The sequence below is a fragment of the Podarcis pityusensis genome, assembly GCF_964106645.2.
Source record: "Podarcis pityusensis genome assembly, chromosome: 15".
In the NCBI taxonomy this organism is placed as follows: Eukaryota; Metazoa; Chordata; class Lepidosauria; order Squamata; family Lacertidae; genus Podarcis; species Podarcis pityusensis.
This window is the reverse complement of record NC_138040.1, coordinates 11697308-11941973: the sequence shown is the minus strand read 5'-3', so window position 1 is coordinate 11941973 and position 244666 is coordinate 11697308. Positions and strand designations below refer to the sequence as shown.

General features: G+C 46.7%; 5 protein-coding genes and 1 long non-coding RNA gene across 11 annotated transcripts; 3 read left to right on the top strand and 3 right to left on the bottom strand.

Annotated features, from left to right (window-relative positions):
• Window positions 1-4147: 4147 nt before the first annotated feature.
• Window positions 4148-103211, top strand: SPNS2 (SPNS lysolipid transporter 2, sphingosine-1-phosphate; the record flags this gene model as incomplete). 2 transcript variants are annotated; one of them, XM_080983037.1, is made up of 14 exons in its annotated part: window positions 4148-4481; window positions 47898-47963; window positions 62654-62790; window positions 72459-72610; window positions 74640-74706; window positions 76457-76599; window positions 77881-78033; window positions 79725-79914; window positions 80961-81026; window positions 82445-82543; window positions 83948-84111; window positions 87843-87918; window positions 99356-99402; window positions 103045-103211. In XM_080983037.1, 12 exons carry the CDS (start codon window positions 4148-4150, stop codon window positions 87901-87903), a joined length of 1632 nt encoding a protein of 543 aa, XP_080839163.1. In that variant the 3' UTR covers window positions 87904-87918; window positions 99356-99402; window positions 103045-103211. The 2 variants fall into 2 exon arrangements, with proteins under 2 accessions (XP_080839163.1, XP_080839164.1); XM_080983038.1 differs by lacking the exon at window positions 87843-87918.
• Window positions 91722-97576, bottom strand: LOC308464200. The gene is made up of 2 exons (XR_013979945.1): window positions 95691-97576; window positions 91722-95654 (listed from the first exon to the last, which is right to left on the bottom strand). It is a non-coding gene; the product is annotated as an uncharacterized lncRNA (long non-coding RNA).
• Window positions 103212-112865: 9654 nt separating the features above from the next.
• Window positions 112866-178386, bottom strand: MYBBP1A (MYB binding protein 1a). The gene is made up of 27 exons (XM_080982804.1): window positions 178141-178386; window positions 176623-176721; window positions 176245-176328; window positions 174749-174823; window positions 174000-174107; window positions 172780-172970; window positions 171872-172039; window positions 171212-171329; window positions 170629-170918; window positions 168676-168792; window positions 167078-167203; window positions 159070-159276; window positions 158714-158822; window positions 155094-155190; window positions 153773-153927; window positions 152306-152395; window positions 151824-152000; window positions 150906-151070; window positions 147100-147257; window positions 145459-145593; window positions 142231-142351; window positions 141414-141545; window positions 140884-140952; window positions 133741-133854; window positions 120599-120700; window positions 115902-116026; window positions 112866-114035 (listed from the first exon to the last, which is right to left on the bottom strand). The coding sequence occupies exons 1-27, from the start codon at window positions 178333-178335 to the stop codon at window positions 113639-113641; spliced, it is 3924 nt and encodes a 1307-aa protein (XP_080838930.1). The 5' UTR covers window positions 178336-178386; the 3' UTR covers window positions 112866-113638.
• A 3694-nt stretch (window positions 178387-182080) lies between these two features.
• EIF4H (eukaryotic translation initiation factor 4H) lies at window positions 182081-202599 on the top strand. The gene is made up of 7 exons (XM_080983888.1): window positions 182081-182240; window positions 193968-194152; window positions 194746-194810; window positions 194914-195013; window positions 197571-197639; window positions 199843-200001; window positions 200713-202599. The coding sequence occupies exons 1-7, from the start codon at window positions 182182-182184 to the stop codon at window positions 200850-200852; spliced, it is 777 nt and encodes a 258-aa protein (XP_080840014.1). The 5' UTR covers window positions 182081-182181; the 3' UTR covers window positions 200853-202599.
• Window positions 202600-204018: 1419 nt separating this feature from the next.
• Window positions 204019-225621, top strand: LAT2 (linker for activation of T cells family member 2). 5 transcript variants are annotated; one of them, XM_080983884.1, is made up of 13 exons: window positions 204019-205258; window positions 210463-210575; window positions 211043-211085; window positions 212846-212889; window positions 214359-214407; window positions 215259-215296; window positions 217627-217665; window positions 218330-218360; window positions 220120-220178; window positions 220386-220442; window positions 221616-221684; window positions 222702-222753; window positions 223826-225621. In XM_080983884.1, exons 2-13 carry the CDS (start codon window positions 210488-210490, stop codon window positions 223836-223838), a joined length of 582 nt encoding a protein of 193 aa, XP_080840010.1. In that variant the 5' UTR covers window positions 204019-205258; window positions 210463-210487; the 3' UTR covers window positions 223839-225621. The 5 variants fall into 5 exon arrangements, with proteins under 5 accessions (XP_080840010.1, XP_080840012.1, XP_080840011.1 ...); XM_080983886.1 differs by lacking the exon at window positions 204019-205258 and adding an exon at window positions 207555-207691 and having other exon boundaries at window positions 217630-217665; XM_080983885.1 differs by lacking the exon at window positions 204019-205258 and adding an exon at window positions 207555-207691 and having other exon boundaries at window positions 222705-222753.
• Window positions 225622-225705: 84 nt separating this feature from the next.
• RFC2 (replication factor C subunit 2) lies at window positions 225706-235917 on the bottom strand. The gene is made up of 11 exons (XM_080983881.1): window positions 235759-235917; window positions 234619-234688; window positions 234271-234312; window positions 232790-232896; window positions 232145-232246; window positions 230652-230752; window positions 229677-229834; window positions 228513-228578; window positions 228180-228260; window positions 227570-227683; window positions 225706-226015 (listed from the first exon to the last, which is right to left on the bottom strand). The coding sequence occupies exons 1-11, from the start codon at window positions 235872-235874 to the stop codon at window positions 225905-225907; spliced, it is 1068 nt and encodes a 355-aa protein (XP_080840007.1). The 5' UTR covers window positions 235875-235917; the 3' UTR covers window positions 225706-225904.
• Window positions 235918-244666: the final 8749 nt, after the last annotated feature.

The window sequence follows — 244666 nt, the reverse complement described above, 5'->3', positions numbered from 1 at the left end:
TTATTTGTTTTGCTGGTGGGGTGGCATTTTTTTTTCAGGTGGCAATTTAGATCCAGTAAGGAGAGGGGCTGGCTTGAGAGTATCAGTGTGGAAATGGTTAGTAAAGGTAAAGAGACCCCTGACCATTAGGTCCAGTTGTGGCCGACTCTGGGGTTGCGGCGCTCATCTCGCTTTATTGGCCGAGGGAGCCGGCGTACAGCTTCCGGGTCATGTGGCCTGCATGACTGAGCCGCTTCTGGTGAACCAAAGCAGCGCACAGAAACACCGTTTATCTTCCCGCTGGAGCAGGACCTATTTATCTACTTGCACTTTGACGTGCTTTTGAACTGCTAGGTTGGCAGGAGCAGGGACTGAGCAACGGGAGCTCACCCCGTCGCGGGGATTTGAACCGCAGACCTTCTGATCGGCAAGTCCTAGGCTCTGTGGTTTAACCCACAGCGCCACCCGCATCCCTTTGGAAATGGTTAGTACTCGGCCACAATTCCCTGATCTGTGAAATGGGTACAATGATGAGAATGCTGTGCATGGACACACAACTCCAGGGAAGGAGATTCTGGACCACAAGCGGTTCAAGCGGTTTTGCCTTTGCCATACCACCTTTCCCTGGGAAACCTGCTTGTTAGTGCTAAATTGGAACAAACAGCAATCTGCAGAAAACCCGATGGCTATTTGTCTAAACCACAGGTTTTCCCTGAGGAAAGTAGTGGGGCAAACAGAAGTGAAGTTGAGCCCTAAGTGCCAGTCTTCAGAGCAGCCTCCCCCAACCTGGCGCCCTGAATTTGAACTATAACTCCCACCAGCCCCAGCTAGCAATGAATGTATCTGTTTTAGTTTCTCTCGGTACCTTGTTTTTCCCATTTTAAGTACAGTTTGCCTTTATTTTCTCATCAGTTTTTTTTTTAAGTCCTTGGTTAATTTCATCCACATTGTAGTGTGCATTTTTAATATGCAATTTTGTCAAATATGGAAATGTGTTTTGTTTAATTCCAGTGAATGCTGAGTACACAGCTTTTTAACCTTGCTTTTTACACCTGCGACGTGTGTTTTCAGGACCCACCCTACTCTGGTGACAGAGATCTGCTTTAACTGTTCTTCATACTGAATTATAAATAGCTGGTGAATAAATATAATAATATAAATATTATTCTTGATAATTAATATTAATGTTTGCAAGCAACCTCCCCTAATATACTAAATTTTTTTGGTATGCTATTTTCACTAATATATGCATTTTTGGCACACCTCCCCCAAAATATGTATTTTCGTACATTGCATTGCAAGTGGAAATTGTGAAGGATAACTGCGTTTCAGGGCACATCTTGCTTTGGGAATTAGATAGGTTTGTATTAAAATGAGAACCGGACTGAATTTCATCCCTATTCCTAGCCCTTAGCCACAATGACTATGCTGACTAGGGCTGATGGGAGCCTGAGGATGCTTTAGGGTGGCAGAGAAGCTTCTGTTGCTTTTTTGCTGCGACAAACTAAGTAAGACAGCAAGCCCTCTGAGGTTGTAAATTAGATAATGGGGATGCTACACAGGCTACGCTCTGCTCCTTTGATCTCAGTTTCTATTTTAACACTCGCCTTGCAGTTACCTCACTTATTGTGTTTTTTTTGTGCCCGTTCTCTTGGCTAAAACAAATAAAACTGAAGCGGACCTCAAAATAATAAATCACTATCAACATCACCATCACTTATGTCCCCACTGTGGAAGGACGTGTGGATCTAGAATTGGCCTCCACAGGCACTTACGGACTCACTGTTAAGATCATGTTCATGGAAGACAATCTTACTCGGCTACGAGTGATTGCCAAAGAAGAAGAAGACATGTTAGAAAGGCCAAAAATCTACAAAATGAAGCATAAGAAGCTGGGTGGTGAAGTGTTTAGAAAGTGGGGAGGGTAAGGATAACTTCAGCTCTCGATTACAGAAATCTGATAATCCCTGGTCATTGGACAATTAGCCAAACTGGCAGAGGCTGATGGGAGTTGGAATCCAACAGCATCTGAAGGGTCACAGGTTCCCCATCCCAGGTATAGACAATACAGTGGTACCTCGAGTTACAGACGCTTCAGGTTACAGACTCCCCAAACCCAGAAATAGTACCTCGGGTTAAGAACTTTGCTTCAGGATGAGAACAGAAATCGTGTGGTGGCAGCACAGCAGCAGCGGGAGGCCCCATTAGCTAAAGTGGTGCTTCAGGTTAAGAACAGTTTCAGGTTAAGAACAGACCTCCAGAACGAATTAAGTTCTTAACCCGAGGTACCACTGTATATACCTGCCAATGGGGTTTATGGGGTGTAGGGGAGGGGTAGTAATTCTGGTGGGGGATACATGGTGCTCCCTCTGGGGTAGTTTGTCCATCTTTGGTCCCCACCGAATACTCAACTCTTACCTGCATCTCCTGGCAGGTGGTAGTGTGTGACAGCGGCTACACTCTGAAAAACAGCTTCAACTCGCGGCTGAACCAGTTGAGGGTAGCCAATGGGTCTCAAACCCTCAGTGAGTTAGGGGCTTCCCCTACATGCAAAGACAGCCTTCTATGCATTGAGCAGAGGAGACCAATGGTCAAGAAGGTGGTTTCTGCACATGTCTTAGAGGAAAAGTGGGGCAGATGGGGCTTGTCAACCTGTGAAGGTAGCCCATCTAGGAGAAGGCAAACTCTGATCCTAAACCTCCTCTGCCTTGTGGGATATCTTTGGGGGAAGGAAAGGCTGAAGAATAAACCCTATACAAATCTGGAGTGTAGTCCCTAGAACAACTGGATGGCATGTTGTACGCCTCCTTCCAGCAACTCCTGCAGCCAAGCTGGTGCCAAATCTGCTTTCCTTTGGACCACAGCAGCGAGGCCAAGAGGACCTCCAGACACACTGCTCAGACTTGTGCTCTGGGGAGGTCAGTTCAGTGCTGCAAAAACAGTGGCTTGACTTCACCTCCCAAGGCACTCTCTGTTGTCTCTCGAGACAGGCATGGATGCCAACAACGTGTCAATCATCAGATGGCCACGGATTATAGGAGTTCTATCACAGGCGGGCTCCTGTGTTCCTTGAGACCGTGTGGGGCTCTAAAGGGGGAAGTGCTTGAAATAAACAAACACTAGCGGTGTAGTGACATATTTGCCCCATTGCACATGCCTTTAGTCATGCTATTTGTGATGTGGGAAAACATGATTAAGATTGTGTGTGGATATTATATATAAATATAGATAGATAGTTTTTGTGTGTGTGTATAATTGGTTTTACGAAATATGCGATAAATCATTGTTGAAAACGCGAAAGTACAAAAGCATACATTTATTTATATTTTTTTAAGATGCCACAGGGCGGAGTGATTCAGATCCAAACCACAGTGCTGGGGAAGGTTTTTAACCCCGACCCCGGGTCTTTTCTGCTTATGTACAGAAAACATTTCCAGCTTGTGTTCCTCCAGGGCAAGCAGTGGGGGAATGAATAGCCAAAGTGGCTCTGAGGGCTATAATCCATAGCCAATGTCGGACTTTTCGGGGGAGCCAACCCCATGGAACCAACTGACGTTTACTTCTAAGTAAACACGAAATAGTTATTGGGGGCCAGCGCCCCTATCCTGCTCAACTTTCTTCAGAAGCAAGTTCCCCTCTCGAATGCTAGGTTGAGTCCCTTCATCAGCCTCTCCAGGTAACCCTGTGGCCACATCCCCTACCTGAAACCCCCGAAGAGCCGCTGCCATATTGCCCCGACGGACCCAAGGCCTGACTCTGCATAAGGCAGCTTCAGCTTAGCGTGCCTGAAGAAGCTCAGAGGCTAAAATCCGCCCATGCCATGGCAGATTTCTAACTGGGTGGAAGCCCGTCGAGGAACGTAGCTTGGGTGCGCGTCTCCTCGGGAGTAAGTCCCCCCGACTTGAGGAAGGGACAAGTCAGAGGTGGCCCCGCCGACGGCAGAGCGCGAGGGACAGAGCGCGCCCGCGCCCGCGCATCTGCGATCCTCCGCCCGGCTCCCCTTTGCGCGCCGTCGGGCAGGGGCGGAGGATCGGTGGGCGGAGCCGAGGCTGCGCAGCCAATCCTGGCGGCCGGGCGGGGCCGGTGGAAGATGCGGCGCTGCTGGGGCTGAGAGGCGGCCGGCCGGGCGGCAGGTGCGCGTCCAGTGGCAGCGCGGCCGCGGCGGCTCATGATGTGCCTGGAGAGCGACGGCTCGTCGAGCGGCGGCCCGCCGGGCTGCAGCGGGCGCCTCCGGGTCTCGGCCGCGGCCGGCGCGGGCGACGACGACGAGGAGGACGACGGAGGAGGAGGAGGAAGCAGCGGCGACCGCGGCTGCTGCGGGCGGAGCGGCGAGGTGCAGACCCTGTCGGGCGCCGTCCACGCGCCCCAGGGCGGCGCCGACAAGGCAGCGGCGGCGGCCGCGGGCGCCGCGCCTCCCAGCCTGGGCAGAGCGCGCGTGGCGGCCGCCGCCATCCTCAGCGTGGGGAACGTCCTCAACTACCTGGACAGGTACACCGTGGCAGGTGAGGCGGCGCTTCGGGAGATCCCTGGCAGGCGGGCCGAGAAGGGGCTCTCTGCCCCCGAGGGGGGAAAACCCACGCGCGCTCCCCCTTCTCTCCCTTCTCCCTTCATTCATTCATTCATTCATTCTCTCTCTCCATCTGATCTTTTCCTTCGGTCGCTTTCTCTCTCTTTTGACTCCCTCCTCTTCTCCCCTGTTCTCATTTCTTCTTTTCCCATTTATTCGCCTTCTTTCCTTCCCTGTTTCTCCATCCTGCGCTTCCCTCCCCCCACGCCCTCTTTCTTATTTCCCTCCTCGTCTAAATTTTTCTCCTTCCCTTTTTCTTCCGTTTATATCCTTTTCTTCCTCCTGTTCCCCCCATTCATTCGCTTCCTCTTCCCTCTCTCTCTTTTCCCCCTTCCTCCCCATCTCCAGCCTTTCTCTTCTTCCTCTGTTCTTCTCCCTTTCCTCTTTCCTATTCCCTTCCTCTCCCCGTCTCTCTTTTCCCCATCCTCTTCCCCATCCGTCCCCAGCGATCTGCTCGCCCTCCTTCCATCTGCGCCTCTCTCTCTCTCTCTCTCTGCCGCATGCTGTTTAGCTGTCCTATTGGAATAAAAGCAGCTCTCTGGTTTGCCATGGGGATGTGCATACAAAAGGCTGAGCAGAGCTGCGGGGCGGGCGGTGAGGGGCGCCCACCGCTAGGCACCTTGGAAAAGCAGGGGTCCTCTCCTGGATTTGGGTATGCTGGAGGTGGCCGGTGCCATTAGCATGGATGGATGGATAGATGGATGGATGTTTTGGTCCGCATCTCTCCGCTGCAAACATGCTTCGCATACCCAGAAGGAATCCATTGTGGTGGTTTGACAGCCTTCGCTGTTTTTGCTGGCTTGGTGTGAGAATTTGAAGCCTTTCTCTTAATTCCAGGCAGGTCAGCTGGAGGTGGTTTCAGAGCTAGGCTTATCTCTCTGTGTGTCATTTAAAAATGATAAAGAATTTAAAACTACTCAGGTCAATAGATGCCCACGCTAGACGACCCACTCTCTCTCCCCACACCCATGTTTACGATGGCTGAATTGCAGCGCTTTGGGTTTTAAGAAATAAATAAATCGGGGCCCGTGCAACGTAATTAACTAAACACTCCTTGTGTGGAGGCTTGCGGCATTGTCTTCCGCTCTGTCTTTTAATTGTGCTCCCCAGTAAACGAAGGAAGGTTCTGTTGTCCCTTCCCCTGTTGAATTTTGCGATAAAATAAGTCGTTTGGGGTCCCAGCTCAGAGATGTTTGCTTCCCAGCCCTGATTGGGGTCCCGAAAGTAACTCCTCTGTGTTTGCACATCCCAGATCCCTGACACTGTGTGTGTGTGTGTGTGTGTGTGTGTGTGTGATAGAGGGGGGGGGCTGTGAGGGAAATATGGGATGCCTCTCTGCATTCTGCATGGATGACAGGTACAGCTGTTAGACCTGAGATAAGATGTACTTTGAAAATGAATTGGGTCAGAAGGATGGGTATTTTCCAGTTAGTTTGGAAATATTGTGGTGTGTGTGTGTACTGCCCAAGCAAGTCATTGTGCGTGCTTGTGTGTGTATAATATATCCTGGATTTTCTGGAGCACAAGAAGAGGGCAATCTTGGCTTCTGTTTCAACACTGCTCTTTGCAGCAGCACATGGAGAGATTTGTAGGAGAGCTTTTTTCTTCTGGGCGAGAAAATGGGCTATGATCCCCCCCCCTTTTTTTTTGCCTGGAGGGGAAAACATGCTGGAAGGGGAACTGGCAGCCAGCAAGAATGAGCTGCTGTGTGTTTTCCCTTGAAATGCTGAATGCTTTTAAAATGCTGCATTTCCAACAGACACAAGTACTGTCCTCAGCTGTGCAAGGTGCCATGGCTCAGAATTCAACGCCTCTTTCTTGGAACCAGTTCAGTAGGCAGAACTGATGGTCCTCAGTCTTGTTCCATTTTGTAGGATATTTTCCTACCTTGCAGGTCTGTTGTGACTGGGGTGAAACGGGACAAGGGAAGCTTGAGTTTCCCCCCATGTATGTAAACAATGGTTGTCTGCCTTTGAATTCTGCCTTTTTTCCAGGGAGCTGGAAAACATATTTAATCAACACAACAACCCTCTGAGGTAGCTTAAACTAAGATGTAGGACTAGCTGTAGGACATTCATGGTTGAGCAGAGGGATATGAATCTGTGTTTCCCATATCCAAAGCCAGTGCTGGCTACTATGCTATATTGCCTCTGTAATCATGTTTAGATAGTGCTTATATAAGGCCACAGAGTGTCTTCTGATTGGGAAAGAGAATATGGGGAGGCAGTTTATAATTCCTGCTGGGAACTGCTACACACTCAAACAGGGATGGAAGGACCTGACACTGTCATTGTTCTCAGTTTCTTATTTCTTTCCTGGTCTTAAATTCAATCCTCCACATTTCTGCAGCAATTAATGCTTAAAAAAAGAACATTCATGAACATTCTTCAGCAGTTTGATTCCCCCCCCTAATAAGCACATATTTGTATGTAGATATTGTTGGACTACAATTCCCATCATCCCTGAGCACTGGTCCTGGTAGCTACTGATGATGGGAGTTGTAGTCCAACAACATCTAGGGGCCCAAGTTTGTTTGTTTTTAAAAAAAATAATATTTATTACTTTTCCGACAATTTCAACACTACAAAAAAAAATAAACAATACAATACAATACAAAAACAGTACATAACACTAACACATTAAACTAACAAAACAAAACAAAAACAGTTTAAAACACATCAAACAGTTTCAATATCTTATCTTTCATTCACTTATTTCAACGACCTCCTCACACCTCCCTTTTTGTATTCCACTTCTGTTAATTGTTTCAGCAATTCCTTTCCATCTTCCTCTGCTTTCTATCCTTTAATTATCTTAACACATTCTAACCTTATTTTTCCCTTTAATACTCTATTAATCTATTTATACTTAATTCCTTATAACATTTATACTAAAGCCATATAACTGCATTCCAACATTTTTCTAACGTTCATTAATTTTACAGTATTTCTGTAAATAGTCTTTAAACTTTTTCCAGTCTTCTTCCACTGGCTCTTCTCCCTGGTCTCGGATTCTGCCAGTCATTTAGGGGCCCAAGTTTGAGAAAGGCTGGACCTAGGACCTGGAAGACCAGGGTTCAAATGCCTACTCAGCCATGAAGCCCACAGGGAGAGCCGCTTTATACTAGGTTGGACTGTTTGTCCCTACAGCCTAGTGCTGTTGGCTCCGACTGGCAGCAGCTCCCCAAAGTCTCTGCTAGACTTTCCCTTCACTTCCTGCACAATCCTCCTTAACTGGAGATGTCAGGTATTGAACCTGCAAAGCACGCACTCTGCTACTGAGCCACGTTCTCTCCATTCTTTATGTGGGCAGGTTCAGAAAGCTCCTTACTGTGTTTGAAATTGGACCCATTTTCTCTACAGAGCTAGCAAGGGGTTCAGATTAGCCACTGCAGTGTGTGGTGGGGGCTGCTGGCTACAGGCAAACTCTCCTGACACAAGTGGTGCTTCCACGGAGTATACACAACAGGGCGAGGCTTTTTTAAAATGTATTTTATTTGCCAGTTTCCCAGAAGCACTTTTCCAGCCACGGGGAGAAATGAGAGGCGGTGTTTTGGAGACAGTGGGGGCTTTCGTTTGCCATATTTTTTGGGGGGGGGGACAAAGCTGTTGAGGGTTGGTTTTTAAAAAAAATGAAATTCACCAAAATCTACACTTCCGACATGGGCTGCCATTCATTTTCCCGGACATGTCAGCTGCAAAAGAGGGCCAAATACCGTCTGTGTCCAGGAAATTCCAGATGTATAGCAACCCTAGTTATGCTGAGAAGGAAGCAGCAGGGCTCTGTGTTTGAGCAATGTATGCAGAAATTCCCAGGTTCAATCCCCAACAACTCCAGGTAGGTTTAGGAAAGTGGATCCTGGAAATCCACTGCCTGTCAGTCTTGAGGCCGTACTGATGTCCCAGTGGCATGGCTCTGTATAGCTTCCTATGTCCCTGTGACCACCTCAAGGGTGTATGACAAGACAAAGAGAAGCCTGACTGCTGGATCATTGGACCAATTTCTAGGCCAATTTCTAGGCCCATCTAGGCCCACCTCTCCAAGCAACCATGGCTTCCCCCAAGGAATTCTGGGAGTTGTGGTTTCTTAAGGAAGCTGAGCGTAGTTTTCTCTCCCATGTAGCTGCAATTCCCAGAGCGGTTTAACAAGAATCCCTCTCAGTGCCCATAACAAACCATAGCTCCCTCGATTCTTTGGGGGAAAGCCACAGTTTTCCAAAGTGGTATCGTAATGCTCAAAACGTATGGTGCGAACATGCTCACAGTCTAGCATCTTTTCCTCACAATGACCCACACTGTGGGAAGCCTGCAAGTCATATAGACCTGACTTTTGGGTGGCTATGGGGAAGGCTCCTAATTTTTTGACGGTTGTCTATTTTCCTTAATCATTCCCGGGCTAAGGCCTTTTCGAGCTGGCTTACGTAAACAGCTGTAAAATGCAATATGACATTTCAGTGAAAACCAAACTGCGGAAAAACAGCTCGCAGGCCGGCAGTGACACGCTATTATTGTGAGAAATGGTGTCAGGGACAGCCGGAGTTGTTGGGGATGGGGAGGGGAAGAAGAGGGAGGGAACTTCCTCCTGGGCTGGATGGGAAACCAAGCACATTTTGTATTCCTAGTGTTTGGTCAAATCTGCTTACGCCGCAGAAAACCACCGCTGTTCACTCTGGGAGAACACAAACGAGATCCTTCTTTGCAACCCCACCCTGGTCGCTCACATCCATTTTGTCAGGGAAGAGACCCCAGGACGAGGCGGTGGCGAGAGACCTTCTTGATAGGGTGCGGAGTGACGGCAGGCCACCATTTTTCAGGAAATCCAGGAAACGCCTGTGTAAACAAAAGCCTGGGCAAATGTCAGCTGGCCTTGTGGAATGGGTGGCTTCCTCAGCCCTAACACATTCCTTCGTTTGGTCCTTTTTTCTGTTTGGCTTCTGGTTCTGAGGATGGCTATAAAGCTGGGGAAGTCCCAAGCCCTCCTTAATGGGCCAAAAAGCTGGCCAGGACATCAGATGCGGGTTGCGGGTGGCATTACTCATAGTGGCACATTCTGGGTATAGAGAGGCAGGAACTAACTAAGAGGAAAAGTGATAAGGGCGATGGTTTCACACTCCCCACCAAGCTGTGCTCCAAACTGAGAAACTGCATCAGATGAGGAACCATTGAAAGTGTTTGTGTGTGATTTGGAGAAGGGAACGATTAAGGGGAGGAATGGAAGCTGTTTACAAATCTATGAAGAAAGGACAAATGGAAGATGGACTAGATGAGCCACCGGCCTGATCCAACAAGGCACTCCTTGTGTGCTCTGTTGCTCCAGAGATCAGGATTAGAAATTGCAGGGTGGGCAGATTTTTGGGAACCTAGGTAGCTGCTTCATAGGGACATAGGTAGACCATTGCTCTATCAAGAACAGTATTGTCTACACTGACTGGAAGCAGCTATGCAAGAGAGTTCAGGCAGGGACAGTCCCAGTCCTACCTGGATCTGCCAGGGATTGGACCTAAAACCTTCTGCTTCCAAAACAGATGCTCTGCCACTGAGATGCGGCTCCCAAATTTCTTAATTAATGGTCTGTTTGACTGTGGAACATACTGCACTGGGAGGTGGTGGGGTCTCCATCGCTGGAGATATTTAAGCAGAAACTAGGTGGACATCTCTCAGGGATGCTGGCAGATACAGAATTCCTTCACTGAGCCTTGGGTTGGGCTAGGTGACATTCAAGGATTCTTGCAACTCTAAATTTCTATTACTACTACTACTACTGCTATTGTTACTATTATTCCAAAGTTTATTGGGGTTCCTCAGTAACACCAGTAATTGTGGATAAGATTGTGGATACTCCTGTACAGTGGTACCTCTGGATGCGAATGGGATCCTTTCCGGAGCCCCGTTCGCATCCTGAAGCGAAAGCAACCCGCATCTGCATGTGTGCGGGTTGCGATTCGCCACTTCTGTGCATGCGCGTGACGTCATTTTGAGTGTCTACGCATGCGCGAGCGGCGAAACCCGGAAGTAACACACTCCGTTACTTCCGGGTCGCCGCGGCGCGCAACCCGAAAACGCTCAACCTGAAGCATAGTCAACCCGAGGTATGACTGTAGTGGTTAGAGTGTTGACCTCGGGCCTGGGAGACCAGGGTTCAAATCCCCACTAGATCATGAAGCCCATTGGGTGACCTTAGGCCGGTCGTGAACTCTCAACCTAAGCTACCTCACAGGGCTGTTGTGAGCATAAAACAGAGAGAGGGAGAGCCATGTACCCCACCTTGACCTCCCTGGAGAAAAATATGCGATATAAAGGGGATAAATGAAGCTGACATGTGCCTTGCTTGCCACTTCTGCTTCCCCTCTCTAATGTGCAGCTACCTTAGTATTCAAGGTATGTTCTCATTGGGACAGATGTGCCCAGAACTCTGTGTGACTTGAGTGGGTGCCTTAAAAATAATAATCCACAGGTCACTGAAATGTGCAGGATTTTTCATTGTGGACGTGCTTCTCAAAAGTCATGTGGCGTGGCTGAGATGGCATGTAAAAAATGAGGACTGGAGCCTTGAAGCTAGTGCGGCAGAGCACCAGTGTAATTGAAATGTAGCTTGCGTACGAATTCTGGGTTGCTAACTCTGCAAATGGAAAGGCAGCAGCCCAAGGTAATGAAAAGATTAGCTGAGGTTAATTACTCTGCCTGTGCTATATTTGTGCAAATGTGTTTCCCGCCCCCTCCCCCCCCCCGTCCGGCTCTAATTTGGAATCGGTGATTCAGCAATCTGGGTGCACATCCAGCCCCAGACAGGTGCCAGCAATGTATGTGTGTGTTTGTGTGCGAATCAGGTCATCAGGTGAAAAATCCGGTTTGTGTCTCAGGGCAGGTGGCAATTAGCACTACCTGCTCTTTAATGCAGCCAAAGCATGGTGTGCTCATTAAAGAACGCAGCAGCTTTGGAAATTTGGCCCCGGCCCAGTTGCAAGGGAGGAGCTGGACCCAGAGGGATATCCGCAAGGTGACAGATTTCGATGTGTGTGTGTGTGTCAGAGGATAAGGTGCAGTTTCTGCCTTGGTCACATCCTTATGCTTGGCTGCTAAGTCATAAGCCAAACCTTACGTGCTCATTTCCTGATACCTGGTTAGCAATATGTGGCTTCTCTGTTGACTTCCGGCTCTGCAGTGAGTAAGCTGTTAAGCTCTTGGTTGGTTTTCTTTGAAAAAACAAACAAAACAAAACTCTTCTGAAGGGGTAGGCAAATAATTGCATAAATATTTGTGGTCATCTCCACCTTCGAGTATAGCTTGCAAGTTTTTTGTTTAGAATCTCAGGAATTCATTCTTAGATCCAGCACGGTCCAGCGGTTAAGGTGTTTCACTAGGCCTAGGGAGACCCGGGTTCAAATGCTCACTCGGTGGAGGAATGTGGGACCGCCATGTTCTCAGTCCAGCCTGCCTCACAGGGTTGTTGTGGGGGTATAGTGTATGCTGTAGGTTGTGGTGCAGAGAACAATCTATAAAAATAAAAAAATAATGAGTTTTGTTGCCTGGCATTTTGTCGTCACTGACTCATTCACTTGCTGATGGGAAAAATCAGCTGTAAGACTTCCCCAACAGACGGCTGAAATTTGGCGTGTGTGTGCATTTGCTCAAGAGACTAGCTTACCCAGGTGACTCCCATTGTCTCTGGCCATGTTGGCTTAATGTCTAATGAAGCAGCCCCACGTTCATAGAATCACAGAACTGCAGAGTTTTAAGGGACCCTGCGGATCATCTGATCCAACCCCCTGCAGTTGCAGGAATATGCAGCTGTCCTATACGGGGATCGAACCTGCAACCTTGGTATTATAAGCACCACACTCTAACCGCAGCTAAGTTATACAGTAGTGATTCGCTGCTTTGCAAATTGGCACTCTGTGACCCTCCAGAGTTTATGATGGCAGGCTTTCAAAGTGTCTGAGAGGGTCCAGAACAGACTGTCCGTTGGCCAGGCTGGGTTGTCAACTGACCGGGATGAAACCTGCACAGCCGGCTCCTCTGCTTTTAAGCAGCAAGTTCAACTTGCAGACAGCCACAACAGAAGTTTCTGCAGCCTTCATCTGCCCCCAAAGGCTTATTGTGGAAGGAGTTAGCTACCCTCCGTCTGCCTGGAGTTAGGAGTTGGCTTTCTTTTTTTTGCCTGCACACGTGGCTTTTCCTGGAGAAGAAGAAAATTGTGTGCCTCTTGTCACTAAGGAAGGGAAGTGGTTGAGGATATGAGAGCGAGCTCTGTCATCGGAGGCAATTGCAGCGCCACGGTGAGAATTGTCGGAGCGGCATTCCAGAGACACCTGTTGGCACGGTGTCCGCCCCTCCTTCAAGATGACGTTTCCGCAAAAGTCACGTGGATTCTAGATTCGGAGGCTTTGGAATGTTGTTTTGCCTTTGCCTCTGACTCATCCTTCGCATCTCCTTTTAGTAACTCTTTGCATTCTTTCTGATCTTCGCTTCCTCTTTCCTGATCTCTCCTTATGGTTTCTGTAACCACAGGAGAGTTTCCTTCCAATATCTTGCAAAGGGGGCTCCTGATCTCAACACACCTCCATGCTTGGAGGAAGGGTCACAGCCCAAATAAAGCAATTCTGTAAAGGCAGGGCTGTAGCTCAATTGCCGTGCATCTTCCTTTGGATGCAAAAATCCCCAGATTCAATCCTTTGCATCTCCAGGTAGGGCTGGGAGTGGAATTCTGGACAGCTGCTGCCAGTTGGTGTAGACACTACTGAGCTAGATGGACCCACCGGTCTGGCTTGGTTAAGGTAACTTTGTGTGTTCTACTGTGTGCCTGATGTATTGGCTCACAAGGGTGCCAACTTGAATAAAATATGGGGTGTGTGTGTCAGGTGAGCTCTGCCCTGCATAATAGATCACATGCACACCATCTGAATGGCAATGCCCATCAACTTTGTGTTGGCCTACCCCCCTTAAATATTTTATTTAGGGGGTTGAAGGGACCTCGGCCCCTAGAAGTTAGCTCCTATCGTTCACGCCAGTGTTGGGAACTCAGACATATAAACTAGGTGCCAAAAAGCGTCGCCAACCTGGTGCCTAGGAACCTACACGCAGTCGCAATGGGACCCGGACCAGAAGCAAAACATGCCTGGGGAGTTCCTGACACTAGTTCACACAATCCCCACTGGATCAGACTTAAGGCTCATTTAGTCTCATACAGGCCAGACAGAAGCCTATGAAAGCCTGAATGTGGGCTGTGAGCTCAGTTACCCCTCTGCCACTCAGAGGCAGATTTAGGAGAGCACAACCAGTTCACCCACACTGGGTGCTACTGGGGGTGCCACAACAATGATGATCAGTGGAAGGTGCTGAAAGTTGGCGCTGCAATTTGAAAGCCCAAAGTCCACCACTGTTCCCACTCATTCCCCTCATGTCCTGCCTCTGAGGCTGCAGTTGATATAGCAATCCTGATTAGCGGCCACTGATATCTTCCTCCAATTTGTCTTAATTCCCTTTTCAGGCCGTTAGTGGCCGTCTCACTGGCGACTTCAAATCCCCCAAGTTAACTATGAGCTGTTGCGTAAAGAAGTTTGTTGTTTTGTCTGCGATGTATCTCCAGCTATGGAGGCTTCATGGAATGAACCCATTGAGTTCTAAGCTTATGAGAAAGCAGATAAGCCTCTTGCAGTTAAGGGCAAAGAGTCAACTGTGTTTTACCCTAAGTAGACCCATTGAAATGAACGGACCTCACTCAGTCATTAATCAGAATCTGTAGAATTTAGTGGGATACTACCCAGAGTCTTTATTCTGCCTTCTAAAGACAAACTTGTCACTTGCAAGGCAAGAGGATCTATTTTTAGGCAGAATGCTTTCCCTTCCTCTCTTTAGAGTCTGGTTTACCACTGCAAAATTTGCTTCCATGTGGCTTTTTTTTATTATTATTTTATCCATGCTTCCTAAATGAGGTCAAGAGAAGCTGCACCAGAACTGAGGTTGCAGCACAGGACATTGCAAGACCTCAGCTGCCTCCATGAGTCGGGGTCAGTCAGATACATATCGCTGAACCTGAGATGTACACACTCAACACCCCTCTGTTGTCAGGCCTTTTCTCCCTCTGTAACTTCGCTTCCAGAGGCTTCCTTGCAAAGCCAGCCTGTTAGAGCAAAGATGATCTGTATGCAAGGCTTAAGCTGTCCTGTGGTTGAGATGATCCTCAGAGGAGATATCTCAGAGTATCTGTGTAACTTTTTCCTCTGGCTCCAGAGTTTGACGAGGTGAAGCATGCAAATATGTTTTGCTCTTGACATTCTTTTTTTTTAAAATGCGATCCCAACGGATGCAGATTTTTAAAAAAATAATTAGCCTGCTTTTCCAGTCTACATCCTTCAAGCTATGATGGCAAAGTCGGCGTGTGTGTTTGTGTGTGAACCGGGGACTTGGAAGCCTAAATTGTGAATACGGTTGAAAGAGTAGACATTGATTCATGTCTTGGGGCTGTATTAGGTACAGCATGGGAGATTTACTTCAAGTTTCCCCCTGTTGCTGGGTTGTTTTAATCATTTCTTTCATTTGAGTGGGTGTCTGTGTGCTTGTGAAGGGGAGGGTTCAGATTTGATTAAAGCAACAACACAGAGAAGGGGGTGTCTTAATGCATCCCCCAGAGGTCATCCTTCTGATCAAAATCACCATTTTTCTCAGCTGCAGGAGGGAATATGCTACATCTGTGAATCTTTATACTGAAAGAAAAGCCACAGTGAAAGGGGGCAGTGGTGGATATTACTGGCCAGTAGAGAAAGGGTTAAGGGATGCGGGTGGCACTGTGGGTTAAACCACAGAGCCTAGGACTTGCCGATCAGAAGGTCGGAGGTTTGAATCCCTGCGACAGGGTGAGCTCCCATTGCTCGGTCCCTGCTCCTGCCAACCTAGCAGTTCGAAAGCATGTCAAAGTGCAAGTAGATAAACAGGTACCGCTCCGTCGGGAAGGTAAACGGCGTTTCCCTGCGCTGCTCTGGTTCGCCAGAAGCAGCTTAGTCATGCTGGCCACATGACCCGGAAGCTGTACGCCGGATCCCTCGGCCAATAAAGCGAGATGAGCACCACAACCCCAGAGTCGGCCACGACTGGACCTAATGGTCAGGGGTCCCTTTACCTTTACCTAGAGAAAGGGTTAAGTGCACACATGCAAACAGAGGCAGGGCCAGCCTAATGTACCATACAGGGCTGGCATATGCAATCCATTTATATGAAAAACCCCTTTAAATCCCATGCTTAAAGCACCCCTTCTGCAAGAATCCTGGGAACTATAGTTTACCCCTCACAAAGCTACGATTCTCGCAAATTGCAGTTTCTAGGATTCTTTTGGCGAGGAGCATAGGAGCAGAAGTCTGTGCTTTAAATGTATGGCATGTGCACAGCCTTATTCTCTTGAGCTTTTGGTGCATAATAACATGATCTTTTAATCATTTCCCCCCCTGGCTATTTTTCTGCCGGTGGTTCTGCGGCCGTCTGTGTGCTTAGTTTTAATTTATTGTGGATTTCATTTGACTTTAAAACAAGAAAGGAATTGTAAGTCACCTTGGAAAGGCAGAGTGTAAGAGTTTTAAATGAGTGCAATATGGCTGGGATTAGAGATTTGCATGAATTTGAACTGCACATAATTTATTTCGCTGCAGCTGCTCAGGATTCCTGCTCCGTCTCTGTCTCTACCTCCAGTAGGCTGGCATTATTGTGTGACCAGTGAGTAAACACAGTCCTCACTGGGCTGTTTTGGAGTTGCCGCCTCCTGGCCAGGGTTTTAAAAAAACATTTTTGGGGGTACGACTCCAAACTCTATGGTTCCCCCGAGCCTGCTGTTGTGAAGATAGCCTTGGCTTTTATTTGTCTACAAAATGATTGGCACTCGCACGCTGTACTTTGGAAATGGAAGGAACGTTGCCAAAGAGAATACAATTTGTGCTTGGGGACTACTTGTTCAAACACTCTTTCAAAATCCCACTTAGTTGATGCTATTGTTGCTGTGTTGGGTTATGCAGAGATGGATGGCGCTGAGAATACAGACTTCCTTGGAAGGCTGTAGAATTTCCTTCCTGCCTTTTGAGTTTCTGGGATGCTTCGGAAATGGGAAATCTTGCTGCTTCTGGACAGGAGATTGGAGCGAACTTACTGGAGGTGAGGATAGAGAAGAAATTCAACTCAATGCGCATTTAAAGGCAAACCTACCTGAATCACACTTTCTGATGCAAGATGGGAACTGAAACACAACCATCCTCTAAAATGTGCCCTCATCTTAATCTTGTAGTGCCAGGTAACATGCATAAAAATTACAGATATTAGTGAAAATAACATCGACATGCATTATTTTGGAGGAAATTGCTTTGTGGGAGGGGACTAGCGCCCTTGACAAACTACAGTTCGTAGGATTCTTTGGTGGGGGAACCATGATGGTTCATAGCAATATCGTATAGGGTTGCCATATTTCAAAAAGTAAAAACCAGGGCACCCCCAAAATAATTCCCCAAACGCCAAAAGTACTTTTTTCCCGACTGACTTGCCTAAGATCCAGGACTAAGTGCCGCCTTTTGGAAATTCCCCATGGCCATTAAATCTGCTTTTTTATATATTTTTTTTAAAGTTATTTTTAATGCAGGTACTGCAGATGACAAGTTGGAGTCTGCCACTTTTAATATTAGAAAAAGGAGAATGTTTGTTTCTTCAGACAGAGTTGGACAGGCATGTGCACAGAGAAAGAGAGAGAGAGAGAGAAATGTTTCCTGTAAGATGGCTTCTATGGAGACATATGGATGCATCTTTTGAAGCAGGAACGCCTCTGCACATCCCACGCAGGAACTGTTGCTTTTAAGTTGCATCCAGTTTAACTGCTTCATCCTTGGAGAAAAATAAATACAATAAAGATATAAATACCGTAAGATGTTTTCTCAGAAATAAGTAAGGTACCCCTGCCCGTACGGGCCAGTCTTGACAGACTCTAGGGTTGTGCGCCCATCTCACTTAAGAGGCTGGGGGCCAGTGCTGTCCGGAGACACTTCCGGGTCACATGGCCAGCGTGACTAAGCGGCATCTGGCGAGCCAGCACCAGCGCAGCACACGGAAACGTCGTTTACCTTCCCGCTATAAAGCGGTACCTATTTATCTACTTGCACTTAGGGGTGCTTTCGAACTGCTAGGTGGGCAGGAGCTGGGACCGAAAGACGGGAGCTCACCCCGCCGCGGGGATTCGAACCGCCGACCATGCGATCGGCAAGCCCTAGGCACTGAGGTTTTACCCACAGCGCCACCCGCGTCCCTTCAGAAATAAGTAGGGATGGACAAATTAGAATTGGTCCGATCTGGACATTTGCAAAATTCCTCCTCTGTCCCTAAAAAAAAAAAGTCTCAATCAAACAGAGTTAGTTCTGGGTTGGTCTTAATTTTAAGGGGGGAAATCCAAAATCCATATTCGGATACTCCCTTTTATTAGGGCAACTAAAACATCACAAAATAGTGTGCAAGCATTCACGTTCTCGAGAACACTTCACGGGGAAGCTGAGACCTGGGGGCCAAATGTATCCCTTAAAGCAGGCATGGCCAAACTTGGCCCTCCAGCTGTTTTGGGACTATAACTCCCATCATCCCTAGCTAACAGGACCAGTGGTCAGGGATGATGGGAACTGTAGTCCTAAAACAGCTGGAGGGTGAAGTTTGGCCATGCCTGCGTTAAACCATCTCTATGTGGCCCTCTGAACTCTCCACAGGCCACGCCCCCTTTCCTCAGGCCACACCCCCTCACCAGCAGTGCCTCTTGCCTGGCTGAAATGTGTCCCTCAACTCCGATAATGCATTTTGCCTAAAGGGGTGGAGGACGGCGAGGAGTGTGCAAGCGTCTGTAGAAACTATTCTGTTGTACAGAGGTGAAATTTGAAGTGACAATTCCCCTCACAGAGCTACAATATCCAGAGTGGTTTAGCAAGCAGTCCATCTTCCCAGAGAGCTCTGGGAACTGTAGCATTGTGAGGGGAATGGGGTGGTGGTGGTCTCCTTACACTCCCAGCATCCTTAACAAACTACAATTCCCAGGATGCTTTGGGGCGGGGAGCCATTACTGTTTAAAGTAGTCTGATCCTGTAGTTGGGGCCTCAGACCCTGTGGTGGTTTTGCCACAGAGCGTCTGCTACTTTTGCCAAATCGTGCATTGGTTTGCTGGATCGTCCGGCTTCCTTTCGGTGACAAAGTCCTGTTCACTTATGCGGATCTTAGTATGTAATGTATTACTATTAAACGTCCTGAAATTCTACCTCGGTGTGCCTGTTTTGTTACTTCACACGCCCCAGAGGCTTGGGGTCAGGCATGCACACCGTAGCCTTCCAGCTATGCGCAGAGGTTACCTGAGGGTAAGAGCAGAGTGGGAAGTGAAAGGCTCCTGCAATCTGGGCCTCAGTGAACGAGTTTGCAAAAGAAGGTATTTTGCAGACGATTGGGTCCTCTTATGTGACTGTTTTTAAACTTGATGTCAGCCATGGAGTCTCCAGTTTTAGGATAATAATAATAATAATAATAATAATAATAATTTATATCCCGCCCTCCCCAGCCGAAGCTGGGCTCAGAGCGGCTAAAAGCAATAAAAGTAACACAGCATTCTAAAATCAGTATTCTAAAATCAACTCAAAATCAAATGGCAACCACTGGGCCAGAGTTCTACGAGGATCGTCAAAGGAGGGGGTAATAATAATAATAATAATATAATAAGAGTCCTGCCAGATCAGCTTGGTGGCATACCTAGTACAGCATCCCGTTCTCACAGTAGCCAGCCAGATACCTCTTCTAGAAAGCCTGCAAGCATGTGCAGAGTGCAACAACACCCTCTCGCCTCATGTGGTTTCCAGAAGCTGACATTCAGAAGCATTACTGCCTGTGACCGTGGAGGCAGAGCATAGCCATCATGGAGCCTTCTCCTCTGTGAATTTGCCCAGCTCTCTTTTAATAAAGCCATCCGAGGTGGAGGCCGTTGATGCCTCTTGTGGCAGTGAGTTCCAGAGTTCAGCTCTTCTGCACTGCATGAAGAAGCGCTTTATTTATTTTTCTGCCCAGAATCTTCCAACATCCTCCTTCATTGGGTGTACCTGAGTTCCAGTATTACGAGAGAGGGAGGGAAAGCATTTCTCTGCCCACTTTTATCCACACCACATGGAATGGAGTCTCGTTTTGATTGGCGCATCTGGTTAGTGGGGTGTAGTGGTTAGAGCAGGGGTGTGAGGACTCTCGGGCTGCATGTCTCCCTCCAGGCCTCTCTCCCCGGCCTGTGACACTCTCCCCAAACTTTGTCTCCCCTGTTCCCTTTTTCAAGGACGCATGCTGGGTGGGTGCACTTGAATTTTGATAATCCCGCTTGCTTACCTGGATGAAGAGATATCATGGGAGGGGGGGCATTGGGGGGCATAGCTGGAATAGAGCCACATCCATTGCACTGCCAGCCGCTGGCTTTCTCCTAGGGTGTCGCAGCCCCCAGGCTGAATAAAATGTTGCCACCTCCACACCATGCATTGAAAGCACATCTAATGTTAAATGGGGGAGCCTGCGAGCCTCTGCAGTGACATGAATTTTCATGCACTTTCCCAAGACTCAAGCCCTCATTCTTCTCTGCAGCTGAAATGGCTGGCTGACTTTCCCGGATAATCTTTCCCATAAGCATCTGCTGACGTTTACACCCTGCAGATGTAACGTTCATATTATTATTATTATTATTATTATTATTATTATTATGTTTATTATTATTTTCTCTTCCACCAAAGGCTGAACAAGCAGGTTTGCAGCCTTTGGAAGCTCTGGTTCTCACTGCAATGGAGTGGTAGACAAGTAATTTATATATATAAAGCCTCAAGAGATTAGCTTTCTTTTCATGTCCAAATGTGATGCGGCGGGGTCATCGTTCACCTGGTTGCCCCATCCACATATAAAACACGGGAGGATGAATTCCTTTATTGTTTACCCATGGCTCTTGCAACAGATTCTTGCAGTGTGAAGTTGTCCTGTACAGTGTGCCTGCTAGCCATGCTATCTCCATTCAATCTCCCATCCCCCTGGCTTTCTTTATTAAAATACATATTTATTTTATCGATTTTTAACAGCTGAACAATCAACAAGAGAGCATGGGCGGAACAATATATTTCTGTAGGGCTTCCCATTTCCTCCCCAAAGTAAACAATCCTTCCCGCTGAGCATGCTCAGCCTTCAGTGGGCTGTTTCAGCGGGAGGATATGCTTGTGTCCAATCCCAGATACATCAAAATATTGGATTTCTCAATTGATTTCTCTTGGCCCCTTCTTTCAGCCTGTGAGGTAGTCTTGGCCTGCCGTGGTATCCAACTTGGCTCATGGGACCATGCCCCCCCAACCCCCACTCCTACCAACCCATCAGCTGGCATCACTGGGCAGGAGGACAGGGTTTAATCCTGCATTGACTACACTGCCTTGTTCCTGCCTCCTGCCCGCTTGAAGGAGAAGCACAGGTGATTTGAGGGACATTCAGGTGTGTCTGACAGAAGCACAGAAGACTTCCTTGAAGTGCTTGGCTGCAAAGCACCATATGAAACTGCCCCCCACCCAAGTTAAAGGAGGGGGTTAGGTTGCTTCAAAGCGTAGTTGCAGAGCTGTCAAAGGCATTTTGACAAGTGGGTGGACCTACCCATCAGTCGCATTTGGTCTGTGATGTGGATTGTGATAGAACTTTGACCTGTGGAGCCAAAACATTTCCCTGCCCCTGCCATATAATATTTTGGGAGTCCAGTCCATGTTTTAATGCCTTCCAGTTCATTGGGGCAGATCTAGTCCAAGTTTTAAAGGCAGGAGCTAAAGGTACTAGACCCTAAGACTGTTGCAGATTATAGGGAGGGGGGCGGCTTTTCTGTTGCTTAATGGATGTTATAGTTTGTTCTTGAATAATGTACCATCCTTAAGCTCTGTTTAACTCGCTTGGACTTCTTTTGAGGTAGACGTGTATCAGAGTGACCAGTAAATGTGGTCTCAGCGGAACATTTCTATGTTTATTGGAACACTTGTAAATATTTTGAGACATGTCATTTGGGTCGCATGTGCTTTGCTAAGAAATAGTTTAGATTCTAAGAGAGAACGGAGGCGTCGAAGTCTGTTGGCATATTAATTTAAGCAGACCCAAGCGTTATCAATTCAACACACACACTTTCCTTTCCCTGACACTAGGTTATTAGGAGGATAAAACGCGTGTGTAGGGAAGAACCATATATTTGGGGGGAAGATCTAAATACAATGAAAAATATTATGATATTTATGTAATATGACTTTTAGCAGAACGGTTGCGTGGATGCAGCCATTGCCGATGGGTACAGGAGGGTTGAGTTGCACGCCCTCTTACTCCCTTGTAGTAAAGGTACCCCTGCCCGTACGGGCCAGTCGTGTCCGACTCTAGGGTTGCGCGCTCATCTCGCTCAAGAGGCCGGGAGCCAGCGCTGTCCGGAGACACTTCCGGGTCACGTGGCCAGCGTGACTAAGCGGCATCTGGCGAGCCAGCACCAGCGCCGCACACGGAAACGCCGTTTACCTTCCCGCTATAAAGCGGTACCTATTTATCTACTTGCACTTAGGGGTGCTTTCAAACTGCTAGGTGGGCAGGAGCTGGGACCGAACGACGGGAGATCACCCCACCGCGGGGATTCGAACCGCCGACGTTGCGATCAGCAAGTCCTAGGCACTGAGGTTTTACCCACAGCGCCACCCACGTCCCTCACCTGTAGTATGGGCCCTTAATTAACTACACTCTTACCTCTGGGGTCAGCGTTATGTTGGTTAGACAGAGTAAAAAACTGTAACCTAAAGCTTTTAAGATGGAGTCTCGCTCTTCAGGATTTTGATTTTGACATAGTTCATATAAAAAGGATGTGCTAACAAAGTTGCTGGCTGTTTATCTAGAATCTATGTGGATTATGAGGATTAAAATCAATTTTTAATAGTGTATTTTAGTCTTGCAGTACGCATTATGGATATTTTTTCATGTATATTTCCTGTTTTTAATTTATTTGCTTGGTTATTTTTGGTTGTAGAATGGTTATACTAAATATATACAAACTTGGAAGTCAAACGCCTTGCAAGTTGAACATTTTGGCTCCCGAACGCCGCAAAGCTTCCTGCAGCCAATCGGAAGCTGCGCCTTGGTTTCTGAACGTTTTGGAAGTCGAACAGACTTCCGGAATGGATTCTGCTTGACTTCTGAGGTACGGCTGTCCATTGTATGTATGTGGTCCAGGTCTACTTGAAGATTAAGCGTCAGTCTGAACTACGAAAGGCTTCTTTGGGTCAGGTGCCAATAACAATTGAAACTGCAGTAAAGCTTTTTTTAAGGCATTCAAAGCATTTTGACAGATATCATTCCATGCGCTCAGGTGTAAAGGCTTGCCATGGTTTGAGAGCCCTGGTTTCGTGAGAGAAGACAGGACAGTGCTGTTAGTTCACTGTTCTGACGTCAGTAAAGTCATCCTCACCCCTCAGAATAGCCCCAGCCATCTCATTAGAAAGCGGCTTCTGATTACACCGGCGCAGCTGAAATCCTGGAAATAGAATCTGTTTGCCTCGTGGCTCCCTCATGTTAGCTGTCAAAAGAGGCGGGAGCAGGCCTGTGTGACTTTTGCCTTTGGCTCATGCCAAAAAACCCGCTTCTATTTTTGAAAAAGGACCAGAGGGGTAAAGGAGGGGGAGGGTAACAGCTCAGAAAGAATGCTTTTTTTATTTTAGGCTGGTTTTTTTCCTCTCTCAAAGGGAGTCATGGTAGGTTATAAGAGTATGCTGTAATTACACCCATTCTTTACGATGACATCCGCGGCGTATTAATGTATATAATTTAGAAGATATAATTTAGATTCTACTGCAGTGTTGTAACAGTTTTAACGGGAGGATGCAGGGCAGGACATGCTGTGACTAAGCAATGGTCTTGCTTTTCGAAGCTGGCTCCAGGGTGTTGTGATTTTTTTGAGGGGGGGGACACATGCAAAGCAGCCCTGATGAATCCCCTCTCAATGTGGAAGATCTGGGACTTGCAAAAAGAGAGTTCTCCAAAGCTGCATCCGAACATCTTGGTTTCTCTGTGTAAAGGGGAAATGGCAGCGCTGTTAGGCCCCTCTGCTGGTGGGGGCAAATGCCCCCCTCTGGAAAACACCCTATTGCCTTTTGAAAAAAAGTGATGCTCCAGAGATGGGAAAGAGGGGCAGTTGTCAGATGCTCCCCACACAATGCCTTGACACTGAGCATTACACACAAACAACTGGGCTTTTTTCCTACTGTGTTCTACCTCTTAAACACATTTCCCCCCCCTCCTGTGTAGTGTAGAGTCTGCACTGTGAATAGAGAAGTTGCTTGTAGGAATCTTCCCTCTCCCAAAGAGCAGCCTGTTGGTCTCACGGGAGGCGTTCCTCCTTCGCCTTGACTCTCCTGCCTCTTACCCTCCAACCTACCGCAGAGGAAAACGGTATGAGAGTGTTTTGGGACTGCACTGTTGCAGGAGCCAAAAGGGGGCATCCTGGGATCACAGAAGATGGCTTCTGTCGTTCCGGTATGTCCCACTTAAAGCAGGAAGGCTGAGTGGTATGCTATCTGCAGAAAGGACACAGTAATACTGGCCTGCCTTACGAGTGGTCATAAAGATCACAGCGGAAATATGCAAGAGGGATAAGCAATCTGGATCCAGCAGGTAGACATGTCCCCTCAGAGATTTTGCCTGGGGCCCACAGTCTCCCACCTCCTCAAATTAGACCTGAGACTAGGGCCTCATCCTCACATTTGAGGCAGTATCATATCACTGTAAACATTCATGGCTTCCGGCAAAGAATCCTGGGAGCTGTGGCTTGTTAATGACGCTGAGAGTTATTGGGGAGACCCTTATTTCCCTCACAAAGCTGCAGTTCCCAGAAAAAGGGATCAAACATTAAACCACTCTGAAAATTGTAGCTCTGTGGGGGTAATAAAGGTCTCCTCACAACCTTCAGCACCCTTAACAAACCACAGCTCCCAGGATTCTTTGCCGGAAGCCATCATGGTTTAAAGTGGTATGATGCTGCTTTAAATTTATAGTGCAGACAAAGTCTAGCGTTCTGTTGTAGACATAGTTTGTTCTTGGTTACACAATCGGGGTATGGTTCCCACAGGAGTTTTCTCACTTGCAGATGCATACCCTCCAACACCTTGAAGCCAAAATCTGGGATGCCGTCTTCCTGGACGCCGTGATCTCGCGTGATTTCTCACTGTAATTCCCCCCAAAGTGATTTTTTTTCCAGGCATGGCACCCAAAAACATGAGTTCATGGCCCGTTTTTTTCAAGGGAAACTTTTGTGAGATCACAGCAACCCAAATGGCCGCTGATCTCTCGCAGTAAAAAATGGGATGGACACCTCTGACATTCACAAAGCACTTTTGAACATTGACCTAATTTGTTACGGGTTGGAGTGGGGCTTTCCAAACTGGCAGACTTCCCTGCTTGCTTTTTTTTTTTTTTTTTTTTTGGAAAGCTTCCCTAGATAAGAATTCTGACAGACTGACTGCCATTGTTTGAGACAAACCTACATTGAACTAGGCTAGCCTTCCTTCATCTGATTCCATGGGGCTGTAGCTCACCTGTGACCAATGAGCTTGCTGGCTGGGGCTGGTGGTGTTGTGGTGCTAAACACATGGGGAAATTTTAACACCCCAGTCCAAAGGACATGGAACCCAGTGGAACTGTGTGGACATTTCCTTTTAAGATGATGTGTAGCTTAGCAACTGTGCAGTCCAGCGCGCAGGGAAGGTTTTAGCGAGAAATTTCAGAGAAGTAACTTTTTAAACCAATGAAATCTTGTTGCTCTCAAGCTGAAAAAAAACTACAGAAAATTATTCAGCTTCCCCTTCCCACCCCCACCCCCGCCACCCTCCCTCTCTGGTGTGTCATGGGATCTCCTTTTAAGAAGTGAGGCTAGCATCTTGCAAATGGGTGCGCGGAACAGCCCTCTGTTTTTGTACTGCAAATTACCGAATCCAATTGCCAAGCTGCTGTTTGCCCGGTGCCCCCTGTAATTTAGCTGTGGCTCTGTTGCTCGAAGTTTTCGGCCTGTTGACAATTAAGTGGATGAGCTCGCCACAAGATTATGACTTGGGCTTGCCTCTCGCTGGTGGTGTGTGTTTTTGTAAGATAGTAGCTCTCAAGTTGCTCTGACTTAAATAGCCTTCAGGCCCCGACGAGGATGCCTGTTGCATAAATGCACCTTCCCACGCAGGAAGTTGTGCTCTGAAATCCTTGAAAGCGTTGCTTTTAGGGGGAAAGAGCTCCTCCTAAAATCTAGAGAGGTCCAGGGGATGGTATAAGCTCTGTGGAGACTAGGCACGGTGCTCTTTCTTGCCATTCTGCACGGTGCTTCACAAAATACTTGGTGCTCATATGCATAACTTAGCATTGTAAATTCCTTTTTTTCTTTCCTTAAACTTTATTATTCATGTAAAAATTTACAAATGCATTCAGAAGAAAAACTCCCTTTTTTAAAAAAAAAAATACAACTTTAATTTAAAAAACCCTATATTTAAGCAAGCTTCTGCTCCTGAATGCCAGGAAGACTTCCTATCAGGATGAGGGAATATGGAAAGCTGCTTTATATCGACTCAGATCATGTGGCCCAATTTAATATTGTTTACAGTGAACTGGCTGGCAGCAACTCTCCAGAGTTTTGAAGGACTTTCTCAGCCCTACCTGAAGCTGCAGGAATTGGACCTGAGACCTTCTGAACACACATGTTCTACTGCCAGAGGTGGGGATCCTTTGGCCCTCTGTATGTTGCTAGACTATAACGTCCATCATTCTCCACTATTGGCCACAGGTTCCCCATCCTGACTCTACCATCATGGGAACAAATTCCACGATGTATTTAAAACATACACTTTTCTGCGGTCTACCCTGACTCTTCTGCACATCAGTTTCATACCTGCCAACTGTCCTGCTTTCAGCAGGATATCCTTGATTTACAAAAGCCACCCTGGCTTCTGTTAGAAATCCCAGGTGTCTCGCTTCCTCTGCTGCCGCTGCAGTGAGGCCAAGACCTCCAGCGCCACGGTGAAGGCTCTTGCTCTGCGAGGCCTCTGCCGAAGCCACTGACATACTTCAGGAAGCTGGTGCCGGCTTCTGGAAGTCCGTCTGCAGCCATGGCAGGCCTCAGAGGAAGCCTTGCAGTGGACAAGGCTTTGCCTCAGCGGCGGAGGCTTCAACCTCACAGCAGCCTTGGTCTTGCGGCAGCAGAGATCAGACGTGGCGTGGCCGAAAGAGCACAGAGACAGGCAGGCGGTGGCCGAAAGAGTTTGGAGATCGCATGGGTGGGGAGGAGAAAGAGATCAGAGATCAGGTGGGCTGGATGGCAGGATGTGTGTAGGTCCCGCTTTGCTCTCCTGAAATGTTGGATGGTGTGCAGTTTGACGTATGGATGACTCTAGGGCCTAGTATTACAGAAAAGGTCAAAAAGCATCTGTACATTTTCTCCGCACAATGCATAATTTTATAAACCTCTGTCACCGGTGTGAGGAATCTTTGGCCCTTCAGATGTTGCTGAACCACAACTCCCATTGGCCATGCCTACTGGGGCTGGTGGGAGCTGCAGTTCAGCAATATCTAGAAGGCCAAAGATTCCCCATACCTGCTCTTATCTTATCCCCTCTTGGTCTCCCACCATAATGTGTGCCATGTCAACAGCAACTAGGCCTCAGCAGGCCTGGCCATTTCCCATAACCCTTTGCAGGGTGCAAGACTTCTGCGACACACAGGAGTCCTGCAACAGACAAGGTCTTTTTTGGGGGTGGTGGGAATTCCCCAAAGCAAGGAGACTTTTCGACACCGTTGATCTTTCTGCCTGGCAGACACGAGGAGGACTCTAGCTGCTTGGAGAGAAGCCTCTCTCTCCTCTCTCCCACGAGCACGTTGGGCTAATTTTGTGCTGCCCAAGAAGTGAAAGCTAATTACGGGGAAGGGTGGTTGCTATCCACCCCAATTTCATGGAAACTTGAACAACTCATCAACAAACAAAACTCTCTCCCTTTTCCCGGCTTCATCTCCATTCCCGACCTCAGAAAGAATGATGCTTAAATAGAGCCCTGTCTAATTCTCTCTCTGTGTGTTTCCCCCCCTTTCTTCATTGTGGCCTTAATTTGTTTTCTCCCTGGTAGTTCGAATTCTTTGCAGATTACAGGTTTGCCTGTGGAACGGCAGTTCCCGCAACGCTGTAATTTGGCCCTCGTTCCGACCGGCGGCCGTCTCTGGCGCCTCGCTTGCTTCCAACCAGCTCCAGAGCGTGTGCTTTGATGAATGCCAAAACGGAGGGTCAAGAAATTGAGGTGTGTTCATTCCTGGGGGGGTGGGGAGAGGCTTGACACGTGCAACAGCAACAATATCCTTCCTTAGCATGCCCTCTTCCGAAATTTTTGGCTGTAAACAAACCTCCTGGGGCAGAGGCTCATCCTTCCTTGCCTATATTGCAGGCCACTAATGTGCATTGACAGTGCTACATAAATAATAATTTGCACTGTTGTATCATTCCTGCTAACAGTCAGCTCGGGTGGTGAGCGGTGGACAAGGCTGGAGCCAAAATAGGCACTCGGAAGCAAAATGGGTGGTTGTTGCTGTGTTCAAATTGAAGTACAACACATTACAGACTCCCAAGGGCTTCATCAGCTCTGTATGCTTAAAACTGTAGCAAACCACTTTAAACAGGCATGGCTTTCCCCCCAAAATTGTGGGAGCTGTAGTTTGTTAAGGGTGCTGTTAGGAAACCAGTATTCTCTTGCAGAGCTTCAATTCCCAGACCCAATATTCCCCTCAGAGAGGGAATTGATTCTTAAACTGTTCTCAGAACTGTAGCTGGGGAACAGGGGCTCTCCTAACAACTTTCAGCAGCACCTTTAACAAACTACGTTTCCCAGTATACACACACACACATACACACACACACACACATATATATTGGGGGGGAGGTGCAGATAGGGCCTAGCATCTCCAGTCTTCAGTGCCCAGAAAATGGGGCAGTTCTGCTCTTGAAGCTAAGCAGGTCTGCTGGTGGCCCAGTTACCCCTTGAGAATCGCAAGCCAGCTGATTTTTGAGTGTATGTGAGAGAGAAGTGAAAGTTGCCTGTAAGTAAATGGGTTGCAGGGCAGTTGTTTCCTGTGGGGACTTCCTCACTACAGGACTTTGACCCCCCCCCCAACTCAGATCTTCCTGGTCCACATGCATCTTCCCCTCCTTACACACACCGGCCACATCCGCACCTGACATTTAAAGCAGTATCATACCACTTTGAACGGCCAAGTGTTCTGTGGGATGTGTTGCTAGCGTGTGAAAACAGTCGAGATATGGGGATCCCCAGGCATGCACCTCCAGATGGTGGAGGCGTCAGGTGCCATCCTGGCACCTTGGGCCTCTTCCCTTGGTTGCAAGTGGCCGACCGCCAGGTGCAAAATGCGCCTGGCAAATTTTGAATGCTGGTTCTCACAGTGGCCAACCACAAGCCTGTGAGAAACCCACAAGCAGGACCTGAGTGCAATAGGACTCGTGGCCATTGGCGAGAGTAGCTGCTGGATCTAACCCTAGCATTCACCTCTTCGGAAAGACACCTACGCTGGTGTTTTAGCAACGTGCACATTTATTTATTGGTTAGAGTACGATTAAATTCAATTAACGATGAAATTAAAATTCTGTTTGAGTTCTTAATTAAATTAGTCAACCAATTTAAACCACCAGCCCTCCAGCAGATTAACATTTTAAATGAGTATGCATAGGGCAGAAACTTCAGAAAGAGTAAACCTCAAGTGGGTGTTCACCTCTGAGAATGATCTCCTTGGCCTCCAGTCTTCCATATCCACAAGCTCAGTTTCAGATCCTTGGCTGGTTTGGGTTCCAAGTCGCAGCTTCCAGCATACTGCCAATCCCGGCCATCTGTTTGGTCCTTTCTGCAACAGGAAATGTCAACAGCCCATATGAATCAGGCCAATGGCCCATCTAGTCCAGCATCCTGTTCTCACAGTGGCCAATCAGATGCCCGTGGGAAGCCTGTAAGGAGGACCTGAGTGCAACATCACTCTCCTCATTCGTGATTCAGAAGCATATTGACAGTGGAGCTACCATTGATAGTCTGCTTCGTGAATTTAATCAATCCTTTTTTAAGGCCATCCAAGTTGGTGGCCATTACTGCCTCTTGTGGGAATGAGTTCCATCTTTTAACCATGTGCCGTGTGAAGAAATTCTTGCTTCCCGAACCTTCCAGCATTCAGATCCAATGGATGTCCACAAGTTGTATGTTGCCAGAGAACTGGTTTTGTAACCACTGGGAGAAATTAGGGCTGCAATTGAATGCACACTTAGCTTGGAGTAGGTAAATTAGGTAAAGGACCCATGGACGGTTAAGTCCAATCAAAGGCAACTATGGGGTTGTGGCACTCATCTCACTTCCAGGCCATGGGAGCTGGCGTTTGTCCACAGACAGTTTTCAGGGTCATGTGGCCAGCATAACGAAACCACTTCTGGCACAACAGAACACTGTGACAGAAACCAGAATGCATGGAAATGCCGTTTACCTTCCTGCCGCAGTGGTACCTATTTATTTACTTGCACTGGCATGCTTTTGAACTGCTAGGTTGGCAGGAGCTGGGACAGAACAACGGGAGCTCACCCTGTTGCCGGGATTCGAACTGCTGACCTTCTGATCGGCAAGCCCAAGATGCTCAGTGGTTTAGTGCCACCTGCATCCCTTAGCTTGGAGTAAGGAATTGGTTCACTTTAATGTGAACCTGCCTAATTAGCGTTTCCCAAATAAATATGCAAATGGAAAATACAGCCAGCCTTTAAAAATCACATTCCTCTGAATTTTGCAATCCATCCAAAAAAAAAAAAAGTTACAAAAAATTCGCACCTTGAGGCACAAAAATTCTCAAGCGTTCCGACAACAGAGGAAAAGCTGGGAAATAGTTCTAAAGCTTTGATGAAAGCAGAGGAGGGAGAACACTGGAAAACAATCAAAGTAAAAGCAAAAGGAATGTTGAATGAAGTACCCAGCGGAGAAGTAATTAAAGACAAAAGAAGGAGGAATTCACTACTGGCGGTAAGAATGATAAAGGAGTAAAGCGAAAAGCTGGCAGACGTGAATGAAAGAGCAAGAAAGTAACCGCTAGCGAGGGGAAGGAATATCCTCGGTAATAAAGTACATTTTACAAAGTACAAAGTACAAAGAGTTGGAAGCAAGGTAATACTGAGTTTTCTTTTTTTCTGATTGAGAGACTCTTTACCGGGTTTGAGAGGAGGAAAGGAGGTTTCTGGGGCATTTGGTTGATGCTTTAACTGACAGGTTTTTTGAGGACGTTATTGTTAACATCAACTTTTTTGTTTGAAGTGGGTGGAAGAAAGCCTGGGTCTTCCCCAGACCTTAATGCTGGTGTTATGTTAGTGACTTCCCTATGGGTATAAAAAAGGGAGGAGGAAGCCATTTCGAGACTTAACTTGGCTTTGTTACCCGCCATTTCATCTTGCCCTTGATCTACTACGCCTCTGCATGTATCTGAGATTTAAAGGGACATGCGCCAAAAGCCAAATAGGAGAAGTTAAACCAGCATAAAGAACACTTCCTGAAGAACCTCCAAGTCTCCAGTAAAGGAAAATTTTTGGTGACGCCAGACCTCTATAATACCACCCTCTAAGAGGACAAAGACTGTAAAAGGTAAAGATTGTAAAACTTTGTGTATAGCCTGATGTGTGATGACTAATATCTGCTATTATACCCCAACGCCAGACCCGGTAACCTATTAACCCATCAGAGACTATCGGTGATCCTGTGCCTCATCCCTTTTTGAATAACATTAGTGTGGTGGACCCCAAGACCTTTCAAACCTACAAAATGACAAACGGTGCAAAAAAAGGCGTGGCAACACCAGCGGAAAGGAGGTCGTCGAGGCAAGAGGATGCTAAGGAAAGTAAAGAAATTAAAGACTATAGCAGTCTGATGGCCGAAATAAGGAAAGAGTTCAAAAATAATGAACAATATATTGAGAGAAAATTACTTGAGGTACAGGACACTTTGGATAAGAAATTGGAGGGAGTGGTGGGGGAATTGACAGGAAAGGTTAAAGATTTATCAGTAAAAACTAAGGTTTTGGAAGATTCAATGAAAAAGGTGCAAAAAGATACGAAAATTAGTAAGAAGGAGGTGGATAGAATTAGAGTAGAAGTTAAAGAGATAGAAAGAGTGCAGGAAGAGTTGTTGGACAATATGGCTATGACGCAAATGAGGCAAAATCAAACCAACCTAAAACTGAGGGGTGTACCAGAGACCCCAAATGAGAATATTAGATCTAAAATGATAAAAGAGCTGGCAACTTGGTTAAATAAGAGCGAGGAGGAGATAAACTGTCATTTAGTAAATATTTTTCGAATAAGACCAAAATTAGACAGAGCCAGAAAGAAAAAGCTGCCAGGTGATGTAATTGTCATGTTCAACACTTTGGAAATAAGAAATGAAATACTGCAACAGAACCACATAAAAAGGTTATATATTGGAGGAAGCCCAATTATTATCTTTAGAGAAATTCCTTCGAGATTTCTTCGAAGGAGAGAGCCATACAAAAAATTAACAAACCAATTGAAGAAGAATGGGATATTGTATAGATGGGAGTTTCCCGAAGGCGTTTCATTCTACTTTAAGGAAAAAAGGTTTAAATTAAGCACCAGTATTGAACTCCAAAAATTTGCGAGGAGATACGAGAAGGACCTGGGAAAAGTTGAAGGGGAGGTGGAAAGGGAGGAACGACAGAGAGACGAGGAGGGTGAAGGGAGTGAAGAAGAAGAAAAAGAGGAGAGCTTAACAGGAGAAGGAGAAGAACAAGAGGAGGAAAGCAAGGAACAGTAGTCTCTATTTAATCTAGTTAAATTAGCTAGAATAGTTTAATAGATGGCTTTAAAAACAATAAGCTGGAATGTGAACGGTTTGAATAATAAAAATAAGAGGAATCAGATTGCACATGTATTGTTGAAAAAGAATTGGGATTTAATTTGTCTTCAAGAAACGCATGTTATAGGAAAACACAAGAGAGTATTAAGTAATAAGAGATTGGGATTGGACTTTGAGACCTCCGACAAGGTTAAGAAAAGAGGGGTAGTAATTTATATAAAGGAAAAATATGACCCGCAATTACTGTACAAAGATGAACATGGGAGAATAGTGGTGGTACAGATGGTGTTTCATGGAGAAAAAATAGTTGTGGTTGGAATATACGCCCCGAATGAGAAAAAATCAGCTTTCTTTTTGGAATTAGATAATATACTAATGGAATGGATGGACCAGAAAATGATATTGATGGGAGATTTTAATGGGGTGGTGACGCCGAATATGGATAGATTAACAAAAAGACAAGATGGGAAAGAAGGTAAACTACCACGATCTTTCTTCGACATGGTAAATAATTTGGGATTGACGGATGTCTGGAGGTTTAAAAACCCTACTGCAAAACAATTCACTTTTTTTTCAAATCCGAATCAGAGCGGGGGGAGGATAGACAGTATTTGGGTCTCGAGGGAATTGGTACAGAATTTAATTAAGTCTGAAATTTGGCCCCGAACTTTATCTGATCATAGTGCGGTTTCCATGGAGTTAAAAGGTAGAGAGGTTAAAACAGCCAGATGGAGAATGAATGAATATTTATTTAATGATCAAAGGATAGTAAATAAGGCTATAGAAACAATTGAAGAATACTTTAGGTGGAATTTAAATGGAGAAACTTCCATAGAGATGGTGTGGGACGCAGGAAAAGCGGTCATGAGGGGTTTTTTGATTCAGAAAAATACCCAATTAAGAAAAGAAAAAGAAAAAAAGAAAGAGCAGATTTTAACACAGATTATGGAAAATGAAAGAAAATTAACTGTTAACCCTAGTGAAGAAAGTTTAAAACAGAACTTAAAAATACTACAAGCTAAATTTGCTACAATAATTAACCAAGAGATAGAGTGGAAAATTAAGAGGATGAATCAAAAGAACTTTGAGTCCGCAAATAAGATAGGGAAATATCTAGCGTGGCAGTTGAGAGAAAGGAAGAAGTTGAGTACGATCAGTAAAATAAAAGAAGGAGATATGATTATGGAAGAACCAAAAGAAATAAAAAGAATATTCCAAAGATATTATAAGGATTTGTACAAAAGAGGAGAGGAAACAGAACAAGAAATAGATCAATTTCTGCAAAAACACCATCTGGAACAAATTGTAGAAGATGAAAGAGCAGCACTAGAGGAGAAAATAACACAGGAAGAGATAAAAAAGGCTATTAAAAAGATGAAAGCTGAGAAGGCGCCGGGACCGGACGGCCTTCCGGCCAAATATTATAAAATATTAATTAACCAAATATCACCAGTGCTGGGAGAGGTTATGAACAATATATTGAGAGAAGGAAAGATACCTAATACCTGGAAGGAAGCCTATGTTACATTGATCCCTAAAAAAGAGGTGGACACTATGGAAGTAAAGAACTATAGGCCAATCTCATTATTAAATAATGATTATAAGCTATTTGCAGACATAATGGCGGAAAGATTAAAGAAGGTCTTGATTAATAAAATTCATGGTGATCAAACAGGATTTCTCCCAGGGAGACAATTACGGGATAATGTAAGGAATTTGATTGACATTATTGAATACCTGGACATGAAAATAGACAGAAAAGCCGCACTGGTTTTCATAGACGCCGAAAAGGCATTTGACAATGTTTCCTGGAACTTCCTAAAGAAGGTTTTGGAAAGGATGGGAATTGGCGAAAAATTTAGAAGAGGCATAGAAGCAATATACAAAGAACAGAAAGCAAAGCTGGTGATAAATAATAATACAACAGAATATTTTAACATTTATAAAGGGACCAGACAAGGTTGCCCCCTGTCCCCCTTATTATTTATTGTAATTTTGGAAGTACTTAATAAGAGACTGAGGGAGGCAACAGAAGTGAAAGGAATTAGAGTAGGAAAGAAGGAATTCAAAATTAAAGCCTTTGCCGACGATATTGTTCTGACTTTGGAAGATCCACAAGATAGTGTAAAAGAAGCATTACAAAAAATTGAGGAATTTGGAGAGGTGGCAGGTTTTAAGGTAAACAAGAATAAAACTAAAATGCTGGTTAAAAATCTAACTAAGGAAGAAACGAAAGATCTAGAACAAAAAGTGGAAATCAAGGTGGTGAAAAAAGTGAAATATTTGGGAGTGTGGATCACGGCAAAAAACATAAACCTATATAAAGATAATTATGAAGTTACATGGAAAAAAATAAAGAAAGATCTGGAAATATGGGGGAGGATGAAATTTTCCTTTTTAGGGAAGATAGCAGTGGTTAAAATGAACGTTTTGCCGAGGATGTTGTTTTTATTTCAAACTCTTCCAGTTATTAAAGGTTTAAAACAATGTAAAGAATGGCAGAGAACCCTGATGAAATTCATCTGGCAGGGGAAAAGACCAAGGATTAAACTGAAAATACTAACTGATAAAAAGGAAAGAGGAGGTTTTGCTCTCCCAGATCTGAGCCTATATTATGAAGCAGCGTGCCTACTTTGGCTAAAAGATTGGATAAAATTGGAGAACAGAGACCTACTGGATTTAGAAGGTTTCAATAATCGGTATGGGTGGCACGCATATCTCTGGTACGAGAAGGTGAAAGTCCACAGGGCTTTCTTAAACCACATTTTCAGGGGACCAATATATCAGGTCTGGGAAAGAAATAAGAACCTTCTCGAAAGAAAAACACCATGGTGGATTTCACCAGTAGAGGTCTTAACAATAAAAAAAAACAACATGGAAGGGAAGACAGCCACCTACGAAGATTTGGTAAGAAAATCAGAACAAGGGCTTAAACTTAAACCGTATGAGGAAATAAAGGATCAATTCACCGGTTGGCTACAATATCATCAGGTGAATGATATGTTAAAACAAGATAAAAGAAAAATGGGCTTTGAGGACAAGAAATCAAAATTTAATATAGAAATAATAGAAGGTAAAAACAAAATATTGTCTAAATTATATGACATATTACTGGAATGGCATACAAAAGACGAGGAAGTCAAAGAGGCAATGATTAAATGGGCAATTGACTTCGGTTATAACATCGAGTTTGAAAAGTGGTTGAAATTGTGGAATAGAGATATTAAATTTACGGCCTGTACGAGTTTGAGAGAAAATGTCTGGAAAATGCTCTATAGATGGTATCTTACGCCGGCAAAATTGGCTAAAATCTATAGATCAGAAAATAAGACATGCTGGAAATGTGGTGAAATGGAGGGAGACCTCTACCATATGTGGTGGCAATGCAACAAGGTGAAGGTTTTTTGGGAAGCAATTTATAATGAACTTAAAAAAGTTTTTAAATATACTTTTCCCAAGAGACCTGAGGCCTTTTTGCTGGGAATAATGGGTAAGGAAATAAAAAATGAAGATAAAAAAATATTTCTCTATGCCACCACAGCCGCAAGAATTATGCTGGCACAAAACTGGAAAATAGAAACTATTCCTAACATAAGTGACTGGCAGGTCAAAATGATCAACTATGCCGAGCTAGATAGATTAACAGGCAGAATACGAGACCAAGACGACCAGAAATTTCAAAAAAATTGGAGTAAATTTTGGAAATATATTGGAACGGATATATAGGAGGAACTGGCGGTATTAGAAAAACTTTATCAGCTAATAACTATAAACTTTAATAAACTAACTACGCAATCCGAGATTTATTTGATACTTACCAAAAGGGTGAAGGGAAGTCAAAGGCTAAGGAGAGCCTAATGGTTATATTATTATTTTTTGTATGATTGTATGTTTTCTTTTTGTATAGTATGAAAATAGGATGAATAATTTATGTTAAAATGTTTATTTTTGTATCTGTTAGTTCTTTTTTTTTTTTTTTTTTGTACAAATTCTGAATAAAAATTTACTTGCGAAAAAAAAAAAAAAAATTCTCAAGCGTTCAGACTTTCCCCTTTTAAGCCTTCAGGAAGGACATCAATTTCCACATAATATTCTCCCCAAACACCCTGCTCCTTGCTTTGTTTCCTGTGAGTAAGGATGGATCTGCCAGTTTTGTTTTTCCTCTTCTCTCATTTTTCCAATTTTAAATTTAGGTCTCCACATTTCTGCAGCAATTTGCAGTTCATTGTTTTGGATTATTATAATTTTTAAGTGTCATGAAAATTCACCAGCATTTTAGTGCAAATTTCTCCCAGTGAACACATTTTTGCCTAATGTACTGGGTTGGTTTTTTTGCAAGCGGTTTCCCCTCATATAGAGGTGGCTTTGTATGCTATTTTCAGTAACATCTTTGCTTTCATGCAGAGTTTCCCTTAATATTTGCAAACGTTGTTTGGCTGGCAGGTGGTATTGCAGAGTTCAGATAAATGCAAATTCCCATGGGTTGCTGTGTTTCAGTTTGCAGGTTGTTTCAGTAGGCCGGCCTTTAAAAAGGGAAACTGAATTGAATTTCTCTGCCATCCCTTGCCTGTGCGGTTTCTTGCCCTCCTTTCGACCCGTCAGGAACTTCTGCTTCCCAGGCAATCCACCGATGAGAACAGGGTTGGCTTTGTGTGGTTTCTTTTAATTAGCAAGATCAAAGGCTTGATTAGGGTGTAGCTTCGCTGCCAGATGTTTGCGCGATCCAGGTTAGCATTCCACACTCTTGTGGGCGAGATGTCTCTAGATAGAGCCACACACGTTTCCCCGTCTGCAATGGGATCATTCCATAAGGGTTGACGCAAACCCAATATTGTGTCAGGCTTCCTGGGGGAAAGTTTCGATCGGAATTCATCTCTAGCTCCTTGTGAAGTTGTTCGCACATTGCGCTCAACACCGGGACAAGCCAGCTCTACACGCGCACTTGTGTTGGTGTGAAAGAGGGCACGCTTGTTCACTTGTACAACCCAGTTGTCGTACCTACCGGTGCGCAGATCACGTGTGGGTTGAACGGTACGTGTGAGCTGCTGAATGGTTGTGCGGCTCCATGATTTGTGAATACTGGTGTACAGCTCGTGCGCTCGCTGAATTATGTACCGTGTGAACATCCCTTGAATGGTGGTGCAGTAGGACGCTCAGACCCCTCCCATGTTTTAAAAGGATATGTGAGGGGTCCTAAGGTCATTCTAGCCAGCCCAACCCCTCACCATCCACGTACTCAGGGTCCCGATCCCCCCTTCACGCCTTTGAAACAGTACATATGTTAGAGTATGGACCAAAAATTAGCAAAAGAATGGGATTGTGTTAAAGAATATATGAAAAAAGTATATTGGTATGTAATGAATGAAGCTTTGCAGGGTTAAAGAAATTGAAAAATGGTGCAAAAGGTATAAAGATAGAGATAATGTAGATTAGACACAATAATTCAGAAAGATTAAAAATTTTGAGGTCTCAAAACAGAGGAAGGAAGTCAATATGTGTATATGTACCTAAAGATGGGTTAACCTACTGAGCCTAGGACTTGCCGATCAGAAGGTTGGCAGTTCGAATCCCCGCGACGGGGTGAGCTCCCATTGCTCGGTCCCTGCTCCTGCCCACCTTGCAGTTCGAAAGCACGTCAAAGTGCAAGTAGATAAATAGGTACCGCTCCGGCGGGAAGGTAAACAGTGTTTCCGTGTGCTGCTGTGTTTCGCCAGAAGCGGCTTAGTCATGCTGGCCACATGACCCGGAAGCTGTACACCGGCTGCCTTGGCCAGTAAAGCGAGATGAGCGCCGCAACCCCAGAGTCGGCCATGACTGGACCTAATAGATTATTATGATGGCATGGTTTTCTTTGTAGGTGTGTTTCTTTTTTCGGTTTCTGTTTGTTTTGCTTTGTTTTTGTTTGTTTGTTTGGGATTTTATGTTTGTAATTTTTGTTGTAATTTTGCATTGAAAACAACAAATTTAATATTTTTTTTTTAAAAAAGAATTAGCATGGTTCAGAGAAACTACAAAAAAAAAAGTGGTATAGCAATGCTTTAAAGATATGGTGCAAATGGGGCCTTAGCGATAGGGAAGAGGATCCAAAGACTATTGATCTCCTTGGCAGGCTGTCCCCGAAATCCAATGCTGGCATAGCTCCATTGCATAAAAGACGACTGCAGCTGATTGTTGTGTACCTGACAGCATGCGAAAGGACCACAGTTCGATCCTTCAGATTTCCAGATACAGTGGTACCTCAGGTTACATACGCTTCAGGTTACAGACACTTCAGGTTACAGACTCTGCTAACCCAGAAATAGTACCTCAGGTTAAGAACTTTGCTTCAGGATGAGAACAGAAATCGTGCGGCGGCAGCAGGAGGCCCCATTAGCTAAAGTGGTATCTCAGGTTAAGAACAGTTTCAGGTTAAGAACGGACCTCCAGAGCGAATTAAGTACTTAACCTGAGGTAGCACTGTAGCTCTAGGAGAGACTGCTCTGTCTGAAACCCTGGAGAATCTCTGCCAATATTGATCTGGATGACCCAATGGTCTGAACTTGGTATAAAGCCTCTTCCGACAATCTTCCACTTCTGGAATTGTTTCCAGAAGTTCTCCTATAGTGAAAGTATTATTTGAGATGAGTGAACCCATATTACAATAAGGAGGCAGAGTGAGCTGATCCCTTTTTTTTTGCCCTGCACATTGTGTTACCGGGAAGTATATCATTTATTCAAGGCATTTACATACCACTTACTCACTCACATTTCTCAGCGGTGACACTTGCAACAGCAAGACACTGTATTACACACCTTCACCCTTGGGGCGTTTTCCCCAAGTAGAAAAATGTTTTGCTTGGAGAACTCTAAAAATAGGAGACCCCACGCCCCTCTTGCCACAAACCCACAGGAGAAGCCAGACCTCGAGGGAATGTGAAGTAAATGCATTTGTGGCACACAAAAAATGGATTGCATTAAAAGGCTCTTTGGGTTTGCCGTGCAGGACACTTGCGCTATCCTGTCATCGGTTCCTGAGAAATCTTGGTTCAGCCACCTCCACGGCGAAAGGAATTTTAAACTTTATTTTCCGGAGCTGTTTTCTCCTCTATCTCTCTTCCCCTGAGCTAATTGCATGGCCTTCTCCCCCTCTGATGTTTATAATTACCTGTTGCGTGTTCTGGAGGTGAGCCAGAACCCCTTGAGGGAGGAAGGAATAGTGCAGAGATTCTTCTTCCCACAGGGATGATAACAAAGGGAAGGAGAAGCTGATTGGGCGAAAAGGGATAGTTTTGGGAAGGGCGGCCAACATGGCGCCCGGCGAAACTCTTGGTCTCCTTCTGAGACTGGGAAGGTTTCCAGAAGAGGTATCCCTTGCAAAGCATCTGAGAGTTCGGATGTGTAGCTAACTCTGCTGAACGATCCTGGGAGCGGGTGGTGTTTTCTGGGAGTCACTGGGGCACGGCAGATCAGGGTGCTGGGGTTGTATGTTGGAGAGGCGGGTTCAAATCAAGATTGTATTCTCCTGCTCTGGAGAGGAGGACCCAAACCCAATGGCTTCAATCTCTTTTTTTAATATACATTTTAATTAATTTTTTAGCATATCAGTTCCAACATTCATACAACATAACTTCTCATCTTATACAATGTTTTAGACTTCCGTCAACACCTCTGATAATTTTCCGTTTTTATCACTTATTCTGCATTTCTTAGTTTCTATATTGCATTTAATTGTCCTTAACTAATAATTCTTTCCATAGTCTTTCTTGTAATATTTCAGATAATCCACTTTACAAAACTTCTTGCAGTCCTACTAGCGTAATCTGTTCATCACAATTACTTTTCAAATAGTTCATATATTTACTCCAGTCCTCTAAGAATCTCTGATCCCGCAGGTTTCGAATCCTTCCTGTTAATTTTTCTAGTTCTCCAATGGCTTCAATCTCAGATTCCTGCGTTGCAGGGGTTGGACTGGATGACCCCTGGGGTCCCTTCCAAATCTACAATTTTATGATTCTAAGTCTTTTCTTTTCCCTGAGCCTGCTACTAACTAGTGGCTATGATCTCCCTCCACTGTCAAGGCAGTATGCTTCTTCACATTGCTGGAAACAGCAGGAGGGGAGAGTGCTGGTCATCTGGTTGATCATTGTTAGAACAGTACGCTGGACTAGATGGTGTGATCAGGGAGGCTCTTCATGTTGTTCTGATGATCTCTCCTCCTTTTTGAGTGGATGGCATTGTCTTGGTTATGTAGCCAGTGGGCGCTCAGTCCTGAACTGCAGAACTAAAATACTGAGTCTGGAGATGGAAGTTCCCTTTCACCATCTCAGCTGATGGCTATACAGAAACCCCATCCCTATCAATGAATTCTAGGTTTACCTTGAAAGTGAACATAAGTCGTGGCCGTTGCTGTCTATGGTGACTCTGGATTCCAGTAATTTGACCTATTCTCAGAAGAACCGTATAAACTGTTAGTTATGTCTTGTGCTTGGCTGCTTTTGAACGATAAGGAATGTTGCCCTAACTTCTTAAAAACAGAGAGCTTGCTTTCTGCTAATCAGCAGCCTTCCAGGTTGTGCCACTCGGGGGCTGGGTTGGGCAGATTTGCCTGCTTCTGATACGTGTCACTGTTAATTATCTCACAAACGCCATGATGTTTGTATTAACATCATCACGGCTTTGTTAATTGGCCGCTGTGAGGGCTTTGCATCTAGCCTGTCTTTTATGAAATTGTCACAGTCTGTAATTCCCGCATCTTATACTCCTCTTAACCTCACACCTCCCCATTTCTTACCATATAATAAAACTGTAAGGCTGTCATCATGCTGCATGGCCAACAGGTGGCCGTGCCAACTCCAGTGGGGTGACAGACCAGCGGGCAGGCAGGCAGGTGAGCAAGTAAGGAGCATTTGGGAGGTGCAGTTGGCTCAGGCGAGCAGTTTAATGGCAGGGAGAGGACGCTTCAGAGGGCAGTTTGCCAAACTGCGCTCTGAAGTGCCTCCCACTGGAGGAGGGGCTTGCAGTGAGTTGTGAGGGGAAGAGGGACCTGTGGTGGGGAGGTTAAGTTTGGGCAACCTGTGAGGGGGTAGGCGAGAGGGTGGGTGAGGTGGAAAGGGAGGAGGGAAAGCGGAATGGCAAAGCAGTAGGTGGAGCTGGCGAATGGAATGAGCAGGAGCAGCAGTCCCTAGTTCATATAAACATAGGTCCCAGGATGATCTGACAGCACCATAGGACCACTCCCTTGCTGATGCTCAGCCGGCCTGATCCTGGTCAATGCCTGAAGGGGAGACTTGCATTAGAATCCAGGAAAGAAGCAAAGTGGGATATAAATACAGTGGTACCTCAGGTTACATACGCTTCAGGTTACATACGCTTCAGGTTATAGACTCTGCTAACCCAGAAATAGTACTTCAGGTTAAGAACTTAGCTTCAGGATGAAAACAGAAACCGTGCTCCGTCGGCGCGGCGGCAGCAGGAGGCCCCATTAGCTAAAGTGGTGCTTCAGGTTAAGAACAGTTTCAGGTTAAGAACGGTCCTCTGGAACGAATTAAGTACTTAACCTGAGGTACCACTGTAGCAATAAAAGAACAAATAGATTATTTGTGCCAGCTTAAATAGACTGGCATTAAAAAAGAAAAACTCCTGCCAACCTCCCCTAAATCAGTGCTGGACCACAAACTTCCATCAGCCCCAGGCAACTGGCTTCTGCCATGATACATAAATGTGTTACTCTTTAAGGGATTCCTTTTATTGCATCTTGTTGCAACGGAAAAGCACGGCCCTCACCCATCACTTAGTCCCATCTCCGCATTTGTCTCTGAACCTGAGAAACATTTGGAGGCGTGAGAAACCCAGTAGAGAGGTCCTAGGTTCCGATTGAATAATAATAATAGCAATAGTTTTATTATTTGTACCCAGTCCATCTGGCTGGGTTGCCACGGCCACTTTGAGCGGCTTCAGACAGATGTAAAAACCTAATAAAACAGCAAACGTTAAAAGTTCCTAATACAGGGCTGCCTTCATGTGTCTTCTAAAAGTTGTGCAGTTATATATCTCCTTGACATCTGGTGGGAGGGCGTTCCACGGGGCGGGCGCCGCTACTGAGAAGGCCCTCTGCCCGGTTCCCTGTAACTGTGCATTAGTCCGATAAGTGCTAATCGGCTTGTTTTGTCTGGGGCGGGACCTGCTACTATCACCTTCTGACAGCATCTCTGTCTGTGGGTAATTGCATCTCTCCTAAGCCTTTTTGCAGAGGGGACTTCAAGGCTTCTGTTGGGCACTGGTGAACCTGGTGCATGCAGCCTGCAGCCACAGCCGTCGCTAAATGGAAACCAGCTAATTATACACGAAGCATTATGTCCCCATCATCGTTTTTCTGTATTATGGGTTCTCTCTGGCTCCGTCTCTCTCGGTCAAGGCTCTTGGTACATTGGCTGGCTGCATCTTCCTTTTGTCTCGTTCGGCATTGTTCAATGCTGCCGCGGCTTAAATCACCCAGGTGCAATGCTGATGGCTCAGGTGGGTGGCTTGCTTAATGCAGAGCCGGAGCCACAGATCCTGGGAGGTGTTATTTTGCAGCAAGCACTAGAGGTGTGCATAATGATATAGGCCCACGAAGGTGGTGATTAGTCAGCTTGAGCGTGTCGTAAGTTTCTCTCTCTCCTGCGTGGCAATTGCCAAATCTCCGCCATTTCTCATGGAAGGGTGTTGGCTGCTCACTCGCTGTCACTCTGCCGCTTCTCCGGAGACACGTTGATGAATGTTCTGATTAGCACAAACTTTTGTCTGCCACTGGCGACTACTTCGCTTATCCTCGGCTGCATCAGGTGCTCCTTCTTTCTTTCGCTCCAGCAAGGAGACACGGGATGCTCCATTTCCAGCTGCTTAAAAGCACCTTCCAACCCTTTCGCTGCTAGTCTTGGTGACTCTGCTCTCAGGGCCACAGCCCATCCTCTGGTGCTGCCGTGGTAAAAAATTGCCCGAGTAAAATAGTTGGGTTGTATGCAACTTAGTCCTACTCAGAGCACACCTGCCGAAATGAATGCCCTCTTTAATTTCAGCGGGCCTGCTCTGAATAGGCATAGCTGTCAACTTACAGATTTGAAAATAAGGGACCAGCAGCCAAAATAAGGGATTTTAGTCAACCAGTTAAAAGGGACCAGATAATTTTGGAGAGCAGCGCCGGTTTTTAGCCCTTCGTTTCCAGAGGTTGCTGCTCAAGACACCAGCCGATGAAACACTGCAATTAAATAACTACAAGCAGCAACCACTTTTCTCGCAAAACAAAGTCCAAGCTACAACGATGCTGTTGCAGTTCTGTATCTTTTCTCTCGTGCTTCATCTGCAGCTCTCAATTCCATCAGGCGGGGCGGGAGGAAGGGGGGGGAGATAGCGCCCGAAGTAAACCCGCAGATCAGACCATCTATGCTAGTCTACCACTACAGATCTATGGGAGAAGCGCTTGCGGTCCTTCCCTTGTAGCCCTTGGAACACCTGCCCGCGTCTCCGCCTCCTCCTCTCTCGGAACTGCTTTCTCTGTGGTTGCTCTCTCTCTCCTCTCAAGGCTCCTCATCAATTCATCGACCGTGCCAGGCTGTCCATCTCATTCGGGTCCTTTGGCGGCATAGCGCAGTACAGCCTAGCGGGAGCGGCGGTGATGGACAGAGGGGAGGCCCCAGGCAGAGATGCTCAGTTTGGCGGCCGCGAGGACTATGGTGGCGGAAGGGCCCGAGGCTCCCACCAGTCCCAGCGGGGAGGGGTTCCCGGGGGCCGAGGCTGGTGAGAGGAGGCCGGAGGGGGGCGGGCCGGGCAGCCAAGCAACACAGTTGGAGCCTCCCTCCTCCCTGGCCAGCAACGAGGGAGGGAGAGGAGCTGCTTCCTTTGAAACCCAGGAAATTTAAGGAACATCATCAATAAGGGACAGCAGCGGGACATGGCGCTGGGATAAGGGACTATCCCTCCAAATAAGGGACGCTTGACAGCTATGTGAATAGGATACAGCCCATGGAGTTGGAGGGACCTCAGAGGTCTTCTAGTCTCACTCCTGTGCAATGCAGGATGCAACCACAGCATCCTTAACAGATGTCAATCCAGCCTCTGTTAAATGTCTCCAGTGAAAGAGAGCCCACTGTAAAGCTGCTCTCACTGTTGAGAAGTGTCTCTTAATGCTTAGCCAGAATTGATTTCTCTCTCATTTCCAATCACTGATTACAGTCCTCTGGTACGATGGAGAACGAGTCTCTTCATCTCCCTCACGGCAGCCCTTCAGATATTTAAAGGCTGCTAGCATGCCTTTCCTTAACCTGTCGTTCTCCAGAATCACCTGGCAGGAGCGGGTGTCAGGAAAGGGTCAGCAATAATCAAGTTAACTCCTTAGTAGAAGAAATTAGGGCTGCTGAGTAGTGCCAGGCCTAATGAGTACAGCAACTCTTCCCAATAGATCTTGTCCCTATGAAACAGTTGTGGGGACTGAAGGTCCCCATCTTCCCACAGCTGCCTAAACCTCCTCTTCTACCGGTTCCTTCCTAAGCAATCTGAGACTGCTGGCATGCCTGTCTCTGCGCCTCCCTCTTCATACCTCTTCTGGTTCTGGGAGACCAGCAGGGAGGGGAGCTTGTCGTAGCAGGAGGGGGAGATACTCTGGCTTTTTCACCAGCCTGATTCCTCTCTGCCTCTTGGTCTCCCTCCTCTCCTGCTTCCACTTCTGCTTCTGAACTGCTCTCTGCCACAGACTCTCCCCACTCACTAAACCCTGTTGCCTCTTCATCTTCCAGCACTTCTTCCTAGTCTTCTCCCTCTCATTGCCGCCCCACCACCAATCCCGGGGCTCCGGGCCTTCTTCCCTTGGGGGTTCCCCGGCTGGTTCCTCCCACCAATTCTCTACGTCCAGCCAGTCCATGACAGCAGCCCTTCAGATATTTGAAGACTGCTACCATGTCTCTCCGTAACCTGTCCTTAACCCCAAGGCCCAGCACACTGTTCCCAGGCTAGAGCTGCTTCTCTGAGGCGTCCATAGACCCTAGTGGAGCAGCTGCTTGGGATACAGAAGGCCGCTGGTTCAATGCCCAGTGATCTCTCACTGGGCCAGTGTGGTGTAGTGGTTAAGAGCGGTAGTCTCATAACCTGGTGAACCGGGTTCGAGTCTCCACTCCTCCACATGCAGCTGCTGGGTGACCTTGGGCTAGTCACACTTTTCTGAAGTCTCTCAGCCCCACTCACCTCACAGAGTGTTTGTTGTGGGGGAGGAAGGGAAAGGAGAATGTTAGCCACTTTGAGATTCCTTAGGGTAGTGATAAAGCGGGATATCAAATCCAAACTAATACTCTTCTTCTTCTTCTTCTTCTCCTCCTCCTCCTCCTCCCCTCCAGGCAGGGCTGGGAGAGAGACATCTGCCTGAAACCCCACAGAGTCTCTGCCTGTCAGTGTTGACAATATTGAACTAGATGGGACCAAAGGCCAGATGTGGGATAAAGCAGTTTTCTAAGTACCTAATTGTTCCTTGTGGGGACTCGGTTTACAGACCCCTCACCACCCTGGGATATGTGGCAGTTTGTCAGTGCACCTCCTTGAAAAAAGGACTTGCGGGCATTTAAGGGGCGAGAGAGAGTTTGGAGAAGACGAAGGGAGAAAAGGGTCTGTTGAAATGCAGTCGAGGAAACCTGGCAATTGCAGCAACTCCCCCCAAAGGAGGTCTCAGGGCAGAAAGTCATGCATGGAAGTAAGGAGGCTCTCCTTCCCTCGGGTGCCCCTTGCATCATCAATGTGGTCTCCCCGGCTGCCTCTCCAATTTAATTCTTCCGAAACTGTAGAAAAACACTCTCAGGGCCCAGTGGACGTCCCACATGGGCTTGTGTGTGAAATAGGAAATTGGCTCCAATTAGCACAGCAGATCTTGGCTGACCCGGGAGATTACTTTCCCGAGTATTCATGCTGGAATTGGGACAATGTGGTGCGGATCCCTCCTGTGGTAGCAAAGGCTGATTTAAGCATTGCATGGAGGAGTAAGGTTTTTCTTCTTCTTCTTCTTTCTCTTCTTTATTTTAAAAAAAGCATGCCTAAAGCCAGACTTTGCCAACCTGGTGCTCTCCAGATGTTTGGGGCTACAACTCCCGTCAACAGCAATAAAGAATCAGCATAATATCCTGCTCTCCTGCTAAAAGTTTGCAGAGCGGCATAGCCAACGGCACAACGATAAAACCATTTAATAGTAAAAGTGCAACTAAAGCTCGTTTTCTAAAAGCAGTAGCAAAGGACATTTTTTTTGGGGGGGGGGAACGACCCGAAATCTGAGAGCACTAAGAATAAAAAAGATGTTGAAGCTGGCAGCTAAGCCTAGGTGTTAGTAGGTACTTCTGATAAAAGAGCCTTGGATTTCTTGTGAAATAAGTTCCTCCTTTTTGCCCTTTCGGAACTTGTCAATCAACTTTGTTGGGCCCCGACCGATTAATCAACTGACACTTATGTTGGTTAATCTGATTAATGTAATTGAAAATGTGCTGCGGGAAAGCTAGACCTTGTATACTTTGTGGCCGTTTGTCCTTTGGTAGGTGTCTTGCCTCTTCGCTAGGCTGGAAATGGTTTACATTCCCTCCCATTTTATCCACACAACAACCCTTTGAGGTAGGTTAGTCTGAGAGGCAGTGACTGGTCCAAGACCACCCAGTGAGCTTCATGGCCAAGTGGGGGGATTTGAACCCTGGTCTCCCAGGTCCTAGTCTGACACTCTAACCATTACACCACACTGTCTCTCCTACTAACTAGCTGGAATGGAAATACTGTATTTTCTGGCATATAAGACTACTTTTTAACCCAGGAAAATCTTCTCAAAAGTCGGAGGTCGTCTCCCCACCAAAGGATAAAACGACAGCAAATTGAATCAGAGGACACCAAGCTCTCTAGATGAAGCAGAAATATGCTTGAAAATTGGCTCCAGAAGCCCCCAGCCACTGGGAAGTGGAGCGGATTTCTGAGCCGGACTGGAGACTGGTTTTTTAAATTTTTATTTGGTGTGCATTGGAAGAGGGGTAGTCGTATACGGCGAGTATATCCCAAACTCTATATTTTAACTGGAAAAGTTGGGGGGGTCGTCTTATATGCCCAGTTGTCTTATACGCCGTAAAATACAGTATTTATTCCTGATCTTCCAGCAAAGTGAATGAAGAGGTCCTGCAGTCCCATCTCCCTCCCTCCTTCCCTTATCTAGTCTGAGGAAATGACTGCTTAGCTGCAGCTTACTGTGTTGATTTATAATTTTACTTTTCAAAAACCACAGTGCTAACATTTGGATTTGGGAAGCTGATATTTGATGATGCCACCTCCTTCCAAAAAAATAATAACCAGGCCTGTCTTTAGTAAATGGGGACAGCAGGTTTTCTTGAACATGCCTTGAGGATTGCTGCTTTTCACAGGTATTCAGAATCCAACTTAATTCATCCGATGTTATTCTCTGCCCTGCAGGTGTTTTGCTAGACATTCAGCAACATTTCGGAGTCAAGGACAGCGGAGCCGGCTTGCTGCAGACAGGTAAGAGAACTGTTGAGCGTGTTTTCCCTCCTCTTCTGTGTGGCTTCTTAATCCAAGGTCACAGTGCCCTTGCGAGTGAGCGCTGGCTTGGTTTTAAATCGCAGCTGGCTGGCAAACGCCTGTTTTTACATCCTTGTGCCCTGCTTTGACTCAGCTCAGCTGCAGCTTGGCCTTCAGCGTCCAAGCAAAGCAGAGCAAAGCAGGTGATGGGTGTGAGGAATGACATAGATGCTTGTAGCATCTTTTTTTTCCCCATTGGCAAAGAGCATCTCAGTATCCCAGGTAAAGCAGACAACGTCTCCTGTTTTGTGTAGCTTTGGGGAACTGAACTGAGCCTAAGGCAATGCTGAGCCTTAGGAAACAGATGACGGTCATAATAATCGCCATCACTTTACAGTGGTACCTCGGGTTACATACGCTTCAGGTTACATACACTTCAGGTTACAGACTCCGCTAACCCAGAAATAGTACCTCGGGTTAAGAACTTTGCTTCAGGATGAGAACAGAAATCGTGCTCTGGCGGCGCGGCGGCAGCGGGAGGCCCCATTAGCTAAAGTGGTGCTTTAGGTTAAGAACAATTTCAGGTTAAGAACGGACCTCCAGAACGAATTAAGTATTTAACCCGAGGTACCACTGTATTACCATAAGCAGATCATCCTGATGGCTTTTCACTGGTGGTTTCCCGTTGGTGGGAATCCTCTCCCCAGGGAGAGCACCATCATTACATATCTTCAGGTGCCAGGCAAGAACATTCCTTTTTTAACCAGGTCTTTGACTTTTAACTATCTGTGGCGTATTAGAATGGGTGGGATGCTTTAAGGCATTTCCCCCCTAGTTTTAATGTATGTGGGTGTTGTGGTTTTTTTTTGTAAGCCGCTTTGAGTTGCCACAGAAAAAAGAGTGGCTAATAAATTTAATAAATGAATGATTCAATCTTGGGTTCTCCAACACTGTAGGACTGCAACCCCAATAATCCCCAACCAGATTATAAAATTAGGGGTGGATGCTTTGAGAGGGTTTCGGAATATTTAGCCCATCACAGGAAGGTTCTAAGAGGGGTCACAAAACAAGACAGTTTTGATGCTGTACATCAAACGGTTCCAGCATTTGGGAATTTTGAATTTAGAGAAAAGGCAACAGATGACACAGTAGAAGCTTACAAAATTATGCATGACGTGAAGAAAGTAGACTGAAAAACCTTCTTCTCTCTGTCTCCTAACACCAGAACTTGTAGACTTCAAATGAAGCTGAATGTTAAAGGTTCAGGAGAGATAAAAGAAAGCCCTTCTTCACACAGTGCCTAGTTAAACTATGGAACTCAAGTCCACATGAGGCAGTGATAGCCAGCAACTTGGAGGGCTTCAAAAGAGGGTTGGGCCAATTCATGGATAAGCCTGTCAATGGCTACTAGCCATGATTGCTATTCTCTGCTTCCAATGTTAGAAGCAGGAATGCTTCTGAATACCAGCTGCTGGAAACTGCAGGAGGGTACAGTATATCCTGTTTGGAGGCTTTCTGCAGGCATATGATTGGTCTCTATGATAACAGGGTCCTGCCTGGAAGGGCTATTGGCTTGATCCAGCAAGCTCTGCTTATGTTCTTAACGTTTGGTATAGCCAGGGATTATGGGAGTCATCGTCCAGCAACAACTGGAGATCCAAGATGGAAGAACACTGCTCTACAGTGTTAAATAGAGGACAAAACAAAACAAAAGTAATGTAGTAGCAGCAGTTCCAAGCTGCACTGTGTTGGGAGCCAGTCTGAGCTGAGCTGAGAGTTACTGCATGGAGGGAGAGAAGGAGAAGGAGTTCAGAATGCCAAGGCCAAGCCCTGAGATTGTAGATCAGCCATTGCCAACTACATGCCCTCCAGATGTTCCCCACTGGATGGAGCTGGTGGGAGTTGTAGTCCAACATCTGGAGGGGTGCTGGCTGCTCTAGCTCAGGTAGAATCTCTGTGCCATTTTGTTTTTTCTTCTGGGGCTTAGAGAGTTCAGTTCCAGTTGAGTGGTAAGCCTGTCCTCCCCTAAACACTTGCAAAACGCAGGCCTCTTTCTCTCCTGCTTCCTAGCTTCGGGGAGAAGAGAAAGTAGCCTCATTGGCGGCCCTATTCTCTTGCGTCCCTGAGTCCCACCTGCCAATCACGGCACATTGTGATGGCGCCACGTGATCGACTGGTCTGTTGTCCCGCCCACCTTCCAAAGTAGATCTGGAGCCAAATGGGTTTCCCACCCTGGCTGCAAAGCTCTCTGAATCTTCTGCCAGCCAATCCTGGCTCGCAAAACACGTGGCCAGATGGTGCTCTTTTGTAAAGGCAGCGTTTGGTGAAGCTGCTGCACGCGGCACATATTGCAGACAGACGGCCTTGGCTTTTTCCAAGCCCGACTAGAAAGAAGCCGCATCTCTTGGTTGCATCCAGCGCAGCGAAGGCGTGTGTGCATCAGGGACCTTATTAACTAATTCCGTTCCTTGTTGCACGGTGGATATTATTCATATAAAACCTAGAACCTGACTGTATCTCTGTCCTCCCTCTGCTCTCCCACCCCAGAGTACCAAAATTAGTAGTTTGTTCCTGTAGAGCAAGGAAGATGGTGTTTGCAGTTGGTTCAGGTTTCGCACCAAACCATGGTTTTCACTAAATGAGTCTGGTTCCCAAACCACAATGTGGTAAAAATGTGCACGTGAATCATCGATTTGTGCATCCTCATCCCATATCCTGAGTATCCTCAGCAGGTTGTCCCCAAACCAGAGCTTCTTGGTTTGGATGTAACACTAAACCTTGGTTTGCACCAATTTGTGGCTTTTGGTATATTTTGCTGTCTGAGCAAAAGCAACCATTAGACTTAACACACTATGGCATAAACTTGGATAGGCTAAAGTTGGCCACTGTGGGAACAGGATGCTAGACTACATGAGCCATTGGCTTCATCCAGCAGCCTCATCTTATGTTCATATGTTGTTGGTGGTGACCCTGAAGAGAGAGGTTTGCATAAAGCCCAAGAGCCCAGATGGGGCCGAATGCAGAAACACAAGGCCCAGCGATGAGCAAGGACTGTAAACCAAGGCTGGTTATTTTAGCATTCCTTGAGCAACTTCCCTCTGCAAGTGCACTCCCCCCCCCTTCTTGAATTCCAATATAATTTGACAAATGTCTCTCTGACTCTTAAAGAATGAGGATCGGCAGAGGCTACTGCCAGCCTCACTTTGCTGTGCGTCTTCAGATGTTTTCAGGGATGTTTGAATTAACCTTGGCACAGGAAAGAAGTAAAAGGCAGGAATGGTTTTCAGCTCTGCGCCTGCATTTTAACCGATACTCACGCATTCCCTGCGTGGAGCGGAGAATGGTGACATTTCAGCTCTCTCCTGCTTTGCTCTGCCGGTGCATGTTCAAATGTGCATTTTGGGGGGAAAGGTCTGGATTTTTACACGAGAGCAACATCAAAGCAACAATGCTTTCCCAAGCCACTGGTGTGGTTTTTTGATCTGGTTTTAGGAAGCTGGTGGTGTGACTTGGTTCCCCTTTCCATTGGAATAACCCATGGTTCAATTTCTCTGGGTTGCCTGGAAGCCACAGGGCAGACGGGATACCATTTTACCTCTGTGCTGAGAAACCACAGCCCATCTGCCCTGCCTTTTCGGGGTTAGGGAGCACCGCTGCCCAACCAGGTTGACTGTTGGCACCTTTCTTTGTCAGCAGCGCCGGCTCTACTATTAGGCAGAGTAAGGCACTTGCCTCGGGCGGCAGATGCAAAGAGTGGTGGCAGTACTGGATCTACATTTGGGGGCGGGGCTGAAGCTTGAACTGTTATGGGGGCCCCTTCACAAACAACAATGAGGTCTGGGTAACCACTGTTATCATCTTCAGTGGGGTTGCTCCACAACAGATGGCTGCATTTTTTTAACGACTGCATTTCAGATTTTGATTAAAATTGCTGTCCTGCATTACCACACATGCCAAAGTCAATAAAGTGAGCGAAAATTCCCTATGCCTTATAGTTTTCGAGCTCCTGCCAACCTAGCAGTTCGAAAGCACGTCAAAGTGCAAGTAGATAAATAGGGACCGCTCCGGCGGGAAGGTAAACGGCGTTTCCGTGCGCTGCTCTGGTTCGCCAGAAGAGGCTTAGTCATGCTGGCCACATGACCCGGAAGCTGTACGCCGGCTCCCTCGGCCAATAAAGCGAGATGAGCGCCGCAACCCCAGAGTCAGCCACAACTGGACCTAATGGTCAGGGGTCCCTTTACCTTTACCTATAGTTTTGGAGTTATGCAGGGGGATGGAAATTAGGGAAATGTTCTATACAAGCATGATGTGCCACAGAATGATGAAATCGGGTCTACTAGACCCATTTTTTCTAAAGCAGTGTGGACTAAAGTTGCTTCTGGGGGCCCTGAAGCTTAAGCTTCATGAGTTTCATAGTTGATCCACCCTTGGGGGGTGGCCCTGGGGGAGAGATCTGTGTGCTGCCCGTGGTGGCCGGGGCTTATTGCGACTGATAAGTCAGAAGGCAGGGAGGCCAACTGGGGGTGAAGCCAGAGGCAAACAATAGGCAGGGGCAGCTAGGCCTGGTTTTGTCCTCATCCTTCTCCATGTGGGCAACACTAAGGCTGGAGAGGAGGAGAAAGAGGGTGTCAACAGTCAATGCCCCCCCCCCTGCTGTGCTTGTTAAGCAAGGAGGCAGGCAGGTGAGGACTAGCGAAGGATTAGGCTGAGCTTGGTGCTTCAGTTTTCCTAATGGACTGGCACCCACTTGGCCTTCTCTGTGGCCCCATCAGCAGTGCTGAACTAAAATTTAATTGTCAGTTGCCTTCAAGTGTGCGTGTGGGGGGGTGTCAGTTTATTCTTTGCCTCAGACCAGTGTCTCAGGCTGTTCCTGATTGTGATGCCCTATTAAAGGCAGAATAGTTCTCAGCAAGGCACCCCATGGCTGGAGCAAATGGAAAGGGATTGGTTGCTCTCCGTGGGTTAGTGGACTCCAGTTCCCATCATCCCTGACCCTTGGCCATACCGGCCGGAGCTGACGAGAGCTGGAGCCCCAGAACGGCTAGAAGGCGACAAATTTCTCTGCCCCGTAGATTTCTAAATATGCGCTACTAGGGGTTGACTGAATCCTCTCTATAAAAGGATAGAAAGGAGCAAATCAAACATAGCATAAACAAGACAAAACCTAAAAACAAAACCAAGTGAGGGAAAGAATGGTGTATAAACAGTTCAAGGTAATTGCTCGCCTCCTCTGCAAATTTGTCTTCATTCTCCATTTCCATCTATAGTTCTGTTTTCAGCTGCGGTCAAGGCTGGGGCTTAGAAATGTGAGCATGATTATGGCTTCTAAAAATTTGAAGTTGAAGGTTTGGGGCCTTTGAATAGCTATTCCTGTGGAGTTTTGCAACGAAGGAAGAGGTGTGTTGGGATGGGAGAAGCTCAAACTAGGGGCAAAGGCGACAGGGACCCCAGGGGCCAAATGTGTGACATCATTTGATGGTTTCCTGCCCCTGCACTATTTTGCTACTACAGTGCCACCTCTCCGTGTGGCCAGAAAAGGCACTGCAGCTTTCAGGCCCAGCAGCTCAGGTGACCTGAGGAGCCAATAAGATCCCTCCTGGCCCTATATAACTGCAGCCTCTAGCCTAGTTCTGCAGTTCAAGCTGATGGCTTCAGGCTTCCGGGACCCGCTCAACTGCCTCCTTGCCAGAAGCGTCATCTTCACAAGTTGTTTGAGGGGGCCCAATGCTACAGCCTGACGTCACACATGCGACATCACAAGGAGCCAGGGGGTGGAGCCAAATGCCCTCTGAATATTGAGGGGGTACAACCCCCTCAAAAAAAAACATTGGGGTCCCCAAAATTGCCTCGGCCCCAGAAGTTGGCGTGTATGCTCCTTGCCATGAGTGAGAGACATGGAAGCCCATATTACTGTTAAATGGGGGAGGGGGAGATCTTAACATTGGGGGGGGGGGTGTGCAAGCCCTTCACATGTGATTCTCAAGTACTCAAATTTTTCAGCTGCCTTATCTGTCCTGTACAGGCCGGTGTTTCTGGCTAAAGATATTAATTTGCATGCTTCTTTCTTGTTCCTTAAAGGTAATTAGTGGACTTCGTTCTTCTTTAATTTTTTTTAAGACCTTGGGAACCCCGGGGTTGCTGAATGCAGGAATTTTTGTTGTTGCCGCATGAACTTTCATGGGGGGGAATAGAAGAATCAGCAAACAGCATAATCTCATGTGTGGCACAACACAACCTAAACGCTGCGGCATGCAGCCTATTCTCCCTGCTTAACTTGACTGGAAAACTGGGGCATCTCTCCTTCTGATGCCAGACTTGGGTGGTGAGGGCCAGTCAAAATGGAGCCAAATGGAAACTGCTGAGAAATAAAAGAGGGGGGCATTGGCATGGTCTGAGTAACCCAGGGCAGTGAGAATTAGACAAATTAATGGAGGATAGTGACTACCAGATGTTTTTGGACTACAAAACCCATCGTCCCCAGCTAGCAGGACCAGTGATCAGGGATGATGGGACCTGTAGTCCAAAAACAGCTGGAGACCCAAGTTTGGGAAACCGTGCCCCAAGCAGAGAGTCTCTTCCCAGGCTAGCTAACGTTGATCCCTTTTAAACTGGAAGTACTTGGGGTGGAAGTGTAGCATGATGTACCAGGGTAGCATGATGGTTAGAGTGTTGGGCCAGGACCTGGGAGACAAAGGTTCAAATCCCGGCTCAGCCATGAAGCTCCCTTGGTAGCCTGTGTACACACAACATTTTGTTCTAGAATCAGTGGAGACCGAGTACTTGTTTTTTCTACGGACACCGCGCACAACCTAGATCAGTTGCATATCTTCTGACCCCGAAAAGCTCTTCTTGAGAAACTGGTTTCATTCTGAAAACAAAAGTTTATTGTAGATCAATTTTTGCATTACCCTGCCCTGCAAGCAGGACCTGGGCATAAGGCCTCTCCCCTCCTGAGTTTTCCAGCAACTGATATTCAGAAACATTGCTGCCTCTGATAGGGAATGCAAATTTTGCCCGATTTCCACATTTTTGCAAGCACTCTCCCCTAGCACAATGCATTTCACAAGTTATTTCTACAAAAACATCCATTTTCATTTGGCTAGGGAACTGCAGCCCTAACCTCTGAGAAACGCACACTTCGAACGATGGTTGTGTCTCGTTATTTTTCCAGGAAGTGTGAATTTTAAGCAAGTAAATCCAAACTGAACCAAATTTCTCCCGCGTCTCTGGTTGTGAGGAGGATATCTTGAAATCCAAAGCCCATTTGAGGGCTTTCGGTTTCCCTCAGTTAATCTCCTTATTCTGACATTGCGGAAGAACTTTCAAAATACCACAGCACGTTTAATGATATTAATCTCCTACAACACCCAGGTTTTGTATTTGAAAATAAATCAAATTTGTGCGTCCTGCTTATCCCCTGTGTTGGTTTTATTTTATTTTATTTCTTCAAATCAAGAAAATCAGCAGCACCTCACATTTCCTGTCAGAGAGCCAAGTTGTCGGTTGAATGGCTTCTCCCGAGTCGGAATAACTGAGCAGGACACTCATGGGTAGCAGTGCGTGAAGGAAGCTATGGAGCCCAGAGAGGATGAACTGCTTTTTCCCTCTTCACTTAATTGAGAGAGAGAGAGAGAGAGCGCGAAGAATCCAACCACATACCAAAAAAGAACTGGGACATATTTGAGAGAAACAACGGCCCACCTGTATCAGGGTGGGTCAGCTAACTGAAGGCAGAAATAGATACTGAACTGCCCATCCTGTCTAGTTAATTCAGCCTTTCCTCTGATTTTTTTTTTTTAAGCACAATTATAGCGAAACAAATGCATTTTTTCCAGTGTGTGTGTTGTAGTTCCAAAATATCACCCCAAATCCGCCTCCCTTAGGAAGGAACTTAAATGGAAAGGGCGTATGTTCTGTTTCTTTTTTCGCCTCTTGTTTCCCCCACTCCCACCGAAAGCAACATTTTAATGAAATTATAGATCCACAGAATGCAAGGTAGAATGAAACATGGGATGCGAAGCAGAAGCGCTCGATCTGCCATAAATGCTCAGCAACCATGTCATGCAGAAATTGACATTAGTTTTCGTTCAGCGGCATTACGGAAAGCTAATTTCTGTTCTTTCGCTGAAAAAGCATGTTTATCTCCTTTTTTTAAAAAAATATCTTTTCTTTTTTTAAATATATTTTTAATTTTATTAGTTTTCAAAGAAACGGGATAGAAGCTCGTATGCTCTGTTTCTTCGTGTTTACTTTCCCCTTTCAGCCGGCAGTTTTGCATTTGCCAGAACGCCCTCAGCGGTGTCTGCGGACTGGGACTTGGTAGCTTCACCGGTGCCATTTTAAACGGCTTTGGTGTGACTCGCCTCTGAAAGCGGTCCTTTTCTGCTCCTCCTTCCTAGTCTACAAAATGGCCGCCCAAACCAAGACTACCCTTCACGCCATGCATTTAAAGTGCTGTGGTGCTGCTTTGAACAGTCAAGGCTTCCCCCACCCCCCAACACACAATCCTGCGAATTGTAGTTTGTTTAAGTTGCTGAGATTTGTCAGGAGAGCTCTTTTCCCCTCCCAGAGCTTAGAAGTCTCAAAGTTCCCCATGAAGAGGGATTGATTGTTGAACCATTCTGGAAACTGTAGCTCCCTTTGTGGGCTGGAGGTTCCCCATAGGCTCGTGGTGTATCCTCCGTAAGCAGCTATGTCTTCCCAGTTAGCAACTTCAATGGAGGCAGGACTCTGGGGGCTGCTGGGGGGGGCTGTACCCTGGCAGGATCCCCCTCTGCTGCCTCCCCCAAGCATCCTTTAAGATCAGACACCAAACCCCCCACTCCATCAGGCTCCAGGTGGCCAACATCTTGGTTTTCCATGACACCATGGAAGATGGTTCAACTTCTAGGGCAGTGTTTCTCAACCTGTGGGTCCCCAGATGTTGTTGGACTACAACTCCCATCATTCCTGGCCAGCATGACCAGAGGTCAGGGATGATGGGAGTTGTAATCCAACAACATCTGGGGACCCACAGATTGAGAACCACTGTTCTTGGGCATTGTGGAAATGGCCACTGTCTGGAGCTGCCGGTGCCATCGTTGAAAGACCTCCAGAAACCACATGGGGTTCCACCAGATCCCACTTTGCTGAGGTCCCTTTCAACCCAGCCTTGTGGGAGCGCCAGGTCCAAGGCCTGCCCACCCCTTCAGATGGGCTTTCTTTCCAACTTCTGTCCCCTGCATCCTGCATCTATTCCTTCCCCTACATCAGAGGGTTCCTTAGATGTTGTCGGGCAGGCCTGCAACCCCAGCATCCCCTGAACCAACATGGCCAACGGCCAGGAGTTGTCCTTCAACCACACCTGCGTGGCCACAGGTTCCCCATCCCTGGGTTTTGGCCCTGTGTCTGCCTGTTGACTAGCCTTGGTATGCGCTCACCTGCATTCAGTGGTGCTGGAGGTTAAGCTAGGTGGACAAAGACCTGTCGCCGGAGCTCGGAAGCCCCATCCATCACATGCAAACGCGTCGCAGGAATTGATTTGTGCCTAACAAGACTTGCTGGCAAGCAATCTGTCTGATAGGCTAAGAGTCGTTTTCTGAATTTGTTTACAAGTCAATCAGTGTTTGGATGTCTCACGTAATTCGAGGCTCCTGTAAATGTATAGCTGTGACAGGCTTGGCCTTGTTATTGTGCCATCTGGGCTCTGTCATCTCTTTGTTCTTGGCAATGAATTTATTCCTTTGTCCGCCTCTATGCATCTCTTCCCCTCTCCGGTCATGTTGCACATCAGCATCAGTCTTCTAATTGTTGGCTTTTAAATGTAACTTGCTAATACAAGGAGGGAAAATGGAAAATATTAGCAAGGCACATTGCACAACGCAGGGTGACATCTGCTTTTAGCCAACAAATTATTTGTAATGGGAGAAAATGTATGCAGATCTGTATGCTGCTCAGATCTCACATTTCCTGATGGGTTGCTGTTTCCTGATGAGCAAGTTAGTTTGCTGTTCATTTTTATTCGAATTATTAACAGCTTCTCCAACATCTTAGAGTAATAATTAAGTGTGTGCATGGAAGATTGTGTCCTGTCGTGAGTTTAATAACACTCCCAACTTCCATCGCAAAAAAATCCAAGACAGTGATTTTGTAAGGCTGTGACACTAATGGTTGCAATCCTGCACTCACTTACTTTGGGAGTATGTCAAAGTCTCTGCAGATCAGTGAGACTTATTTCTTAGTGCGCATCTATAGGATTCCACTATAGGTTTACCAGTTCATCTCATTTATTATCAGCACAGTCCTATGCTTACTTGGAAGTCATTTTCACGGTGTTTGATAGGACTGTAAGCATGCTTGAGATTTCATTACACAATTTTTAAAAATTATTTTTCCAAATTATTACAAATCAAACCAAATTTAATTTAATACCATTTCTTAAAATCAGCTTTCCTGTTCCAAATATGACCACCACTATTTTCTCTCATAGTCTCATCATTTCTTATTTAGAGTCCAGCTGACATCCTTCACTTGCTGTTTAACCACTCTTCTAGCTGGCCGCTTATTCCACCTTACAAGCAGCCACCTCTGTTACATCTTATAAATAAATAATCCGTTTCACGTGTGTAATCCTTCATATACATTGTTGTTCCAGACCGGGTGTGCTGGAGCATTGTTCAGTTCTTTGCAGTGTTTATCTGGATGGTACAAGGTCACATTCCGTTCCTTCCACTGTTTACAGACGAGCAGAGGAGCTGCAGCCATAACTAACTCACAGAATGCATATCCAAACTCCGCCATTAAAATTCCACTCTGGAGTTCTTCCTCAGCACACAGTTAAAAGCAATATCTTTCCCTCAAATTCAGCCTCTTTACCACATCTGTTCAGCAGCAGTTCATTCTCTCCCCCCCCCCCCACTGCATTTCTCCAACAGCAGTCCAGGAATAATTTTAAATAAAGTCCATTCATCCTCGGTCGAGGGGGGAGGGCATATAGTAAAACCTTGTTAAATTCCTTGTTGAGCTTACTTCGAAAAGGGGGGGGGGCTTTTGATGTAACAAACAGAGTAACATACAGTGGTACTTCGGGTTACATACGCTTCAGGTTACAGATTCCGCTAACCCAGAGATAGTGCTTCAGGTTAAGAACTTTGCTTCAGGATGAGAACAGAAATCGTGCTCCGGTGGCGCGGCAGCAGCGGGAGGCCCCATTAGCTAAAGTGGTGCTTCAGGTTAAGAACAGACCTCCAGAATGAATTAAGTACTTAACCCGAGGTAGCACTGTAGCAGCGGCTACACGACTCTTTCATTATGCAGGGAGGACAATGAAAAAAAGAGACCATTTGGAAACCACAAGAAGCACAAAACACCTTGTTCTCCTCCATCCTTTCCTGGCTATTGTCAGGATTCTTAAGCTTCAAAGAAAACATTCAAACACCTTCAAAGAGTCAAGCCCAGTCCTTTCGGCAGCTGACTGATTGCAGTCCATTAGCATATGTAGGTCCAGGAGTGCCTCTTGATTAATGCCAATTGTCCAAATTATGGAGGAACCAGCCATAAATCATGCCGGAGGCAGAGGCTCTTCCATGGCAGGGATACACTCCCAGGTCGCACCCGCTCTGCCTTTCATTTCAACTTGGCAGACACAGGCTTGAGCAGCACATCAGGATGCAGTGAGCTCCCCAGACCCCACTGGGGAGCGTTGCCAGGATTTGTGCCTCATAAATCCTGGCTTTCCTCTGCCTGGACCTCCTCGCAGCCCATGGAGGGGCTACAGGGAGCGACCGCCATTGACTCGTGACATGACCGGAAACCCGTGTTTGAGATTTCAATCTAGTTCACATTCTGATGGACTAAAGAACTGCTGGTAAATTGTGGAGCACATCGAACTTACTTTTAACACAAGTATGTGTAACAAATTGCAAATATCAACTAGGGATCGGGGAGGAATTTAATTCGGTTTGCATTTTAAAATGAGTCGTGTCAAGTTTGCACTTTATGAAACAGCATGAGAAGCAAAACACAGCTGTCCTTTGACATTCATGCATATCCGGATTTTGCATGTGGTTCTCCAACCAGCGCTTATAAAAATGCACGCATTAGGTAAAAGTGTGCCTAAAACTGAATAAATCAATTAAAAAGTATACAAAGATGTATGCTATTTGGAGAAGTAGCTGGCAAGAAAATGTCTGCATTAATTAAAACTGCATAGAAAAATGTGTCTATTGGGAGAAATTGGCCATAAAATGTGGAATAATTTTCGTGAGGATTTTTCAAGAGAAGTTGTTGGTGGGTTGTTGTTTTTTTTACAAATTGCTGCAGGAATGTGGGGAATTGGGGAAACATGAAAATGGCAGGTCTTTCCATAATAATAATAATAATAATTTTTATTTATATCCCGCCCTCCCCAGCCGAAGCCGGGCTCAGGGCGGCTAACAACAATAAAACAGTACAAAAGTACAGCATAAACAACACTCTAAAATCATTCATTATAAAATTAATTGTTCCAAAGTTGCCATCTCTAGTGGCAACTTAGCAATGCCTATATAGCACAGCCTAGTGGTTAGAGCATCGTCTTTGCAAGCAGAAGGTCCCAGTTCCAGCCTCTGATGTCTCTAGATAGGGCTCGAAATGCCTGTTGCCTGAAACTCTGGAGACCTGTGGTCTGACTTTGTAGGAGGCAGCTTCCTATATCCCATGGGAACAGGTTTTCTAATATAATTGAGGCTGCTCTGCATAAGTGAACAAAATGGGCTCCTCCTTCCTTTGCAGGCGGTTGGATTTTCTCATATGCAAGGTAATGCAGATTTAATCAGGGCCATGAAATTAATTGGCTAAGATGTCTTTAATTGGGTGACGACTCCTATTAATTTGGTTGCAAGCTTATGTCGGTTATCTGGGATAGCCACTCTCCCTTCCTGCAGTTTCCAGAGACTGGTATTCAGAAGTATATTGCCTCTGAAAGTGGAGGCAGAACATCGCCACCAGGGTTAGCAGCCTAACTCAGGGTTAGCAGCAGACTTGAGGTTTGTAGATATACCCCACCCCCCAAAAAACCAGTACAGCAGCTATACAAGCAACACTGACTGGGGTGGAGTGGGGGAGCCGGTGGGGGGAGGGAACGGAATGGAGCACTGTGTAGCTGGGCACTGCTGACTGGCTGGCTGAAACCCTGAGCAGGAACACTCCATACTGCAACACTCAGCTTAAGTAACTTGCACTTTTGGATACCCTTTGGAGGAGGGGTTGGACAGCAAGGGAAATCTGTTCTCATTCAGTACCAGTGGGGTAACTGGAAGCATGTAGTTGGGCATTTTGGGGAACAGACTGCTGGGCTAGAGGGAACCTTGATCTGAACCAGTCCAGCTTCCATTATGTATTTATGGAGTTGGCTAAAGAAGAAAAGCCCAAGCACAGGATTCTATGCTGTTGGTTACTAGATCTTGCAGGGAATTTTCCAGTGTGTGCTAGCAGGAGATACTTAACTCTGAAAAACGTATCTCAGGTAGGGATGTAGTATACTTCTGATGAGAACAGAATCAGGGATGGGGATTTGCGGGTGCTCACCTATGCTTTTCATGTCTGCAACAGAGATCAATCTAGCAAATACAATTGGTATTTCCTGTTATTGCTTTCAGTTTGCAAATGGCCTGGATAGCTCAGTCGGTTAGAGGATGGTGCTGATGATGCGAAGGTTGCAAGTTTGATCCACATATGGGACATCTGTATATTCCTGCATTGCAGGGCCTTGGGGTAGATGATCCTCAGGGTCCTTCCAGCTCTACGATTCTGTGATACACGATTCTGTTTCCCCTCCCTCATTTGCATTGTGTTTCCTTTGCATTGAAAGGAATGGAGTGGGATAATGTCCAAACAACGTAACATGTGTAACCCATTACGCAACTTGCATAATTGACATTGAGACTAATCATGTGGTTGTTGTTTTTTATTTCAAAAACAAAAAAATTACAAACATCAAATTCAAAATCCATATTCATTTTCGAACATAAGCCTATTACATGGATTACCTAAATTAAAATATAACTAATTGCTCTAGGCTTCCCTTTGCTATATGTAAATACAACGCAATTAACAAATTATATTATAAATGATATTATAGATTCTCATATACCCCCTCACTCCCCTTCACCCATGTGTGATCTCAATATTTTACTTCTTCCATCTTGTTGTGTTATTATAATTTAATAATTATTCAATTGATTCTATTATTTAATCATGTGGTTTTTGACAGAAGAAGAACTGCAGCAGAACAGAAACAAAGCTACAACATGCAATGAATATAGGCTAGGTCAGGAAGCGATGTCTTCTGACACCCCTTGTCATTGAGCAAATTATCTCACCCCTATATCTAAATAAAGCAGATCTTTTGGCAACTGTTGGTCTGTCATAGTTTTATTCACTTTATGCAAATCCTCCATTGCAAAAAGCTTTCTGGAATTGCTTTTTAAGCTCTCAGGCCAGTCATTGGTCTACACCTCCTGCCTGCTCTAATGAGAGTTTGGTCCCCAAAATAGGGATGGCATCAGGTTGGCAGAGGATGCTGTAGGTGAGGAATTGCATGCCAGGCAATTCACCCAGGAGTAGGAGAGATGACTGGTGCTTGGTTTGGGGGCAGCATAAGTTAGCACCTGCTCAAGTCTGGGAAATGCTTCTTCTTCAACCCATCTCTTTGCTTCTCTCTCCTCCTACAGTTTTCATCTGCAGCTTCATGGTAGCAGCCCCAATATTCGGCTACCTGGGTGACCGTTTCAACAGGAAAATTATTCTCAGCTGCGGCATTTTCTTCTGGTCGGCCATCACCTTTTCCAGCTCCTTCATCACTGAGCAGGTAAGATCATGTGCAGAGGAAGCAGTGGGTGCTCTGGGCTGTGTTGATCAACTAAGTATCGCAGCTTTGCTTCTAAGCTTCCATGTGGAAGTTTTGCTAGCTTAAAAAGAGAGAGACAAAAGTCTATTTATTAATCGTATGCAGTGACATAGACAAATACCAGCAGAAACTTTTGTCAGCTGAATTGGACAGACCTTCTCCTCGCTAGCGTGTGACAAAAACCCACCGCACAGGGAAGATTTGCCCTGAAGCAACCTCGCTGCGGCCCTTTTGTCGCCTCTGTTTTGCCCTTTGAGCTCCAAGCTCGTCAGATGCAATTTGGGGTTTGGCGTGCCGGGCGCTGCTCTTGCCTAATTTTGGGAGGCTAAATATAGCATCCTCCAGCAACCTCCAAGTCACACACCTGTTTCTGGACCCAGGAGTGGGAAGGGGTTGTTTGTGCCGAAGACATTGCAGCTTTCCGTTGCCAGCGCTGTGACGCCACAGTCCTCCGCAGCTGGGAACAGAAATGCTCCTGTTTTGCAACCTGCTGTTGAAGAGGGCTAATTAATGTATTCCTGGCGAGATCAATCAAAGTCGTGCCGGGCCATTTCCCTCCAGAAGGAGGGAGCCAGCCAACCATCCCACACTCCTCTCGTCTTCTTGGTCCATCTGCATTCCTGGGATCACCCTCATCCTGTCACACCCAGATGGTGAGCAGCCACCCACGTGATCCCACGGGGTGTGCCGTTTCTAATAATTGAATGCTGGTTGTCACCTCGCAGGGAGGGGGTAGATGTTGCAGGCCGGCCGGCCGCGCAGGTCCATTTCCCAGGACTGTTCACTGTTTACATCTCCAAAAGGGATTCCTGCCTCTGCCACGGGCTTTGCCTTGTGACCTCATTCCCCTTCCTCCTCTCGCCCTCTCAGTTTTCCTTTCAGTAAAATGGGTCAGGTATCTGCTTCGACAAGGCTTGTTTGGTTGCTAGCACCCGGTGTAAAGTGTTGTAAACAAAATCTGCCCTTTTCCCTTATGGGGTATCCAAGAGCCCAAAAAGAGTCCTTACGTAGGTTCCCTATTGGTAGGAGAAAATAACAGAGGCCAACCAGAGAATATTGAGAAGCAAAGCAGCTAGTAAGCCTGATCTTTATTGATCTGTTGCAACAGGGTCCTCACTCACCACATGCAGGAGGGAGGAGGAACCCAGAACAATGGCGTGCAAGGCCTTATATAGACATTTTAAATTCCCTGCCCTGGAGCTCTAAGACCACCCCCCAGATACATCATACTACATCACAGAAAAGGCGGTCTACAGCAGAAATCTGAGTGACTTGTTTATCTCATCTGACAGGTTACCTGTTTAATGGTCACTTGATTGGATTGCCTGGGGAGCCTAACCAGTCTTCTGTAATGATAAATACTTAGTTCCTGAGCCAAGTCACAGGCTCACACCCTATTCATATCTTAAATGTGCCCTTAAGACAGGATTTGTGAAGGAAAAAGACAATGGGAAGGTTTCCCACTTTGACCTTGCAGAAAAATAATTGAGGTCAATTTGTTCAAGCCTTTTTTCTGTGGGGTTTTCAGACATGTGGTTTATATATTTATGTATGTGTTTGCTTGGTACATTTATGAACATTTATTACATATCTAAGACCTTAAAATTCTTATCACAAAAGGGCAACCTTCCTCTCAGTTTGCTGGCCAGGCAGTTCATTTTGAGCTTGTCCACTTCACTTATGACAGTCCCCAGCCTTGTGGCCGGCAGGGCCTTACGGCCGCGGTCACTTCCAGGGGTGGCTGGGTGTGCCTCGGAGACAAAGGACCCCACCTTTCCCCTCACACTTTCCACTTGGTGGTTGGCCATCATGCGGTAACTTCTCCTTTCCTCCTTTTTTTCCTTTTCGAACCTCACGTCAGGAAGTGGTGTTTTGCCACATGTTGTAGGTTACCGCAAGCGTGCTATCTTGAGGTGAAACGTGTCTGTGCCTGCCTCAACAACAAAACAAAACAAAACCCCACCCCCAAAACCCTTCATTTCAAGTTTAGATACCTTGGGGATAAAAATACACATTTAATTATGTCAGTGGGTGCATGTCTGGGCTCCTCAGCTGCCGACTGCGGTGTGACAAAAAGGCGAGTATTTCTAAAAGCCTTTGGAGCCGCCATCATACTTTGCTTGGCTAGTCACCTCAGAGTCACAAGGAGTGGGGTTTTTTTAATTTTTTAATGGGAAGCCAAATGGAATATCAACCCTGCAGGGTGTGTTTACACTAGAGTTTTAAACTGGTTTAGGATGCACAAGTGGGATCTGCAACAAAATGTTGCAGTGTGGCCTGGGGTGTGTGTGGCCTAGAGGAGTCCCACGGGCCAAATTGAGAGGACTTGGAAGGCTGCATGCGAGGCTCCCCATTGCTGTTCTAGCAGGTGTCCTATCATACAGAAATAGCCTGATAGAATCCTAGAGTTGGAAGAGACCCCAAGGGTCATCTAGTCCAACCCCTTGCAAAGTAGGAATCTGGTGGAAAGAATATAGAAACATAAGGTTTATTAGTCCTGGCAAACAAGGCTCTTCTGAGTGCCAGCTCACATGCGGCTGTCATGGAGCCACAATAAGAAGGTCTAACACTCATTGGAGAAGCAGCAGGAAGGAAGTAAAGCCTGAGAGAGAAAACCAACTTGCAGGTAGTTAAGAAGGAATCAGCAAGGGAAGAAAAGGTTGCCTTTCTGCCTGCTGGTTCAGGTAGCTTATTGCAGGCCTTGTCGCTTTATTTCCAACATATCAGGGAGAGCTTGTTACCAGTTCTGTCATGATCGAATGGTAAAGCTCTCCATTTCCTGCACAGTTGAAGAGTGGGGCCTGCTTTTTGGTGTTCCAAAATACCGTTGTCCAAACAAATTCCCCCCTCCAGTTACCAGCTGCTACATGTTGCTTAACTTTAGCAGCCAAAGGCTCTCCTTCTCTGCCAGCTCTAGACATTGTCCATTTCTCCTGCCTTCCACCAATTTCCAAAAGGCAAGAGGACATTTCATTCCTCAACCATAGCTGTCAACCTTCCCTTTTTTTTGCGGGAAATTCCCTTATTCCAGCGCCGTTTCCCGCCGCTATCCCGGATTGTTAGATATCCTGTAGACTGTCCCCGGGACAGATGAGGCTGCTGATCCCTTATTTTCAAATCTGAAAGTTGACAGCTATGCCCTCAACGTGTTTCCTTTTGTACCTTTTAACTGACCTAATGGCGCTCCTACAATCGACACCTCAATACATAGCTGGGAAAGCCCAGTATGTAAACTCTGGCTGCTGGGAGTTGGTCAGTGCCTCAAAGCTGCCCACTTTCTCATTGTCTCCCTTCTCTGTTGCCCCGAATAACGAAGGCTGGTCCATTAGGGAGAATGGGGCACTGCCCCACCAGCCACAGCCAGCCACTCCCTTCCTGCCGCCTTCCTTACAACCAATTCAGGGGCTGGTTCTGCCCATCAGCTTCCTCTTCATCAAGGCTGCCCTTGGAGAACTCATCAGGGAAGAATCCTGGGAATTAGTTTGTCAAGGGTGCTAAGAGCTGCTAGGAGACCCCTGTTCCTCTCACAGAGCTACAGTTTCCTCCAGAAACTGCTTTAACAACAATCAATCACTCTTCCCAAGGAACTCCATGGAATTGTCCGATTCTCTTGTTTTGCAGCCATCGGTGCACGCAACTGCGTTTATTATTTTATTTCTATTATTCTGTGTTTTTCTCCTCTGCCACGGCAACGGTCATCGGGAAGCATTGAATCCATTAATGGGAACGCAATTAACAGGATATCTGACAGGGTCAGTTTGCAGCATCCTGTTCCTGTGTTGGCATGTTAAAATACAGACTTTGTTCTCCATCTCTCTCTCTCTCTCCCTTTTATAACTTTGGCAGCTAGCAAAAGGCTTACCGTATTTGGGAGGTGAGGTGCAGTGTGAGAATGGATAGCCGGCTTGGAAATTCCCGGAATAAGCTTAGTTATCGTGCCCTTTGGTGTCTCTTCACTGCCATTTCATTCTCACAATGTGGATGGCCCAAGTGGTACCTGCAACAAATTGTTGCAGAGTGAAGGACTCTTGTTGAGGATGACAGCCGACCACCAAGCTGCAGAAGTACTTGTGCCAGGAAGAAAAATAACATTGACCAGAGTGGCTGGGGCTACCCAGTCAGATGGGTGGGGTACAAACAACAACTACTACTACTACTACTGTGATTTTGGGCCTCCCGCATCCCCCAAACCCAAAGGGTACAACTGTCACTCCTTTTGTCCCATGAAACCAGGTGTTCCTTTTTATTTTTAACTTGCGTTATTTTTATCCCACCGCTCCTACTTTCAAGGCAAGTTGCAAATCAATACAAGGGGAGTTTAGCATTCCGATTTGAAGGTGAAACCGGTGAACTATTATGCAGAGGGAGCAATAAAAAGCACAGCTAATTATACGGCAGGAACACATGCAGCCCGAAAGGGAAACCCATAATCACCTGGCGCTTCGTCCAGGACACCTGCCAAGATAAGGTGGGCCTGCACACCATCCTGGAAGTTAATTTGGAAGGAAGGCAGCCACCCAATTCAAAGAAATATTCAGCGATTAATCATGCAAAGTCCATTTAAACCTGCATCTTTAAAAATTGTGGGGGAGGTAGGAAGAAAAATGCTGCAATAAAGCAGGACTGGGGAGCCTGTGGGGGGAAAGCTAGAGGTATATAAAATTATGCACATGGTAGAGGAAGGTTTTATCTCCCTTCCCCACAACACTACAACTCAGGGATGTGCAGTGAAGATTTAGGACAGAGTACTTACTCAGGGACGTTGGTGGCGCTGTGGGTTAAAACACAGAGCCTAGGACTTACCGATCAGAAGGTCGGCAGTTCAAATCCCCGCAAGGGGGTGAGCTCCCGTTGCTCGGTCCCTGCTCCTGCCAACCTAGCAGTTCGAAAGCACGTCAAAGTGCAACTAGATAAATAGGTACCGCTCTGGCAGGAAGGTAAATGGCGTTTCCGTGCGCTGCTCTGGTTCGCCAGAAGCAGTTTAGTCATGCTGGCCACATGACCCGGAAGCTGTACGCCGGCTCCCTCGGCCAATAAAGCAAGATGAGCACCACAACCCCAGAGTCGACCGTTATTGGACCTAATGGTCAGGGGTCCCTTTACCTTTACCTTTACTTACTCAGGCAACACAAACTATGGAACTGGCTCCCGCAGGAGGCAGTGATGACCACCGGTTTGGATGTCTGTGAAAAAGGATGAAACAAATTTATGATGGAGAGGGCTATCGATGGCTACTGGGCATGGTGTGTTGCCTTCTCTGTCAGAGGCATCAATGCTTCTGAATATCAGTTGCTGGAAAACTCAGGAGGGGAGAGGCCTCTCATGCTCAAGAACTGCTTGCAGGTGGAGAAACGAAGCATGAATCTGCAAAGTTTTGTTTTCAGAATGAAACCAGTTTCCTAAAAAAAAAAAACCAACACTTTTCTGGGTCAGAAGATATATGCAACAGATCTGGATTGTGCATGGAGGACGTAGAAAAAGACAACTCCGTCTCCACTGATTCTAGAATAAAATGTTATGTGTACACAGCCTTTGAATGGACCAACACAACAAGTAAGCTTCACGACTGAGCAGGGATTTGAACCCTTGTCTCCCGGGTCCTAGTCCTGCACCACAGTGGCTCGGCTGCAGTGCTGCAAACACCACTGCTTCAAGTGCCACCTTTTGACTCTGGTGTCCTGTCCCCACCACCACCAGATGTCCACCATCAATAGCGGGCCCCGATCGACTTTCCAGGACGAATGCTTCCCTGCCCCTTGCTTTAATGTAATACAAAAATTCAGAGATTGGACCTGCAACTTTCCCCCCCTCCTTTATGGCAATGACATGTTCTGTGTGCTGAGCTACGGGCTTCTCCTGTACAAGGCCTTAGGCTATTTTGTTCCCAGATATGTGTCTAAAAAGACAACAACACACCACAAGAATTTCAGTTCCACGTAAACGTTTCTCAGGATCTGGATGTGTGGAAGCCTAGCCCAGAGGCCTCGCAACTCTCTCTGGGATTTCTCGCAGCCTCCGATCGCATCACATGCGTTTTCTAATGCTTTCTGACCCCGGGATTTAAGGATCATGTGCTTTTTGAGATGGCGAGGCAGTTTGCCCCTGGGCTTTAGACATACTTCAGCAGATTATCGCTTTATCACTGGCTGCGGAGCTCTTGGAGAACAGTAGCGTAATTCTCCTTTTCTTAAGCAATTTAGGAGGAGAGCAAGAGGAGCAGGGACACATTTAGGCTTATTAAAGTATGGATTACTTGCATGGCTGGCCGTGCACGGATGCAGGAATGGGGTGTTGGTGAGGAATGCTAGCGTGGGGAGGGGGATTCTCGAACCTTTGGGGAAAAAATACTATTTCGATTTTAATGCATTTAAAGAGATTGCAGAAGAATACCGGGGAGGAGTACATTGCCGGGCTGAGCCAAATTTTGACGGGCAAAGAGTTTAGGTGTGCTGGGGGTGTTTCCTGCAAACTCCTCGAAGCTGCTGTCTTTTTCTTCACAGCTTGTTCACAGTTTTCCTCTTTTAGTACAGTGTTTTAAAGACAGTTTTTTTCCTTTTGCTGGCTTGTAATGAAGCCAATCAGGGTTTATATTATTAGTATTAGTAGTACTGGTAGTGGTAATAGCAACAATAATTTAACCACTTTCCAAAAATGTGTCTTGGAGTGATATACATAATGCAATGAAAACAGCCTAAAGCAGTTAAAAGGAAAATGGAAAATAACAGCAGCTTAGTTTATTATTATTATTATTATTATTATTATTCATAGCCAAGAGGGGATTCGAACCCTGGTCTCCTTGGTCCTAGTCCAACACTCTAACCACTAGGCCACACTGGCTCCCTACAGCAGCTTAGTTTAGAAGCAATACAAGGTCGACACCTATGGCAGAGACTTGGTCATCCAACTGGGAAAGGGGGTCACAATAAAAATATAAATCGCCTTTGGAAAGTTCAGATACTGTTGTATCTCGGCAGCTGCACAGAACTGGGGCATCTGCACTAAAATCCCTGCTCTGAGTTACTCCAACTATGTAGCTGACATCATAGCATCGCTGCGCCAACCAGATTTCAGGATGTGATGTCATCGCAAAGCTTCGACATGTGAATTGTACTTCCTGCCCTCACTCTGAATGGGTGGGTGTTTTTTGTGCCCCTTTTCCAGCCCCCTCCCTGTTATTTCATGGAATGGAGTGGGGTATTTCACAATGGGGACGGCATTGTTTCATGAAATTCTTGCACACACCCATTGCACCACAGCCCTGGTTTAAAATACTGTTGCAGACTTTAAAAAGATCAAAAGTTGTCTTGTTTATTTGTCCTGTCTCGAATTATTCCCAAAAAACACACGAAAGGAATGCCAGGCAGTCGCCATGTCATTATCATACAGCGAGTAAGGCTAATGACTCAGCAGCCATTTGACATTTCTTTTGTATGGGTGTAATATATCTGTTTACTCAAAAGGACAATGTCCCAGACTTTAACCATCCATTCTGAGTTGGCTGGCAGTATATATATATATATATATATATATATATATATATATATATTTCTGTCCTCCATTTTCCTGTAGTTGTTATTCTGCTGGCTCCCAAAGGAAGGCCATTCCCTCTACGTCCGACATTTAGACAGCAAGTGCCGATTGTTATCATCCTCACGCAAAAGAGGGAGGTTTTGGAAGGTTTGAGGGAGTGTCCCAGTTTGCAGAAGCGCACACACACACAAAAATTAGAGGGCAGAAACTCTCAGAGTGAGGGAAACCCTGGAAACAGGCCGATGAGGACTGGGCATCCTTGAAGTCTCTGTGTCTACATGCCAAGCTGGTTGTGAAGGCTGGTCTGCACCTCAGCTCTCCATGGCTTTGTCCACTCAAGGCTAGGGAAGTGGGAGAAAGTCAGTTCTGCTTGTGTTTAAATTCGTGCTTTCCGGAACGCTGCGTGGACCTCGATGCAGCCACCTTTCGAAATTAGCATTTCTCCGAATTTTGCAGTCCAGTTCTCTAGCTATGAATTTGCACAAAGGGGGGGGGGGGTGTTCAACGCCTCCCTTCCCTGCTCGTTTCTAAATCTAAATAGTCCTTCAAAGGTGTTTCTAATCCCACAGAAAAAGTTACAAGAAAGGAGGTTTTGATTTAATATCAGGAACAACTTTCTGACAGTAAGAGATGTTTGACAGTGGGGAGGTTGTGGACTCTCCTTCCTTGGAGATTTTAAAGCAGAGGTTGGAGGGCCATCTGTCATGGATGCGTTAGCTGAGATTCCTGCATTGCAGGGGGTTGGACCAGGTGACCCTCATGGTCCCTTCCAATTCTACAATTCTGTGATTCTTCTCCTCCTCAAGTAAAAATCCTCAAATATATATGTGTGTGTGTGTGTGTGTGTGTGTGTGCGCGCACGCTTGTGCATTTGCGTTAGCTGAAACACCCCTTGTCTGTTCCCACTGCAAATGTTTTGCCGGCTAATTTGTTCAGCGTGTGCTCTGTGAGAATGGCCGCTTCCTTGAAAGGCCGCTTGGCTCCCCTCTTGACTGGGCATCAGCAGATTCCCCACGGTATTCCGGAGCGGTTTAGTTTTGGGCGATGGACACTCATTAAATGGCCCTGAGTCATGTGCCTGCCCTTTAGGGCTCAGCCCACACACATCTGTCTCTGATATGACAAGGGCAGCAGGAAACATTTAATTGGACCTGTAATTATAGGGCACGCGGCAGCATAACAGTTCCCAAAAAAGGGTACCAAGGTGGAGCTGCCAAGCGCACAAAAGGCAAATAGAGGTTGGCTGGTTTGCAGCGCGGTGCAGAGCCAATGTGCCGGGACAGCAGATTTCCACCTGCTTTTAGACCGGGTTGCAGGACGGGCAAGGCATTTGCACAGAGGAACGTAGGAACTTAGCACCTTCTGCATGCAAAACCACTGAGCTACTGCCCTTCCCTTAGAGGCAGAGTAAGATGCTAGCCCTCATGGTTCAAATTAAAGAAGTGATTCAAACAGGGAACTGCCTCTTTATACCAAATCAGACCACTGGTGCATCTAACTCAGTATTGTCTACACTGACTGGCAGCAGCGGATTAAATGTTATGTGCAGAGCAGGCCAGAGGGAACCGAGGGAGGCTGAGGCTTGGGGGTGTTCCATTTATCTATTATATTCCAGCCCCAGCTTTACTCCAGAGAGAGCATAGGTGCTTCCCTCTCTGCCATGCTGTTTTCAGAACCACCCTGTGAGGTAGGTTAGACTGAGAGACAGTAGCCGGCCCAAGGGCACCCAGCAAGCTTCATGGCCGAGTGGGGGATTCGAACCCTGGTCTCCCAGGTGCTACTCCTAGTCCAACACTCTAAACCAGGATTTCCCAAACTTGGGTCTCTCTCCAGCTGTTTTTGGACTACTGTACAATTCCCCTCATCCCTGACCACTAGCTAGGGATGATGAGAGTTGTAGTCCAAAAGCAACTGGTGACCCATGTTTGGGAAACCCTGCTTTAACTGCTACACCACACTATTCCACAGTAGAGTTTGAACTGGAGAGGGAGTTCCTTCTGATCTGTGGCTCAGTCATTTTGGGGGAGTTTGGGACTGCTGCGTGAATGGTAATGACAACAGACTGACTCCTTCTCCCCTTTTCCTTCTCTCACCCTCAGTATTTCTGGCTGTTTGTCCTCTCGCGGGGTTTGGTCGGCATCGGCGAAGCCAGCTACTCCACCATTGCGCCCACCATCATCGGAGACCTCTTCACCAAAAACACCCGGACCCTCATGCTCTCTGTTTTCTACTTCGCAATCCCTTTGGGCAGGTATGGAACTCCACAGACCCCTTGACTCCTTGTTTCTACACGCATCGTGTTTCGTTTCTTTGCTTTCTTACTCTGAACACAGAAAACACCTTGAGCCCTGGGCCATGTCTGCACCTTACATTTGAAGCACTAACAACCTTCAGTGTCCTTAACAAACTAGAGTTCCCAGAAAATTCTTGGGCTTTAAATGGATGGTGTGGAAGCGGCCTTTTGTTTTTTCGCTCTGGCCCGGCCCACTGTTACCTTCAGCTCCACCCACCACTCGTCCAGGTCCCATCCACCGGGGGCATGTAGCCCCTGACAGAGTGCCCCTGAGGTACAGAATAACTGAGGTCCCAGTTTGGAAACCTCGGCTACGGTGCCAAGCTTGGGGCTAATGGCTTCCTTCCCTGCTTCGAGCCGCCCTTATCAGCCTGGTGCATTCTGGGGATTCCTCTCTCCTCACAATGCCTCCTTGCCCCAGCTTGGCATGGTGACAGACGGGTTGGCTGCTCCGCATTCCAGCTGGCAGGGCCGTTTCCTGCGGGGAATCTCAGCGCCGCATGTTTACTTCCATCGGCGCGGGGGAAACCTTTCCCGTAATCAGTCGGGTGACAAAACATCTGTGGCGGGCTGGCGAACAAGCTATCCTGAACTCGCCGTTTGCAGGCCAGCCTGGAGACAAAGGGTTGAAAGCATTCCTTTTAGCTCTTCAGGAAAAAATGCGTCCCCAGGCCCGCCTGAGAACGCTGGGGGCAGCTTTTTCCTGAACAACAGCAGGAAGCGAGGCTGTGAGTTTGGCCCGTGACGCTGGCTTTAAAATAGCAAGCTCGATATTGTTTGGGTGGTGTAGTGAGGAGGGTCAGATCAAATGGGGTCCCTGGGCCATTTATCTGAGAGGGGTCAGCAAGATTCTTCCTGGAACTCCCAAAGCTACTCGTAAAGGCAACAGCCAGCCCCAGTTGTTTGCTCCTCAGCAGCTGGTACTTAGAGATGGTCAGGATCTGTCTGTGAACCAAACCAAACTGCTCTAGATTCTCTTAAAGGATCCTGGGAGTTTCATTTTGGTGAGGGGCGTTTCAGTAGGCCTCCTCTCAGCAGTATGGATTTCCAAAGGTCCCTATGGAAGAGGTAGCAGCTGTTAAACTAGACTAGACGCCTTGAGGACTTTGTGACCTTAACGGCTAAAGACCTGGAGAGCTCTCCAATGCTGATCCTACTCAGAGTGGACCTACTGAAAACAACGGAAATGACTAATTTGGGTCAGATTATTTCAGTGTGTCTAGTCTGAGTAAAGCTCAATTGCATCACACTTTTTCAAATGAGATGGCCAGGATGCTGAATTCCGCACGCTTATACCAGTAGTCCCTTGAGGGACATCTTTGGGAGAAGAAAAGACTAAGGAGTAAACCCTACACAAATCCAAAGTGGAGTCCCTAAAACGGTTGGATGGCGCCTGGTATACCTTCTTCCGGCAACTTTGGCCAAGCTGGTGCCAAACGTATTGCTCTGCTTTCCTTTGGACCACATCAGCGAGGCCAAGAGGGAACCCTGTCATTGGGCAGCCCAGGACCTTCATACACAGTGCCTGGGATTTCGCCCTGGGGGTGTTACTTTGGTGCTGAAAATGCAGCAGTTGACTTCAACCTCAGAGGCACACTCCGTTGTCTCTCTAGAAAGACAGATGCTGACAAAAAATACCAGTAGCTTTGTTTGTGTAGTTCCTGAGACTGGTTGCAGGATGCACAAACAGCACTAGATGTTCTCCTGGACTGTGGGACTCCCTTCCCCTGGAAATTCACAAGTGCCTTTCAGCCATGATCTAGTGAAGCTTTCTTTAAAAGAAGCTTTGGCCGGCCACAGTGCAGCTGTTGGATTGGTACAGGTGAAGTTTTAAAGTACCATATTTTCAATCCGTTTGGTTAGCCGTTCTACGCATGTTGGATTCTGCACTTCAGGTGCCGCTGGGAGATCAAGTGGGCTAGGAACTTGAACAAACAAATGAACTAATTCCCCTATTTTTCCTCTTGTCTTTTGCTTTGTTCCCCAGCGGTTTAGGGTACATCACTGGATCAAGCGTCAAGCAAGTAGCTGGTGACTGGCACTGGGCCCTTCGGGTGAGCAAGCAGCCTGTTTTTTGGTGTTTGTTTCAAGGATCTGCTCCACTCTGCCCCTAAGTGAGGTGCCGTTTACAGATCACGTTGCCCACACATTGAAAAGAATGCATGTGGGACTTCTATGGGCGAGTCATGCTTACCCCCAGTGACCACACCATTGGCGTGCTGGAAGAAGATCTGCACCGTGTCTAGCCAGCTTGGTTCTCTCCAGATGTTATTGGATTACAATTCCCATCAGCCCCAGGGATGATGGGAGTTGTAGTCCACAGCATCTGGGGGGTACTGCACTGGCTGTCCCTGCACACTGGCTATCACATAGAGCTATGTGACGGAGAGCATAGAGAAGCTCTACCTGCAGACATTGGTGCACGCGTAGAGCCTCTTCTGTTGTGGTTTCAGCAGGTTACAAGGCACTTTTACTATGAAGACCCTCGTGACAGGGCAAGCTGGGCATCCCATCAGTCAGGGGCACTGCAGCAGCTGGTTTCCTGCATCACGAGTGGGGGACAGGATGACCATCAAGGCCCCTTCCAACACTTGCCCAAGATAATAATAATAAAAAAGAGTCAGGCACCCTTTCGGTTGGCTAAATATTAGAATGCTCCCCTCATGTCAGTGTCATGGGAAACATTACAGGCTAAATAGCTTCCTGGACCACTGTTTTGCTAGAAGTGGAGGAAAAATCTGCGGAAGAATTTAGGATGCTTCTGGCTTGAGGTAGATTATGGTCAGGACAGGAAAACGAAAGGTCGCGGCAGCATTCCGTTCCCTTTGCTGCTCTTTAGTCAAAGTGTCCCTTGGCTGCCATGAAACTCAGCCAGGGATGTTTTCTTGTTTTGCGGGAGGGATAATTGTTTCCCTTTTGCATTCATTTTCCTGCATGAAGGTTTCTCCATTTCCTTCTATACACTTTGGGGGACCTTGAGAAATGTGCGGGGAACACTTTAAGCGTGCAGTGGACGCAGCAGACACAAAGAGCGCTTGACCAGAAAAAAAGAAAAGAAATAGCCAACAGGAAACAGGGCAGCAAAACTGTTTCCTAACCTTTGACCCCGCTTGGCTCCTTGCCAGTGGAGGAGCGACTTTTCCCGTGGATGGAATTTTAGGAAGGTGAAAACTATGGGATGGGAGGTGTGGCTTTTGTAGATAATGCTAAAATCAGGTCTCCTGGCCTGTTGATGGGGCCAGGCTATCGCCAGCGCATTACTCAGGTGCTCAAAGCTCTATATCAGTTGCCTATATTGCTACCTGGTATGGTTCAAGGCTTTTGTTCTAGCTTACAAGGCCCTGAACGACTTTGATCCAGAATACCCCAAGAAACCACCTAATCTTTTATATCCCTGCCTAATCGCTGAACGCTTTGGGGGGCCCCTCTTAGTGGTCCCCAGTGGCTCAAACACACAGCTCATACTAAGGGACTTGCGCTTTTACTATTGCGCACCCAATTTTATGCAGCTCCCTTCCTGTCGAGGTCAGAGATTCTCCCATCCCTCCCTGTGAACATCCAGTGTCCGCTGAATCTTTTATTCCAGCAAGCGTATTAAACTGAATTGCAATTGTATCATTTTTAACTGATCTTTTTTTAACATTTCCATTGTATTGAGTTTCTCGTGCACCGCTTAGAGAAGATTGCAGTTAATCTGGGTGTTCATTTTGCCCCAGTCATCCGCCCTTTTAAAAAAACCAGGCCGTGTGCTCTAGATGTTTCTGATTCCTGGTTCCTCACACCGCACACCTCTTTCTCCTCCAGGTCTCCCCACTTTTAGGTATGATCACCGGCACACTCATCTTAATATTTGTTCCAGCTGCTAAGAGAGGCAACGCCGAGCAGCTGGGGGCGCAGCTGAAGGCTCGGACCTCGTGGCTGAGGGATATGAAGGCCTTGATAAGGAAGTAAGAGAACTATGCAGCCTGTTTCCATCCTGTGTCAGTTCTGCACCCCCTAATTCAAAGTTTCTTTGCTGATTTTTTGCTGACGTAAGAGAGGGCTATTGATGGCTACTAGTCATGGCTACTAGTCATGGACACGGGTGGCACTGTGGTCTAAACCACTGAGCCTCTTGGGCTGCCAATCAGAAGGTCAGCAGTTCTAATCCCCGCAACAGGGTGAGCGCCCATTTCTCTGTCCCAGCTCCTGCCAACCTAGCAGTTCGAAGGCACACCAGTGCAAGTAGATAAATAGGTACCACTGTAGCGGGAAGGTAAACGGCGTTTCTGTGTGCTCTGACTTCCATCACGGTGTCCTGTTGCTCCAGAAGCGGTTTAGTCATGCTGGCCACATGACCCAGAAAGCTGTCTGTGGACCAACGCCAGCTCCCTCGGCCTGAAAGCGAGATGAGCGCCGCAACCCCATAGTCGCCTTTGACTGGATTTAACCGTCCAGGGGTCCTTTACCTTTTTTTAGCTTATTAGCCACGATGGCTAGTAGCAATGCTTCTGAATGCTAAGTGCTGGAAGCCACAGGAGCAGGAAAGATCTCTTGTGTGTGAAACCTGTTTGCTGGTTTCCCACAGTGGCATCCGTTTGGCCACTGTGAGGACCGGATGCTGGACTCAATGGGCCATTGGCCTGATCCGGCAGGCTCTTCTAATGTTCTTATGTCAATATGTCATTCATATATTTATATATAGGAGCAAATTTTCATTTGAATCGCACTCATTGTATACACATTTACAGTGTATACACATTGTATACAGTGGTACCTTGGGTTACATACTCTTCAGGTTACATACGCTTCAGGTTACAGACTCTGCTAACCCAGAAATAGTACCTCGGGTTGAGAACTTTGCTTCAGGATAAGAACAGAAATCGTGCTCCAGCGGTGCAGCAGCAGCAGGAGGCCCCATTAGCTAAAGTGGTGCTTCAGGTTAAGAACAGTTTCAGGTTAAGAAAGGACCTCTGGAACGAATTAAGTACTTAACCCGAGGTACCACTGTATTCTTCTCAAAGAGTGTAATGAAGATGCACAGTGCATTTCTTTCCCCTGTCATGCTCTTTGGAATGGCTTTATCGTCTTATATTGGTTTGTCCGTTCTGATGTTCTGTCCATGCTATTACAAAATTAAAACCAAAACCTTCCAGGCTCGTTTATGGGGAAGCAGCAAGAACTTCCTCTTCATGGGATATGAAGCCTCCCCTTCTTGGCTCACCCCCAAAACCCCTTTATCCCTTCAGCCGCAGCTACGTCTTTTCCTCTCTGGCTACCTCGGCCGTCTCCTTCGCCACAGGGGCCCTGGGCATGTGGATCCCCCTCTACCTCCACCGGGCGCAAGTGGTCCAGAAAACCGCAGAGACCTGCACATCTCAGCCCTGTGGGACCAAGGACAGGTGAGCTCCTGCTTTGCTTTTACGTCTAGTGGGGATGCTGCAGGGGGCAGCTTGCGCTGTCAGTCTTGCATTTGGCGTGGGGTGGGGCTAGATGCCCACCCCCAATGTCCCAGCTCTAAGATTCTCTTAAGTGCCAGCGATAGCACCCTTCTTGGACATAAGGCATTTCTGGGGAGTCAGTTCATGAATTCTTTTTTAAATTCTTTTTTAAATTTTAAATTTTAATTTTATTAAAATAATTCAACATTAATACATACATATTACGAATTTACAGACAAACATACATTTCATACGATCCTTAAAAATATTCATACATACCCACACTCAATCCCATGCATATTTCCTTTTCCCACCACCATCCCTCACCCCACCCTGTGCTTGACTTCCAATCTACCCAACTGCAATTTCTTTCCACTTCTATTACTTTCTTTCACACACTTTTAAACCAACTTTCTACTTCTTTTTTTCTGTTACACGTTGTTATCCATCTTATTTAGTATTTCAGTATTTACAACGGAACTTGTTTATTCTAATAGGAGTTCTGATTTTTCAATATGATTTCATATTCATACTCCAATCCTGCATTCAGCTGCAGGTTTGGTGCGACCAATATAGTGGCCCGTATACCGAAGGTGCCATACATGGCTCTCCCCCTCCCCAGGTCGTCCCCACAACAATCCTGTGAGGTAGGTTAGGCTGAGAGGCAGTGACTGGCCCCCAAGGTCACCCAGTGAGCTTCGTGCCCAAGTGGGGGGATTCGAACCCTGGTCTCCCAGGTTTGACACTTTAAATGCTGGACCACACTGGCTCTTCACTAACAGCTCATCACTTTGTATAAAAGTCCTTTTCAGTTTTTCAGAGCCCTTTTACTGGCTTTGGACAGGTTTGTTGTTATGCCAACCCACTGAGAGAGGGGGGTTCCTGTTTAATGTTGGAGGAACTCAAACTTGAAGGATCAGGGATTCATCCAAGGTTAGGCAATGAGTGGAAAGTAGAGAAAATTTATAATTTTCTTAAAGACCATTGTAAACAGTTAAAATCGCTAGTAAGATTGGAATATCACTTGTAGTTTAATATTGAATTTTGGACGCAATGGAGAGGTAAAAGATTTGGATTATCATAAAAGATGCAGGAGGAAATGATTAACAATAGGACCCACAACGGGGAGGAGGGAAGTTAAAGAGATTTCTTGGAATCTTGTTTTTTACGTTTCCTATGTGACTGTAAAATTATAATTCGAAAAACCAAATAAATAATTTTTATAAAAGGATTTCCTGGACCTGACATACTGTACGTGTCTTGCCCCACTGCACCACCAAAAAGAAAGAAAAGAAAACAGTAGAGATAGACTCCTCTGAGAGACAGAGTACATAAGTGAACCAGGTTAATTTTAAAATGCAGTTACAGATTGCTGCCCTTCAGAAAAAGGTGCTCCCCCCCCCCGAGGTTCAGTCACCTGAGAACCTCAGATTCCCATGGAAAAGATTCCAGACTGTCCTCAGAGCCAGCGTCTTAATTTTATGAATTCCCTGCTTTGGGTTTTCGCCCATAAATGTCCGTTTAGCACATCTTACTCATGCCTTTTGCTTTGCTAATCCCGGCCTCCACCTGCCTCTCACCTTCCTGTGTATAAAAATATGCCCGTATCAGTGAGAGAGGCCTCTATTTTTGGAATTCTTCCTTGCCCTTAGCTTGATCTTCGGAGCTATCACCTGCTTCACCGGATTTCTGGGCGTGATCACCGGGGCCGGCGCAACCAAGTGGTGCCGTTTGAAGACGCAGCGAGCGGATCCCCTTGTCTGCGCCGTCGGGATGTTGGGTTCAGCCATCTTCACTTGCCTGATCTTCGTTGCGGCAAAGAGCAGCATTGTGGGAGCCTACGTATGTATGAAGCAGCTTGGGGTAGCGTCCGGGGGGGGGGGGGAGGGACTGACTTTCCTGATTGCAGCTACACACAGGTCACAGATTCATAGAATCGTAGAGTTGGAAGGGACCCCCAAAGGTCATCTAGTCCAACCCCCTGCAATGCAGGAATCTCAGCTAGAGCATCCATGACAGATGGCCATCCAACCTCTGCTTAGAAGCCTCCAAGGATGGAAAGTCCACAAGTTCCCAAGGTCCCGCTACCCAAACACTCTTTATACGAGAATTCACTTATCCAAGCACGAGGAATTAGTACCCAAACCTTGCTATGCACACCAGAGCATAGCTGCCAACGTTTCCCTTTTTTAAAGGGAAATTCCCTTATTCTGAATAGGATTCCTCACAAGAAAAGGGAAAAGTTGACAGCTATGCACCAGAGATTCACATATCCAAACATCTGGACCCGCATGTGGTATTGTAAACAAGTAAACAGCCTTAAAGAAGCCTTCCTTTTTTGTGTTTTGCTGGTCCATGGCATCCATTTTGCAAAAAAAAATAAAAAAATGGTGGGGAGGGAGTGGGGAGAGATCAGACAAATAAGAGAGCATTTTCCCCCTTCAAGGGTTTTCCTGGGTTTTTCCTGTCATTTGGGGATCAAAATTCTGTGGTCAGGAACACATTAGAAATGTTCCCATAGAGATTAATGGAAATTGTTGACTCACTATGCAAACACTCGCAGTGAATACATAAATACTATCAATAAAATAAATATTCTCTGTCTACTGTTTAGCTCCCTTTATCTCTCTCATTGCAATATACAGATTCTCCCTCCTCCAGCTAACTCCGCCCACAACCATAATTAATGAGAATTTGTCTAGGATCTGTCTAAGAACATTTCCAATCTCCCTCCAAAACAAAAGGAAACAAGCAGACCAATTTCACAGTGCAATAAAGTAAATTGCTGTGCATTTGGTTGCGGTGGGAGTGAGTACAACCATTTTGCGAAATCTGCTTAAAACGTGGTAAAAACTAAACAATTGGTGCTGTCTGTGTTTCATCAATAGGTCTGCATTTTTATCGGTGAGACACTCTTGTTTTCAAACTGGGCCATCACTGCTGACATACTCATGGTAAGCTGGCATGGGGAGTGCTCTTAACTGTGTTGGTGAAGGCCACACACAGTCCATAATGTTGCAATTGCACTGGTGCAGAGTTCAGCATCCTGTTGCCATTATGGGGGAATCTTAAGAAGGATGGGGTGAGGAGCCTTGGGCTGGGCGCCCAATGTGGCCCTCCAGGCCTCTCTGCCTGGCCCTCAGAGCCAGCTTAGTGGTGCTCCATGTGATGCCCCGAATAGCTCTGCTCGTTTTTTTGTGGTGCGAAGAGGACATTGGTGCCAACACCAGCCCTTTCCCCAGGCCTCTATTTTAGGAAGCGAGGCCTTGCCAGGGCAACCCTTGTGGTCTTTCCTCCGGCTTCCTGAGCTGTGTGTGCCACTCAGCTCGGAGCAACTGGGGCGATCCCACGCTCTGCTTCCTGGCTTAGCCAACCTGCCGCCATCTTAGGCAGGGATATCCGAGCCAGCTCCTGTGGTGCTCTTTTGGTTCACTCAGGCCTGTAATTGACTTATTTTCCAAACGTGGGCAGGAACTAATGTTTGGCTGGGTTTTTTTTCTTTTCTAAGTGCTCTTTAAAAGGGCACCCACCAACCTTTGCTACAAGTATGGGGAAACTCTGGCCCTCCAGATGGGTATTATGGATTGATAACTTCCAGAGGGCCCCACAGATTTCCCCAGTGGCTACAGAGCAGGGATGTGGCACCTCTGGCCCTTCAGATGTTGTTAGACACTAACTTTAGTAAGTCAATACTGAGGGAGGGCCAATATCCCAGTCAGTCAATACTGAGGGAGGGCCAATACCCCAGGCAGTCAATACTCTGGGAGAGCCTTAGGTGTTCACAATACTGAGGGACCCAATGTCCCACCACCAATCCCTTGGGAATTCCCCAGCTGGTTCCTCCCACCATTCCTTCTCCATCCAGCCAGTCCATGGCAAGTACTGTATAGGTTTGTCACACAACTGTGGGGTTCTCTCTCCTGCAGTCAGGGGGAAGCCATGGTTGTTTTGATACATCTTTAAATGTATAGGCCTCTAATTGCAATAGGTCTACTCTTAGATTGGTACAAGTACAACCAAGATCAGGCCAGCTCTGCTGCCATTTTCTTTTCTATACCTTTGCTGCCATTTTCTTTTCTGTAATCGCATGGTCCCCAAATGCATGCTTGTGCTAAATGGCATATCCCAGTGTGGGCTGTTCATTTGACTGACTGGTTGTTGAAATGCTTTACCCATAGAGTGTTGGACAAGGATCAAGGAGATCAGGGTTCAAATCCCCACTTGACCATGAAGCTTACTAGGTCACCCTGAGCCAGTCAGTGGTGAGGGATAATACACAGAGTGGGAGGTCCATAAATGCCACGTTGAGCTAGTTGGAGGAAAGAAGGGATATAAATGCAATGATAATAAATAATATATTTCTCCCTGCCAGTACGTGGTTATTCCTACACGCCGGGCAACTGCAGTAGCTTTGCAAAGCTTCACCTCACACCTTCTGGGAGACGCTGGGAGCCCTTACCTTATTGGATTTGTAAGTGCATTTTTGGGGTGTCTGGGTCAGGGATGTGTTGAGAGGCTTGGCTCTCATTTGCAAGGCAATCATGTCTCCCCACCACAGGAAGGAAAGTGCATACCCTTCAGCATTTCTCTGATGAAAATAGGGATGTCCTAGCTAGCCCTGGTGATCATCTAATGTTTATTGGATGGATTTTCCCCCTAAATCGATTTTTGAATTCTGAATTTACTGTTATTCACATTTTATACTGTATTTTATGCTGTTTTTTGTTGCATCAATTAAGTGTTTTAAATTTGTTGTTAGCCGCCTTGAGCCCGGTTTTCTGAACCGGGAAGGGCAGGGTATAAATAAAAAATTATTATTATTATTATTATTATTATTATTACTACTATTATTATTATTATTATTATCATTAATTTATTTATACCTCACCCATCTGACTGGATTGGCCCAGCCACTCTGGGCGGCTTCCAACTTACATAAAAACATAATAAAACATTAAACTTCTTTTTTTTTAAAAGGCCCTATACAGGGCTGCCTTCAGCTGTCTTCTAAAGGTTGTATAGTTACTTATCTCCTTGGCTCGGGGGTGACATAACTCCATACCCTCCAATATTTCCCCGATGAAAATAGGGATGTCCTAAGGCAAAGTGGGACATTCCAGGATAAAATAAGAATACCAGAATGGCTTCTGTAAATCTGTGACTGTCCCTGGAAAATCGGGGCGCTTGGAGGGTCTGAAAGTACCAAGGACTGGAGTGGGAGAAGAGGAGGCAAAATCATTTCTCTGGTCTTCTTCTTCACTGGGGAAACCAGGGGTTGCACCTGGGACCCTCTTCAATCACTCATGTGCCCTACCACCAATCTGTGGGTGATAAGTTGTGGGTGAACATATCAGACGACACAGCGATTCTTCAAACAGCTCTTGTTTATTCACAGGCCAGGACAGAACTGAACTGAAGGGTTCAGTCAGCCTGCTTATATAGAGCTCCAGTACAGTGTAACTGTAACAACTTTCTAAAGCTATCCAATCACTGAACGTCACTTTCGATCCCTTATTTGCATAACTATCTACAGTATCCCCCTGCTGGCCCAGGGTGAGAACTTCAGTACATAACAGTGGGTGACACTCCCTGCTCCACGACTAATCTAGCCTGGCTATTCCTGCCCTCCATGCAGGGGTTTTTGCAGACCAGCAGGAGGGAAGCATAACAGTTGGAAACCCTGACTGACAATGAGGAAAGGAGCCGGTTTATCGTAGCAACCATCATATTTCTTTCCCTCTTGACATCTCTTGAGAGTCCCACACATCTTTGCAAGCGAGCGATCACTGTCATACTGAATAAACTGCACCCGGAAAGATGCTAACTTCTCTCCCCCTCTCCCCTCTCCCCGACCCCAATTCTGCTTCCTCTCCAGATCTCTGACCTGATTCGCCAGAGCACAAAGGAATCGCCGCTCTGGGAATTCCTCAGCTTAGGCTACGCACTTATGCTCTGCCCTTTCGTCGTCGTCCTGGGGGGGATGTTTTTCCTAGCCACGGCCCTCTTCTTCCTGAGCGATCGAGCCAAAGCAGAGCAACAGTGAGTACCCGCCATTTGCACATGATATTGTATATGCCAGCTTTGGGTTGGTGCCCCCTACAGCCAGTGAAAAAAAAGCATGTCTGCACTACGCAGTCAAATGAGATTCAGAGCCATTTGACCGTCGCCGTTCCTGATCAAGGAACCCAGTTACCGTATTTTTTGCTCTATAAGACTCACTTTTTCCCTCCTAAAAAGTAAGGGGAAATGTGTGTGCATCTTATGGAGCGAATGCAGGCTGCGCAGCTATCCCAGAAGCCAGAACAGCAAGAGGGATTGCTGCTTTCACTGTGTAGCGATCCCTCTTGCTGTTCTGGCTTCTGAGATTCAGAATATTTTTTTTCTTGTTTTCCTCCTCCAAAAATTAGGTGCGTCTTGTGGTCTGGTGTGTCTTATAGAGCGAAAAATACAGTACATGAAAAGGGAGAGTAATCTCTAACAAAGTAAGATCGGTGCCTTCACGAAACTATATTTCCCAGGGCTGTTTGGGGGGGGCAAGCTGGTGCCAGTTCCCAGGTTTTGGGGGGCACCTGGGTGTGTTGACCTCCTCAGGCTCTCTCCCTCTGTGAGTGAGCTCCTTTCCATAGGAACATAATTTACTAAGACCTGAACAACTCGGGTGCAAGGTACCTCAGGGAACTGCCTGAACTCTCATATCCCGGGCTGAATATCTGCAGGAACACCGTGGGTCATGGCGAGGCCCATTTGATGGCATCAAGAAACGCAGCCATTCGTGTCACTGGCTCAGTATTGTCAACAGAGATTCAGCCGGCCCCTTCTGCCCCAGAACTTTTCTCTTCCATCAGGCTGCCTTATGCAGGCAATTAAGAATAGTGCATGTTTCCATAATAGTTAGCAGGTTTCAGATTTGTATATGGTTTTTTATTGTGTGGTTCTGTGCATGGTTGTTGTAAGCCGCTTTGTTGTTATTTTAATCACTAGCGGTATATGAATTTTGCTTATATATATAAATAAGAAGTTGTCTTAGACCAAGTCAGACCACTGGTCCATCCAACTCAGTGTTGCCTGCTCTGACTGGTAGCAGCTCTCTCGGGTGTGTCTCTCTCCCAGCCCTCCCTGAAGATGCTGGGGGGGTCTTTTTCATGCAAAGTATTTGCTCCATCACTGAGCTACAGCCCATCCCCTGGCCCAAGGGACTCTGGAGTTTGGCAGTGGGTCAGTTCCTTGGCCTTGTGCTGCCTGCCTCTGATGGAGCAAGTCCTGGTAGCCAAATAGACTTCTGACTAGTTTATATTCGTAGCATAAGCATGGCCCAGTTTATTGGCGCTCTGCCTGGAAGATCCCCATCCTGGCACTTGTCAAACTGGCACGAGCTCCTTTCCCTTGGAATGACTTTCCAGCTTCCTGGGCCCGAGACTTTTCCGCAAAGCTCTAAATCACCATCTCGAAAAAGCAGCTTTGACGAACTGCACAAGAAGCTCTTCGCTGTAAAGACGCCCCATTATTCTTAGACCGGGAAATCTGATTTGAAGAGGGGAATGCTGGAACTCCCAGCTCTTCTGGCAGACCACAGCATCTCGGTCATATTTTATACCTGACGACTGCAAGAGAGCATAATGAGGCAGCAACTGGGGTCATAATTGAAGGGAAGGGAAAGAAGGCCTATGGGCAGTCCTTGACTGATTTAGCAATCATCATAATGTTAAATAAGGAGAGGGGAGAGAGAAGAGCGAAGCAGAACTGAATATTATCTGGAAGCTGCACCCCTTTGCTGTGGAATCCCTGCCCCCTAATACGACACTTTAAAGACTGGGCTGGGGTTATTCATTTTCAACTCTGGACGTGCTCAGAAGCTTGGCTCAAGTTAAACCTTCAGGCCATGTGCGATCTACAGTGGCCCCGATCCAGCAAGTGTTACAACCTTCCAGAATATCAGAAGCTGCTCTCAATATAGGATAGGAGAGTTGCTGTATCTCCCGCTGCCACCTTTTAATTTTAATTAAGTTAAAAGCTCATGTAGTGTGTCGGGGGGCAGGGGGGGGGGGAATGTTGTCACAGCCAGAAACTGGGTTGGAGGCAGTTTAATTAATTTAAAAGGGTCTGCCTGAACGGACATGTATGTTTGACTGTTCTGTGGGGTAGGCAGGTCAATGCAAGAGAGCCTCAGCCATGTTTGCCTCTGTAAGGAGGAGGGCAGGTTCTCTGTGAGATAGCGTGACAGAACACGAATGGAGAGACCCTGATTCAAATCTCACCCACCCACTTTGCCATAAAGCTCACTGGGTGACCTTGGACCTGTCACTTACACACCAGCCTGGCCTACCTCACAGGGTTGTTGTGAAGTTGAAGTGGGACGGGGGAGAACCTCGTGCGCCACCCTGAGCTGCACAGAGGAAAGGCAGTATATAAACTAGGGGTGCCATTTAGACCCAGAAAACAGCAGGCTAGAGTCTTTGCCGAGGAGTATGGGAAATGTTCAAAAGGATCATACCAGCCATTTTACCTCGGCTCTAATATACAGGAACGCGGGTGGCGCTGGGGGTTAAACCACAGAGCCTAGGACTTGCCGATCAGAAGGTTGGCGGTTCAAATCCCCGCAACGGGGTGAGCTCCCATTGCTCGGTCCCTGCTCCAGCCAACCTAGCAGTTCAAAAGCATGTCAAAGTGCAAGTAGATAAATAAGTACCGCTCCAGCGGGAAGGTAAACGGCGTTTCCGTGAGCTACTCTGGTTCGCCAGAAGCAACTTAGTCATGCTGGCCACATGACCCGGAAGCTGTACGCCGGCTCCCTCAGCCAATAAAGCGAGATGAGCGCCGCAACCCCAGAGTCGGTCACGACTGGACCTAATGGTCAGGGGTCCCTTTACCTTTACCTAATATACAGTAAGCCGACAACTTACGTGCAGAACAACTTATGTTCTGGGGATCACGCTTCGTGCCAAAATCATAATCAAAACACATTGGGTGCAATGGCAGGTGGGATAGCCAAAGTCATTTTTCTTCTTCTTTTAATTATCCCCCACCCCCCGGCCATACCTATAAGGCTGAATGTGCAAGCTGCAGGTTTACTGTATGAAATATAAGCCATCACAGTGTAGCAGTTAGAGAATTGGACTTGGAAGCCGGGAGACCAAGGCTCAAATCCTTGCTGAGCTGTGAAACTCAGTGGGCGACCTTGGGCCAGTCACAGTCTCTCAGCCTAACTTACCTCACAGGGTTGTTGCTGTTGTGGGGATAAGGTGGGGAAGAAAAGATGCAGGAACTGTGCCACCTTGAGCTTGGAGGAAAGGTGGGATAGAGAGGCAATTAAAAACAACAACACCAAGTACTGTGTGTGTGTGTGTGTGTGTGTGAGAGAGAGAGAGAGAGAGAGTCTGACTAGATATTGTTTACAATATGAAATAATACTTGAGTACCCTGTCACTCCTCTCCTCAAAAGATAATTATCTCTGCTGAGCCTTTGGGGAGGGGGCTTGTTAAAAGTGAAACCCAACCAAGAGCCAGTGTGGTGTAGTGGTTAAGAGCGGTAGTCTCGTAATCTGGTGAACCGGGTTCGCGTCTCCGCTCCTCCACATGCAGCTGCTGGGTGACCTTGGGCGAGTCACACTTCTCTGAAGTCTCTCAGCCCCACTCACCTCACAGAGTGTTTGTTGTGGGGAGGAAGGGAAAGGAGAATGTTAGCCGCTTTGAGACTCCTTAAAGGGAGTGAAAGGCGGGATATCAAATCCAAACGCTTCTTCTTCTTCAACCTGGGGCTGCGTGTTTTTCAGCACGGATTCGGACCGCCTCGCCACGGGCACTTCCAGTAACTCGGAAGACACAGCCACATGACCGCTACAACTTGGGGTTAGTTGGTGTGTGTTTTTGTCTTCTTTCTTTAAAGGAAAAAGAAAAAAGAAAGCTTCTACTCACTGGCCAGGAGATGGAAAGGGGAGGAAAACCCACCATATATGTAAATATTTTCAGCGCCAAAAGAAAACACACAGAAATCTGAACTTCTTTTCTGCTGGGAAATTTGTTTTTTATTTTTTGGACCAGGCTGCTTCTTGCGGGCGGCTGTTTCCAAAACATGTGGTTCCGTAGGCATGTTTGTGGATCTGCTCTTACGTTATGTGATACGTTTTTGGGCAGATTTCGATAGCCGTGTATTTATTTTTAATGCATTATGAATCTAGACCTATAATCCACCCCAATCCTTTTGTGGCTCGGGGTGGCTGGCACAGCATCCGTTCTCATCATGTGGCCTCTTCCTTCGTCCAGAGCTGACATTAAAACTTTACATTAAGGTGATTTTAAATAAATAAATACATTAACATTTACGGAATCCTCTGCTTGGGGAGGAGGCTCGGTTCTGTGAGCTATGCAATACGTTCAACTTGAGCAAATTTGCATTATTTATTCCAGTTTTGCTAATGTGGGGTCCTGAAGCACCCCCCCACCCCACTGAAAACCTTAGTCACCCCACTCCTCAGCTTTCTAAAAATTTCAGCAGGCATTACATGCCTGCTGGAAAACCATGAGGACTATCAGCTTTGCCAACTGTTTTTGAGAGGGAATCTGAGGTTCTTAGGAAGCTGCATTCTCAATTCAAAAGCACATTCAATGTTTTTTGAGGCATCCTACCACGCTTGGTGGGATATCTGTCCACTTTTCCTTGGAAACCTTCGTAGCAGATTATTCCACAGGCTTCCCAGGGTTGCTGTCCCCCTCCCCCAACCCACCCCGGTTTTCTTTCCCTTTTGGGGAGATTTCTCAAATATCTACATATATGATGGGTTTCCTCTTTGCCAGCAGAACTGCAGATCAGCCTTTACCTTAGCTGCTTGCTCGGAAGGAATGCAGCATTGCCAACCTCCTGCGATTTGAAACAATAAACAAAAACAGCATGGAGCAAACGATAGCGCGAACCTGGCTATGAAACCATGACATTAAGTCAATTACGGAGCACAGGGAGAGCTGGCAAAGCTGCTACACTGCGGAAGAGGAAGGAGGCGAGAACCTTCTGAAAGCATGTGCTTTGTCGTCTATTAGACCTGTGATAGGAAACCTGTGGTTCTCGAGACATTGATGGACTACAGCTCCCATCATCCCTGGCTATTGGGTATGCTGGCTGGGGCTGATGGGTGTCGGAGTCCATCACTGTCATGCGGGCCCCTGTTTCCCCTTCTCTGCTTGAGATCAAACGCTCTGGAAGGCTTTGCAATAGCACTGCATGAATTTCTGTGTCACGACACCCGTGCACTCCCTGCAGCTGAGCACTATTGCATTTAGGATCCCGACTCTTTTAATTCTAACGAGCCTGTTTTTTTCCTACAACGCAACCTTATTTTGACGGAATTAGATGATGCTCAACCTGCATAGATTTGTGCCTGAGAAAGCCGAAAGTTATGAAGGAAGAAAGCTTGCTAGCTTTTGTTTGTGGGCGACACGTGCACCTGTTGCACAATCTTGGAAGAGACATTTCCTCCCTGTGGGGCGGGAAAGGAGGAATACCTCTTTTGTGGTTGGGGTCAGGGATAGGGGCGGCCAGATCTGTGTGTCTCCAGTCCGCTGCAGATTCACAGGTGTTGAATCATGACTCTGCTTCATCCTGTTTTGCATTGCTCTATAAAAGCTTCAAGAAAGTCCACACGTTTATGGTAGGCGTTTTACCCTCAGCAATGACGACGACAATAAATATGCTACAGGGTCTTCTGGTTAGAGAGTGAGCTTTCTATAGAAGCAACATTTCCACAAGTCCTCTTCCCTAGATACATTTTCTGAGTGGGGGTTGTTGGACGATGCTAGAGGTCTGCAGGGATTTGAGTATTGCACAAGATTACTAATCAACCTAATAACAACAATAATTAATAATAAAAATTTTAGATGCACAGCACACTAAGGTTCCAGGGTTTCAGGGATGCAATCTGAGATGTCAAGTAGCTTTGGTCACCTTGCGTGGATTATGGAGCCCATCATCTCAAGCGCGAAAGACCAGGGCAAAGAGGTGTATCTTCAGCATAAAATGAAAGCTGTATAGTGAAGATGTCTTTTTGTATGCAATTTGCATACTTGGGGGACTTTACCCTAAAATACGCATTTTGGTATATGTTCTGGGATCTCTTGCCTGAGAGCAGGGCTGTTGTTGGTGGGTGGCCCAGGGGTCACAATCCCAGCGTCTTTTACTGGAGGTCCCCAATCTTCTACCCTTCCCAACCCACTTTTAATACCATAAGAAAAGCCTGAAAGATCAGGCCAAAGGCCCATCTTGTCCATCATTCTGTTCTCACAGTGGCCAACTAGATGTATGTGGGAAACTGGCAAGCAGGAGCACAAGAGCAGTCCTCTCCCCTCCTGTGGTTTCCAGTAGAGGCAGAACATAGCGATCATGGCTACTAGCCATTGACAGGCTGATCCTCCATGAATTGGCCCAACCCTCTTTTGAAGCCCTCCAAGTTGGTGGCTATCACTGCCTCATGTGGACGTGAGTTCCATAGTTTAACTAGGCACTGTGTGAAGAAGGACTTTCTTTTATCTCTCCTGAACCTTCCAACATTTAGCTTGATTGGAGGTCTACGAGTTCTGGTGTTAGGAGAGAGGGAGAATAAGGTTTTTCAGTCTGCTTTCTTCACATCATGCATAATTTTGTAAGTTTCTACTGTGTCATCTCTTGCCTTTTTGCTAAACTCAAAATTCCCAACTGCTGCAACCTTTCTTTGTAAGGGAATCACTCCATCTCCTTGATCTTTCCGGTTGCCCTTTTCAGAACCTTCTCCAGCTTTACAATACCTCTTTTGAACTGCTTTTAAGCTTCCAAAGAAAAACCTTTTGCTTATAAGGCAGCTGCAAAAATTGCAGTGCTGGTGGGTCCTCAGCCCAGCCTGGCCTTGTTAATTTCCCAGAGTCATCAAGACATGCCGATAAGAATATGCACATTTTAATGCAGGTATTTGTCATCAGACTGCGCTGTGAGTCCTTTAGCAATGTCTCTCCTGGAAGGAGCGATATGATAATCTCCTTATGAGATTTAAGGAACACAGCATGTGTAAGTAAGTTGTGTGGAGAGACTTGTGGCCAGCTTCCAATGGTTCCTTGAAGAGTCATTTTTTGCGGGTGCCTGAATCAGAGAACTGTAACCCTAAAATGTAACTCACAGATGTCACTGCCAAATGCCTTTCTGGCTGCCTCTGCAGGCAGGAATTGGCGTTTGCCAAAGATTTCTTGATGTCACTTCTGGTTACAGGGTCCAGAAAGGGGGTGTTTTGTGTTTACCACTTCGCCTTGAAGGAGCTCAAATATCAAACTGAAATTATGCAAGCAGATAAAATCTCTGGCATTCCTCCTTTGCCTGACCAGTCTGCATGCTTGATTCTGAACTCAGAAGTTTTGATTCCCCCCCACAACCTAAGAACCTCCTTTTTGCCTCTGGTTTGCCTCTGTGAAAACAAGATGTTGGGTTAGATGGGCTCATCCAGCAGGATCTTCTTATGTCCCTGTGATCACATTCTCCAGCCCCTTCCTGGCAACGGGCAGATTAATGATTTTGTGGTAGATTCGGTCCTTGATCTCAGCCAGGTAGATCCTCGGTGCTATCTAGTCCAAGCTGGGTCTTCTGAGGAGTGTTCCAGCTGATTTTGTTTCTGAAAACCAGAGGCATCCAAATTCTGCCCTCTGTGAGTTCTCTCTAGAGAGATGCTCTGGTACCAACCTGTCTATTTTTATTTTCTGTCTCCCTTCTGACATCCTTCCTCTTTCCATTCTGACTGGCCTAGGAGGTATTATTCAGCAGGCATTAGGGGTGGAAGGATCCGTCCATTTTGCTTCTCTCCGTTTTTCATTTTTCCAATAATTAGTTCAGTCCACCACATTTCTGCAGCAATTTGTGATACTTAAAAAAAAAATTCTCATAAAAATTCGTAGCATTTTAGTGTGAATTTCTCCTAATAAGCACATTTTTGTGTGTAGTTTGGACTAATGTACTGTACATATTTTTGCAAGTGCAAAATAGCATTTTTGCAAGTCATTTTTCTATATTGTTTTCACCAATACTTTCATTTTTATGCACACTTTCCGCTAATACGTGCATTTTTTAAACATTGCCTGGTTGGAGAACTGCATCATCAAAAAGATGCTGACGCAAATTCCTCTTGTTACCAGTATTTGCTATAATTATTTTGACTTACATGCTTCTTTCCAGTCTCTCTCTTTCTCAGAACAATGGTCAGGTCCTTCTTTGCACCGTTTGATTGACTTACAAACTGGGACTCTGGCCTCCCAGCCAGTCACAGAGAAGGTGCTGGAGGGGCTGCAATTTTTCTGTTTACAAAGAACCTCCTTTTATGCTTGCCGTTGTCGATTTGAGCTCTCATATAAGATGCATCTCCTTCACATATCTATAAGCAGATATTTTACTTCACCCGTAAATCTGATAAGAATTGTCTCCAGGTACCGTTCTTTTTTGTGTATAAGACAAGGTTTTTTCCTGTTAAAATAATGTTTAAAAATTGGGGTCGTCTTATACATGGGCAGTTCAGAGTGGGGACAGGTGATTGGTTGCTGCCACGAGTGGGAGGTTGTTTGCGGCGATTGTTCTGGTGATTGGTGGCTGCGGCGAGGGCTGCTGTCGATTGGCTGTTGTTGCGTCAATTGGGCGGGTGATTGGCGGCTGCTGGTGGCGAGGGGGCTGACTATTGTTGGCTTCTGCAACGTGTGCTACTGGCAGCATTGGCCAGGCAATTCCCCCCCCCAAAAAAAGCTCAATAACTCAGGGCAATCCCCCCCAATTTTCTTAATTTTGAGTCCCGCAAAATAGGGGCATCTTATACATGGGGGCTTGTTATACACGGAAAAGTACGGTAAGCAAAAAAGAGAGAGAAGTGTAGCCAGTCGCAGCGGATACCTTCCAGAAAGCCCCCTCTGTGTCTAAAATCCTACCTGGAAATCAGAATCATTTGTCGATATGTGTATTCCCCAATTGGATTCAGAGCAAGACCCTGATTTATCCCACCAATGGCAAGCCTGGAGAAAGGCTGCACATAAGTGGTTTGCGGACCTATTCGTTGATCATAGGTTCCAGCACATAAGCTTTAGATTAAACCCATTTATCATAAGCAAGGCCGGGACACAAGGGGTCGAAGGTCGCAGGCTTCGCTAACGAATTAATCTGGGTGTCGCGTTCTGAGCGCATGCTGGCCTGCACAGGTTGGGGCTTGAAAGACTGCTTGTTTCAAAATCCTAGGGTTAAGATGGAGTGTCCCTTAAGACCTCTTGACTGCCCTATAATCACAGTTATAAGAAGAGTGCTTGACAAGTGGATGAAAAGATAGATGCTCTCCCTGTCTTTCTCTTTCTCTCTCTCACACACTTCCAATTATAGAGAGGTTAAGGTGTTACTTGCATTTGCCTGCCCCTTCATAATGTAAGTTCCCTAAACATTATACGGCTGCTGCTGCTGCTGCCGCTGCTTTGGCAATCACTCGTAGCCGAGTAAGATTGTCTTCCATAAAACATGGTTTTAACAATGAGTCTGTAAGTGACTGTGGAGGCCAATTCTGGATCCACACGTCCTTCCACAATAGGGACATTGGTTTCCAGGCGGGAGTTGATCACAGTGTGGATTTGCCAAGCATGCCTTCCTCTGAAGGCAGCCCTGTTTAGGGAAGCTTTTAATGTTTGATGCATTACAGTATTTTAATATTTTGTTGGATGCCGCCCAGAGTGGCTGGGGAAGCCCGGCCAGATGGGCGGGGTAAAAATAATAAATATTATTATTATTATTTATTATTATTCAAAGCCCATGATACCTTTGGTAAAGGCTGTTCTCCAATTGGAGCGCTCACAAGCGTTTCCCAATTGTCAGTGTTTATACTACATTTTTTTTAGATTTGCCTTGAGACAGTCTTTAAACCTCTTTTGTTGACAACCAGCATTACGCTTTCCATTTTTAAGTTCGGAATAGAGTAGTTGCTTTGGAAGACGATAATCAGGCATCCGTACAACATGACCAGTCCAACGAAGTTGATGTTGAAGAATCATTGCTTCAGCACTGATGATCTTTGCTTCTTCCAGTACACTGGTATTAGTTCACTGGTATTAGTTGTTATACAGCAATTAGGTTTAAAACAGAAATAAAAGTGTAACACAGAATAATGTAGACAAATTCAGTGTAAAAATCACACATAAAGCAGAAAGTTTGAAATCTTTGTTAAGCAGCCTAATCAACTAAAAATCTTCCAGCTGCCATTAAAACAAAGACAAGTGGTATTGAAACAGTCTTTTAAGTTTCGAAGTGGTATTTGAAAAGTCCTGAAGTGTTGTGGTTTTTTAAGTATTGATGTATGTAAATGAAGCATAGAGCTGGCTTGTAGCTCTGTGGAACATACCTGGGGCAAATGCTTAAAATGTCCAGCTATGATCAGAGCTGTCTAAAGTTGCCTTGAGATGTTCTATGCCAGCGGCCCCCAACCTTTTGTGGGTTATGTACTGTATGCAACACTCGTTTTCACAGATATCAGGAGACGAGGGTCCATTTCAAGCTCAGACAACAGGCTGATTTGCCCCAGTTCCCGAGTTCTTCGCATTTAATCTGGTGTCACCCAGGAAAGTAAACTGCCGAATATTTGCGATGTACCAAAATGTGACACAACAGCTTCAAAAGCAGTTGCAAACATGTGCACACACAGTTTTGACATTTCCCCCCTCTCAGTGTGTTTGTGAATATTCCTGTGTGACAGAAATATTGGCAGGCTTTTAGCAGCTTTTACAAGTGTGGAGGAGCGATGATGAGTGCATCCTTTAAGAATGATTAGGGCAGATGATTTGGAGGCGGCAGATCTTTGTTTTGCAACCAATTAGGCTGTGCAAGATGAGAAGGGCTTATCACAGTACTGGGGTAGCCATTGATGGTTTCGGACTCCAGGGGCTAGTTCTCTTTGAGGTGTGCCTCGCATTGTACCACTACAGGTCAGAAGGGGTTCATGGTATGGACTGCTCCTCCGTGCAAAATGGCAACTCTCTGCTTGTTGAAAACTATTATGCAGGAATTTCTTCACCCAACATGGGGCTTGAACCCACAGCCCTGAGATTAAGAGTCTCAATCTCTACCGACTGAGCTATCTAGCCTCGGACTATGACTCCCATCAGCCCTGACTTTAGCCCTGCTGGCTTAGGCTGATGGGAGTTGGAGTAGAACAACTTTCTTGCAGGCACCTGGTATATAGGTTGTCCGTATGCAAATTTGCCGTTATAAGGAGGAGAATGGCAAGCTTTCAGCTTCAGTCCTAATTGCTGAAAGTGTAGGGCAGCATTGTCTTTTGGAGTTTTATCTCTGTCTCGACACTTGGTTGCTTAATGAAGAGCCCTTGATGCTTTGCTGCCTGGGGAAGAGAGAAGGGAACGCTACTGATTTTGTTCTCTTTTTTAATGCTGGCTTTTATCCTCCCGAGTTTTCCTCCAGAAGGAAAAGGAGCTAGACGACAGGCCTGAATCCCTCTCCCCTTCAAATTGTTGAAGCAAAACAGGCCGGGAAGGTAAAAACCTTGAGAGAAGCATTGGAGATAGCAGTGGCAGAAAGAGACAAATCAGGGCTGAGTAGCTGGCCACATCTGGATGATGTGATGAACTGTTGTTTAGTGTAGCACTCAAACACAACCAGTTATTTAGAATGAGCCAAAGCAAGTCTTGGATTCATGTGCTCCCCTTGACTCCTCCAGCATGGCCATGAGTCGGGAAGCTCTCACTTCCGTTTTTGATTGACTGCAGTTTAGTGTTGCATCTGAATGCTAAACTGTGGTTAATCTTAACTGTGCACAAGCCAATTTAATAACCCATGCTTTGTAAGTTGGAAATAAAGGACTCCTTCAAATAAAACTCCATAAAGTCGAGGGGGCGGCCACACCATTCTGTCTATCCCTTCGTAACAAATGACTACTGGTAAGGCCCTCTTATCCTCCATTAATATGTCCAATCCCCTGGCTGGCCTTCAACGCATGAGTCTCCCAGATCTGTTCAGGAACAGCATCCTCTCTCATTCTTTCACTAACGTTTTCAAGTGGCCTAATCGGTTGTGACTTTTCCTTTGAGCAAACCGGCCTTTGGTTCCTAAAGCACAGCCAGCTCCCTTAAAGGCTTGGAGTCACTGTCATTGCTTATCAAGCAATATGTAACTAGATGGAATATTTTTAGCTCAATCAACTCAGGCCTTTCCTCCTTTCCGCTTTTCTTGGGCTGTAACATTTAGCAGATTCATTGGGGAGATCAGGGGTAGCCTTCCAGTGATGCTAGACTCCAAAGCCCATCATCCCTGACCATTTGCCTTGCTGCTGCGGCTGATGGGAATTGGAGTCCAAAAACTTGTGGTGTGCCACAGATCCCCCCCACCCCTAAATTAATCCTGTTTTTAAAAAAACAAGAACGCATTTAAAAAAAGGCATGCACATAAGTGTGCATTTTAAAATGCATATATGAGTGGAGGTAATGCACAAAATGCATTATGTTGCAGGAAAATGCATTGCAAAAATTCATATATTTGGCAGAACTGAGTACTAAAATGTGCATGGGAGAAATTTGCACTAAAATGCTGGTGAATTTTCCTGAGAACTTTTAAAAATGGCAAAGAGGTGTGGAAACGTGGAGAAGCAAAACTGCAGTTGACAGGTTTACGCATCCCATCCCTGGGCCCAGGGCTCACCTGAAGTTCCTACAATGAACGTGATGCTGCTTTTGGCTTTCTTCCCAGTGCCGTAGAAAGTAAGACAACGCCAGGAGGTGACACGTGGAAGGGTCAAAATGCAGGCTGGTGACATATGGGGAAATTGCAGCATACCGCTGAAACCAGCGGTTTACCAGTAGAAGGGGCACAGAAGCGCAAAGACGCCCTGAGGGTTCTCCAGGAAAGCTTTCAGGGCATCAAATTAGATCCCTTTTTCACATACCTTTAGAAATAATTGAATGACTCATTTTGGAGCAGGTAGGCGGGAATAAAATAGCAGCTGCTGCAAATCCTCCTTAATTGTAGAAGTTCGCAAAGGTTGTGGAATGAGTTTTAGTCCGTCCTGGATTAAACACTACAGATTCCTGCAAGCAGCAAGCTATATTATAGTGAGTGAGAAGGTGGAACAGACAACAGGACAGGGGTGTTTTCCAAAAGCAAAACAAAACAAAACAAAAAAAACCTGCAGAAGGCTACAGCAGACAAAGAGCTTTTCTGAATTCCAAGATCTCATTTTTCTCTACTTTTCTGCTACTTTTTTTTTATTTTTAAAAGAAAACAATGGCAGCTTATTTCCTTTCAGAAAATAGCAGAAAAGGATGTCGCTGCCTCCCCCTCTTTAAGGAACAAAAAGATTTGCAATCTCAAGAAAAATAGTTTTGTTTGGGAGGGCTGCTTATAAAGGAGATCTGTCCCCAGTAGGTTGGAGTAGGTTTGTTTTTAGTTATTTACTGCACTTATTTGTCGCTTTTTAAATTAAACTCAAAGCGACTTAAATAAGACATCCCACGTGGAGCTATAGTAGGGCTCTCAGGTAACCGGTCCAAGCTGCTTTCAATGACAAGAGGGTGGTGACAAGAGCAGTATTTCCAAGCTTGGGAATATGATTATAATTATTATTATTTGGAGCGTGTTCATCAGGTTTACCTCAAGTACAAGGCAGGCCTTATGGCCCTCAAATTGTTCCTTTACAGTCAGGCAGGGGAATCTGTGACCCTCCAGATATTCGTGGGCTTTCAACTCCTGTTGTCCCAAGTCAGCCTGGCTTATGGTCAAGGAGGATGGGAGTCGCGGGCTAGCAGCACCTAGTGGGCCACAGGCTCCCCAGCCCTTCTCATGATGGATGCAGCGACTGCAGTCTGTGCTGCAGAGGGTGTCCTGGGGAAGCATCCATGGGGGCCTCACAGCTCACAACGCCCCCTCTCCAAGCACTGCTGCTTTCCGCCCTTAGAACACCTGTCAGGGAACTGCCATCAGCTCAGAGGCGAGAGGTGGAAGGGCAGTTGTGTTATAGGGAACCTCCGAAGATCTTGCGAAGCAGTTCCTCCTCTGGCGAGGAGGAAAGCCCCGCCTCCAGTGGGGAGGAGGTGCAGGGGCCAGGAGATGCTAGGGAGAGCCTCAACATCAACCCTGAGCAAGCTGGAGAGGAGGGAAGCACCCCTTTGCCAGCGCCCACTCTGCGCAGTAGGTTTCGGCACAGAGAAGGGAGAAGGATGGGGGGGTCACACAGCTGTTATGCTGGTGGAGGTACATGGACCGCCCACTCCCAGATTCTGCTAGCGACTGAGCCAGACATGAACTTGCGACGCTCTTTACTGTAATTATTTTGGACTAATAGTAAAGCTGGAAAAGACAGGTCGGAGTCTTGCCTGTTTGCTCTCGAGCAACCAGACCAACACCTGACAGCACCCAAGCCCTTGAGGGGCAATGCCAGCAGGAATTGTGCTTTGTGTGCCCAGGTTCAAGCAGCCCAGGCAAAGGAGGCCAGCATTGCTTTAGACCTGGCGCCAAATGTGTGGTGGTCTTCTTTTTAAAAAATTGAAGTTTGGGGTGGTTGTTGTTTTAGCTTTTTCTAACTTTAATACTAAGCTGTCTTGTTTTTTTCACTTTATTGAGCGGCTGGTTTGGTTTTCTGTTTTCTGTTCCTGTGTGCTGGCCTGTCGTCTGATTTTTCTCTTCTGTTCTCTCTTTAGAAAAGTGTTATAGCCATTTTATTAAACACACACACACACACACACACACACACACACACACACAACCCTGCCTCTAATATCTTGTGCCAGTAATCCGAGACCCCTGCTTGGCACGCTGTGCTTGTTATCCTTTCTCACAAATAGATAATGGGGAGTGAGGAAAGGACAGGAAATAGGCAGATGTTGTTGTATTGCCAGAGGGGATGGATGGATGACAGGCAGGGAGTCGTCCAAAGATGGCTTGTCAACATGCACTGTACAAAAACAACCATCTCCCCCAGCTAAAGAAGGGGTGACATCGCTTGCAGAAACCTTTGGGGAGTTTATGCTGCTGGGTCTTTGACTGTTCCCAGTGTGGGAGCAGCGCGACTCTTGTATGGCCATCGTGGGAGGGATGCCCAGTGCGATGCCGTTTCTGCTTGCCTGTTTTCTTTTTCTCTTCCACAAATGGCTCGCCTGTCCAAAAATGACAAGTGAGCCAGCAGGATGGGCTTCAGTATTCTCTGGTTGAGCACCCAGTGACGGCTGCTCTCGATGTCAGGGTCTATGTCTGTAAAGTTTCTGTGGTTTTTTTAATTTTTGGAACATGCTGATACCTTTCCTTCCCCCTCTTGCTTTGCAGAGTAAATCAACTCATGATGCCTCCAGCCTCTGTGAAAGTCTAAGGCGGTGAGTAAACCAAAAGAGATGTGTGGGTCTTCTGTGTGTGTGTGCAGGTTGGAAGGTGGTTGCCGGGCCTTTGGGGTGATGTGTTGAAGGGGAGCTAAATGTGTTGAAGGGGAGCATCTTCAAATACCTGAAGGGCTGCCACATGGAAGAGACAGCAAGCTTGCTTTCCGCTGCTCCAGAGGGTAGGAACTGAGCCAATGGATCCAAAATGCAAGGGAGGAGATTCTGACAAAACCTTAGGAGTGTGCTGGCTGTTTGCCTTAATAAACATTGATTGATGGACAAAACCTTAGAAACAAGAACTTTCATATCTATATTTATAAAAATGGTAAAGGACCCTTGACAGTTAAGTCCAGTCATGAATGACTCTGGGATTGCGGCGCTCATCTCGCTTTACTGGCCAAGGGAGCCGACGTTTGTCTGCAGACAGTTTTTCCGGGTCATGTGGCCAGCATAACTGAGCCGCTTCTGGCGAACCAGAGCAGCGCACGTAAACACCGTTTACCTTCCCGCCGGAGCAGTACCTATTTATCTCCTTGCACTTTGAGGTGCTTTCAAACTGCTAGGTTGGCAGGAGCAGGGACCGAGCAACGGGAGCTCACCCTGTCGCAGGGATTTGAACCGCCGACCTTCCAATCGGCAGGCCCTAGGCTTTGTGGTTTAACCCACAGCGCCACCCACATCCCCATTTATATCTATATTTTCATTTTTTTCTGATAACAATTTTCATATGCTTACATATCAAATCCAAATTTGCATTGACTCCCCCCCACCGATTTCCATTCCCCCCTTTATTTCCCATGCATCTAATTATATTTCCACTTAATTTCAAATTATTTTTCACATCATAATTCCACCCTCAGTTCATAAATGCTACAACAATCCTGCTTATGCTTCCACATTTTTACTGTGCTCTTTAAAATAATCTATAAAAAAAATCCCCATTCATTATTACATTTTTTCTCCATCTTGGTGCCTGATCTTACCCAGAAAGTTTTGCCATTTCAGCATAGTCTATCATCTTAGTCCTCCATTCTTCTTTCGTTGGTACGTTCTCTTCTTTCCACTTCTGGGCAGAAAGAAGAACTTTCTGACAGTAAGAACTGTTTGACAGTGGAACACACAACCTTCAAAGGCCTTCACTGGAGGTTTTTAAACAGACGTTGGATGGCCATCTTGATTCTCTAGCTGTGATTCCTGCATTACGGGGGGTTGGACTAGATGACCCTTGGGGTCCCTTCCAGCCCTACAGTTCTATGATTCTGTGATTGTCTTCACAGAGAGCCCTATGCCCACAGCCTGGATAGACATCTCCATTTACTCTGCAGCCAGTGCACTCCTGCTCCTGGTTTGTGAAGCCATGTGCGCATGAAATTAGCCACAGTCCAGCTGTCTTGTAGGGTTTTTTTTTGGGGGGGGGAGAAATGTTGCATTTGGGGGCATTTACCCTAAAAACAGCTTCGATCTGATTTGAAAACATAAGCCATATATGAAGATGCATCTCAGCTGACTGAAGGCAGCTCAGAAACACATCCGACTGTAGCAATGTGTACAATGACATGCAAACGTGATTTGAAGGGTAATTAGGGATGTGTGTGTGTGTGTGTGTGTATATCTTGCAGTGTTTTAAGCCATTAATGAGCATATCGCCTAAGGCAGCCTTTCTCAACCTGTGGGGTCTCCAGATGTTGTTGGACTACAACTCCCATCACCCCTAGCTAGCAAGGCCAGAGCTCAGGGATGATGGGAGCTGTAGTCCAACAACATCTGGGGACCCACAGGTTGAGAACCTCTGGCCTAAGGCTTCCTTGCGGCCAGGAAGCCTGTGAAACCACAAGGCGGAAACGTTTGTGTCCGTAAAGCTTTATAGGGCATTGAAAAATTCGGATGAGTGCGAATTTTGAAGGCTTGGCTCCTTTGATTCGTGCATATTCCTTTCAGGACGACAAAATGGGAAATGTTTGGCTTTAAAGGTATGCTGAATTGAGTTGCTTCTCTATCCATGCATTGGAAATGCAGTGGGTTTGAGTAGGCGGACTTCAAGGCTCCCCTCAGTGACTCTTAAATTGAACAGATCATTCCTAGAAGGAAGCAGCGAAAGGCTGCGCAGGGCATCTACTGGAGTCATAAAAGGAATCCGGCCATCCCAGTAGGAGCCTTTGCACAATCCTATTAAGTAGCTCTTACAGTTGCGATTAAATTTAATCGTATGAACACCAAGGGATTCATTTGACAGTCCTTTTAGTCTTTTTTAATCACTTTAGGTACATTATTAGGCAAACAGGCTTTTCAAGTGTATTAGTAGCTCAGCAGCCCTTCCATTTTTAATACAGAAAATGCCACTTCAGAGGGAGCAGTTAGCCTCTAGAAGTGGAAGCCATTTTCCTGCTCCAAATCCCCACCTCCAAGTCCACAATGGCTTTTCCCACTCTGGGGGTTCAAAACTGGGTGAGCCTCTTGCTTCCTTTAGCTGATCCCAGTTTCAAAATGTGGCTTAAATATTGTATTGCTTAAATAATAGTTTCATTGCATATATTTGCATGTAACAAACCATTGCATATGTTTGCATGTAAAAAGCCTCTGGGGAAAAAACTTGTCTGGTCTTATAGCACATAAGTGGGAGCACCACATGAGCTGTAGCTGAGGGGAGATGTAGGCCCTTCACTGAAGCTAAGCTGATCTGGGACTAGTCAGTTCCTGGATGGAAGGCCACCTGGGAATGCCAGTGTTTACCAGCTTGAGCTCTCTCACTGCACAGACAGGATGTGACTGTTGTAAAATAAATTGAGAGAGTCACAATTTAATTACAGGTTGTCACTCATTGCTAGAGGAGAATGCCATGTTCACTCTTTAATTTTGCAAGAACAGACTAGATCAGCAGAACTTAATACTTTGGCATAGTGGTGTATTTAATAAGGGCCTGATCGGAACAGATCCATGTCCTAAAAAATTGCTTTGTATCTGAAGCAGCTATAAAGGAAAATTAAGCCTAAGACTTATCACCGCTTACAGCCGTGTGCCGTCATGAGGAACAGGAGAATAAAACCCTGTTTAGGTAACTTCTAAGTCTTGGGCTATCTGAGTTGATAAAATTGCCCAAGCATGGAATTTTAAAATCCTACATTGAAACCAGGAATGAAGTCAGGCCCTTACCATCCTCCTGTATTTCCATCTTTACAAATACAGTCATACCTCATGTTACATTTGCTTCAGGTTGTGCGTTTTCAGGTTGTGTCCCGCGGCGACCTGGAAGTACCGGAAAGGGTTACTTCCGGGTTTTGCCGCATGCACAGACGCGCAAAATGCCGTCACATGCATGCGCAGAAGCAGTGAATCGCGACCCGCGCGTGCGCAGACGTGGGTTGCGTTCTTTTCAGGTTGTGAACAGGCCTCCAGAACGGATCCCATTTGCAACCAGAGGTACCACTGTAAGCAAATTGCCTGATGCAGCAGACTTCCATAGAAAACAACTGAACCTGTCTTCCCTCCCTTACTTCTGGCCCAGTTCTGCAGCCCGTTGGATTATGGCCACACATATTCCCGTTAGTGGTCCGAGCTAATACACATCCAACTGTCTCCCTTGCTCCCTGTGTGTCTCCTTTCTTCCACGCTAACAACTTGCCTTTGTTCCCTTCTGCACAGCTGACGTCCCGGATGATGAAGGAAAGCTTTTGTGAGCTCCGGCGGCCGCCGAACCCCAAAACGAGCACCTGCAGGAGACACCCTGCCCCCTCCGATCCACCCTTCCCGGAACATGGAGCCGTGAGAAATTCATCCCGGGGAACCGATTACGCAGCAACATGGTGTTACTTCAGACGTGGAGTCCTGTGCTTTTGCGGTCTTGCCTAAAGAAGATCTCCCATCTCCCCTGCTCCAGAGGGAAGGGACCTTCCTGGCTGGCATCTTTCCCAAAAAGAAGTCACTTGGAGGACCGGTGTACAGCTTTGCTTTCAACTCCATGAAGATGCTCCCTTGGGTCAATGGCAAAGACTCCCTGCCCCATTGAACACACTGCTGCTCTTGCCATCCATCTTTTGTCTCCATCCAGAGGCGTCATCCTAGTTGGAGAAGCAGAGCCTCGGCTTTGGGTTGTGAAAGCCAAGATCCATTTTGTATTATTGAATCATGGCATAGGACACTTTCTGCAGGAAGTCAAAAAGATTGGGCCGGCTGGGCATATTCACATACATACATATATATATATTATTTAAAGGTGTTCTTTGCACTAGCAGGAAGCTGCTGGAGCTACCTCAAGGCCACTGCAGGGTTTGGTCTTGGCCAGGAATTTGGTGTTTTAACTTTCTACTGGGGAATCCAAGCGTAATTTCAAGCCCTTTGAGGGGTGGGGAGAAGCAACAGGGAAAGCGGCGGCGTGGGCAGCTTTAGCCGAGAACGTTACCTACCTACTGATGGTCCTCCGGGTCAGAAATGAAGCTGCCCAGAGTGTCCGTTTCTTTAAATGCAAGTGAATGTGAGATAGTTGCTGCTTTTGAGTCAAGGTCAGGTCGGAGAAGAACCGCTGTTTCCTGCTGGAGTCAAATGCTATGGGAGTAGGTTGATGTTGGGGAACGCTTTGAGTAGGGCAGGCTGTGGTGGAGCCACAGTGATCCCACCCAGATCCCAAAATCTCCAGCCTCTGCTGTTCCAAGAAATTTGTGTTTTCAGAAAGATCCTGATTGGCTCCCGGTAGCGCCTGTCAACTCACTCAGAGAAGCAGAAAGAACGTGAGGGTTAGCAGCAGGGGCGATTTCTGGTGTGTTGGATTTAACATCAGCCATCTCTTGTCAGTGAACATGCACATATAGTCAGGAATATTGCCTCCCACCTCTTGCAAGGGCCAGGAGGGTAGTGACTCCTGTGGGGGTTCAAGGCTCTGCTGAAAGGTTGTAGTACCTTGGAAGACGAAGGGCCTGCCAAGTTGCATGGTAAAAAGGGTAAAGGGACCCCTGACCATTAGGTCCAGTCGCAGACGACTCTGGGGTTGCGGCGCTCATCTCGCTTTATTGGCCGAGGGAGCTGGCGTTTGTCCGCAGACAGCTTCCAGGTCATGTGGCCAGCAAGACTAAGCTGCTTCTGGCGAACCAGAGCAGTGCACGTTAACTCCGTTTACCTTCCCACTGGAGTGGTACCTATTTATCTACTTGCACTTCGTGCTTTCGAACTGCTAGGTGGGCAGGAGCTGGGACCGAGCAACGGGAGCTCACCCTGTCACGGGGATTCGAACCGCCGACCTTCTGATCGGCAAGTCCTAGGCTCTGTGGTTTAACCCACAGCGCCACCCACGACCCTAAGTTGCATGGTACACGGTGCCACTTCTCCACGACAGATCCCTGATAGAGGTGTCAGCCCCTTCAACTTCCTGTTGTTGGTGCTACAAGCTTTCTGCAGCCGAGTGGGGTGGTGCAGACAAGCAAGCTAGCTTCACACACACATAGACACCGCAAGTCAGGTGTGTCGGAGGGCAAACTTCTGAAGCAGGGAGCCTCTTCTGTGCATGAACCCCCGAGGATGAGGACTCCAAAATGTGCAGGGAGCTCAACAGGAATAGCAGCAGGGGGTGGGTTTGTGTAGGACATTTGTTCCCCCTTCACCTGTTTACTTGACTTGGATGTAGAAAGCCTGGAGCAGGCTACAGGCACATAGGAAACTAAAAAATACAAAGCAAAGAGACAGTGGAACTAGGTTTACTGTTTATTATACGCACCCACTTTTGCATTGGAAAGCTATGAGCCAGCTCTGGGATTAGGCTGAATTTATTTGCCAGAGAGAATGGTGCTGTGGCAGGGAGAGCATAGCTATCAGGGCCTGGAGGGGAAGATATTACCATGGTCTGAATTTCAGCCACAGAAGAACATTAAGAAAAAGGTGCGCTCTCAGAGCATAAATCAGGTCAAAGCATCACCACGCAAGATGGGAAAGTAATCTTGACCTCCACCCTCATCATCTCCCCCCATCTCCTCAAATGTTCCACCTTTCACTCTGCCTCTCACAGCCGGGCTTTTGTCATTTGCTCCGTCCTCCCCCCCGTCTTTCTTTCCTTGTAAAGAGACACTTAAAAACAATCGCTTTGGCAAATGGTGAAAGGGATGGAAATGTGACGTACGTTTTCTTGTTATACAAGGCAGGACTCGAACCAGTTTTCTGATTTTCTTTCAGAAGCAAAACAAAAACAAATAAGACGAAAAATGGCTATTTTATATTTTAAAGAGCAATGAAGTTGATTATGGATCTCAGAGTATAAGAAGAAGAATTAAATATAAATATATGCATTATGTAAATTAAGAAATAAAGCTATTTAAACACTTCGTGCCAGCTTTCATCTCCCGCTCGGCTGCCTGTCGGGAGACGTGGGTTCCAGGTGAGACAGCGGCTTTGAGGGAAACCGCAGGTGTTTCTCCTCCAACAGCGCTTACAGCCATGCCTGTGCAGAGATCTGAAGAGACTTGCTGCAAACAAGTAGGGCCGGCCCACACAGGAGGCAAAGCGGGGCAACTGCCTCGGGTGGCGGGATTCACAGGGGCAGCAGATCCGGCCTCTAAGTAACGTGTCTCATGCTGCCGCGATGGCAGCAACACCTGTGATGTGCTCCTTGGAAGCTGGGTCTGCCTCCTCCTTGGCAGCACCCCCCCCCATGCCACCTCTACAGCAGCGTCTTGGCAAATAGGAGGCACTGCTGGTCTCTCACCACTAGGAAGGAAATGGGGGAGGGCTGCCATCTGGGTTCTCCTGGGCTCTGCTGGTGTGATTCAGGGTGGGCCCCTTACTCCTACTGCAATGGCCCTTAATTCTCAGTAATGATGGCACCGGGCAACCCTCCCGGGGCAGAGCGTTCTGTAAGTGGGGAGCCACCGCAGAAAAAGCCAGTTCTCATGTTGCCACTGTCCGGACCGCTCGTGGAGGCGGCACCTGGATAAGGGCCTCAGATGATGACCGCAGGGTCTGGGATAATAATAATAAATTTTTATTTATATCCCACCCTTCCCAGTTCAGAAAACTGGGCTCAGGGCAGCTAACAACAAATTTAAAACACTTAATTGATGCAACAAAAAACAGCATAAAATACAGTATAAAACGTGAATAACAATAAATTCAGAATTCAAAAATCAGTTTAGGGGGAAATCAATATAGAGATGGGGCTGTTTATATAATCCAGTACAACTCTTGTTGAGATTTGTGTTGCCATAGCTGGGCTCAGATCATCGGTCTCTAGACCACTTAGCGTTGTCAACCTGACTGTTTTTGTCAGCTACAGAGAGATTAGCCTTAGGGCTAAATGACTTGTTACAGTGCGGATGGTTCTACTTGCGTTCAGGCAGATTCAAGTAGAAGCCGCCTGCAAACGGGGGAAGTCAGTGACTGACTCATGTGGGGGGGGGCGTGTACATGTGTTTATCAGCGCAAAGATGTTAGGAGGGTGAACCTTGCACGCACACTCCTCCCCCCCCCAGCCCCCCATTCAAGCAATGCATCTTCAGACAAATGCACATGTGCCCAGGCATGGCAGAATTCCCTGAAGCTTCCAGGCATGGACGATTCATCCTCTCCAATCAATTCGGCTGCCTGACACACAGTCTCTGCAGGAACAACCCCCATACCGACTGCCAGTTGCAAGAGCCTGCGACCACCCCCTTCCATTTGCAGAACCAATTTGCAGAATTTATAACAAGGCACAGCTCAGAGGCGAGCTTCGGGGGAGGGGGTGAGCCAGGTCACATCCGAGGGCTTTTAATGGGGGCACAGCCTTTTAATAATGCGCTTAAGCTGGCTTTTGACATCTCTCGTGAACGACAGGGAACGCCCACTGCAGGAACCTTGACAGCGGTTTCCACAACCGCCCACCCCACAACCAACCGCCCACCCCATCTCAGAAATGGTGCTGAACAGGACTGCGAAGAGAGCAAATGAAAAAAGGCATTCTGTGGTGCATTTCCCCTTGTAGCCTTATGAGGCTTTGCCCTCGGGTAGAAAAAAAAATTGCGCCTGGGAAAGGGAAGTGGGAGTCAACAGACACTCAAGGAATAGTTTCGGAGAAAAGGCTTTTATTTCTACCATTCATGAACTGGTAGAAGGAGCAAGTGTGATAGTTCACAAAAAGCATGCACGAAGTTCACAGTCATGTGCACAAGCATATATACCCCTTTCCAGTTCCCTCCTCCTTTCTCCTCCTTCCAGAGTCCTGCCCCATGAGTTCCTCTGAGCATGAACAGAAAGCTGTCTTGGGACTATTGGACTCTTGGCGCCCTTCCCAGGAAAGGGGTTTCAGAGTGTTCAGATATGTTTCAATCTCTTGTTCTGGCGTGGTTCCCGGACAGAAAGTAAGTTGCAATGTGGTTCTTTAGCAAGGCCAGAAGGCCTGAGAAACAATGGACTGTTCTCTACCTTTGTTACAGCAGAGCAGAATGTTTCTGATGCTTAGCTGCTGAGAAAATGATTTTGAAAAGCTTTGAGAAGCTTTGAGCCTGCTTTGGTGGGGGGTGACTTCGGGCCTAGGTGAGGTCACCTGTCCTCACCTTCCTTCACCCTCACATAATCAACACATTCCTCTAGGGGCGATCTGTTGAGGACCACATAGCATCATAAGGGTTTGACGGGACCCTGCGGGTCATCTAGTCCAACCCCCTGAAATGCAGGAATATGTTTGCCCAACATGGGGTTCGAACCCACAACCTTGAATTTAAGAGGCTCACGCTCTACTGACTGAGCTGTGTGTTGGATTATCTGAAGTACATTGCTAGCAAAGCCTCAATCTAACTCAACAGGCCCAGGTTGGTTCCCCATCCCTCCAACTTTAGGATACATTTTGCTACCACCCCAACTCCCGACCTGCCTGGCAGCGACTGGAAGCAATGTGGAGGCATGTCGGCTTGCTGGACAGCAAAGCCCAGGCCTTCAGCATCTCCAATAACCTCCTCTGCCTCTGGCCAGATACACGCCATTCATTTAAAGCACAGCGAAATCACTTTGGACTGCCATGGATTTCCCCAAAGAATTCTGGAAGCCGCATGTCGCTAAGGGTGCTCCAATTTCCCGAGCTGTTTATCAACCTGTCCATCCCTCTTTACAGGGATGCCTGGGATTGTATCTGTGAGGGGAATGGGCAGTGCTGTTTTGATTAAAGAAGCAAGGTGCCACTCCTCATGGAGGGCAGCATCAGCACAAAATGGCTGCCGTGGGCAGTTGTCATAATCTCGTCACTGAGCGACAAGGTGCAAACCAGCCAACCAGAAGCGTCTCTGAGGTGGACTTCGGTCAGCATCCGAGGTCAGGTCCAGTCCTAGGGTCGGGCGAACAGCAATCCATGTGGTCAGACGGTCCAGGAATCCAATGATCATGGGGTCACGGGTCAAGACGAAGAAGAAGCCAGGAACTGCAAATGTCGTTTCCAGCATTTGATGGCTGCTGGAAGCTCAGCTTAAGAAGGCTGAAGCCAGCTGCTTTTTACCAACACCTTCCATTGAGTCCTTGAAGGCTGATCAGCTGCAGGTGGAGTCACTTCATCTTCTCCCCCCTCCAGGCTGCTGTTCAACAGGTGAAGCCGACTCCTGGCCCATTACAGCAGCAGAAATAAAACAAGGTGCCAGTACTCCGTACCAGGGAGAATTCAAAAATAAAAATAAAAATCTAGGAATCGGGATGCCTAAAATCAATCAGCACCTTTAACACAGCTCCCAGGGGTGTTTGCGGATGGCCGCAACAAAGTGGTGTCACTTTAATTTTAAAGGTAAAGGTAAAGGTACCCCTGCCCGTATGGGCCAGTCGTGACCGACTCTGGGGTTGCGTGCTCATCTCGCTTAAGAGGCCGGGAGCCAGCGCTGTCCGAAGACACTTCCGGGTCACGTGGCCAGCGTGACGAAGCTGCTCTGGCAAGCCAGCACCAGCGCAGCGCACGGAATGCCGTTTACCTTCCCGTTATAAAGCGGTCCCTATTTATCTACTTGCACTTAGGGGTGCTTTCGAACTGCTAGGTGGGCAGGAGCTGGGACCGAACAACGGGAGCTCACCCCGCCACGGGGATTCGAACCGCCAACCATACGATCGGCAAGTCCTAGGCACTGAGGTTTTACCCACAGCGCCACCCGCGTCCCTTCACTTTAATTTTAGTAAGTATTAAATTTGTATTACTTTGGCAACAATTGGTTAAAGATTATGGAAAACCAATAAAAAATAATTGGCAAAAAAAAAGAGTGGCTTTAAGTGTGTGGTGTGAATGTAGCCACAGAATGCTAGCTGGCAGCTGAAGGAGCAGCGAATAGAAACTGTATGGGGGAGCGTGCAATGGAGTATCCTGAAAAAGAGCGTGGCTGGCTGCTGCAACCCTGGATGAGAGCTCCTCACCGCAACATTGTGGGGCACAGATTACTACAGAAATCTCTCACACCCATCTGTTAGTACTGCTTCTCCTCAGACAGCAAAAAGCAGGTGGTTTAAGTCCCCATTTTCAAAGTACCCAGAACTCCGTAGGATGGAAACCTCCCTGAAGGAACTAGTGAAGGAGGCTGTTGCCCGTGGCACCAGCCATTTTCATCCACCCATTTCCCCTCAGATGCCTAATCCTCTTCATATGTCAAAAGGCCTCTTCCCAGGCCACGAGGGAGATGCAGATGGGAGCGTTGCCATGGTACCCTCGTCCTCAAGGGGTCTGGAACCTCGAATCGCCCGGCTGGTTGGCGAGATGGTCCTTTTCACACCACACAGAGATCCGCTTCTCCTCAGCGGAAAACTTTTTAGCGACTCTTATGAATGTTCTCCAACGGGACGTGCCGCCTCTTCTCCTCAGGCACAAAAGATGAGCAGCTGTTTCCTTCAAGACAGACGCGGAGGGTGGGCTGCTGTAGCTGCATCATTAAAGAATAATTAAAACAGCGAGACTGAACGGAGGGACGTGGGGGACGCACATGGCCCTGATGTCTTCCTACGCTCCTCTCCACATCCAATCCTATTCTACGGCACCCGCAGAGAAGCAAGACGTGACAGGCCGAAGGATGAGCAGATCCGAGGAGGAATATCAAGCTTTATGAGTTATAAAAACACTGGGGAGTTGTGCTCGTGTCTTCTGCCTACTCCGTTTCTGTGCAAATTACCAACACGCACTGCAGACAGAAATCTAGCATATAAATGAGGCGTGTCCCTAGGAACCCTCTTCCCGACTAGTTTTCTACATGCAGGGGCTTGAGTTTTCATACAGAGAAGTCCATCACTGAACTGCCTTAAAGTGGGGTGGACCAGGCACTGGTTCGCCTCGTCGTCTGCTCTTTTAAGAAAACCGGACCAATGTACTGACCCAAGCAAAATTAGACTTTAAAGGTAAAGGTAAAGGGACCCCTGACCATTAGGTCCAGTTGTGGCCGACTCTGGGGTTGCGGCGCTCATCTCGCTTTATTGGCCGAGGGAGCCGGTGTACAGCTTCTGGGTCATGTGGCCAGCATGACTAAGCCGCTTCTGGCGAACCAGAGCAGCACAACGCTGTTTACCTTCCCGCTGGAGCGGTACCTATTTATCTACTTGCACTTTGACGTCCTTTTGAACTGCTAGGTTTAGTAGCCCCCAAATTGTATTGACGGACCCCATTCAAGATTACCATTTAGGTCCAATTAAGATGTATGATTTAGGCTGCAAACCAAGAGTAAGTCAGCAAGCCCTGCCAAACTCTTGAGCAGAGATCTCTAGTGCTGCAGGTAGGCATGTGTCAATATACTTGGCATCCCGTTGAGGCAGAAATTCACCAGCAGGACAGAACACAAGAAGCAGATTTGGCATCTGGCTGGCTAACAGCCTGACATATTTAAGAATTCATGAACTGTGGAAATATAAACAGGGGAGACAGTGGATCATTTGCAGGCTGGTACAGCCTTGTGAGGATTAACAAACGGTGGTGTGGTACAGCTTAGAAAATTGTCCTTGGACGCTGTGCTTGACGACATGCCGCTTTTTGTATGATTACATTTTTTTGAAGGGCTTTTTAGGTTTAGCACAAGAGGAAGTGCAAAGATGATGGAAGTCATAGAACCACAGAATCGTGGAGTTGGAAGGGAGCCTCAGGGTCATCTGGTCCAACCCCCGGCAATGCAGGAATTCTCAGCTCCTGATTTGCCCCCGTCTTCTCCAAAACAAAGGAAACTGTGCTCAACCCGGCAAAAACAGATCAAGTGATAAAAGGAAGGACTAGCAACTCTCCCTTTCTATGGAGGCGCAGATTACAGCTATAACAAAGGCGGCATTTTTTCATCTCCGCCAAGCTAAGCAGTTGGCCCCTTATCTCTCTCGCCCTGACCTAGCCACTGTGATCCATGCGACGGTCACCTCCAGACTGGATTATTGTAACTCGCTCTACGTGGGGCTGCCCTTGAGACTAACCCAGAAACTCCAGCGGGTGCAGAATGCCGCGGCGAGACTCCTTATGGGGTCTTCGCTGCGAGATCACATTCATCCGGTACTATACCAGCTGCACTGGCTCCCGGTGGAGTACAGGATCAGGTTTAAGGTGCTGGTTTTAACCTTTAAAGCCCTATACGGCCTAGGACCCTCGTACCTACGGGACCGCCTCTCCTGGTATGCCCCACAGAGGAACCTACGGTCTGCAAATAATAACATCCTCAAGGTCCCAGGCCTCAGAGAGGTTAGGCTGGCCTCAACTAGAGCCAGGGCCTTCTCGGCTGCGGCTCCAATCTGGTGGAATGCTCTGTCACAAGAGACTAGGGCCCTGCGGGACTTGACATCTTTCCGCAGGGCCTGCAAGACAGAGTTGTTCCGCCAGGCCTTTGATCAGGGCGCAGCCTGACTCCCTCCTCTGGCAACCTGCACAGAACTTTGCTTAATTGGTTGCCATCAATTTGATTTAATTAATTTTTATAATGAAATATTTTTAGATTGTGTGATTATTTGATTTTTTGATTTTTTGATTGTTGTTAGCCGCCCTGAGCCCGGCTTCGGCTGGGGAGGGCGGGATATAAATAAAATTTATTATTATTATTATTATTATTAGAGTATGAAGTTATAAAGTATAAGCATACTTCTAGCATTGGTAGAACATGAGATATGAAACAGAAAATACAGGCACTATTTTTCTCAATTTTTTTCTATGAGAAACTATTACTTTCATTGTTTTATTCCCCACCACCGAATAAACTTCAGCAACATCATTTTCTGTTGTCCCAGAAGGCATAAGCCACACCAGAGGCTTCAAATTACGAGAGGAAGGTCTTCTGATTGTCCAGAAGTCCAAAGGAGCATCTCAGAAGGTGCTGAAGAAGAGGTTGGACCTCTGAAAACAGATTTCCTGCACTGGCAGAGGGCTGGACTGGAAGACACTGGACCTCTCTTCCAGATCTAGGACAATCCTTTATTATATTGACCGTTAATCTTTTGCAAAGGGGGGCATCGATTCCCCCCACCCGTCTCTATCAAATAAGGACATGCAGAGAAAAACCTGTTCCAGCTCTAACAGAGACTTCACCACTGCTAACTCTTTTAAAACATATAATTTTTATGAAGGATTACACATCCAACAGCGGAGTAACTTCCAGCCTTCTGTTATTAAAAAGGTCAGGACAGGGGACTGGAGAGGATCATAAATCTGAATGTTCCAAGGAGTTCAGACAGCACCGTCTAAAAGAGGCTGCTTCCATTTAAACCCAAAATGTGTTATATTATCTGTGATCTGGCTTCCTTTGGGCTTTCCAAGCACGTTAACCAAGGGACCCCAAACCTTTTATTTATTTGTTTCAAAGCTAGTAACTCTGGAGCAGAGTACTGGACTTCCAATCAGTAGTAATATACTACCAGTAACAGTCTACTATAGTAATATTATAGTAGTATAGTTAAAACTCTGCAAGCTGATTTTTTTATATACATAAAAGGGATGCTTATCACACATTTGCATTCAGTGGATTATTTAACCAGGGTTTCCCAAACTTGAGTCTCTGGCTGTTTTTTGGGACTACAATTCCCATTATCTATGACCACTGGTCCTGCTAACCTAGGGATGATGGGAGTTGTAGTCCAACCACAGCAGAGGACCCAAGTCTGGGAAACCCTGGTTTAAACCAAACTAAAGGTGCAAAAGGCTTTTTTTCCCAGCCTTGGCCAACCTGGTGCCCTCCAGGCATTTTGGACTACAACATGCTGGCTGGGGCTGATGGGAGTTGTAGTCCCAAAAATCTGGAGGCGCCACGTTGGTGAAGGCTCCTCCGAGCATTTATAAAACCAGCACTTTCCCCCTTCCAGTTCCCTTCCCAAATCAGTCCTCTGCCATCTTCCCTTTCTTTCCCTTCTTCTTCTTCTTCTTCTTCAAACTGCCCTGCTGCGCATCAACCTTTTTGCCATGCCCTTGCGGTTGCGCCGGCTTTTTGGCTGGAGGACCCTCCAGGGACACTTGGCTCTGGCCGCTGCCTCCCCCTTGGTTCTTCCTCTTCCTTTTCCTCTTCTTCCCCACAGGGCTGGCGTTGTCTGCAACAGTCATGGCCGCCTCTTTGACGCCGTTCTCAGCACCGTTCTCCTGGGACTGGCTTGGCGGCACCTTCTTGCGGTTCTTGCGTATCTTGGTGGCAGGGAGGAAGCCCTTTTTCTTCCGCTTTGGCGCCTCGGCTGCGGTCGGGTTCTTTGGCTGGGCCGGGGCTTTCTCCTTGACCGGTCGCCTGGAAATCAAGAGAAGATGGTCCAAGTTGCTTTGAAACAAGCGGGCTGGATAAATCGCAGGACAGCAAAAGGGGTGGTGTGTATATCTATGATGCGGCTTTATGGCGGGTTAAGAGCAGTGGCTCCCCCCAGCCCTGTTATTATGATATTTATACAGGGTGAGTTCTTTAAAAGAGGCACCGTGGATATAGAGTACAGTGGTACCTCTAGTTAAGAACTTAATTCATTCTGGAGGTCCGTTCTTAACCCGAAACTGTTCTTAACCTGAGGTACCACTTTAGCTAATGGAGCCTCCCACTGCTGCCGCAACGCCGTCATGCAATTTCTGTTCTCATCCTGAAGCAAAGTTCTTAACCTGAAGTACTATTTCTGGGCTAGCGGTGTCTGTAATCTGAAGCGTATGTAACCCGAGGTACCACTGTACAGTGGTGCCTCGCAAGACGAAATTAATCCGTTCCGCGAGTGTCTTCGTCTAGCGGTTTTTTCGTCTTGCGAAGCAACCCTATTAGCGGCTTAACGGATTAGCGCTATTAGCGGTTTAGCGGCTATTAAAGGCTTAAAGGCTTAGCGGATTAGCTGCTAAAAGGCTATTAAAGGCTTAGCAGCTTAGATAAAGGGGGGGGGGAGTGAAAAAAAAATCTCAAGACTCGCAAGACATTTTCGTCTTGCGAAGCAAGCCCATAGGGGAATTCGTCCTGCGAAGCAACTCCAAAATGGAAAACCCTTTCGTCTAGCGGTTTTTCCGTCTTGCGAGGCATTCCTCTTGCGGGGCACCACTGTACACATGTTCCACAGGGCCTCTTTTAAAAGAATCACCCTGCATAAATAAGAAAACCGCATCTATTCCAGGCTTCCCAAACCTGGGTCCCCTCTGAATGTTTCATTTATTTATTTATACATTGCTTGATTGTAAAATAAAAATAAAATTAACCAAGCAATAAAATTATCACTAAGAAAAATCACCAACAATACAGCAAAATGGCATTTCAAAACGTTAAAATAACAATAGACTAAAAGCAAATTAAAACTCGCATCAACTTTCTGAAGACCTGGATAGGGCCAGGGGGGTGGCGTGGAGCCAGGGCACATTTGGGGGGGGGGCTGACAGGGTGCATGGATGCCCTGCTGCATCCTACTCACATTGCCCCCTGCGCCCCCGGCCCCCCTCCCGTGCACCAGTGCACCAGGCATCCTATTTAGCAGGCCAAAGATTCTGAAGCTGTCTTAATGCAGAGAGCCGAACAAAACCTGAGCGGCCCTCAGATGCATCTTCTTCATTTATGGAACTGCAACTGCAGGCGAGTAGGGGGGAAAGTTGGGAGTACGGCAAGGGGAAAGGAGTTGAAGACATCCCTGCACTGTTCCAACCCAGGTTGCTATTGTTAGGAGCCTAGGCAGCTGCCTCAGACAGAATCAGACCACTAGTCCATCTAGCTTAGTGCTGTCTACACTGACTGGCAGCAGCTCTCCAGGGTTTCATGGAGGGGTCCTTCCCAGCCCCACCTGGAGATGCCAAGGATGGAACCTGGGACCTTCTGCATGCAGAGCAATGTTCTACCTGCAAGCCACATTTCAGTGGCATTATATTTATACCCCACTTTTCCTCCGAGAAGCTCAAGCAGGCAGACATGGTCTTCCCTCTACTCATTTCATCCTTCCAACCACCCTGCGAGGGAGGTTGTTCCTGGCCGAGTGAGGATTTGAACCCGGGTCTCCCATGCCCGTAGTCTGTCCTCTACACCACAGAGGCTCTTCTGCTGGGGACCTCTCATGAGCTTTCATTTTAATGCAAGTAATAAATAAACGCAAGGGCCAGCAATGCAATTCACATCCGGCCAGGTTTTGCCCCAAAACAAAGCACCTACGTGACGCCCAGGAGCTTCATGACGTTCCAGTAGATATTGTCGAGTCGTGTGGACCTCCCGAAGCCTTCGTGCTGACTCAGGGCCTGCAGCACATGGCGCAGCCCTGCCAGATCCACGTTCAGCTTCTGAAGGGGAAAGACCACAAAGCCAGATTGGTTGGTGCCCACAAAACACTGCACCTCAAATAGGTCACGCCAACTGCAAATCGGTATCTTTACACGCTCACAAATTGGCAAGATGCGCTCCCGACCCCGCAACAGAGCACTTGGGTCTCCCTTAATTTCAATTTCAGATACGTATCTCAAAGCATTTTAATATAAGCATATAAAAACAGTTTCATATACGTACAGTGGAACCTCTACTTATGGACGTAATCAGTTCCAGAGGTCCGTCCATAAGCTGATCCGGGTCACTGGCGCATTTGGCAGCAGTGCGCTTCTGCGCGTGTGCAGACGGCAACAGCCGCTTCTGCGCGTGCACAAACGGCAGAAGTCACTTCTGAACATGCACGAATCACAGCAAACCTGGTATTTACTTCCGGGTTTGCTGCGATCACAAGTTGGATCGGGCCCAAGTAGAGGTGGTCGTAAGTAGAGGTTCTACTGTATTTGCTTTTTTTCTTTTTTCTTTAAGTCAGATTCAAAGCAGACAAACCAGGATGGAAATCTCCACTTGAGTGTCTTCTTGAAAAAAGAATTTTAATGGATGCGCAAAAGACAACAGAGGCAGCGGCTGTTATGGAATGAGAGACAGGAGTTCCAGTCCAACGAAAGAATGGCAGACAAAGAATGGCAGAATTAGATAAAATGACAGGAAGGATTCAAAACCTGTGGGACCAGAGATTCACAGAAGATTTGAAGAAATATACGAATTATTTGAAGAGCAACTGTAATCAACAAATCACACTAGTAGGATTACAAGAAGTTTTGTAAGTAAAATATATGAAACACTGCAAAGTATAGAAAGAATAGAGATATTAGTTATGAGATTTAAATGTAATAGTGGAAGTAAGAAATGTATATTAAGTGAATAGATTGAAAAATTTTCAGATGTGATTGATGGAAGTAAAAATGGTATAAGATGTGAAAGTATGTTTAATTACTGTTGAAAATGATATGTTGAAAATTAATTTTAAAAAATTATATTAAAAGAAAAAGAGAGAGAGAGAGAGACAGGAGTTCCAGATAAAAGGTCTGTTGACAGAAGGCTGGTTGAAGCTCACTTTCGGACACCAGTCAACAGAAGTTGGCGGATATTTGTGGACTTGAAGCCAGGGCATGAATGGGAATGAATGGAGAGCGAATGACGAAGAAACATCCCTGCTGGTGTTCTTCATGGATGTTGGCTGCAGCATGTTTGTGTATGTGAGAATAGGAGGCTTCAAATGCGGTCAAGGCAAGTGGTGCTCAACTCAATATGCAAAAAAGGAAACTGGCAGATATTTGTGAACAGGTGAAAGCTGTGGAAACTGGCAGGCTGACGTTAGTAGATGAAGCTGCTGGGCAGGTGCCAGTGGAGGTGCTCTGGGTGATGCTGCTAAATTCCAGCCATCCCACTCACTGCCCTTTTTTTCCCTTCCAGGGATGTCTGAAGCCGGGCCAAATTTTCTCAAGACCACCCACAAAAGCAGCGAAGAGAACTACAGTGCTCAAGGCTAGCCAGCTTATATTGATAAATAAAATTCTTTCTAAACACATCTACCTGTAGAGTCTGGTCTTTTTCTTCCAAAAATAGATAAAACGGGATATCTTATACTTGAGTTTTATGGTGCGTTCCTGCCCTTCACCCCACACCCACCCGCTTGGGATCATTACACACGAAGGATGTGCTGAGAAATGGATAATATGTGAGCAAATCGCTGCTGAGGTTCTCCCGTCATTGTCAGGGCTGGGAAAGCTGTGCTGATGATTCCCTGGCTGCTGCCACTGGCTACAGATTGCCGGTGATTTCACAGAAAGACATGGTGTCTAAGGTGGGTGAGAAGGATGCTATCATTGGGAGGGAGGAGGGAAGCGACCCGGGAGAAGGAAGCTCAGGGGAAGCTGGAGACCCAGAAGGGAAACCTGGGTTGGCTCCTTCCTGTCTGCTTGAGCTGTCAACCTCTCTCTCCCACAAGGGTCCTGTCCTTGTCTCACCAACACAGCTGTCGAAAAAGCCACAAATGATTTTTTTCCACTGACAATCTAGCTCCCCCCAAAACAAACTTCTAAGGATCCCTAAGGTCTTACAAGCGCTTTTAGTTACGGTTCCTGCATTGCAGGAGGTTGAACTAGATGACCCTTGGGGCATAGCTCTCAACTTACAGATTTGAAAATAAGGGACCAGCAGCCTCAAAAATAAGGGATCAGCAGCCAAAATAAGGGATTTTAGTCAACCAGCTGAAACACGAAGTTAAAAGGGACCAGATAATTTGGGAGAGCAGCGCGGGTTTTTAGCCCTTCATTTCCAGAGGTTGCTGCTCAAGACACCAGCTGATGAAACCACTTTTCACGCAAAATGAAGTCCAAGCTACGAAGATGCTGTTGCAGTTCTGTATCTTTTCTCTCGTGCTCCATCTGCAGCTCTCAGTTCCATCAGGCGGGGTGGGAGGAAGGGGGGGGGGGAGATAGTGCCCGAAGTAAACACGCAGATCAGACCATCTATGCTAGTCTACCACTACAAATCTATTGGAGAAGCGCTTGAGGTCCTTCCTCCGCTTTCCCCCTCTACGGTTAGCCCTTGGAACACCTGCCCGCGCCTCCGCCTCCTCTCTCTGAACTGCTTTCTCTATGGTTGCCCTCGCTCTCCTCTCAAGGCTCCTAAGCAATTCATAGGCCATGCCAGGCTGCTCATCTTATCCGGGTCCTTCGGCGGCGCAGCCGCAGTACGGCCTAGCAGGAGCGGCGGCGCTGGGCAGAGGGGAGGCCTCAGACAGAGAAGCTCAGTTTGGCGGCTGCAAGGAGGATGGCAGAAGGGCCCGAGACTCCCGCCAGTCCCGGCGGGGAGGGGCTCCCGGGGGCCGAGGCTGGTGAGAGGAGGCCGGAGGGGGGCAGGCCGGGCAGCCAAGCAACCCAGTTGGAGCCTCCCTCCTCCCTGGCCGGCAGGGAGGGAGGGAGAGGAGCTGCTTCCTTTGAAACCCGGGAAATTTAAGGGACATCATCAATAAGGGACAGCAGTGGGACACGGCGCAGGGATAAGGGAGTTTCCCGCCAAATAAGGGACGGTTGACAGCTATGCTTTGGGGTCCCTTCCAAGCCTACAATTCTAAACAATCCACCAATAAATAAATATGCCCAAAAGAAGGAGAAGGATCGCCTTGCATAATAACAGTTAAAGAAGAAGGGGGTGGGGAGGAATCAACATATGAACTGGGGCTGGCATGAAGTTGCTCTTGCTCTCCTGCAAGGCCAGAATAATGTTTGGCATATGCAGAATGCATCATTGTTCTCCTTCATGCCACTGCTTCCTTCCCCATCATGTTCGCTGCAAGGGGGATAAAATACGAATGATTCATTCATTGCTTGATTTCATTCATTCACCCATCCGCTGAATCAGTGGCTCAGCAACAACTCATTCACTCTCTACTGGGGACCATCCAGGGACAGGCAGCTAAGCAGTCAAGATTTGCAGGGTCCAAAGGGGGGGGGGTATGAGAGCCCGGCACCAAGAGTGAGGTACACATGTGGATGGGGGCTGGGTTTCAGAAGCAGCCATCAGAGGGAACACAGACAGGTAAACATAGCCCCCAGCACAGGCCACGTCCAGGGCAGTATGCGGGATGAGAGAAGGTAGCAAGATCTTCTCTGATGGGCTAAGATGCTCCTCAGGGAGGAGGAAGTTCGGAACCTGGGATAGGGTGGAATAGGGATTGGCCCTGGGATCTGCTGACTGAATCAGGAGGCAGAGCTGATGCCATTCCCAGGTGGAGGCCTTGAAGCTCAGACCTGAGTCCGCTTGGTTTGTGGTTGATACAAAGCGCTGGTGGTCCAGGAGATAAAGACACAGGACAAGGAACCAGGAGTCAAGGTTGGCAGAACATGGAGCAGCCGCCAGGACCATATACCACCAGTCCTAAAGGATCCACGTTGGCTCCCAGTACGTTTCCGAGCACAACTCAAAGTGTTGGTGCTGACCTTTAAAGCCCTAAACGGCTTCGGCCCAGTATACCTGAAGGAGTGTCTCCACCCCCATTGTTCAGCCCAGACACTGATGTTCTCCTCCGAAGGTCTTCTGCTGGTTCCCTTACTGCGAGAAGTGAGGTTACAGGGAACCAGGGAGAGGGCCTTCTCAGTAGTGTCACCCGCCCTGTGGAACACCCTCCCATCAGATGTCAACAACTACACAAGATGAACAACTGCACAACTTTCCAAAGACATCTGAAAACAGCCCTGTATTGGAAAAAAAATTAATGTCAAGTGTTTCATTGTGTTCTGTTATATTCTGGAAGCTGCCCAGAGTGGCTAGGGCAACCCAGTCAGATGGGTGGTGTATAAAGAATAAAATTATTACTATTATTATTATTATCCCCAATGTACAGTAAGGCTTAATTTCCATCCAGCCTTATCTCACACCAAGAAACACCTATTCTCAACTATAAAGACCTAGTGGAACAGCAATTTTAATCCAAAGAGGAAAGGTCCATATGATCAATTTATGTGAGCTAAGAGACTCAGTGTCCCAGATAAAAGATAAAACCAGGCTGGAAAAGCAAAATCTACCTGCTGAGTCACAGTTTTTATGAGGTAGTTCAGTAGCTCCAGACATTTGATGATCTTCTCCTGGTCCACCTTGACCTTGATTTCACTCACTGTCTTTAAAGTCTGAGAAAAAAGGAAGGAAGAAAATGAAATCAATTACCATGAAAATCATATCCACGAAGAGGGACCTCAAGACCTTTATGTTATTTGTTGCGGTTTCCTCAGCACTGCCACAAAAAGAGAAAATAAGGCATAGGATCAGAAAACTATCACTCCAGAACATTAAAAATCTATCGTTAGAATCATGGTGTAAGAAAGTATGTAAAGTTACATGGGCAGAAAAACTAGTGAACTTCGGGAACAAAAGCAACTGAAGGAAATGAATTATGTTTTGTTAAACTTGGTCTGCTGTTTTTGGTTTTATTAATAGAATGAGAGAGAAATAAACCAGCCCCCCCAACTATAACTCCCATCGTGCCTGACCACTGGTCACGCCTGCTAGGTCTGATGGGAGCTGCAGTTCAGCAACATCTGGCAGGCCAAAGGTACCCCACTCTTGGCCTGGGGATTGTCTCCGGTGCTAGTCCTCTTCAGAGAAAACCCATTGGAAATAATGAGCCTGACCAGCTTGGGTCCCATTCATTTCAATGGGCCTATTCCTTAGGCGCCTCAGCTTCTCGTGAGAGTATCAACTCCGCAAAATCATCAGGGTCCCATAGGTCTCCACATACATTTGGGTTTTTGCTGTGTGAACTTGGGGTCAGGGACAGTGGTGCAGCCCCATAAATGTGGGAATCGGGGACTGACAAGTGCCGAACTTCACAGAGGCTCAATGTATGTGACACGCGACAGAGAACTTTGAAGTTCCACAGCAGCGGGTCACAAGTTCTCTTCCTGTTCCCCTCCTCCCAGAATGCCTTGCTCTAAGGAATATCCCAGCTTCACCTCCTCAGAATGAGACAGAGCAGGGAGAGGAGTAGAGCCATTAATTTGATTTTGAATTGATTTTAGAATGCTGTGTTACTTTTATTGTTGTTAGCCGCTCTGAGCCCGGCTTTGGCTGGGGAGGGCGGGATATTAATAAAATTATTATTATTATTATTATTATTATTATTATTATTATTATTATTATTGGCTGCAGAGGCATTCATTGCCCCCTGGTGTGTTGTGGGTGGGCTGGTCTTGTATTGGCCTGATCTAGCCTAGTCCTGTCCACTCTGCCGGACAGTAAAGGTAAAGGGGACCCCTGACCATTAGGTCCAGTCGTGGCCGACTCTGGGGTTGCGGCGCTCATCTCGCTTTACTGGCCGAGGGAGCCGGCGTACAGCTTTGGGGTCATGTGACCAGCATGACTAAACCGCTTCTGGCAAACCAGAGCAGCGCACGGAAACGCCGTTTACCTTCCCGCTGGAGCGGTACCTATTTATCTACTTGCACTTTGAGGTGCTTTCGAACTGCTAGGTTGGCAGGAGCAGGGACCGAGCAACCGGAGCTCACCCCGTCGTGGGGATTTGAACCGCCGACCTTCTGATCAGCAAGTCCTAGGCTCTGTGGTTTAACCCACAGAGCCACCCGTGTCCCTCTGCTGGACAGTGGCTCCCTGCAATCTTTCCCATCAACTGTTCCCCAATTCATTCGGCTAGAGATGTCTGTGCAAAAGCAGGTGCTCCACCAACCGAATTATCGTCTGTTCCTTTCGCAGGAGTTTTTAAGCAGAGGTTGGATGACCACCTGTCAGGGATCCTTTAGCTGTGATTCTTGCCTTGCAGGGGTTTGACCCGTGGGGGTCCCTTCCAATGCTACCATTCTAGGACTCGATGATTCTAGTAAAGAATGTTGCTAAGTTTCGACATTCTGGCGAGCAATGCAGATAAGCTGTTTCCCAGAGAAGGAGGGGAAAGAGCCAGAAACAAAGATGAGGATTATTGCTATTCTTTTATTTAAGAAAGCTATGCCGCCGCAACTCCCGGGCTCCTCCCTGAGCCAAGGATCCAACCCGTATCATCTCCGGCTGGTCTGACACGCAGTTTAAATAGCAGGATTGTTCTTGAGTTCGGCAAGTGAGGCTCCCTTTGTCTCCAGGTCCTGCTGCCTACAGACAGAGCAGGCCTCAATATGCACAGCACTGATCTTCAGTCTGCTCTGTGAGGAGCCACCAACAAATCAGGGCAAGATCTATGCCAGAATTTACTCTGGTGCAGAGATTCCATGGGGTCACAGGGTTTGGGGATTTCCCTGCCCAGCTACGCCTCTACCTAGTTATTTATTTAACTTATTTGTTGCATTTATATCCTGCCCTTTTCTCCGAGGAGCTCCAGGTGGTTAATAATAATAATAATAATAATAATAATAATAATAATAATAATTTTTATTTATACCCCGCCCTCCCCAGCCAAGGCCGAGCTCAGGGCAGCTAACAACCAATAATAAAAACTAGTTGAATGAATAAAACTTAAAAACAAGATTAAAATACAACATTAAAACATTAAAATGCAGCCTCATCACAGGAAGAGAAAGGAAAAAAGAAAGAGGGGATCAAATTGACTCCAAGCCAAAGGCCAGGCGGAACAACTCTGTCCACGTATGTGGTTCTCCCCCTCCTCATTCAATCCCTACAACAACCTGGCCTAGAACCTCTTGGCACGCCCTTGCGTTGCCATGGTAACGCCTTCCATCCTCTCGCCATGCAAGGCCGGGTGCCCAGGACCATCCTTAGCAAACAGCTTACGGGATTCGTTCCATCTGCTGGAATGCAGAGGTGTATCTACGAGTCCAGCAGGCTAACTCATCAGCTGAGTGATATACAGTGGTACCTTGGTTTAAGAACAGCTTAGTTTATGAACAACTTGGATTAAGAACGCTGCAAACACAGAAGTAGGTGTTTTGGTTTGTGAGCCATGCCTTGGAAGCAGAACATGTTTCGCTTCCTGTTGAGTGTGTTCCATTTGTAAATTGAATTCACCGCTGCTATGGGAAAGCACGCCTTGGCTTAAGAACACTTTGGTTTAAGAATGGACTTCCGGAACGGATTAAGTTCGTAAACCGAGGTACCACTATATTTCTAAGGTACAGGACCCCCACCCTCCACCTCTGTTTGCTGCCTTTGTGCCAAAAGAAAACCTTGCCACAAACATCAACATTAAAATAAATATTTCCACTATGAGGATCCTAGACTCAGGTTGGCAAAAACCAGGGTTGATGCAAAGGGTTGATGGAGGAGCTCCTCCTTTTGTGTACACATGAAGTGTATTTTTTATATTATCCAAGCTTAACTGATGCTGCTGCTGCGCGCTCTCTCTCTCTCTCTCTCTCTCTCTCAACACACACACACACACACACACATATCTGTTTTTGTCACCAGGTTCAGCCACCCCAAGCCATCAAAAATATGTCACTCATTATTGGCTTTTGTTTTTAATAACAGTGATGGATTGAAACAGACAGGCCCCCGAAGCGATCCTGCGGATTTAAGCAAGGACAAAGCACCACGAACAAATCAGAACCTGAGCTCCGCGTATATTGAATAGCCAGCATTTGAGACGAGAACATGGGTTAGCTCATGTATCATCTTTCCGGAGCAAACTGTGCCCAAAGCAGTTCACAACAGAACATACACTTATTATCAAAACACAATATCTGATTTGCGGGGTAGAAGGAAAAGCTCTCCAGTTGCCTACAAGACGTATTGTGGTGTTGTACCTGATGCCTGCCAAAACAATTTTTTTTACAAAACACAACTCAAGCATTCAAAACCGGAAGGGGCAAGTGCTGGGCTTTGTTTTTAACCAGTTCTTCATATTTGCTGTTTCATATTTGTGGGGGGGCTGCACACATGGCAGGGGAGGACGGGGAAAGTTCCAGTGTGGAAACGTACATCCTTGCACCAATGGGACATGTTAGCTAGACAGCAGAAGTAGACCAAAATAATTTAACCCCTCTGGGCCTATTTTAAAAAGTTCCTCCTTACCAACCAGAGTGCACCACTGAAATTAATGGACCGAACCCACCATGCCCATGAATTTCAATGGGTCTACTCTGACAGGGATGAAGCCTTAGGGTGCTAAGATCTTCTGATGAGCACCTTCTCTCGATTCCATCAACATCAGGGGTGCAATTGGTGGTGACAAGAGACCGAGCCTTTTCTGTGGCAGCCCCCATATTGTGAGATTCCCTCCCAAGAGAGCCTAGACTGGCTCCCTCCTTGTTCTCCTTCCTCCAGAAGGCTAAGACCTTCTGGAAGGCCAATGGAAACTCAGGTGCAGGCGATGCTGATCACTGGGCTGCCGTCAGGGCAAACTGTACTTTAATGGCTGGTCCTATATGTGTTTCACTGTTTTCAAACTATTGCTTTTAAATAGTTTTGTTTTTACGACTTTGTGTTTTTAACGTTTTAAAAAACGTTGCGAGCCACCTTGAATCCCAACTTGGGAGAACGGCAGGATACAAATAGCTTTAAAATAATAATAATTGTCAGAGTTGCTTCCAGATCCTAGCTCACAGAGGATCACGCCAGCCAGCGATCATTAAATAAAAGTCTTTATTGAGTTACAGTTTCCATTCTCAAGCTGCTGCGTGCAACCCTACGTCTAATGGTTAGATCGGCGAAGCTCCGTCTGAGTCTCCGCCCCTTGTACACCAACTTAATATCCTAGCCCTGCTCCACCTTTTCCGCCTGACTGTTCTTCTCTGCCCCCCGGGGTCTCTTCCTTCCGGGATTCCTCTGACGCTGACCCCCCTGACTCTTCTCCCTCCTTTCGGCGGGCTTTAGGACCTGGCTCCCTTTCCGGGCTGCCTACTGCGCCACCTTCCTGTGCATTTGAACTTGGCGCGCGCGCCCAACCTTCCACCTTCCGTCTGACCGTTTCTTCGCTCCCCGATGGAGGTGTGGCCACTCCTGACTCGTGCCCTCCCCCCTGTTGTGAGCTGCCAGCGCTTGATCCCTGGCGCCCTTCCTCTTCCCTGCTCTCTGGCGGTGACGCTGGTCCCGATTTCCAACTGCTCCCCTCTGAGTCCCCTCTGGCTCTATCTTCCTGGGGTGTCCCCCTAGGCTCCCCCCTTGCCCTGGCCACTGGTGCTCCTTTCTGTGAATCTTCTGATTCACTGGAAAGACTCGGAGATCTCGGGTCGTCGTCATCACTCATCTTTTCTTCTGCCTCCTCCCCCTCGCTCTCTGTTTCCTCCCTTGCCCTTGCCTCTGCTCCTGAACCCCTGACATCCATCCCCCCCTCGAAGCCCCCTCTTCCCCCCTCCCCTCCTTCCGGTGCGGGATCTGGGTGCTGCCGTGTCAGGGGGACGAATGTCGGATACAGTTCGCTTCCCGTGGCGGGCCGCCATCTGAAGTCTTCCGGTTCTTCCTCCCTGCTCTCGTTGACGATGGTCACCTCCGCTTCCATCTCTGTGCCGCCGTGCTCGAAACCCGGGTCGTCCCCGAAAACGTCCATGTCCGTCTCTCCCTCGTTGCCTTCTGGAGACGTTGCTCGTCCTGGACCCTCCAGCCACCTTCTGCGGAACTGCTCCTCTGGTCGATCATCCCACCAATACGAGGGTTCTGAAGCAGATCCCGAGGGTGACCCCTCCGGGGAACGGGCGTCTCGTGCCGGTTCCTCGTCCGAGTCGAACCCCCGGAACGTGCTGGCTGAAAGCGTGGGCGTGAAAAGCCAGTCGTCGAAAAAGTCTGCTGGCATTGGCCTATGTGGGAAGAGGGCATGAAACTCTTCTTTGAGCAGAGGTTCGTCTAAAGCGTAGCCCGGCACCCAGCTGTTGGCACTGGCCGGGGTGCCCTCCTTGGCGAGAAGGTATTCTACCCCCTCTTCCCCCCATCTGGAGTCCAAAATCTCCGTGACTTCGTTGATGCGCTCCTCCCGTGCCACTCCCCCCTGCCCGGTTCTCTCTCGGAGCGGACCCGGTGCCGTTCCTGGTTCCTGAAACCTGTGAGGTGCCTTGTAGGGAGTGAGCACCGATCTGTGGAACACCGGATGCATTCTGGAACCCTACGGAAGAGCCAGCCTGAAAGCCACCGGGTTGACCTGTTCTTCGACTTGGTAGGGCCCCAGTTGTTTATGCCCTAGTTTCTTCTTCGCCAACGACCTGGCCGGCACTGCGTGGGCTGCTAACCAGACCCAGTCTCCCACATGGATCTCTTCGCCAACCCTTCTGTGTTTGTCCGCTTGTACCTTGTATGCGTGTTTAGCCAGCTCCAGGTGCCGCCGCAGCTGCTCGTGGACCTCCTGCAACTCCGACGCGAATGCATCTGCTGTCTGCGGCTCCCCCTCCCCCATTCTTTCCAGTCCCGGGAAGGTTCTGGGGTGCCTCCCGTTGTTGGCGAAGAACGGCGTGACCCCCGTGGACACGTGCTTCGTGTTGTTGTAGGCGAACTCGGCGAGAGGCAGGTAATCCACCCACGTCGCAGGCTGTTGATTCGCATAACATCTCAGGTACTGCTGCATGATGGCATTGACCCGCTCCGCTTGCCCGTTGGTCTGCGGGTGTCTAGCCGACGCCAGGTTGATCTTGACGTTCAGGAAGCCCATCAGCCTCTGCCAGAAGTTCGAGATGAACTGTCGCCCTCGGTCGGACAGAATAGACCGCGGCAGACCGTGAACCTTGAACACGTGGTCTATGAACAGTTTGGCGGTTTGTTCCGCCGTGGCCACCTTCGCACACGGAATGAAATGTGCCATCTTGGAGAACAAGTCCACCACCACCAGCACAGCCGTCTTGCCCCTCGAGCTGGGCAGATCCGTGACAAAGTCCAGGGCCACTCTCTCCCATGGTTCGAACGGAGTTTGCAGCGGTTCCAGCAGTCCGGCCGGCAGTCTGTGCACTGGTTTGGCCCTCTGGCAGGTGTCACACCTCGCCACGTAGTCCGTGACTTCCCCTCTCATTCCGGGCCACCAGAAGTCTCTGGCTACTAATTCCACCGTCTTCTCCTTGCCAAAGTGCCCGGCAGTGGGCGCGTCGTGCAGCTGCTGCAGTACCTTGGCGCGAAGTTCGTCTCCCGGCACGTAGATGGCCCCTTTACGGATGAGCAAACCATCTCGCAGCTGGAACTCGTTGGTCGCTGCCGTGCCCCTGTGCACCTCTGCCATCTTTGCTTGCGCGAAGGAGTCATCCTGCAACGCTCGTCGCACCGCATCCAGGTCAACTGTTGCCGCCGCGCACGCCCACACTGTCGGTGCGAAGATGTGCATGGCGGCCGCTGGCGTTGCCTCCTCCAGATACTGTGGCTTACGGGAGAGAGCATCCGCCATGATGTTGGTGTCCCCCGGGACATACTCTATTCGGAAGTCGAAATTCGCAAAGAACTCAGCCCAACGTATCTGCCTCTGGTTCAGGAACTGTGCCGTGCGCCAGTGCTCTAGATTCTTGTGGTCCGTGCAGACCTGCACCGTGTGCTTGGCGCCGATCAGGAAGTGCCTCCACGCTTTGAACGCTGCATGAATGGCCAGCAACTCCCTGTCCCAGATGGTGTAGTTCTGTTCGGACTTGCTGAGCTTCCTTGAGTAAAACGCTCCCGGCCTCCAAACCCCCTGCGGGTCTTTCTGCAGCAGGACTGCTCCCACGGCTCTGTCCGAAGCGTCTGTCTCCACCCTCATCGGCCTGCTGGGGTTGACATGAAGCAGCTGCTCTTCTGACGCGAAGAGACGCTTGAGTGCCTGAAAGGACTGCTCCGCCTGCTCTGTCCAGATGAACTTCTTTTTCTTGGAGCTGAGCGTGTCCGTGATGGCCGCTGTCTGCATCGCAAAGCCTTTGATAAACTTGCGATAGAAGTTCGCGAAGCCGACAAACCGTTGGACCTCCTTCCGGTTGCGTGGGCTTTTCCAATCCAACACTGCTCGGACCTTGGCGCTGTCCATGGCGAGCCCTTTATCAGACAACTTGTAGCCCAGGAAATCCACCTCCGTCACGTCGAATTGGCACTTCTCCAGCTTGGCGTAAAGCCTATGTTGCTGTAGCCTGCTCAGCACTTCCTTGACGTGTCTGTCATGCTCCTGCTGCGATTCCGAAAAGATCAGGATGTCATCCAAGAAACAGACGCACGTCTTGTAGAGGAGCCCCGCCAACACGTGATGCATGAAAGCTTGAAAAACGTGGGAGCCATTTTGCAATCCAAAAGGCATAACTCTATATTCGTAGGTGCCCAGGGGCGTGAACATGGCTGTCTTCCACTCATCTCCTTCCCGCATGCGAATGAGGTTGTATGCCCCTCGCAGGTCCAACTTGGTGAACACTCTGCCCTTCCGTACCTTTGCGAGGAGGTCGTCGATTCGGGGCATGGGGAAGTCCGATGGCTTGGTCACACTGTTCAAGATGCGATAGTCCACTACAAGTCTTTTTTGGGGCGTGTCCCGCTTCTTAACAAAGAATACCGGACTGCCCCCCGCTGCCTTGGACTCTCGGATGAAACCGCGCTCCAAATTATGATCTATGAACTCTTTGAGTTCCTGCAGTTCGTCCTCAGACATGGAATACAGCTTCCCTTTGGGCAGCGCCGCCCCCGGCAGCAGGTCAATTTTGCAGTCATATGGTCTGTGGGGGGGTAGCCTGTCTGCCTCCTTCTCGCAGAAAACCTCCAAAAATTCTGCGTACTTGTGGGGAACCGCTTGCAGCGTGCCTAGCTGCAGCTGTGACTCCTCTTCCTCTCCTTCCTGCCGGGGCACGATGCAGTGTTCAGCGCAAAAGGAAGAGCCGAAGGTCAGCTGCCTCTGGTACCAAGCCAGCGTCGGGCTGTGCTTGTCCAGCCAACTCATGCCCAATACAATGGGCGTGTCCGATAGTTGAGTGACATTGAAGCTGATGATTTCCCTGTGATTCCCAAGTCGCATCACCATTGGTGGCGTCTGCTTCACCACTTGCCCCCCTAGCAGCTCCCTGCCATCCACCGTGACAACCTGCAGGGGCAGCGTGGCAGGCAGCAACTGCATAGCGTGCCGGTCGACAAAGTCCTGCCCTATAAAGTCCGCATTGCTTCCTGAGTCAATGGTGATTGGCACGTCCATGGTGATTCCATTGGGCAGCTGGAGAGATGCGGTGAGCCTTACTACTGGTTTGGGCGGGAGGGGGTCCATGGGCTGTAAAATCTCTGGGGACTGCTTCACTGAGACGTCTGGCTGGCCCCCAGTGCCTCTTCCTCCAGCCAGACTCCGTCGTTTCCCTGCTGTGGTTCTCCTTGCTGCGTTGCTGCAGTTACCATTGCTGAGGCTGCAGTGTGCTTGTGGAGCCTCCGGGGACACTCTTTCGCCATATGCTGTGGATCATCGCAGATGTAACATTTCCTGTTCCCTCTAGGAGGCTTCGCTTTCACTGTTGCCGGTGCTAGGGCTCTGGCTGCTGACTGAGCCCTTGCACCTCCAACCTCCATAGGTTCCGCCCCTCCTCCTGGCGGAGGCGTGGATTGCGCACGCGCTGCTTCTCTGGGAAGGAAGGAGGAGCCCCTGGCTGGTTCGCGCCCTCCGCGCCCTTCGTCCCTGCTCCACGGACGTTCTTCCAGCCTCACCCCCACCGCCAACGCCCTCTGAACGATCTCCTGCGTGGTCCGGGGTCTCTCCCCCCTCGCAATTTCATCTTTAACCGAGCCGTGCAATCCCTCCCAAAACAGGTCTCTTACAGGAGCCGAATCTCTGTCCCATTCCAGGGCACTGACCAAAGCGAAAAAGCGGGCATGGTACTGCCTTACGCTGGCCCTCCCTTGCTTCAGTCCATGTATCTGCTGCCGAGCAAGATCCACGTCAATGCTTGATAAAAAGCACCCATCCATCGCTTTAATAAAGGCATCCGCATTTTGGAGCGCCGGATCCTTATCTCTCCACAAATTGCGCAGCCATGCTTTAGCATCTCCATGCAAATGGGACATGATGAATCCCACCTTCTCTTGCTCATCTCTAAAGTCATTGTTCAGCAGTTGCAGTGCACACATTACATCTGCTCTAAAGTTGGGGTACTGTTGCAAATTCCCATCGAAGTGAGAGACCAGACCGCCTGTTCGTCTCCCCAACCCAATCCCCTCCGGTTTGGGTGTCAGTTGCCCATGCTTCGTAAGCACTTCCAACCTGACCTGGAGATCCCTGTAGGCGGCAGCTGCGTCCTCCTCTCTCTTCCTGGATGCAAGAGCCTCGGCATTCAGTCGTGACACTGCTTCTCTGAGTTCCGCTATCTGCTGTTCGGTCGTCATTTTGTCTGCCGTTCGTGAGCTCGCTAGTAGGCACCCGCTTTCTCTCCTCTCCGCGAGGCTGTAGATGCCCACAATTTAAGAGACGGAGCTTACTGTCAGAGTTGCTTCCAGATCCTAGCTCACAGAGGATCACGCCAGCCAGCGATCATTAAATAAAAGTCTTTATTGAGTTACAGTTTCCATTCTCAAGCTGCTGCGTGCAACCCTACGTCTAATGGTTAGATCGGCGAAGCTCCGTCTGAGTCTCCGCCCCTTGTACACCAACTTAATATCCTAGCCCTGCTCCACCTTTTCCGCCTGACTGTTCTTCTCTGGGTCCCTCTGCCCCCCGGGGTCTCTTCCTTCCGGGATTCCTCTGACGCTGACCCTGACCCCCCTGACTCTTCTCCCTCCTTTCGGCGGGCTTTAGGACCTGGCTCCCTTTCTGGGCTGCCTACTGCGCCACCTTCCTGTGCATTTGAACTTGGCGCGCGCGCCCAACCTTCCACCTTCCGTCTGACCGTTTCTTCGCTCCCCGATGGAGGTGTGGCCACTCCTGACTCGTGCCCTCCCCCCTGTTGTGAGCTGCCAGCGCTTGATCCCTGGCGCCCTTCCTCTTCCCTGCTCTCTGGCGGTGACGCTGGTCCCGATTTCCAACTGCTCCCCTCTGAGTCCCCTCTGGCTCTATCTTCCTGGGGTGTCCCCCTAGGCTCCCCCCTTGCCCTGGCCACTGGTGCTCCTTTCTGTGAATCTTCTGATTCACTGGAAAGACTCGGAGATCTCGGGTCGTCGTCATCACTCATCTTTTCTTCTGCCTCCTCCCCCTCGCTCTCTGTTTCCTCCCTTGCCCTTGCCTCTGCTCCTGAACCCCTGACAATAATAAACCCATATTAAAGCTGGGGAGCTGATGGTTTTTATGATTATTTTATCATCATGTTTTTTTTTCTATCGATGCGCCATAAAATGTGTTCTTAACGCTGTACATCTCTCTGAAATCTTTTGATGAAGGGCTGTATATAAATTGAATGAATGAATGAATGAATAAATAAACATATATATTTTCTGGAATCAATTTTGGAGCGAAGGCACAGAAGACAAGTTGCCTGCGATTGCTCAGGCATAGCGGAGAACCTGAAGCACGGCTGACCCCGCAAATGGCATCCCAACCCGAATGAATACAAATAAGGTCAGGAAGTTCTTATTATGTAAGTGAACACAGAGATCCAGAGCCCTGCAGCTAGTTAGGATGCTATTTTAGGCGACTGTCACATATTCCCCCCTAATAGCCTCTTTCTCCTCCCCGGACTCCCTTTCCTTCGGCTTCCTGTTACACAACACGCTGAAAAGGGACGGCTCCCCAACCCGTTAACTCCTGCAATCATCTGTCTTGCGTCACCTGCAGCAGGTGGACTAGACACCGTGCGGCCCTATTAAATTACAAGCCGGGGTGAAAAGGAGGGCACAGCGGGAAGCAAAAGGCTGCAGCAAACTGGGCCCCAGCGAACGATTTAGCAGAAGCACCTGTCAAAGGGAAAAAACGGCTCCAGGTGTCTGTTTCCTGAGATTTATATATGAGAAATGCAGGTAGCAGTGTTGGGTCCATTGCACAGAAAGAGAGAGAAAGAGAGAATATCTAGGAATAGCAGTGAGGTAATATCTGTGTTACAGCTAGTTGAAATGTCACATTTGAGTTTTCCACAACGCTTCTTCAGACGAGATGAAAAGGGAAGAGGAGGAGGGGTGGGCAAAAAGGGCAAGGAAATGTCTCTCTTTACCTCGTAAGAAGGAGTGGGTGTTAAGTAAGCCCAATTCTCTCTTTTCAAAATAAATGTTATTGAGGCTGACAGAGAAAAATACAAAACTTGATATATTTTCCCATTTTTTAACCAAACCAAGACTTTTTATATAGATAAAGAAGGGGAGGAATAATAGAGAAGGGGGGGAGAAATAAAAAAGAATAGAAAATAGGTTAAAAGAGAAAGATAGAAACGTAAAATTCTGAAAGTAAAGAACTTCCGATTCTTCATCTGTCTACTATATAAAAACAGTATTATAGTCCAATTTACTATAACACCCCACAAAGCAACTTTCTATAAACAAACATCATCTTCAATCCTCAAATCCAGATATCATTATTTCTTTCTGACGCAAAAAGTCTGTGAGTGGTTTCCAATCTTTAGCAAATGTTAACAATGACTTTTCTCTGGTTAAACATGTCCATTTTGCCATCTTAGCGAGCAAGCCTAATTCTATCTGACTGACTGTGCTGGGTTGCAAACGGATTTAAATACTGTAGCGGAAGAAAGTAACAGTCCTTCTCCCTTTGAAAGTATCATATACATTCACCTCCAGATGTTTCTGTCAAAAACTCCCATCAGCCCTTGCCAGCATGACCTGCTAAATATCTAAAGGAATAGTTTGGATAAGGACTTTGGCCATGTTCTCTAATGTTCCTTTCACAGTTTGCATTATGGAACTGTGGCCTTTTTCACGGATACACTGCTACGTTGTGCTAAATTTCATTCACGCCAATAGGAGTGGGTACAACAGCAAACATTATTGGACAACACTGCTACTCCCCCCCTCCACTTCCCGCACATGTGTGCCTCTGTTCCCAAATTCCCCCATGGCAAAAGCAGGAAAGACCCGTATGCCGGTATACCACCCCAAATTTTGTCACTTTACTCCTGCAATTTTCTGTGTTAATGGGTTTTTTTCTGAAGGCAATTGATACGGAAATGGGTGCTAAAACTTCCACTATGGTTCCAGAAGTGGCGTTTACATCACGAGGATGCTCAAATAAAATGTGCAAATTAACAGTTAGGGAAACGTAAGGGAAATGGAATAAGCTGCTACATGAACACAGCCCATTCCTATTCCTCAGCAGCATATGAGTGCAGTTCTCCTGTCTACAGACCTGATCATACTCTCAAGACAGCAGTAGAGTAGAGGTATGAGATTTATCTGGGGGGGAACCAAACACTGGTTTTAATATCAGGCTGGAACATCTCACCTCTTTTATCTGATTGGTGCTCTCCCTGATCAGCTCCTCCCACTCATTTTCGGACAGCGAGAGCTTGAAATCCCGGGTCTGCAGAGCTTTCTGAAGAAGCATGCATGCCTGGGCCTGAAAAAGAAAGGGGTGGAAAAGCAGGTGAACTAATGGAAACTGGTACAATATAGGAAGCGATCTCCCCAACCCACCCTTAAGCCTGTGTCTAATACAGTGGGTACCTCGGGTTACATACGCTTCAGGTTACATACGATTCAGGTTACAGACTCCGCTAACCCAGAAATAGTGCTTCAGGTTAAGAACTTTGCTTCAGAATAAGAACAGAAATTGGGCTCTGGCGGCGCGGCAGCACCAGGAGGCCCCATTAGCTAAAGTGGTGCTTCAGCTTAAGAACAGTTTCAGGTTAAGAACACACCTCCAGAACGAATTAAGTACTTAACCCGAGGTACCACTGTACAGTGGTACCTTGGCTTATGAACTTAATCCGTTCTAGAAGTCCGTTCTTAAACCAAAGCTTTCTTAAACCAAGGCGTGCTTTCCCATAGCAGTGAGGGACTCAATTTACAAATGGGACACACTCAACAGGAAGCAGAACATGTTCTTGTTCCAAGGCAAAGTTCACAAACCAAAACACCTACAGTACTTCTGTGTTTGCAGCATTTTTAATCCAAGTTGTTCATAAACTAAGCTGTTCTTAAACCAAGGTACCACTGTAGTAGTTTTGCGGCGCAAGGAGATGATACAAGGGAGGAGGAGACCTACTCATCCTCCCAGAGGAAGACACATGATCAAAATCCCATTTTGCAGCTACTTTTAAGACTTCAGGGGATTCCACCTCCCACCCCACCACAACACACCCCAAGTCTTTGCTGTTCAGGCTCATCCCCTGACACCTTACCCCCCTGAGGGCACAGTGCCCTTCTAAATGCACACTTGGAAGCCAACAGGCTTGTTGCTGCGCAGTGTGTAAAAACAGCTGGAAACTCCCAGGCAAAAGAAACCTCAAACCCCGTGGATGTTTGCACAAGTGCTGATTGTCTCTGGGCCCTGATCCTTGCACACACAGATAACCTAGCCTTTAACGACCTGCATCTCGGAAGCACATCAGACACGGAAAGGTTGGTTCGTTCGGTTGGGTTCCTAAAGGCCACAAACAGAGCCATTCAACACAGAGACACTTAAAGGTCTTTTGCATCTTCCTATCTTTGAACCATTGAGGAAATTAAGCCAGCAGGAGAAAGAAGATTAGGAAGAATTGGGAAGCGCTTCCAATTTTATTTCATCAGCTAGTGGCAAAAACTCCATCACCTTCCAGATAATAAAGCCCAGCTCTGCAAACTTTGTGCCCTCCAGATTAAATATATATATATTGTTACAATCCCCATCAGCTCCAGCTATGGTCAATGGGTGATGGGAGCTTCAACTCAAAGCCACCTGGAGGGCACCAGGTTGATGAACGCTGTGATATACCAGTTTGTGCCAGGACCAGACCCTGTCTCTGTGCAACTTCCGGGCAGGAGCTGTGGCTTTATTTTGAATCGTATATCGGTGGCCAAGACAGAAGCCAGTTACAGGATGTGCAACCTGCTGACCTAAGGGAACACAGCCAGATTCTGAGATGGGCCAAAAATAAAGAGGGGGAAGTTGGCCAACCCTTATGCCCCAAAGAGCTCCTGAGTTTGGAACTGGGGGGAGGGGGGGGAGTTGCTCCCAGAGTGGGGCAGAGCTGATGCCTACTGTCATGGATTTGCTGGCTGCAGAGAAGTGGTGAGAGCCCAGGGATTGGTTGTGGGATGATGATGAAAGGTCAGAATGAGAAGGAGAAGACTGGGAGAATTGTTGAGTTGAAATGGACCCCAAGGGTCATCTAGTCCAGGGATGTCCAACAGGTCAATCGCGATCTACTGGTTGATCACAAGATCCCGCCCCCCCAAGCTCAAAAAAGCTCAACACTGCCAGTCTTTTTATAGTGGGAGAAGATGGCAGTCTCTTGAAAGTTGAACATGCCTGATCTAGTCCAACCCCCTGCAATGCAGGAATCTCAGCTAAAGCATCCACAACAGATGACCCTCCAATCTCTGCTTAAAAACCTGCAAGGAAGGAGAGTCCACCACCTCCAGAGGGAGCCTGTTCCACGTCAAACAGCTCTTACTATCAGAAAGTTTTTCCTGATGTTTAGTCAAAATACTTCTTATAACTTGAAGCCACTGGTTCGAGTCCTACCCTCCAGAGCAGGAGAAAAATTGTACGGTGCTTTCTCTAAAAGGAAATTGCCCCAAACAATATTGGGAACTGTAGTTTAGGGGTGCTGAGAACTGTAGCGCTGGGAGCGGTCCCCTAACAACTCTCAGCACCCTCAGTTCCCAAGATTCTTGGGTGCGGGGGGGGGGGGGATCCATGACTGCTAAAGTGGCGCAAAAGTGCTTAAATTGTATGGTGTTCCGAAGCTTTATCTTGCACCTGATAATGTCAACAGTCTTAAGAAATGTGTTAGTCCTTGAAATGCCACCTATTTGTTCTTTTAAGCTGCAAAACGCTTTTGGGTATTGCTGGATTCCAGTTACTAATAACGGGTGTTTGACCAACGATTGCAGTGAATATTTACAATTTTGAAAAACTACCTAGTAAACGGGACGCGGGTGGCGCTGTGGGTTAAACCACAGAGCCTAGGACTTGCTGATCAGAAGGTCGGTGGTTCAAATCCCCGCAACGGGGTGAGCTCCCGTTGCTGGGTCCCTGCTCCTGCCAACCTAGCAGTTCAAAAGTATGTCAAAGTGCAAGTAGATAAATAGGTACCGCTCTGGTGGGAAGGTAAACGGCGTTTCCGTGCGCTGCTCTGGTTTGCCAGAAGCGGCTTAGTCATGCTGGCCACATGACCCAGAAGCTGTACGCCGGCTCCCTTGGCCAATAAAGCAAGATGAGCGCCGCAACCCCAGAGTCGGTCACAACTGGACCTAATGGTCAGGGGTCCCTTTACCTAGTAAACATTTGACACCAGAATTTGCTAAAGTGGGATTCCGAGGAGATGAAATGTCAAGATGCGACAGAAGTTCCCGCTCCACCTGCTAGTCACACGCTTTGGTGAAAGGAGAGATGTCTTAGCAAAGTCCTTCACTGGCACCTCCAAGTTGCAGCCTACCTGTGACCTTGCAACCGAGGCAATAGACTCCCCTCAGGCTACGCTTGGTGGACTTTGCAAAAAAAGAAGAAGGGGAAAAGGCTGGTGTGGATTCTTGTCAGTCTCCTATCTTTTTTTTTTTTTAAGCCTCTGCTCTCTACGCATCAAACGGCAAATATAATTCGAGCGCATTAGGGAAATTACTCAACCCTACAAGTCCTTGCGGACTGCCCCAGTACGTTTCCACGGAGAGAGTCGGCTGTTGAGAGACAGGTTAGCTACGCTCCGGTGAGCAATTCATCTGCTTTGCTCCAGGCGGGGAGCTCTCATTATCCCTTCCAACCTGTGGCAATGAAGATAAGGAGGCCAAAGCAGACCTTAGAAGGGCATCGCCTGAACAACCTAAGAAGGTGCAAGCTGGGCTTAAATAATTCTGCTGCAACAGACCTTAATCTGCTCAGCATCCTCCCCCCCCCTTCTGCCCCACAGTAGCCAATCAGGTGCCCCCAGGAAGTCTGCAAGCAGCAGCAGCAGCCTTTCCCATCGATGCTCCTCTGGGTATCAGGAGACAAGCTGTCACTGACTTGTGGCGCAGGACAGCCTTATCCTCCCTGAATTGGTTTGATTCCCTTCTAAAGCAGCTCAAGTTGGTAGCCATCAAGTTAACTATGAAATAACACTACTAGAACTTGCACACATCAGTAAAATAAGACCTGTACTAACATCTGGGGAAGAGACTGACAACAACTGCCCTCCCGGACAACTGTGTTTTGCTTCTGCTAGCCTCCTCTGGAGTAAGGTTATGAGAGCCAGCTGCGTGCCATCTGGATTGGTGAGAGAATTCCTCCCCTCTGAACTGTACTGAAGCCAGACTTAATTTGTTTGTGTGCTATGCAAAGATCGCAATGTGAACTTGGGCCCAGAGTACCTTAGGGACTCTGTCTGACTCCGAACGCTCCTAAATGGCCTGAGCTCATTATATGTGAAGCAACGTCTATACCTCTCCATCATTCAGTCCGGACACTGAGGTCCACCTCCGAGGGTCTTCTGGCGGTTCTCTCACTGAGAGAAGTAAAGTGACAGGGAACCAGGCAGAGGGCCTTCTCGGTGGTGGCACCCTCCCTGTGGAACACCCTCCCATCAGATGTCAGGAAGATAAAGAATTACACAACTTCTAGCAGACATCTGAAGGCAACCCTGTTCAGAGAAGTTTTTAACGTCTGACATTTTATTATTTTTTATATTTTGCTGGAAATCCCAGCCAGATGGGTGGGGCAGAAAGAATAAATCATCATCATCATCACCATGTCAATCACAGCCAAATGCTTCCTGGACTCTACCTAGTCCACAAAACCTTATGTATCTGTTTGGTTTTCAGAGTGCCACAAAGGCTCTTGTTTCTGAATAAAAGAACTGAAATCAGGAGAGACGGAGACAAACGTGATGTCTGAGGAAGGGGGGGGGGGCGATGCAACAGCTTTGGCCCCTGGGAGGTGCGTGATAATACAGGCAGAATTAAGATCGATTGGCTGGCCTAAAATTAAAACCACTTAAGTGCTTGCCTGGCCTGGGGCCAGGGTCCTCTCCATTTTGAAGGCCTGAAGCTTTTTCCTCTTTGCCCATCTCGTCTAAAAAGGGCCACTTCCTTAAAAACAGAGAGAGAGAAGATTCTCCTATGCAAAGGAGGAAAATGCCAAACTAGGAATCGCTGACTAGATGGAGGACAGGTAATGTCACACTTTAGGTTTCAGGTTTAATACAAGCTCTATTTAAAGGGATGTGAGGGAGGGGGGAGGACCTCATGGACCAGGGTGAAGATGAGGAACTCGTTCTCTGCCAAGGGCCACATTCCTTCTGGCGTGATCTGCTGGAGGCCACATGCTGGCAGTGGGCTAAGCCACAAGCGGTAAGAGTGCCCCCTTTCCTCTCTTCTTTCTGACACCCCCATCTCTCCCCACCCCGTCACCTAGGGGGCTGCCAAAGTGAACTGACCACTTCTAGCACTCGCTCTCTGCCAAAACCTCCTCGCAAGGTTGTTGTGACCATTAACAGGGAGGGGCAAGACAGCGCACACACTGGCTTGAGCTCTCTGGCCGAAAGAGTGGGATAAAAGGCCAATCGACAAAATAAGCTCTAATCGTCGCTGAAAGCGCTAATTGCAGTTCAGAAAGACAGAGTAGGCAACACTAACCAGAGCAGGATTATTACTTTTTTTCTTTGAAAAGAAAAACCACTTTATTGCCTCTCATTCTTTATGCAAAATGTTCCTTGATTAATTCTCCCTTTACCACCTGCTGAAAAACATCTATGTTGAAGGCATTCAACTTCAAATGCTTTCGTGCAACTGAGTCATCGCTTCACTGCCGGTGTGGGCAGAAGTGAGCACTCACGCGAGGTGTCTTTCCCCCCTCTTTTAATGCCATGCTGTACGTTAGTCATAAGACGCCATGTGCTGGAGTGTAGCTTTTAGTTGCTGGGGGATTTTTTTTTTTTTATTCCTTTTTTTATCCTGGTAAATCGAGGAGTCTCAAGGCTGCAGAAGCAGCCTAGAACATAAATCGCCTCTTTAAAAAATAATCAGACAGACTCTGCTCCATCTTATTTGTTTTATTTTAATTTATTACGTTCACATTAGGGCTGGGCTACATCTAGTTTTCAACATTGTGGTATGTCACCAGCTAAACATCGTGATATACCAATACATCACAATGTCTGAAATAAGGATGGAGCTATGTAGAGACTTTGGCTGAGTTTAAAGCCATTATCTTGCTTTAAACTCAGGGGATTCTCATAGGTAGCTAAGTCATACAGAGATAAATTAAATTTCATCCAGGAGAAAAAGGAAATAAATGAGGGAGTTCTCTCTCTTTCCTTCTCACACACACACAATCAGAAATTCCCCTCATTCAGGGATAAACAACTTGAGGAAGCCATTTTGAAGGTCAACTTCCCTGAGGGGGGAAATTGTCACAGCAATAAGATCAGAACCGCATTAGAGTGTGTGCGCTTGTGTGTGCGAGACGAGGGAAATTCAGCCTCATTTCTGTGCATGTTTCAGTCTGGAATTTGGGAGGTAAGAGTTCGATGCTTATGAACAATGTCAGGAAGCTCAATGACCCACAGGAAAAAACAGAAAAGGGAAGAAAACCGAGAGGGAAACACCAAGGCAATTTCCTTGCACCACTTCATATTCTGGACACATTTCTGCCTCACAAGTAATTATAACTATTGGAATGGGCAAAAGCTCCCTCTGTGAGAGCCAGACGTCTGAGGCAAACCATTAGTAGTCCCATCAAGGCTTGCTTTCCCACCTAGTATGTATTCAAAGCTATTTATTACAAATCGCAGCATCGGCCATTTTACAAGGTAAGCCAAATCCTGACACTGCCAACAGGAAAGGAAGAAATATGTCAGGGTCAGGAGTAAATGTACCACACACCCCTATTTCTTGCTTAAAACTCGGGGACCTTGATGAGCATTAATTGCAATTAGCATAGCTGTAAGATGTTAACACTAGGAAGGAGAGGGAGAATTCGTGGAAAGAGGGAGCTGTGATTGGTTTTAAAAATCTCTTAAACGTGCATAAGAAGTCATTGGCATCGCATCATTTGCACTGATATAAAGGTAAAGGTAAAGGGACCCTTGACCATTAGGTCCAGTCATGGCCGACTCTGGGGTTGCGGTGCTCATCTCGCTTTATTGGCCGAGGGAGCCGGTATACAGCTTCCGGGTCATGTGGCAGAGCATGCGCACGGAAATGCCGTTTACCTTCCCGCTGGAGCGGTACCTATTTATCTACTTGCACTTTGACATGCTTTTGAACTGCTAGGTTGGCAGGAGCAGGGACCGAGCAATAGGAGCTCACCCCGTCGCAGGGATTCGAACCGCCAATCTTCTGATCAGCAAGCCCTAGGCTCTGTGGTTTAACCCACAGTGCCACCTGTGTCCCTTTGCACTGATATACACAAACACAAAAGGTAAATTCCACCCCAGACCCCGCTCAGTTTGGCTGCCTTTGCACTTACCTGCTGGTGCTGTCGAGCGCCTTCTGTGATCGACTTGACAATGGTGTCAACCAGTTGTTTGCACATGATCTCCAAGGGAAAAAGAAGAGACCTGGGTGTTAGTGGAGCCTCACATCACCAGGATCGCAAGTGATGTTTTAGGACAAGCGAGGGGAGGGATTTCCAGCCCACAGGCCTAATCAGGCCTGCCAGGTCTCCAAATCTGGCCGGCAAAGGGAAATCAAGCTCCCCTAACAACCTTCAGAACCCTTAAACTACGGTTCCCAGAATTCTTTGGGGGAGGGCAGTAGCCATGACAGTTGAAAGTGGTGATTTGAATTCATGGTGTGAATGTGGCCCTGGTCGGAGAGTTGTGTCGTAAATTCTGAGGTACAGAAGACTAACTACCCTGTGAAGGCTTTGACAACAGAACACCCCTTCCGTTCCTGGGATGTCACTTGGATCCCAGGAAACCGATCGACAACCAATGTGCATTTTGCATGCCCACGTGGTGTGGAAAGGATGCGAGACCGGGCTCTTCCGCTACTTACCGGGTGGCGTTCAAAGAGGTCGAGAAACATGGGCCCTGTCAGCGGGCTCTTGCGCTTTGTCAAAAACAGGTTCAACGCTTCCTTGTACACAGCGGACACTCGGTCGAGGTCCAGGCTGCCGACAGCAAGGGACTAGGAGAAGAAGGCATAAAAGGAGTAAGTGTTTGGTACCTCATGTTACAGACAGGATCTGTTCCAGAGGCCCGTCCGTAACGTGAAAAGCCCGTAACTTGAAGCGCCATGTCTGTGCAGGCACATGGCACAGTTTGGTACTTCTGTGCATGCGCGAGCGGCGAAACCCAGAAGTAACCCATTTCGGTACTTCTGGGTTGCCGCGGGATGCAAGACAAAAACATGCAACCTGAAGCGGACGTAACATTAGGTACAACTGTACAAGAACGGGGCCTTTTCTGAAGTAGCTCCCAGTTTGTGGAATGCTCTCAGGGGGTGTTACTGGGTTGTTTTTGTTTTATGCATTTTGTGTTTTTATACTGTGATTTTATCTTGTGAACCATCCTGAGACCTGTGGGTATAGGACAGTATACTACTACTACTATTACTATTACTACTACTACTACTAATAATAATAATAACAATGTATGGGTGCCACCTTTCTGGTGATACAATGATCAGAGAACAAATCTGCCACTGCTATATATGAGGGTAAGTTTTTCAGGAAGAGTCCTTCGCCAGCCTCTGATTGGAGGAGGCTAAGGCAGGGGGTGGGATTTGCTGCGGCAGCCAGGACTGCCCCCATGCTAGCAGAATGCAGGCTGCAGTTTACTGACACAGATGCAGAAATGCAGGACCTCCTCACCTGAGCGGTCGGAGCACCGCTTCCTTCACTGCTCTTCAGCTTCTTTTTTGGCTGAGCGACCTGCGGAGCAGCTTCAGCAGCCGTGTTCCCCTTCAATACCCGGAAGAGGTACAGGGACCCACTAAAAGCAGAGCGATACGCAAGAGAAGGGTCAGGGAGAACCGTATGTATCATGCCATGCTGCACCAGCTCAGAAATATCTTTTAGGTTCAGAACCTCCGTGAACCTCAGCTTTCCATTTTCAAAAGCAAGTTTCTAGACGTTATTACGGCTGCGAGGATAGGGTGAGAAATGCCAGGCAGGGGGTAGGGATAGGTTTCTAGTGGCAAGGAGTTGGGGTTTCAGCACCCTGTATAATACACACGTCTTCCTTTCTCTTAGGGCTAAGGGCACACAGTTAGAAAAGGACTACAGTGGTACCCCGCAAGACGAATGCCTCGCAAGACGGAAAACCCGCAAGACGAAAGGGTTTTCTGTTTTGGAGGCGCTTCGCAAGACGAATTTCCCTATGGGCTTGCTTCGCAAGACGAAAGCCCATAGGGAAATCTCCGGGGACCTCTTTTAAATGCTGTGGTGGGGAGCAAAGCCTTTCCCCCCCTCCGGCCTTCAGAAGAGGTCCAGGAAGGCCGGCGGGGGCCGAAAGGCTTTGCTTCCCACCGCCAGCATTTTAAAAGCAGTCCGGCATAGCAGGGAAGAGCTTCCCGCTATCGCGGACGGCTTTTGAAGGCAGGCGGGGGGAGCAAAGACTTTCGCCCCCCGCCGGCCTTCAGAAGAGGTCCTGGACCTCTTCTGAAGGCCGGCGGGGGGCGAAAGTCTTTCCCCCCCCCCCTGCCTGCCTTCCCGGGAGAGCGGAGAAAGGCAGCGCCTTTCTCCGCTGTTCCCGACGGCTTTTGAAGGCAGGCGGGGGGGGGGAAAGACTTTCGCCCCCCGCCGGCCTTCAGAAGAGGTCCAGGACCTCTTCTGAAGGCCGGCGGGGGGCGAATGTCTTTCCCCCCCCCGCCTGCCTTCCCGGGAGAGCGGAGAAAGGCAGCGCCTTTCTCCGCTGTTCCCGACGGCTTTTGAAGGCAGGCGGGGGGGGGGAAAGACTTTCGCCCCCCGCCGGCCTTCAGAAGAGGTCCAGGACCTCTTCTGAAGGCCGGCGGGGGGCAAATGTCTCCCCCCCCCGCCTGCCTTCCCGGGAGAGCGGAGAAAGGCAGCGCCTTTCTCCGCTGTTCCCGACGGCTTTTGAAGGCAGGCGGGGGGGGAAGACTTTCGCCCCCCGCCCGCCTTCAGAAGAGGTCCTGGACCTCTTCTGAAGGCCGGCGGGGGGCAAAAGTCTTTGCTCCCCCCGCCTGCCTTCCCGGGGCAGCGGAGACTTCTCTGCTGTCCCGGGCGATCTTAAAATGCTGGCGGGCGGCAGCGAAGCTTTCGCTGCCACCCACCAGCATTTTAAAATCGCCCCGGGACAGCGGGGGCTTTTAAAATGCTGGCGGTCGGCAGCAAAGCCCTCCTGTCCCCGGAGCTTGCGGGGCAGGAGGTGGGGAGAAGGGCTTTTCTTCCCACCCCCAGCCTTCAGAACAGCCTTCTGAAGGCTGGGGGTGGGAAGAAAAGCCCTTCTCCCCCCCCCCCAGCCTTCAGAAGAGGTCGGGGGACAGACTGTCCCCGGACCTGGTCTGAAGGCGGTTTCCCTAGGAACGCATTAATTGATTTTCAATGCATTCCTATGGGAAACCGTGCATTGCAAGACGAAAAACTCGCAAGAAGAAAAAACTTGCGGAACGAATTAATTTTGTCTTGCGAGGCACCACTGTACAGAAGATTACTCCGATATACGACTACAGCGGTGAGACTGCACAAAGATGGAAAGATGGAAAGCCCTGCCCACTATAGATGAATGACTGGTAAAATTATTGGATCTGGCTGAGATGGCAAAGTTAACATGTTTAATTAAGAGAAAAATCGTTACTGACATCTGTTAAGGATTGGAAACTTACCCCCCCCCCACGTTAAATGCTTTATTGGTTTTTAAAACTATGTAACGTAAGTAATCAAAGAAAAATATAAACAAACATTCATTCCAACATTGGTGCTTGTTGTATGTAACAATTTGTAGACTGGAAACTTCTTATCAGCTTTTTGAGTGAAAATGAACTGGCAATATCGGGATTTGAGGATTGGAATAATACTGGTTTATAGAAGACCGAATGGTTGGATTTGTAAGAAATGAATATATGTCGCTGCAGAAGAGAGCTGGAAGTCCTTTCACTCCTTTCAATTTTTCTTTAGTTTTTTCCTTTATTTTATTTCTCTCTCCCCCTCCCCCGCTTCCCTTTTCTAGCCTTTTCTTCTTTCTGACTCTGTTCTTTTTTAGACTAAGTACCTAACAGGCGTCTCCACACATACACGTGTTCAAGTAGCGCATGACCGCGTATACGCACGGCACCAGGAAATAAATGGAACAAATCAATTTAAACTGCAATAAGGGCACTGATGGTCTGAAAAGAGCAGGAAAATGGTATGGAAGGAGCCAAGCACTTTGAGGTACCGGTCTACCTCTGAATCACAGCCAGGAACTTTGGGGTACCAGTCTACCCCCCTACCTTGCCATCATTTTCAAACGGCCCTCCAGTGGTGAGGAACACTGAGAGCCACCACTGCCACCATTCATGCCAGTTTGGTAAGTGCTGCTGGTTTTTAAAAGGGTTTCCAGAGGCTTAGAGGGCGTTTGCAGGCTTTTTAGATGGTGTTCCCCGCTATTAAACAATTACACTATACGTAACCCCCGCATAAGTGGGGAGATGCCTGTACTGGACTACTGGTGTAGCAGAATAAATTATGCAAAACAAAACACATTTACTTTGCATAGTTTATACACCCGCCAGGTCTATATGGGAGAAGACATTCTCTTAGAGCCTTTTTAACGTTTAATGTTTTAATATGTTGCTGTATATGTTGGAAACCACCCAGAGTGGCTGGGGTAACCCAGTCAGATGAACAGGGTACAAATCAATAATTATAATAATAATAAATGAAGAAGAAGAAGATACCTCTGCAGATTTCCTCCAAAACCGTGAGAACTAGGAACCTGCTTTAAGTCTTTTAAACTTAGAAAAACGGGTTTTGCTTTTCATTGAAAATCTCAGGGTTCCAGACCCCTTTCAACTGCAGTGTTAAATGAGAAGATAAAGAGTGTGTGTGTGCGCGTGCATGTGTGTGTCTTAAACCCACACACCGGTCCAAACGACCCACCTGAAGCAGTAAAGGGCAACAGAGGAGTCGCTCTGCTTGCAAGCTCTTTTCACCAGACTCTCCAGCTGGGCATGCAGTTCCTCCCGGATGGGGGCCACGTTTTTGCAGTACTGCTTGGATCTGCATAGGTGGTTCCTGAAAACCAAGGGAACACAACACAGTCAGTAAACCAAAGAAACCCTACCGGTATGATACCGTTCTTGTTTTATTCATAATCTGTATACTCCACTTTCCCCCCACACCTAAAGTGTTCGAGTAGCGCAGCTACCTAAAAACATTCAAAATGCTGACTTGAGAGCACGGCTGGACAATTTTGTACCACTGATAGGAACACACTATAGACCTGCAGGCTCTCTCTTTGCAGCAGATCCTGGTATAGAGTCACATCCATCTACATTTTACTCAGGGTTGACCCATCGAAATTAATGGACTCAAGTTAGTTTCAATGGGTCTACTCTGAGTAGGACTGGCATTGGATACACGTTTCACATCCAGGGGTCTGCCTGAAAAAGAAAATCTTCCTCCCATGCCACGTGGACTGAATCCACATCAAGATGCAGACAGGCAAACACGAGGTCTGCAACTCCCAGTTCGTTTTGCACCTCTGGATAAAAATGTAGCAAAGGTACTTGAAATAAACTCCAGCACGGCAAAGAAAGACTGGTCGATCACGGTCTGCCAGTAGAAAAACTGAGCAAGACATCTTCCATTTCAACACCTGGTGAAAACCTTTCTATTCCATCTCGTTGATGTCTGTTTTTGTGTCTGTGTGGTGTTGTTGTTTTAATTTTTATTTTATTTTGACAAAGTAATAATCATAAATAAATAAGAATAAAAATGTGCCCCCCCCGACACTGTTCCATTGTAACTATCCAACCTCCCAAAATTTCACCTCTTGCAATGGTTTGACCCTTTTCAGTTTGTACAAATTCTACAAACACCCACCATATTTCCTCAAAATCATTTCTCCTGCATATTCACCTTTTTACCTTAACGGCACATGTTAATTTATCATTAATAGCTATATCCCACACCTCTTTATACCATTCTTCCATTTTATATTCTGCTTGCCCCTTCCACTTCCTAGCTATAATAATGTGATGTCTGTTTTTAACTTCTTATGTGGTTTTTACTGTACGTATTAAGTTCTTGTAAACTGCTTTGGGGTTTGTCAGCACAGTGGTACCTCAGGTTACATACGCTTCAGGTTACATTCGCTTCAGGTTACATACACTTCAGGTTACAGACTCCGCTAACCCAGAAATAGTGCTTCAGGTTAAGAACTTTGCTTCAGGATGAGAACAGAAATCGTGCTCCGGCGGCGCAGCGGCAGCAGGAGGCCCCATTAGCTAAAGTGGTTCTTCAGATTAAGAACAGTTTCAGGTTAAGTACGGACCTCTGGAACGAATTAAGTACTTAACCCGAGGTACCACTGTAGTGGTATATATATATAGAATCACAGAAACCTAGACTTGGAAGAGACCCCGGGGGGGGGGTCAACTAGTCAAACCCCCTACAATGCAGGAACCTCTTGCCCAATGTGGGGCTCAAACCCACAACCCCGAGATTAAGAGTCTTCTGTTCTACCGCCTGAGCTATCTAAATTGAAATAGCAAATAAGAAACCTCGCCACAAACTCACGTGAAGATATCGGCCGTCTTCCGGAGGTAGTCTTGCTCCTGCTTGTCGGACTCGCTGCTCATGCTCTGCTCAATCACGGAAAGGAGCGGGTCGATGATGGTGAACACGAGGGGGTTCTCCGCTTGCTTCGACAGGAACACCTCGACCAGATCCAGAACCTGGAAATGTGAGGGACAGAAGGGAGATGTGTCGGACTCAGGCCAACACAAGCTTTCCAGAGACAGAGAACAATAATAATAAAATTTTATTTATATCCCGCTGTGGCGTTTGCCTCCTAGGATGGGTCATAAGGAAAGGGTTAAAATAGGTGTGATGTGATTGGCCAGTGAGAATGCAAGGGGGGAATAAAAGATAGAGTGGGAGGTTTTGAAAGTTAGTTGAGGTTTGGGTGTTGAGAGTTGAGTTGGTTGAGGCTGAGAGCTGAGGCTTGGGAGTTGAAGAAGGAAGAGGGAGGTTTAGGTGTGGGTTGGTAGAGTTGTATTGTGAGAGAGTGAGAGGAATTGTTAGGTGGAGTCAGATAGATAGTTGGGAATAATCAGTTTGGAGTTGTTAGGAACTAAGAATAAGAAACTGACAAGAGAAAAATTAACTCAAACCATAAGCTTGTTCCTGCATTTAAAAATAAACTTGATTATTTGTTTATGTCAACAACTGACTGGACTCCATGTGTCCCCGTGAGATACGGGGTGGTGGCAGCGGAAAAAGCAATCGCAGTGGCGGCAGAGGGTCAATAGACCGTCAAACATCCGGGGGCCCTGTGTGTGATCGCCACACCCGCCCTCTCCAGCTGAAGCCGGGCTCAGAGCGGCTAACAACAGTAAAATAGTACATCATTCTAAAATCAGTTCATTCTAAAATCAGTTCAAATCAGATTAATGGCAACCATTGGGCTTGAGTTCTGTGAGGATTGCCAAAGGAGGGGGTCAGGCTGTGCCTTGGCCAAAGGCCTGGTGGAACAGCTCTGTCTTGCAGGCCCTGTGGAAAGATGTCAAGTCCCGCAGGGCCCTAGTCTCTTGTGACAGAGCGTTCCACCAGATCGGAGCCACAGCCGAAAAAGCCCTGGCTCTGGTTGAGGCCAGCCTAACCTCCCTGTGGCCCGGGACCTCCAAGATGTTTTTGTTGGAAGACCGTAAGGTCCTCCGTGGGACATACCAGGAGAGGCGGTCCCGTAGGTACGAGGGTCCTAGGCCGTATAGGGCTTTAAAGATTAAAACCAGCACCTTAAACCTGATCCTGTACTCCACCGGGAGCCAGTGCAGCTGGTATAGCACCGGGTGAATGTGATCTCGCAGCGAGGACCCCGTAAGGAGTCTCACCACGGCATTCTGCACCCGCTGGAGTTTCTGGGTCAGTCTCAAGGGCAGCCCCACGTAGAGCGAGTTACAAAAATCCAGTCTGGAGGTGACCGTTGTGTGGATCACAGTGGCTAGGTCAGGGCGAGAGAGGTAAGGAGCCAACTGCTTAGCTTGGCGGAGATGAAACAAGGAAGGGGTGCACATGCAAGAAGTCTAGGGCTGGGCCAACAGGAATGACTACAGTATATGGGGACAGGACAGCCTATCTGTCCACCTGGACCAGCACTGCTTGCTCTGACCGGCAGCTCTCCAGGGTCTCGAGGAAGGGCATTCCTATAACCCGCTACTGTGGTTAGAGCAGGGGCTGGGAAACGTGGTCATCCAGAGGGCCACACTCTATTCTGAGAAACCTTCCAAGGGCCACATACCACTTGGTGGGCGGAGCCAGAAGCAAAAGTGGGTGGGGCAATGCAAATAAGATGTTGCCTTTTGCAGAGCAAGCTGGTTTCTGCAAACACACGCACAACTGTCAAGAGTTATCAGAGTTGAAGGACACAATTGAGCCATGGGAAAAAACCACCCTGAGCGTAGCCTGGTGAGTTTCCTGAGAGCCACATCTGGTCCCCAGTCCTGGGGCGCCCCACCCAATTTAACCGCATAGATGTGGCCGCATGACGGATCCTTTGTTCTCCCAACTCCTCCTAAGCTTTAGTGCAACTCACATTGCAAATTGCGCAAAGTGACTTATGCTCAGAAGGAAGCCCAGTTGTTTTTAATGGGCCTCACTCCCAGGCAAGTGAGTATTAGATCACAGCCTAAAATAGTCTGCAAAAGGGTTCCTCCACTTCCATCTGTCAAGGCCTGTCATGTTGGTAAAGAACAAGACCTTCCCTCTTCTCCCTCCCTGATCCACTTATTTTTTTCAAGGAACATTAGTGAAGAGACCTGTGTAACTCTGAAGCTAGCTCAGTATTTGGCTCTACTGCTCCGCTTTGGATTATTGCCACCAAACAGTATTTCACATGCTGAAAACTGTTTCCCAAGCTTATCCTGACCCCTGGAGGCCACAATTAAAACAATCCCAAACCCAACTGCATCCTCTCATCTTCAGATCCAGCCACAGAGGGATGGACAGCAGTTCTAAATTAAAAACGGTATGTGCCGTAAGTTGTACATCAAAACAAAAATAGATACTGTCCCTTTCCAAAAGCATAAAGGTCTGCAAATCTCCTGTGGTTTTACTGCTCAGCTGCTGTTATATCTATGTACTGTTTTACGGTAGTGCTATTTTAATGTTTTGCTGTTTCTTACGTGTCTCCAAGAGAATATTGCGCCTTGAAAGGTGGGGTGAAAATGTTTAAATCAATGGCTTTCAACCAGTGTGCCATGACACCCTGGGGTGCCTTGAATGGTGGTCAGGGGTGCCGTGGGCGACACTGGTCTCTATCTCTCTTTTCTTTCCCCCCTCCTCTGGTGCCCTCTTGCATCTCTGCCTCCCAAAGGCTTGTGCAGCTGTTTGTTGCAGTAGCCCTGCCTACAAGCCCCCCAGGCAAATGGTGCCCCTGGGGCTGGCCAGGGGGTGCTGCTTGCCAGATGCTGAGGTGGCCTCAGAGAAAGAAAAAAAATAGGTGAGGAAGCCCAGCCAGGCAGTCCACCAGCCCTTGCTGTTGGGAATGGACAGATAAGTGGGAGACCGGGCAGGCAGGCAGGCAGGCGGGTGCTGTGCTGGCCTTTCTTGTGCTTGCCGTGTGCAGGTCCTGCCTGGAAGCGGAGTGCCCAGTGCTGAAGGGGAGCCTTTACCCCATTCAGGCTCAGCAGCACCCGCTGCTGCCACTGCAGCCTCCCAAGGTGAGGTGCCAGCCTCACGTTCATCTTTGGCCAGTTGGGCCACTAGGACTGGGGGCATCTTCTTCCAAGGCCCCTGTGGGGCAGTATGAGGAGGCACCTCTCTTTGAGGCGGGGGGGCAGCTCAGAGACCAGGGGCGGCAGCAGCGACTGCCCAGAGGGCTCCGAAGGAGAGGGGAGAGAGGAGAGGAGGATGAGGGAACACTCCACAAGGAAGGGTGTTCGAAAAAGGGGGAGAGGCTGCCAGCTCTGCAGGCAAAGGGTGACACAACTGGCCTCCTGAGCCCTGAAGAAAGAATGTAGTTGGTCAAGGGAGCCGTGGACTCAAAAAGGTCGAAAAGCTCTGGTTAAAACAATAATAAAAATTCATGCTGCAAAGACTGCTTTTGGCTATCAGCTTCAGAACAAGTCAGATAAAAAACCCAGGATTCTAACCCATGGTTTGAAGGTTATTATGATGAGTAGTTTTAACCCATCTTTCAATGCAATGTTTTCTAGATGCAGGCTGAAAACACACCCAGGGGCAATGAATCCATTTCTATTTCATTTTTATCTCTGCTTAAGTTACTGGGAGGCAGCAATCTGAACCAGCTCTCAGTGGCTTTGCGTTTATTGCGATTTCAAAGGGTTTCTCTCCCCTGGGGCCAACACCTCGTCTCCTCCTACCTTGATCTTGAATTCCCGGCGTAATATTTTCTCCTTGCGCATCTTTTCCTTCTCGTCCTTCTTGGCTTGGATGCGCTTCTTCTGCTCAGCAAAGAGGGCCGACAGGTTCTCGTCCAGGGACATCATGGTTTCATCATCAACGTCCTCGTCGCTGTCATCGCCACCCTGGGATTTTTAAATATTAAAAATGTGTGTGTGTTTTAAAGTTTTGTACCCAGTGCTGGTCCTATGCCACTGTTTGGGTTGTACCTAACTAAGTTTGACCCAGAGTAGAAACACTGGAACTGACAGATTGGGGTCAGTCAATTCCATCCAGTTTTAGTGGGTCAACTCCAGGAAGGAAAACCCAATGGGTTTCCAAGCTGTAGAATTCAGCTCTCTTCCCCACAGAACTCGGGGTTCCCTCAGCGCAGAAGACAGGGCCACATTATTGGCCCAGAGATGGAAAGAAGATAAAGACCCTAGCAGAGAAGAATGGCAGATCAAGTTGATGGACTATGCCAAAATGGCAAAAATGACCGGAAGAATCAGAAATCAGGAAGACCAAAATTTTAATAAGGGGAATGGGGAAAATTTATAACTCATCTTGAACTGTAAACAGTTAAAATGGTTAGTGGGATTGGAATATCACTTCTAGTTTAATGGTGCATTCTGGATACAATGGAGATGGAAAAGATTTGGATCATCATAAAAGATTCAGGAAGAAATGATTAATAATAGGACCCACAAAGGGGAGGATGGAAGTCCAGGAGATTCCTTGGAATCTTGTTTTTATGATCTATGTTCAATATATGACTGTAAAATTTTAATCTGAAAAACCAAATAAATATTTTTTTTAAAAAACAACAACAACAATAACAAGACAGTGCCGCATTGCTAAGCCTTCAACACCTCGCCCTCACCTCCTGCGACACTTACCAGTGCATTCCCAGCTTGCAGAACTCCTCGCAACATGGCGCGGAATTTCTCATCAGCCTCAACGTTCTCATCTTCGTTATCCGTCTCCGAAGCCTCCTTTTCCTCCCCTTCACTCTCATCGTCCTCAGAGCTGTCGTCTTCTTCAGAAGAACTCTCCTCACCATCACCCTCTTCGCTCTGCCGAGAAAGAGGAAGATTCAACTCAGTTTATCGGGAATCCAAGACTCGGCAAATCTCCGTCCTTAGAAAAATCCTGCATCAAGCTAAAAGCGCTCAAAATCGCTCCTTTTGCCATTCGGTCTTATTTTATATGCAAATACAGCGGCTCAGGAACGTCAGAAGGCTTAGCCTGAAGTCGCAACAGCCGTTCCCCGCCTTTTGTACAGTTTATTAGACACAGTCCTAAAATGCGAAGGGGGAAAGTGGCCTTAGTGACGTTCCAGGGCTAAATGCACTATTATAACAAATTCGGTAGCAGTTACCACATCTTCTGGCAAAGATTTCTTCTTTTGAGTTTCTTCCATCACGACGACAGCGTTCTCTTCATCCTGGTCGTGCTGTGGGTCGAGAACCTTGAGGAGAAATATATATATATATATATATATATATATATATATATATATATACACCCACACACATATATTTGCACATATACGTACAGGTGGTCAGTACAGACGCTCAAACCTAAGTTGCAGGCGCCATATTGACAAAGATGTGCCCCTTCTCTCACATGCACAAAGGAGTGGCTCTCCCAAAGCATGCATTTGCTGTGGCACAGGGCTGCCATTGTCAGTTTGCATTTCTTGGTACAGAAAGCATTGATCTGATGTGTAGAGATCTTTCCTATTCTACTTAATTCAAGAGGGTTCTGGAAGGTGCTCTGTGTGAAAGAAACAAGCAGAAGGTTCGTGATGTTTGGGTTATACCTTCCGAGAAGCTGAGTACAGCTGCTTTAAACTGGTTCTCTTCTCTTTTTCTGGCTGACCATAAAAGTAAGGTGAGAAGGAGCCTGCGTTTCACTTTCTCTTTCTACCTCTCTTCCTTCTGGTGTGGTGTTCTGTGCAGCGATCCCTCTTGCTGTTCTGGCTTCTGGGATTCAGAATATTTTTTTTCTTGTTTTCCTCCTTTTCCTCCTCCAAAAACTAGGTGTGTCTTATAGGGCGAAAAGTACGGTATTTTCGGGTTGCGCTCCGCGGCGACCCGGAAGTAATGGAGAGTGTTACTTTTGGGTTTTGCCACTCGTGCATGCGCAGACGGTCAAAATGACATCACGCGGAAGCGGTGAAACACAACCTGTGCACGCGCAGACGCGTCTTACCTTCTATTCAGGATGCGAACGGAACTCCGGAACGGATCCCGTTCGCATCCCGAGGTACCACTGTATAGTGTTAAGGTTTAGTCATTATAAGTTATTGTAAGTTAAGTCAAGTCTGCTGCAACTGGATTTCTTATGGACAGTGCCAATCCTGAATGTATTTGTGACCAAATGTGTTTACGTTTTTACTCTGCTAACTACACGTCAGAGTTCTGCTCTGGGTCAATATTGAGTAGAATTCAATGACAGCCATCGTCAAAAGCAGAAGTGTGGAAGCGTTTTTCTACTGGGGTCGAAGCCCCACAGGCCTGAGGGCGGGGGGAGATGCTGGGTTTTGTCAGGAGACTCCTTATTCCTCTCAGAGAGCTGCAATTCCCAGAGTGGTGCAAACTCTGGGAATTGTAGCTCTGTGGGAATACAGGTCTCGGCAACCTTAACACACTACAGTTCCCAGGATTATTTGGGGGGGCGGCTGTATCCTAGCACTTTAAATGAACATGACTCCCCACACACACCAAGCTCTGACTCTCCCCACCGTTGGGATGTGGCCCCCAACCGCTTTCCCCCAAGAGCACACGGCCCCGGAGGGTGGGAATGTCACTGTTCCTGCTCTGGGCGGCCCCAGGCTACTCACGTCTAGGATGAGCTGCAAGGCGCCCTTCGTCATGTGCTGACAGACGAGCCCAAAGACGCTTTTGCAGACCCGTCGGATGAGGCCGCTGGACTGGGCCAGGAGGGAAAGGAGGACTTCGATGATCACCTCCACCCATTCCGGCTCTTCTTCGCCACCTGAGTGGAGAAAAACACACAGGGAGACCCTGAATGCCTCCCAGTGGGCAATGCAACAGTGGCCTGGTCAGCAAATCCAGCCTCCCTTTAATCCTGCTAGCAACAGAGACAAAGAGCTGCACATGGGTGGGCTGGCGGAGGAGGGAACGGGGCTTCAGCACAATCCCTCCTGCGCAACCAAATGCTATCAAGAGCCTTGGCCCTCCAGGTGTTGTTGAACTACAACTCCCATCATGCCTCAGCCATTGCTGACACTTGCAGCAATCTAGAAGGCCAAAGGCTGCCTAGGGCCTACATCCAACCACGTTTTACTCAGAACAGACCCACTGATGGACCGAAGTTAGTCATGTCCAGGGTGGATAAAAATCAATGATTTTTTAAAAATAAATTTAAAAACATCTATTTTTAAAATAAAATGCTTTTGGAGGAAAAATCTTTCTAAAGATAGTTTTCTGTTTAAGTTACATTATAGTCCAAAGGCTATTCATAAAGAAATAAGGATTTGTTTGTTTTTCATGTGTGCTAAAACTCAGTCTAAGTTTTTTTTTTTTAAAAATGGTTTAACCACAACAGTTAACAATCATGGATACATATGCTATGCTATTGTTTTAGTTAAATAAATTGTTATTAAGGAAATAATTATTTTTCTCCTTAGAATAAAGGACAGCAGAAAAGTGGTCCAAATATAAACCATTAACGTATTAAACCTCACAATAATTTCATGATTATCTATGTATTTCTAATAGTATAACCAAATCAGTAATTTTTCATATAACTGTAAAAACTACTCTGAAAATTATTCCAAAATTGAAACCCTCATCTGTTGTAAATATTAAGATTATACCAGCAAGGATGAATTTTTCTGTAAAAAAAAATGATTTAAATCAAGTCTAGTGATTTAAATCATGATTTAAATCAAATCCACCCTGGTCATGTCTGTTACAATCAATGGGTCTACTCTTGAGTAGAACTAGCATAGGATCTGGAGGCCCACCAAATAGACAGACAGAAAAAAGAGCAGTTTTCCCTTTCTTTCTCTGCCTTCACACCTATCCCTACAGTCTCCTGTTTTTTATTATATAAATCGATAAATATCAGGCCAGCAACTATGAGGGGCTTATCTACATGGGTGTGGTGGATAAATCAGGCTGTGAGCAGAAACTCACCAGCAGCTGCTGTCTTTTTCTTCTTGGCTTTCTCTCCAAAGGCTCTCTGGGTGCAATTCTGCAGGTCGCTCAGAAGGTTCACACACTCTGCAGGAGACTAGTCGGGCGAGAATCGAGTGAGGAAACGAGAGGCGGAGGGAACCAAAAGAGGAAGGAAGAAAAAAGGAGTCAAATGTTGTCATTATCATCGTCCCTATGTTTTTATCCTGTCTTTCTCCAAAGTTGCTCGGGGCAGCATGCGAGGTTGGTGCAAAATAGGTTAGGATGGGAGACTTTCTGGTGGAATAATAATAATAATAATAATTTATTATTTGTACCCCGCCCATCTGGCTGGGTTTCCCCAGCCACTCTGGGCGGCTTCCATAGAAACAAAAAATACAGTAAAATATCACAGATTAAAAGCTTCCCTGAACAGGGCTGCCTTAAGATGCCTTCTAAATGTCAGGTAGTTGTTTATCGTTTTGACATCTGATGGGAGGGCATTCCACAGGGCGGGCGCCACTACCGAGAAGGCCCTCTGCCTGGTTCCCTGTAGCTTTGCTTCTCGCAATGAGGGAACTGCCAGAAGGCCCTCGGCGCTGGACCTCAGCGTCTGGGCAGAATGATGGGGGTGGAGACGCTCCTTCAGGTATACTGGAAAAGAGCTTCAGTGTTCCTATGTTCCAGTGGTGCCCCCATTTCCTAAAATTGGCATTCCACAGCCCTACCTGTCTTGGTATTGACGGAGAATGAAGGGGAGGAGAAGAGACAGGCAGAGGAAGGGGGCAGGAAGTGGCGGTGGAGGAAAGAAGGGAAAGCCAGGAGGAGGGACAGCTCACGGATGTTGGAGCAGAGCCTCAACACCGCACAGGAAGTCCTGGCACAGACAGTGAAACAACGCCTGTTCCGTCTGCCAAGGAAAGGAGAGTGTTAAAGAGGAGGGGACAGAGACATCACATGAAAATTCCACGCCTTTTCTGTGGGAGAAGGGGCGGGCATAAGGCACTCCCAGAATCTGAGCCGGAGGATTTGGATGCATGATTGTAATGTGCTGCTTGTACATATGTAAAATAAAGACTGTATATATGTATCTGTGAGTGAGCAAAGGCATTTCTTGCGGAGAGCCTTCACAATCCATCACACTACCCCACCAGGCATTTTGCAACCAGGAGCCCATCTCAGGGCATTCTGCAACGACCCTGCAGTTCACTTGCTACAGCTGACACATAATACCTGCTTTGCACTTGTAAGAAACTCATCCTTTGAATTAGCGTGGCAGCACCCACACTTTGGAACTCCCTGCTGATTGACATCAGAGAGGTGTCTTCGTCGTTCTCTTTTTGGCATCTGCTTAAAACATTTTTCTGTAGGGAAGTCTATCCACACATGCAGAAGTTACGTGTTCTGTTTCTTTTTAGCAACTGATGGTTTTAGCCATCCTTTGCATGTATTTAATTATCTGTTTTTTATTGATAACTTTTGTAAACTTCTTAGAGATACTTTCTGAATGATAAAGCAGTGGTTTGCTAAAATAAATAAAAATTGTGCAGGTACAGAAATACACTAGAACGCAAGCTCAAACCCTGCACTTGCAATTCCTGGGTTTGCCTGCTTGCTTTTCGATTTAATTTTTTCCCCCAACTGATGTGTTCGGTTCTTTGAACATGTTGGCCTTCCATGGACCAACGAGCATATCCCTGGTCTCTTTCTTCCTGCCACATCCGCAGGATTGTTTTGTTATACCGTTTGTTTGTTCTGTTTACCATTTCCTGCAAAATAGCAATTCATCTTTCCATACTGTGTTCTGATCTGGTTTTATCATGTCACGTTTGTGAGGCATACAGTAAGCAAGCCAATGGATTTTTAAAGAACTAATCACTGGGTGCTGGGACTGCACTCTGAACATGCTCAGAGGCAGGCTTTCCTTCTGCCGTTTCCAGGTATTTAAACAGTAGAGCTCGGGAACTGAAGACAGAAGATCCTGGGCCTGAACAGATGAGGTTGTTGTGAGGATAATACAGTGGTACCTCGGGTTACATACGCTTCAGGGTACATACGCTTCAGGGTACATACGCTTCAGGTTACAGACTCCGCTAACCCAGAAATAGTGCTTCAGGTTAAGAACTTTGCTTCAGGATGAGAACAGAAATCGTGGTCCAGCGGCGCAGCGGCAGCAAGAGGCCCCATTAGCTAAAGTGGTGCTTCAGGTTAAGAACAGTTTCAGGTTAAATACGGACCTCCGGAACGAATTAAGTACTTAACCCGAGGTACCACTGTAATAGGGAGACAACAATGTACTGTGGTACCTCTGGTTGCGAACGGGATCCGTTCCAGAGGCCCATTCGTAACACGAAAAGAGCGCAACCCGCAGCGGTGCGTCTGCGCACGTGCAGCTTGCAATTCGCCGCTTCCACGCATGCATGTGACATCATTTTGTGCTTCTGCGCATGCGCGAGCGGCGAAACTCGGAAGTAACCCTTTCCGGTACTTCCAGGTCGCCGCAGGACATAACCTGAAAGAACGTAACATGAAGCAAACGTAACATGAGGTATGACTTGAGTTCTTCGAGGTGTAAATGCAATAATATATATTAATAAAAGAGGGGACCCCTGTAACTCTGCCTGAAAGGATGGGGAGTTTGCTCCCACTTTGGAGAGGCTGCGACTCAGTAGCAGAGCACAGCTTTCCATGTAAAAATATATATTCCCAGATTCAAGCCACAGCATCTCCAGGTAAGGCCTGGGAGAGACCCCTGCTTGTGAAACCCTGGAGGGCCACTGCCAGTCAGTGTAGGCAACACTGAACTATATACAGTGGTACCTTGGTTCTCAAACACCTTGGTTCTCAAACACCAAAAACCTGGAAGTGTTCTGGTTTTCAAACCTTTTTCGGAAGCCGAACATCCGAGGCGGCTGTCGGCTATTGTTTCCGGGTGCACTACACCAATTAAACGCTGCGCCTTGGTTTTCAAACATTTCGGAAGTCAAACGGACTTCCGGAACAGATTAAGTTCGAGAACCAAGGTACCACTGTATTTGGTACTTTTGTTTTTGCTATTTATTTTGTGTTTTTGTTTTTGAGGCTTTTTCAGTTAATTTGTTTTTGTGACTGTGTGGAGCCCAGTTCAGCTACTGATTGATTGATTGGTTGTGTGACTGTAGAAATGGAGAAAAGCCCCCCATCCAAACAATGACTATCATCAGTGCAGGTAAGAAAAAAAAATAATTTTAATTTTTATCATCTACAATACTGTCTTATTCATTTTATACTACAGCACATTGGTTATTGCTTACATTTTATGGATCAGTGGTCTCGTTAGATAGTAAAATTCATGTTAAATTACTGTTTTAGGGGTTGTTTTTAAAAGTCTGGAATGGATTAATCCATTTTGTATTACTTTCTATGGGAAAGCACGTCTTGGCTTTGGAACACTTTGGCTTTGGAACGGAGAAAGTTTGAGAACCAAGGTACCACTGTAGACCCAATAGTCTGACCTCATATAATGCACTTTCCTATGCTTTTCCCAAGACAAGCCCCGGCTCCCCTTCCATTATCTTCATCATTATTGGCTCAGGCATTATGGCCACAGCCATATTCAAAGCCTCACCCAAAACAGCCGCTTCCAGCGTGCCAGATATTACCTTGAAGAGGTGAATGCCAACTAACAGCAGGAGGTGTTGGAAGGCGGAGGACTTCAGGTTCTGACTTTTCTTCTCTCTCTTCCGCAAGGTTTCCACCGTCTGGAGCATTCTGTGATGGGGAAAGAATGGTCAGACTCTGTGTTTGTTTGTTTGTTATTTGCTTGCTCTAGCCAGCAGAGCTTGGTGAGACTAGGCCAGTCTAGTCAGACTTTGTGCACTGAATGGGGAATGAACCAACTTGTCCCTCCGCCTCGGGCGGTAAAATGGCTTGGGCAGTAGGCAGGCTCCACTGAGAAGAGAGTCCAACCACACCTGGAAGGCCACAGGCTCCCCACCCCGCTCTAAGTGCCTCGTACCTGTCCCAAGCAAGCTTCTCTTCATCGCTAAATGGCACCACAACTGCGACGTGGGCCTGGTGAGAGAGGAGGGCACTGGCGTACTGGACGATGAGGTAGAGCCAGGGGTCCCCGCTGGCAGTCAAGCCGTGAAGGTGCTTCTTCCTCATTTCTTCTGCTTTGGCTGAGTCCCCCAGGGCAGGCATCGTGTTCAAGTGCTGGAGCAAACTGCAGAGAGAGAGAGAGAGAGAGCAGCAACTGAACACAGGAACCGCCGTTTGGGATATGCAGAAACACAAAAAATAGTTACATCAGGCTTCCTCGACAGCTGTCGTTGCTGAATATGAGGACCGACAACGTGAAAGCTTTTCGCTCTAAAGAACTTTTGACATAGAAAGAAAACATTGCTAAGTGAAATAGAGGATAGTTGTACAGTGGTAGCTCAGGTTACATACGCTTCAGGTTACAGACTCCGCTAACCCAAAAATAGTACCTCGGGTTAAGAACTTTGCTTCAGGATGAGAACAGAAATCGTGCTCCAGCGGCACGGCAGCAGCAGGAGGCCCCATTAGCTAAAGTGGTACCTCAGGTTAAGAACAGTTTCAGGTTAAGAACGGACCTCCGGAACGAATTAAGTTCTTAACCTGAAGTACCACTGTATGTCCGATAAAGCAGCAGGTATAAGGTAGGAATAAAAACATGGAAGTAAGGGTGGGAAGCCAAAATTTAAGAAAAAACATGTGAAAATCAATTAAAAATTATGTCTTAAAAAAAAATAACTTTTGACAAGGATGTTAGCTGCAGCCAGGATTTCAATAGCCCAGCAATGTAAAATCTGGAATAAATCCACATCTGTCTTCATATGGACTTTGGCTATCAAGGAGGGGCAAAATACACATGAACTGTGTGTTTCCAGTGAGATGGAAGATCCACAACACTTGTGTGTCATCTGGTGGGGTTTTATTTCCTATGCTTTGGCCTTAGATGCTCAACAAAGGAATATCTAAACAACAACCCTGTTTCTAAAAGGAAGGGTTGAAACAGCCCGCTTGTTCAAGGAGGCCACAGATAACTGAGAGCTCAACCATCTAAGTTAATTCAAAGCCATTTGCCATACATAAACTATCACACACACACATACACACATTAAAAGGTGGCATAAACAAAAAATGAAAAACAAAGAAAAATCTAAATGGCAATCTTATTTTTTTTAAAGGGAGGATTAAAACATCCCACCTGGGACGCAGGTGGCGCTGTGGGTAAAACCTCAGCGCCTAGGACTTGCCGATCGCATGGTCGGCGGTTCGAATCCCCGTGGCGGAGTGCGCTCCCGTCGTTAGGTCCCAGCGCCTGCCAACCTAGCAGTTCGAAAGCACCACCGGGTGCAAGTAGATAAATAGGGGCCGCTTACCAGCGGGAAGGTAAATGGTGTTCCGTGTGCTGCGCTGGCTCGCCAGATGCAGCTTGTCACGCTGGCCACGTGACCCGGAAGTGTCTGCGGACACGAGACTTCCGGGGGCGGCGCGAACGGCAATGGCGGTCCTCTTCTGAACGGGAGAGGAGGCTCCGCAGGCAACGGGTCGTCCGCTACGGCGAAGCGGAGACCCACATCGGAAAACCCCAGGCGGCAAGAGCCTGGGGTCTTGAGGCTCGGTGGGCGCCTAGAGCGACCCTCCAAGTGCAGAAGGAACCCCGTAAGGGGCTCCGGAGCACGGAGGGGGGTTGCGGCGCTGTGAGCTGTTTCGCAGCCTGAGGAGCGAAGCCGCGCTGCTGCTGTCGGTGAGCGCTGATCCCTTTTCCTGCCAAATTACGGATCCGGACGAAAAAGCAACTAATTTGTGAGTAAAAGACTGAATCACTCGAAATTTGAGACTTTAAAAGGGAAATTTAAATTGGCTTGAACTCGGCTGTGAGCGGAGAGACGTGGAAGCAGGAAGTCCGTCTTCCGCAGCCATTGAACTTGAAAAAAAGCAATCAGCTGGAGGAGTGGAGGCTGAAAGAAAGAGACTCTAAGTCTTACAGATCTAAGCATCTATTTGAACTTGCATTTTAAAGTAAAGACTTCAAGTTAAAGATTTGGGATTTCTATTTGTACTTGACTTTCCTCCTCTTATTGGATTACAAATTTAAAGGTGAAACCCAGAGTCAGGAGCTGCCTGAGTACTAAGGGAGCTGTCAGTACTGCAGATTTGGATACAGCATATTGCAACTGGAAACAATCTGAGGGTATTGATACCTTTTAAATTTGAAACATTTTTTTTTGGAGATAAATAAGCACTGTCTGCAACAAGGTAATCATTTATAAACTCTGCTAAGTATTTGTATCTGAAGGTTCTTGGACATTAATTTAGACTCTGAAAGATAGATCAAGCTCCCTCTAGAGGATTGGATTATAACAGTGATTTTACATACACTTTTTACTTTCGATTCCCTTGCTGTTTGCTTGCTCTGGACCTTTCCATTCCCATGGGAACAACTCAGTGTGACCTTGACTGATAGATAACGTTGGAATGAGTGGCACAAGAAAAAGAGGGAGAGCTAAACAAACAACTCTAACAACTCTAACCTCAGCCTTACAGACACGCAGATCATCTGTGCCTGCTTTGCCCTCAGAAGTGGAGGGTGAGGGCGAAGCAGAGCAGTTACAATTGGAAGATATGGCCTCAGGAGCATCTGCTTCTATACTAGATAAAATCTTTGAAAAATTGGAAGCTTTGGACAAGAAAGCAGATGCCCAATCAGCAAAGATTGATAAAAATACAGAATGTTTAAATAAATTAACCACACAAGTGACACAGAATGCACAAGCAATTGGACAGCTAACTGAGGCCTCAGCAGAAAATCGGAAATTGACTGAGGACACTAGACAAAGATTTGAAAATTTAGAGCAAGAGGTAAGACCACTCACTAAACAAGTTGGGGAACACCAGATTTATCTCTCGATGATAGAACTGCGAAACTGTGAGAATAACTTAAGGATTAGATCACTACAAGAGGCAGAAGAAGGAAATCTAACTGAGTTTTTGACTAAAGAATTCTCCAAGTTCTGGAACTTGGAAGTAAAGGACTTTAAAATTGTGTCAGCTTTCAGACTTGGAAGATTCATAAAGAAGGAGAGGCCCAGAGACTGTTTGATAACATTGAGATCAAAGGAGGAAAGGGATAAGATTCTGGGACTACACTTTGTAAAATCACTGGAGGTGTTGGATAGAAGAATTGAAATTTATAAAGATATCCCAAGACTACTGCTTGACCTTAGAACCGCCTATTCTGAACTTGTTAAACTACTAAGGAGCAACGCAATTCCATTTAGGTGGGAATTTCCTCAAGGATTATCTTTTACCTTTAGAGGGAGAAAGGTTAAAGTTAGAACATTGGAAGAGAGAGACAAATTCCTGTCTACACACGGAGAGGACCTTCAAAAAAGAATTGAACTACCTGCTGGGCCTGAGGCAACGCCAACACCAACATCAGCACCTGTGGAACCTGAAGTCCCTGAGAAGATACCACCCCTTGAAAAATAACCAGATAATTCAGGATGTCTCTGCAACTGTTGAGCTGGAATATTAATGGTTGTAACATTCCGGAAAAAAGGAAGAAAATATTTCATATATTAAAAAAAGAACAATTGGACATTATTTGTTTACAAGAAACACATGTGACGAGGCTCCACAGAAAAGTGTTAATAAATAAAAGATTGGGCCAGGAATTTGTATCTTCGGACAAAGTTAAGAAGAGAGGCGTAGTGATATATGCAAAAGAGAGCCTGTCACCTAAATTCCTATTTAAAGATGAACATGGAAGAATTTTGGCCATCGAGATACAATATCAAGGAGAGAAACTGCTGATATTAGGAATTTATGCACCTAATGAAGGGAAATCGGAATTTTACAAGAAGTTGCAGGAGACAATGCTGGATTATCTAGACTACAACAACATCATAATGATGGGAGATATGAACGGGGTCGTATCAACTAACATGGACAAGTCACAAAGTCAAAATGTTACAAAAGACGGCAGACTACCTAAAACTTTTTTTGAAATAACTGACAATATGGACTTGATTGACATTTGGAGGACAAAGAACCCACTAGGAAGAGAGGGAACATTCTTTTCTGAAGCCCAAATGACCTGGACAAGAATCGACCAAATATGGATTTCTAGAGGCCTGGCACCTAAGGTTAGAAAAGTGGAAATCTGCCCAAAGACCTGCTCTGACCACAATGCAGTAAAGATGGATATGACACTATTACCAACTGGATCCTTTAGATGGAAGATGAATGACAATTTGTTTAGAGATCAGGAAATTACCAAGAAGGCCCAAAAAGTTTTGAAGGACTATTTTGAGATAAACATGAATAATATGGTGGAAAAAAGAATAATCTGGGACGCAAGCAAAGCTGTAATGAGGGGATTCTTGATACAACAGAACGCAGTGAAGAAAAGAACATATAATGAGAAAAAAGATAAGATCTTGGATAAAATAAAAGAATTAGAGAAGAAATTAAGAGTGAATCCGAAGTCACAGCCAACTCTGAGAGAAATTAAACTTTATCAAACACAATATTCCAAGTTGATAAATCAGGAAATTGAATGGAAGGTTAAATTAATGAAACAAAAAACGTTTGAGTCGGCGAATAAATGTGGAAAACTGCTAGCTTGGCAGTTGAAGAGAAGACAAAGATTAAATACTGTTACAAACTTGGAGGTTGATGGAAAAAACATCCAGAATCCGGTGGACATTAGAAAGTGTTTCCAGAGATACTTCAAAAAATTATACACTCAAGGGCCGCAAGATGATGTTGAGATTAAACAATTTTTGGCAAAAAACGGATTATCTAAATTGTCACAAGAAAATAGGACAATCCTGAATTCTAAAATAACACGACAGGAGATCGAACAAGTTATCCAGAACATGCAACTTGGCAAATCTCCAGGACCAGATGGGCTGACCTCCAAGTACTATAAGACATTGAAAGACTATTTGATACAACCTTTGATGGAGGTCAGCAATGAAATTATGGAGGGGAGGAGGGCACCGGAGTCGTGGAAGGAAGCATTTACCACATTAATACCAAAGTCGGAAGCTGAAAAGACACAACTTAAGAACTACCGTCCCATCTCTCTCTTAAATGTGGATTATAAAATATTTGCAGACATTTTGGCAAATAGATTTAAAAAAGTTTTAAATGAAGTAATTCATAAGGACCAGGCTGGCTTTCTCCCAGGAAGACATCTGTTTGCTAATACAAGGAACATTATTGACATTTCGGAACTTCTGCAAACAGATATAAATACAAAAGCAGTTTTAATTTTTATAGATGCGGAGAAGGCCTTTGACAATATCTCCTGGAAATTTATGATGGGAAATTTAAAAGAGATGGGAGTGGGACGGGGTTTTGAAAATGGGATTGAGGCGATATATTCAGAACAGAAAGCTAAACTGATAGTTAATAATGTGGTTACGGAAGAGTTTAAAATTGAAAAAGGGACACGACAAGGTTGCCCTATTTCCCCTTTGTTATTTATTTCGGTTCTGGAAGTGCTATTGAACATGATTAGAAGGGACCAGTTGGTGGAAGGAATTCAGGTCGGTCAGAAACAATATAAATTAAAAGCTTTTGCAGATGACCTGGTTTTGACTTTGCAGAAGCCAGAGCCCAGTACGAAAAGAGTATTACAACTGATTAATGACTTTGGTCGGGTGGCTGGATTTAAATTAAATAAACAGAAAACTAAGGTTTTGGGGAAAAATTTGACTAATACAGAGTCAGAACGGTTTCAGAATGAGATGGAACTTAACGTGGTGAAAAAAGTGAAATACCTAGGGGTAAACATAACAGCAAAAAATCTAGGTCTATTTAAGGACAATTATGAAAAATGTTGGACAGAAATTAAGAGAGACCTAGATAGTTGGACAAAATTGAAACTTTCTTTGTTAGGCCGAATTGCTGCTATTAAGATGAATGTATTGCCAAGGATGTTGTTTTTATTTCAAACACTTCAGGTTTTGGACAAAACGGAGTGCTTTCAGAAGTGGCAGAGAGATATTTCCAAGTTTGTCTGGCAGGGCAAAAAGCCCAGAATTAAGTTTAAGATATTAACAGATGCAAAACAAAGAGGGGGCTTTGCCCTGCCAGACTTAAAGTTGTATTACGAAGCCGCAGCGTTTTGCTGGCTAAAAGACTGGCTACTTCTTGAAGACACTGATGTGTTGGATTTGGAGGGGTTTAACAATACCTTTGGATGGCATGCATATTTATGGTATGACAAGGTTAAAGCAAATAAGGCCTTTAAGAACCATATTGTCAGAAAATCATTGTTTAATGTCTGGTCAAAATATAAAGACTTGCTGGAAAATAAAACACCAAGGTGGCTTTCACCTTTGGAAGCCAAGGCCCGAAAAAGACCCAATATGGAGGCTAAATGGCCAAAATATTGGGAAATACTAGAAAAGGATGGAGACAAATGGAAATTGCAGAGTTTAGAGAAAATGAAAGACAAAGTGCGAGACTGGTTACATTACGCTCAGATCAAAGAAGTTTTTAAAAATGATAAGAAATTAGGGTTCCAGGTGGAGAAATCGAAACTAGAAACAGAATTGTTAGAACCAAAGATTAAGGTACTTTCAAGGATGTATAACTTGCTGTTGAAATGGAATACACAAGACGAAACGGTTAAATCGGCTATGATAAGGTGGGCACAGGACATTGGGCATAATATCATGTTTGAGGACTGGGAGAGGTTGTGGAATAATGGACTGAAATTTACTGCATGTAACGCCCTGAAAGAAAATGTAATGAAAATGATTTATAGATGGTACATGACCCCAGTCAAACTTGCTAAAATTTACCACCTGTCTGATAATAAGTGTTGGAAATGCAAAGAGTGCGAGGGAACGTTCTTCCACCTCTGGTGGACTTGCCCTAAAGTGAAGGCGTTCTGGGAAATGATCTATAATGAACTGAAAAAGGTATTTAAATATACCTTCACTAAGAAACCAGAGGCTTTCCTTTTGGGTATTGTCGGCCAAGGGGTGGTAAAGAAGGACCAGACATTCTTTATGTATGCAACAACAGCAGCAAGGATACTTCTCGCAAAACATTGGAAAACCCAAGATCTACCCACACTGGAAGAATGGCAGATACAACTGATAGATTACATGGAACTGGCTGAAATGACCGGCAGAATCCGTGACCTGGGAGAAGAGAGGATTGAGGAGGACTGGAAGAAATTTAAGAACTATTTACAAAAGTATTGTAATTTGAGTGAATACTAAATAAGATGCTAGACTAAAACAACTGAGTACCACTAAATTTAGAAGCTTTTTTAAGAAAATAAGTAAGACTGTGAAAAATTAGCTCCTTTTGAGAATTATATGATTATGAAATATAGAAGGGATATAAGAATTTAAACAAGATGATAAATTGCTGACAAAATGTTTTAACGATGAAAATGGGAGCGGGAGGTGTGAGGAAGTCCAAAGAAAATGTGAAAATATGTTAAGACCGATGTTATATTGTTTATTATGTCTATTTTTATTGTAAAATTTAATAAATTGCTTTAAAAAAAAAAAAAAGGAAGTGTCTGCGGACAGCGCTGGCTCCCGGCCTATAGAGTGAGATGAGCGCACAACCCTAGAGTCTGTCAAGACTGGCCCGTACGGGCAGGGGTACCTTTACCTTAAAACATCCCACCTACTCAACGAGGCCACAGGTAACTGAGAGCCAAAGGCCTGGAGGAAAATAAAATGTTTTTGCCTAATGCCTAAAGATGTAGAATGGTGCTGACAGATGAGCCTCCCCGGGGAGAACATTCCACAAGCGGGGAGCCACCACAGAAAAGGCCCCGTCTCGTGCTGCCACCTTCTGGGCCTCTCAAGGAGAGGGCACATGGAGAAATGCCTCAAGGAATGAGGATTGCAAGGTCTGGGTTGATTCATATGGGGAGAGGCAGTGCTTGAGGTGCTGGGGTTGTGAGTCACATACGGTTTCAGAGCTCAAAACTAGCAAGGCAGCAAAGGGAATACCTGAAAAACGAGTTTGCGGCTGCTGTGCGGGATGCCTCGTTCAGGGGCACCGATGGTGTGGTTTTTGTCTCGGTTATCTCAGGGGTCGGTTTCTTGGTCTTGAAAAAAGCATGAAAGAAGCAGAACCTGGCAGAAGACAACAACGACTTCTTAATACAGGCTGCTGAAACAAAGCGGCGTTCCCAAATGATTTGCAACTCTAAGAGTCACTTCAGTTAGAAAGCCAAGAATACCCACTTTCACCTGGAAAGAAGTTTCCAGTCCTCATGTTTGTGACAAATAAATATAGATGGGGGGGGCAGGTTGTTACATCCAGTGTTTTTTTCAGGGGGTACTCAAGGGTCTTCTGCCAACCTAGCAGTTCAAAAGCACACTAGTGCAAGTAGATAAATAGGTACCACTGCGACGGGAAGGTAAACAGTGTTTCTGTACATTCTGACACTCATTGTGCCAGAAGCGGTTTAGTCATGTTGGCCACATGACCTGGAAAGCTGTCTGTGAACAAACACCGGCTCCCTCAGCCTGAAAGCGAGATGAGCACAACACCCCATAGTCGCCTTTGACTGGACTCAACCATCCAGGGGTCCTTTACCTTAGTACCTTTACTCAAGGGTACACAGTACCAGCACCTCTTTTTTGTTGTTAAAAAGTGTGGCACTTACTGCAAAAACATCATAGTGAGTAGCAGCAACTATTTTTCTAGAAAATAAGCACTGGCTACATCTCAGCTAGATCTAGCTTGCATTGTGGCAACCAGTAACGTAAATGCCAAACGTGTCTTGCAGGATCTTAAGTTTCTCTCTTGGCAATATCAACATACACACTGCGCTATCAAGTACCAGAGGACCAGCTCCCGTTCCCTTACAAGCTAAACTTCTGACATGGGATGGGGAGGAAAATGGAAACAGGTCTGGGAAAGGGAAGAATATGTACTTTTATTCAATTATGTGTCTTTGGTCTTCATTCCAGTGAGAGGATTGAAGATTTCACAGAAACCTGAGCTTTTGAGGAGGGTTTGGAGGAAGAGGAAATGACTGTTAAACCACTCTGGGAACTGTAGCCCTGTGAGGGTAAACAGAGGCTCCTTAGCAACTCTGAACACCCTGAACAAACGGCAGTTCCCAGAAAGCTTTGGGGGAAGCCCTGTTTAAAGTGGTACGACACTGCTTTAAAGGAGTAGTGCAGATTGCGGCCTAAGGTCATACAAAGGTTGTGAGCAGTACAGTGGTGCCCCGCAAGACGAATGCCTCGCCAGACGAAAAACTCGCTAGACGAAAGGGTTTTCCGTTTTTTGAGTCGTTCCGCAAGACGAATTTCCCTATGGGCTTGCTTCGCAAGACGTTTCGTCTTGCAAGTTCTTGCGAGTTTGTTTCCTTTTTCTTAAAGCCGCTAAGCCGCTAATAGCCGCTAATAGCCGTGCTTCGCAAGACGAAAAAACCGCAAGACGAAGAGACTCGCGGAACGGATTAATTTCGTCTTGCGTGGCACCACTTTACAGTTCTTTGGTTTAGAGTATTCAGCTGTCTCGAGTGAACAACAAACCCTTCCCTCGGCAAGCAGGCAGCGCAAGCCGCTGTCAACCATCTTGTCCCTCCTACCTGGTCACATCAGTCACAAACTCTTCTCCCTTCTTGATCTGCGGGTTCTCAACTAGGCCAACCAGCCGAGCTATGATCCATTTCCTCAGGCGCGTCACACAGTGCTGGGTCATTTCCCTGCATCGACAGAGAGAAATCAGAAGTAATGAGCCACTAAAGCAGACCCTTGCCTTATCATCTTAATGGAGTAAAAAGATGGTGGACAGCAGGCCAGTTCAGATGTCATGCTAAGCCATCGTTTAGTGTTACGAGACACCTCCAGCGTTGCCAGGTGGGTCCAGGGACCCCCACCCCCTTTGGCCACTTTCACACCATTCATTTAAAGCGCCATGGTACTAAACGGTCATGGCTTCCTCCAAAGAATTCTGGGTACTTTCATTTGTTTAGGGTGCTTAGAGTTAAGAGGAGACTCCTGTTCCTCTCAAAGAGCTAAGATACCCAGAGCTGTTTAACAATCAATCCCTCTTCACAGGGCGCTATGGGAATTGTAGCTCTCTGAGGGGAACAGGGGCTTTGTAACAACTCCTAGTACCCAGAATCCTTTGGGGGAAGTCATGGCTGCTTAAAATGGTGGGAATGTGGTTTTGGTTAAAAAAAAACAACACCCAGCGCCCTATGTTCCTGTGGCAACAGTTGACCAAATCAATTGACCACCATCTCTGATATAGGTGGGAATCTTTGAACTGTAGAGCCAGAAGGGACCCCGAGGGTCATCTAGTCCCACCCCCTGCAAAGTAGGGAACTTTTGACCAATATGGCGCTCGAAGCCACGACCCTGAGATTAAGAGTCTCAGGCTCTAACCGACTGAGCTATAGGGAGCTTTGGCCAGGCTAAAGACTTCACGGTGCCTTGGTGGAAAGTACAAATGGGCCCGCCCCAGCCAAGAAACCTCACAGAAATTAGCACCTGAGGAGAATCCAGTGGCAAAGCCTCACTAATACCAACAGGAGCGTCACGTGCATGTGAAAAATAGAATCTCGGTGGTAGAGCATCTGCTTTGAGTGTAGAAGGTCCCAGGTTCCGACAATTTTAGGTGATATTTTAGTGATCAAGATTTGATATATATTTTTTTAACTGCTATATCTGTATTGTCTCTGTTATACCCCAATGCAATTCAATGTATTCCTGTTGTGTTTTACGATTTTCCTGATATTTTAAGTGAGCTGGAAGTGGTCTGTGACCGTAATAATAAAATTCATTCATTCACTAAAATTCATTCATTCATCCCAGGTTCAATCCCTGGCAACTCTCCTGGCTGGGAGAGACAAGAGCATAAGAAGAGCTCTGCAGGATCAGGCCAGTGACCCATCTAGTCCAGGATCCTGTTCTCACAGTGGCCAGCCAGATGCCTGATGAAAACCCACAAGCAGGATTCGAACACAAGAGCCCTCTTCCCCTCCTGTGGTTTCCAGCATTCAGAAGCATCACTGCCTCCGACTGTGGAGGCAGAGCACAGCCATCTTGGCTCGTAGCCAAGGATAGCCCTCTCCTCCATGAATCTGTCTAATCCTCTTTTAAGGCCATCTAGCTTGGTGGCCATCACAGCCTCCTGTGGAAGGGAGTTCCATAGTTTAACTAAGCTCCGCGTGAAGGACTTTCTTTTCTTTTATCTGTTCTCCATGCAGTGGTCTGAAACAGCATAAAAAGAAGAAGAGTTTGGATTTGATATCCCGCTTTATCATTACCCAAAGGAGCCTCAAAGCGGCTAACATTCTCCTTTCCCTTCCTCCCCCACAACAAACACTCTGTGAGGTGCGTAGGGCTGAGAGGCTTCAGAGAAGTGTGACTAGCCCAAGGTCACGCAGCAGCTGCATGTGGAGGAGCGGGGAAGCAAACCCGGTTCACCAGATTACGAGTCCACCGCTCTTAACCACTACACCACACTGGCTCTCACACTGGCTGCTTCCTATTCGGCCGGAGGTGCCTCCGCCTTTCCCCCAGCTTTCACTCACACGTCCGTCTTCTTCTCGTTCTGCTGCTGCCGCCTGGTGGCGAAATCCACGCAGGTGTCCAAATCCGGGTTGAGGAACATGTTCTTGAGCCAGGCCGTGTACTTCAGCAACGCCCCGGGGAGCAGGTGCCTCAACACTTTCCAGAAACTAGGCACCACCGGGTAGCCTTGGTTGGTGAGCGTGGAGAAGCCAACCATCACCGCCAGCTGCTTGGCCGGGTCACTGCATCCCTCCAAGAATGAGTCGACGTAGGCCTCCATCTCTGGGGCAAACTTGAATCTGTCATGCATCTGAAAAACACAGGCAGGAGAAGGGCTGTGGCTGAGCAGCAGGACGCCTGCTTGGCAAGCAGAAGGGCCCAATCCCTGGTGTCTCCAGGGAGGGCTGGGAACGTCTGCTGTCTAAAATCCTGGAGAGACACTGCTGATCAGGGTAGACCAGCCTTCGCCATCCTAGTGGCCTCCAGGCATTTTGGACTACATCTGTCCCAGAGAGCAAGATCAGCAGAGATGCTGTGAGTTGTTTTCCAGTAAACTATGGGGGCTACCATACTGGGGAAGGGATATTGTTGCCATTCCCCTACCTGGGTGGACACAACATGGGTCCCGTAATGACGCATGACTTCCCCTCGGAGAACCATCCTTAGCTGGCTAGTCGACAGGAGCGGGAGAGAGCTGCCCAGCAACCGGTAACACATGTAACTGAGGAAGAATAAGACACACAGGATAAGAAATAATGAGTGAAAGCAGCTTTCTGGCTTTCAAGGGGCCTGTCTTTACTGATTTCATGAATTGAGAATGGCCTGCTAAACTCGTGAAGAATTTGACAGCCTCCCAGAGCACAGTTCGAAAACCACTGGGATTTAGAAAAATGGGAGAAAGAACTGCAAGGAGAGACTGGGGCCATGTTCACATGATACATTTAAAGCACTACAATACCACTTTTGACAGTCATGGTTTCCCCCAAAGAATTATGGGAGCTGTGGACCCCCTATTTCCCTCACTGAGCTACAAGTCCCAGAGTTCTCTGTGAAGAGGGACTGACTGCTAAAACATTCTAGAAACCGTAGCTCTCTGAGGGGAAAGGGAGTCTTCTAACCACTCTCAGGACCCTCAACAAACTACAGATCCCAGAATTCGGGGGGGGGGGGGACCACAGCTGTTGCAAAGTGGCATCATAGTGCTTCAAAACATGTTGTGTGAATGTTGCGTGTGACAGACAAGCCAAAACTTCCCCAGCCAACCTGCAAGGTCCAACGTTGTCCTTCAGCAGACCGTTCTCGACGGCTTCTTTCCAGAAGAGCTCAAAGGTGCCTTCCTTCAGAGCCACTTTCATCAAGTCCAGTCCGACAGTAGGAAGACTTCTGTCCTTTTTCTCAGACTTGGCCGCCATTTTCAAAGCCTCCAGCAGCCTGCAAGGAAGAGCAAAACGATTTTTTAAAAATAAAATAAAATTAAAAACTGCCTTCCGTTGTGTGGAGGCAAAGCCTAGGGGCATACAAAGCTTCCTTAGGCTAGAGCAGGCTGTTGGCCCATATAGCTCAGTACGGCCTAGTCAGACTGGCAGCAGCTCCCCAGGGTGTTGACTGGGCACCTTTCCCTGCCCTCGTGGGAGATGCTGAAGACTGGACTGGGGACCTTCTGCATGCAGAGAGCGGGGGATATACCACTGAACAACACCCCGAAGAATCTTAGATCCCAGAATCCTCCTTTTCCTTCCTTCACTGTAAGATATTCTGGGCTGTCCCGTGAATCCGCTGGATGAAATAGCAGATGAACGTTGCCTCAGAAGAGTGAGGAAAATTCTCAGGGATGATTCACACCCTGGCCGGCACGTTCTTGATCTCCTACCCTCAGGCAGAAGATATAGAAGCATGATGAATTGCACCAACAGGGTAAAGAACAGCTTCTATCTGTGGGCTGCTGAATGAAAAGATAACAACAGGGCAACTGACTTTGGGGTTTGGTGGGTGTGCGTCAGTAAACGAGGGGAATTAAGACTAAGAGAGCTGAGTGAGGGTGCTCGTGTAATCTCACTGTATACTAGTTGTACAAGTGACAATAAAGTATTTCAATTTCAACTTCGGTATTTCAATTTCAAAAGAACTGTAAAGCGATGCAAGCGTCCTGCATTCGTTCCTGGTCAACATACCTGGGAATGTTTTCTGCCGTGATGACGGCAGTCGTGCCCAAGAGGGCCTTCAGTTTTTCTGGCCGGAGAACCCTGGGGAACTTCTGGATGCCCACCAGCAGGAGGTAAAGCTGCCCTGGACTGCTGAAGGCCGAGGTGAGGTCATCTTCCAAGAAGCTGAAAAGGACCTCTTCAAACACAGCCTCCGGAATCTGAGCCCCCGGCAAAAACAAAAGCGAACAACTCCCTGCGTTGGGATGTCCATGATAGATTCCCCTTTTTTACATCTCAAACCTCCCACCTCTAGGCAAGACTCCTGTGCCAAAGGTATTCACCTCCTCTAAGATGGACTATAATTGGAAATTGATTTAGTTTAATAATGATATTGGAAAGCTGTTACTTTCAACTACAAGGAAACTCAGAAGGGAGGGACTAGAGGAAGACAACCAAGATGTTTAAAAGGTTGGATTTGTAAAGAACTAAGTTTGTTGTTATTGTTTATTGTTCCTTTTTTCTTCTTTCATTCATTGATGTTTTTTTTTCTTCTTTTTTTGTGCGTCATTCTGCTCTGTGGTTTTTGTTATAATTGTGGAAAATCTAATAATTATTATTATTTTTTTAAAAAAGGTATTCACCTCCTCCATCGCTTGGACCATCCAACTCCCTAGGCCCCTACAGTGGCTACTCAACCCCCTCTGCACCCAGGACAAGCCCCTCTCTTTCTGCACCTGCCTTGTCCTCCATTTTATAAAGCCACCCACAGCCAAGTCCATCCATCCTTCCCAGCACCATCTTTGGACATCCGTTTCTCATCATATTTGTTTGCTTGGCAATACATCAGCATTCACTTCCGTGGAACTCACTCAGGCGCCAGACAACTTGGCCTACGTGACAATTACGGGTGGCATCCAACTGAGGCCACAGTCACACCAAACATTTAAAGCACATTTTAAACATGGCTCCCCTGCAAAGCATTCTGGGAACTGCAGTGCTAAGAGTTGCTAGGAGAACCGCTTTCGCCTCCCAGAATTCCCTGTGAAGAGGGATTGACTGCTGAACCACTCAAAGAGAACTGTAGCTCTGGAATATTTCCCTGTGCCCTGGCGAGGCATTGTAATTAGCATCAGCGGTCTAACGGGGACGGGTTGGTGCCTGCAAGCCGGTCTTGCAGAAGAAGCTAAGCAACTATATATTTAAGAGGCTCCCTTTTTTTTTTGCAACAACACCCCACATCTCCCTACCTCGGAAACGATGTCGGCCAATGTCTTCCTAGGAAGGTCTTTGAGGTGGGCGTGGTGATCCGAAAGGCTCTGGAGAAGCTGGACGCAGCCAAGGAGAGCTTTTGAATCCTAAGGAATTTAGATAAAAGTGGGTGAGTCTACAAGGCTGGAGTGGACCCAGAGAATGCAAGAGGGAAAGCATGTATTTGAGGAAATGATCCATCTACCTCAACACTGTTGGCAGTGACTTCCAGAAGCTTTTGAGGGTTTCAGCAAGGAATACTTAGTCCTCCCTGAGAGGTTACCCCAGAGGGAAAAACTTAACAGGAAAAAATTGCCCACCCAGTTTTTAAAGGATCTAACAGCCGATGGAGGAAAAACACTCCTCACTCTACCACCAGCTGCCAGGCAGAGCAGATGTTTCAAATGCGCCAAAGAACACTGGAGCATCATGTGTTCCATTATGAGGCACAGGAGCTCTCTCAAGTTTCTAGTCCATATGAATTCCAAGCAAGGCTTGAAAGCATATGTGAGCAAAAGGTGGAAAAGGTGGGGGGGTGATTTGGGATTTCCAGTAACTGGTGGAAGTGATGTCCAGGGCCTCTCATTCAGCAGACGACTCAGCAGAGCTGACTCTATTGGCATAATTTATGCACATCAGAGAATTCAGCCTATTATTATTATTATTATTATTATTATCATCATCAACATCACGTCACAGGGTTTGCACCAGGGGCATGCAGACCTGAAACATTTGCATTTAGTGTTACCTTTGGAAGACGCCCAGACTGGAACAGAGCCAGAACGCCGAAAAAGTTCCCAAACAGAGCATTTCGGAAGAGTTTCTGAAACAAAACGGGGAACCAACATAGAAAGACAATCTAGGCAAGGCTGTGGAATCTCGCGAGCGACTCTTTGGAGCGAGCAAACTTGCAAACAAGAAGTATCTAGCAACACTCACCACTTGAATGGGTCCCCATCCGCCGCCAAAAACACTTCAATATGGAAATGCAGCCCTCAACCTCAAAAAAAACCTTCCCACCACTGACCAAATAGGGCCCCCCCAAAAATGACCCCAAATACTGTTTTGGGGAACCTGGGAAGTATCTTGGGAAATGTGGGGAGAAGTCCATTCCCCCAGCTCTGCTGAAAAACCTTCTACTGCTTAACTGTTTTCATGCCGGATGGTAACCGAGTTTGCTTTTTTCCTCTTCCCTCCCTGCCATCTTCCCTTGTGTGTCATGTTGTTTCAGATTGCAAGCCTGCTTTGTTATCTGACTGCATGAAAGCTAACCTGGAAGCATTTTTTTTACAAAAGAGCAGGGTTCAAATGGCCTGAATAAATGACCAGCTTTTACCCGGTGCTTCTCAAACTATGGGTCGTGATACGTTCCTAGCTGTCTCAGACAATGAGACAATTTCCCCACACGGCCCCCCCCCCTTTCTCCAGCCAGACAGCCATGATCACGCATTACGACAAACCATAGTTTGCTGTGACATCCCCTTTTGTCCTCTAGCGTGACCAGGAAGATCTCAGAAGCTTTTGCTTCTGCTTCTATATTAAACACGTTGTCCCATTTTGCTGGCACAGAAGATCACGGTTTAGGTCAACTGCAGTTAGCTTAAAAAAAAAAAAGCCTGTTTCATTACCCGTATTTGATGCTGACAAATTATTTATTTATTTGATATATTTCCATACCACCTTTATCTTCCAAATATCTCAAAGTGGTGTACGTGGTTCTCCTCCTCCCCATTTCACCCTCACAACAACCCTGTGAGGTAGGTCAGGCTAAGAGATGGCAACTGGCCCAGGGTCGCCCAGTGAGCTTCATGGCTGAGTGGGGATTCGAACCCTGGTCTCCCAGGCTGTAGTCCAACACTCTACACATTACGCCAAACTGGCTCTTCGCACCATTCTTTCAATGCACCACTTTAAACAGGCATTCCCAATGGGCACCAGCAACCCACAAACTTCCTTATGGTCACAAGCATAACTCACTCTGGGTAAAACTTGGCTGTGGCACATTCTCTCTCTCCATGCCTGTTTGGAGCATGTTGCTATGCCAGCGATCCAATCGACATCAGTCACCCTCCAAATCCTGCAGAACAAAATCAAACCCCCAAATGGCCAGGATTTGGCCCGTGTGGACTGACGCCGATTGGATCACCAGATTAACACGGCGGACCTGCAGAGCTCCTCTTAACAAAATCCTGCTGTTCACGGCAACCACGAACTGTAAACTCAAAGCCCACTCCATCTCCTTACCTTCTTCACTCTGCCGAGGTCATATTTTTCTTTGATCTGGTCCAGGACTGTGAGGAGGGAGATCTCCTCAAAAACCTGCAATACCTGGGGAGAGAGAAAAAGAAGGGAACACCTGTGTGAATCGGAGAGAAGAGGCAACAGGATGCTGCTGGGACTACAAGCCCCATCACTCCTAACCTTTGGCTGTGGCTGATGGGAGTTGTAGTCCAACAACATCAGGAGGGCTGCATGTTACTTTCGAATCTACAGTTGTTGTTGTTGTTGTTTTAAAAAAAACTTCTACGGAAGAATTATGGAATGAATTATTTTAAAGTTTGCTTTTTTTAAAAAAACTTAAAAGCAAGAAAACCAAAATGCACTCCACTGGGGAACACCAACCTGAGCCAAAGCCAAACTGAATCCTGGACGGGCTGCTTCGCGTGTTGCTCCCAATCCATCAATCAGGCGCTTCAAGCTGTATTTCAATTGCTCATCGTCCTAAAATAAAATATTCAGAAGTTCAGGCAGTGGTGATGGTGGGATTTTTGACTACCCCACAAACCAAAATACAGTAATGTTTATTTTCCTTTAAAATAGCTTCTGTGAAAAAAATATTATTCTGCTTAATTCAGAGCGGCTTTTACAGTGATCAAAGTTTTTTTTAAAAAAGAATCAGTTTACCTAAAACCTCTTAAATTCCACAGCCACATTCATAATCCTAACAACAACCTTCCGAAGTAGGCCAACCCCATCAGCCTTCTTCCGAAACATGGCCTTTGCCACCCCCAGTATCATCCATTCAGTTCCAGGGCCTGATTTTTTCAAATCCATAGCTCCCTTGTTCAAATACCTGGAAAAAACAGGGGGGGGGGGACCACCTCTGAGCATGTTTAAAGTGTAATCCCAGCATCAAATGTCTCTCTGTGTGTATAGGCTTGCTAACTATATGTTTCCCACAGACATAACATGATAAAATCAACTGAAAACACAGTACGGTGTTTTTTTCCAGTTTGCATGCAGCAAATTATTTATTATAAAATGTATAAGCCACTTTCCCTAATGAAAGAGGTGTGCAAAGCTGCTACCAATAGGTTTTGTGGGGCTTTGTACATAGAATCAAAGAACCGTAGCGTTGGAAGGCGCCCCAAGGATCCAACACCCTGCAAAGCAGCCGGTTTTTCAGGGAAAGAAACTTGCAGGGCCGACTTTGGTGACTGCACTTCCCTGAAAACTTCTGCCCACAAACACCCAAAGGTGAATTTCACCAAATGCAGAATGTGAGAATGCTACAGAAAAGTTAATGTGATGGCATCATTATATTGGGACTGCTTTCGGCCAGAGGACCCACTGGGCAGCTGCACCCAGTGTCTCACCATGGGAAGAGAGAGAGACCAACCTGGTCCCATCCATTTCCTCCTCCCTCCCTAGTCCTTTTCCTTTTGTATCTTGTCTGTTAACACTGCAAACCTGTCTTTATTTGTCCAGGTGCTATAAAACTTTAGATATCCTTTTTGCTATTAAAATAAAATTTAAAAACAATCGGCTGTACTGAGCCATAGTCAGAGAAGACCTACTGAAATCAGCGGGACAAAATCCATTTCAAAGGGACTCCTATGGCTGGAACTTAAACAATACTGTATATAATATCAATACTTCCAAACACATACTTTGGGGGGTAGGTGAGAGGGGGAGAGACGCGGCTTTAATATTTTTAATGTTTTGTATTTTTAATGTTTGATGTTATACTGTGTTTGATGTTTTAATTCCTTGGAAGCCGCCCTGAGTGGCTGCGGAAACCCAGTTAGATGGCTGGCATATATTTTATTATCATTATCATTACCAGCCGCCCTTTTAACCCAGAGGGAGAAGCGCGGCGTTTGCAAAAAGCTTATATTAACTTTCCACCGTCTCTCTTACTTTCTGGTTCTCTCGCAAGTAGCGCAGCAGATCCTCCGTCGCCTTCAAGCGCGTCTCCTGCTGGGGCTTGGCGATGTCCCAGAAGAAATCCAAAAACTGCCGGTTCTGGCCCAGGAGCCGGCCCGGGTGGGAGATGGGGGCCGCGGCGAGAGCTTCATCGCCGGGGCTGCCGCTACCGCTGCCATCCCCGGCCATGCTGGAGGCAGCGCAGCAAAAAGACGCACGTGGAAGGAGGGGATGCAGAGGCGCACGTGAGAACCTCCCCTTCCGGGTTAAGGAAAGCAGAAGCTGGATAGGAGCCTCCCTGCCGGGGCTTGGCTTTCTTCGGCTTCCTCCTTTGCACAACGCCCTTGCCTGCCCCACGTGGAAACGCCAGACTCTGCATGCGCATCAATCCCTGCCTGGGATGTGAGCTCTTTTGGGGGTCTTTTTGGTGGCGCGTTTGCTTGCCTAAGGCGGATGCTATCAGCCGCCTGGGGCGCAGACCACAGAAAGGTGCAGCGCTGACTTTTGCGGGGCACTGTTTTCTATAGATTCACATTATTGCAAAGGATTCGTGTGCCAAGACGTATTTTGAGAAAGGCAATCAAACGTCGTTGCGTTCTTTATTTTTGCAATGAACTTTGCAGTTTCAAGTGTTGTGCTTTCCTACAATACTTTGTTTTAGAAAACTGGAGTTAGCAATTGGGGGTGTTGCAAGTGGTTAGACTTGCCCAGGGCGCAAAATTCAGTGATGAGGAACTAGTGGCTTTGCATATTTCCTGTCGTCCCAGACCACTGTCTGCTGGGCAAATGGAAACGGTTTGGAGAAAGGGTTGAGCCCACGTTCACTGTTAACTGCCGGGATGGGATGGTTATTGCAAGAAAATGGAAAGTATGGCTGTGAGGTTTTTTTGTGGGGGGGTAGGTTTTTTGCCCGAGTCTCTTCAAATTCATGGATCCAGCAGGGATTCAATTGCTGAATTAGCCAGCCAAGGGCCACAATGGTTCCTAAAGTATGGGTGGCTCTGTGCCAGAAGCAAAATGGGTGTTGTGTGTGAGAGCTCAAAGCAAGGCTGCTGGCTTGGGTAGCTGAGGACAGAAACATGCCTGATTTATGGTGGAATCGAAAGCTGTGTGACTATGGGAGAAGCAAGATCCTCTTGGGGGCTAATGCTGTGAGCCCTCCATCGTAGGCTCAGCTCGTATATATGTGTAAATAAACCATATATCAGAAAGACACCACGGTCTCCGCCATCCCACCATTCCAAGAAAACGGAACCCTGGGTAGACGCCTGGAACCCCTGAAAATTTTGCACCGCTCGGAGATTGGGATGGCATGCAACAGTATATAGATGGATTAAATGAGGATTTGTGGTCTCCATAGCTCCGTAGCTGCTGCTGAAGAATTCATCCAAATATTAAGTTATACCAAAACAAAACAAATATTAATTTTCAACTATGTGGCAAAAAGTTATTTTATGTATTAATGAGGACAACAATGTCTAAATGCCCCCTGTGAGATAATGCTACTGTTTGGAATTCTTGGTTAGTTTTTAGCTTTAAGTGAAAATGTCATAATGTGGAACAAACAATAGCCTTATATTTAGAAATAAAAGGTTTTTTTAATGTTATTACCCCCCTGACAATAATACCAATAATACCAATTGTTACCAATAAACCTGCATAAGACAGTGTGATGAATTTGCTTCTTTTTCTGTGCCCTCCCCATCCCTTTTTCCTTCTGCATTGTGTCTTTTCTATTATAAGCCTGTGGGCAGGGACTGTCTTGTTTGTTATTCTTATGTAAGTGATTAAAAATCTTTTAGATGTGCACGTGATATATGTGCAGTATATAAACCGAGCCTTCATTTTCATCAGCTCAGTCTTGTGGAATGGTCTCTGACAGAGATTCAGCAAACATCCTCAATATTAACTTTTAGATGTCTGCTGGAAACAATTCTAGGTTTAAGCAGACAGTTAAAGAAAAAACTTTTTTTACAGTTAGCTGGTGATTAGTGATTCTTCTACTTTAGCGGGTGCTTCCCTTCCCTTCTCTGCCTGTTTGCTTTTTAATTATTTTATTTTATATATTTTAATTATTTCCCCATTGGTTTTAAAGAGAAACAAAACAGCATGGAGTGGTGTTTACAAGAATACGCAGTGACACTGCAATCCTGTGCATGTCTGTTTAGAAGTCAGCCCTCTTAAATTCTATGGGCCTTCCTCCCATAAACTAAATCGGGGGATAATTCATGAAACAAATACCTTCTTGTCTATTAACCTTCTTGTAATTATTAAGAACATAAAACAATCCCTGATGGATCAAGGCAGTGGCTCATCTAGTCATGTTGTGTAGTGGTTAGAGCATCTGACTAGGACCTGGAAGTCCAAGCTTGAAATCCCTACTTAGACATATGAAGCTCACCGACTGATTTGAGGGGAGGCAGTTGCTGCCTCTCAGCCTAACCTACCTCACAGGGTTGTTTTGAGGCTAAAATGATGAAGGAGGAAAATCAAATGCACCTCACAGAGTGTTTGTTGTGGGGGAGGAAGGGAAAGGAGATGTTAGCCGCTTTGAGACTCCTGAAGGGGAGTGAAAGGCGGGATATCAAATCCAAACTCTTCTTCTTCTTCTTCTTCTAGCCTGAGATTGTTGGAGACAAAGATGGAAGACAGACAGATAGCACAACATTATGGAAGTGAGTTGTGGGCAACTTACACCCACCAGGAGTGCCGCTTCAATGTACGGCGTCAGGAAGATTTTGGGCACCACATGGCAGGACAGAGTCTCAAACAAAGATGTGCTCTCCCAAGTCCACATCCCCAGCATGTTCACAGTCCTGTCTCAGCGACATCTATGCTGGCTTGGTCATGTACACAGCATGGAAGATGACAGGATTCCTATAGACAAGCTGTCTTCAGGCACCCCTGGCAGACCAACTCTGTGTTACAAATGAGACATAAAGGCTGGCAACCTCAACCCCACCTGTCTGAATCCCTTGCAGACGACTGCAGCGCCTGGAGACAGTCAGGTTGTGTATCCACAGCAGTGACCCGAGGAGGACCGACTGCTGAGAGGAGCGCAGAGAGAAGAAATGCCGTGGTGCACCTGCAGCAGCCCAACCAGACGCCTTCCTCTGCCCCAGCTGCAACAAAACATGTTTCTCCCATTTTTTGTCTCTACAGCCACAGCAGGCACTGTGACTCTCCAACAGTTTGGCTTTAGCCCCAAAGATGCACTCTTCCACTGTCTCCCAAGAGAGAGGCAGATGTCAGCATACGTTCATTGTGCCTTGCCCTCAGTGGCCAACCAGACTCCTGGGGATCTGCCCTCCTGCGATTCCCAGCAGCTAGCATTCAGAGGAATGATTATACAGTGGTACCTCGGGTTACATACACTTCAGGTTACAGACGCTTCAGGTTACAGACTCCGCTAACCCAGAAATAGTGCTGCAGGTTAAGAACTTTGCTTCAGGATGAGAACAGAAATCGTGCTCCGGCAGCGCAGTGGCAGTGGGAGGCCCCATTAGCTAAAGTGGTGCTTCAGGTTAAGAACAGTTTCAGGTTAAGTACGGACCTCCAGAACGAATTAAGTACTTAACCCGAGGTACCACTGTAAGCTGGAAATGCCAGCGCTGCAAGGCTAGGATTTCACGCATGGGATGGCAAAGCACTTCTCTGCACCTCCCAGCAGGTCAGAGAGGGAAGCTAGCTACACTGCCTCCCACTTCTCTCCTCAGGCAGCAGGAGGGAAGCTTTTAATCCTCCATCACCCCAATCCCCACATGCGGCTCTACTGCCTGCTAGGGCTGGGTCATTTTGAAACCTCTCCTCCTCCCTCCCCCCCCCAACACTTCACTTTCTAGTCAGGCACCGCCGGGGCCACCCCCACTGCGCGCAGGCGCAAAGCGCTCCTCGGCTGCAGGCACCGCGACGGGCAGCCCCTGGCCGAGGCCCGCTATATAAGCGGCGCGGGGGTCCTGCGGCGCTCGCTCGCGCTCGGGGGAGGCTGAGGCGGCGGCAGGAGCAGCGGCAGCAGTAGGAGCAGCAGCAGCAGCAATGGCGGATTTCGACGCTTATGACGACCGGGCCTACAGCAGCTTCGGCGGCGGCCGCGGGTGAGCGGGGAAGGGGAGCGGGGCCGGCCGGGGAGGCGGAGGCAGGCCTCGGGGCCCGGGCGAGGGGAGGAGCGAGGTGGCGGCGGCAGGAGGCCCCGTGCGCGGGGCGGCGAGCGCGTGTGTCGAGCGAGGAGAAGGAGCCTCCGGGCGGGGGAGGCGGGCCAGAGCGAGCGCGGGGTCCGGGAGGGCCGCGGGCGAAGCTTCTGCGGCGGGGGGACGGGTCGGGCCTGGAGCGCCTCTCACGCGGGTGCCAAGAAGGGGGCGGGGGAGACGGATCCGGGCTCTGGCGGAAGAGAAGTGGCCCCTGGCGGGGGGAGGTGGGTCAGGACAAGGGGGATCGAGGAAGGTGTGAGCAAAGGTGTTCCTGGGGCGGGGGGGGGGGTATTTTGGGCTCTGGTGGAAGTGGCCTCTGACAGGAAAGGGGGGCTGAAAAAGAGGTCTAGGAGGGCATAATTTATGGGAGGAAATGGGCCAGGCCTGAGATGTCTCTTATGGGAATGGGTAACAGGCTTCGGTGGAAGGTAAGGGGTCTCTGATAAGGGAGGCGGGTCGAGGAAGGTGTAAGCTTATGGGGAAAGGGCTCCAGCTTCTTAAGTCCCTTAGTGGGGTGTCAAGAGGTGGGTGGTGCGGGGGGGGGGCAGGAAGACTGATTTGGGCATTGATGGAAGGTAAGCTGGCTCTGACAGGGCAGGTTGGTTAAAGGGGAAAGCGGGAGGGGACTCCGCAGGGTGTAAGTAAAGCCTATGGGGAAGAAGTTTCAGGCCTGGATGCTTTTGCATGGGAACTGGGATTGCAGTCCCACAGGAGAAGAAGGGTGAATAAAATGGGTCCTACTTAATTCGGCATCACAGTGACCAACATGATGCTTCTGGGAAGTCCAGAGGTAGACAGGGTGGTGGGCAATAGGAACCTGCTGTAATGCCTGGGCAACTATTATTCAGATATATTCTGCTTCTGCTGCTGAAGGTGGTAGCATATAGCTGTCATGACTAGTAAACAATTATGGTCTTAAACTTTACAAATTTGTCTTAATGCCCTGTAAAGCCATCCATGTCCATTCCCATTGTTGTCCCTGCATTTCGTGGCAGTGAATCCCATAGTTTGTGCCATTCAGTTTTATTTGATGGATAAATTTGAGAGAATCTTCTGGTCCATCCCTACTCTACTTTTTCTTCTAAACTACTCCTCCCTCATATTGTAACCTCTCCATGTAGTTCAATAAGGAGCTGATCCTATATTCTTAGCTCTGGCTTGGGACCTGAGTTTGTTTTCGTAATTGAGTTTGTTCCCCAAGTTGGTGCTTATTTGTGGGCAAGGGGGGTGGTAATTTGAATGAGTGGGGAGCATATGAGTCATACCATAGGAAAGAGTAATATGGAGGAATGGATGGAAGTTGGAGGGAAATGTTTTCTTCTTCACACCCACCCAGCAACTTATAGATGGATAAGTATAGTATATGGGGAAGGGGGCATAAAAAAGTAACAGTTACTTTGCCTGTTTATTTATTTTTGCTTCCTCTTTTTCCACATCTCATGACTGCATTCACACATAACATTAAACCATAGCTGCAGGGCTGTCTTTGTGGGAGAATCTGGAGTTATTGACCAGTCCTATTACTCCAGTAAGAATGTGTGATCTCTTATCAGAGAGAAGCTGAGAGGTTTCTATTTTTAATAGTAGAGAGTATATTTGGGATATAATGCTTTGTAAACTGTTTAAAAGTGGTATAAGTGAGAAAATTATGAAGTTTTATATCTTGTTCACTTGAGAGCAGTTATCTCAGCCATTCTCATAAAAACCCCTGTAGGTTCATCACGATTATCTTCATATAGCAAATATGGGGGGGGGGGGGGGGAAGAGTCAGAGTGACTTGCCTGAATAAGTTTTTGAGTGAAGGGGAGGAGGAATGCCCAAAGAAGTTTTCAGTATGTGAAATCATCTGGGTTATCTTGACAGGTTTCAGAAAATAGAAAGAACCAGCATAAAGAATTGTCATAAGAAAAATGCTTTAGGGTCAGTCAAGAAGTACTATGTGTGTTGTGCTCACAAACAAATCTGTGGCTTTGGGAGGTGACCACACTTTTCCAGGTTTACTTACAGAGTAGTAATGGGGAGCTACTGCTTGACTGCATGGTAAGTGTCCTGCAGGGTTTCATCCTGTCCCCCATTCTTTTTAACACCTGTATGATGCTGCAGGGAGAGCTCATTAGGCAATATGGAGCAAAGTTTCATCAATATGCAGATGACACACAACTCTTTTTCTCTGTTCCATCTGAAACAGGTGAGGCAGAGTGTTGACTGGACTGGTGGCAGTAATGGGCTGGATGTGGACCAATAAATGGAAAATGAATCCAGACAAGATGGAGGTTTGCTTTGGGTTCTTGAATCCAAGAACTAAATGGGGTTGCACTTCCTTGAAAGGCAGGTAGATAGCTTGAGATGGTGCATAATACAGCTATGTTACCTGAGGTCCAAGTTGCTTCAGTGGCTAGGTGTGTCTACTTCCTGGTTCACCAGCTACACCCATTCCTGGGTAGCCACTGCTACTAGCCATGAGACTATGGTCTACCTCAACTGCAGAAGCATTGTGCTTCTGAATACAAGTTCCTGGGCATCACAAGTGGGCAGAGTGCTGTTGTGCTCATGCCTAGCTTGCAGGCTTCTGACAAGTAGCTAGCTTTCCACTGTGAGAACTGGATAATGAATGAGATAGGCCATTGGCCTGACCTTTCAGGCTTATCTTACAATCTGGGGAAAAAAAGCCTGGCCATAGTAACTCATATTCTCATAACCTCCTGATAAAATTATTGTCCACATCATCTATGTGGAGCTGCCATCACATGTTTCAGAGGCTGCAGCTTGTGCAGAATGCTTTGGCTAGGTACTGGTGGGCATTGATGGCTACACCCATTTAACACTGATCTTAAAGGCTCGGCACTGGTTGCTAGTTTGCTTCAGAGTACAATTCAATGTACTCTCATTGATGTATAAAGCCTTAAACTACCTGTGATGCAAATATTTGAAGATTGGCAGCCTGGCGTGTGATTCTACTTTGGGATGAAATTGATAAAAGTTGACTAATATGAGAGCTTTCTTTGGGCGCTTTCTCATCTCTGGAGTGCCCTCCCTTCTGAGGTGCATCTAGAGCAGTGTTACTTTCGTTTACGGAAGACATAGCTCTTTGTCCAGGCCTGCAGGAGGAGCCAGGGATAGTGATGAGTCATCTAGTTGAGTATTTTGTTTTAATGATTTTTAAAGTAATATTTGTGGTTTTTCCTCCCTAGGACCATTTGGCGAAGGGTGGATGATACTTTTTGCAAGTGAATGGAATCACTTGAAACATTTCCTATTCTTTTGCAGGCGGATGGGTTCTGCTAGGAGATGTGATTTGTTTTCTGGTCTGCATTCAATTTGACTGCGTATCTCTTTAGAAAAGCATATATGCATCTCTTACAAAAATGGTTGTGGGTGTGAAACATACTGGATAGGAAGATTTACTAAGCTCCTCAGTTTGCCCCTTTTTATTTCATGTGTCTTTCCAGGGTGGCCCTTTTTATTCTGTCTACCTTACAGTATGGTTTGTATGGACTGCTGAGAATTTACTATACGTAGTGCTGCTAATGTCAGCATAGCTTGACAGAGTAACATGAGTAAGAAATAAAACAAAGCTATTCCTCAAGGAGCTCCCAAATCTAAATCTTGATGGAGCAGAAGAAAGTAAGATTATGGATCAATAATCAATAGTTAAGCAGGAGTGGGGATGAATGGTATGAATCTAGGGGTCAGGGAAGGTAGATCCTTTGGATGTAATGTGGAGCACAGAGTTCAGACGAAATGGAAATAGTGGGGTAAGGATAAAAATGAGATTGAAGGTGAAATAGAGAATGAAATACAAGGTTATATCCTTTAGGGTGAGGAGGTAGGTTAAGGCACTTATACATTTATGAGGTGGAGCAAAGGAGAAGTTCATGGCTACTCATCTGGCTAGTTTTGAATCTAGTGGAGCAGAGACTAATGGCCTTTTGGTCACTTGATGTCTCCCACAAAGGCTCCTGAACAGTATTTTTAGGTGATACTTTTTGTACAGGAGGAATTGCATGTGCCTTGCACTGTATTATTCTCCACATTAACATGATCTGGCAGCTGTATGGAGGTGATCTGCTTTGCCACCTGGAGGTTCGTTTCCCCAACATCTCTGCCAGGCATCTTGCTGACCTGATCACAGCTTGTACCTTTTGCTACAAGCCATAAGAATTCTGCATTCCTAGCCCTTTGCAGTGGCTAAGCATGAGAAAGGAACAAGCAAAAGGCAGAGAAGAGTCTTGACTAAAATCAAATAAGGGAGTAGGGCTATGAGGAGTGGCTGGTGCTGCTTGTGTGTTGCCTATGGAAAGGGAAGTGAACATTTGGTACTTGGAGCTTACTTTTCAGTTCGAGTTTATCAAACTGGGAAATGAGCTGATTACAGTATGGGTGTAGTCTAAGATGGAAAACTCATCAGTGTATGCCAGATTTCATCGGCTCCAGCATTTGTTCACTAGCATTCTTATTTAAAGGCTCCTGAAAGCAGTAGGTAGGCATAATACCTTGGAAATTGGTTGAGCTGTTTACTGCTGCCTTTTGCAAAAATGCTGACTGCTGTGGCTGTATTAGTCTCAGTGCAATTAATTTCAGTAATTAAATAATCTAAGTTAAACTTTTGAGCACAGCTGGGACACAAGCCTGAAAAAGTTCAGATTTGCTGAAAATAACAAACAGCACATGTTGATGGCCCCTTTATTGTACTGTATTGGTAACTTCCTAGTTCCTTAAGTTGCAATTTCAAGTGCTATCAAACTGCAGTGAAACAATCTAATTCTAAACATGCAGTTGCAGCCATTCTGTAACTATATGTTAAAGTTATTGCCCCCATTTCTGGACTGGAAATTAGATTTTGGTCTGCAGCAAAAATATTTTTGATTCTGTTCTGGCAGAAAGTGCACTGATGCATTGCAGCGCGCCTTGAGCTCTTGTCACACAGGGATGTCTAGAGAAGTGCCTGCTCCCATTCCAACTGGTCTCTGGGTTTCCTGCCACCAGATGTGACAACAGGAGGATATGTTAGTCCTGTTTGTTCAGTTTCCCCCAAAGTGGTTTCATTTGTGCTGAGCTTATAGTTATTTATTTATCAAGATAAGACGCTTCTCCTTTCAGGCTGTTTGTATGTTAAATTTTTACATTACTTTGTATTCTATTGTTTCATTGTTTTAATAATAGTCTGCTTTTATTTTAGTTTTATATGATTGTAAACTGTAATAAATTGTTGGCTGCAGCTGCTGAAAACTGTAATCAAAAATATGTGAGGGTCACAGGTTAGCTGGTAGAGGCTACGTATACTTTTTATGGGTGTTATGCACATCTGTTGAACCTAGTATTGTATCTCAGCTTTATAAGCTACCTCACCTTTGAAAGGAGGTGGTGTTTTCCTATTAGAGAGGCAGTCAGAGTGATACGACTTTGCCTCTTCTTTCCTCACTCTTTATTAATGGCATTGACTTCATAGCTGGCAGCTGTGCTTGTTCTAATGAGTATTATACCGGTGCCAGCGATATGCCAGGAGTGAAATTGAGGCCATTTGCATGAAGACTTCCCCTCAAGAAGACTTGATCCAGGGCTAGTGATTCATCCAGGCTAGGGCAGACCCTATGGGAGTGAGAGGGAGTTGAGAACTCTCTTTATAGCTAGGGAAGAATCATGAATCTTCCACAGTCATCACATGCTCTTGTGCTGCAAGGGTGATAGCATTATGTTAGTTATTAATTTCTTTGGATTCTGCAGTAATATGGACTTTAGAAAAGTTGTATCTTAAAATAGTATGTTGCCTCTATGTAGGCGGCTGGTAAATTTTTGACAAGGAAATTGAGTTCTCTTCAGAAAGCTATACAGAAGCATTTATGGTTGTGGTTTTTTTTTAAGAGTAGATTGTGTTTAGGGTACATCATGTCTACATGCATCATTCTAAACATCCTTTCTTGCAGAGTATACCAGATAATTTGCTCTTTACCTAATTCCCATTTCCTTTATAGTCTCTGTCTTGATGGAATAGCAGTTTCCACCCCTGGCTAACCAACTTCATAAATTTAGATGACTACAGATTGTCATTAGGAAACACGATGGGATAGGTGTGTCACTGGGAGTATCTAGGAGGGAGTCTTCATCTAGGGCTCATGGTGCTGAGGTTGGTTTGCTGGTCAACTGGGTTGATTAACTGTTCTTAAAGTGTGTCTAATGTGACATCTGTATGAGTGTCCTTATGAAAGCACATGAATTGGTCATGGTTGACTCAGAAAATCGAGTCACCCTTCCAGAAAACAGTTGTTCATCTCTTCATAGGACTGGTGGTGACATGCTTCATCAGTCTGTTGCCTCTGTTAGTTGTGAAGAATTCTACCAAGCCCAACCTATTTATGGCTGGTTGATGTGGAAGGAAAGACACAAAGCAAGACCCACTCAATACTTACTTGGACGGGCCAGTTTCCCTAAGCTCTTTGTGGTCGAACTCCATAAGACTAATATAATTTGTCACCCATTTATAAACGTAGTGGCCATATCCATGAGACTATACTGCTGGCATTGCTGTTATACGTAAGGTATCCATGATGTGAGTTTTAATGCACAGTTGGGTGCAGGTAAAGAAGATCTTTGCACGTGTTCTAGCACTGAACCAACTGGTTTTTTCTTTTTCTTGTAAGAAAAACTGAGTAGGTTATGGTGACTGCTTCTATTTAAGAAGTAGATTTAGGACTGATAAGCATTTGATACAGTACAGTCTCTCAACAGCACCACACTCAGAACTACACACTTACCCTGTCCTAGCTTTCAGTATCTTTTCTTTTTCAATATGTATTTAAGTTTAGAAATGGTCTTAGTTTAGACTATCAATTTAGTTAACCTTAGTTGGAAGGCATCTTTTTATGTTTTCTAATAGCATTACTGTACTTGAATATTTACCTAGGCATATCTACACCTTTTCTGCATTGCTTTTCATGTTTAAAAATGGCAAAGAGCTCCAGGTATATTTGGAATTGGCCAGTTGACACCTGTGGCTTCTTTCTAGGCATATTAAGCATGTTGATCAGGTGAAAAGAAGGCAACTGGGATGTATTCCAAATGGAGGACTGATAAAATATCCAGAAGCGTTTGGCTAGCATCTGTCCAAGTGCTGCCCTCCTAACTGAGAAGTTAGCTCTCTCCCTTCATCCTTCATTGTTCTTGAAATCTGCTGCTTTTTGTGTACTGCTCGCATAGTAGTTTTTCTTAGCAGTTATGTGCCACTTATCTAAAATGCTTGCTGCCCTGGCAGAATTTTTATACCAAAAAGTACAGTGGACACTCAGGTTGCGAACATGATCCGTGTCGGATGCACGTTCGCAGCCTGCAGCGTTTGCAACCAACAGCGACGCGGGTTGTGATTTGGCACTTATGTGCAAAGCGCAATTTAGCACTTCTGCGCATGCACGACTGCCGAAACCCGGAAGTAACCCGTTCCGGTACTTCTGGGTTTCGGCGGTCCGTAACCCAAAAAAACAAACCTGAAGCATCTGTAACCCGAGGTATGACTGTATTTTAACTACAAATACATGCTTTGGCTGTGGAATAGTTTTCTTCCCATAAGGACTGCAAAAAGATTGTCTTGGGAAGGCCATAGGCAAGTAGGGTGCCCTCCTTGCCTGTCAGAACATTCAAAAATAGAGGTGGGCAGGTCTGCAATGCTTTGTTACTAAACCTCTCAGGTCCACCAATTAGAACTGGAGCCTGGGCTCGCTTACTTTCTCCCTTCTTCAACCCTCTTCCCTTTCCCCTTTTATTTCATGCATTTTAGATTGTTAATCTAGGGACTGTCAATCCCTAGCACATTGTAGTCAGGGACTGTCAATCTGTGAGCCTTTTCATCTAAAGAGCAGGGTTAAAATGTTCTAAATAAATATGCAAGTACCAGTCTACATCGAAGTCACTAGAGATAGGATTCCAATACAGCTTTAAAATTGGCTAGCAGAGCTACACAAAGATGTAGTCAGTAGGGCTGGGCTGTATATTGATACATAGCCCAAAACAGGTTTGAAGTTCATATCATGATACGAGTTTCATAATTTTTGACCTGTCAATACATCACAAGTAATGATAAATGTTTGTGCTATGCAAAAAAATCACAATGTGGGGAAAACCGTGAAGCCAGCCAATGACCACACAGCTCCATCCTTATTTTACACATTGTGATAGATCTCGATGTGTAGTTGGTTGTCTATCATGGTGTTGAAAACCAGATACTGCCCATTCCTAGAAAGCCTGACAGTTAATACTGGCTTAAATAGGCTTGGAGATTATCTATCAGCACAAGGCTAGCCATATCAGCAAAGTCCTCTGTACTTGCTCTTCTTAAACTGTTGGGAGTCCCAAATTGTAGCTGCAGCTCATCCAGAGGTCTTGTCAGTACATCCTGATCTACCTCCTGCCTGCCCTGTGTATAAAATGGCCTGCATATGGTTAGTAGTATGTCATTTTTTAACTGCCTGTCAACATCTTCCATCACGGACACCAAATGACAGAGCCAGCTGGTTAGAGCCACCTTGCTGTTCCAGATGCCTTTCAGGATGATGGGGTTGGTTTTATGCATTCCCAATTCAGTCAAGTTAACAAACTGAACACTGTGTGTATATGAATTAATTTTATATAAAAAGCAAGTTGCCCTTGGGTTTCTACTCATGCTCACTGACTGCTGTTCTTCATACTTGGGGAGCTGCACATAACTGCATTTGTTCACAGGCATCTGTTGTTGGGGCCGCACTGTGTAATTGGGAGACTGGTTTTGGGAGACTTCAACGTCCATGCCGATGCCACTCCCTCCTCACAGGCTCTGGACCTAGTGACTTCCATGGCAACACTAGGGCTCTCCCAGTTTGTTTTGGGCCCCACTCATCAAGCGGGCCACACGCTGGATCTGATCTTTGGGGCTGGCATAGATGTGATCATGCTCCCCCCTGTGGAAGTGCCATGGTCTGATCACTACGCTCTGAAAGCCAAGATTGACTTCCCGCTCCTCCCCTGCTCGGGTGGCGAACCTTTTTGGGCTCGTCCGCGAAAACTGATGGATCCTGATAGATTCCGACAAGCCTTGCGGGACCCTGCTCCTCCTGGCGACTCATTAGATGACCTTGTTGAGGACTGGAATAACCGGCTCTTGGCAGCCATTGATGAGATCGCGCCTAAGCGCCCTCTGCGACCCCGTCGAAACCGGGCCCCTTGGTTTACTGAGGAGCTCCAGAAAATGAAGCGGGATCTCAGACGGCTAGAGCGAGTATGGCGACGGACTCATGACGGAGCCTCAAGAACATCTTATAGGACGCTTATGAAAGCCTATGAGATGGCTATGAAAGCTGCTAAGAAATCTTACTTTGCAGCTTCCATTGCATCCACTAGCTCTCGCCTGGCACAACTTTTTAGAATAATTAGATCAATAACGTCCTTAGGAGGACAACCAAATTTAAGCACAAATTCGACCCACAGTTGTGAGGCATTCGCGAGCTTTTTTGCGGAGAAAGTCCTGTTGCTCCGCCGTGACCTCCCTGCCAATTTAGATACAGTGCCTGAACTGGAGGCCCCTCGACTGACTTCAGGTCCAGTGTTGGACCATTTTGATCGAATACTCCCTGCTGATGTGGATAGATTCCTCCAAGTTGGTAAGCCCACCACCTGCCTCCTTGATCCGTGCCCGTCTTGGCTGATTAGGGAGTGTCCAGATGTTGCGCGGACCCCCCTGGTTGAAATTATCAATTTGTCCCTTGACACGGGGACATTCCCAGGGGAACTGAAGGAAGCAGTGGTATGTCCACTCTTAAAGAAAACTTCATTAGATCCCTTAGACCTATCCAATTACCGCCCAGTTTCAAATCTTCCATATCTGGGTAAGGTAATTGAGAGAGCGGTTGCTGAACAGCTTGGTAGGTTCCTGGAGGAAACATCGGCTTTAGATCCATTTCAGTCCGGTTTCCGTCCTGCTTTTGGGACTGAGACGGCTCTGGTTGCCCTAACAGACGATCTCCGTAGACAGCTGGATCGAGGCGGGTCAGGACTGGTGATCCTTTTAGATTTGTCAGCAGCCTTTGACATGGTCGATCATGATCTTCTGGACCACCACCTCGCAGACGTGGGGATACAGGGCATAGCCCGTAACTGGCTGTGCTCTTTTATCTCTGGTCGGGGACAGAGGGTGGCACTAGGGAGGGAAATGTCATCGCGCCACTCCTTGGTGTGTGGAGTGCTGCAGGGCGCAATCCTCTCCCCAATGCTTTTTAACATCTTTATGCGCCCCCTTGCCCAGATTATCCGGAGCTTTGGGCTGGGTTGTCACCAATATGCTGATGACACTCAGCTCTATCTGCTGATGGATGGCCACACCGACTCAGCCCCGAACACACTGACCAGATGCTTGGAAGCTGTGGCTGGATGGTTTCGTGGGAGCCGATTGAAACTAAATCCTTCGAAGACAGAGGTCCTATGGCTGGGTCGGGATGGCATGGGGATGAGGGACCAACTCCCTTCTCTAGCAAGGGCCCAATTAGTGCCATTGCCTTCCGTTAAGAGTTTGGGTGTAATCCTTGACGCCTCCCTTTCCATGGAGGCGCAAGTTACAGCAACAGCCAAGGCGACATTTTTCCACCTTCGCCGCATCAAGCAGTTGGTCCCTTACCTTTCCCGCCCCGACCTGACCACAGTGATCCATGCGACGGTCATCTCCAGGCTTGACTACTGTAATTCGCTCTATGCGGGGCTGCCCTTGAAGCTGTCCCAGAAACTCCAGTGGGTGCAGAATGCTGCAGCGAGGCTCCTCACGGGGTCTCTGCCATGGGAGCAAATTCACCCAGTGCTTTTCAAGCTGCATTGGCTCCTGGTGGAGTACAGGGTCAGATTTAAGGTGCTGCTTTTGACCTTTAAAGCCCTTCACGGCCTAGGACCCTCGTACCTACGGGACCGCCTCTCCCGGTATGCTCCACGGAGAGCCTCAAGGTCCATAAATAGCAACACCCTAGTGGTCCCAGGCCCTAAGGAAGTTAGATTGGCTTCAACCAGAGCCAGGGCCTTTTCAACTCTGGCTCCGGTCTGGTGGAACGCTCTGCCTCATGAGACCAGGGCCCTGCAGGATCTGATTTCTTTCCGCAGAGCCTGTAAGACAGAGTTGTTCCGCCTGGCCTTTGGCTTGGAGCCAATTTGATTCCCTCCCTCTCTTTCTTTTTTCTTTCCTTCTCCTCCTGCGATGAGGCTACGTTTTAATATTTTAATGTTTCAATATTTTAATGTTGTATTTTAAATTTTGTTTTTAAGCTGTAATCATTTAACTTGTTTTTATTATTGCTTGTAAGCCGCTCTGAGCCCGGCCTTGGCTGGGGAGGGCGGGGTATAAATAAAAATTATTATTATTATTATTATTATTATTATTAATAGCAAGATTTTAGTTAAAACATATACCCAATTAATACAAAAACTCTACTTTCTGTGCCCCTGTGTCTGTATACATTAACACCCTCCTTTCTCTCTACTGGCTAAATCTGAATTGTCAACAACAGTATAGTATAACTGAGATACAGCTCTACTGTAACATCTCTTTTCTGCCTTCCCCACGTGGAGCATCCTTACTGCTCCCTGATCCCTGGAGCATTCTGGCCTAGGCTCTAATCCTGTGCTTGTCAACAGATCTCGTGGCAGTGCTGGTGTTGGCTCACGTAGACAGAAAGAGCTTCCAACAGAGCCCCCCTTCACAGCGTACGTTGGCAACCTCCCCTTCAACACGGTCCAAGGAGACATTGATGCCATTTTCAAAGATCTCAGTGTAAGGAGTGTGCGATTAGTCAGAGACAAAGAGACAGATAAATTTAAAGGTAGGTGCTTCTATGTCTCTCCTTCATAACCAAGTTTGAGGTAGAGAGGCAGCTGATTAGGGGTGAGAGATACCAGGTTTTAAGGTGCACATGCCATCTTAAGTAGTTTTCAATCATGCTCTGCTAATCAGGAGCTACCTGAAGATAATGGGGATTAAAACTGGGACCTTCTCCCTGCAGAGCATGTGCTGTACCATTTAGCTTTCGTAGTCTGCTTACAGTCATAGAAAGAACAGGCAGTCTCTGGTGGTCACTCAGCTTAACTTCTCTGAAGACGTTTGCTTTGGGGGAGTTTTGTGTGGGAACACATTGTCCTTCAGGTTTGCTTACATGTTCCCTCTTTCCCCCATCTCTCAAATCTCCTTACTCTGTTTGCAGAAGTGAGGGAAGAGGTTGGGGAACAGGATGGAAATCAGTGGTACCTCAAGGAGACAGATCAGCTCATGAACCTCTGTTTGCCCTGATATCCTAGTTTGACTTCCTTGCCTAACAGCCCACTTGTGTACACTATCTGGGTTCGCAACTTTCCAGATACTGAGATGAAAGTTGGCTTCTGTTTTTTGTTTTGTTTGTAATCTCGTTTTGTCTTACAGGATTTTGTTACGTAGAATTTGATGAGGTTGAATCGCTTAAAGAAGCTCTGACATACGATGGAGCAGTAAGCTTACCATTTTTATAAAATAGTATTTGAAAATTGATAGCTGCCCTTGCTGGAATGACTGGTGGTAAGATTTCTCCTCCTCTTCTTCTGCGTCCAACAGCTTTGGGGGGACCGGTCACTCCGAGTGGACATTGCCGAAGGCAGGAAACAAGACAAAGGTGGCTTCGGTTTCAGAAAAGGTGGCGGCCCAGAGGACAGAGGTGATGTTTAAATAGCTGCTCTTTAATATATGGCAAATTGGAATGAGTGCATTAGTGCCGCCTTAAACTAGCATGTGTGTATGTATAATATTAAGCTTTTAGTTTAGTTACCTACCACTTTCCAACAGTAAACTGTGCCCAAAGTTGCTCACAATAAGTTAGTATTATATAAATGTTAGTATTATCAAAAGACAAAACATTTGGGGGGAAACTATCTGTATTGAACTTCAATAAATTCAAAGACAAGAAACACAGTTAAATACATATGGGAAAAATTAGTCTTAATGATGGAATAATCTAGAGTTTGTGATAATGTATTATTGGAGTGGTACAATCTAGACTTCATGCACCACAAGTTCAGAGCTAAATCAAAACAAACAGGCCAGTAAATAAATCAAGAAGCTAGTCAGTTTCTAGTCTTGCTGCGCTCCAGGAGGCCACAGCAGTTCAGAAGAGGTGGGCAGCCTAGATCGGGGTAGGCAGAAGGTAGTTTGCGATCTAGATATTTGGGTGATTCGTGGTGTATTGGCAAAGATTTCTGACTTCTAGTTGTTCAACAATAGCAACAAGCAAAATGACATACCTAAATTAGATTGCTGAAATCTTGGAATATAAATATAAAGCATTTAAACACACACACACAGAGTGTACTGTACTGTCTAAAAAGCAAACAATATTTAACAAGAAATTGATTTATGTGTGGAAGGACTGAGTTCAGTTCAGTTCTTGGGCTCAGAACAAATTAATGCTCTCAGCAGTTGCACAGAGGTACCCTGTTCTTTAATTCTAAGGGTATGTCTTTTGCACCTGGCTCCAGCTGACAGAGTTCCAGTAAAACACAAATTAGATCCTGCAAGCTTGAATATTGCCCTCTGCTGGGCTGGGTGGTTCACAGCTGGTTCCAGGAGTGGCTGGTGGCAGGCAGCAAAAGGGAGTGGCAGTGGTGGCAAGTCCTCTTCTCCAACCTCTCTGGTGCTCTGGCTGCAAGCCAGGTCTTGTTGCGCACCAAGTGGCCATATCATGTGCCAGCAAATGCCTGCTTAGGAGACTTCAAGTGTTCTTGGATGACTCAAGTATGAGAATCTCATAGGTAGGCACAGAGCCAGGCAGGTGAGTAGCTTTATCTCCTTAAAGGCTGGCATGGGAGGAACCTCAAGGAAGCAAATTGAAGGAGAGTGACTCGGGGAAGGAGCTACCTAGGCTCAATTATAATCTGAGGAGCTGCAAGCAGTGACTTTTCAAGGTGTGGTAGTCACAAAAGCAGTTTTGGCTGAACTGTGGCTGGAGATTTGGGTCTCCCTGCCTGCTCCTGTACATCATTGAGAAATTGAATTGGAGGGAATATTCTTGCTTTCTTGGCTAACTGGAGGGCAGGGAGAATAAATAGTTTGCCTCAACCTGCCTTTTTTCATTTTGCTTGAAAGCAAATGTGTCCTAATGCACTGCCACTCCGCAAACATGGGAGGTGACTGCTTAGCTCTGATGGTAGGCAGATGCTCAGAAAAGGCTTAGTGTAGACTGGTATGCCAGCCTTTGAAGACATGAGTTCCCCCAACTATGTTTGAGTTGAGTTTCCCCCAACTAAAGTTAAGTATGGAGTTTAAAACTACGTGGGAAAACAAGATTGGCATCGTGTATCTTGAGGCGCTAAAGTAGAAATGAGCAGTTAACTCATAACCTCTTAATGATTTAATTGGCGTCTTCAAAACCGTGCATCTTACTGTTCTGAGTAATGCTGGACTGTTTTAATGCTGCCTTCTCTTTTGTTCTAAAGAGCTCCAGGCTCACACAGACAGATCTAAACAGCTGTATGTGTTTTGCTAGGCAGAAAAGTATCCGGAGCAGAAAGGTATTTCAAAGGCTGGGCTATTTCATGGTGTGGTGCTCTCTAAAACAAAAGGAGGCAGCAGCGTGAGCTCACAAGTGTTCATCTACTCTTTTATTAATACCATACAGTTTGAGCTGTTGGATCCAAAAGGAAACAAACTTTTTTCTTGTTTAACTAACATCAAGAACCTTGAGCTTGCTAATTCTCTACTTCATAGCCTGGGCAACCACATGTATCACAAGGTTGAGTGCTCCCAAATAGAGGTGCAGCAGCTGAGACAGTTTGTGCAGTAGATGTTGTTGCAGAAAATGTGCCATCTTCCTAACCTAAGCAGGTCCCCTCTGCCTCTTTCTGTAGTTTTGTGATGTAAGTGGTTTAAGTGCATCTCAGCTCAGGGAAATAACGGAAAAGCTGTCTTTGAACATTTGCGTTTTCTGAAGATGCTGGCACTTCACAGGTCTCCTCATTGCAACCTTCCTGCCCAGGCCTGGATGGATGAGCCTCCTTCTTTGAGAGCTAAGAGCGGTGTCCTTTCCTGGGTTTTCATGTGCCAACCACACCTCTGATCTAGACACATTCTCCTGCAGAGTACAATTGCCCAGTGGTTGTGAATGTGAGGATTGCACCAGACGGAGAGAGCATTGGGATTTCCGCCCGCTGGCAGTGGAACCTTTTAGATCTTCCCGCCTTCCCCATTGACCCCTGCTTGCAATGTGGCTTTCTTTTTAGGCATGGGCGGAGGAGGTCCGCGGGAATCACGAGGAGGTGGATGGGATTCCAGAGATGACTTCAGTTCTGGTAGCAGTATTTCTCCATTTTCATTTTCCTGATTCCTCCTCGTCCCCTACCCCCACCAAAAAATTTTTTTATTCCCTTTTGCCTTTCTCTGTCAGACATGCCTGTGACCACAGATCATCCTATGGCAGTCTGGTTGGCCACTAAGGCAGAAGCCCAAAACTTTATCTGGATGTTTCTTAATTTTTGAAGACCATGGCAAAGGTTGCAAGTCGTCTGTGTTCTGTTTTGATTGAAGGATTTCAATGTCTAGTCCTAGTTTGGGGTGGGGGTGGGGAGTTGAAAGTCTTCAAAGACTTGAGGGCATGAATAAGTGTTGGATCTTTTTGACAAATACAAGTACCTGAATTGCTTTCAGAAGACATGGCTTGGATTGTGCAGTTCTGAGTTGCTCTGTCTTAGCATCAGCTGGGACTCTGCTTCCATCTGTCTGTCTCTTTTTGGTGCACACAACACTTCTGGATCCTGTAATAAAAGCATCAGGCCCACTGGGTGAGAAGTAGATGAGGATAGGCCCAGGTAGCTTATTCTCCGCCCCCTTCTTGAAAGCTTACTAACTTGCCTTTCAGCTGAACATGCTGGATTGCTTCTTTCCTGCAATATGGGCAGAGGCAGTTGGGAGAGGGGCGTAAATATATGCTCTGGATGTAGGACTAAGTTGGCTCCATCAACTGGGCAGACCAGCTCAAAGTGGGGGGTGTAGCCTTATATAGCTCTTTCCTTTTATTCCTGTTTATTGCTACACAGCACTAAACTAGCAAGATGTTTTTTGTATGTACAATCCAACCTCCACAGCTACCTTAATGAGGGTTATTCCTGTTTAACAGATGAGAATCTGGGAGTATAAACCAAACGCTTGTGGCTACGCATTGTGTTCATGGCAGATGCTTGTACTTGAAATTCAGCCACATTCTTAGTTGCACAAGAAGATGCTGGAGGCATCCCATAGTGGATGGAGATTGTAAGATCATCTTATCCTCAAGTAGTTCATTCTTCCCTCTCCTGTTCTGCTCCTGATGCACTTAGACTGCTTTTTCCTTGTATTTGATCATGTTTCAACCCCCACCCTCCTTTTGGCCAGAAAATTTTCAAACTTAACTCTGTAAGCCTCTGTAAGTCTAGTGGTAGTAGTATTTATTTTTTATTATTATTAGCATTTCAATTAATATACTGCCCTTTAACAGAAGTTCCCAGGTCATTGTACAACATTAAAAACACATTACAGAATGTCAGTGATAAAAACATAATAAAAAGCATACTGGTAGGCAGCCTAATAAAAAGTAGTCATTATAATTACAGTCCATGCATTTTTCTCTAGTCAGAAATTTGGGGGTTCTTCTGGCATCCTTGTATAGGTATGCATATGTCAGTTGGTGCAAATTATCCTCCCATCTTATTTTTGAGAGTACTTGCAATAGGGATGGATTGCCTGTCAGTCGTAAGAAACCTCTTGGCAAAAATGCATGTATGCATCTTGATTTTAGCAGCAAGGATTACCTTCTTTCCAAAGCAACCACTCTTGCTTCAGTGCATTCATACTTGACACTCTCCAAAAGGAAGAAATCGTATGGGATCGTGATTTCAGGCTGCAGCAATCTTACATTTGTATTGCAGTCTGCAGGTGTGAACCTTTTCTCCCTTTTTCTTTGATCCCCCTCATAATATCAACAATCTATTTTTCAAAAAAACCTCTTTCTTCCTTTTGCAAGGAAATCTAACACAGCAACCCAATCAAACTAAGAGAATGAAATAAGCACTTAACAGTAAAATCAAGAGTGCCAAGTTTTTACACCACCACCAAGAGCCACGACATAGCATCGGCACCAGGCAATCCTTAAAAAAAAAAGCCATGCCTTTACCTCTCAACGAACCTTGGGCAGCGTTAGGGCCCATACATGCTCTCGGTGTTGGAGGAGCTTTTCACTTTCTGTAGCTAGTTGTATGAAACGGCAGAGTGCCTCTTCTCTTCCTGTTTCATGGCCGTCATCTCCTAGCCCAATCTCTCCAGTGCATCCTGCTTAACTAAAACCACTTCTGTCTCTTGGCAAGCCAAGCGTGCCAAACTGGTCCTTCGGCCGCCACTCTACCGCAAGGTGCTCCCGCAGGTTGGATGGAGCTGCTGGTGGGTTTGCCTCTGTGAGAAGCAAGGCTGTCGCTTCGGACATGTCCGAAGAGCTGGCCCTTACTGCCGCATCTCTCCCGACAGGTTTCAGAGATGACGACTTCCTGGGAGGCCGGGGAGGCCGGACCCGTCCCGGGGACCGGCGAGGAGGAGCAGCCGGTCCACCCATGGGAGGCACCGGTCGCTTCAGGGATGGGCCTCCAGTGCGTGGCGCTTCCATGGATTTCAGAGAGCCAACTGAAGGTGGGCAGCCTTTGCTTTCTCCTGCATTTTGGCCCAACTGAATTGTTGCTGTCCACCGCTCTTGGCCTGCAGCATTCAGTGACGTCATCTGGAGGGTCGCACGTCAGTTGCGGCGACAGACGGCACTGTGATACACCTTGATTTTGAAATGCTTTTTGGTTTCGTTCATTTCAACAGAAGTTTGGACTTGTGAGTATGAGACATTCCAGAGTAGCAGGCCATAACCGTCTGCTATAACAGATACACTGGAGAGTCTTATGGATCTCTTAAAGGCACCTGGCATGAGGTTTCGCAGGGGGTGGGGGGTGCTACAGTCCATGTAAAATACATCACACACTTGCAAGGATAGTGAGCAGAGGATTGTGCCAGTGGCAAAGAGATGAACATGATAGGAGATATAAGGCTTTGCATTTTTTGCTCTCAATTCATCTGCCTTCTTGAGGACTTCTCTGCTACTTTCATGCATTTGAAGTGGGCTCTAGCCTTATACCAAATATAGGATCCTGCGGTCCTCCAGATCTTGTCGGACTACAACTCCTGTCGTCCCTGACCACTGTGCATGCTGGCCGGGGCTGATGGGAGTTGGGAGTTCAGCACCCGGAGGCTTCCTCTCCTTGATCAATCTGTCACAGGTGCCCTACGATCCTTTGTTCATTGGCTCACGGGACCGCCTGAGCTGCATCTCAAGCAGAAATGTTTCTTCTCTTCCAGAGGAAAGAGCCCAGCGGCCCAGACTCCAGCTCAAGCCCCGGACGGTTGCCACTCCTCTCAATCAAGTAGCCAACCCCAATTCTGCCATCTTTGGTGGAGCCAAGCCGAGGGAGGAAATAGTAAAGGAAGAGCAAGAATGAGCTTGAGGGGTGGGATGCAATGGGAGGGGGTGGGCGGGAGAAAGGGGTTGAGGGAGGGGACTGGGGGTGGGGGTGGGAGACAAAACGCAAGACAGCCCAGAGTGTCTAACTGTGCTCAGAACATTAACCCTGCAACCACCATTCCTACCACCTGACACCTGTCCTCCTTGAAACAGAAAAGGAAAAATCAAAACAAAACAAACCAGAGCTTGCGAATGCATGTCAGCTGTTAACAAGTGGTTTTTAGTACGTTCTTGGCTTTGCTGTATCTAGTGCCTGCATTGTCTTAAGTTTCTCCCTCCCCTGCAAGCCATTTCCCCCCAAACCCGGCACATGGCTTCTGGCCAATAAATCGCTGCCCTCTTCCACAGAAGTCGACTTCTCTTCCCCCGGAGTGCTGCTTTCACCTTTTCTTCCTCTCTGGCTCTTTCCACTTCCGAGACACGCGGGTTAGGGTTCAGTCCTGCTGCTCCACGTCGTTCCCTTCTGCCTTCCACGGTGCTTCTCTACCTCCACTGCATGCTCACCACCGACAACCTCGTGGCCCCTCAACCCCGAGGAGTCCCGGCCAAGCGGAAGACGTCTTGAGCTCTAGAATACAGCCCCTGTAGAATTAGCTTATGCAATACAACGTTAAATAGGATTGCCACCCGTTAGCCCTTAGGCACTTTGGAATAATATATATGTACATATATATACTGTATAAAATCAGTTCCACCCCTTCCCTTCCCGGCAGTGCCGCCAGCACTTTGCAGACCCCTGCCTGGGGCTGAGTTGCGTGTCAGCAGCCAAATCTAGACAGGGCCCCCTGCTCTGCTGCTTCCTTGACTTGGCCTGCCGACTTCTCCCTGGCCTTCGAAGCTCGTGCCTCCTGTAGCACCCAAGGACTGTCTTCTTCCAGCATTTTCTTGCATTTTCTTTTTACATATTTGCTAACCACTTTTTAACTAGTTTCTGAAACCAATAAAGTTTACTTTCCTTCCTTCCTTCCTTCCTTCGGCTCTGTTTCGAAGGAAACGGCTCTCGACTCTGCCCTTCCAGCATTCAGCTCTTGTCTCTTGGGCTGCCGTGCAGAACTTTGCTTTGCTTTCGTGCTTCGCCTCTCAAACAGACGGGAGGGGGTGACGCTCTCTTTGGATTGCAGAACCCCAGTATCTTTGTGCCGCTAAAGGCAACAGGTGATTGCAAACCCCTGTCTCTCCATGCCGGAAGGATTCTGCTTGAAAAGGTTTGATGGCGCACTTAAAGAGCGAGCAGAATACTGAGCCGTTGGGTGACCAAGAAGGGAGCTGTTTCTCGCTCGCAGGTTATTGCTTTCAGTGTGAGGTCTGGTCAAGGTGTGAACACCTGCAGTGCCTGACATGGATGCTTAGGGTATCCGGTTGTAGCTTTGGAACAGGTAGAATTGAAAGCAGCAGATGTGTTATTCTTCCTCTCCCCTTAAAAAAAAAAAAAGACATGTCCATTGTGTAAAAACAGGTTACAGTTTGTATAGGCAAATGTTCCAAGGGCTAGCCTCCCCTTGGATATCATAGTATAAATGTCTCTTCCCGCCCCTGTCTTTCAGTCCACTTCTAAGAATAAGAACCATTTGTCTAACACTACTTTTCTTTCGAGACATGCATTTTTTGTGTGTGTGTGTATGTGTGTGTGGTTGTGTTCCAATCGAAATCCATCCAGTAGCCGCTCTTCCTTTCAAAATGTGGAAGACCCGAGATTTTAAGAGCAAAAGCAAAAAAAAGAAAAAGAGGATGCCCATGCAAAACTCACCTGGTAGTCAATCCGTTTGACTTTTAAACGTGTAAAGACAAGTTTCCAAACACTCAACACATTCTGCTTCATGACAAAGTAAATTTATGGATATGGTATTTTGTGAATGAACTTTTAAATAAAGAAAACATTAAGTAATATTTAAGACTGGTCTGTGTTGAAGTCTGTTCACCATCTGGGCAGAGAAGAGTTGTCGGGGCTGTCAGATTTGTTCAAGGGGCAACAGTTTATAGAATGGAAAACCAAAAAGGATGTTCTGCAGACATGCTCTAGTAAATTTTCTTGCAAAAATTAAAATGTCTATCCGAATTACTTTTTTTTTCCCCAACAATCCCGCTTAACTGGTGTTGAATAAGGCATTGTAGAAGGAACCAGTGATACAGAGCTTGGAAAATTGACAAAATGGGACCTAAAATGAAATGTTAGCAATGTGGAGTTGAGTGTGACTGAGCGCTAGCTATCCTTTTTTTGGAATACTCCATTCCATTCCCTCTTCCCTTCCCTTCCCTTCCCTTCCCTTCACTGCTAGCAAAGAGTTGGTCAGCATTCCATGGTCACTGAGCATGCTCAGTCTTCACTGGGTTCAGGTTCATTCTAAAAAAATTAATTCTACAAAACAATGGGGCTCCCCCAGGCCTACTGATGCATGGTGCATGGATGATCTGGTTTTGGCTACAAAAGCTTTGCCACTCACCCCTGAACAGCAGGAAAAGAAGCACCAATACCATTAAAGGCAGCTTAAGTGGAAGTGTTTATTGATTTAAATAGTGAAGCCTCTTCCGAAGTAAAATTCTTGGGATTCTGCTGCAACACTAGGTATATTGCTGCTATTTGCAGCACAGAGATGGCAGGAAGGGAAAGTCCCTAATTATTTGTGGATGCTGGATTCTTTGCCAAAAGATTTCCAGCTGCTTCCTGGGGCTCTGTCCCTTCTGCTGAAAGAGCGAGGAGGGTTGGCTGCTTCACTCGCTCCTGTCCATACAGAGGAGCCAGAAGCGAATGTTGCTTTCAGTAGTAACATGCACATTTTTCAGAATGCGTTGGTGCCTCTGAGGGGTTTCCTCCCATTTCAAATACCAGCTTCAAAGGAGGCTTTCCCCTCCAGAACACAAGAGGAGGAAAGAGTAGCTGTTCCCTTCAGAATCCAGCTCTTCTCTTTGCCTCTCTTCCCAGCGCTCCCCCAAAGCGGGATGCTGTTAGCATTCCAACACATTCCTTTTCAAAACTGCAGGTGTGAATTGCATGTCATCTCTGATTTGGCCCTTAGGTGGCGTAAGCTGCACACCCTCTGGATGGGTCTGGGTTTTGGCCTGGACAAGATGTTCACTCAAAACTCAGCTTAGCTTTTGCAACGGATGTCCCATGCAGATCTGCTGAGCCCACTCATCCCCTTCGGAGCGCTGGGCTGGATGGAGAGGTTTAAACTTTATCCACCTCACCATTCATTTTTGTTGTTGTTTTTGCCTCCACCACAAAAATGAATAGGAACTGAGAATTTTGCTTGGAGTTCTGTTCATGCTGTTGGGATTGAGGCTAATGCTACTACTTATTAAATATGTATATCACCCTTCATCCGTAAATCTCAGGGTGGATCACAGCATAAAAATACAAGATAAAAACAAAATATTTTGAATATACTGGACCCCATTGAGTTTGTTTAAAAAAGGGCTATCTAAGGTATCTAACTGCTGGAGGTGCAATAGGGATAATGCTTCTCTAAAACATGCTTTTTCATTGTCCTATATTGAAAGGTTTTTTGGCAGAAGGTAACTGAAACTATCAACACAACTGTACGGAACAACCTTAACATTTACAGAGCAAAATGTCCTCTTGAATTGTATGCCCAGCACATGGAACCTTACAAAAGGACAATGCGAGTGGACTTTCTGTGCCCTTACCCAAAGCAAAAAGACTGATACTGATGAATTGGAAAAATAAAAATGTGGCTCCCTTCTACGATTGGATTGAAGACTTGTACAAACTCGCAACATGTAAACGCAGATTTGCCATGGACAAATTCAATGATGTTTGGAATCCTTACAAATACTGTAATAGGTTAAGATCTGGTGAAGTACAATAACAACCTTGTAAAATACACAGTTTGGGGTCCCCCCCTCCCCCTTTTATTTCCCCTTCCACACGGGTTCTGATTTTCTTTATCTCTCTTTTATTTACGTCTCACCATGCTTAGTGCACATATAATTAAGTACTTTTGGAACTTTAAAGATGTTTAAAAAACCAACACAAAATACATAATAAAAACCTAAACCCCCAATAACAATAGCAATGCCTCCCTGGAATGCTCTAGGTCCTGGACCCCATCATTTTACCACAGGACGTTCTTATTTGGTTTTCCACCCTTAGTGTTTACTCCATTTATGAAAAACATACAACCACCTGTTATTGAATGGCTTTTATCACAAATGGCCCTGAAGCCAACTTTTGCCAAGTGCAATTTAACACCTGAGTGGGATGATCTTTTAGGGTCTCTATCAGCTCTGGGGGGAACCTTGGTTTCGCATTAAATGTTTCCTTCTGTTCAGAGGGGTGTCGTGGTTTGGCACCATCGCACAGCAGCTTCCTGTTTCAAGGTGGACCTAGCAACGCACAATGTAAAAAAGTTGTAGGGCCCAACAGTGAGATGTGTTTAAAAAACGCATTCTCAGAAAACATCTGAGACTTTCTCCCTGGAATCTTAGGCCTGTATCTCCCTTTTATCAGGTCAGATCCATCTCCATATTGTCTGATCTGACTGACGGCAGCTCTCCTGGTTCTCTGATCAGCCTTAGCTAGAGAGGCCGAGGATCAAACCTGGAATTTTCTGCATTCAAAGCCATGTGCTCTCTCGACCACTGTGTTACAGCTACTGTGTTGTATGGCAAAAGTGGCACATTGCGAATTGCTGGGCCTCTACTGTGGTGGCACCCTCCCTTTGAAACTTCTTCCCTTTACATATCAGATGGTTGTCTTCTCTATTGCCTTTTTGGTGCCTATCAAGCATCCTTTTCTGTGGAGATCTTTATCCCAGTCACCTGTCTTGCATTTGAAATTAGTTTTTGTGTACGTTTCATTTCTGAACATTTTTATTGTCAAATCAGCTTCTTGGAAAGAGATTTGTTGGTGAAATGAAACACAGTGGTACCTCAGGTTACAGATGCTTCAGGTTACAGATGCTTCAGGTTACAGACTCCGCTAACCCAGAAATAATACCTCAGGTTAAGAACTTTGCTTCAGGATAAGAACAGAAATTGTGCGGTGGCAGCAGAAGGCCCCATTAGCTAAAGTGGTACCTCAGGCTAAGAACAGTTTCAGTTTAAGAACGGACCTCCAGAAAGAATTAAGTACTTAACCTGAAGTACCACTGTATAGTGGTACCTTGGTTTAAGAACAGCTTAGTTTATGAACAACTTGGATTAAGAACACAGCAAACCCGGAAGGAGGTGTTTTGGTTTGTGAACTTTTCCTTGGAATAAGAACATGTTCCGCTTCCTGTTGAGTGTGTCCCATTTGTAAACTGAGTCCCCCGCTGCTATGGGAAAGCACACCTTGGCTTAAGAATGCTTCCAGAACGGATTAAGTTTGTAAACCAAGGTACCACAGTAATTTTTTAAAAAATGGGTTGATCAAGAGTCTGGAAACCGTGCAGAGGGTTGGGTATGTTTGTTTAGCCTCAGAAAGAGGAGAGGAGATACAGTCGCCATCTTCAAATATCTGAAAGGCTGTTCCATGGAAGATGGAGCAAAGCTTGTTTTTCTCCTGCTCCGGAGAGGAGGACCTGAACCAACGAATCCAAATGACAAGAAAGGAGATTCCGACTGAACATCAGGAAGATTCTGGTGGTAAGAGCTCTTCAACAGTGGAATGAACTGCCTTGGAAGATGGTGGGGTCTCCTTCCTTGGAGGTTTTTAAGCAGAGGTTGCATGGCCATCTGCCAGGGAGTTTTTTAGCTGTGATTTCTGCACTGCAGGAGGTTTGACCCTCAGGTTCACTTTCAACTCTACAGTTCTATGATTCTCGGTCATTCAAAACCATGAGGAGTGGAAAGTTGCTGTATTTTTAGGGGAGGGGCTTGTGGCTCAGTGCACGCTCTGCATGGAAAGGTTCAATTTCCAGAAAGGGCTAGGGAAGATCATAGAATTGTAGAGTTGGAAGGGACCTTGAGGATCAGCCCAACCCCCTGCGATGCAGGAATTATGCAGCTGTCCCATACAAGGAGGGACGCGGGTGGCGCTTTGGGTTAAAACACAAAGACTAGGACTTGCCGATCAGAAGGTCGGCGGTTCGAATGCCTGTGACGGGGTGAGTTCCCGTTGCTCAGTCCCTGCTCCTGCCAACCTAGCAGTTTGAAAGCGCGTCAAAGTGCAAGTAGATGAATAGGTACCACTCCGGCGGGAAGGTAAATGGTGTTTCCGTGTGCTGCTCTGGTTCGCCAGAAGCGGCTTAGTCATGCTGGCCACATGACCCGGAAGCTGTACGCCGGCTCCCTCGGCCAATAAAGCGAGATGAGCACCGCAACCCCAGAGTCCGTCACAACTGGACCTAATGATCAGGGGTCCCTTTACATTTTTACCCATACAGGGATCGAACCTGCAACCTTGGCATCATCAGCACCATGCTCTAATGAACTGAGCTATCCAGGTTGACTTGCCCAAAACCCCGTAGAGCCACTGCCAATGATTGTGGGCAGCACTGAGGTGGCTGACCACGGTGGTCTGCCTCTCTTGTGAAGGCAGCCTCCGATATTCCTCCAAGTCAACCTGTAGGATTTAAGCCAGCCTTTTCCCAGGTTTGGCTGAGCAGTTGACCTGAATGCGACGCGCAGGCGTTCCAGCCCGCAACTCTGCTTTTGGCCTTGTGGTTTGATGAGAGGGCCACGTCCGAGCCCGGCTGCCGGATGCTGGGTTTGGTGACTCACGTAAGGGAACAGGAAGCTAGAGGTCTGCTCACCGTCTCTGTGAGCCAGTGACCACATTGAGGTCAGCTCTTTCTGCAGAGAAGAGCGAGCGAGGGGAGATGGCCGGAGGGGAAAGGATCAGTTGCAGCTCCTGAGAACAGCTGGAACCAGAAGGTAGGGCTGCCTTCAGCTGCCTTCTCACTTTTGCGCCTCCTTCCTCAACTCCAGACACTTTGCTTCTGGGTTCTCGAAGAAATGGGAGAATCTTTTGGGCGAAAGACTAATTTAGGGGTATGAATTTGTCTGGGCAGTCACCCGCTAAGACCTTATTTCATTCCTCTGCATGAATAGCTTCTAGGATGGTCGCCAGGTTCTGTGTACAGATCTGTAGGCGCAGACCATCTCCCGACTCAAACTAGTTCGTTAAGAAAATCCCCAAACTTGGTTCCATGGGTGACTCTGGTTCAGCTCCCTGCGGTAGTTTATCTTAAAGTTTTAAGTGTCTATACGCTTATTGCATTTATAAATTTTAAATTTATTGTTGTACATTGTTTTAATTGTTTGTTTTCCTTCTGTGACTGTACCCCCAAGTGTGTTATAAGCTGGTCTCCGACCGTAATAAATTATCTATCTATCTAGCTATCTAGCTATCTTAGGTTCTCGCCCTTGCTCTCCTTCTATCCCATTAATGTCTCTCTCTCTACCGCCAGCCTACAATATCCTTGAATCTCTCTCCTTCTTTCCTTGTGAAAACTGAACTTAGATGTGAGGCTATCCGTTAGGCAGTTAAAATCGAAAAATGTGCCACCAAGCTGAGCCTTTATTCGTTACAAGGTGGGAATTGCAACAAAAAGGTGCCATATAATGGCGCACACCCTTCCCTCCTACCACGAGGGCTCCTCTTCTGGCTTGTGTCCAATAACCAGGCCATTCCCTCTCCCGGGACACTATCGGCTGACCTCAACCAACTTAGCACCCTTGGATGTTTGGCACTACAATTCCCACCAGCTTCTGGCTTTATTTAAGGTGCATGTACTCTGGCTGGATTTAGGCATGAAGGAGCTGTAGCAAAAGTCACTCAGGAAAGGTGGGTTCTGAAGAAGGGGATGGATGGATGTCAGGGATGCAATGTTGCTCAGGTAAATTGGGAGACAATTCCAGGTGAGCAGCAGAGGAGAGAGAGAGAGAGGAAGAGATGTTGGAGTTAGTCTGTAAACCACACCAGTGGTTACAGCTCCAGGAGGCAGCAACTGCTTCTCTTTTTATTTTATTCATATGTTGAAACCTGTTAGTTTTTTCTTGTACTGGTGGGGTTAGGGAGGATTGGGGCTGAGGAAAGGACTGGCTGTGGACTCAGCAGCAGAGCAGACCCCAGTATCTCCAGTCAGGCCTGAGAACATCTTCCATCTGAAATCCAGGAAAGCTGTTGCCAGTCAGCTTAGATGACACTAGCTCCTAGTGGTGCAGCCATAAAACTGCTAGCACACTTGCAAAGTGAAGCAGGGTCCGGTATGGTTTTAAATTGGATGGGAGACTGTGTGTTGACATTGCAGAGGGTTGGACTAGACAACCCAGATCTCTTGCAATTCCATGATTCTATGAGCTAGAGGGATCCAGTGATCAGCATCCCATGAGGGCTGGCTCTCAATGTTTCCGGTCTCCCCAGGCCTATGATTCTAGACTTTCCAATGGCAGCACGAGAAGTTGTCTGAGCAACAGTCTCCAGCTTTTCCTCCTTGCTTGGTGAGCCAAGGCCTCGTGAGTTGCTTTGTTCCCTTCAAATATCCAAGCCGAGTTCGAATTGGGTGGGAATGTGATGCATTTGGATAGCGTTTGACTCCGGGCGTGAAGGCCGTGGGGGAGACCTCCCTCTTCAGGTAGTAATGTGCATTGCAAAGGGTGGTTCCGGACCCTACACTGAAAGCATAATTTAATGCACATTTATAGCTTATGACTTCCCCCAGGGAATCCTGGGAACTGGCATTTACCCCTTCACAGTGTTAAAATTCCCAGTGTCTTTAACAGACTACAGCTCCCAGGATTCCTTGGGGGAACCCGAGAGTCAGAGGCAGGAGAAGGGAGAGAGAGGTCAGGCTGGTGGAGAGTCAAGGGCTTCCATACCTCCTCCTCCTGCTCCACTGTCTCCCAGGACCAGCAGAGGACTGAAGTAAGAGGAGCAGAAGGTTACACACAGGCATAGTCCAGACCCTCCAGGTGTCCCTATTTTCCCAGGACATCCCTGATTTAGAGAAGCCGTTCCAAGTTCTGTTTTGATCCTGGAATGTCCCGCTTTTCCTCAGAATGTCCCTATTTTCATGGGAGGAATGTTGGAGGGTTTGGAGTTATCCGACCCCCAATTCGTGTGACGGCAATCCTGAATAGAGAAGGGGTTTTTTAAAAAAAAAAAAGTTTAATGCAGTGCTGCCTTGCAAGACGAAATTAATTCGTTCTGCGAGTTTTTTCGTCTTGCGAGTTTTTCGTCTTGCGAAGCACGGTTTCCCAAAGTCTTCAAAATCACCAAAGTCTTCAAAAACCTCAAAAAGGGCTACCACACCGCGTGCTATGAGTTGCTCCTCGAAGTCACCCTGGGTATTAACGGTTTTAAGAAAAAGGAAACAAACTTGCAAGACGTTTTCGTTTTTCGTCTTGCGAAGCAACTCAAAAAACGAAAAACTCTTTCGTCTTGCGAGGCATTCGTCTTGCGAGGTACCACTGTGTTTTATTATGTTTTTATGTTGGAAGCCGCCCAGAGTGGCTGGGACAACCCAGTAAGATGTGTGGAGTATAAATAGAAAAAACATAATTATGGAATGGGACGTCCCTATTTTCACTGGAGAAATGTTGGAGGGTATGGTAGTCTTTGCCTGCTTCTGTGCAGCTGGGGTGGGGGAGATACATGTGTTGTGGTTTGAGCTGTCCACCCACCTTCCTCTTGCATTTTCAAGGTTGTAGTTGCGGCAAGATCGAGCTATGAGCCAAGTAGAGCTGATTTGGGGCGCCTTCTCCTTGATGTTCCTAGGAGCCTTGGTCAGCATGTGCATGAAATGCCAACGGACAGGTAAGGCTTTCCTTTGAAACACAGATCTGGATCCATGTTTAGAGGCTTTCCCCTCTTTGTATAAGTCCCCAACACATTGTGAAAAATGGGCCTCATCTATGGCCACAAAGAGAGCGTTAAAGGTTTTTTTTTTGTGTGTAGTTGGACACAATTATTGGGAAATGGGGCAGTTGGAAAGCTGATAGTGTGCAGGACACCTTAAGCATATGTGTTGACGAAACCACTGTTGCTCAACCTCAGTTTTGCCTATCTGTAAAATGGGCACGACGATACTGCCCCACCAACCACACTCTGCAAATGCATCTACCGCACACAACCTTAGAATGACCCTGATTTCCCCCTTTTCATCTTCTCTTGACAAATGATAACTTTTTGCTCTGGACCATGCTATGTTAGTTTCCCCCACTCCCACCTTTTGTATAATTTTAGCTCACAAATGTTTGTGTTTCTCTCTCTCCTCCTTGTAGGAGGGAGACAGGAGCAGACAGGCCTGGACAGTCAGAGGAATCAGTAAGTAGCTGATCACCATTGCATGTCTGGTTCTCTTATTTCTCTCTGGGGCGTAAGCCTGGGCACTGTGTATGGAGGTCCTGGGCTGCCCAGATGACAAGACGCCCCTCTCAGACTCGCTGATGTCGTCCAAAGGAAACCAGAGCAATACGTTCGGCACCAGCTTGGCTGCAGGAGTTGCCAGAAGGAGGCGTAGAAGATGCCATCCACTCCAAATTCACTCTTTAACCTTTTATTTCCCCAAAGATATCCCACAAGGCAACAGGTCCAGATTGTTCCTCAAGAAAGCCTTTCTCACAAATGAGCATAGCTGCAAGGCAGCACAGGTTTTGGGCCAGAGTTTTCTACCCTGCCTTAGCTTTCCCAAGTCGGCATGTAAAAAAGTTTAATAAAATCAAACAGCTTACTAAAACCATCCCCAGGCTGAGGAGCAGTAACAGTGCCCTTGGAGAAGCAGCACATTAACCAAACACAGACTGCTTAAGAGGTTTTATTACAAGCTAGCAGCATATATATAAATTAATTATCGGAAATGTTTCAGATTTTTGTTGTTGTTGTGCTATGATGCAAAAGGGCTCCTCCAGATGGCAATAATTCAGTGACATTACAGAAGCATCCCAGAACAGCTAAGGAAGTAGAATGATGTCTGGAAGTTCCAGTACAACCCACAACTAATGTGCTGTTATTGCATCAAGGACATCAGATGTCAAAGAAATAAACAACTATCTGACTTTCAGGAGACATCTGAAGGCAGCCCTGTTTAGGGAAGCCTTTACTATTTGATTAATTATTGTATTTTAATATTTTGTTGGAAGCCACCCAGAGTGTCTGGGGAAACCCAGCCGGATGGGTGGGATATAAAGGTAAAGGTAAAGGGACCCCTGACCGTTAGGTCCTGTCGTGACCGACTCTGGGGTTGGGGCGCTCATCTCGCTTTATTGGCCAAGGGAGCCGGCGTACAGCTTCCGGGTCATGTGGCCAGCATGACTAAGCTGCTATTGGCGAACCAGAGCAGCGCACGGAAATGCCGTTTACCTTCCCACTGGAGCGGTACCTATTTATCTACTTGCACTTTGACGTGCTTTCGAACTGCTAGGTTGGCAGGAGCAGGGACCGAGCAACGGGAGCTCACCCCGTCGTGGGGATTTGAACCGCCGACCTTCTGATCGGCAAGTCCTAGGCTCTGTGGTTTAACCCACAGCGCAACCCGCATTATTATTATTATTATTATTATTATTATTATTTTGCAGCCAAACACCAATCTGAAGGAGTCCCAAACCAGTGCCTTAAATTCTGTCTGGAAGCAAATTGGTAGGCAATGTAAACAGCACAGAATTGGTGCAATGTGTGCTTTGAGTTCCAACATCAGTGTTCTACGTCCTGCACTAGTTGACGTTTTCAAACAGTCTCCAGGGGCAGCCCCACAGAGGGCGCATTGCAGCAGTCTACTCCATAACTGAGAACGGCTCTGCTTTCTCTCATTCAGGGATGCGGAAGCCTGTGGCCTTCCCACTATCTGCTGCCAGCGTTTTCAGCTGTACTCGATTATTTTCCATATATTCAATAAACGTTTTCCAGTCTTCTTTAAACGTATGTTCTTCTTGTTCTCTTATTCTGTATGTTAAGTCTGCAAGTTGTGCATATTCTGTCAACTTTAAGTTGAATTTCTCCCACATCTTTGCACATAATGAAGGGAATGTAGTTCTTGGCAGCAAAATGTTGAAAACTAAACACCAAAGATTCTCCCCGTATCTTTTCAGTTATGGAGAGCAGCAGAGGTTTGAGGCGGTCCGCTCCCATTCGAGTAAGTGTGTTCTTTTCCCCCCATTTTTGTTTTTTTATTATTAAATATTTTCTTGGTTTTCAAAAGTATGTGCAATGTGTCTCTCTTTTTTTCAAGTAACATTTTTTACAGATCAGTTTCATTTGTTGAGACGTTAGGAAGAAATGGGGGGGAAGTTGGAGGGGGGGGGAAAGGTGAGGGGGGTTGGGGTTGGGTGGTGATGTTTCTCTTTTACTTAATATATGTGAGGTTTTGTGTCAGCGTCGTTTGTGTAGGTTCTCTGCTATTCACTTGTGTTTCTTTGGTGGTGAGAGAGGTGCAAGTGTGTTATTTTGAGTTAACTCCCACTGTTTGCTATGGCCAAAGTGGATCCATATAAGTGATTGTGCGTTGCACCTGATATGTGGTCTTTGGAAACCATGTTCTGTTTTGAAGGATGATGCAGTTAGCCAGCTTAGCCCGGGATTAGAGAGTTTACCATCGGGTGGTTGTCTCCACTTCTCCGCCAGCGATGGAGAGAAGTCCAGAATCAGCAGCAGAAGCTGAAGCAGGAGAGTGGAAGGAGGGAGGCTGAGAAGCAGAGATGAGTTGAGCTGGTGAAGAGTCATGAGTTTCTTCCGCTCCTGCTGTGACAAGTTCATCTCTCAAGAGTTTGTTCCAAGCATTTGGAGACTGTGCCTGCGTGCAGCCAACCTCTCCTCTGCCCTTTTCATGCCTCTTCTGGTTCTGGGATGCAAGGGCAGAAAGAAGCTGGTCACAGCAGGAGGGGGAGACACCTGTGATTAGTGCCGAATTTACGCATAAGCTAAACAAGCTATAGAGTAGGGCCCCACTCCCTTGGGGCCCCCCAAAAAATTAAAGGAAAACAAACCTGAATGTACATTTCCAAAATATAAGATAAGTTCAACAATTACTTTGATAAAATACATATTTTGTTGTGTGCAAATGGCTTTAGGTACCTATTAGGTCCATAAATTACCACATAGCATATATTCAACACAACAAACAGTGACAATTTGTTGTTGACAAAGGTCAGCTGGACATATAAAGGGCCCCATTACCTTCAGTAGCTTAGGGCCTCATCAAACCTAAATCCGGCCCTGCCTGTGATTCTTCACCAGCCTGACTCATCTCTGCCTCTTGGCCCATCTCTGAGTCTGCCTCTGATTCTGCACTGCTTTCTGCCACAGACTCTCTCTGCTCACTAAGCCCTGTTACCCCTTCAGCTTCTGACACCTCCTCTTCCAAGTCTTCTCCCTCTTCTCCCCTGTCCCACCAACATTCCCCAGGCTCTGAGCCTTCTTTCCCTTGGGGTTCCCCAGCTGGTTCCTTTCACCATCCCTCTGCATCCAACCAGTCCCAAGCATCACCTCCTTCTTTTAGCCCTAGCAGAAATAGCATTTCTGCATTGATGTAGTTAGTAGCATTTGAATCTTTCCCCTCCAAAGGCGTGACTACTTGTTGTCTCTGTCTCTCCTCTCTGATTTCAGTGTCGAGACATGACTGTCCAAAAATCCCATGTGACACGCCAGGACAAAGGTACGTTGGGCTGCTTTGGCAGCCTCTGAAGGAGACTGTGCTCCGTCAGCCTGATGCATTTATTTCATTTTTACCCCAGTGGGTGCTTAGGGTTTTGAATATGGTTCTCTCCTCCCCCCTCCCTCCCCATTTAGAATATGGTTACCAGATGTCCCCGTTTCCCGGGGACAGTCCCCGGATTCACAAATCTGTCCCAGGGCAGATCTGTCCCGTCTCCAGAATGTCCCCGGATTTCATTTAATGTCCCCGGATTTATATTTTAAGTGTTGTAGATTTATTAGTAGGGAATGGATGTTGTGTGATTGGTTCAACGGCACAAGACACATCATATGGGGACTTCTGGCAAGGCAAAATGGCGGACGACACGGCCGCAAGCAGCTCCTGAAGCCAGCCAGAGCCAACTGCACTACCAGGCTGGCTCCGGGCTGCTGAGACTGCCACTGCCACTGCCAAAGGGGAACCAGGGACGCCCGGCGCGTCAACTGGGGAAACCGCTGACACCCCCCCCCCCCGCAACCCAATTGGAGCCGGGAGCAAGAGCGCCCAGCAACCTAGCCAACTGCCCACAGAAAAGAATATATTACTTATTTTTTAAAACAAAAAACAAAAACTTTAAAAATAATCCCCCCCCATTTTTTTTTTAAAGTGTCCCCGGATACTTTGAAAAAAAATCTGCTAACCTTCATTTAGAAACCAGGTACCACTGCTGAAAAGGTCCTGTGGCCAGTTACCATCTGCCTGGCCAAGCACCCAGTCTAAGCAGTTGGGTAGGCTTGGGCACACCACGATCTAGCATTCCTTGCTTTCTTGTAGTCTTTCTCCATTTCTAAATATGTCCCTCTATATTTTAGCAAAAGAAGCAAACATCCAGTCCTTGAAAGTCACCTTCGTAAGTATTCTTACTCATTTAACAGGACCTGAAAAGGCCCCATGAGCCAGACTAAACTCAGGCGTAGGCTTCAATATTCTCTCGCTGGAACTGATGGGTTTTTAAAGCGTGTAAGTCCAATAGTGTCGTGTCCATGATGCTGGCGTGTTTCTGTGAAACAGGCCCCATGAAAAGCCTGCTTTGGCGAAATTAATGGACTGTGCAGAATTGGATAAGATGACAGGAAGGATTTGAAACCTGCGGGAACAGAGATTCTCAGAGGACTGGAGTAAATATGTGAACTATTTGAAAAGCAATTGTAATCAACAGAGTACGCTAGCAGGACTGCAAGACGTTTTGTAAGGAGGACTATGCGAAATATTGCAGAGAAAAGCATGAAGAGAATTATTAGTGAAGGATTATTAAAAGTAATAGTGAAATCAATGAAATGCAGATTAAATGATAAAGACTGAAAAATCTTCAGATGTAGTTGATGGAAGTCCAAAAACATTGTATAAGATAAGAAAATATGTTATATGATTTTTGGAAATTATATGTGTATATATATATATATATACACACACACACACACACACACACACACGCCCATTTGGGCGACCTCCGCACCACACATTTAAAGCAGTATCACGCCACTTTGAACAGGCATGGCTTTCCCCCCAAGAATCCTGGGAAATGTGGTTCACAAACGGTGAGGAGTAGAAACTGGTTAAACGATATAGAGAAGCCCCAGGAGGAGTGGCTGAAACCAACATCCACATCACTTGAAAACAAGCATTTACGCAACTCAGCTAAGATACTGAGGGTAGTAGCATTGGGGAATGCTACCTCTGGGAGCAAGCAGTGGTTTGCATCGCAAAGCAATACAGAATTTACATCAAAATTGAGGATTATGTTCAGGAATATTCATCATAGACCTTGAATGTTCCCTGAAGCAAAGCTGCAGGGGCAATGAGCTTGTGGCTCTCCAAATAATAATAATAAATAATAATAAATAATAATAATGATATTTATACCCCACCCATCTGGCTGGGTTTCCCCAGCCACTCTAGGCGGCTCCCAACAGAATATCAAAAATAGAATCAAACATTAAAAACTTTCCTAAACAGGGCTGATGTTGCTAGACCACAATTCCCACCATCCCTGAATATTGGGCAAGATGCCTGATGGGAGATGGAGTTGGTTAGAACATGGTGCTGATAACCCCAAGGTTGCAGGTTTGATCCCCAGAAGAGACAGCACAGTCTGACCCCCTCTCTCCTTCTGTAATCTTCATAGAACCCGATGGTTGCCATTAATTTGATTCTGAATTGATTCTAGAATGTATTTTAATTAATTGACTGTGCGGTTTTATGTACACTCTGCTATTTTTACCTGTTGTTAGCCTCTCTGAGCTCGGCTTTGGCCGGGGAGGGCAGGAGACAAATAAATATTATTATTATTATTATTATTATTATTATTATTATTACTACTACAGGGTGCTGGACTAGATTTTCCACTGGGTCCCTTCTGATTCTATGATCCTAACATCTGGAGGGCCACAGGTTTCCCAGGCCTGTACTGGGGAGACCTCACAGAGCAGCCTCTGAAGAGAGCGACCCATGGCTGGCAGATATTTCTGGGGTCAGAGAGGGAACACTTCCCTCCCCAACTCATTCTCCACGATACCCTCAGGAGGGTGACGGTGTTGTAGCCTTTCAAATTTAGCTTGTTGGGGAAGTGATGGGGAACAAAACTCTTTTTTGATTTCTCATTATAGATTTGTAGAGTTGGAAGGGACCCTGAGAGTCATCTAATCCAACCGTCTGCAATGCAGGAATGTCAACACACCAATAATGCCCATCTAATTTGAAACCATCCCTGCCCCTGCTTATTGCTTTGCAAATGTCCAAGCAGTTTTAATGCTTGACAAACGCCACTCAAACTCGAAATCACTCAGCAGCCTGTTGATCCAGATTTTTTTAAAAAAGGTATGAGAGGAAGAAAGACCCACAGATCTCACTGACTTTGGGGATTAATGTTCAGAATTGAATGGAACCATTCTTCAGATTTTGCACTTTCCATATTTTGCCTTTTTTTCTTTTCTTTTAGTACTGAAGTACACAAGTGGATCTCAAAGGATAAACAAAATGTTGACAAATGCACGCATTCGCATAAAATACATTTGTCAATATGTTGTGCCTGAACAATGTGTGTTTAAATAGTATTCATATCATGTGGATTTAAAAGTAAATGTTGAAATGGGGCGAGGTGGAATTATGAACGAACGCATGCCAAACACAGGCTGAAACAGGCAAAACTTCATCACACCCAGTCCTGGTTTTTCTTTTCAGAAGCCTGCCCTGAGCCCAGGTATCAAAATATTGAAAAAGGTAAGTGCGCTACTTCAGCATATCGCAGGTAAAGGAAACGGATGCTGTGATTTGAGCACTGACGGGTGCTGGGTGAATTTCAGAGGGCTAGAGGGGATCCAGCCCCCTTCGGCCACCGTTTCCAAGAGACTACAAGAGGCCAGGATTTGTGCAAAACTGGGGTGTGTGCAATCAGAAGATGGAATACCCATGAAGGGTATCCCTTTCCCCATAAATGGTGCTCTTTCATGAGTCAACAGTACCATACCCATCAAGTGTCCCTATTTCCCCCGACCATGCACAGAATTACAGAAGCTATCCCAGCTTCTGATTTCATCCGAGAGTGTCCCGCTTCCCTGCCTCCAGCGCCACCGCCACTGAGCATGGGAGGAGAATGAGCCAGGATTGTCCCGAAGCAGAATCCTTCTGCTCAAGAGACGCATTGCCCCAACTCTCTCACCGCCCTGCCCTGTCCCCTCTCCCTTGCCAAGAGCAAAGCCATCTTATGTCCTCCTCACCCTGTGTGCGAGGGCTTGTTGGATGAACTCATCTCTCCATCCTCTGCCATATACTTTGGTCCCAGCACCACTGGGAATTGGAGGGGAAACCTCAGCACAGTCTTCTGAATTTTATCTCGATGATGTGCATGGCCTTCAAGCTAATGGTCACTCAATTGTACTTTCAGTGCTGCAGATGGAGCAAGATCCTGCATATATGTAAGTCCAGGATTGCAGTAGGCTTTGGGGGCAGGAGGGGAGGGTGTTTTGCTTATTTTGAAACTCCCCTGATCTCTTAGGTACAGCAGACTCTGTTTTCCCCCCTACATGGGCCACGTGAAATCTTGGTCATAGCCAATACCTTCTTATAATAAATTCCACAAATGCCTCCGCACTCAACATAGCTCAGTTGGTGGTAATAATAATAAAATAAAATAAATATTTATTTATACCCTGCCCTTCCTGGTTCAAAAACCAGGCTCAGCGCGGCTAACAACAAATTAAAAACATGTAATTATAAAAGGAGCATAAAATACAGTATAAAAACATGAATAACAATAAAAATCAAAAATCAAAAATCAATTAGATAATCCCCAGGGCTAGCTGGCTGAATTGGTCCTACTTGGGCCAGCGAGGAGGCCAGGGGAGAATTAGCTGTGGGGTCTCAGAGCGGGTGATCTTCAAAAAAGGGGAGGGGGAGGGAAGAGAAGGAAAATAAAAGATCAGGCTGAATTCAAATTAAAGGTTAGAGCATGGCGCTGATAATGCCAAGGTTGCTCCCGTATGGGGCAGCTGCATATACCTGCATTGCATGGGGTTGGACTAGATGATCCTCAGGTACCCCTTCCAACTCTTCCACGTCTATGATTCTATGGTTCACAGTCTAAATTCAGTAGTACCATAAGGGTACACAATGAAAAGTATAATGTCGCTGCAGCGTAACGTTTTTTAAAAAACAAATCGACCCAAATTAGCAGTTCCTTTAATGTACATCAATATTGAAGGGAGCATAAAGCTCTGGTAAAAAATATCCAGTAGCTTCACACCCAAAGCTAGCCCCTAAATTGCCCTACATGAATATTTATCAAACTGTTCCCACAATCTTTTTGTGCCCCCTATGAGGTCTTCTGGAAGCGGCTTCCTTCGGAAGGCTTCTAGGGTCAGATGGAAAGAGTGGTCCATCAAAAAACTGTATTTCTTTGGCCCAGAGAGTCTCAAAACGCTTGGCGTTGTCACTGGGGTGGAAAGCATTTCAGCTATGGCCTCTTCCAATGCCTCCTGCCTCTCACAACACCGCCATCTTGGATGGCTTTACAAGAGGAATAGACAAATTCATGGAGATGAAGGTTACAAATGGCTGCTAGCCAGGATTGTTCTGTTCTGCCTCCACAGTTGGAGGCACTATTGCTTCTGAATACCAGCAGCTGGAAACTGCAGAAGAGGAGAGGACTCTTGGGCAACTGGTTGGCCACTGTGAGAACAGGATGCTGGCCTCTTCTTACGTTCTTCTTAGCACTTCACCTCAGAAAACAGGCACAATAATGCAGGAGTGTAGGCCATCTTTACTGGTCTCACATGCCCCCGAGTTTCAACTGGCCTGTACCAGGGACCAAGCCTTTAGTATGTCAGGACAGTGCCCTGTGGAACTCCTGGCCAATAGAAGTTCACCAGGAGCCACCCTTGCTCGCTTTTCTAAAAACTGTATTATTCTGACAGGCCTTTCGGGCCTAAGATTATTTCCCAACCGGCTCTTGCAGGTGTGCCTGACGGCTTTATTGTAATACTGTGTTTTTAGTCTTTTTGTGGCATTTTATATGGCGGTACCAGTGATAAATAAATGTTGGAGCTGCGTAGCAAATGCTTCTTGGGCAAGTCACAGTGCCTTTTCGGTAGGCAAAATATTGAGCTTTGGGTGGAAATCCTTCTCTCTGACTCCATAAGGATTTCCTGCCTCCCTCCCTCTTCTTCCCTCTTCTAGCAAACCAATCGATGCAGATATTTATTACAACTGTGGGAGTTTCGTAAGGCAATCCAGTGGTAAGTGGACGAGACAAGAATACACAGATGAAGGGTGTGCAGTTTGGATGTGTGGAGGGTCCTGGAGATACCGTGCTCAGCGCACCCAGGGGCTGGGTCGGGGACACACGACCACATCCCTCCTCCTATATGCATTCAGCCAAGCACCTAATCGATACTAGGCTTCTTTTTTATGCTATGTTGATTCTCAAATATTTCCTCTTTCAGATGAAGATACCTACTCTTATCAAAACGTGGCTGGCCCATCAAGAAGCAGTGGGCTTGGTAAATTCTATTTACTAGGGTGTTTATCTCTCCGCTTTCTAAACACCAGGCATAATTTCATCAGCCCAGCCTTGTTAATAAGGATTATAATTTGTTGTCCTAAATGGGTAACTGTGCCCCCGAAGGACCAGGTGCGCAGCCTGGGAGTCATTTTGGACTCACAGCTGTCCACGGAGGCACAGGTTAATTCTGTGTCCAGGGCAGCTGTTTATCAGCTCCATCTGGTACGCAGGCTGAGACCCTACCTGCCTGCAGATTGTCTTGCCAGAGTGGTGCATGCTCTGGTTATCTCCCGCTTGGACTACTGCAATGCACTCTACGTGGGGCTACCTTTGAAGGTGACCTTTGAACTACAACTAATCCAGAATTCGACAGCTAGACTGGTGACTGGAAGTGGCCGCTGAGACCACATAACACTGGTCTTGAAAGACCTACACTGGCTCCCAGTACGTTTCCGAGCTCAATTCAAAGTGTTGGTGCTGACCTTTAAAGCCCTAAACGGCCTCGGCCCAGTATACCTGAAGGAGCGTCTCCATCCCCATTGTTCTGCCTGGATGCTGAGGGCCTTTTGGCGGTTCCCTCACAAGCGAACCACATGACCTTGCCCACCAGCACACACTCCAGTCTCCTTCCTCTCCCAGTTTTACACACGTACCCCTGTAATAACCAGCTAGCACTGGATAGTTGTGGTGGGGAATGTGGGCCACTGAGCATGCTCAGCCCTCGTTGGGCTGCTCTTTCAGTTTCCATGGGGTCAAGTCTGCTGAGACATCCCTCCAGAATGTGGGTGGTGCCATTTTGGCTACATAAGGAATGGCACTCAGAGCCATTAAATACAGAGGAGTCTATGATGGGGTCGAGAGAAAAGAAGTTTGGAAGTAAGCCTGCAAACAAACAATGCAATTGTTTCAATGCAATTGTTTCAGAGCAGCCATTGCTTCTTTCCCCAAGAATCCTAGTTGCCTAACCGGTTACCTATAGGACCTGGATGAGATTTGCTCAGCCGGCAATCTTCATCTTGTTTGACATTTTAAGTCCTTGCAGTTGTTTGTTTGTTTCTTTGCTTGTTTCTTTTTACAATTGTAAGTTGCTTCGAGACATTTTATGTAGTAATAATAATAATCAAATCATTTCAGCTGCCTCCCCTGACTGGATTCTCTTTCCTTTCTGTAGTCTTGGCAGATGTGGATGTCTATGAAAACAGCACGACGATCCAGATATGGAAGCACTCACAGATTGCAGGTGAACGATGGGCTGCAAATTCTCTTAGAAATCATCTACAATCTCAATTCTTTGATGACATGATGCATGTCATGCGTGACTTGGCTAACTTTCTTGAGCTATCTGCTCTGCACATAAAGCATTTTCCTGCTTTCTAGCTATGGAATGGATTGTATTGATCTACCAGCCCGTAAAAGTAAGCCCTGATAACAAAAGCCAGAGTTTTGTTTTTCCCCTTCTGAAAGATGAACTAAATTTGCATCTGTTCATTTAAATTAGTACATGCAAATTTTAGGCAAATTTGTGTCTGTGCCTTGAGTCCTTGGCGATGCCTCTTCCCTCTTCCTTCCACACAAGTGCAAGGAGTTCAGAAGCTTCCACTTCGGGCTAACCATGGTTTTATGTTGTGTAGACCCAACCATGGTTAGCATTTATTATCTGTTTCAAACATGCCAAAGCTGGCTTATTTAAACCACTTTTGTTAGTGTTAGCCCTCATTTCGGGTCTGAGCAACATGACAAGTTGGGGTTAACTAAAAGTTTCTGAATTTCTTCTCATTGCTGTATGGCCTGTTTGCATTGTACAGTGGTACCTCGGGTTAAGAACTTAATTCGTTCTGGAGGTCTGTTCTTAACCTGAAACTGTCCTTAACCTGAGGTACCACTTTAGCTAACGGGGCCTCCTGCTGCCGCCACACGATTTCTGTTCTCATCCTGAAGCAAAGTTCTTAACCTGAGGTATTATTTCTGGGTTAGCGGAGTCTGTAACCTGAAACGTCTGTAACTTGAGGTACCACTGGACTGAACTACGGTTTAGCTTGATGGTTGAAGTCAGCTATTGCATCTATAGGACTCAAATATCTGGGAAGTTTTCCTAGGATGAACACAATAAACTGCCCAAGACCACTTTACTTCAGCAGAATGAAGTTGTGGTAGATCATGCCCCTAGCTAATTAGTGCATGATTGGGAGGGAGACATGTGGAGATTTTTACATCAAAAATGTCTTGGACCAACCCTGGAATGTTTTTCTCAAACCAGAAGACTCTGACGACGATGAATCAGATTACATCAATTCACATCCAAACTGCAGGTAATTTATATGTGTGTGTCTGCTTTTTTCTCCCTGCCTCTGGCAGACGAGTGTAAAGCAAGCTTCCACAAGCTGCTCCCCTCCAGATGTTTTAAACTATGGCTTTCATCAGCCCCAGCCAGCACATGTGGTCTCAGGCTAGTGGGAGCTGTGGTCCAAAACATATGGAGAGGAAGTCTGCACGCAGTCACTGTCTGCTTGAGAACTTTCACTGGCTTCTCCCTCAGCTCACTTTGTTCAATGGTTCAGTGTTAAGAGCATGTAGTTATACCCCTAAGGTCCCAGATGCAAAACCTGCCTAATATAGAGTGTGGCAAGGGGACTCCTTGCAGTTAGAAATCTAGCACACCAAGGACAGAGCTTCAAGCCCTGTCCTTTGCCTGCTGTGATTTTTTTAGTTGCAGGGAGGGGGTTTTTTGTTAGTGTGAGCATTAAAAAAAAATTGCTATCCATCCCCTATAGTCTGAAGTGGTCCAGTACTTTCTGTCACCTCATACCTCTTGCATGAGTGAACTGGACTGCTGGCAGCAAGATTAGGATTAGGATAATAAAATAATAATAATAATAATAATAATAATAATAATAATAATAATTTATTATTTATACCCCACCCATCTGGCTGGGTTTCCCCAGCCACTCTGGGCGGCTCCCAATTGAATATTAAAAACACAGCACAGCATTAAACATTAAAACTTCCCTAAACAGGGCTGCCTTCAGGTGTCTTTTAAGAGTAGGATAGTTGTTTATTCCCTTGACATCTGGTGGGAGGGCGTTCCACAGGGCGGGCGCCACTACCGAGAAGGCCCTCTGCCTGCTTCCCTGTAACCTCACTTCTCGCAGTGAGGTGGGTCTCTTGCAACAGAAGCAGCATCTTGACTGCAAGAAAAGTTCAACAATGGGACAAAATGACCCAAAAGGGATGGAGGATCTCTTGGTTGTTGGATGTCTTGAAGTACATGCTGGATGGCCATCTATTTGGGATGCATCAAATGGGGGATTCGACTTACAAGATCCCCTAAAACTCACCGAGGTTGTAAAGAGTCCTCTTATCTATCCACCCTCTTCCCTTTAGGTTTCCTGCCTAAGAGCTGGCGAAGAGAACTTTGGCAGTCGTTCATTCTACAGTCCAGGGAACCTGGCCACTTGCAGCTAGTTCCTGCCTTGCAGTTCAACTTCAAGCAAATTCAGCGATGTGCACCTCACCAAGGCAGGACACTCTCCAAAAAGAGTCCACTGGAAAGTGCGTGCGTGTGTTAAGGGGGAGAGAGATTGTTCATAAATGAAGTATGAGCAAATGGCAATCTACATTTCATTTTCTTGCTTTATTTGTTCTGTCTGTTAGCCAGAGCAAAGTCTATTGTATTCTAAGCAGTTTAGAAAATAAAAGAAGCAAGCAACCCCTGTGTATAATTCACAACAAGAGATTTAACCGTTCTGCTGGGGTGGGGAATGTGTCCCAACAACATCTGGGAAGTTGAGGTTACTCCAGAGTAGTGCCATTTATGGTGTAATTTTGAAAGCCCCCCAGAGTGGGGGAGCCTTATGTGGGCGCTGCAATGGTTGAATAATTGGGAGTGAAATTATTGCCCTTCTGCCTAGTAACAGATCCCGATAAATCTTTATTCCCTCGGCCAATACAAGGCATGGACAACCATTAGCTTCTGATTGGTGAAAATACGGTTTCAGGCCCTAGTTCTTCAAGTAGGGATAAAAAATAATTCTTCTGAGTGTTGTATCTGCACAGACTGGTAGCACAGTTCTGTAGTTCGTCCTGTGACAATATCTTCGCTTTCCTCCGGTGAGTTAATTCTAGCTGCGTTCGTTTTAGCTTGCAATGCAAGTTCAACATTTATCGTTTAGCAGAAGAACGAGTGGGTGGATCTCTTGTGAAAGAAATAGAGAGACTTCGGCTTAGTGTGGTCTATATCTTTTCCGAGGCCCCTGTGGTCTACGTTCAGCAGTTATAGGGTAAGAGGATAGGTCTTCTTACGGCTCAGTAAGCTAGTTAAGCAACAAGATGAAGATAGTAAAAGCTGTTCTCCCAATGGAGGGCTGTAGGAAGTAGAGTCAACTGAGGACTGCAATTGGGACCTGTGTTTTTTAACTTGTCCATGAATGGTCCAGAGCAGACAAAGATGGGGGGAACCTCTGAGTCAATGAGCTTAACTGCCATGCAATCCCCCCCCCCCCATTGAACCACTGGCTTGTATTCAATGCAAAGGATCTTCCCTCTGCAGGCACGGGTGAAACTGTTCCAACAAAGGAAAAATGTTCCTTTGGGGCATCTGATTTCACTGTGGTATCACCTGATTAACAGCTAGCTGTATCCTGTTCTCCATGATCCAGATATGACCAGCGAGGCTGCAGTCAAGTTTGCTGACAATATCAAATTGCTTGGGGGTGTTTAAAACAACAACAACAAAAGGATTATGTCAGCAGGTCTACATCTGTTCCCAGGAGCAATGTTAAGATATTCCTTCAACTAGTAAAGATCAGCAGATGCTTCAACTGCACTGAATGCTTTTTTAAAAGGGCATTATGTACAGTGTTTCCCAGACTTGGGTCTCTGGCTGTTTTTGGACTACAACTCCCATCATCCCTAGCTAGCAGGACCAATGGTCAGGGATGGGAATTGTAGTCCAAAAACAGTTGGTGACCCAAGTTTGGGAAACCCTGATGTAGAAGGTTAACTGAGCAAACATCTTTCATGAGAAGATAGATGTGCTACCCAGGTCCTTAAAAACGGTATCATCATCGGCCTCCACAGTCACTGTGTTCATGGAAGACAATCTTACTTGGCTGAGTGATCACCAAAGAAGAAGACATCATTATTATACTTGTATATCACCCTTCAGCCACAGATCTCAGAGCAGTACAGGTGAGGGAAAATTTTAAAAGGCACCTGCTTTTACTGATTGTGGTAATCTTATCAATACAGCGAAATGAGAGGTCTTCAGCTTTATATCAAACTTTATTTCGGTCTGAAGTGGAAAAAAAATAATCCCTACACCTCACATGTGTTCACACAAACATTTTTGACAACTGTATCCAAATCGCCAAGTGCAACTCCAAATGCCCACACCTGTTACACAAACAGGTTGGTTCACTTGCAGTTTTCCCTCCTCACAAGGTCCATCACTCATCCATGGCTTCAGCTCGCTGTAGGAACTGCTGTCTTCTGACAAAGCCGGGCTAGCAGTCCGGCCATCTGTAAGAGTGAGTTGACTCCTTCCGCTATCTTCATGTGTGTATAGCCGATTTCCTAACCATACAAAAAGACATTTAAGATCCAGCTAGTCTACCTTTTTTCTCTGCTGAGAGAAAACACAGAACTCTGAGACACATGCAAGGAAATATGGTTGAAAGAGTACCTCTGGGCTCACACATATCCCTAAACCATGACCTCAAGATCAAGGGCCTTTTTTTGCAGCTGGAAAAGGACATGACTCCCTGAGAACCTCCACATTCATTAAGGGATTTTTTTTAATAAATGCTTTTAGCCCTCCTGGTGGAAAGATCTTACACAAATGTGTGAGGAAATGCCTGTGGACATATCAGAACCTAGGAGGGGAGGGAGGCAGCTTCGGTTTCCTAATTAACTTTTGTATCTCTGCACTAAAGGTAAGGGACCCCTGACAATTAAGTCCAGTTGCGAACGACTCTGGGGTTGTGGCACTCATCTCACTTTACAGGCCGAGGGAGCTGGCGTTTGTCCACTCCACAGACAGTTTTTCCAGGTCATGTGGCCAGCATGACTAAGCTGCTTCTGGCGAAACCAGAGCAGCACACTGAAACGCTGTTTACCTTCCCGTTGGAGCAGTACCTATTTATCTACTTGCACTGCATGCTTTCAAACTGCTAGGTTGGCAGGAGCTGGGACCGAGTAACGGGAGCTCACCCCGTCACGGGGATTTGAACTGCCGACCTTTTGATCGGCAAGCCCAAGCGGTACAGTGGTTTAACCCACAGTGCCACCCGCGTCCCATCTCTGCACTAAGTGATGCCAAATAAGAGCATCTCGGTCAAGCTGCTCAATTTACTGTTTGTGATATAAATCCAAGATGTTCATTCCACTTATTTCAGAGAGGATTGCACTGTGTATTTGCATGGTCTGCTGCGGGGACAGACTTAGAGAAGCAAGTCTCTACATGTGCATGTGTGAAGAGGCTATCCCAGATAAGAATGTAAGATCTCGACCAGCAGCCTATTCTAAAGGTGGCCACCCAGACACCTATGGGAAACCCACAATCAGGACCCGAGGTAAGCAGCACTCTCCCCACTTGAAATTCCTATTACGTAACTGGTATTCAGAGGCATCCTGATTGCCTTATCTTCCATGAATTTGTCTTATAAAGCCATCCAAGGTGCTGTCCTCCACTGCCTCTTGTTGCAGAAAATTCCATCATTTAACTTCATGCTGCATGAAGTACTTTCTTTTGTCTATATCAGCATTTCCCAAACTTGTGTCTCCGGCTGTTTCAGACTACAATTCCCATCATCCCTGACTATTGGGCTTGCTAGCTAAGGATGATGGGAGTTGTAGTCCAAAAACAGCTGGAGAGGAGGCTCAGGTTTGGAAAACGCTGGTCTATGCTCAATCTTCCATCGTTCAGCTTCACAGGATGTCCACAAGTTCTCTGGTGTTATGAAGGAGGGAGAAAGCCTTCTTTGTCCACTATGTTCACACCTTCCATGATGTCTTGTGTGGAGAAATTGAGACACAAGCATTCAAGTGCTAAGCAGATTCCCCTCTCAACCGGATGGCTGGACATCTCAATGCTACGGCTTACACTGACAACCCTCCCCCAGAACCAACCTTTATGAACTCCAGCTTCAAATACTCAGCCATCTGGTAGGTTTTACACACTCTGAAGATGTTGCCGATGATGTCTTCAGCAGAATAACCAAGCCTCCACAAGTGGGACAGGATCTGGACCAGGAAGGAGTACAAATCGTTAAAAAAAACCCCCATATATCTAACATATTTATCTTCATCTCTTAGCAGCAGTTTGACGATATACAGTGGTACCTCTAGTTACGAACTTAATTCGTTCCAGAGGTCCGTTCTTAACCTGAAACTGTTCTTAACTAGAGGCGTGTTTTCGCTAATGGGGCGTCTTGCTATCGCTGCGCCGCCGGAACACAATTTCCATTCTCATCCTGGGGCAAAGTTCTCAACTCAAGGTAACTCTTCCAGGTTAGTGGAGTTTGTAACCTGAAGTGTTTGTAACCTGAGGCGTTTGTAACTCGAGGTACCACTGTAAATTAAAAGCAATATAATCAGCAAATGTGCAAACACAAAAGTAGAGGCAGGATCTCAATCCATGACCACTGCTCTCTCGACTGGCTCTGTGTCATGGCTGCCCAGAATATGATGCATCCATAGGGTGGGGTGGCAAGAGCTTGAATGCTTCCCTTGAACTCACCTTGTATGCTTCATCGATATTGGCGCTGATGCAGTGGCCAATCATCTCCTTCACCAGCAAAGGGTGGGGCTCATCACACACCTGTGGAAAGAAGAATCCAGCTAGCCAACGGAGAGGTTCAATGTCTTGAGAATAAACAAACCGGGCAAGAAGGCATTCCATGCATGAAGCAAGCTTCTGAACTGCACAAGTCCCTCTGGCCCTGGAAAAGCCACAGGACCACCTACACCCTGTCCTCTCTTCTATGCAGGTCCTGAAAAATACAGGAGCCCCGCAGACTCTCCTCTGCATCTGGTCAGGCTAAAGAGAGAAGGAGAAAACGCTTTTGCTGACCTTGAACACGTTCTCACTGTTGACAAAGCCAAATCCAGAATGGGTAGACTGCAAGTTGTTCAGCGCCTGTTTCAAAAAGAGAGTTTTTAAAAAATGAACTTAAGTGATGGAGATCTTCCAAGTTATTCAGTACTCTTTGTCTGGCAGAACAAAAGGCTGGTGTGTTGCTGAAGTATATAAAGTTTGGCTCTCCTGCAGGAGCAAACTGCAGTTGTGTGCAAGGTCAAGCCAAGCAGACTTTTTCTTTTTTTCACAATACACCAGCTCTCTGCTCATGTGAGGGTTGGCCTGATGGATTCCCCTTCTTTATAGCATGGGTTTTGGCCACCAAGGCCTTCTGGATCTTTCTGCAAAGATTTGGCTGCAGGTTCCACCCAGGCTCTATTTGCTAATCAGAATGGGATAGCTGGATTGAAGTTGCTTGTGACCCTGTGGAAGAGCCATCCATTGCTCACGGAACATTAAAGTCCCAGTCCCTTGGCAGAAGCGGTTAGGGTCCACATACAGGTGGTAGGTGGGGCCAAAGTGTGTGTGTGTGCGAGCTCACATGTGCACGCACAGAGCTTGGCTTCCACTCTGTGTGCATGGAAATGCAGCAAGCTGCCAATGATGGAAGAGAGTGGGCTGACAAGGGAGCTAGCAAGGGTTGCTGCAGTCCACGACTGGCTCTCTGAGCTTCCCTGTCTGCCAGCCTGCCTCTGGTCTCTCGTTTTCCTCACCCTCCAAGAGATGCCAAAGGGAGGAAGGCGGGGGAAATGTAGGAGCTCAGGAAGACACTTGTGGGGTGCAGCAGCTCGTGTGTCATCAGGGGGCGTGGCTTGGGAAGGACCTCTGCAGTTTGGATTCTGAGGCTTGGAGTTCCCCATTGCACCCCCCACTTTAGAGTGGGGCTGACATAAAAGTCACAGAGGTTTAGATCAGTTGCTTTTTGGTAACACGGAGTTCTCTCTGTGGTTTTGGAAACATCGCAAGCCCAGCTGCACTACCCTGTCTGCAGCGGAGACCACAAGCTCTCTGCAGAATGTCTGCTCCCTCCGGCTACGGCCAGAGCTTGGTTTCCTCGAACCGTGAGGCCTCGGAAACTGACAGCTGCAAAGGCACACTGCTTAGTTAATAACATGAAACAGAAAAGCTGTGGAAGGATGGTTTCGATTCCTTGCTCACCTGCCTCATGTCCCCCTGGGCCGTGAAGATAATGGCTTCTAGCCCATCGTCTGTATATTGCACGTTCTCCTTCTCGACAATTTTCATCAGCCTGGCAAGGATTTGAGCGTCCGTCAGCTTGGTGTAGCGGAGCACCGCACAGCGAGACTGGATGGGTTCTGGTGGGGTTCAGACAGAGGGAGAAAGGACAGGTGAGATCCTGCCTTTCGGGAGCCTAGGTAACTTCCTTAAAACAACCAGACTGCAGGTTCACCCACACCAGTGGTAGGGAACAGAATCTGGCCAGGAGGCTCCATCCTTACCTGCCTACCCAGGCAGGTCAAGTTTGACAGGTGGGGTGCAGTCAGCCACCTATTGTGAGCCTCCCATGAGGGCGGGGCGCACTGCGTGGAGCCTCCCTGCCGCCTTCCCCTCAGCTGTAGGGTGGTTGAGGGAGAGGTGGAGGGCAGACGCAAGTCCCACGCTGCTGTTTCAGTCAGCGGGAAGCCTGCAGGTGCCCAGGAGAGACGCGTGTCTCAGGCACACTGCAGGCCCCGCGGTAAGTGCTGGCCCCCGTGGTGTGGCGCCCAATGCCAGCCGTGTTTCGTTATGTTTGTTGACTGAACTAAAAAGTTCCGTGAGCCCATTTTTTTTTAAAAAAATATTTTTTAAAACTCATTTTTTTGTCATTTTGTCACCCCCCTCGGTGATGACACCCAGGGCAGCCCGCACCCCCCGTCCTCTGCCACTGCACTTGTGAAGGCGAATTCCCAGCCCTATCCGCAGATCAGGACAACATGATTATGCCTGTGTGTGGTTTGCCTAAGGTATCCGAGTGAGTTCACACCCAAGGTGAGATGTGAACTAACTTCCTGATTCTGTCTTAGCTTCTACACTATGCCAGACCAGAGCTGCACAAAAGAGGGGAGGCAGCATGTGGTGTGAACTACTGAAAGAGATCTATGCCACCTACCCCAAGTGGCTGAAAGCTCTTACCTATGATTTTATCGGAAGCATTGCAAGCAAGAGCAAAGCGAGTTGTTTTGGAATAAATTTCCATTGTTCGTCTCAGGGCTTGCTGGGCTCCATCTGTCATGCTAGTTGGGGATGTGGGGAGAAACGTAAGATAATTTAAGTCACAGAAGCTTGCCAAAATGTGTCAGTTTTGTGATTAATAATAATAATAATAATGATAGTGATAATAATAGATTACTTGAACCCCAACCATCTGCCTGGGTTTTCCTAGCCACTCTGGACAGCTTCCATTAGATTATAACAGAACACAGCGAAACATCAGACATTAAAAAGTTCCTGATACACCTTCAGATGTGTATGGAAAGTCATGTAATGGTTTAGCTCTTTGACATCTGATGGGAGAGTGTTCCATAGGGCGGGTGCCACTACCGAGAAGGCCCTCTGCCTGATTCCCTGTAACTTCACTTCTTGTAGGGAGGGAACCACCAGAAGGCCCTCAGAGCTGGACCTCAGTGTCTGGGCTGGATGGTGGGGGTGGGGACGCTCCTTCAGGTAAACAGGCCCGGGGCTGTTTAAGGCTTTAAAGGTCAGCACCAGCACTTTGAATTGTGCTTCGAAATATACTAGGAGCCAATGTAAGTCTTTCAGGACTGGTGTTATATGGTCTTGGCAGCTGTTCCCAGTCACCAGTCTGGCAGCTGTATTCTGGATTAATTGCTGTTTCTATCTATCTGTCAGAGATTGTAGCAATGAAATTCAAATTGTTTATGCAACACAGGAGCTTCTCCTAAAACTCTTTCCTGTTCTCTTCTACGGTATAATATTTTATTCCACCAGATACCCAGCTCATAAACAATGTGTTCCCTGGCAGTAAGTCAGAATTTCAAGCCACTTACTATGTTCAGACCTCACCAGAAGTTTTGGGATTTCCCCTGGTTAGGGTCTCTCTCTTTCTCATTTTGGAAACTCTGGGGTTCCCCAAGCCTGCTGATACCTCCCTCCTGTGTGCGGATCATGCCATATAAACACTCTGAGAATGAGCTTGCCCTTAGGATATGGGATGTGAGATAATGACAAGTAAATAACCCTTTGAGCCTGCTGTTTGCTGCTACTGTTCCCTGCAATGCCTCTTGCACAGGGATGAAACCTCAACTAGAATATGTTGTGATGCTTCAGCAGGGTGCAAGTTGGTGCCAAGCAACACAACAGTGTGAGAAGGGGAGGAGTGGCAGCATGGTTCTCTCAAGTTATTTCAGCACTGTGAGATAAGGAGCGCTGATCTTTCTCATGACCCAGAGAGGCAGGCAGCCCTTGAAACACGCGAGAACCTACGCAAAGAGAGTCAAATGTGGTGCAGAGGTTTGGAACAGTTGTGGGCAATCTTTGGCCCTCCAGATGCTGCCGAAGTACAACACCTGCTGGTCAGGCCTGCTCAGGCTGACGGGAGTCATAGTTCAGCAACATCTGATTGCCAAAGGTTCCTCACACCTGGTTTAGAAGAAAGATTCGTGCACCTGTCAGCTTCATCCAATATGATGATTTTATGCCGGCCTTTTGGAAGTGTCACCTTCTGCTGAGCAAACATCTTGATTTTGTTCCTCACAACATCAATGCCTCTGGAAGAAGAAGGTCCAATTGTTATTTAACTGTGGGTCACAGACAGCAAGTTTTATGGGGGAGAAAATATTTTCTTAAAAAAAGAAATGAGAAAAATGCCATCTCCTTTCAGTTTTTGGTGCAGAAAAGTTACGGCTCCAAAGAAATCAAGAAGGCACTGGGGGGGGAGAGAAGTTCTGTTGCACAAGTCTGTGCACAACTGGAACAGTGGACGCAACCCTTAGATTTGTTTTCAACTAAGGAGTCCCGCCAAGGTGGACAAGGGCCCGAAAGCCTGCTGCGGGGTTTACTCAGAAATCCAAAAGACCTTTGGGTAAGGCTTTGAGGAAGTAGAAGTAGGGTGTAGGAGGGGAAATCATGTCAGAATTACACAAATACACACTGGACCAGAGCATTAAAAAAACAAAAACAAAGCCAACAGCACACAGAGATGATTGAGGACACAGAGACAGCACTTCCTCTAGAATCTGCCAACAACTTTGTGTTGCTTCATGGCAAAGCCAGGCATGACCCAATTCCCACTGGAATCCTTTTGGACTTGCCTGTCATTTGATGCATTCAGCTCCAGGACAGCTTCTTTCAACGCAGGCCCAAGAAGGGCACGTGCCAGACAGAGGATGCTGGTGGTTTTCCCAGTTCCTGGAGGACCCTTCCAACACAAGAAAGATTGCCCAAAGATTTAGCCAACTCTCTCTCTCTCTCACACACACTCATATTCAAAACAACCAGACCTTTAGGAATTCCAACATTTAAAACATTTGTATATCATCACCTTTCATATAAAGAAGTTCTCAGGTTGGTTTGCACATTTAAAATAAAATACAAAGATCGCAATAAAAGAAGCCAGCTAATAAGGGTCAGTAGAGTATAAAAACGCTCCTGACATGTAAAATGCAGAGGCAAATAAAATGCAAAGCACCTAAAAATTAGTAACATGCCCTGTGGAACAGCCTCCTATCAGATGTCAAGGAGATAAATAACTATACAACTTTTAGAAGACATCTGAAGGCAGCTCTGTATAGGGACGTTTTTAACGTCTGAAGTTTTCTTGTGTTCTTACATCTGTTGGAAGCCTCCCAGAGTGGCTGGGGCAACCCAGTCAGATGGACAGGGTACAAATAATAAAATTACAATTATTAGCCTCCCCAGGGTGGGCATTCCATAATCTTCCATTGTCCCTTAGGTATCACAGGCTTCACCTCCAGCAGAAAGAAGGGCATCAACAGATGATCTAAGATGATGATGCTGATTAACAAGTAAAATCTAAGCATACAAGGAATTTCCCATCAGAGATGAGAACAGAATGCAAGATACTTGGTAGTCCAACACTGTCCACAGAGGGCATTCTGATTATCTGCTGCTTTAGAGATAACTCCCACCCCACTCTTGGATGCTCAGAACCCAAGCCACAAAACCTTGATTGGTTGTAAACTGGCTTGTAAGGTCTCAGAATTGCAAGGCAGGATAACTTTAAAAACAATATACAGTGGTACCTTGGGTTAAGTACTTAATTCATTCCGGAGGTCCGTTCTTAACCTGAAACTGTTCTTAACCTGAAGCACCACTTTAGCTAATGGGACCTCCCGCTGCTGCCACACCGCAGGAGCACGATTACTGTTCTTATCCTGAAGCAAAGTTCTTAACCTGAGGTACTATTTATGGGTTAGCGGAGTCTGTAACCTGAAGCGTATGTAACCTGAAGTGTATGTAACCCAAGGTACCACTGTATATATATTAAAAGCAGCAGTACATTGTGGCCCACGACAGCAACATTGTCTTCACTGTAGCTGTTTTTGTAACTGCCAGTGGCCTTCACCCAACTAATTTCTATTCAGAGTAAACCTATTGCAATTAATGAACCTAAGTTAGCCATGTCCATTAATTTCAATGAGTCTACTCTGGGTGTGACCCATGTTGGATAGTGCGTAATAACTCTATTTTTAAGCCTTGCTCAGGTTTGAGATTAAATCTTCAATTGGAAAGATCTGCAAGAAGGCACTCCATTGATTTGATCGATACTCACTGCGATAATAATATTTGGGACATTTCCTTCCCTTGCAAAGACCTGGGGAGGGAAAGAGAGAAAAGGGGATGACTATGTTACTGGGAAATAGATAAAAATGGATATGTAATGAATGATGAGCCATTGGCCTGATCTAGCAAGTCTTATGTTCTTAAACAACTTAACTGCTAGAGTCGGGGTGTTCCCTTTCCTGCCAGCACCCAGCAGGTTGGGGGTGGGGGCAGGAAGCAAAACCTCTGTAGGCTTTGGGGGGTTTATCTACAAGACAGACATAAACTGCATTCCTGAGTAAGCTCACTTACGGAAACTCAAAAGTGGGGTCTTTGTTACAGCAAAGCTGTCTCATACCTCCAGTCTGCTGACGGTGTCTTCATTCCCAACAATTTCAGACAGCTTTACAGGTCTGTATTTTTCAACCCTGTGTCAAAAAATTTCATGAGACACATTAAGCCTCTCCCTTGTATAAAAGACCAGAAGAAAACAAACCCAACTGAGGAGTAAGTCTCAAAGTGAAGGCTTAGCGAAGATTTCTTAAAAGGGAAATGCTTTCAGCTTAGTATGAATTAAAGCATGGGGCATCAGTTGTTAGGATAGCAATGACTATGGCCTGGTGGATGGCATAGCTTTCCCGGAAGCCTTCCGAGCACGGCATGCTAGCATACACCTGCAAAAGCGCAAGCACATTACTTTGTCAAAGAGAACAACAACTACCAGACTTTTAGAAGACATCTGAAGGCAGCCCTGTTTAGGGAAGCTTTTAATGTTTGATGTAACATAGTATTTTAATATTCTTTTGGAAGCCGCCCAGAGTGGCTGGGGAAACCCAGCCAGATGGGCGGGGTATAAATAATAAATTATTATTATTATTATTATTATTATTATTATTATTTGCCTCCATGCGCATTGCGATGCTACAAATCCCTTCTGCTTCCATCTCATAAGGAGCTTTCCTCCCCCCCCCCCCCAATTTCTGAGCAGGGTGAACATTCACGTTTGGAGAAGTTATCCCATGCCAGGGCACGCCAAAAACTTTACTTGAGATCCCTGCACTGCAAGGGGTTGGACTAGATGACCCTGGGGTCCCTTCCTTCCAACTCTATGAACTTTATACCCCCCAAAAAAACTATAATTCAAACCTCCTCCCAGCAATGCTGCTCCAACCAGTTTTATGCTCCCCGACCCACACACTATGGCCACCCCAAAACAATACCCCTCCAGCTACTTGCATGCCAAATATATGCCCTCCAAGAGCTAAATATATATGCTCCCCAAAACCAGCCTTACAGCCCCCAAACGATGGTCCCTGACTCCCTCCAATCAATCTTTATGTCCCCCAGGTAATATCCTTCCAAGAAGCTTTATGTTCTTCTATTTGAACTGCCCCCGCCCCGGACAATGCTACTCCCCTCCAGCTGCTATTATTACACCTTATGGGGCTCCCTGCAACTCTCTCTTTTTTGGGGGGGGGGTCTCATTTCTCTTTCTCACCAGGGCAATTCATAAGTGCCGCTCCCTGCGGAGGAAGAGGCGGCGGCGCCTCCCCGCGGTTTCTCCTCTTGCAGAGGCTTCTCCGGCCCGGCCACCTCCATGGCAACCGCCGCCATGTTCGTTTCCCGCCGAAAGGCTCGCTGGCCCCGCCCCCTGTTCCCGCGGCAGAGCACGGCCCTGGCGCCATCTTGGCTGCGGGCAGATGAAGGAACGGGGCCGGGCGTACCTCAACGGTTGACGCCTGCGCGGCGCTTCCGCCCTCACTGGGGCGGGGCCTGTGCTTCCCTGCCGCCGCATTGGCTGATGTCGGAGATGCCCATTTTGCGATTGGTTTCCCCACCAATCTCCTTCTCCGCTTGACTTTTTAACGAGTTGCACGGCAGGCAGAAATGCGGCAGGGAGAGCTCTCCCGCTCATGCCATCTTCATGTTGTTGAAGGAACTGCATCGCGCTAGGTGCGCGATTTTTATACCTGCCGAACTGGAAATAAGGCGTGTTGACACCGCAATACGATGCACCCAGAAATAAGTCTGGTTGAGTTTGCATCCCTTTTACCCCCAGGTCAGTGTGTATTAGGATCGTGGCCTTACAGTGCAATTCTTAATTGGAAGGAGTTCCATGGGACTTAACTCACAGGTAAACGTGCGTGCATGATTTGCTCAGCAGTTTTTTAACACACCTTTCAAGGGACACTGCTCTCACAAGTCTCTAAGACAGGAAAACAGCTATTGCAAAATACACGAAACAGAAGCGATTAATTGTCCCTGCCGCAAGTCACAGCCAGTCACACATAGCTGGGGTGGAAGGGGCGGAATTCCCAAGGTGTGGGGCCACCACCGAGAAAGTCCTGTCCCTCATATGTCCTAACCTACAGGCTCCCACTGGCAGGCCAGAGAGCAAGGTCTCTGATGTTAAAGCCTCAGAAGGCTCATAACCCACATGGGTGTTCCTTCTGATAACGTCATCCCAAACCCTTCTGGTCTTTAAAGGCCAAAACCAGCTGTAGTAACAGACTGGATATGATGCAAATTAGGTATTGCATGGTCTGAGTGTCTTGCTGCCACTTTCTGCATCTGCTGCAGTTTCTGGGCTGTTTTCCAAGGCAGCCCCACATTACAGTAATCTAACATGGATGCAAACAAGTCATTGAGTATCACTGTGGCTCGATCAGTTTTCTCTAGATAGGGCTTCATCTGCCAAAACAGGTAATAGTATATAGCAGGTGTAGGGAACTTTTGGCTCTCCAGGGGGTTGCTGAACCCCTCCCCCCGCAAGCATGCAGAATGGCCAGGGATTATGGGAGTTGCAGTTCAGCAATATTCTGGAACGCCAAAATCTCCCCACCCCTGGTTTATAGGATTGCTGCTTAGTGACACTTGCTCCCTCCCACCTGCTGCTGAAACATCCCTGAATTAATTGTCTATATGCCTTTATAAAAGGCATTCCAAGAAGGGGTTGGCGTTGGCACAGGTCTGCCAAATGGAAACTGTCTTCTTAAATGTACAAGCATTTCCCCTCCCAACCCCAAATACCTTACCTCATCAGCCGCTCTTGTGCCAAGCCTCCAAACTGCTTGTAGAAACAGAGAGGAGCTTTCTGCACTGCAGTTGCTGGAATCAAAATGCTTAAAATAACTCTGAAGTGCTGCTAGGTGCACGCGTGTGGATTTAAGCAAAGGCGCCTGGACGGGTGTGCCAAAAGCTCTGAAACTCCCATAGCGCCTAAATGAGGTCATAGCATTCTGGTCGCTTACCTACGCTTTCATAGAATCATAGAATTGTTATCCAACCCCCTGGAATGCTGGAATATTAGCTCTGCAGGAGGCCCTTCTCTGTGTGCCCTGCCCAAGGGAGGTGCAGAGGGTGGGCCTTCTCGGTGGTGGCTCCCTGCTTATGCCAATGAAAGCCCTTTCTCCTACAGTTGAGTGGTGCACCTCTCATAATCGAAGCCCCTGGAGAAGGGCCCCAACAACAGATGTTGTAACACAGGTACAGGAAGATGCTTGCTCAGGTATCTGGGTCCCAAGCCTTTTAGAACTATAAAGCAGCTGTGTGGAATCCTTGTCCCTCCAGATGTTGCCGATCTATAACCTCCATCACCCTTGGCCGTTGGCCATGCTTGCCGGGGCTGATGGGAGTTGTAGTACAGCAGCACCTGGCAGGCCAAAGCTTCCACCCACCTTCTTTAAAGGCAAGGGCCAACACTGTTGATGCCAAAGACAAGATCCAGCCATTTCTCATGCAGCAATGGCAAGTGGGGAGCAATTGAGGAGAGGAGCTGTATTAGTTAGGAAAAAATTATGCAGCACATTCAGACCTTGCAAAATCAGGAAAAGGTCATAGCTCTGTGGTGGAGTGTCTGCGTTGCTTGCAGAAGATCCCGGGAGGTTGGACTAGATGACTCGTGGTCCTTTCCAACTCTACAGTTCTATGATCCTAATTCCCAACATTTCCAGCTAGGGCTGAGAGAGAACCCTACCAAGTTTGTGGACAAGTTGTCGGTCTGTGTGGCCAATACTAGGCTAGATAAACTACATCCCCATGTTCCTAAAATGGGATGCCGCCGGTGGCAGACTCTCAGCCTTGAAGGAAGAGGAGCATGAATAACAAATGTGCGTTCGTTGTGCTATAAATGGCTGGTGCAGAAACACCGTCATAAAACCCTGCTGTGTGCATTTGCAACACTGAGCAGCAGAGGGAGCCTGTACTTCTGGGATGATCAGAAACTCATCTGTGGAGGGGAAAAATGGCCACTTTGCAAGGTCAAAATCTTCTTTTGTCTCCGAGAAACTGGCACCCAGATTTGGCTCGGACCAGAGTTACGCAGTGGCATTACTCAGCCATGAGTAATAAGGAGAGTCAGCCAAAATTATACTGAAATTTGCTGCAATGTGTTTATGCATTTATTTATTTTTTTAAGCAGCCCCTGTTCGGTATCCCAGACTGACGGAAGGCCTCTCCCTTAATTTGTGCCTAATGTGGGATTTGAACTCGTCTCCAAGGTCCGCTGTTTAAATGACTGCATATAAACAAAATCTATTCTGTTACAAACTTTCGTGCTACATAAGAGGTTCCGAGTAAACATTAGGAAGACCTTCCTGACAGTAAGAGCTGTTCAACAGTAGAATGGACTCCCTTGGAAGGTGGTGGACTCCAACAGAGGTTTGGTCCTTTCCAACTCTACAATTCTACAATTCTATATTTCAGTAATCTGTATGTTGCATTTCAATATATAGATAGATATATCTGAATCGGGGCTGCCTCTTATGGGGAAGGCGAGTTTAACTTTCCCCTACTGGTCATAATTCCTAAGACAAACATGTCCTTTCTAATGCTGCAGCAATATAACTGGTAGCACATTTGCAAAGCTAAGCAGGGTCCGGTGTAGTTTCAGATTGGATGGGGGACCGTGTTGAGATTCCTGCATTGCAGGGGGTTGGACTGGATGACCCTGGGGCTCCCTTCTGACTCTACAATTCTATGATTTGGCCAGATCAAGTGATATACACCCTGCCACTCCTATTTGCACCAGGAGAAAAGCTTCTCTTGGCATTAATGGGAACCATCAACCAGGTAACATGCTTTGCTCTATCTCACCAACCCTAGCGCTCTCCAAATGCTTTGAACTACAACTACCCCCATTTGCTGGGGCTGAGATGGGAGTTGTAGTTCAGTACACCTAGTGGGCACCTGTGCAAAGAAGGCTGTCCTGTGCAATACTGATGGATATGCTCTTCGGCGGGATTGGCTAAATCTGTGGCTCTCCGGATTTTGCACTCCAACCACCATCAAACTGAGCCAGCATGTCCAGTGAGAAAACATGGATTGGAGTGGTTGTTCAGAAAATATCTGGAGAGCCACAAGATTGCCACTCCTGCTCTAACAAATACTTAGCCTAACAGTTAATCTAAACCTCTTCTGGTGCCTTTCAGGGGTCAGCAGAGATGAGAGGACGACAATGGAATAGCATGAAACTCTTCCTCTCAGAGTTGTCGGTTTGAGCCCCATGTCGCGCAAAAGATTCCTGCATTGCAGGAGGTTCAACCAGTGGCATAGCGTGGGGGGTGCAGGGGGGGCCGGCTGCACCGGGCACAACATCTGGGGGGGGGGCGCTCGCACTCGCAGCTCTCTGCCCCTACCGGGTTAGGGGGCGCAAATTACTTGCCTTGCCCCGGGTGCTGACAACCCACGCTACGCCACTGGGTTCAACTAGGTTGACCCTTGTGGTCCCTGCCAACTCTACAATTCTATGACTCTGCGCTGTGAGGTGGACCTGGAGAGCTGTGCCAAACTTCTAGGTTTTGATGGAGAGCTCAACTCCAAGAAGGAAGCTATCCTGTCTCCTACAGCTATCTCTTTCCTATTGCTGGGCCGGCCTCCAAAGGGATCTCTTGCTTGTCATCCAGCCTCTCTGGCCCACCCTTGTTTTTTTGGATGTGGGCCAGGGGTGACTCCAGTGCGCTTAAGAAATATTTACTTCCTGGACCTTCAGATCATCCTCCTCCTCCACCACCACCCACCAGCCCTGCTTTGCTGTTGATGAATTTAGTGTGAGCTGCTTTCATGGAGCCATCAAAGGAGGGAACTGTTGCCAACTGCTGTAGTCTAGAAGCTCATATTGTTTTGGTTGCTCAGACCTCCTGCTCCAAAAGCAGAAATCTCTCTCTTGTAATATGGGGTTGCATCCTCCTAAGTCCTAATAATAATAATGATGATGATGATGATTTATTACTTGTTCCCTGCCCGTCTGACTGAGTTGTCCCAGCCACTCTGGGCGGCTTCCAACAGAATATAAAGAACACACCATACATCAACAACTAACTTAGTCATCTCCATTAACATCAATGTGTTTCCCCTAAACGGCCTCGGCCCAGTATACCTGAAGGAGTGTCTCCACACCCATCATTCAGCCCAGACACTGAGGTCCAGCTCCGAGGGCCTTCTGGCGGTTCCTTCCCTGCGAGAAGTGAGGTTACAGGGAACCAAGCAGAGGGCCTTCTCGGTAGTGGCGCCAACCCTGTGGAACGCCTTCCCATCAGATGTCAAGGAAATAAACCACTACCTGACTTAGAAGACATCTGAAGGCAGCCTTGTTTAGGGAAGATTTTAATGTTTGATGTTTTATCGCTTTTTAATTATTATTAATTCTGTTGGGAGCTGCCCAGAGTGGCTGGGGAGACCCAGCCAGATGGGCAAGGTATAAATAATAAAATGATGATGATAATAATGATGAATAGGACTAGCATTAGATGTAACCCGTTATTAGTATTTTTTGTAAAATTTCAAATTAAAAAAAGCCTTCCTAAGAAAGGAAACAATTACTGGACAACACTATGCATGCCTACTAGGAAGTAAGTCCCATTCAATTCAATCGGGTTTACTCCCAGGTAGGCGTATACAGAATTGCAACCCTTATAATACAGCCCCATACATGTCATTCATACAAACAGCCCTTTGTGAGAGGATTCCAAGGCAGAGTACAAAAGTATGAAGTGACACAGTTTATAAGAACAATGTTTAACACAACTGTGGGGCCACCACCGAGAAGACCCTACTCTTGTGCTTTCCAGCCTAAGGACATCTACGAATGAAGGGAGATACACACATTTAATAAATAAACAAATAATGGACTGCACTTGAGCAGCTCCTCTATTGTTGATTCGAACAAGCAGACAGGGTCACATAGGCAAATGCGAGCCTTTAGATAAGCCAGACCCAAGCAATTTAGGGCTTTACAATTTAGCATCAGCGTTTAAAAACGCACCAGGAAGCAGTGTTCTTGATGCCAGCTAATTTGCAATGCATTTGAACCTCCTGGCCTGCACTAGCACTTGTTGAAGTTTCTGAAACTAGCATTTGGGCAGCCACATTTTGCACCTATGGACGTTTTTACACATCACAGTCATCAGGTTTGGATGTCTAGGTAGCATATATGCATATAAAAATGCACACACATGAATACCTTTGGTGTTTTGCAGCAGGATGGCCTGCAATTTTACCTACCATGGCTGCTGAGGTTTATTTTGAGCTGGGTAGCTGCCTGGTGGATTTTTTCTAGCATTTCTGTTAGCAAAAGACCCATTACCCTCTGGGCTTTAACAATTAGGGGACGGCTGGCTATTGCAGAAGAAGTGAAGTGAAGGTGGCAAGGTGTTGTTGGACTACAGCTCCCTTCACCCCTGACCATTGGCTGTGCTGGCTGGAGGCTGATGGGAGTTGAAGTCCAACAATATCTCCAGGCCACAGGTTCCGCCTCCATGCAAATATAGCCTGTAACAGAACGATGCCTTCAGCAGTGAGTGCCTAATTCCCCCGAGGGTCTTAGCTTGGGATTTTTGTTATGATGGGTGGGTGACTTGCAAGCTTTTGTCCCTATTCTTGTACGCGAAGTTAAATGTTAGGTGCTTTGATGTGCCTTTGCGCAATTCTTACCCCGGCTAAACTTCCAATCCCTTGCCAGTTTTCTGAACTGCATTTAATCCGCCTGAAGACGACAACAAGAAACTGCTGCAATTTTGTCCATGGCCAAAATCTTCCGAAGCAATTTCGGCTTCCTCAACGTAGCTTTCTAATCCGATCCCCGTCCATATGGCTCACATTAAACCTGACCATGATGAGAAAACTGAGAACGATAAACCGCCCAATGAAAACGGAAAACGCTGTGAATGAAACGAGGTGAGACAAGCAGCAAACAAAACGTCGACATGCGGGAGTGCTTCTGTTCAGATTCTAGTCACTTCATTCTATCTCCCCAATTCTACCTGGTTTTCCTCCCCCTGCCAAAAAAAGGGCATTCCAAGAGCCACTGGGCATGCTCAGTGCTTACTGGGATTTTTTTGGGGGGGGTCTCCCCCATGCCAAATGTTGTTTTCAGCTTCTGCAAGCCTGGGGGGGTTCACCGCCAATATCTCTCTAGTCTTCTGGAGCCTTGCATCTGCTCTTACCCATCCCTCTATTACAGTTTAGACCAGTTTCTCCCAATCTGATGCCCTCCAGATGTGGTTGCAGTCCAGTGCCCATCAGCATGGTCAATGAATTGGGGATAATGACAGATTTATTGATTGATCAATTGCATTTATATCCCACCTTTTTTTCTCTCGGGAGCTCAAGGCAGCGTTAGAAACTCACATATATAAGCAAATCACAAAACGACACCTTATTACCTAGGTTACAGTCGCCGCAACGGAATGTCTAGGTGCCTTTTTTAAAAAACAATGAAATTTATTATTATTATTATTATTAATTTCATTTCTATACCGCTTTATATTTTAAAGAAAAACCATCTCAGAGCGGTTTGCAACACATTAAAACATCAAATGAAACAATCCAGAATAAAACAAATTCAAGCTTCAAGGAAAGTATTTCAGACTGGGGTTAACTTGGGAGTCAGGCACAGCCTCTTAACCTACCTCACAGGGTCATCATGAAGATTAACTGAGGAGGGGGGCTGAACCATGTACTCCAGGCATAGGCAAACTCGGCCCTCCAGATGTTATGGGACTACAACTCCCATCATCCCTAGCTAACGGGACCAGTGGTCAGGGATGATGGGAACTGTAGTCTCAAAACATCTGGAGGTCGAGTTTGCCTATGCCTGGTGTACTCTTGGGAGAAAAAGGTGGGAGGTAACTGCAGTAAATAAACCCTTCTGCTTACCTGCTTTAAAAAGTTGGAGGAGCCAGCCAGATGGAGAAGTCAGTTGCCAATCTGGCATTCCGAGATCTCCACATGGTCGCAATTGGACCCGCACCAGTAGCAAAACGCGCCTGGCGCGTGGCTAATTTCTAACACTGGCTCAAGGTGACATACGTGGTTCTCCCCATCCTCATTTAATTCCCACAACCAGTGCTTTTTCCCTCTAAAAAATGTTTAGGGGTACAGTGGTACCTTGGGTTACATACACTTCAGGTTACATATGCTTCAGGTTACACACTCCGCTAACCCAGAAATAGTGCTTCAGGTTAAGAACTTTGCTTCAGGATGAGAACAGAAATCGTGCTCCGGTGGCGCGGCAGCAGCGGGAGGCCCCATTAGCTAAAGTGGTTCTTCAGGTTAAGAACAGTTTCAGGTTAAGAACGGACCTCCGGAACGAATTAAGTACTTAACCCGAGGGCCACTGTACTCTCATTTTGACTCAAGAAAATCACCATTTTATAGTTCAAATTGGGAGAAATAAATACAGTAAGTGGTTCTCCCCATTCTCATTTAATTCCCACAACAGCCCTGTGAGGTAGGTGGCTGGCTCAAGGTCACCCAGTGAGCTTCATGGCTGAGTGGGGATTTGAACTCTGGTCTCCCGGGTCCTAGCACAATTCTCTAACCACTACTCCACACTACATTGTAGCCCAGCATTTTCTGGAGGACTTGGGGAAGGCTGCTTCATAACAGAGGTGGGTATATTTTTCTGTGGGATTTACTGTGATGCCTATCTGGGGCTCACAGTGCTGTCTTTTCAGTGTTAGGCAAAGACCTATTTATTTTCCCCACAGAGGTCTAACAAGCAATCCCTCTTCCCTCTGGGAATTGTAGCTCTGTGAGGGGGATAGGAGCCTTCAAACAACTCTCAGCACCAAGCAACAAACGGCAGCCCCCAGGATTCTTTGGGGGGAGCCATGACTGTTTAAAGTGATACAAAACTACTTCAGATATACAGTGCAGATGGGACCAAATTGGGGGAATGTACAAGCCAGAGAGTCCAGGGACACCAGATACTATACCAGTTCCAGGTCCAAGAAGCACAATCAGGTCATGCACAGGTCAGATTCCCACAATGCAAGGCCAATATATTGGAGGGCAAGCCCAGATATGGAAGGTTGGGCAGAGGTCAAACAGGCAAAGCAGCGATAGCACCCTGGATAGCTCCATGTAGCGCCTTTACTGTACTTAGATATGGCAGGCTTCTGGTGGTG

Excerpts from the sequence above, each read along its gene's own strand:
- LAT2 (XM_080983884.1), top strand. The coding sequence starts at position 210,488 with ATGAGCCAAGTAGAGCTGATTTGGGGCGCCTTCTCCTTGATGTTCCTA. Across the intron at positions 215,297-217,626 it reads AGTCCTTGAAAGTCACCTTC|AAGCCTGCCCTGAGCCCAGG; the intron begins GTAAGTATTCTT and ends TTTTCTTTTCAG. Across the intron at positions 220,443-221,615 it reads ATCAAGAAGCAGTGGGCTTG|TCTTGGCAGATGTGGATGTC; the intron begins GTAAATTCTATT and ends TCCTTTCTGTAG.
- EIF4H (XM_080983888.1), top strand. The coding sequence starts at position 182,182 with ATGGCGGATTTCGACGCTTATGACGACCGGGCCTACAGCAGCTTCGGC. Across the intron at positions 194,153-194,745 it reads AGAGACAGATAAATTTAAAG|GATTTTGTTACGTAGAATTT; the intron begins GTAGGTGCTTCT and ends TTTGTCTTACAG. Across the intron at positions 194,811-194,913 it reads CTCTGACATACGATGGAGCA|CTTTGGGGGGACCGGTCACT; the intron begins GTAAGCTTACCA and ends TGCGTCCAACAG.
- MYBBP1A (XM_080982804.1), bottom strand. The coding sequence starts at position 178,335 with ATGGCCGGGGATGGCAGCGGTAGCGGCAGCCCCGGCGATGAAGCTCTC. Across the intron at positions 174,824-176,244 it reads ACCTCGGCAGAGTGAAGAAG|AAACTCTTCCGAAATGCTCT; the intron begins GTAAGGAGATGG and ends GTTTTGTTTCAG. Across the intron at positions 167,204-168,675 it reads TTTGTGACTGATGTGACCAG|GTTCTGCTTCTTTCATGCTT; the intron begins GTAGGAGGGACA and ends GTCTTCTGCCAG.
- RFC2 (XM_080983881.1), bottom strand. The coding sequence starts at position 235,874 with ATGGCGGCGGTTGCCATGGAGGTGGCCGGGCCGGAGAAGCCTCTGCAA. Across the intron at positions 232,897-234,270 it reads TCCCAAATATTATTATCGCA|GGTCCTCCAGGAACTGGGAA; the intron begins GTGAGTATCGAT and ends TTGTGTTGGAAG. Across the intron at positions 230,753-232,144 it reads ATATTGGATGAAGCTGACAG|CATGACAGATGGAGCCCAGC; the intron begins GTGCACGAATCT and ends ATCCCCAACTAG.